This window comes from Populus trichocarpa, chromosome 1 (genome assembly GCF_000002775.5).
Source record: "Populus trichocarpa isolate Nisqually-1 chromosome 1, P.trichocarpa_v4.1, whole genome shotgun sequence".
Taxonomy (NCBI): domain Eukaryota; kingdom Viridiplantae; phylum Streptophyta; class Magnoliopsida; order Malpighiales; family Salicaceae; genus Populus; species Populus trichocarpa.
Window position 1 is genome coordinate 26,264,199 of NC_037285.2, and position 216,368 is coordinate 26,480,566.

At 34.2% G+C, this 216,368-nt stretch overlaps 24 protein-coding genes across 57 annotated transcripts; 14 read left to right on the forward strand and 10 right to left on the reverse strand.

Moving 5' to 3' along the window:
- The first annotated feature begins 33 nt into the window (after positions 1 to 33).
- Positions 34 to 1,730, forward strand: LOC7478566 (metal tolerance protein B). Its single transcript, XM_002299808.4, has 2 exons — positions 34 to 217; positions 572 to 1,730. Exon 2 carries the CDS (start codon positions 572 to 574, stop codon positions 1,691 to 1,693), a length of 1,122 nt encoding a protein of 373 aa, XP_002299844.3. The 5' UTR covers positions 34 to 217; the 3' UTR covers positions 1,694 to 1,730.
- Positions 1,731 to 11,714: 9,984 nt separating this feature from the next.
- On the forward strand, positions 11,715 to 14,019 carry LOC7485679 (UDP-glucose iridoid glucosyltransferase). Its single transcript, XM_002299807.4, has 2 exons — positions 11,715 to 12,421; positions 13,008 to 14,019. Exons 1-2 carry the CDS (start codon positions 11,941 to 11,943, stop codon positions 13,880 to 13,882), a joined length of 1,356 nt encoding a protein of 451 aa, XP_002299843.1. The 5' UTR covers positions 11,715 to 11,940; the 3' UTR covers positions 13,883 to 14,019.
- A 9,147-nt stretch (positions 14,020 to 23,166) lies between these two features.
- On the reverse strand, positions 23,167 to 23,876 carry LOC7478565 (copper transporter 1). Its single transcript, XM_002298298.4, has one exon. The coding sequence runs from the start codon at positions 23,818 to 23,820 to the stop codon at positions 23,341 to 23,343; it is 480 nt and encodes a 159-aa protein (XP_002298334.2). The 5' UTR covers positions 23,821 to 23,876; the 3' UTR covers positions 23,167 to 23,340.
- An 8,709-nt stretch (positions 23,877 to 32,585) lies between these two features.
- On the forward strand, positions 32,586 to 51,098 carry LOC18095052 (transcription factor IIIB 60 kDa subunit). 4 transcript variants are annotated; one of them, XM_024593507.2, is made up of 20 exons: positions 32,586 to 32,753; positions 32,846 to 32,944; positions 33,050 to 33,131; positions 33,255 to 33,327; positions 34,027 to 34,112; positions 34,196 to 34,272; positions 36,219 to 36,275; positions 36,379 to 36,491; positions 37,021 to 37,100; positions 37,222 to 37,308; positions 38,411 to 38,491; positions 41,484 to 41,642; positions 41,729 to 41,815; positions 43,470 to 43,542; positions 43,634 to 43,752; positions 44,859 to 44,939; positions 45,451 to 45,588; positions 48,087 to 48,176; positions 48,983 to 49,036; positions 50,345 to 51,098. In XM_024593507.2, exons 2-20 carry the CDS (start codon positions 32,883 to 32,885, stop codon positions 50,564 to 50,566), a joined length of 1,821 nt encoding a protein of 606 aa, XP_024449275.1. In that variant the 5' UTR covers positions 32,586 to 32,753; positions 32,846 to 32,882; the 3' UTR covers positions 50,567 to 51,098. The 4 variants fall into 4 exon arrangements, with proteins under 4 accessions (XP_024449275.1, XP_024449282.1, XP_024449287.1 ...); XM_024593514.2 differs by having other exon boundaries at positions 43,637 to 43,752; XM_024593519.2 differs by lacking the exon at positions 36,219 to 36,275.
- Positions 51,099 to 59,980: 8,882 nt separating this feature from the next.
- LOC7478563 (uncharacterized) lies at positions 59,981 to 66,836 on the forward strand. 2 transcript variants are annotated; one of them, XM_002299805.4, is made up of 3 exons: positions 59,981 to 60,302; positions 63,482 to 66,138; positions 66,231 to 66,836. In XM_002299805.4, exons 2-3 carry the CDS (start codon positions 63,634 to 63,636, stop codon positions 66,522 to 66,524), a joined length of 2,799 nt encoding a protein of 932 aa, XP_002299841.2. In that variant the 5' UTR covers positions 59,981 to 60,302; positions 63,482 to 63,633; the 3' UTR covers positions 66,525 to 66,836. The 2 variants fall into 2 exon arrangements, with proteins under 2 accessions (XP_002299841.2, XP_024438098.1); XM_024582330.2 differs by having other exon boundaries at positions 59,981 to 60,257.
- Positions 66,837 to 67,568: 732 nt separating this feature from the next.
- Positions 67,569 to 72,099, forward strand: LOC7478562 (phosphatidylinositol:ceramide inositolphosphotransferase 3). Its single transcript, XM_024609582.2, has 11 exons — positions 67,569 to 67,937; positions 68,029 to 68,118; positions 68,237 to 68,323; positions 68,405 to 68,473; positions 69,251 to 69,331; positions 70,363 to 70,434; positions 70,575 to 70,635; positions 70,751 to 70,853; positions 71,040 to 71,135; positions 71,217 to 71,263; positions 71,657 to 72,099. The coding sequence occupies exons 1-11, from the start codon at positions 67,905 to 67,907 to the stop codon at positions 71,782 to 71,784; spliced, it is 867 nt and encodes a 288-aa protein (XP_024465350.1). The 5' UTR covers positions 67,569 to 67,904; the 3' UTR covers positions 71,785 to 72,099.
- A 4,617-nt stretch (positions 72,100 to 76,716) lies between these two features.
- Positions 76,717 to 80,743, forward strand: LOC7485678 (serine/threonine-protein kinase BSK5). Of its 2 annotated transcripts, none has more exons than XM_024593851.2 (10): positions 76,717 to 77,288; positions 77,451 to 77,662; positions 77,766 to 77,901; positions 78,004 to 78,137; positions 78,240 to 78,345; positions 78,454 to 78,539; positions 78,802 to 78,990; positions 79,147 to 79,314; positions 79,849 to 79,962; positions 80,377 to 80,743. In XM_024593851.2, exons 1-10 carry the CDS (start codon positions 77,207 to 77,209, stop codon positions 80,617 to 80,619), a joined length of 1,470 nt encoding a protein of 489 aa, XP_024449619.1. In that variant the 5' UTR covers positions 76,717 to 77,206; the 3' UTR covers positions 80,620 to 80,743. The 2 variants fall into 2 exon arrangements, with proteins under 2 accessions (XP_024449619.1, XP_024449620.1); XM_024593852.2 differs by having other exon boundaries at positions 76,724 to 77,288; positions 79,150 to 79,314.
- A 680-nt stretch (positions 80,744 to 81,423) lies between these two features.
- LOC7478561 (mitochondrial import inner membrane translocase subunit TIM10) lies at positions 81,424 to 83,827 on the reverse strand. 2 transcript variants are annotated; one of them, XM_024593853.2, is made up of 6 exons: positions 83,686 to 83,827; positions 83,542 to 83,597; positions 83,264 to 83,316; positions 82,816 to 82,854; positions 82,612 to 82,681; positions 81,424 to 81,862 (listed from the first exon to the last, which is right to left on the reverse strand). In XM_024593853.2, the coding sequence occupies exons 2-6, from the start codon at positions 83,587 to 83,589 to the stop codon at positions 81,812 to 81,814; spliced, it is 261 nt and encodes an 86-aa protein (XP_024449621.1). In that variant the 5' UTR covers positions 83,590 to 83,597; positions 83,686 to 83,827; the 3' UTR covers positions 81,424 to 81,811. The 2 variants fall into 2 exon arrangements, with proteins under 2 accessions (XP_024449621.1, XP_024449622.1); XM_024593854.2 differs by having other exon boundaries at positions 82,816 to 82,891; positions 83,686 to 83,789.
- A 43-nt stretch (positions 83,828 to 83,870) lies between these two features.
- Positions 83,871 to 85,232, forward strand: LOC7485677 (uncharacterized). The gene is made up of 4 exons (XM_002299802.4): positions 83,871 to 84,029; positions 84,114 to 84,216; positions 84,299 to 84,375; positions 85,002 to 85,232. Exons 2-4 carry the CDS (start codon positions 84,116 to 84,118, stop codon positions 85,130 to 85,132), a joined length of 309 nt encoding a protein of 102 aa, XP_002299838.1. The 5' UTR covers positions 83,871 to 84,029; positions 84,114 to 84,115; the 3' UTR covers positions 85,133 to 85,232.
- A 232-nt stretch (positions 85,233 to 85,464) lies between these two features.
- Positions 85,465 to 88,592, reverse strand: LOC7485676 (uncharacterized). The gene is made up of 2 exons (XM_002298296.4): positions 87,891 to 88,592; positions 85,465 to 85,972 (listed from the first exon to the last, which is right to left on the reverse strand). Exons 1-2 carry the CDS (start codon positions 88,214 to 88,216, stop codon positions 85,750 to 85,752), a joined length of 549 nt encoding a protein of 182 aa, XP_002298332.1. The 5' UTR covers positions 88,217 to 88,592; the 3' UTR covers positions 85,465 to 85,749.
- A 4,202-nt stretch (positions 88,593 to 92,794) lies between these two features.
- Positions 92,795 to 95,143, reverse strand: LOC7468016 (uncharacterized). Its single transcript, XM_002298295.4, has 3 exons — positions 94,813 to 95,143; positions 94,532 to 94,574; positions 92,795 to 93,249 (listed from the first exon to the last, which is right to left on the reverse strand). Exons 1-3 carry the CDS (start codon positions 95,098 to 95,100, stop codon positions 93,095 to 93,097), a joined length of 486 nt encoding a protein of 161 aa, XP_002298331.1. The 5' UTR covers positions 95,101 to 95,143; the 3' UTR covers positions 92,795 to 93,094.
- A 3,029-nt stretch (positions 95,144 to 98,172) lies between these two features.
- Positions 98,173 to 100,244, reverse strand: LOC7468015 (tubulin beta-2 chain). Its single transcript, XM_002298294.3, has 3 exons — positions 99,687 to 100,244; positions 99,318 to 99,587; positions 98,173 to 99,059 (listed from the first exon to the last, which is right to left on the reverse strand). The coding sequence occupies exons 1-3, from the start codon at positions 100,078 to 100,080 to the stop codon at positions 98,374 to 98,376; spliced, it is 1,350 nt and encodes a 449-aa protein (XP_002298330.1). The 5' UTR covers positions 100,081 to 100,244; the 3' UTR covers positions 98,173 to 98,373.
- Positions 100,245 to 101,712: 1,468 nt separating this feature from the next.
- LOC7478560 (chromatin modification-related protein eaf-1) lies at positions 101,713 to 110,270 on the reverse strand. 12 transcript variants are annotated; one of them, XR_002982251.2, is made up of 8 exons: positions 110,089 to 110,270; positions 109,724 to 109,986; positions 109,414 to 109,629; positions 106,022 to 109,318; positions 105,630 to 105,811; positions 105,417 to 105,543; positions 105,262 to 105,309; positions 101,713 to 103,350 (listed from the first exon to the last, which is right to left on the reverse strand). XR_002982251.2 is itself a non-coding variant. In XM_024602673.2 (7 exons), exons 2-6 carry the CDS (start codon positions 109,928 to 109,930, stop codon positions 105,462 to 105,464), a joined length of 3,984 nt encoding a protein of 1,327 aa, XP_024458441.1. In that variant the 5' UTR covers positions 109,931 to 109,986; positions 110,089 to 110,270; the 3' UTR covers positions 101,763 to 105,309; positions 105,417 to 105,461. The 12 variants fall into 12 exon arrangements, 4 of the variants coding, with proteins under 4 accessions (XP_024458441.1, XP_024458436.1, XP_024458452.1 ...); XR_002982247.2 differs by having other exon boundaries at positions 105,399 to 105,543; XR_002982249.2 differs by having other exon boundaries at positions 101,713 to 104,759; positions 105,399 to 105,543.
- Positions 110,271 to 118,579: 8,309 nt separating this feature from the next.
- LOC7478558 (uncharacterized) lies at positions 118,580 to 133,945 on the forward strand. 5 transcript variants are annotated; one of them, XM_052450323.1, is made up of 4 exons: positions 118,580 to 119,417; positions 119,499 to 120,239; positions 120,545 to 120,684; positions 133,646 to 133,945. In XM_052450323.1, the coding sequence occupies exons 1-3, from the start codon at positions 118,788 to 118,790 to the stop codon at positions 120,650 to 120,652; spliced, it is 1,479 nt and encodes a 492-aa protein (XP_052306283.1). In that variant the 5' UTR covers positions 118,580 to 118,787; the 3' UTR covers positions 120,653 to 120,684; positions 133,646 to 133,945. The 5 variants fall into 5 exon arrangements, with proteins under 5 accessions (XP_052306283.1, XP_052306278.1, XP_002299837.2 ...); XM_002299800.4 differs by lacking the exons at positions 118,580 to 119,417; positions 119,499 to 120,239; positions 120,545 to 120,684 and adding exons at positions 129,307 to 130,154; positions 130,237 to 130,995; positions 131,412 to 131,551; XM_052450318.1 differs by lacking the exons at positions 120,545 to 120,684; positions 133,646 to 133,945 and adding an exon at positions 131,412 to 131,703.
- Positions 133,946 to 135,863: 1,918 nt separating this feature from the next.
- On the forward strand, positions 135,864 to 142,513 carry LOC7478556 (neutral ceramidase 2). Of its 2 annotated transcripts, XM_052450326.1 has the most exons (10): positions 135,864 to 136,094; positions 136,167 to 136,569; positions 136,668 to 136,876; positions 137,460 to 137,804; positions 138,592 to 138,856; positions 138,953 to 139,223; positions 139,329 to 139,454; positions 140,483 to 140,546; positions 141,235 to 141,404; positions 141,789 to 142,513. In XM_052450326.1, exons 2-10 carry the CDS (start codon positions 136,226 to 136,228, stop codon positions 142,335 to 142,337), a joined length of 2,343 nt encoding a protein of 780 aa, XP_052306286.1. In that variant the 5' UTR covers positions 135,864 to 136,094; positions 136,167 to 136,225; the 3' UTR covers positions 142,338 to 142,513. The 2 variants fall into 2 exon arrangements, with proteins under 2 accessions (XP_052306286.1, XP_052306285.1); XM_052450325.1 differs by having other exon boundaries at positions 135,864 to 136,569.
- A 9,473-nt stretch (positions 142,514 to 151,986) lies between these two features.
- Positions 151,987 to 154,877, forward strand: LOC7468014 (probable sugar phosphate/phosphate translocator At3g11320). The gene is made up of 4 exons (XM_002299796.4): positions 151,987 to 152,845; positions 153,350 to 153,453; positions 153,566 to 153,794; positions 154,542 to 154,877. The coding sequence occupies exons 1-4, from the start codon at positions 152,414 to 152,416 to the stop codon at positions 154,692 to 154,694; spliced, it is 918 nt and encodes a 305-aa protein (XP_002299832.1). The 5' UTR covers positions 151,987 to 152,413; the 3' UTR covers positions 154,695 to 154,877.
- Positions 154,878 to 154,938: 61 nt separating this feature from the next.
- Positions 154,939 to 156,834, reverse strand: LOC7478554 (proliferating cell nuclear antigen). The gene is made up of 4 exons (XM_002298292.4): positions 156,431 to 156,834; positions 155,689 to 155,841; positions 155,498 to 155,595; positions 154,939 to 155,399 (listed from the first exon to the last, which is right to left on the reverse strand). The coding sequence occupies exons 1-4, from the start codon at positions 156,747 to 156,749 to the stop codon at positions 155,163 to 155,165; spliced, it is 807 nt and encodes a 268-aa protein (XP_002298328.1). The 5' UTR covers positions 156,750 to 156,834; the 3' UTR covers positions 154,939 to 155,162.
- A 3,655-nt stretch (positions 156,835 to 160,489) lies between these two features.
- LOC7468013 (mitochondrial uncoupling protein 2) lies at positions 160,490 to 164,146 on the forward strand. Its single transcript, XM_002299795.4, has 9 exons — positions 160,490 to 160,691; positions 160,926 to 161,144; positions 161,232 to 161,310; positions 161,432 to 161,565; positions 161,639 to 161,737; positions 161,851 to 161,955; positions 162,781 to 162,855; positions 163,193 to 163,279; positions 163,602 to 164,146. The coding sequence occupies exons 1-9, from the start codon at positions 160,611 to 160,613 to the stop codon at positions 163,638 to 163,640; spliced, it is 918 nt and encodes a 305-aa protein (XP_002299831.1). The 5' UTR covers positions 160,490 to 160,610; the 3' UTR covers positions 163,641 to 164,146.
- A 3,940-nt stretch (positions 164,147 to 168,086) lies between these two features.
- On the forward strand, positions 168,087 to 170,805 carry LOC7468012 (serine/arginine-rich splicing factor SR45a). Of its 9 annotated transcripts, XR_008058463.1 has the most exons (7): positions 168,087 to 168,254; positions 168,639 to 168,736; positions 168,848 to 168,956; positions 169,084 to 169,233; positions 169,378 to 169,472; positions 169,686 to 169,761; positions 169,867 to 169,911. XR_008058463.1 is itself a non-coding variant. In XM_002299794.4 (6 exons), the coding sequence occupies exons 2-6, from the start codon at positions 168,639 to 168,641 to the stop codon at positions 170,466 to 170,468; spliced, it is 1,041 nt and encodes a 346-aa protein (XP_002299830.3). In that variant the 5' UTR covers positions 168,087 to 168,254; the 3' UTR covers positions 170,469 to 170,805. The 9 variants fall into 9 exon arrangements, 6 of the variants coding, with proteins under 6 accessions (XP_002299830.3, XP_024452999.2, XP_052306296.1 ...); XR_008058462.1 differs by having other exon boundaries at positions 169,084 to 169,472; positions 169,686 to 169,758; positions 169,867 to 169,943; XR_008058460.1 differs by having other exon boundaries at positions 169,084 to 169,472; positions 169,867 to 169,914.
- A 1,998-nt stretch (positions 170,806 to 172,803) lies between these two features.
- LOC7468011 (probable anion transporter 4, chloroplastic) lies at positions 172,804 to 176,871 on the reverse strand. 3 transcript variants are annotated; one of them, XR_002980877.2, is made up of 10 exons: positions 175,949 to 176,863; positions 175,436 to 175,662; positions 174,932 to 175,298; positions 174,696 to 174,740; positions 174,443 to 174,589; positions 174,154 to 174,291; positions 174,031 to 174,064; positions 173,729 to 173,908; positions 173,202 to 173,318; positions 172,804 to 173,122 (listed from the first exon to the last, which is right to left on the reverse strand). XR_002980877.2 is itself a non-coding variant. In XM_006369494.3 (9 exons), exons 1-9 carry the CDS (start codon positions 176,387 to 176,389, stop codon positions 173,311 to 173,313), a joined length of 1,587 nt encoding a protein of 528 aa, XP_006369556.3. In that variant the 5' UTR covers positions 176,390 to 176,863; the 3' UTR covers positions 172,804 to 173,310. The 3 variants fall into 3 exon arrangements, 1 of the variants encoding a protein (XP_006369556.3); XM_006369494.3 differs by having other exon boundaries at positions 172,804 to 173,318; XR_002980878.2 differs by lacking the exons at positions 172,804 to 173,122; positions 173,202 to 173,318 and having other exon boundaries at positions 173,793 to 173,908; positions 174,154 to 174,317; positions 175,949 to 176,871.
- An 8,481-nt stretch (positions 176,872 to 185,352) lies between these two features.
- On the forward strand, positions 185,353 to 187,354 carry LOC7468010 (protein OCTOPUS). Its single transcript, XM_024593995.2, has one exon. It carries the CDS (start codon positions 185,462 to 185,464, stop codon positions 187,181 to 187,183), a length of 1,722 nt encoding a protein of 573 aa, XP_024449763.1. The 5' UTR covers positions 185,353 to 185,461; the 3' UTR covers positions 187,184 to 187,354.
- Positions 187,355 to 189,606: 2,252 nt separating this feature from the next.
- LOC7468009 (uncharacterized) lies at positions 189,607 to 190,648 on the reverse strand. Its single transcript, XM_024611779.2, has 3 exons — positions 190,598 to 190,648; positions 190,410 to 190,494; positions 189,607 to 190,261 (listed from the first exon to the last, which is right to left on the reverse strand). Exons 1-3 carry the CDS (start codon positions 190,646 to 190,648, stop codon positions 189,807 to 189,809), a joined length of 591 nt encoding a protein of 196 aa, XP_024467547.1. The 3' UTR covers positions 189,607 to 189,806.
- A 460-nt stretch (positions 190,649 to 191,108) lies between these two features.
- LOC7478551 (protein NRT1/ PTR FAMILY 8.1) lies at positions 191,109 to 195,400 on the reverse strand. Of its 2 annotated transcripts, none has more exons than XM_024607930.2 (5): positions 195,151 to 195,400; positions 193,900 to 194,072; positions 193,600 to 193,817; positions 192,662 to 193,215; positions 191,109 to 192,155 (listed from the first exon to the last, which is right to left on the reverse strand). In XM_024607930.2, the coding sequence occupies exons 2-5, from the start codon at positions 194,003 to 194,005 to the stop codon at positions 191,321 to 191,323; spliced, it is 1,713 nt and encodes a 570-aa protein (XP_024463698.1). In that variant the 5' UTR covers positions 194,006 to 194,072; positions 195,151 to 195,400; the 3' UTR covers positions 191,109 to 191,320. The 2 variants fall into 2 exon arrangements, with proteins under 2 accessions (XP_024463698.1, XP_052306303.1); XM_052450343.1 differs by lacking the exon at positions 195,151 to 195,400 and adding an exon at positions 194,764 to 195,097.
- A 7,446-nt stretch (positions 195,401 to 202,846) lies between these two features.
- LOC7478550 (laccase-4) lies at positions 202,847 to 207,401 on the forward strand. The gene is made up of 6 exons (XM_002299792.4): positions 202,847 to 203,024; positions 205,011 to 205,162; positions 205,257 to 205,501; positions 205,678 to 205,806; positions 205,913 to 206,833; positions 206,918 to 207,401. Exons 1-6 carry the CDS (start codon positions 202,929 to 202,931, stop codon positions 207,046 to 207,048), a joined length of 1,674 nt encoding a protein of 557 aa, XP_002299828.4. The 5' UTR covers positions 202,847 to 202,928; the 3' UTR covers positions 207,049 to 207,401.
- The last annotated feature ends 8,967 nt before the right edge of the window (positions 207,402 to 216,368 follow it).

The following is a 216,368-nucleotide window of genomic DNA, read 5'->3' on the forward strand; positions in this document are numbered from 1 at the left end:
ATTATTACACCACCATTATTATTATTATTTTTAAATGCCTTTCCTGTTCAATAACGGGTCCCTGCCGGCCGATGTTTCTTCGAATGAAAACAGAGGAAACATGGAAAGGACTCGAATCTTTCTCTCCCTGTATCCTCCTTATACGAAATTTTTAGTCAATTTATGATCTTACCCTATTCCTCAATTCTTGAGATTCAAGCCTTAGAGCGGAGCCCAGGTATAACCACCGTTCCCTTCTATTTTTTTTCCTGGATGTCTTTTAGATTTTATGAAATGGGTTTATGGCATGGTTCCACAAAAAAACAATGCTCGATCAAACATTTTAATTTCGTTGGCTGGCCAGTTACCTTACTTCTATGCTTGAATTTCTTGGCTAGACAAATTTTGCTGGTTTCTCCATGGTGGTTTTTCCAAAATGTTAGGTTCCATTTTTTAGCTTGTTATTTGGAGAAATAAATCACTCCTATTGCTTACCTGTTTGCGGAGCCAGTTAGGCAATCGCATATTTTAGATAATTTTGTTAACATTTTCTTGTTTGTCTCATTGAATTGATAACATCTTCTCCAAGCAGATGGAACATGACGGAGTCTCCATTTTGAGATCAGAAGACCAAAACGATATTGAGATGGCTGCTATTGCATCCGAGGAAAAAGTCATCCTTCCCATTGAAGCACAGCTGACTTCTGTTTGTATCTTCCCCAAACAAGAAAATTTCACTTTGGAATCAGAAGAGAGATCAAAGTCAGCAACGAAACTTTCTGGACTCATAATCTTTTATTTAATAGTTATGGCAGTAGAAGTTGTTGGTGGAGTGAAAGCCAATAGTCTTGCCGTTATTACAGATGCTGCACATTTGTTGACTGATGTTGCTGGATTCTCTATTTCCCTTTTCGCTGTGTGGGTATCGGGTTGGAAGGCAACATCACACCAGTCTTTTGGATATAGTCGTCTTGAAGTTCTGGGTGCTCTTCTCTCTGTTCAGCTCATATGGCTGATTTCTGGTGTTTTAATTTATGAAGCTATTGATAGAATTCTTCACAAAAATGCAAGGGTGAACGGGGGACTAATGTTTGCAATTGCTTTGTTTGGATTTATCATTAATTTTATCATGGTCATGTGGCTGGGTCATGATCACTCTCACCACGCATGCCATGATCACAATCATGATCATACTCACAACCACGAGGGCGAGGACTATTGTGCAACAAATGAAGGGGAGGAGACTAAGCTGGTATCAGGTACTCCAGCAAAGACAAAGATATGGAACATAAATATCCAAGGGGCTTACGTCCATGTCATGGCTGATCTAATTCAGTCTGTCGGGGTGATGATTGCTGGAGCAATTATATGGGCCAAGCCAGATTGGTTGGTGGTTGATCTTATCTGCACTCTACTCTTCTCTACTTTTGTTCTGTTTACTACTTTACCAATGCTTAGAGATATCTTCTGTATACTAATGGAGAGGACACCACACGAGATCGATGTTGGCAGGCTGGAGAGTGCTCTGAAGTGTATTGAAGGAGTTCAAGATGTTCATAACCTGCATGTATGGTCCATAACAGCAGGGAAGTTAGTATTGTCTAGCCATGTAATGGCTGAGCCTGGAGCCAGCTCTCCTGAAATCCTTCGTATGATTGGGGAATATTGTGAGAAAATGCACAGAATTCACAATATAACAATACAAATTGAGTAGTAGCTTTCAGATCTCTACAACTCGATTTTCTCTTTTACATGTTTTCATCATTTTTATTTTTGATGCATTTTATGGCAAGAAAGCATATCAGGAAAAAGTAGTAGACGCTAGCAGAAAAAAACCAGAAGAATAGTTTGATATCGTAGCAGAGTCAACTCCCTTGCCGGCTTCTCTGTATATGATCATTTGACTTGACATGATATGATCTGAAATCTTATGCTAGCACAATCATAAGACCTTATTTAATTTCCTATTACCAGATGAAGAGGACGTGAAAGGGGCCAATTTAAAACATTTCTACGGACGGCAGTCCTAAAATTGCTTAATTCGCCCGTTGTACTGAGAAGAAAGGGCCGTGGCCTCGCATATGAACTCTAGAATTTGGCAAACCTTCTATGCAATATTCATATGACCTCATAAATGAGAGTGAAAAATATAGTTCATATTGAAAGGAAAGGATGCCATTAATGGCTTGGTGTCGCATATTGGTTATTCAAGGCACGTCATTGTTGACCACATGAAATGAATGGGAAGGCAATGCAGGCTGTGTATGCATCTGTGATTGGTGCATGCCTGCCCAGAATAGCTGATTTTGGTGCTTGAACAGTAGAGTAATCTTGGCTGTTGGCATTCCACTCTACGGAATTTTTACATATCATAACAGAGTAAAACCTGGCCCGGCATGCAGGGTCTATCCGGGATCCGGTTGATTCGGGGCTAGAACTGGATTGGATTTATAAAAAAATAGGGGTAATTAAAAACTCAGTTGACCCGACGAGTTGATCTAGTGACCCGATTAACCCGACAAGACCCGATCAAAACCGGGTTGAAACCTGTTGACTATTTTTTTATTTTTTACCAAAACAACGTCGTTTTGATTTATAAAAAAAAATAGGGTTGACACGGGTGATTCAGTCAAAACCCGTGACCCGGGCTTTAAGTCGGGTTGATCATCGGACCGGGTATAAAAACACTGTAACAGAGGTCCAAATAAAGGAACAAAATACTGTGTATATAACAAATCTTTTTAGAAAATTAGACCGAAGATACCACCTTAGTGAAAATAAAAAAGGACCGTTTATATGTTAAAGAATTTTGAACTAGTTTTTTAGGTATTGACTGATCCTTCGTCGAATCCATCCAGTGGATCTTTTGTTAAAAAGAAAATGTCCAATACATGAACCATTTCTCAACACACATACGTATGGTTTTATTGACTAAATCTCCCCAAAATATAACCAAATAGATACAAGTTTAAATTGTTAAAAAGAAAATGTTATGCTATGGATGATATCCAAATTTTTTTATAGTAAGAAAAAATATTTAGGTTGTAGAAAAATTGTTATTATGCTCGTCCCAATATGTTAATTTTAGAATTTTTTAATTCAACTTTTTATCTAATTCAGATTTAGAATTAAATTATATGAAAATTATCATGATATAATCTAATTGACTTGATCAGTTCAAAGGTAACTTGACTGACCGTTAAAAAAAATATTGAAGATAAAATTGAAAATACAAAATCGATAGAAAAAAACCTCTCAACTCGATATTATATTTGATTTTATTTTTTTTAAAAAAGAAATTGCTTACAAAAATTTGAATTAATGAGTAATTAATTAGTGATTTACCATGGATAATGGACTTAAATAACTTAGTGATAGGCCACGACGTTGTCAATGAGATTGTAGGCCAAATCCCAAATATATGGGATAAGATGAAGAAGCCGTTGCATGGAAAAAGAAGGAGCATGCAACGTGGAAACATGAAGAAGCAGTTGCATGTTACATTCTACATGGGAAAGGGTCGTGGTAGTTGAGCATTATATGGCAGAAGTGGAATGAGTCCTTTATAGCGGAGAGTTAACGTATTATTTTCTTATGTTAAGATGTATTTTGAATTTCAGTTGTTGCTATTAGTTTTTCTATTATTTCGGTATTTTGTTGTGGCTGGGCTTATATAATCAAGCCAATAACCTATCATGGAATAATAAGAAAGAAATATCTAAACAGTGGTAATTCTCACCAGAAGAGAATTATTTTTCATTTATAAATCTATCTTGGGACCTATCATTGGTATCAGAGCTTCGTTATGAGAACAAATAAAGAGCACATTGAACAACTAGAAGCTGGGCTTGGGGGAGTGTAGGATAGATTAGAAAGTATGGAGCAAGGCATGGTCGACAGGCTTCATCACTTAGAAGAAACTATCAACCGCCTCACTAATGTAATGCTCGTCAACAAGGAGCCTTCCAACCATAGCAACCAACAACATGAAGGTCATGAAGGGGGACGAATGGTGGTCTTTTCCAAAACAGCAAGGCTTGAATTTCCTCGATTCTCAGGCGATGATCCAACGGAGTGGTTCAATCGTGTGAACCAATTTTTCAAGTTCCAAAATACTCCTGAAGCTCAGAAAGTTTCTTTGGCTTCATACCACTTAGAAAGAGAGGCAAACCAGTGGTGGCAGTGGCTCCGTAAGACATTTCAGGATGAAGGACGAGTCATATCATGGGCAGATTTTGAGGACGAACTCTGGGCTCGCTTTGGACCTTTCGAATGTGAAGATTTTGATGAAGCCTTTTCAAGGATAAGACAGCTTGGATCTCTGCGTGATTACCAGAAGGAATTCGAATGATTGGGCAACTGAGTAAGAGGCTGGACACAAGAGCACTGGTGGGAACGTTTATGGGTGGTTTAAAAATGAACATCTCCGATGGTATACAAATGTTTAAGCTTAGGACTTTGAAAGAAGTCATCAGTTTAGCACGCATGAAAGATGATCAACTCGCAAGACAAAGAAGACGTGTAAGACATGCCAATCTGATGCGAGCTCCATTAACTCTTGCCCCTGCTAATCAAGCAGCACCACCAGCTCCTACTGTTCCTGTGCGATGACTTACTTGGGATGAAATGTAATGGAGGCGAGCTCAAAACTTATGTTTTAATTGCAATGATCGTTTCATTGCAAGACACAAATGCCAGGGGCCACGGGTATTCATGTTGGAGGGTTACGATGGCAGCAATAGTTTGTTAGCTGACAATGGCAATGAAGTACTGACAACTGAGGAGAACCAGGAAGAGATAGTTACACCAGAGATTACACTACATGCACTAATAGGGTGGACCATGCCCAAAACTATGAGGGTATTTGCAAAAATTGGTTCCCATCATGTCATTGTATTAATCGACAGTGGGTCAACTCATAATTTTATTAGTGAGCGAATGACTAATCTGTTGAGGCTACCGGTAGTGCTAACAAACACCTTTTCAATTCGGGTTGCCAATGGAGAGAGCCTTGGATGCAAAGGGCGGTTTGAGGAGGTACAAATAGACCTACATGACACTCATTTTTCCTTAACTTTTTATTCTTTACCTCGCACAGGATTGGATGTCGTTATGGGAATTCAATGGCTTGAGCTATTGGGTTCTATGGTTTGTGACTGGAAACGGTTAACTATGGAATTTATATGGGAAGGCCAAACCAAAAGGTTGGCGGGTGTCGATGGGCAAGATATTCAAGCAACATCTTTCAAGGAAATCTCTAAGGAAATTCGTCCTAGTAATGTGCTGTTTGCTTTATGCCATCAAGTCACTAATATGGAATCATCACAAACTATTCATCCAAGCATGCAAGCAATGTTGCAAAATTTCTCTAATATGTTTGCAGAGCCTTCAAGTTTACCGCCAACGAGGGAGATTGATCATGGTATCCCACTTAAGGAAGGTACTGAACCAGTGAATGTTAGACCTTATAGATACGCACATTATTAGAAGAACGAAATTGAAAAGCAGGTCCCAGAGATGCTGAGAGTCGGTCTTATTCGCCACAACACCAGTCCTTTTTCTTCACCTGTCCTGCTAGTAAAGAAGAAAGATGGGAACTGGTGCTTTTGCACAGATTATCGTCCACTCAACGCGGTAACCATTAAGGATCATTTTCCAATTCCCACAGTTGATGATATATTGGATGAGCTTTACGGTGCTTCTTATTTTACCAAGCTAGACTTGCGAGCCGAATACCATCAGGTGCGAGTAAATCCACATGATATCGATAAAACTGCTTTTCGCACACATAATGGCCATTTTGAATACTTGGTAATGCCATTTGGTCTGTGTAATACTCCTTCTACCTTTCAAGCTATTATGAACTCTATTTTCCGTCATCATATGTGAAAATTCATATTAGTTTTCTTTGATGATATTTTGGTCTATAGCCTCGATTGGGACACACATTTAGTGCATGTTAAACAAACCTTTAAGATATTAAAGGAGCACCAGTTCTACGTCAAAGCTAGTAAGTGTGTATTCGATAAACAGGAGTTGGAGTACCTGGGGCACATTGTAACTAGCCAATGCGTGAAAGTGGATGATAGTAAAATTGCAGCCATGGTCGCTTGGCCTTCACCCACTAACATATAAGAACTATATGATTTCTTAGGATTGACGGGCTATTACAGAAAGTTCGTCCAAAGTTATGGCATTATAGCTCGCCCACTCACCAACCTTCTTAAAAAAGGGAAATTCAGATGGCATGAGGAAGCTAAAGCTGCCTTTCTAGCTCTCAAACAGGTCATGACTACCACTCCAACATTAGCCATGGCAAACTTCAACGAATTCTTCACTATAGAAACTGATGCATCTGGGGAAGGTATTGGTGCAGTCCTATCTCAACAAGGCAAACTAATTGCCTACATGAGTCGCGCCCTTGAAGTGACTAAATAATCTTGGTTGACATATGCTAGAGAAATGTTGGCAATCGTGGAAGCCACAAGAATATGGAGGCCTTACCTTTTGGTCATAAATTCTTTATTCAGATGGATCAACGCAGCCTCAAATATTTCCTGGACCAACATGTAGTAACTCCAGAGCAACAAAAATGGGTCACTAAGCTCATGGGATATGACTACGAGATTATTTATAGACCGGGTAGAGAAAACTCTGCAGTAGATGCTCTCTCCCATAAGTAAGGAAGTCCATGTTTCACAGTATTTTCACTTCGCAAGTTACCTTATAGGAAGAAATCAGAAAAGCTGTAGCAGCGGACCAGACATTCAATCAATGGGTCGTGTGGCCAATGAAAAACCTAGCGGATCATATACATGGCGTTAAGGATTACTGCTATATAAAGGAAGGATCATTGTTCCAGATGTTTCCTCTTTAAGAACTACTTTGTTACATGAAGTGCATAACATCAAGGTGGGGGGTCATTCAGGTATCCTTCGTACATTCAAAAAATTACGTTTACAGTTTTATTGGCCCAGGATGCATAAATCAGTGCGAGATTATATCAGAGGGCGTGAGATATGTCAGAAGGTGAAAGTCGAAACATTGTCTCCAGCTAGGCTTCTTCAACCTCTGCCAATCCTGTGTCAAGTCTGGGATGACATTACTCTAGATTTTATTGAAAGATTACCGCTGTCTCAAGGGAAGGACACCATCATGGTGGTGGTCGATCAGTTGAGTAAGTCTGCCCACTTCCTTCCTCTGAGTCATCCTTTTACTATAAAAACTGTGGCAGAAAAATTCATGGAAGGCATCATTAAGTTGCACGACATGCCCAAGTCCATTGTTAGTGATTGTGACCCCATCTTTATCAGCTATTTCTGGCAAGAATTCTTCAAGATGTCGGGCACCAAACTACAACTTAGTTCTGTATATCATCCTCAAATAGAAGGCCAAACTGAAGTCGTCAACCGCTGTGTTGAGCAATACCTTCGGTGTTTTGTTCATCAATGGCCAAGAAAGTGGTGTTGTTACTTACCATGGGCTGAGTATTAGTATAACACCACATTTCACATTTCCACATGGATGACTCCTTTTCAAGCATTGTATGGTCGTCTTCCGCCTTCCATTCCCATTTACACTACAGGTTTCTCTCCAGTACATGAAGTTGATCGACAACTACTGAGTCACGATGATCTGCTACAACAATTGAAGACCAACTTAGCTAGCTCAATGAATAAAATGAAGCAGTTGGTAGACTAAAAACGGAGGGACATCTCTTTTAATATTGGCGATTGGGTTCTTTTAAAGCTGCATTCCTATCGTCAGCAAACAATTTTCAAAAGAGTCTTCCAGAAATTAGCTAGCCGATTTTATGGACCATACAAGATCATCGAGAAGATTGGTTCTATGGCCTACAAATTGCAGTTACCAGAAGGAGTGCGCATTTATCCAGTGTTTCGTATGTCATTACTTAAAAAATTCTATGACAACATGACACTTGAGGAAAAGACAACAGTCGCATTACCACCCTTCACTGATAAAAGGAGTCATTTTCTTATAGCCTCAAGCTATATTAGACTACCGCTAGATTAAACAGGGCACCCAACTTATCAAAGAGAGTCTAGTGTAATGGAAACACCTTCCAGTCGAGGAAGCAACGTGGGAACCAACTCAGCAGATACGGACGTTGTTTCCAGCTATAGACCTTGTGGACAAGGCTCCACTTGTTGGGGGAGGTATTGATAGGCCACGACGTTATCAACGAGATTGTAGGCCAAATCCCAAATATTTGGGATAAGATGAAGAAGCCGTTGCATGGAAAAAAAAAGGAGCATGCAACGTGGAAACGTGAAGAAGCAGTTGCATGTTACATGCAACGTGGGAAAAGGGACGTGGCAGTTGAGCATTATATGGCAGAAGTGGAATGAGTCCTTTACAGAGGAGAGTTAGTGTATTATTTTCTTATGTTAAGATGTATTTTGAATTTCAGTTGTTGCTATTAGTTTTCCCATTATTTCGGTATTTTGTTGTAGCTGGGCTTATATAATCAAGCCAAGAACCTATCATGGAATAATAAGAAAGAAATATCTAAACAGTGGTACATTCTCACCAGAAAAGAATTGTTTTTCATTTATAAATCTATCTTGGGACCTATCACTTAGATTTCTCCCTGGAAAAGTGGGGGGGGGGGGGTGTTACATCATGCTTCTTTGTTTTTGGTTGGTATGCCTTGCTTATTTTCACAAGGCTTTCCTTTTAGTCTTGATTTGATAACTTACAGTTCTCTACTATTACAGTGTTTTAGTTCAAGTTTGGATTTTTATATTATAATAACTATTATGAATTATTATTTGTTTATATTGGTATTAAAGAATATTTTGAAGGTTAATGAAATGCTGCAAAATTTTATATATTTGTTTTATGAAATGTAAGTTTTGAGGCTTATTTTAAGTGGAGTATCTTTGTGGTATCGCTCTTGCATTGACGATCATGAGCCTGGAATTCAGGTCGTGATAGTTAGGCTATGATATCAACTGATGCAGGCATAAGCACAAATTGATGCAAATGAAAGCGCAAATAATAGGACAATAGCAGGAGAAAACATATTAATGACTGAAATAGATACAAGAACCTTAATTCATAAATTTATTGTTGAAGATGAAACTCTATTATGGTATACCTCTTAAAGAGGCTTACAAGTTCTTAAATAAACCAAAAAATCAGTTTAAACAAATTAGAAAACCTGAAAATAAAAAAATAATAGAAATCCTAAACAAATTAAGAAAAATAAAATTATGAATCTTGATTTCCTAAACTAAATAAGAAAAACTAAAATCACAATAAAAGAAAATGTTTTTTAAATTAAATAAAAATAATAATAATATTGACATGAAATCCTCGTGTATCATATGATTACTATTGTATTTATGCAAGGTTAATCACATCGCATTGCAAGAGGAGGAGTTCCTTGTGCAAGGATTGGAGTCAAAGGCAGCACCATGGTTGCTTTCTGTTGCGGCAAGCACCACAGACCGTTGTATAATTGACAAAGTTGTGCCTGGGAATGGAAAGACATTGGTTGTAAGTATCATTGCCTCGTATATATCATGAATACCATAAATAAATAGAGGGAAAAATCTTTAAAAATTTAATTTATTTTTTTATGTTTTCTTCTGAAAAAAACTACTGCAACTTTTTATATAGAAAATAAAAAAATATAATAATACTAAATAAAAAAAATAAATTAGAGAAAAATATCATAGAAAAACAATAGAAAAGCATCATAATAAGAAATAGAAAAATAAAATAGAAAGAAATAGAATTAACTAAGAAAAATATCTATTTTTTCAAAAAATGCTCATGTATCAATCTTTCTAGGTTGGAAGGAATTCGTCCTCGAGTTCAACTTCAATTAAAAATTGTTCTCCATCAAGAACATCATTTTGTGCTTGAACCACACCATCATCCCTAATATCTTTGTACCGAACACCTCATCATGGATTCTTAATACAACACCTTTGTGCGGACAACTCATCCCCTCCTATACAAGCACGTTCTAATTTGCAATCTCTTTTAGCCATGGTTGTTCTGCAACACACAGCAAAGTAAAATAACATTAAGGATCGTTGAATTTTAATACCAATTAACGTAGGCGAAGTGAAGGATAAGAAATTTATTACAAGTTAAAATTCTTAAAGACCAAGAATACCATAAATGTGGGAATAATCTCAAAATACTTAATTTTATTCCTCTATGTCCTCCTTTATTAAAATGCTATTACAACCACTTATATATAAAAATAAAACTAGATAACCCTAATAATATTGAATATGAAAAAATAAATTAGAAAAAAAATATCCCCTTCAAATAAAAAAAATAAAAAAAGCATTATAATAAAGAATAGGAGAACAAAATAAAAAATAATAAAATTTACTAGGAAGAATATCTATTTTTCTAAAAAAGCTCATGCATCAACTTCACTGCTAATTAATTCCAAAAAAGGCATACAACTAAGGCAGTGTTTTTTTGTGGTGGCATCGTGCCTTTGAATGTTTTTTTAAAAAATTTACTTCAAATTATTTTTTTGTATTTTTAGATCGTTCTAATGTATTAATGTCAAAAATAAATTTACTAGGAAGAATATCTATTTTTCTAAAAAAGCTCATGCATCAACTTCACTGCTAATTAATTCCAAAAAAGGCATACAACTAAGGCAGTGTTTTTTTTGTGGTGGCATCGTGCCTTTGAATGTTTTTTTAAAAAATTTACTTCAAATTATTTTTTTGTATTTTTAGATCGTTCTAATGTATTAATGTCAAAAATAAATTTTAAAAAATAAAAAAAATATTATTTTAATACCTTTTCAGATAAAAAATATTTTAAAAAGTAATTCATCATCCAACGCTAAAGAAAGCTTTACGGTGGCTTTTAGCTTTGTAACCATAGTTATCATACCCGACTCGGGGGTTGACCCGGCCAAGGAGTCGGGTCTTAGGTTACACAGTTTGATCCGGGTCAACTCAGGTCAACTCGAATCAACCTGGAAAATTAAAAAAAATATTTGAAGTTTTAATATTTTATATGAAAGAATTAAGAAACAATCCATATGAATATAAGCTATACATGTTATAAATAATGAAGTTTAAAAGACTATTTCAAAAGGTTTTTTATCTCACATTGAAAAGATACTATATTAGTATGTTTCCTTTTAAGTTGAAGTATTTAAACCAAAATTTTTTTTTATCCCACATTGAAAAAACATAATTTTCTTTTCTTGTGAACATAGAGTATATATACTAAAGGGCTTCAAATTCCACATTGAAAAAATAATTTTTTCTTGTGAACATAAAGTATATATATTAAAGTGCTTCAAATCCCACATTGAAAAAATAAAACATTTTTCTAGTATTTATATAATAAACTTTGAAAATGGTTAATAACTAACTAAAAAATATATAAAAAAGAGGAGTCTCTGGCTAGGAGAAAAAACACATTTGAAAAAAAAAGAGTCTCAACCGGGTTTTGCCAGGTCGTTCAGGTCATGGGTCAACCTTGCAGGTCAATCAGATTTTGCTAGATTTTTGTTTATCCTGGTTGTCTACCTTATCCAGATCGGTCTAGCCATCAAATCAATCCACTTGGCCCGTCGAGGTTTGTAACTATAGACAACCATAATTAAATATAGACGAGCTGTTCTATGATATATTAAATTATAAACTTACTATTGTGTCCACAAATAACTTTTAAGAATCAACAATAAATTAAGACTATGTGTCTGCCGATATCAAATATTTAGCGTATGCGAGTGGTTGAGAACCATTCTAAAGATTTTATGATCCTAAGAAGAATTAAATATGCCAGTATCAAATATTTAACGTATGCGAGTAGTTGAGATCCAGTCTAATGATTTTATAATCCGAAGAAGAATGAAAGAAACATGCAGATCTCTGACAAACTGCCTCAGATCTCCTTCTTCATTTTGATGAATAAGCTGCATCGAAATTGTTAAGAGGGAGATTGATGGAGGAGCAACCACCGAGACATGGCCGTGTGGTCCTGGTGCCGTGTCCATTCCAAGGCCACTTAAATCCCATGCTTCAGCTTGGCGCCATACTTCACTCCCAGGGCTTCTCCATCACCGTTGTTCACACCAAATTCAACTCACCTAACCCATCCTGCCACCATGAATTCACCTTTCAACCTATACCAGATGGCTTATCCCCCGATGAAATTAGCTCTGGGAATTTAGTAGCTATTTTATTAGCACTTAATTGCAATTGCAAAACACCCTTTCAAGAATGCATGACTAGGATGACTCAGCAGCAGAAGCCAGATGATAAGGTTACCTGCGTCATATACGATGAGGTCATGTACTTCGCTGAAGCTGCTGCCAATCATCTGAAGCTTTCAAGTATTATATTGTGCACCTCCAGCGTTGCCACTGCTCAGTCTCGTGTTGCCATTCGCCAACTCAAGGAAGAAGGTTGCATCCCTTGGCAAGGTATATGTCTAATATATATTGCTTATATAGAGAATCTATATAGCCCATTAATTTGTTGTTTACTGAGCAGAAAATAAACCATCAGCAGAGTCATTTCAACTTTCAATGGTCATAGAACAGCTGCTTTTGTTAAATTTGCCTTGTCCCAAACTGTCCTTTTTCAAACACTAATACAAAATGATTGATAGATCTATCAATATTTCATTCAAATCCATACTCTTACCAATGACATCCAGAATTTTTTAGATTTGTTGCATGCCCGGTTACAACAGTACTTTCATGAGCAGGTATTTTAAGTTTTAACAGCTCGAGCTCAATTAATTTGTATTTGAACTCTTCTTAGTTTTTTGTGTGTACTCCAGAAATAGGATTAATAGATAATCAATCTCTAATAGTGAACGTTTGATTTTATTTGGTTTGCGTTAGAGAACACAAACGTAAGAAACTTTCCAATAAATTATCATACAAGGTAAAGACTTCTCTCTATCATGTTGAGAACCAATATCTAGTTATTAATGATTTGTTCCTGATCTAGACTTTGTTATATATTCTTATTTATAGTATTCTAATAGAATTTGGAACACAGATTCTATGTCACAGGATCGAGTTCCTAACCTTCATTCTCTTAGGTTCAAGGATTTACCAGTTTCCATATTTGGAGTCCCTGATAATTTCTTGGACATGATATCCCAGATGTACAATGTAAGAACGTCTTCAGCTGTTATATGGAATACCATAGATTGCCTCGAACAATCGTCATTGGAACAGCAGCAACAACGATATTGCCCCATTCCAATCTTTCCAATAGGCCCTTTGCACAAATTTGCACCAGTCTCTTCTAGTAGTCTACTAAATGAGGATACTAGCTGCATTACTTGGCTTGAAAAGCAGCCTTGTAATTCAGTTCTTTACATAAGCTTGGGAAGCTTAGCTTCCATAGATGAGACAGAGGTAGCAGAAATGGCTTGGGGTCTCGCCAGCAGTTGGCAGCGCTTCTTGTGGGTCGTCAGGCCTGGCTCAATTCCGGGATCAGAATGGATTGAATCGTTGCCAGAGGATTTTAGAGAAATAGTTGGAGAAAGAGGTTGCATTGTGAAATGGGCACCCCAAAAGGAAGTGTTGGCGCACTCTGCAGTGGGAGGATTTTGGAGCCACTGCGGCTGGAATTCAACCCTGGAGAGTATATCCGAAGGAGTTCCAATGATATGCAAACCATGTTTTGGGGACCAAAGAGTGAATGCAAGATATGCTAGTTACGTATGGGGAATAGGCTTGCAACTGGAGAACAAGTTGGAGCGCAAGGAGATAGAAAGGGCAATAAGAAGGCTGATGGTGGATTCTGAAGGAGAGGAGATGAGGCACAAGGCTAAAAATTTAAAGGAAAAGGTTGAGATTTGTATAAAGGAAGGTGGTTCCTCCTACAATAACTTGAAAATGCTATTAGAGTTCATGTCATATTAGTTGCATAAATTGTTTGATATAAATCAGACACTAGCAGTCTTGATCTGTGCCCATGTGTGCTTCTTCTTTTGTTAAGCTTTTTGTTAACAAGTTAAAAGAAATCCAGCTTGGGATCTTTTCCAGATTTTTCCCGCAAATTTCTCCACTTCTCTCTGATTCTTGAAGGTGTTCTCAGCGAAAGAGCATTCAACACTTACACTACTGGTAGCTTGAATTCCCGAACTTGAAAACTTTGACGATTAACTGATCATTTGAGCCTACTAAACATGACAGCGCAACTCTCTGCGAATAGGACCAAATCACCTCCATAACGTAAAAGAAAATTACATAGGTACGGACAAGAAATACTAGTCGGACAATGCGTCAAAATTCCGGACACCTGTGTGACGAGATGCAAGAAAGAAGAGATGCAGCTGATGTCCTATTTTTTTAACCTACAAAGCTTAAATATATAAGGATTGGGCCTTTTTCTATATTAGCCCAGGTTTTAAGTTAGAATTCGGCCTACATGTACAAATCTCTTTAGGTCTACTAAAATATACTAGTGTTGTCTTTTCATATGTTAAGTTACAACCCGGTCTAGATATCCAAATCTCTTCGGGCTATTGTTAAAACTATTTTACCTTTCTTACATGTCAAGCATGGGACATAATCTGTATGTTTACAAAACTTAGCGTCATAATAATTTTTTTTTTAATATTTTTAGTGATGTTCTTGCTAATATTTTTACATCCAAAGTATTGATAAATGATTAATTTTTTGGTTCTAATAATTTAATTTATTATTTCTAACCAAGGTGGCTAATATTTAATACCTGTTAAAGGTCATCTTTAATGAATTTAGAGACTTTTTAATACTTAAATATGTATTTTTTTAAGAGAAAAAGTTATCATATTTTAGAGAAAGATTCTGAAAATAAATATACAGTAGAGAATGAAGATTCAGGGTAAAAAAAAACATATTTTTTATAGATATTTTTATTCCTTTTATAGCCCATGAGGCCTATCTCTTTTTCAAAGAGAAGGAGTTATAGTGTAAGCAAAATATTTCTGACTCATCAGGATAAAATATCTCTAACTCGTTACAAAGTAAAATATCTCTGACTCATGGTCTAATCATGAAGCCTAAGATTCTTCAGATTTAAGAAAAATCACGAGCTTAATGTTTGGCTAAGCCTATAAATAAAGGGTGTGGCAGCTTGTCAAACTCATATACGCGTGGACTCATCGTTTAGTTGAGCCAGAGAGTGTTGAGTTATTATCTTATCTTTGGTTACTCTTTAATAAAAAAGGATCCAAATAAAAATAAAAATATTGATCAATCAATAATAATCTTTTGAATTAAACTGAATAGATGTTATTCAATTTTATCTCAACAATTACAAATGTCAAAATTAATAAAAAAAAAACTCAAAAAAATAAATTAATATCACTGACATATTAAGTTCCAAGTGCCATCTTTTTTATATTATAAATATTCATATAATAGCATTAAAAAGTTCACTAGAAGAGTCATATCCATTATGACTTTTACTCAATTTATCACACAATAGAAATTCACACTTATAAACATTTAGAAGGGAGTGTTTCTTTTCAATATGGGATAAAAACCTTTTCCTTCTCTATTCACTCACAAACTATATCAACAATCCCCCATTAGTTTGCAATGAATGTCTTTTCACTTAATAGAATTATACTTATAAGAATGTATTTTGAAATTTAAACCTTCAATTAGTATTAGAATTTAAATCATTCTAAAGTTATTGGTGTCTGCAGATTAAACCAAAATTTTTATTATAGAATAAAAAACACTACACACACAATACTATCCAAACTTTTAAAGAGTTTTATAATTGTTTAGCACTTATTATGCCTATGTGCTAAAATCTTATTTTCACGAATATTTATAAAAGAAAATCTCAACTCTTGTAAAAAACAACACCAATTCTATATTTATATAGGTGAAATTATACATGTCTTTATTACATTAAATACGAACTTTAAATTCCATTAAGAGCCAATGTTCATCCTCCTTTACGTACTAGAACACACTGAAGACTATCAAAATAGGATCCAAAATTAATTATCAGTGTCTAACAAATACTAAATAGTAATTTATTATTACCAAATAAACTTAGAGATAAACTTCATATTAATCCAAAGTTAGGTTTTCATTACTGGTATCTTTAATAACAGGTTTCAACCTATTTTACTAGTTATTCTCCTTGTCATGTCTCTAGATAATCCTTTTATGAGAGGATCCGTTAAGTTATTCACATACTTAACATAGATAATGGTGATTACCTCATTTGCAATCAACTCTTGAACATATCAATGTCGAATACTTATATGTCTTGATTTATCATTGTAAATATTATTGTAAACTCAAGATATAGTTGCTTCATTATCGCAGTATAAGAAAATAATTGACGTAGATTGTAGCCACAACTTCATATATAACAATAGATTTCTTATTCATTCTGTTTTTTTACTTGCAGCAACCATAGCAATAAATTTTGATTCTATAGTAGAAAATGAGATGCAAGTTTATTTCTTACATGCCCAAAATATTGCACCTCCTCTAAATGAAAAACTTCATCATGATGTAGACTTATTATCACTTAAACTAGTTATCCAACTTACATCACAATATCCTTCCAACACTACTGGAAAACCAAAATAAAACAAGTCCAAATCAATTATTCTTTTGAGATAACCAGAGACTCTTGCAATAATTTTTCAATAATTCGCATTCGACTTGCTTGTATATTTTGATAACTTACATACAGAAAAAGTTATGTATGTTCTTATACAATGTATAACATACATAAAACTTTCAATGACATTGATGTATTCTAGTTGTACTATTATTTTATCACAATTATCATTTAACTTCACATTAGAATCAAATGGGGCATTAACCTCCTTTTATATTGAGATGCTTAAACTTATTAAGCATTTTCTCAATATATTATGATTGATTAAATGCATAGCCACTAATATGTTTCTTAACTTTGATACCTAAAATTGTATCTACTTCACCAAGATCTTTCATTTTAAAAATAAAATTGAAATACCTTTTGATTTCAATTATTCCAATCATATCAATGTTAAACATTAACATATATTCTACGTAGAGCCAAATGATCACACCAAAGTCCTTTGTAAATTGGGAATAAATACATTTATTGACACTATTATGATGAAAATCATTTAATATAATTGATTTATCAAACTTCTCATGCCATTGTTTCATAGCTTTCTTTAAACCATATAAAAACTTTACCGATTTACATATTTTTTTCTCATTTCTAGGAAGTATAAAACCCTTGGTTTGCTTCATATACATTTTCTCTTTTAAATCTTCATTTAAGAAAGTCGTTTTAACGTTAATTTGATGAACATACAATTTATAAATTGATGCTAAAACAAATAAAACTCTAATAGATATAATTCTTACCATTAGAGAATAAGTGTCGAAATAATCAATACCTTTTTTTTAGTAAAGCCATTGACAACTAATATTGCCTTGAAAGTTTGTATAGAACTATCAGTATTGTATTTTCTTTTAAACATCCATTTGCATTCTATTGGCTTAAAACCTGGAGGTAAATCTACTAGGACCCAAGTATTGTTAGACAATATTGAATCCATTTCATCATTTACATCTTCTTTCCAAAAAGCAACATCTCTAGAAGATATAGCTTTCTGGAATGTCTTTGGATCATCTTTCACATTTAAGATATAAGTGTTTGTTTCAATATTGTGTTTCTATCACTTTTCACTAAAAATAAAATTGAATCAATAAAAATAAAATTTGTTTGTAAATGTATTTCTTTTCTATCTCTTTGACTCTTTTTAGGTTCACTTGAACCTATTACTTTTGGTTTTTTTTTATGTTTTTCACTTAGAGTTGAGCTAGGAGTAATCACTATTATATCTGATTCTTATACATTTGAATCATTCATGAAATTATTTTCAATAAATTCAACATGTATAGATCCAACTATCATATTATTTTCTAAATTCAAAAGCCTATAAGCTTTTGAATTTTATGCATGACCAATAAAAGCACTCTTAAGACCTCTAGGTCCTAATTTTGTTCTTTGAGGATCATAAACTTCATAAAAGAACTATACACCCCTGCACTTTAAAATAATTTAGATTTGGTTTTCTACCATTCCATACTTCATATAGAGAAACATTTAATTTCTTAGATAGTAGTACTCTATTATGAATGTGATATGCAGTAAGAAAAGCTTCACTCCACAAATTATTTGGTAACTTAGCATTCAAAAGCATGACATTAACCATATCCACTAAGATCTTATTTTTCCTTTCAATAAATCTATTATATTGTTGTATATAGGGTGCTCATTTGATGAATTATTTTGTTTTCCTCATAAAATATAGAAAACTCTCTAGAGAGTATTTACCACCTCTATTTATTATAAGAGCTTTAATTCTATTTTCTTTTTTATTTTCTACCATTTTCTTGAATTCTTTAAATTTCTCAAATGTTTCATCTTTAGTTCTCAACAAGTAAACATAGGTAAAACAAGAATAATCATCAATGAAAGTTATGAAATATCTTTTTCACCTCTTGTTAACATACCATTTATTTCACATATATCATAATGCACTACCTCAAGTAATTGAGAATTTCTTTCAACTTTAGAAAAAGGCTTTTTAGTCATCTTAGCTTGAATACATACTTCACATTTATCATTATAATCATGCTGGTATAAAATATAATCATGCTTACACATATATTTTTAAATATCTATAATTTAGATGACCTAATCTAGCATGCCAAAAAGAAGAAGTAGATTCAACCATATAAGTAAAAACAACATTGATTTATTAAATATCAAATTTAAACATGCTATCATAAAAATAACCCTTTTTCAAAAACACTCTACTCTTAGTTACAATAATCTTATTAGACTCTAAAACAATTTTGAACCCTTTCTTGCTCAAAATATTAGTAGATACAAGATTTTTTCTAATTTTAAAAGCATGAAACACATTGACTAAAAACAATTTTTGTCCAGAAGTAAAGTACAATTCAATAGTTCATTTTCCCAAAACTTTGGCAGAATATGGTTGCTCATCAAGACCTCTTCGAGTTTCTTCAATTCTTCATAAGTCTTAAGCTATACTTTATTGTTAATGACATGAATTATTGCACCAGAATCCAGCTACCAATCTAAAATTTTCACAATATTAGTTGCTATATTTAATTCAATAATCATTCAAATTTAAAAGTTTGAAACCATGACAACTAACTTCTTGACTTCATCATTTTCAATCATATTCACTTTGTTAGCACCATCTCTTTTGTTGAAATTCTTGAATATACACTTGTCATAACCCATTTTAGGTTATTCCTAAATTCATTTTTTCCAACCTAAAAACAAAACCGACACGGTGTTGTTTTGAACGGCACTGTACTGCTTTTTCTTCCCCTGGATGCGCAGAGGCATGGAAAGAAGAGGTTTGCTCCCTTGTATTTTTTCCCGCTTCCTCTCTCTCCCAAGAACTAAAAAACTAACAAGACCCACTCCCCTTGAAGTGCCAAGATGAAAATACAGAGGAGAAAAGTCCTGCAGGCGCCTGCACAGAGGCCGCCCCGGCCACCGTACCCTATCCCCATGACTGGAAAGGACAAGGTAAGCCTCTCTACCTCTGCCTATAAATATTGAGAGGCAGAGAAGAAAAAAAAAAGGGGCATGAGAAGATTTTGAAAAATAAAAAGAAAAGGGAGGGAGCAATTACAGGAACAAAGAAGAGAGGGAAGATTGAAAAACAGAGATGAATTATTTTGAGATACAAAGACGAGAAAACAGAGCAAAAGTAAAATAGAAAAAAAGAGACTAGTGTTTCTGCACATAGAGGAAGAAGAATTGTTCCTCGCCGCGAACCATCGCCTGCTACCACAACACCGCCACCAGCAGCACTGCCATGAAACCACTGTAAAAAGGGAAGAACATTATTAACAGAGGGAACGAAAAAACAGAGTAAGAAAATAGCACAGCGAAGCGGATGAGAGAATAAGAAGGACCGACGCTTGAAACCATCATCGTCCACCGCGACAACAGCGCCACCGCCACCAGTATCGTGAGTCACTGTTTTCTAGTCGCCAGGTCAGTTTCCTTCTTCTTCTTCTCCAGTCGTCCTCCACTGTTCTGCAAGTTAACAGTGCGGAGTGAATTAATTCACTCTCCACTATTCACGTTGTATGTGAATAGTGAAGAACTGCTCCACTGTTCACTGCCCAGCCCAGCCCAAAATGGTTTTCCCGTGTGTTTTTCTACTGAATTTTGCTTAATATTGGTTTGTATTTTTATATCCTAAATGTACAAATCCGGTATTAAAATACCCGACTTTCTCTGAAATGTTGCAAAAAGAGAATTATATAAAAAAAATATCTTGCTTTATTGCATACGGCCAAGTCTCTAAAAAAAATCATATCGTATTTTCATACAACAAAAAATCAAAATATGTTTTAGCATGTATTTTGGCTTTAATAACCAGTTTATTAAAGCCATGAGAACTACGCCAATATTTCAAAAAAATCCAAAAAATATTTTGTTTTGTTTTAGTATCAGAAATTATGAATTTATACGTAAAATGTATTCCCGATATTAAAAGGGTAGTTCTTTTATAGATATTAGAACAATTAGGTTTTTACCTGATAAGATAATGATCTTTTTATTGAGGATGACTTTTTTTAAACCATAGATATACCAACAATTAGAAAACACGATGATACTTTAGCTTTTATCAGACAATCAAACAATGCAGCTTACCTTAGGTAGGGCGTAGTTGGGGTTCTAATACCTTTTCTTTACGCAACTTGTCCTCGTACCCGATCTCTGAGACCAGTTATGGTTCCTAGTGACTAAAATACTAGGTGACGACTCTCATTCATTTTTTTCACTGATAAAAGACAAGAATTCCTTATCTCCCCATGTTTGCCAGATAAATACCTGAGAGTGGACGATCATCGTGACGCCGCACATGTGCGACAACACTCTTTATGTAGTGCCTTTTATTTCCATAATATAAACAAATCTTATTCTTCTTGTTAGTATTTTGTTTCCTTTTGGATTTCTTTTTCCCTTTCTTTTTCACCTTTAGATTGTTTTGAGTTATTTTGAAACCAGTTTCAGTAATCAAATTTACTTTAGAATTTATCGCTTGTAGTTCACGCATACGAGATTAAACCTCAATTTGCAAGTTTGTTTGAAATTGTTCAAAGGTATAATTGTCTATCGAATGCAAAATCTTTTTTCTATATTCATTTTAAGATGGAGAAATTTGTTATAAAATAGCTCCCACTTAAAGTGAACTGGGAACTTTGATATCCAGATCACTAAGTCTTGATATCAAGATTTGAGTTTCATGGACTTGATCTATAATTGACTTGTTGTCAGTAATCTTCTAGTAAAAAAAATTAAAGAAAGAAAACGATCAGAACACGATCAGAACTTGGTTTTTCCTGCTTATAGTATGTCTCCAAGGCTGGCCAAAGTTACTTTGTCGACTTTAATTTGGAGAAGATGTCATAAAGTCGACTAGTCGAAGTATTCAGAATATGTCGTCAACAAAGCACTTCATCTTCCTCATGTTTCAGTCTTTTAATCTTAACAACAACAGATTCATCTTCTTGTGGTTCAGGTAGTGCAGACAGATTTGGATAAAAAAAATATAGTAAATCTTTATTGAAATAAAAAGGAACATCATCTTGTCTATTCACTTTGTGTAATTCATACCATCAAAATGATCTAATTGAATTTTGACATCCTTTGCAACCTTAACGCTTGAATTCAGATTTGTTTCCATCAACTCAACACCTTAAAGTTATTTTAAAAATATTTGAGTATAGAAACAAATAAAGAGTTGACTTAAAGGCATGAAAACATTATCCTTAACGTATTTATATATCCCACACAGAGATAAAACCTCCAGGATACAACTAAACCTTTGAAAGAATAAGAAAAATAGACAGAAAAGAAAATATGTTTTTTCTATGTCTTTTTTTTCTCTCTATATAGTAACATGTTTATATAGACTTTAAATATTATAATGAAATATTATGACTGTTGATGAAACTATATAACTGTTAAAGAAACAATTATATTTTAAATAAAATTAAATAACTGTTATTTAGTTTTATCCAAATAGCCATAAATGACAAAATTAATTATAAAAATTAAAATAAATAAACTAAAAAACAAGAATTAATCATACTAACATATTAAGTTTCAAGTGCTCTATTTATTATGACTTTCACATAATTTACTACACAACAGAATTCCACACTTATAAACACTTAGGAGGAAATATTTCTTTCCAACCTGGAATAAAAATATTTTTCTTTTTTATTCACTTATAAATTATACCAACACTACTCATCACCATATCTCAACTCAACTCTTAATCAATTTCTTTCAAAAACAAAGATCTATGCTATTCTTTCCTTTATCATAAAGAGAACAATAAAAATTCAATAAAAAACTTCGGGAATTTTAACTTGAAATTTTAATGGATATCAAGAATATTATAAGTTTTTTTTTAGAATTTAAAAATTATTGTATCTTTTTTTGCTATTAATATTATCAAAATTATGTTAGCTATTCACTTAAATTTTCTTTTCTATTTGATGAATGGATGATTTTAAGTTTGAAGTTTGTTACTTGAGATTTCTACTTGTATATTGAATGCTCTGCACTCAATCTATTATTAATATTCTTAAATCTGTTTTTTAAGATCACGCTCGGATATTAGAGTTAGACTGGAAAATTAACATAAAAATAATAAAAATATTACAAATATAGTAGTTAAAAAGTTGTGAGTATATATAAGGGTTCTTGTAACAAATAAAAAAATATAATAAAAAATAATTTAAGAAAAAATAGTTAAGATTTTCAATTCAATTTATTTCTAAATTATTTCAAATAGTATAATTTAATTTAATTTTTTAATCTTTTATTTTATTTCAAATAATTATATTATAATAAATAATTAATTAAATTCAAATCATATATAAAATTAAATTCAATTTGAAGGCATTTCTCGTAGACTTGCTTCTTCCTTAAAGAAATTCTCATCCTTGAATTTATGTCAATAGGAGAAAATCAATTAAAGTTATATTCACAGCCACTCAGTAAATCTATACCTGACCAAAAATAAACACAAATTTCTGCTTTCTTGCCTTGGCTTTTTCCGTAATTAATTGGCCTAAAAATTCATCAACTGGTAATAATAACAGCGACGTCATAAAAAATGGATATGTTTTTCCACAAATAATAATCGACACCCCAGATTCTTCTAACAGCAATTATTCTTAAAATTTTCAAAGAGAAAAGAGAAAAAGAAAAACACACCACCATTACCATAACTAGAGAGAACTGCAAAGCCAAATCTAAGAACCAGATACCTAATTACTATAATTCAACAACTCATTGGAGGAAGATCAGAGGTTTCTGTTGGAGGATGTGTTTCTTTAAAAACCCTACTGCCAAAAAAGAAGAACCCCAGAGTTTGTCCAGCCACGGCAACCAAGAACACGCCACCATTGAAAGACATGACAGCCAACATCACCATATAGGCTACACCAACCCGCAAAGCGTGCAACAGAGTCTGGACTAGACCAGCCGCCACAGGGCCGGAGCCAGGCTTGATCAATCGGCAATGGGATAGCCACTCAACAAGAATCGAAAGCACAAACACAAATAGCAAAGCCACAAAATACATGTATGGTCTCTTCTCAAAGCTTCCAGGCCAGCTCGAGAAGACAATTTCAGCACTCTTGCCCCAAAAGAATGTCATGTGCATCATCATCATCTTATGGTGGTGCATCATTCCTGTGTTGTTCATGGGGGGCGGTGCAGCCATGCCTCCCGTGCCTGGCATATCATGACCATGATCCATGCTCTAAAAAAAAAAAAAAAATGCTTCCTTCCTGTTCAGGGATGATGTGAGTTTACTTCCATTTACAATGAGAAGGTTGAGGTTATTTAATGAAAGAGTAGATTATTCTTTTCAGTTAGTCCCTGTATTTTTAACATAATTATCACTTAACCCTCCTTTTTAACATAAAACCTGTTTTAGCTCTTCATAAATCCGTTGACAATTTAAATTATTAGAGAAAAATCAACATGATAGAGGTTTAGAGAAGAAAAAAAACAAAATATTTTGAAAAAGTGAAGGAGGCTAAACTGTAGGTTGTAAAACACGAAGGATCAAGTGATAATAGTGCTCAACAAGAAGGACTAAAAATTAATATTCCATTTATGAAATCTAGGGTAGTCGTATTTTTAGTAGTAGTACGTACATACTGGGAGTAGTAATTAATTGTACTCCATCTTTTAAATACTAGCTAGTATATCGTATCTGTGATTGTGCGATTTGATGCTACAACGGTATAATCAGGAACGGGATTTCTTCCCTCAAATCTCTTCCTTCTAGTAGTGTTATTAGACCTTGCATGTTGATCTCGTCAAGTTAATTTGGACAACCCAATAAATTAACATCCGAACAAACCGATGGTAAAAATCTTATTTTTTTTATTTTTAAAATAAAATTATTTTAATTGATTCAAGTGATCTCATTAAACTTGTGATCTGAGTCATGCAACTAGTCAATTTAAAACATTGCTTTGTTGAACTTGGAAATGCTGCAAATTTACTATTAACTAAAAAAGCAAAGGGTTTTACTTTACCCCTTATCACAAAACACTATGAGAATTGAGTTTCATAATTTGTTTTAATTTACTTTTTATGAGGATATCTTGGTCTCATGATCAAAGTCATAAATTTTAATATATTTAACATTCGTTAAATTATGTCATTTTTTTATTTTCTTTCTAAGAGATTATTTCAGTCTCATTTTCAACACTAGATTTGCTTTTTATTAGGCTATCTTTGTCTCTTAATTAACTCGGGTCGTGAGTTTGGATGGTTAACCTAATTGATTCAGTTTTTTTTAATTGACTTTTTTTCTCAATTTCATCATTTAATTTTGTGTTTGATTGGAAATTAAACTTCATGATTTGTTTTAGTTTACTTTTTATCAGGTTATTCCAGTCTCATGACCCAAAAATGGTGTTTAACGAGTTAACATAGGTTGAATTGACTCATTTTTTGTGTTATTTTTTTAATTAAAATTTTTATAAATTTCATCGTTCAACATTGGACCCGACATGAGCAATTGAGAATTGAGCTTCATATTAAAGGTTAGAAGATTTTTCTGTATATGCCATGTGCTTTTCAATTTATTTACTTATATTAATTCTTTTCTTACGACAAGCCAATTGTGGGAACCTTTTTGGGTGAGCACAACACGTAGTTATAGGCTAACATGAGTGAAAGAGGGAGGCAAGACTTAGATTAGTTGGGACTAGACTACCGTATAGGGCTAACTTTTGGGGTGAAAATTTAACTTTGTAATAAATCGTATCAGAGCCAAGTTGGTTCCAAGTCATACAACCTAAAGTCATAGAAGCTATTCGAGAATGGTTGATGCATCTTGAGACTTTAATAGGGCAAGTGGAAAAGGGTAAAGAACGCTCTATCATTGATTGATTGAAAGAAGCTACAGAAAGCGATGAAAAGGTTAAAAGTTTGTACATCTCTCTTATGGCAGAATCAAGTGAACGGTTACAAGCTATTGAAGAACCATTTCCATTCTGAAATGGGCAATAACAAACACTTCTATTTAGGCAGGTACATCTAAACTTACAATCCCTGAACCAAAGTTTTTCAGTGGGGCAAGAAGTTCCAAAAAACTTGAAAATTTCTTGTGGGACATGGAGCAATACTTTAGTAGTGAAGATTGATATGGATGAACAAATGGATATCACCGTGATGTATCTCATAGGTGATGCTAAACTTTAATGGAGAAAGAGGACTTAAATGTTGGATGTCCCAAGGTTAAGACGTGGTATCGTTTAAAGCAAGAGCTAAAAAAGTAGTTTCTTTCAAACAACATATCCTAGATTGAACAAGAGGAATTAAAAAGGATAAAATGTTATAGGCTAGTTCATTAGTATGTTAAATCTTTCATTTTTTTAATTCTCGACATTAAGAATATGTTCAAGAAGGACATGTTATTCAACTTTATATCTGGACTCCAACCTTAAGCACAAGCAAAACTAAGATGATAGAGGGTAAAAGAGTTGTCCTCTGTTATCATTGTTGCAGATAGCTTGGTTGACTCTAAATCGAACACTAGAGAGATCTATGTGTTAGCCTCCTTCAAGTCTAAGAAAAAGGACAATGAGGAAAAGAAAAAGAAAACATTATATGAGGGTGCAACCAAGGCTATTGTAGATAAGAGCATGGCTAAGTTAATGGGTGCACAAGGTAAATGTATTAAATCAAGCTTTGCTTGCTTTATTTATAATGGTCCTCACTTTGCTAAGGAATGTCCAGAAAGGGAGAAACTAAATTATATTCGAGTTGGAGATAACGATAAGGATAAGAGGGTAGTTACACATATCAATCATATGTGTGTGTTAAACTGCCTAATAACTGAATCAATAGATACAACTATTGAAACCAGTCTTGTTGGTCAAGATTAGTGAAAATGAGTAGCCAATTAATGTCATGTTACAATTGGGTACAACCCATACTTTTATGGTTGATCAATTGGTGAAATATCTTAGTTTGAGATTTAACAGCATCCACACCTCTATGAAGGCAATGATTTCTAAGGCACAAAAGATTACAGGTATGTCCTATGATGTGTTGATTGTGTTGGATCGATAGAAAGGTAAACAAGATATGTTGGTTCTAAATTTATATAATTATGATATCATTCTTGGTCTTGATTTCTTGAGAAAAGCCAAGATAACTTTAATGTTGTATCTTAACAGAGTTATGATTTCAAGTGAGGGCTGCCTATTTTTTGTCTTGTATTATAATGTCACAATGATGAATGCCATTAAGGGTGGAAAAATCTTGATCTTCGTCATTGCTATTGTAAAGGCATTACAAAAAGGTGGGGAAGTGTTATTTATGGTTGCAGTAGATGAGAAAACAAACTGTTATGATGAGGTATCGAATGAAATTGCTAATGTGCTGTAGAAATTTAAGGATGTGATGTCATCTTAACTGTCAAAAGAACTCTCACCAAGAAGAGTTATTGATTATCGCATTAAGTTAGTGTCAGGAGTGAAGCCACCATCTTAACCCCCCGCTGAATATCACATATGAAATTGGTGGAATTAAGGAAGCAGTTGGGAGAGTTGGTTGACGATGAATATGTCTTTCCTTTCAAAGCGCTTTACATCTCCTCTTTCAGACCTCTTAAAGAATAATCAGAAATGAGAATGGTTAGTTGATTGCCAATGAGCCTTTAAAAAGCTAAAGACAACTATAACATAGGATCTAATCCTATGGCTGCTTGATTTTAAGAAGCCATTTGAAGTGCAAATTGATGTTTCAGGTAGGGCTATTATAAGAGTGTTGATACAGGAGAAACATTTGGTTTCTTTTAAGAGTTGGAAGTTGAATGATGTTAAAAAGAAAAAATCGACCCATGAGAAGAAAATGACAGTAATAGTGTTAAATTCAAAAGAATATAGAGTATATATGTTAGGACCAAGGTTCATTATCAATAAGGACAATGTTGTTGACGTCTTATTCAAGATGTAAAAGAATTTGTTGTAGCAGCAAACTCAGTGGTGAAAATTCTTGGTTGAGTAAGTCTTTGTATGGTAGCATAAACTAAGGAGGCATAATCAAGTTACAGATGCACTCAAAAGATTCGAGGTAATTGTTATTGTTTTTACTATTGTTCAAGTGGAGGTGGACATGTTAGATCGACTTCGCTAAACTGCCAGGAAAGATGCAGCATAAAAAACTAGATGATCTTGTAATAGAGGGGACAATTCAGAGATATTGGTTAAAAAAACGACCTACTATATACAAAAGAGGGTTAGGTTCTTATGCCAAAGAAGGAGTTGCAAAAGTTTTTTATGACAAAGACTCTTGATCTATAGTAGGGTGGACATCCAAGTAGAGAGACAATGTTTTTTTTTTGTTCCAGATTTATTATTAGCCAAAGATAGATGACATAGAACTTTATGTCAAGACTTGTTTAGTGTACTAGCAAGATAAGAACTTACAGCAATGAGAGGCAAGCTTGTTACAGCCGTTGTCGATTCTAGACAAGCCTTAAGTGTCAATTTCAATGGACTTCATTGTTGTGTTTCTGAAAGTTGATGTCATGGACACCGTGATAGTTGTTATTGATAAATTCATCAAGTATGTAATCTTTGTTATTGCCTCAATAGTGTGTATAACTAAATTTGTTGTTGGATTGTTAAACTGTAATGTGGTGAAGTATTTTGGGTTACCTTCAAACATTATGAGTGATTGCGATGTGTGATTCATGAGCAAGTTTTCAATAACATTGTTCAACATGATAGGAACGAAATTAAAGTTCTTTAGTGTCAATCATCCCTAAACTAATGGGTTAATAGAGAGAATCAATGTGTTGTTTGAAAGAGTACTTAGGGCATTATATGACAACCAAATAGTGAAATTGATTGGAGCTGATGGACAATGCATAATTTTGTTATAATCTACACAAATCTTCAACAACCAAAGCTAGTGTTGAGGACACGACCCCAAACTTCTGCTAAAGTTGCAGTGTCTAAAACAAATGGTAAAAGCCATATCCTATTTTTTAACAAAGGTTGATGTCCTATTTTTTAACCTGCAAGGCTAAAATATATAAGGCCCAAGCCTTTTTCTATATTAACCTGGGTTATTAAGTTACAATTCGGCCTACATATACAATTTATCTCTAGGTCTACTACTAAAATATACTATTGTTATCTTTTCTTATATTAAGATATTGTTTCTCTCCATGGTCCAATCATGTTTTTTTATAAATTTTGAAAGTTTTTATTTTTTTTATTTTAAATTAATATTTTTTATATTTTTATATCGTTTTAATATGTTAATGTTAAAAATAAATTTAAAAAAAACAAAAAAATATTATTTTGATATATTTAAAAAAAATACTTTAAAACACAATCGCTATCACAATATTAAACACTATCTAAATTACAACTTAGTCTAGATATCCAAATCTCTTCGGACCTTTCTTATACGTCAAGTATGAGATATAATATGTAATTCTATATGCTTTAAAAGCATAACATCATGCTATTTTTTAAAAAATCTTTTTGTGATGTTCTTGATAGTATTTTCACTTCAAAATTATTGATATATAATAATCTTTTTGGGACCTGCTAACACTATTTTACCCTTCCTAATAATGTTTTCTATTTTAATTATGCTTTATCTTTATGCCATATGTATATGTTTCAATCTTCAATTTCAATTATTCATAACATTTATCCAAGTTCCATACCTGTATCGAATTTTTGGATACTTCATCACCGAGTCCTCATATTTTAATTTTTAAACCCATAAAAAAGTTTTGGCGATGATTTTATATTTAAAGAAGTGAGAGAAATTTGATAATTAGATTAAATCTTGATTAATTTAATAATATAATAAAAAATAAGGCAAAAAAAAAAGAATTTTAAAAAAATATTGTCCTGGAAAAAGCTGTGAAAAAGAAAATAAAACAAAAAATGATGTCAACCCCTATTAAGTTTTCAAATCTGTAACTTAGGTCATTAGACCGGAAGCACTATATATAAACAAAATCATGAAGTCTAATTCATAGGAAACGAAACATCGAGGGATTAAATAAAAACAATTACACAAAAAACCAAAAATAAAAAATAGCAATTAAAAAAAAAGGGTTAAGATTAAAATAAAATAAATTAAAAGGAAACAAAAATTTTCAATTTGAGAGTTACATTGTAAAGAACAAAAACATCAACAAAAGGAAAAAAATAAAAAGAATGAGGACCAAAATGAAAAAAAAAACACTATAAACTTGGATTGAATGATGAAATTAAAAACAATAAAACTTTTATAAAAGGGTTAGGGAAAATATAAAAAATCTAAAGAATTTGGATCATGTTGAAAACATCAATACATGATAAAACAAAAACTGAACGTGTAGAATTTTTCAACATGTTTTTTAATATAAAAAATTTCTAAATGTAAATTGAAAAATTTATGTATGCATCTAATTAAATAAATCAAGAAATACTGTGTAAATAAATTTTAAAAAAAGGTTATTAATGATAAGTAAAAATATAATTGGAAAAAATAAGAGACAAATATAGATTAAGATATTTAATATCACAATATGGGTCATTTATTTAGTTATGTTTATTGAATTTATTTATTTATAATAGGAATCGACACACACAAAACTTATTGAATTAAATAAAAATAGATAGATCATATGCAAGGCTACATATATTATAAAAAATAAACATTTCTTATTTTTGAAAATAAATTAAATATATGTAAAATATAAAAAAAAAACATTACACATGAATCATACTATTTGTTTAAAAAATTAAACTCGTCCAATACAATTAAAAAATAATTGTTATTTAAAAAAAGCTAAATAAGCAAAAAAAAAATCACACAAAATTAAAATACAAACTTAAAAAATGTTTTTTAAAGGACATGTAAAAACAAATTTAAAGTAACAAAAAAAAAAAGAATGAGGCCAAGCCAAGTGTCTGGCCCATTCATAAAGGGCCCCCGCACGGGTTTTTTATTTTAATTTTTTTTAAGTTAAAATGTCGTCCTCCCCAATTCCACTTCAAAAAAATAGATGACGCATCGTCTAGAATCTTTAGAATGCAATTACCACAATGGCCGGGAAAACAAGGTTGCTGGATTTTTCTTTTAAAAATCTATTTTCAATCCATTTTTGCTCCAAACACATCCAAAAAACACTTTAGAAACTTTGGTAAACCAATTTGTAATCTCCAAAAACCCACCTCAAAACCCAAAATAAAAAAAAAATTCTTGAGCTCAAATTTGTTTTTTAGGTACTTCAAGGTTAAAAAAAACACCTAATTTAAACTCTCCTCATCACGTAAGGCCATTTGATACAAAAACTAATCGTTTTGGTGGCCGAAATCATCATAACAACAACTTTCTCTCTTTAGGTTAGAATCCAACAAGTTCCTTTTCACTCCTCTCACAAAAAAATAATGAAAATAAAGTTTGGTACCGAAATTATTTTTTCTAAAATTAAAAAAACCGATCACCTAATAGATAAAAAAATAGGAGGTTAAAATATACTTTTCAAATAAAATCTAAAGCACAGACTATATTACCCGCGCTTTTTTACTTTAGTCCTTTATTTTTCAATTCAATCATTCCTTAAAAAAACATGCAATTGGGCTAATTTGAACTCAAAAGGGCTTAATCGTGCAAAGAAATAATTTGAGGATCAAAATAATATTTTAAAAAAATGCATTATTACAATTCATAATGAATTGTGTGAAGGTGAACAATAAAAAAAAAATTGCAATGTTTTCTCTACCCGCTTTATATTTTGTTAATACTTTTCGTGTTGGACATACCTAAGTTCGAGTGACATAGATATAAGGAGTTCCGATTGGATGCAAACCATGCTTCGGGGATCAAAGGATGAATGCAAGATATGTTAGTGACGTATGGGGCAGGGGGGATAGGCTTTCAGTTTGAGATTGAACTGGAGAGAGGGTAGATAGAAAGAGCTGTAAACAGTGTATTTAGTACTGCGGGAATTATTATTTTTTAAAATATTTTTTATTTAAAAATATATCAAAATAATATTATTTATTTTTTAAAAAAATTATTTTTGATATTAGTATATTAAAAATAAAAAAATTAAATTTTTTTTTTTTACTTTTAGCAAAACACACTCAATGAAAAATGATGATGCATAAAGAAGAGGAGGAGGGCAGAGAAAAAGAGGACTTGAAGCTGAAAGTTGAATTTAGCGTGAACACATGTGGTTTTTTTTTTAGTAACGTGAGTGTTCGAGTCAGCTTACGTGCACCTCGACCAATCTCACAGGCCCTAAAGTTAACGACCATGTAAGCCTCCAGTAACCTTAAGGTTTGTGAAACTTGAACTAGTAACCTCTAGAAAACAAACTTATAACCTAATTAGATTAACTGCACCCCCTCAGAATTACACACAACTAATTTTTCTTGTGATGGGTTAGTGCAGCTTATAAGGTCTTCCTGAATACATGCATAAATTGCTCGGTGAAATTAGGACTTTCCTGCATTTTTAACAAGTTCAACTACTAAATTCCATTTTTATAATGCTCATCTCCATGAGTATAACATAAAGACACGAGGCTTTTCTATCTCTTAAACAATATGAAAAAAATATATAATTTCATAAGAATGATGAAAAGCTTGTAATATGCGTCGATCTCAAAGATTCGAGGAGACAAGTAATTATACATTTTCTCCTTTTAAATAAATTCATTTGGTATTTCTATGTATATGAGATTAAAAAATAAATATTTAAGGATGAGTTTTAGCCGAAAGTCAAAGTTTTGTTCCCTTAACCTAGTGGTGAAATTAAACAAATTTTACGCACACAGATATAATGTATTGATATAACTGACTAATTTGATAGTATAAGTCTCAATATGGTGCAAATTCAATACTTGAAGGACTAAAATCTCCATAAAACCGAAAAAATATCAAATAATTGTTTTTTGAGAAAAAGAGAAAAAAGTAAAAAGTAAAAAGTAAAAACACGATTTCCGCGAGATCCGTCCGTCTTCCCGACATACCGTTACCCGCACCTGCTCACTTCTATTCTATCCGGGTAAGTAGCTTCCTACGTGGTTCACTACTGTCAGTTGCGATAAACCCTAAACCGTAATTTCCCCTCCCTCTCGTCAGCCTTGCCACAATCTCTTCTGAATTTGCAGGGAAAACGAAGGAAATATAACGAAAAGGGGTCAGAAAAACCGATGCGTTTCTGAATTTGAGTTGATTTGCCAATCAAGTTTCTAATAATAGCTTGTTCTTCACCTGCTGTTGAATTTATAGGGTATTTCTTGCTGTATTTACCCGGTATCGGCACGCAATGGTGTTTTGCAGCTCTTGTCGAAAAAGCGTTCCTACAAGTTATGACGAAACTGGCATCGTGTAAGTGCTTTGTTTGTCTTCACCTTCAAATTTTTGCTGATTCTTTGATTTTTTGTTTATTCATTTAGAGTTTTGTGTTGTATATATATATTTGGTGTCGTGAAGGTCATGTTGCATCTGTGGGAAAGTTTTGCAGTTCACTAATTTTTCTACTGAAACCACATTTGTAAAAGACAAGACCGGGCAGGTCTGCTCTTTTCTCTTTTCTTTTTATGTATTATTTTCTTGTCTACTCATTGTTAATGATGTGGTTAATCAATGTTCCTGATGTTCTTCTCTTTATGTTCTTATGGTTTCTGTTTATCTGTAGAGCCATGCTGGAGGAACATTAATTTGGTCTGTTGAAAGAGAAAATGCTTCTCGAGAGAGGTTGTTTGAGAGAGGTATGCTTTGTTTGTTTTCCTGCTTAATTTTGTTGTAGATTTCTTTCCCTCACATGCGTTTCTAGTGGTTGTGCTTGTTTAATTTTTTCCAGGCAGATAGAAAACTTTGAAAGAAATTAGTTACTAGTCAGAAGATGAAAATTCTGTTGATGAATAACGAGGTTTTTCTATCAAATTTTGTAAGGTTCCTGATTTCTGATATGTGTTCTTTTCTGGGTTAATTAAACTGGTAATGAAGATATCTTAAAGTGATCTAGAGTTCTGTATTAAAGTGAGAAAAAGAGAAGAAATCACAAGCAAAGAAGCTATTTTCAAGTTTTTTAGATATGAACAATAATCCTTGTATTTACTGCAATAGCTGCCTCTGTAGAGTGAGAAGCCCCAGCAAGAAGTAATTCTACCTCTTAAAATAATTTAATCTTAACTGTCAAAAGGACCACAGTAAAATAACCAGTAAAAGAGATAAGACAGGATAAGCCTTGATTGGAAAAGAAAAACTCAACTAGTAGCCTGCCCTATTTGTTTTATCACCTAGCTTTCCTCCCTTACTACCTCACTGTTCATGACCAGAAAAACTGTTTGATGTCGAAGGATCTATGCATTTTCATTCCCTTTTGAACATCTACAGTGGAATTGCATGAATATCATGAACTCTTGTGTAATTTTTTTGGTATTGTTTAATTCCCTTTTATCTTGCAGCACGTGATGACATGCTAAACATAAAAAATGGCTTAGACATGGGTCCACATCTTGCCATAGTTGACCAAGCTATGGTGTATTATAGAGTATGTTTACTTGCCACCTAAGCCTCAATATCACATGCATGTTCTGATCAATTTATTGAATTCTCTTAATCTGTTATGTGAAGATAGCAGTAGAACGGAATTTCACTAAGGGCCGCAGGACAGATCAAGTACAGGCTGCTTGTCTTTACATTGCATGTCGGTAAGGAATACATATCTCTGATTCCTTTGTGCCTCCATTACCCCATCTTTTTTAGGAAACATGCTATGTATGTGTTCCTATTCATTTAAGAGTGAGCAAAGGTTTCTTAATCTTCTGAAAGCACCCTTGTTGATTCTCCTAATCACACTTATGAAAGGTAGTTTTTAACTCTTCACAAACATTTTAATTTGAAAAAGACCTGAACAAACAGTTTTCTATTTTCCATTATAGAATGCGGACCACTAAATACAGGATTGGAGAACTACTTTTTGTTTCATTTGTTTTGTTATTCCCATCAAGGTTGTCAAAAACACTTTTTTGACACGACATGAAAAATACAATATAAACTCGGATCGTAAACTCGAATCATAAAATTGTAAGTAATTTTCTTTAACTAATTATATATTGATAATTCTAGTCAATAAATTAAATTACATTAAAATCTGATAAAATGAGTCAACAATATTATAATCAATGAGTGATTTAAGTAAAATGAGAGAGATACATAGTATGAATTAAAAAATGAATGATATAGAGAAATAAAGTCTTAGAACAAAATTTCTCAATACAGGAGAATCACTGAAAGGTAGGAAGCACACATAAATCTAGTGACAATCTGGTTGTTCTCATTACAATAAGTCTTGATAGACCATTTTTGGGTTGCAAGCTAATTGAGTTTAAATTAGTAATTAACTACATAAATTCAATAATGAAATAAACTCCTAAACAATGTTTATTGCGTTAGAAAAAATTCAAATTAAAAACAATTATTTAAAATTAAATAAATAAATAAAATAGAATAATAAAAAAAGTCTTCATGTTAAAATTCCTTCATGTAGCCTGAATCTCCAATTTTTGTATATTCTTGACAGATTTGAGTCTTGATTTCAAATATGTCATTCTCTTTTGTGTTGGATGAATTATTGGGCCTACGATATATAGTTGGAAAGTTTCAAATGTCTAGTTTCTATCCCAACTTTAATCGAAGCAAAATTCCACTGGTAGCTCTAGATATGTCCCAAACAGTACACGAAGGTGTTGTTTGACATATTTGACAATATTAGTTTACTAATTTGACCCTCTGAAATATTATGTTCCCTAACCTTCATATGACTTAAAAATTTACCACAATATATTTTCATGTATCTAATATTTCCTTGTAAAATTTCAGCTTTATCCAATATACGGTTTGAAAGATATGCTCAATCTCGCAAACCTAGTCAACAGACATTTTAAGGCCAAATTTAGACCTTACTTGGTTCATATCACAAATTTAGTAAACTCGTAAAATCGGACCGAGTTTACCGATTTTGCACGAGTTAGTCTGATTTTACTGGTTTCGAGTTTTTAGTCCAATTTAGCATGTTAGATACATGTTGACTCGTAAAAAGATTTTATGAGCTAACTCATGATTTTAAGAACCTTGATTCCCATTACTGTTTTTGTAGTTAATGTTCCCTTTCGTCTCTTCTTTTTCTTAATATATTTTGCTCATTGCAATCTTTTGTTGAACGAGAAAGCTAAAGTCAACTAGGGCTTGACTAGATGGTGTTCACCAAGGAAAAATAGAAGATAGTGGGAAATGAGGGAGTTTTGATTGGCATCATCATTGTTGGTATTATCAGATGAAACTCATAGTTGTTGTTGGGGCTGCCTCATTCTTTTTTCATTTTCCTTTACCTTCTTTTGCGTTGTGTTTGTTTTTGAACAGAAAGACACTCCAAAAAAAATAAAAATTGAACTAACCTTCACTAATACTGTGAGACACTTTTCCAAATTTAACTTACTAATTATTGGGTAATTGACAACTATGTAGCATCTAGTGTAGGGAAGTTGTTTATTTTTACTCTTAAGTTTATTCATGAATATCTTCTATGTACAGTCATACTTGGATTTAGCAACTTTGGCATTTTCTGATACTACTCTTGGACTTTTTTTTTTTCCAGGGAAAACAGGAAACCGTATCTTCTTATTGATTTTTCTAATTACTTGCAGATAAATATGTGAGGAGGCTTGTAATTTTACAGCCAAATTTAAGCTGTTGTCATCACGATTATCCCTTGCTTACATGTGAATAACATAATGTTTTCTCGAAATTGTTTACAGTTATGTACTAGGTGCTGTATTTTTGCAGCTCTGCAAAGTTTTAAATCTTACTGAGCATGCCATTTGTCAGAAACTTCTCGATCCTTCCATTTTTATACACAAATATACTGCTAGTAAGTTTCTACAATCACTCGCATATTGATTAGTGATTGTATTTCAGTAATTAAATTTTGAGGTTATTAAATATGTTCTCTTGTCAATTAATGGAAACTTTTGGAGTACAAGGATTGGAGGTCTATCAAGCAATACAAATATCCTATCCCCTTCCATACTAAAACGTTCCATTTATTTAAGCAGCATATTATGTTTATTTTATGTGAGTGTACAATGATACCTCATCGAACTTTCTCTCCTCCCCTCCCACAAAAGAACTCCATCTCTATCTATTGTGTAAACTTTTACTTTTCTGGTTCTATCTTGTGTTGGCATTCCCACCACTCTTTGGTTTTGCTTTCCTGAATCCAAGAAGTAAGTGTGATCTGCTTCTTGAGTTGTATTCTTAGAAGCTTAGGGAGTATCATGATGCCCCTCTCTATTTAATTTTATTTGGAAGACTTTAAATCCTTCCTTTTGGAACCGAATGTATGTGATAGATATTGTTTTCAAGTAGGGGATTGTAATAACCATTGTTTGTTTTTTAAGGTTTATCAGGAGGAAAAAACAGGGAAATTTCTGATGATGCACTGACCATTATTGCAAGCATGAATCATCACTGGATGCAGGTGTGAAATTCTCTTCTGATACTATGGGAAAGATGAACTTAGTTTCAGTCATTTTATCGGATACTTTATGAGCTATCCAAAGTCTTATACTGTTTTCTGTCTGATTTTATATTACTCACAGACAGGGAGAAGACCCAGTGCGTTATGGGGTGCAGCATTATATATATCTGCAATTTCACATGGTCTCAACTGTTCCAAATCTGACATTGTAAGTCATGTGTGAAATATTTGTTGATGTGCAGTGATTAATTCGACGATGGACAAATATGAAATGCATTGAAAAGTCACCCCAATTGAGTCACATTCATTTGATTGATGCAAGCTCGTCTATAGGGCTACTTGAGTGCTGCACCTAACTAGTAATTGTTTAGTGGGGTATGTTTTTCCTCGAACGAGCAGAGTAGTTCCTGACCAAAGAGGTCAGAAGAAAAGAAAAGATCAGTAGAAGTTTTTAGTTGCAGAGGCAGGTGAATTCAAATAATGACTTGGAAGTTGTGATCTTGATTAGAGTGGACCCACTTGTGTCAGACTATGAGCATATGTCTAGGCTTAGAAATAATACTTTTCTGTCTTGAAGGCATCTACGAACCCTTTAGTTGTGCTGGTACCTCTCTGCAGCATAACCTAGTCACTATTCAATTTAGAGTTCTTGTGATATTGGTGGATTAAAGTCATCAGTACATTGCTGTTGAATCCATGTCATTGGAATCACTATGAAAGAAGTGAATTGTGGTGAAAGTCATAAGAATTGGAATAATTGTTTAATTACTTTACTGAATAATTTTTGAATTCATTCTTCATAGATTGAAGCGCCAAGTAGATATTTGGCTGTATGAGAATCAATATGCTCATATTTGAAACTGGTGAGAAAAATTGACCAAGGGGAGTGTTGAGACAAGGGTGTAAGGTGGGGAAAGGGCGTCTTTGAGAGGTGACTGTGAGGTGTGGGAAGAGCTTCTAGACAAATTATAGTTCAGATTGCTTTGTTTAATTATCCATGAAGCTTCAATTGAGCTTTTCTCAATTGATATTTATGTTGTTTACTGGTTACTTTATTATTTCTAGATTTGAATCTTATGTACCAGTTCTTGAACCTGTATATTACAAAGCAACATATTATACTTGATTTATGAGTCAGCTACATTAATTTTTGTTTCAAATATACTTTTGTCTTGTATTATATGAATTTTACCAGCCTATGAGCCTACCTTTTTTCTGTCAGAGAGCCTATTAGCCCTACTTGAGTTCTGCTAAGATTGGTATTTTGTCCATGTTGCGGTTACTTGATGTATGCTTTAAATCTTTTGCAGTTAAGGCTGGTGCATGTTTGTGGAAAAACACTGTCAAAGAGATTGATTGAATTCGAGAATACAGAGTCTGGAAGCTTAACGGTATGTTTCCGGAAGCATTTCATGACTTTTTTGGCTCCAGCTATTCAAAACATGAAAGTATAGTGCGTAGTGTCTTGAAATAACAAATCTATAAGTGATAATACTCTTAACTGTCTTGTGGGCCAAAAATTAAAAAGGGTTCTCTGTCATCATCGACTCCGAGAAGCTAGAGGGACACTTCAACCTCTCCTTTCTCTACCAGTATCTTGCCTGCATACGGGCAAATGCTGTAGTGTGTGGGTAATAATATTCAGTGTGTTGTTGGCCAGATACGATAAGATGTCTTTCATGATCAACATTGAGAAAATAACCTGAGGAAAAACATAAACCACCACATCTCCACTTGCCAGCCCCCTTCCTGCATAAGTATCAGTAGAACTTACACTACAGCTGGTGAGCATGGTAGTGATACTCTGAAATTCCATGACAGTTCACGTGGATTTCATAGTAAACAAAAATTTGTTAATTGGAATTAAGAAGTTGGATTTCTCTTTGGCAGACAAGCTGCCTCTTTTGAAAGGTGACATATTCTTTGTCCATTTGAGTGGGCCAATTTCCATTTTGCTCACTTTTGACTGGAAAGTTGTCTTTTTCTTTACCAAGTTGCATTCTTTCTATACCTCCACCAAGATTTATTTGAAGATCAACAAATTACACTTGACCCCATCTAGTTGGTAGGTTATTCTTATTTTGTCATCTGATCTCCAAAGAAGGCAGATTTTCTTCCGTGTTTTTCGGGTAGAAATAAAAATTTATCTAAGATTAAAATAATGTGCAAAGCAGATAAACCATCTCCTAGAAAGAGAAAACGGAATAACAGGAAACTATAACAAAAGAGTGCTCCAGTCTTTCTGGATGCCTGCTAAGGAGGTACCAGTAAAATCTCCAGTAGTGAAGCATCAGAGAGAAGCCACAAGCACTACCATATATTTATATAAACTGCTTTTCCTGAAACATTATGGCATTGTTCTCACAGTAGATGCATGATATAATAGAAGACATGTCACAACTTTACTGCCAAAGCCCACAAATCAGATCAGCAATAACTCCTTAAGTTTTTTTGGTCAGATCCATGGTTCTCTATATATTGAGAAAAGCCCAGTCCAAAGTTTTCATGCCTTTCACAATGCAAGAAATACTGCTCTGAGGTTTTACTGCTGCTAGCACATAAGAAACTTGTATCAGGGGGTAGCACACCTTCTAGATCCATGGTTCCCAAAACTTGTTTAGGGAAGCATACCTAAACAAGGTGCTTCTTCTTTTTTTTGGGTGTGTGTGTGTTGGGGAGGGTTGCCTTCCAGATAGGATTATTTAGGGGGAAATTTAGTTACTCTACTTGTATGTTCTGTTAGGCATGGTTAATGGATTAAACATCTTGAACTGAAATTCTATTTTGCAAACTGTAAGGGGGGGTGGCATTCCAGATAGGATTACTTAGAGGAAAATGAGTACTAGGTCTACTCTAGTTGTATATTCTGTCAAGCATGGTTAATGGAATAAAAGTCTGGAGCTGAAATTCTATTTTGTGAACTCTAAGGGAGGTTGGCAACTAAGGAAGAGGCATTACTCCACAGGGCCGAGATTAGTTTCCCTTTTGTTCTCTCCCTTGTGGAGAATTTTATCATTTCTAATGACTCGTGTTGGGATGATAAATTTGACTTGAAGGATTCTCTTTATAACTTACTGTTTAATTAGTAAGTGTTAATTCATAGGTAAATTGATGTAACTCAGAAAAAGAAGAAAGAAGAGAAAAAAGCAGTACCATTCGAGACAGTTGTGTGGGTGGGATTATTTTCCTTTTTTCTTTGTGGTATTATGCATCAGGTGCTTTACGGGAGGTTTCTTTAGCTGACATTTGGTGGGATTGGGCTGCTCTTTGATGATATTCCCTTTTGCTTTTATATTTTGTAAGACAATTTATTCTCCAACATGTTGTAATTTTTGTCAGTGAACATAATCTTCTCTTATCTAAAAATTCTGAAAACAAGAAGGAAAAAAAAGATGAATTGATGTAAAGGCTGTTGTAAGTAGAGCATAGATATGGTCATTTGGTGCTGCAAAAAGAAAACAGTGCATGAAAATCATTAGGGCTTTCTAGCTTAGTTGGCAAAACCACTCTTGACTCCAAGATAGAAGCCCTAGTGGGGGAAACTGGGATAAAAAAACTTGAAGAAAAAAAGTCACAAAACAAGAAGGTTATGAAGGATGCTACCCTGAGCCCTATCTTACTATTTAGAATCCACTGAACAAAACTACCCGAAAGCTAAACTAACTGTTGCCTAATACCACAAGTGAGGCTATAGTAAATGTTGTGCTTGATAATAAGCAAACTATATTAACATTAGCAAGAATTGGCAAGTCAACATGTACCTTGATCGCAATCATTAACTGGATGGAGATTTGAAGCATACAAAACAGAGTGCAATAGATAGTAAGGGTTTGAAGTTAAAAAAAATATATTTATCTTGTAGTGGATCAGCCATATCCATTTCTGCTGCTGCTCCTGGGGCTTGCCTTCTGTATTTTTTATTGCCTTTTCTTCTACTTGAATGACTCTCCCTTAGAATAACTATTTGAGCTAATGCTAGCTCATCAATTGTATTCTTTCTTAGTAGCATCAAATCTATTTATTAATTCAGTTCAAGCTCACCCATGAGGTTTGCTGACATATACTTGTTTCTCTCAAGGGTATCCTAACCATTCTACAATTATCTAAAAGATTTACGACAACTGTAGGTCTTAAAAAACATTTATTATAGTTGAAAATTACTGCCAAGATAAAGATTTGCAAATTATTTTTCTGATCTTGCTTCAGGCATAAGCTAAAAAATTATTTGTTCTTTATAATTTTAATAAAATAAAATAAGCCAACATCATTATTCATCATCTAAGCTGCTTGTGTTATTGATTGTTTTTAAATTTGTGTCTTATTTTCTCTACAAAATTATGCTGTGTGAAACTTTTGAAGTTCTGTATCTTCCTATACCATTAGATTGAGGAACTGAATGCGAAGGCAGAGGAGTTGAAAGAGAGTTCAATGCCACAGAAGTTTTTTGGGGAGCCATCTAGTTCAAAAGAGTTGCTTTGTCAACATAAGGGTACAAATAAACCTCCTTTTGGATTTGGACTTTGTAAAGATTGCTATGCAATAGTGAGTGATGCTCCCTTTAATGAAAATTACATGGTTTTTTTGACCCAGAAAAAGATGTTATAGTCCACTTTCCTATTCTAATGCAGGTTATAGGATTTGAGGGAGGATCAGATCCTCCAGCTTTCCAGAATGCTGAGAGGCAAAGAATGAAACTATCATCTGTTACGCATAATGTGAGTGACTCAAATTTAGTTATTACATCTTTCTTAAAGCTAGAGTACTCTTAAACTTATACTTACATTTTGTTTCTCCATTGGCTTTGTCGCTGTTGAAAAAATTGTGTTTTTATCAATTCTGATGAGTAAATTGTCTTCTGGTTTGTTGGTCAAGATGGAAAACACTAGCTAAAAATTTTGTTTGACGTAATAAAAATGTTAGTATTGAAAATGTCTTTTGTTTGGGCTGCAATTTTGTGGTTTTTCCGAGTCAATAGGCATCTGCTGCAACGTTGTTTGTATTTCGTACCAAGCTTCATGAGCTTCTACAAGTACTAGTTATATGCAATGTTGCTCAGATTTGCTTATAGGGTTTCGTGTGATTCTGAATTGAGCTGTCAGGCATGTTAAATTCCAAATTCTAGGATACAGGGACTCAACTCATAAATCTAAAATGTTGAATATGGGTAACAAGATATGCCATACAAGTATGGCCTAAAAACTAGTCTAACCAGTCAAATTAGTCTATGGTTATGCAAATTAATATTTACTAGGCTTATGTGAATCTACAAATTATTAGAAACAGGTATCGCTAATTATATTTGAAATTTCTCTCATTTTTTGTTGTCTTCAATTTCAAACCACCATTATTGTCAATCTTGTTGCTTGTGTGGTTTGGATGGGACATGTAGCATCTTGAGGGCACATTGAAGTGTCAGACACATTTTGCACTCCTTTGCCTGTGTCGTCACAGGTATTATAGGGTGAAATTTCAAGTCCAAGCAACAGAGGTTTTTATGTATTGTGAAACATGTGATTCAAACATCTGAAAGGTATTTCACATGTGTAATAGTTAGCATCTTGCAATAATGGATAGAGGAGCTACTTTATGTAGAAATGCAGATCTCTTATTAAGGATGGCAATTTATCCTGAACTTGATGAATACTGACTTGACATGAAAGGGTGATTTTTTTTTGGATAGTTACTTTACCCGATTGACAATGGATAGGGTACATATATTGTCAAACCCGACCCAAACCTAACCTGAGATATATATACATTTGTATCATAAACTGATGGATAGGGTATGGATATCTAATTTTCTTACCCGACGAGTAAAGGGTAGGATATGGATATAATAGAAACCCGACCCATGGACACTCTTTACCATTCCTGTCTCTTATACCCTTATACCCTGCTTTTGTGGGATCGTAATAGGGCAATGTCTTTCCTGTATTAAGCATATAAAATTATATGTAGAGGACAACAAACTTGAGACGGAACTTGCACTGTGAGGTGTCGGTTTTTCCTCAATAGTCAATTAAGTGTTTTTACTTATCTCTCTCTTTGTTTTTGTTAAATATCTTTCACCATTGCGCATGCCTGCACACACAGCCATGCATGGTGTTTCGTGTATTTTTCCATGGAATCAATGAACATATGATTTGCAAGGACATTAGAATCAGTTATGAATGTGTTCGTATGAAATTATTTTAACACCAAATGCTCTTTACTAGGAAACAGTACACATGATAACATTACAGAATCAAGCAATTGATTACATGTTTCTGATGTTTATGATATGAATTTCTGATGAACTTTAAACTTATCTTTGATTTTCAGCTTTTTAATTGTAAGTTGTTATTGTCTTTTATCCCCATTTTCCTTTAGCTTTCAAAAGAATCGAACAGCCAATGTGAGAGCAGAGATGAAGAAAGGCCAGTACAGGATCCCAAAAGTGTTGGTAAGTTTACTCTCTTTATCCTTGGTTTGGAACTGGCATGGTCTTCTGCCAAAATACTTGAAAATATTTATTTGAAACTAAAATGTTTCAGAAGCTTCCATGGGGAATTTAGCCAGTGATCCTGATAAACTGCAAGATGATGGTGTGGGTGATATGAGCTCTAAAGATTTTTACGAGTCAGATGGCTTTTCTGATATTGATGATGCTGAGGTGAGAACTAAGGAGTCTAACAATTTGTTTTTCTCTTAGGCATATCACTACTCCTATGTATCCCATCTTCTACTCTTCAGCATATGTGATAAACATGAAAATTAAGGTTCATGGATGGGATCTAAAAAAAAACTTCAAACGAGTAATGGTTTGATTTGCTTTTCTCATGGTTGCTTTCATGCTCTCTTGCCAAAAATATCATGGAGTAATAAATTTCAAGTAAAATAAATCATAAGCCCGCCAGTTACATTTACACAGCCAAATTTTCATAAATCTTGCTTTTATCATGTTCCATAAACATTTTTAAGCATGAGTTGCCACACTGAATTTCAGAAACCAAAACATTCCGTGTTCTGTGATTTTCAGGAGCTTTAAATCACCTTCATCATCCCAAACCTATCTCATTGCCTTCGCTTCTTGTTCTATGTTAATGTAATTAATCAGAACAGTAATTGGGCTCTGAATTTCATTTTCTTGTATTATTTGGACATTATTTGTCATTCTTGATTCAAATTGTTTAAACTTCATTCTGGTAGTCTTGTAATACCTTCTTCATTAAATGTCATATCTTTCCAGACAAACTGGAGTCGTAACATTTGAATTTCTCTTACATTTCATGTTCCTGAAATGGATTCTCGTAGACATTTCACATCTTCTATGATCATCCTTCTAAGTATATATGTATGTGCGCACGCTCGCATCCTTGTCCTTGCATGCATTCACTCATGTGCATGAGTACTATTAAAAGTGTCCTAATAGAAACCAAACTTCCCCTCTTTCCTTAGCTCAGAAAAATGGAGAAGGAAAAAAAGATTTCTTTGGCAATGCTGGATTTTGACAAATCTGGCACCAATCACTGTTTCACTTCTCTTTTTCCTGGATTTTTTTTGGGAGAAATAATAAGATTGTAATTCTCATGATTTTGTTCTTATACTAATTTGGTGTATTGAACATATGCTATTGAAATTGAAAAGGTAGCTATTTAGCCAATTCATTCTGCTTTGCCTTGTATTTTCATGAACGAGTTTGTATTTCTATTCATCTATATCCATTCAATCAGATGTTTCATTTTATTTTGTTGATTCCATTGTTTTGATATTTTATAGGTTGATAGCTACCTTCACAACGAGGAGGAAAAACGTTACAAGAAAATCATTTGGGAAGAAATGAACCGAGAGTATCTTCAGGTAATTTAATCTTCTGAGGTCAAATTTCCTTTATCTACATCACATGCCAGGGGCCATTTCTTGGTCAAATGGTAACACTTGGGCTAGCAAATTCAAGTCTTTATAGCAGTCACTTCTTGGTTGATCAGCGACCTCACAACTGGTTAATGAGTTTGTGCTGGTGTTACAACTATTACCACTATATTTTCTAACAAACTGTGATACGAACTTTAATCCAAAACATATACCCTAGGATTCATATTCTCATAACTTAAGAATGTGCTGCTATGGATAATTGTCTGTATGCAACCAATAATGTCATATCTTGGACCATTTAAAATCATTAGGTGGTTTTTCTTGAGCTTATTATATGGCCATTTTCCCATTTCTTTATCTGCTTAGCTGGTGCCTGGGAAATTGCCTGGTATATATTTGATTGGCTTTGCATGATAAAATGCTTTCCGTGCAGTTGTTGTTCTTGTTCTAGTTCTATGGATTCAGCCTGCAATTCAATGGTGATTGCCATTTACAGGAACAGGAGGCCAAAGAAGCAGCCACAGCGACTCATAAGGAAGCTTGGGAGGAGAATTTCAAGAATTGCCCAGAGGACTTGCAGGCAGCAAGGAAGCTTGATGCTGCTGTAAAAGCTGATTTAGCAAAATCTAAAAAGGTAAATTTCTGGTTTACTAGGAGAATTTTGAGGCACTTTGTATCATTGGATTATTTCAACTATTGTTTTGTAATATGTTCACTCTTTTGCTTATTGTATAATATTCCTTGGATTTTTTCTTGCAGAACAACAATATAAATACCCGACCATTTTATTTTGTTGCTGATGTTTTTTGTTCAACAGTTCTGTATTTAATTTGTAGAACTTAGACATAGGTGATTGTGAATCCTCAACTAGATTTGAGCCCTTGTTTCCATTCAACTTTCCAACTCATAGAATAAAAAAATTCCTGAAAGTTTCAAATAGCTTAGAAAGCATGCCCATGTTTTAATTTATTTATGGTTTGTCACTAAGTGACATAAAATGCTAGGGTTTATGCTCTTTGATTTTCTTCAATTAAGTGTGAAAAATAAGTGCATAAAATGTCTATATAACTATATGCTTTATTTTTCTCTTTCTTGAACACTTAACAAATTTTGTGAAGGTTTTTAATATATGTAGCTGATTGGCTCCAAGGGTGTAGTCTAAATTTTATTTTTTTTCTACACCATCTTGTGAGACTGTTTCAATAACCCAAGATATCCTCGAAACCATAAAATATTGTGAAAATATTTTTGTTTCATAATACTCACCACAAGTTCAAGTTTGTGACTTGAGCTGTTTCATCTATTGTTAAAATCTCTCTTTATGCTGTTTTACCTTTTATTTTCTTGTAATGAATGGGAGGAACTGTGGCCAACATCTTTTCAGCAAACCTCTGAGCTTCCTGTGTGCATACTTGGCACTTTTCAATATCCTTCCTCCTAACGAAATATATATCACCAAACAATAAAAAGACTCAATGGAAATGAAATTTTGATCTTGGCCTATATCAATAAGTTGACTTTGCTCAGTGAGTACCTCTCTGGAATTGATTTGGTAGACAGTATCAAACTATATTTCTTTTTGAATGCTGCTGATCATTATCTTTTCATACACTCTTGTATCAATCAAACTGTGGTTTCTGTTACTTCTACTTTTACTGGAATGTTTTAGAAGAATAAAACTTATGACATTAGAAACTAAGAGATAGTGAGCCACTTCCATTGTTAAGGTGATTTTATAGTTAGTATTCAATTATGTTCAGATCAATACAATTTTCATGGAAATGGTATTTGTGTTTTCATGCATCTTGGAGTTTAGCATCTATATTTTCGGATAGTATTGTCATTGGATTGTTTGATTTATAATATTATAATGTTCAAAACTTCATGAATGGATCAGTTAGAATTTCTAAAGTGTCGTTTTGTTTTTCCAGCATTTGCAATTATTTTCTATTATTTCTCCAAATCAATTATATCTTATTTCTCTGAATTCTACACTTTTCATGTTGTTAAATTCATCAATATTAATGCACCCGTGTTACCCACCTATTGTTCTGCATGCAATATTTTTGAATTATGAGGGGCAATTCAGATGTTTTTTCCCCATAATTATGTCCCATGTTTATGGATGTCATTATGTTCTTCAGTGTCAACGTCAAACTTGTATCCAAGTAATCCACTTTGTTTTGAATTACATGATTGCATCCATTTTTCACTCAATTCCATTCTGGCAATTTTGGTGAGGATATTCAGAGTCTCTGGTTATAAGTTGAGATATGCTGCGATAAAGGCCAACTGTAGGTCTGGTTAGGTGCTAGAACCTGCAGTAACTTTCTGAATGGAATGTCTTTGAGTCTGATTAGCCTACTGAACAATCATTCAGATTATGTTGACAGCAATTAAACTGATTTTCTTGGATCATTGCTAGAATATGAAATGAATAGAGAATATACGAGAACAACAGGACGATCAGTCAGATAAGGTTGGTGAAGAAAGTATTGGATCTTTAAGTAGTAACTGCTGATGCACTTAAATGAGATTCATAAATAGGTAACAGCGCAATATGAGAAAGGAAGAAAAAGACCTCCTAGATTAATATTGGTTTAGGAACAACAGCTAACTCACAAAATGTTTCATGTTCTAATCTTTTCAACTAATTACCGCTGTTCATTTGAAGTATTGCCTGTTACCCATTAGGAGATAGCAACCTGTGTGCTGAGTTCTAACACGTTTTATTGGTTGAGGTAAATTATTTGTATAATAATGCCCCTTTTTTTATCCAAATGCCCATAGCAATCAGGGATTGCCAAACAAATTTCTAAAGTAAATCTTCATTAAAAGCCAAAAATAGAGTGTGAATCGCTATTCAGTATTTCTGTCCAACTTTTTGTTCATCTTGCAGCCATTCATAATGTTACAATAAATTTTGTTCAGAAAATTGAATGTGAATTGTGATTATTGAATATTGACTTTGTATAAAATACAGAAATTGTTGCAATACTGAGCCTATTAGCATTGCTGTTATAAACTTCTTTTAAATTCTTTATTTTCAAGTCTAGAATTTAATGATGTTTAATGTTTATTTTTTTCTGTCTTAACTTTTTTGACTAATTTTCTGTGAATATTTATTTGCAGGAAATGCAACAAAAGCGAGCTGCAGAAGCTAGGAACTCAGTTCCTGCTAAATCTGCTGCAGAAGCTGTCCATCGAATGCTGACTAAGAAGGTAATTGACATGGATAATAAAGGAAGTCTCTGCAAGTTACTGTTATTTTGATTTGCAATAACAAAAGCTGCTAATTAATTTCACTGTTGGGGCAGCATTTAGCTGTGAAGTTTTAAGTTTTAACCATTGAAGATTAGTTGACTAACCATTTGAATGACAGAATTTGGAAATCAGACTCTAGGGTTGTTAACAGTGACATGTCACAGTTGGGTGTCTGTTTATCAATACTCTTAAGTGTATCCAACCAAAAAGCATCATCACATGGGATCTACAGCCTGAACATCCTAAATGGTCCCACTAAAGACCATTTCCTGGATAGATGACAACAATTCAAACAAATATCCAGGTGGAGTGGGATATTAGCAAAAACAACACCTGCCTTCTGCTACTCCATAACCAGAAGGGCTGTTATATAATTATATTTTCCTCTTGTAGCTCATGCTGAAGAAGAAACAAAAGGATATAACATAACTATTACCATAGCTTGCTGCTTTTGTTTGACTAATTATTTGGGATTTCTTTCACGTGGTTAGCTAAAGTCATTTCTTGCTCAGCTTGTAATTTTCTTACTTTTTAGGGGCAGGAACCAAAGAAATGGTAGAATTGAAATCCTCTCTGAAGGTTTCTTATTTACAATATTAGTGCGTATTATGTATGTGCACGACACATGTTTTCCATGTAAATGTCACAACTAATATATTTTTTCCATCTTGTATTTAAGTTTTCTTTGTAATCCCAAAGAAGAATTTATGGGCATATGCTTTATCTTTTGCTTACTGTGAATCTGATTATGATTTCTTTTGCAGAGAATCAGTTCGAAAATCAACTATGATGTATTGGAGAAACTATTTGAGGAACCTGTATGTCATCGTATTCTTCTTTATATGCACATTATTCATTTTCTGTGTAAAAATCCCTTTCGGAGATCCCATGTGTGTATCAAATTGGCAAATTGAACCTTGTGTAAATAATTTTGCGAATTGAACCCATCTTCGTCACATTTAGGCAATCCAATCTAACTACCTACAATGTTGACAGAAACACATTTGCTATGCTAAAACTTGCTAAATTGAAAAATATTAGCCACGTGGCACTCAATTCTGAAAATGATTAAAAAAATAAAAATTTGAAAGAATGTAAAGGAAATAACACAAAAGAATCACAAGCTCTTCTCTTTCTGATTTCCACAAATCTACATTTTTGAGGTTTTTACAAGAGAGTCTCGTGACTCTTCAATGAATCATAATTGGGACTAAGCATCTCAGTCAATTGTGTGCCAAATGGTTAATATTCTCCACCTTAGCTAGCTTTAACATAGCAAATGGATTTATGTTAATAATTGAGGGGAGTTGGGATCAAAGGCCTTAAAAGTGATGAATATAGGATTGAATTCACAAAATTATTTACCTAGTGTTTGATTTGCCAATATGATACAAACTCAGGGTCTCTAAATGGGGTTTTCCTATTTTCTTTCCTACTTTTAATAGATCAAGTTTAGTTTAGTTCCTGTGGCATATTTTTGAATGAGCATTTCCATTTTGTGATCTAAAATTATCACAAGGGAAAAGTTCAAATTTTCTTGCGATTTTGATGCATGTCTCGTTTCCATTTTCACTATTCAGTTGGTGCATATATATATCACATTTTCAAGAATCTTTCTTGCAACTATGTTCAGTTGCAATCGGGAATAGTGTTTACTAATGAATGTATGACCATCTCTAACCCTTAGAATATTAAGCATCAAATAGTAAATCTAGTACTGTAAAGATCAAATTTTAGTTAAAGTAAAACAATAAATGAATTAAAGATCTTCCCTTGATTTTTTCTGTAAAGAACCAACTTGAAGGACTGCTAGGTCTTTGTCATCCATGGTTTTGAAAGCACCCTTCTGTTACAATGGACTGTGCCTGAGTTTGAATGAGCTGTTTCACACATTTTGTTGTCTATCCTTGGATAAGCAAATGAACAGTGTATCTTCCACTCTCCTAGAGGAAGTGACAGTTTCATTGCCTGTGTCATTTCAGATGCTCTAGTTTCTTATGCACAGGGACTATATTCTGTTTACTATTTTTTTACTTTTGTAAGGATGAGCACCTAGCAACCCTAGAAGTATTGAAGGCTGCTTTGTTCCCTTTTAATATTCTGGATTGCGATGTGTTTTTTTACAGGAGGCTAAGGATGCCAAGAGACCGCGAACTGAATCACATCCTGACCCTGTTGAGAAGGTGCTGCATACAGATGGAAAAGATCACAAATTAGAGGATACTAATGAAAATGATGGTTTGGGGCCACTAGATGAAAATGTGGATGATGCTGTTGGAGAAGCATATGATGATTTTCTTTATGACGAAAATGGTTCTGATGATGACTATGGTAACAGTTTATGGTAAAAGTTTTGATGATTGCTAATCACTGAAGACGGTTGTTCTTTTAACACTCTTCTGAACCTTTGGAGCCTAAAGGGAGCAGAATGTTTGGAAAGGATCAGAATTGATTTGTTGATACATTCATCCCTCGGGCTGTAAGGCTATCTTCACAAGGTATCCACAATTCAGCACATTTCTCTTGGTATCCACAATTCAGCACATTTCTCTTTTGCAGCACTCCTCAGCAGTAGTGTTGTTTGTTTATACACTAGAGTGATTATCTTTGTTTTTTTTCTTTTCTTTTCGTAAAATTGGTTTGTCAATAGTTTCTATTGCTAGTGATTTCGATTATTGATTTATTAGAACACAAGCTTTCCAGACCTGTTTTATCCTTGAGAAAATTCTGGGATAAACAGCAGTCTGCGCTATAAATCTAAGTCTAGGGACACTAGATTGTATTCTGTACTCCTAGTTAACTCGGTAGGAAGATAAAAACTTCCAGTTCTGTATTTACTAAACTTAACTTAAACTACTTGGTTACTATTTTCTTTGTGCATGCTTGCGCCATTATGCATGTCCTCTGGAAATTGGATATGTGCATTGAAAGGATCCTCCTCCTGTTAAAATTGTTGATTAAATTAACATAAGACATCTATATATCTATTTACTTTTTCTTCCTTTCGAAGTTTCGCTTTGTTTTTGTGCGATTCATCATCCTTCCTGTTGTCTTTCGAAGAAAGTAAATCTTATTAATTACGTTCTCAATTTGTTTAATATTAAGCAATCAATTGGGGAGGTTGAAGGAGAAATGTGTTTTGGTTGTGGAAAGATTTGAATGTGATTTTGTGTTTTCTTTTTTGCTTCCTTCTTAATTTCAACTGATGCTTTATTCTTTTTTATTTTTCAATTTTAAGTGTTTTCGTCGGTGTTTTTCTCTTCTTTAATCTTAATGTTGGGGTAGTGTTGGCATCAAGTGAACTTGTCTAATCACGACTTTTGTTAAATTGGTCAACTAATGGAATGGTTGATCTAACGGAACGAAGGGTGGAAATAACCCAAGTTTTTCCTTAATGTTTTCCCCCCTCCTCCCTTGCTGTGTCTCCCTCTCTCTTTTCCTTCTCACAACACCACACTCGACCGACCCTTCTTTCTTCTCCAAACTTCGGCTAGCAAAGCAGTATCTCCTTCGCCTGCAACACTGCCCCCTTTTCTGCCTAATCATCTTCAGATTTCCTTTGATCTACGCCAGAAATTGAAGCGGTGGCAATGACTAGCAACCACGACCACCAGCGACGACATGTTTTGGATACAACAAATTGTTAAATAATTTTTTTGAATGTTTAATTTGGTTTAATGACTCTTTTTTCAATCCAAAGCATGTTTTGCGTTTTAAAAACCATCTCGTGTGCGGTTAAATTGACGTATAGACTGAATCTAGCAGAAGGATTTAATTTTTATATAAAAAAAAATAGTTCAAAATACTCGGAAAAAAAAAATGAAGGTTGGGAGTTGAATTCAGCAACTTTCTTAATCAACCGCAGAAGAGGTATGTATGTGTCAAACAGTGATAAACGTTCGTTATTTGAAGTGAAAAGTAACACCCATCAATTTGGAGCAGACATCTCTTAGTTGCAACACCAAAGCTTCTCGGAGATCGAGACACAGAGGCATGGAGAAGCAAGGCGCTCCCGGTTACTGTAGTGTTGTCAGCCCACACTGGATGTGTCAAATCTGCGAGACATCCTTTGCGGGCTCAAAATGGAGAATACTTTATGTGAACTGGGCTAAATCCGTCACAGCAAGCTCAAATGAATGTGTTCTCGAACGTGTTCATGTGTCGTCTGTGGATGCGGGCCTGCCAGTAAAGTGGCTAGCCATATATCTAGTTTCAAATTTCAATGCTCTCAAGTCTCACCTGTTGCTGCATATAATTGAACCAGAAGCGAACTTTAGCTCTTGTATAAGGATTGTCTTGCAGTAAAATGTTCTTTGGAGAAATAAATATATTAAAATAATTTTTTTAATTTTTAAAAACTATTTTTAACATCAACCTCTTCAGAATATCTAAAAACATAAAATAAAATTAATTTTAATAGTGTTTTTTAAAAAATTAATTTTATTTTATTTTAAATTAATTTTTTTAAAAGAATTATTTTGATATGTGAGGTTTAAAATAAATTTTAAAAATATAAAAAAATTATTTTAATATGTTTTTTTTTAAATACCCCTCCAATTTAAAAGATGCTTTTTAGTGTCCAGAGAAAGAAAGTTGGGGTGTTGATTAATAAAAGGAAAAAAAAAAAAAAAACAGAGGGAGGGAGGAAGGTGAATGGCAATGCATGGGCCGTACATATTATTTGTTTCTTTATTATCACTGCAGCGCTGTCGTAAGAACAGTTGCAAATAATATGGGCTGCCTCGGCATACGAGACATGTGGACCTGGTCGGTGATTTTTTTAATGGTGCCAAATATTTCGCGGATGGGCATCCACATGATCGGGTTATCTTGTGCATCGCAGACAATACCAAGGCACATACCTTTGAGCAAGCCAACGAATTCTCGACAGAGATGGCAACATATATATATATATATATATATATATGATTTTTCTATATTTGTTTTCTGTAAGATGTTTACAGAATTAAATGACTAATATATAATATTTTACAATCAGCTTTTAAACCTAATTTATTTATTGAAAAAAAAATTTAACTAATGAAATCTTGTAAAATATTTCATATATACAATAATTCATTTAAAATATCATCAAGTTATTTCAATCATCGATACAATAAGTCTCTTTGTTATTTGCATCATCGTCATCTTCATTATTGTCACCATCATCTTTATTGGTTACCTATAGTTATTATCATTGTTGTCTTTATCGATGACTTATCGTCGCTACTATTATTAGTCCTTTGCTCTAATATAGTTATTGCTTTCATTACCACCATCTCATTAAAAATCAAATTTTGATAAAAAAAAGTTGAAATTCAATGTCGAACATCCCTTAAGCTTGGTTTGTTTCATGGAAAGTGATTTTCTATAAACCACTTTCTAAACTTTATTTCGTTTATTTGTCATTAAAAAAGTTGGTCAATGAAAAATATTTTCTAGTCAATGAAAATATTTTCTAGTCAAAGAAAAATTTAGTTTAGTTTCTAGGAAAATATTTTTTTTATTTTGAACGGAAAACACTTTCTAGAAGTTGTGAGAAATTTCAAAATGTCATGTTATTTGTTGATTATATCAAATTTGGTCCTCAAACTTTTGATTGCTATATATTTTATTTTGAATCTTTTTTTTTCAATTTCATCCCTTGAAATTTGATTTTTATATCAATTTTGGTCTTCATTTTTATTATTATTATTTGCTTTTCTCTTATCATTTTCTTAATTGAAATTTTTTACCTATCATGTTTGGTCTTAATTTTTTTTATTGTTATTTATTTTATTTGAAATAATTTATAAAATTATAATTTTTTTAATTTCATCATCTTTTAATTTTTTTCTGTTAAATTTGATCTCTTTTATTTTGATTGTTACTTATTTATTTGAGATAATTTATGAAATTAGATTTTTTTTCAATTTTATTCTCATTCAACTTTTTTATTTGTTAGATTTGTTCCTCGTTATTTTAATAAACTTGAAAAAAAATATTAACAATTTATTTTTCAGCTTATTTTTCATGACATAGCCAAATACTAGAAAGTATTTTTCAATTTATTTTTCATGATACTACCAACTATCAGAAAATAATTCACTTTTTAATAATTTAATTTTTTAAAAAATCATTTTCCAAAAAAAAAAAAAAACTTTCCATCAAACAAACTCCCTTAATCTTTATCTCCCAATCAACTTTACTGATTACAACTTCAAGTTTCTTGTATTCTTTTCCTTCAATGACCCAAATCCGCACAGCTTCGGTGACTTTTGATTCCAATGGCATCATGGATGAAAAAGTTTATCATTTTGCTTTTGAACTTGGAGGGAAATTATCTCCCAATGGATGATTCTACTCGATTTCGGCGATGACATTAACAATGTTCTCCGGCGACATCATGTGGCTCCAAGACCAAATTCCTGCCTCAAAATAAAATCTTCAATTCCAATCATTCCTCCTCCATTTTGGGAAAAACAACAGTAAAAAGTAACCCAGACCCAAACACACACTCAACTTTAGACCAGAACAATAATAATAATAATAAATAATAAACCCTCTTGAAATCTTTCTAAAAGCTGCATTAAAACCAATGGGAAGTGATCTGTGAGAATCATCAGATCAAGTTCTTCGTTTACTGATGATATTCTTTCTACCTGAAGTATCCACCGCAACTTGCATGTCGAAATATACGCATAGCTCACATGATCCCTTCTTGTCTTTTCCCCTGGGGATGAACATGCCTGCTTGCTTACTGCGTATTTAATTTCTCATTTCTCGAGCAACCAATGAGCAGAGAGAGCGACGGAAAAGAAATGCTTGCCAGTTGCTGGTCATTAGCTTCGAATTGAATATTAAGGGCCAATCATGGCATAATCTGTGACGCAATCATCCTATAAACTCCAAAAGCCTCCTTGGTGCTTAGCATTTTGTGCGTTTTTACTGCTTCTAAGTTTGGATTCTTCGACGATCATTTATCACGGGCAACAACTGTGATATTTTCTAATATACCTTTGGACTTTTTTCCTTGATCTTATAAATTCCTTTGACATTTCTAATCACACTCTTAATCCTGATCAGATATATACAAAACCAAGTCATTTTGTTGATTGATCACGTAATCTTGCAGGCCATTTTAGTGCTTGCTTTAAATATACGGTGGAAATAACTTCATTGTTTTGTTATAGTCTGGATGATGTTTGAGATTAGCGTATCAAATCGATTCAAAACATAAAAAAAAATGTTTTTTAAATTACAAGCTAGAATTAAAAGTTATTTTATATCCCTTAATTCATGCAGAATGGGATGTCAATGAACCGCAGTCGAGCCATAATTCCTCGAATTCAGAAGGAATTAGTCATGATTTTTGGAAACATAGGATCATTATGATATACATTGGGATCTACCAGGCAATAATAATGTACGCTCCATTTTCGTCCTCTTTTATTAATTTCTCTTTTCTTTACCCCTTTTTTCTCATCTTTCCATGGTTTAAAGGCAACACTTTTGAACTTGATGCGAGCCACTTTCATTAAAGCAAATTATTTTTCAAAAAATCGGTTACTGATTCGGGAATAATTTGACACGCTTCAAGAATTGCCGTATAATATCTGGAACATGACTAGACCCACCCACCTTTCATTCAAGACAAAAGGATGGTATCCTATGAATATGCCTTAATATTCATGCATCTCTAAGTACGTTGTTGGATGTTTTGGAGTTTGATATAGGTGTTTTTTTATTTAAAAATATATTAAAATAATATATTTTTAGTTTTTTAAAATTTATTTTTAATATCAGCATATTAAAACTATTCAAAAAATTATATGAATACCTTGAAAATCAAATCTTTTTTTGAACCCTAACATGATGAAGTGATGATATGAATTAAATGAAATCCTTGGGAACACAAAGGTAAAACGTGTGGAGTAGAAATGTCCTTTAATTGTTTTTTAAAAAAAACATAATGTTTGATAGTATGGAATAAAAATGTTTTTTAATTAAAAATATATTAAAATAATATTTTTAATATTAATATATCAAAAATACTAAAAACACATAAAAAAAACATTTGAAGAGCACAAATAATCATGGACAATAAAAGGGTGTGTAGGAATATAGTAATGATTTATTTTCAAAATGTTTTTTTTGCTCGAAAATATATTAAAATAATATTTTTTACAAAATATTTTTTATATCATCAAAATGATTTAAAAATATTTAAAAAATTAATTTAAAATAAAAAATATTAATTTTTTAAAAAAATATTTTTAAATACAAAAACAAGCTAACTCTAGATAAAAAAGCAACACTCCGACACGTTGGGATGAGAAGATTTTTCAGCTTGCCACGTTATTGATGTGCCACTTCTCAGAAAATCATTTAATTAGGATGGATTAGTTATTATCGTGTATAGCCTTTTTCTTTTTTTCTTAATCTGGACCGAATTAATAAATTTAATTTTGATATATGAAATTTAATAAATAAATATATGTATAAATAGAAGGTCCAGGCTGTCAGTCTTGACACTGGTTATATAAGCATGCGTCATGAATCTAATCTATCTTTTTAAACATGGGAAAACACTCTTTTCATCCCCTTTAGAATATTTAGCTCCCTATCCTAATTACCAAAAAAGTTGACGAGAAATCATCTAGGTGGTGATTAAGTGGTAAAAACTTGAGATTAAGAGGTTTGTTTTTTCTGTAATCTCAGGTTCGAGCCCTGTGGTTGCTCATATGATGGCAACTGGAGGCTTATATTGTTGTTAACTTCAGGGCCCGTGGGATTAATCGGATGCGCTCAAGCTAGCCCGGACACCCACGTTAAACTAAAAAAAAAAAGTTGATGAGATCATGAAAGAAGGAATGCTAATTTTATTTTTTTACAGTAACTCAATAAATTCAAAAAGTATAAACAATTAAAAATATTGGTGTATTAAAGTTGTTTGGTAGTGTGGTTGCGGTTGTTTTTCAAAGTGTTTTTTACTTGGAAATGCACCAAAATAATTTTTTATTTTATTTTTTAAAAAATTTTTTTGTTATCAGTGCATAAAAATTATCTGAAAATACCAAAAAAAATATTAATTTGAAGTAAAGAAAAAAATAAAAAAAATTAATTTTTTTTAAAAGCGTTTTTGAAACGTAAAAATAAATAGGGTCTAAAATAAAAAAAATAAAAATTATATACTTAATTGATATAAAATAAGATTTAAAGTAACAATAACGATTTAATGACATGTCATCAAATGTCATCGAATGATTGGAAAAACTGATGGAAGGTGATTAAAAATATTTAAATGAATAATATTTTTGTGAGCATGACTACTATAATTTAACTACATCCTTTGATATTTTGTTAATTATATTTTACCTTGTTTAAGATTCTTGTTTCCTGTTCTTATCTTTTTCTACACAAGTTTTTTTTTTCTTTCCAATAAAGACTTTACATAATTACTAATTAATCAATCTTCAAATCACGTACTCGATAAAATATGTGCCAGAATAATAAAGTAGCGAAGTTACTGGTGAATTATTGAAAAATAGTACTTCTCATTTTCATTTTTGCTGGGGAAATTGTAAAATTTTTTTTTTTTGAGTCTTAAGCTGTTTAAGGTTTATATAAAAATTAAATGAAAAAAATATAATATTTTTAGCTTTTAATAAGTATTTTAATGTTAGATTCTTGCAAACCACAAGCTGTCAAGTATCTGATCTCTAATGATAATTCAGACAAATTATATCAGTGAAAAATCTTTTAAATTTTTTTGATTAAGAGAGATTGCTAAAAAAATTTTTTGGTGTGTTTTATGTGCTTTTATATTGTACTCTACTCACCTTGTGAAATAAAATACATAAATTTCTATTTATAGGAAAACTTAAAAACTTTATAAATGGCAAAATATCAATCTGTCTCTTAAATAATATCACATGTATTATTTTAGGCTAATTTTATAAATTTATTTAATTAAGTCCTTACTTTGTCGTTTATATGTCTAGAATTGTAATCCCTTGTATTAATTACATTATAATCTTCGATTTCTAAAATTTATCTACAAGTAAGTCACATTTAATTGGTCATCCTGTTTTAATTTTTTGATCAATTGTTTTTACATGTGTAACCCATAAGGTCTCATAATAAGTTGGTCTAAATATAAATCATAATCTTGAATAAAATACAATTAAGTAAATACAATTAATTTATTTATTATCAATTAAATAATTGATTGATTTATATTTGAAGATAAAGTACAATGTCTAACAACCTATCATGATCCCTAAAATATTATGAAAGTTAGAGGTGATTTGACTTAATCTTTTAATGATCAATTTTTCAATGTAATTATTATTCGTTCATCAACAATGTTTCAATTTATACATCATAGCATAAAATGTGTCTACTCTGTCAAATTACATTTGTTCTTAACACCATAGTCACTTAAATATTTCATTTTATCTTGCACAATGATATAGAATTAATATTATTTGAGAACATATAAAATATATTTTTTAATTCACCCAGGGTGATGAATTATCTATTGATTATTTAAGTGCCTTCATATAGTTCATGTTATACCTAATACCTGTCTACTTGTTATCCTTAACTAAAACAACATGTAGCAGGATAAAAAAAAAAATCACTCTCTATATAAGATAAATCAAAGATATCAACTATAAAGATCACTTATATAATTTTTACTCTAGTCTTTCCATAAACACATATGATCTCTCCATATGAAATTCTTACGTGGTTCATTTCAGTAAATATGTTATCCGATAAGTACTTGTACATTAATTTTATGAATCTCTCATATTTCAACTTATAAAAACAACTGCTTCATTTTATAAAAAAAAAGAAACAGGACATATATCAATTTCAACAACTCTAATTAATATGCAGTTTTAATAAAAGTATATATCAGGAACATTTAGGAAAAATACTTTGTTGCAATAAAAATATCATGATTATAACAACTTTATAATTTTATTTACAAAGTATTTTTTTATCCAATAACTTTATATTTACTTTAAATTTATTAATAAAATATTTAATAAATATTAAAGATAAATACACATTTATCAATAAATTAAATATATTTATAGAAACAAAGTCAATATTACATATAATCAATCGATTGACTACAAAGTATACACACTAATAATTTTTGTATTTAATTGTAAAATAATTTTTATATTTTAAATATAAGCAATTGATTTTTAATTTATTTGTAAATATGCACGGGTATGTTTTTTTTTTTAATTTTTTTTATTATAATATATAAGTCTACTATTTTTTCTTTATATTTAGAGAATTCTTTTGTATCATGGGAAGCTTCGTACCAAGATCTGAAAGCTTTCTTGATTTTCAATTAAAAAAAAAATAAATCTCTGCTAAAGAAATAAAAAATTAAACTACAAACTACAAATTTCCTCAATTTTTGTCGGAAAGCGGTACTCTAAACAAGTTTAATAATAAGTGCTAGTGTAATAATTAACCTTTTCTAATCAAGTAATCATCCATGTCCAGAGCCCAATCCAATCATCGGAATGCACATGGACCCACACTGGGACCCGCCACCTCACTCGCAAGATGCATCAAGCTTTAACATGTCATTTTTGAAGCATCAATAGAAAGAAGAAAAAACAAACAAATAAGGTATCAAGTGGGGACCACGAACATACCATCACCCGCCATCTTGACTGTGATCACCTGATCTCATCAACCCCTGCTTTCACCTTTTCTTGGCCGTCTGATGAAAATGATTTCCTCTCTCCCACCCTCACCCCCTTCTCTCTAACTACTCTTCACTTTGACTCTCAACAAACAAAACAAACAAGTTCCAGCCAGAAAACACAATATCTCTCTCTCAAGCTCTCTCTCTCTCTCTCTGCCTTTCTGTACTTTTCATCAGTTTTTAGCTTAGAAAAAAGATAAGGCATTAATACTTTGCAGTGTTTCCCTTTTTCCCTCTCTATGACTGCTCTGATCTCTCTGTTAGTATCCTGGATCAAGCCAGCACCGACACGTATTGCTCTGTGTTAAAAGAGGCTTAAGGTGCTGTTAATGATATCTTATTGTTCTGCATTTCCACTGAACTGGGTATGTGCTATTTTCTTCGCGCGAGTGATAAATCTCCTGAAAGTTTATAACTTCCTGTTTGGTTTCCTAGAAACTTTTGTATATAATCCATATGTCTACTTCAAAGTCTCAACATGTAGCTTGTTTTTTTAGTTCAAGCTTTGCATCTTCAAGTTGAACTGGGAGGGAGAGTGTGAGGGATTAGGCAAGTTTCTAGTGCTTTTGATTAAGTTTAATATAACTGTGCACTGTTTAATTCCTGTAAAGGTGAGTGAAAGAGAAAGAAAAGTGTTTCCTTTAAGCAAATCTGCCCCTACTTTTTGGTCAATCTGAGAAATAATGAGGTCCTAGTGTTTAGGATTTTTGAAAACGAGTGCGCTTTGCATCTTGGTTAGCTGGGGATCTTGTCCTTTTACTCTAGTTGAAGCTGCAGGCCAGCCGGCTAGCTAAGATGATGACAAGTCGATCATACCTTATCGTTAAACGGGTTTCACGGACCACCCAATTTTTGCATTCAACAGTTCTCTGCTTCAATTTTTTGTTGCTGTGTTTTAATTGTCTTTTGTCTTCTTGCATCGAATTTCATTTTATGCCGTGCAAGTTATGAAAGGTTTAGATCAACTAGCTCAATTTGTTTTTTAAAATATTATCTTGATTCAATTTTCATGTACGTTTTACCTGTACAAGTCATAATCTTGTGACAACTAGAGCAGCTAAAATGGATAATCTATGTTTTATATAGTAAAACTCTAGCATTTTCATTGAAAGGGGACATCTCATCAGCTTCTTTTGATATAAGTGTGTAATTTTCTGTCCCCTTCTCTACTACAAGTAAGATTTTTACTTCATGCAAGATTTCCAAAATAGACTCTATTCAAAATGCTATGGTTATGATTTATGGATTGCTTATGTGTCAGTATATTTAAGCTTTAACTAACAAAATTTTGATATTTACTAAAAAACTTAAACATACACCGAGTCTATCTTGCTACGATCTAGATAAAAATAGAAAAATTAAAATATTGATACCAAGTTGAAAACAAAGAAAATATTAGACAATTTTTTCAACTAAATACTTTGAGTCACAGTTTCTTGAATTGGTTTATTGTAAATTCTTCTTAAATCAATAGGAAGCTCATATCATAAGCTTGCGTGTTTGAGGTTGTTTTTTAAAGTGTTTTTCGTTTATAAATGCATCAAAATAATTTTTTTTTATTTTTTAAAAATTATTTTTAATACCAGCACATCAAAATATCTTAAAACACCAAAAAAATATTAATTTGAAGTAAAGAAAAAAATAATTTTTTTTTTAAAGTGCTTTTGAAACGCAAAAACAAACAGGTATAATTTGAACCATACCAAGGTTTTTAAAGTTTATGATGGTATAAGAGTTATGAATTTCTTGATTCCTTATTATTTTTAAGTTAAATCCTTTTTCTTAGTGAAATTATGAAATCAAACGATACAATGGTATTTATTTGAGTAATTAAAAATTTAAATTCTAAATGCATCAAGAAATTAAAATGTATTATGTAGCTTTTTAAAAAATCATTATCTTTTGATTTTAATTTCTAGATAGAAATTTTCTAAATTCAATTTCAATCAATAAAAAGAATTGATACCAAGTTGGAAAAAAAAATAAAAGGATATAAAAATTATACAAGATTTAGGTTAAACATTCGTATGGGTATAAGATCTATTAATATTTCTTTTCAAATACACATAAATATAAAAGCTACAATAACACACAATCAAGATTATGATAATATAATTAAATTACTAAACAATTAATTATATATGAATAATGAAATAACTAAAATTCTATCATCTCTGCAACATACGGCATGCTACTAATGCCCATAAATACTCATCTTCTTCCTCTTAGGTAGAAAAAAGGATGGAGCATTTCATGAGTCTTAGATGTGAACACCAACGAGGAGACCCGAGTAATTATATTTGTTGATTATTGAGGCCATTTAAATAAAAGGGGCACATGTAAGCAGGGTTTCCTTTTTTAAATTTCTTTCTTCCCTTTCCAATCAATCATTAAAGGATTTCAAAGACAAGTCTTACTTGCATTGAAATCAGAAAAAAATCTCTATGTTAGTCATCCTGATAAGATCATGCTGTGTTGTGGGGTTAATATCCTTTTCAGTTTATGGCACCAGTTAATTCGATTATAGTGTGTGAGGAAATATTGTTAAGTATAGGAGAGGAGAATTGACTGAGAAAAAAATCTTCTAATTACCCACTGCAACACTCTAATGGATATCTCCCTTTAGCAACTTGCATTCTGGGATTATGTCATCTGGCTTATGATATGCTGTTTATTCCAATCTGTCATGTGCTTGGTCAGAATTCAGTCCCTGTTATTCTTGGAACTTAAAAGCTAGTATTTTAACCCTTCATGTTAAGATGATATTAGAATTCTACGGGAAACATGGTAACTATTCATTTTTGTGCACAGTTAAGCATAGGTCTTTGAATCACTCTTGAATGTAAATGCAGTGATCAATCTGCTCAATCATGGGGGTGAAAAGAAGTTCATATAGGTTGCCTTATTCTTTTGCTCCCTTCATGGAGGTATTACCCTAGTGAATGTAAATTCCATTTTCCTACGGTATTGGTCTAGATATGATCTCTTTTGTGGATGAGAGATGTTGCAGGAATTCTTGTTGGTTAACATGTGATGCAGGACAGCCAGTGGTTTAGGAAGACATTTTAATGCTAATAGTTTTAGACAATTTGGTTAATTATTATTTTCTTATAAATTAAGTCTATGTTTTGAATTTCCAATTGGGATTTGGTTTTCTGCTCTCTATTTTCTTGGGTGCCTGTCTAGTTTGACTTTCAAGATAGCTGTTATTGTTGGTTGTTCACAATCTGAGACTACCGGTATTTTGTTTATTCATTATTCAGTTCTTCATCAACGAGCTTCATATATCTATTCCTTTAGTAGCACGACTTCTTTGATATACCAACTTATGGACAGAAACAAGTCTCCATGTTTGTGAAATACTTTGGTTAACCACAAATGAGAACTGGAGTTAATATAATTATGTACAATTTCATAGAATTGCAATGTGCTGTTTCTTATAGTAGCAAAAAAAAAAAAAAAAATTTTGTTTTTAATATGCTTTTCGAGCCATGAATAGAACTTTGGGTGTGTTCTATGCTCAATTTTTTGTTTTTATCTTCAGAGCGGCCAGTGTCTTTGAATTAAGTGAAAGCATGCAACTGTAGAAGCACACCAGAGCCTTCTTGTTGAGAGATAGAAAAGGTGAAGTGGAAATATGTGTGGCCTACTCTGCATTTGAGATAAGGCTTGGCATCCAAATAAACTATTTGGTCTATGGAAGACAACTTAAGGCTGGAAAAGAATTTCAGGAATGATCAATCATTAGGTACTGCTGAGAAGACTGTAATATCCCAAGCAAGGCAAAGTGTGAATGTGCAAGAGAAGCTGAAATTAGCAAAGCCTAATTCGTCACATACTGATATCCATCATGAAATTACAAAAAACGTAGATCATCTGTCTTCTAAGCCTTGGAGAAATATTCTGAAGCAACACAGGACAGCAATTGAGGAAGAGGAGCTTGTCAAGTACATGTCCAAATTGCCAAGCTATCTGGAACGGGGACAAACCCGCCAAGACAAAGTTTTAAATGTCGGGGTCCTTGACTGGGGCCGGCTAGAAAAGTGGCAGTGCAGCCAGAAACAGATGCCAGCCAGAAATAGCAGGCATTCACTTTCAAGCTGCGGCTCATCCTCCCCCTTCTCAACAGAAGGATCATCTGTCTATTCCAGCGGAGGTCAGAGTTGCTCTCCTGGTCGTCAAAGGACACATCGCCCTTCACTACAATTTCATCTGATGTCATCTCCCAACAAAGGCAGTTCTCCTGTCAAATCACTCAAAGAAAGCATTGGAAAGTTTCAGGATGTCAAAGGTTCCCAGACTAGCACTGTGATTGAGCAAGCAAAGTTTATCAGAGCTGATCAGCCGTTTCCCAAATACCATCCAGAAATCAATCTTGACCGGTGCAAGAGAATAGATTCAAACCCCAAGATCAATCCAGAAAATGGAACTTTGCCTAATGGGTTAGATTATGAAGGGCTGCAGTTCATGAAGACGAAGACAAAGACAACCATAAAGCCTCCAGAGGATGAATTTATGAAGAGAGCAGGTAAATTGCAAGAACAGAAGGCATGTGTTGCAGACCAAGATGTTGACCAAACAAATGAAAGATTAATTCTTCTTATTCCAAGAGATTCCCCCCAAGGTTCTCATTCCGGAGTGCCCCATAAGTCAACAATGATGTTTGGTGAAAAGGAAGAAGAAGCAAATCGAAAGAGCTTTTCTGATGTGCCCGTGGAGATTTTCTTTCCAGCAGTCCATTCTGATGTCCCACATTCATGCCCACTTCCATATGAAATTGGCAGACCCTTGGAGAAAAAATGGCACTCAGGTGAAATGAAGAATCTCAGTTTTTTGTCAGATTCTTCTCAATCAGTGCCTCAACAAGCCAAAATAGGAATGAGTACATCCCGTGATACAATTTCCAAAGTAAAGAAACCAACTGTAATGCTGAGTGATTCAAGTTCAAAAGAGCCTTGTGTGGCAGATCAGAAAATGAACAGATTAGCTTCTGAAAAAGTAAGAAGCACATCACCATTTCGCAGACTTAGCATTGGTATGAGCAAGATAAGCAAAAGTTTCAGCTCCAAAGAGGGTTCGTCTAAACCACAATTTAGCTCAACTTATAATTCTGCACAATCTGGTTCAGAGAGTGCTATGGCTTCCATGCGCCAGGGAAATCAAAGTAGTGATGCACAAAATGCTTCAAGCAGAGCACGGTCAAGCCCTTTGAGAAGGTTACTGGAGCCAATGCTGAAGCCAAGGGCAGCAAACTTCCATCACTCAGGAGAGAAATTGCAGAGAGGTTCTAAATCAACAGATACAGTCTGCAAATCATTAAATATTCAGTTAGATTGTATGCCTGGAACTGCACAGATTGAGGTAGTAAAATCCGATACCACCACTCCTGGCAAAATCAGTGTCAGTGATTCATTCAAGGACAAGAAGTACACATCGTCCCCATTTCAAGCCCTTCTCCGAGTTGCAGTTAAGAATGGCCAACCTATGTTCACGTTTGCAGTTGACAATGAACGTGACCTTCTTGCAGCCACAATTAAGAAATTGAGTGCATCGAGGGAGGATGACTACAGCTGCATTTACACATTCTTTGCCATTCATGAAGTCAAGAAAAGGAATGGGAGGTGGACAAATCAAGGTGGCAAGGGCAAAGGTCACGATTATATACCTAATGTTGTTGCCCAGTTGAAGGTTTCTGGTTCTCAGTTTTCCAATTTGACTAGACAAAACTACATGGCACAATCTTTCGCGAGGGAGTTTGTTTTGTTTGCTATGGAACCGCATCAGGCAGAGCAACAAACCTTAGATTTTCAGCCTAACGATGAACTTGCTGCCATTGTTGTCAAGATTCCTGAAGTAATCAATAGAAGTACAATCAGAGATGGCAATCAGACTAATAAGTGCAATAATTATTCAGAGGCAAGATGTAATTCTACCTCGGGTAATGTACAGAATCAGCCTGTCCTTGGCAGTCAAAGCCTTATCAATACTACAGTCATACTTCCAAGTGGCATTCACAGCCTACCAAATAAAGGAGGACCTTCATCGTTGCTCCAGCGTTGGAGATCAGGTGGATCATGTGACTGTGGAGGTTGGGATTTGGGTTGCAAACTAAGGATTCTTGTCAACCACAATCAACTTACTAAGAAATTGAGTACAACGAAAGCCTGTTCAGCAATCGACAAATTTGAGCTCGTCTCTCAGGTATGCTTACTATTGCTTGAACCTGCTAATCATTCCCCACACCTGTAATATTCAACTTACATCTCTTCCTCTTAATCCATATTTAACCACAGGGTGGAGAAGAAAACCAGCCTGTCTTCAGCATGGCCCCTTTCAAGGAGGGGATCTATTCAGTCGAGTTCAATACATCACTTTCAACTTTACAAGCGTTCTCTCTTTGTATAGCAGTTCTAGATGGTAAAAAACTATGCGAGATGTCAGAGTCTAGCAGCTTGTTTGAAGAAAAACCTTCTCTGGAAACAATACAGTCGCAAAATGATGGTTTAAGGGCTCCAAATGGAAGTGCAGGAGAGGTCCCTGCAAGATATGTCTCATATCCACCCCTTTCTCCGGTAGGAAGGGTCTAGTTTGAAGCCAATCTTCCCTGTAATTAGACACGTCCGGTATAGATAAATACATTTTCAGTCGGCTGGGTGAGCAATGGTTGAAACTGGATTGAAGTTTTTGCACAAGTGGTTAAAATTAAATGAAAAAAATAAGCATATATTAAGCAAGGCTTCTGAGATAGTAGCAGGAAAGTAGCCTAGAAACCTGAGAACATGCATGGTATTTTGGTTTAGTTTTGGCATGGTTCTTTCGACAAGAGAACCAGTATTAACTGTACTTAGAGCAATACGATCTTCATCATCAATGCAAGTGTGCATAATATTATCAGTGAATGCTATTTTTGCACTCAGTAGTTGTCATTTTTTTGTTAAAAAAATTCTGCTGTGACTATTATTTAGTAACCATTCATTTTAACTCAACTTTAATTAAAATTTAGACTGAGTCAACATCAGCTAAATAAAGAGTTGGGAAAATTATCAGCCATGAAACTGTAATTTTGTTAACCATTCACGACCAAAGTGCAAGATATGGATGGTAAAACACCATGGAAGTATCCTTTGGCCTCTGGTAAATGGTCCCAGTCCAGGATTCTGGATGTTGACATCAACATCGCTTTTCAACTTTCATGTCAGGAGACTGATAATGACTCTTTAGTCGTTTTTTCTTTCTTTATTCCAGTCGGAAATTGCAAATGGAAAGATTATTTTTACTTGAGTTCTTGACTACACGGTACACAGCTTAGAAGTTTTTTTTGTATTAAAATAATTTAAAAATAATTTAATTTTTTTTTTTTAAATCTCAATGTAAATGTAAAACGGGCCTTAATCTATTGGTTAGTCTTTTAAATAACCAATCACATTGTAGCACAGGAGATTAAGGATTGAATCTTACATGGAAGTGAAGCAGTGAAGAATCTTTCATATGTAAGAACAAGCATATAATAACCTGTTTAATTTTTAAGTAGGGTTAGGGGTCCATGACTATCCATGATCCCGTATTTAACTTGCATTGGAGATTCCAATATCCTGGACACCAATTCTTGACAGTTATTTTTTTAATAAGTTTTATTTTCTAATAAATTTTTTATTCGGTATTAATTATTTTTGCTGATTCTACCAAAATTTTCTCCAACTCAAAACTCTCTCCTCCCTCCAACAAAAAAAAATAAAATCGAGATTTAAAAACTTTTAAGAAGATTTGATTATGATTAAGATTAAGATTCCCAATTATCCTTAATCCCCAACCACAAATCTCAAATCCTGCTTCTCTCTTGAAATCACCAAAGAAAAAAAAAAAAAATTGGAAAGAGAAACCAATTCAAATTTTGCTTTCTATCTTTAATTTATGTTAATTATTATTGATTAATGTTAAATGTCAAACAATAACCTCGGATTCTCAAAATGCCCTTTTACATTGCTCGCCAGGCTCCTAAGGTTTCTCTTTTGACTCTCCACCCCTACTCTCTTTTTTACTATTTAATTATTTTTGTTTCGATTGATTGTTGTTTAATATTATCAAGTGCAGCTCTGGAGAAAGATTTGCACAGAAACGACAATAGAAATTTCGCTTGTTGCAGAGAATCGGAAGCTGCTTCTTGCTGGAATTGTTTTTCAGGTTCCCTCTTTTTTAATCACTGTTGATTATTACGTTAATCTCTTTGTTTTCTCCAATTTGATGTTAAATAGGTTCTTATGTGATGATGTTAATGGATATTTTTTTATTTATCTTACAGTACATACATGGATTAGCTGCTCATGGAATTCATTACTTACATAGGCCAGGACCGACACTTCAGGATGCTGGCTTTTTTCTTCTTCCGGTGAGAAATATCAGTTTTCGGAATACATTGTTGTTTGTGAAATGGAACAGCATTTTATGTTCCTTTTCTGTTTTGTTTCAGGAACTTGGCCAGGACAGAGCTTATGTCAGTGAAACCTCATTCACCTTCATCTTTGCTTCTTTTGTGTTGGTGAGGTTTTTCTTCATGTTATTACTTGTCGATTTTCTTTTTTACTTTACATATTCTGGGATTTTCTCTTGTAATCTAACAGATGGTTTTCAGACTTTTTTACCATTGTAATGGTTGCTGATGATGTTTTTCAATAATGTTGATGGACCTTTTTTTTTTTTTTTTTTATGTTTCCTTGCTTGTTACATTTGTTTAATGTTCTGCTTTGTCTTTTCACTTTACTGTGGTTTATGGAAGATTCATGAATGCAACTTTTGCCGCAGCTGATGGCATGTATATCAAATTTCATAGAATCCTTTGTAGAGTAGGCAAGGAAGATATATTTTGGATGGTGATGTTATTTTGTTTGCACAATATTGTGAAATTCCCCACTTAGTTTCCTCATGCACAAATGTATGCATCACTTCTTTTCAACGCTGGAAGAAGTATTCAACCAGATACATGCAGTTTCAGACAAATGTCTCAGACTTGAATGATAGTGATGATCACAACTCTCGAAGAAAACTATTTAGTGGAGGAATTACATAGACAGTTTTAAAAATAATACAGACTTTGATGACTCAAATTGGTATGTCATCTGACGTTAGCATGTTATTATTCTTTATCCGAAGTAGTTATTCTATAAAACCTTAGAGAAGTGGAATATTTTTCAAGCCTTTTCTCTTTGATTTAATCATTCCTCATGCTATGGAGTTTCAGTAGCTAATCATTTGTGGCCAGACTTCTATTCTTAATTATATTTGATCCTGGTTCTAACAGGAGTTAGTTTTGTTGCAGTGGACCATCCATCCCTTCGTTTTCCAGAACAAGAAAATCTATACAGTTCTGATATGGTGCAGGGTCCTTGCCTATTTAGTGGTAAGTGTTTTTTTTGGTTTTGTTGTTTATACGAAGTCCTTCTATTGCCAGAAATGAGGTCTGAACTTGAATTTGTTGGAAACAAGTATTTGTTATTCTCTATGCTTGAAGGGCAAGAAATAAAAAAAAAAACATTGAACGAATAATTGGAAAAAAAGCCATTATCCATTGATGTTCCCACCATAGTAGGTCCTAGGAGATATACTTATTAATAATCCTGCAGTCTGAAGTCAAAATTGGCTTTGTAAGATTTTTATTTCCAATGGGTTCTTACGAATCTATAACTTACCTTGTCTAGCAAAACTCAATCCAGACACAATCACCAGTGTTTAGGGGCGTTTATATTACGTAAGCAGCCACACACAGTATGGGAACAGGTGGGCAAGCCCATGTTACTGAACATTGGGCAAGGTCTATATTGGAAAACACTTAAACAAGCCCAAAACATCTCCGCAAACAACGGAAGAAAACAATTTATCTTCTGAAATTCTTCTTGGGATTGTTAAGTGACTGATAGCTCTTGTCAGGATCTATCAAAATGCTAATGACCTCTACTCTCAAAAAAATGGAAAACATATATCATTTACCTATCTTCCAGTTCAGCTTAGTTCTGCTCCAGATTTTGTTTTTCTCTACCACAATAACTGACTTCTAAGATGTCTCAATATATTCGACTTGTATTTTCTTGATCTTCCCCGTAGCGTTTCTTTCCTGCACGTAGCGACACTGAAACTGGTTATGGGCGCTGTTCATTTTGTAGCATAACTTGCTATGGATACTTCTCAGGATGCTCTTTCACTGTTCTGCATGTCCTGAAAGGAGAACCCAAAATGCTACACATTTTTCACCGACAGAAGAAGATGGCTTCTTTGCTGATGAAATTAGTTTTGTCATTTATTTCATTGTACATTATTCACCCACACTGGCTATATGATTATATAAGTGGATGGAGTGATGGACATAATATTATTTTCTGTTGTCGTCCTATATCAGTCTTACAACATTCAGTATTGTTTCTGTACTTTGATTAGGCTTGCCAGATTCTTCGTATATTCACATTCTATTCGACTCATCTTCCTGGTCCAAACTACCATTGCCATGAGGTAAATTTTTGAAACTCTATACTATTTGCAACCAGGTTCTTTAATTTCAGGACTTGTGGCACTATCCTTTTATGAAAGTTCAATTACAATTGTTGTAATTGTAGCATCTCTTTACAATCAGGTACAACTTTCTCTTTCAGGGCTCAAAACTTGCCAGGCTGCCCCATCCAAAGAGTGCAATTGAATTGCTTGTGATCAACTGTAAATTTTGAAATATCCAACTGTTTTTTGTTATTATTTTTATTGCACCAGATCATCAGTTTATTTTTTTACATGATAGCATCTTGTTGCTTATTTGACTCACAATAATTTGCAGTTTCCAGAGGGGTTAATTATGGCTGTGGTGATTTGATTTTTTCATCGCACATGATATTTACCATAGTTTTTGTGCGTACATTCCACAAATATGGCACGAATAGGTAAGTACCGTGCTCATCCTTGATGGGTTATTACTTTTGTTTCTCTTAAATACAAAGAGGCAGTGGGGCCAGGACAAAGTATTTGTATGAATTGGACATATGGTACTTTTCTTGGCTGTTTGGCATTCTGCTGTATAGAAAGACTGATTTTCACTTTTGTTGGAAATACTTGGCCCATACCTGCAGGTGCATTAAGCAGCTTGCTTGGTTACTTGCAGTGGTTCAGAGCTTTCTTATTGTGGCATCTCACAAACATTACACGGTTGACGTTGTTGTTGCATGGTGAAAGGACTCAACCTTCTACTGAATTTAATTCCCAAGGAACTTTTTCTGATAAATTTGGACTGTTTAATACTTCCGCAGGTATACTGTAAATTTGGTAACATTTTTTATTGACAAGAAACTGCCGGGTGAGTTTTTCATATTGCTTTCTTTCCCATGATAACTTACTTCTCACGTTACTATATTTCATGAAAGAGATTTCAAGGGAAGAATCTCTTTGGAGTGTGTTCCAATTTTATTAGATTTTTTATATGAAGGTGAGACTCAAACTAGAGAACTTACTTCTCTTGCTTATGCAAGAGCACCATTGAGCTACATGTTCATTGGCTTGAATCTCTTTGGCTCATTGGCTAGAATCTCTTTGGAGGTAATTGATACTTTGTCAGAGGAAAAGAGTTGACTGGTGCATTATTCATCATCCAAAGTGTTTCTTGGATGGAGTGTTTATATTTGAGTGGCGTGTTAGATTTTAATTTATTTAAAAAATGTGAAATGAGTGACACCAATTATCTTCATTCCAGATTTACCTGAGCGGCCCACTGGACTAACATCTCTGCCACTGCCACCTCAGAGTAGAGACTGGGATAGCAAAAACAAAGAAGAGCACCAGATACCACTAACTGGGGTAACTGTTGAGACTGCGGGTTGATTAACGTGAGTGATGCTAATCATTATGACAGTTTTGCCTTGCCAGTGACAATCTTTAGGCAATTTGATTTAAGTGCTTACCAAATGGAGAGCAGAAATGGATTTTACTCATGAGATTGAAGCTAGGAGCATAGATGGCGGTTAATTGTACATAAATGTCAGCACTAGCTGAAGATAGCTCTGCTGATGCTACCGCATTGAATATGTGCCTAAAATTTATGTTTGGAATAACTAGTCCTCAGCTTAGTTGCCAAGATGGTCAAACCTCAGTAGCTTTATTGTATGGAGAAATGGAATGAAATGTTTAGTTTTCTCATATCCTGCATACTTTCTCTGTATTATTATCGCATTCTTTTCTTTTGTTTGTGGAATTGTTACAAGTACAGCTGCCTGTTTACATCAGAGAGAGGGAGAAAGCTTTGTACCTGGTACAACTTGTCATGTTTAACCATGAATGCTCAATGACAATTTTTGGTCCACAAAAATCTTTCATGAAGCATGAAAGATAAGAGGGACCGCGTTCATGTTGATGGTTTCTCTTAGAGAGCAAATGGCCTTGAATTTTTTTGAATACAGTAACAAGTGGAGGCACCATGTGCTCTACCTTTTCAGATAATTGGGCTTGGCGTGAGCCAATGATGCAATATAATAATGTTCCTTGTCCGTGTCCCACGAGTGCAACCGCCCTCTAGATTAAACTTCTTTTTCTTTGCTCTGTTTTCATGGGAGGTTGAAATGTAACGTTGGAGGCGTAACTTGTTATGTGACATGCCTGGCATGGTTGGCCTGCCTGTCAAAGGCTCTTATTCTTAAGTACTAACATATGGCTTCAGCTCGATGGTCGACAAAATAATGCAACAGGACCTCCGTCGTGTATGTTTCGATAAGTAGTCTCGAGCAATTCATTAAAAACAATTAAGCTGACAAACAGTTCAGGAAGGATAAGGTCATGCTCTGTGCTAGTCAGAGTAAGTAAGGTGCCTGTTATAGCTTTCGTTGAACATGTGAGAGTGGTCCATGAAGTATTGGGATTTTAATGTTTTAAATTATTGTGGTACAAACAATCATGAGAGTAGCCGAGTAGGGGAGAGGGGAGGAAAAGAGAACTTGAAAAAACAGAGGAAGTGATCCTTGCCCTCATGCTACCCAAATCCTTGAACTTCCTTACTGGTCTATGTTTTAAAGTTCCCAAACAGATCCAATTGCAGAATCCTCAGTGTCTGTGCTAAAATCTTAGTTAAAGCAACATGTTAAAAGCGAAGGAATACTAAATTACGGGTTCTTGCACAGCCAGTGTTTCTTTATCCATGTGGGCTCACTCGCAAGTGTTTGTTGGGGTGGAGACCACAGTGCGTGTGTGTTCTTGCATTGACTGAACGCTGGCAAATAGGTCCATGTTGAGTCAATTGAGCTGGAAAATGAAGTTAGGCAAGAAGAATCTGGCCTTATTTTGATGATTTGATGGATGTCTCGCCAAAGACCTCCATTATTCCGTAGCTTAATTTATCACGCAATCTTTGGACCCTGTTCTTTCTAACCAATAAAGTCCGTCGTCGTGTTATAAAATACCAAGAGCATTTTCATTGTCAGGTTGGCACAGCAAGGAGTCTAACTGGGAACAGAATGCGAGCCTGGATGTGGCTGCTGCTACCTCAGATCTTCTATTATGATATCCTATCTGATGCTGTTTGCTTTGTAGTAGACATTTTGGTTTGGTTCCCTTGAAATTCAAGCATGGTGAGAAAAGTGTCTAGATTTTAGGAGCTTTGCTTGCAATATTGAAGCACAAGTAGGGAATTTTGCTTAGCAGTGGACACCATGATTTGGTCTTCTGCATCATCGAATTGTTTAAGCCAGAATAACAGGTTCTAAGCTCAGCTTGCTGGCAAAAATGGGCGCCAGTATTGAAAGCACGAGGTCATAGTTATCTCTAATTTGGTGTCTAAATAAATGGCTTATTTTGGTAATCTTCTTGACTTCTGCTGTGGTGATAGCTGTTGTTTTTACTGTTGCTGTTGCTTTTAATATTTATATAGTAAAAATTACGGTTAAAAGTGCTGTCCAATTAAAATTGAACGCGATCAATTGATCACATTACAAAAACATCAAATCAAATTGATGCTTCTTCTTCGAAGGACTGTTTAAAAATTTATTTTTAAAAGTTTTTTTTTAATTTAAAAATACATCAAAATAATATATATATATATATATATATATTTAAAATTTATTTTTAACATTAGCACATCAAATATAAAAATATAATTTAAAATTTAAAATATTTAAATTTAAAAAAAAAACATGGTTGAATGTAATAACATATAGAACATATAACAAAAAAAAAAAATATAATGAAACCAGTAATTTGTTTTTTAAAAAAACTTTATCACGCTTTTGATACAGTGGTGTGTGTAAAATAAAGTAAAATCAATTGTAACGGAAGAGTGAAATTTAATCTTGATTAGCATGAAAATGTAAAGTAATTTTTTTTAATGCAACATGAAAATGAAAATGTAAATGTGAAGAATGTATTTTTAATCGTTACGTGAAAAAGAAATTTAGGTAGTGTTTGATATTGTGGTAATAATTTTTTTTCAAAGTATTTTTCATTTGAAAATAGATTAAAATAAATTTTATTTTATTTTTTAAAATTTATTTTTGATATTAGTAAGTCAAAACGATTTAAAAACAAAAAAATATTAATTTAAAAATAAAAATCAAATATTTTTAAACACATGATGCATCACAAAAACAAATACAATCTTAATTGAATAGTATGTAAGCTAAATGGAACATACTTTTATCATCAAATTAAAAGAAATAATTAAGGAATAATAGCATTATCAATCAGCATTACTTCCATTTATTAATTTATTTATTTCTCCTCCTGTTTTACTCTCCTTGATTATTTCATTTACGGGAATGTGTCACTATACGTTACAAAAAGAACCAAGCATTACGCAAAAAAAAACTTGGGATTTTAGATAAGATGGGACGAGGGTTCTTCGCGATCTCCCTCGGCGGTCCACTGGCAGAACACTCCGACCCTCAGCAAGGGCATGTCCCACGCGTTTATACTTGACCATAAGTTTAAGGGGTGATTGGATAAGATAAGAGAGAAAAGTAGGCCGAGATTACCATCAATTATAGGGAACCCACAGGCCATTTATGAGGGTCCGAATCTTAAAAGATACACTACCTTCGGCACTCGCTGACCATGATGGTCGCCCACTGTGGCCTAAAGTGTAAACCCCTTTTTTCCCTGAAATTCATACCTGTAATCATCAAGGCTCCGCTTCATATTGAACACGTTATTAGGAAAGAAGAGGACAGCGTAAATATCTATCCAAGAAAAAATCCTCATCAAAATGATTACTCGAACAGCTGCACAGGATTACGAACCTGAGGTGGCCTACCACCGTCTGTGCTCGGAAGAGGAGGAAAGAAAACTCCAATTTCGATAAATTCTTACTTGCTCGGAAAGAAAAGAGAGAGTAAAATATGTTTTGAATTAAATGCACATGATAGTAATTTCCTTTTTTATATATTTATTTTCACGAATTAATAATAATAATACAAATTACACCCTCGAGTTTCTTTTTTTAAGTAACTTGAGGGTGTTTATATATATATTGAATGACACGGTAATTAATGCACCATTTAACCTTGCTTAAACCATAGTTAATAGCTCACACTTTACATAGGAAATAAATAAATATGCATCGCAACTGCCCAGTTGAATCTCCTTTCCTTTGACTTTGACCAGCACCCAGCATCACACGCCACGCCACGATATCACTACAGTGATCCAAATCATTCCGCGATTAATCTCCACTCTCTTCTGCCGATAAATTCATTCCTGAAAAACTCGCATCTTCAAAAATAACCGACGACGTTATTATTATATAATTTGTTTGGTGGTGGCCGGTGGGTAGTTTTTAAATCATTTTTTAAGTGTTTTCTATGTGTTAATATAAGAAGTTAAAAATATTATTTTAATATATTTTTAATAAAAATTCATCTATAAACAAATCATATACAACACATCAAGCACACGTATTATATTTGCCAAAGTTTTTTTAGTTTTAGAATATGATTTTTAAAAATAAAAAAAATCATGAGTTAATTGAAATTAATTTTTTTTAAGAAGAAAATTCATAATATTTCATTTATTTGGCATAAAACTTTATGAAAACTGGTTTTAATATTTAAACTCAATAAATCTCAAAATCAAATATATCTTGTTTTAAGAGTGATTATTTTCGATTCGGTTCGTTTTTTATAAAAAAAAAAGTAATCAAACCGAATTTTTTTTAAAAAAACCGAAACCGGTTCAAACCAACCGGTTTTGGTTCGGTTCGGTTTTTTTGACAAAAACCGGTTTGACTCGGTTTTTTTTTGTTTGGCTCAGTTTTTTCAGTTTGGGTTTGGTTCGGTTTGGTTTTTTCGGTTTCAGGCTTATAAAACCAAAACCGAACCGGTTGGTTTTTTTCAAAATTTTAATTGGTTTAATTGGTTTTTTTTTACGGTTCGGTTTTTTTATTTTTTTTTCTGATTTTCTCGATTTAATCGGTTTTTTAGTTTTTTGCTTGCTACTACCTTCTTGAGTTTTCATTTGACAAATTTAAAGACCCATGTATATGTTTCATACCTTTTAGGTTATTTTAATTTAGTGTTTCCAAATAAAAAGAATAAGCACATAAAAGACAAATTTATATCTGTTTAAAAAAGGTAAAGATAAATATATATGTTATTAAGATAATTCTGTAATAAAGTTTTTTATTCTTAAAATAAAAATCACAAAAAAACATATCCCTTTTATTTCCACTATCTCCGCAACTTTACAGTAACCAAACGCGGCATTCATTTCACAGCAAATTGCACCCATAAAGCTGATTTGCGCGCAGGTATCCAACTATCCTGCATTAAGTGTATTCACGCGCTCCAGTTGAGAGTGGCGTTGGATCTGATTGGCTACACCTGTGAAAGAACTGGAGAATCTAGGAATAAGAAAGGGAAATGGAAAGAAATAATGAAGTGAAAAGATGCAGAGAGTGAGAGTGAAACAGCATTGGATCCTGAAAAAGTTTGTTTTCTTTTTCTCTCACTTTCTTGCTTCCCAAACAACACCCTTTAATTCTCTCTCTTCCACTCCCCAAGAAAGTGCTGTGTGTGTGTGTGTGTATATATGCAAGAATTAAGAAAGGGAGGCATAGTACTATTGTACTAGACTGAACACTCCTCCTCAAGCTTTAGGCTTTCGTGGCTAGTCCATTGATAAAAAAAAAAGAGAAACACAGAATACTGAAAAAATATGAGTACTAAAAAGTAAAACTTCTCTGTTTTTACTTTTGTTCTTGTCTCGGGTTTTCAAGATTTATTTAGAGAAGAAACAGAAGAAGTGGTATAGATCATAGGAGGAGGCAATGGGAGCTAGGTGCTCCAAATTATCACTCTGTTGGTGGCCTTCCCATCTCAAATCAAATCTCAACTATTCCTCTGATCTTGGTAATCTAACTTACTTTTACTGCCACCAGCAGTACTATTTCATCTTCCTTCATTTTCTCACTGCATTCTCTCTCTCTTTTTTCCCTCAGTGATTAGGGTTTAATCTATTTCTCTTTCTTGTTTTTGGGCTTTAATAAATAATACATAAACTTGTGTGTTTAGAGAATGGGGAGTTATTGCCTGGTGGGTTTAGAGAGTACAGTTTGGAGCAGCTAAGAGCTGCCACGTCAGGGTTCAGTTCGGACAACATAGTATCAGAACACGGAGAGAAAGCTCCGAATGTAGTTTACAGAGGAAAGCTTCAAGAAGATGATCGCTGGATTGCTGTTAAACGCTTTAACAAGTCTGCTTGGCCTGATTCTCGCCAATTCCTTGTCTGTAATTTCAATTTTTTTTTCCATTTTTCTTTTAATGTTAATCTTGCTCTCAGTTCTAAGCTTTTTGTGACTTTGCTGTGGTCGGATTTTTATTATATAGGAGGAGGCTAGAGCAGTGGGGCAGTTAAGGAATGAAAGATTGGCCAATTTGATAGGGTGTTGCTGTGAAGGAGAGGAGAGGTTACTTGTTGCTGAGTTTATGCCTAATGAGACTCTCTCTAAGCATCTTTTTCATTGTAAGGCCAGCTTTACTCTTCATCCTTAATATTTTTTTTTGAAAATAGTTAAGCATTAGTTGGAATTAATGATAATGTGTAAAAAAATGAATTTGGGTTCAGGGGAGAATCAGCCGATGAAATGGGCTATGAGGTTGAGAGTGGCTCTTTATTTAGCTCAAGCTTTGGAGTACTGTAGTAGTAAAGGAAGGGCATTGTACCATGACTTTAATGCATATAGAATTTTGTTTGACCAGGTGCGTACTATATTTTCTCTCTCTTATAAAAAAACCAACTTACTTGATTTCATGATCTGTGATTTCATGATCTGCATCTTAAATTGAGTTAGCACTTGTCAGGATGGTAACCCGAGGCTCTCCTGCTTTGGCCTGATGAAGAACAGTAGAGATGGAAAGAGCTACAGTACAAATTTGGCATTCACCCCTCCCGAGTACTTGAGAACTGGTATTAAGTGAAGCTCGTGTGTTTGCTTGCTTGGATTTGTATACATTGGGTGCCAATATTGTCAATATACTATTGATTGAGCTTAATGTAGATGTTTATGTATGGCAGGAAGAGTGACACCGGAGAGCGTGGTTTATAGCTTTGGCACCCTATTACTTGATCTTCTCAGTGGAAAACATATCCCTCCAAGCCATGTAATATATATTCTTTTTGAACTAATAATTTTTTGAGGTTGAATTTCCGTATGGATTTCTCCTAGCATTTCTAAATGATATTTAGTTGCTCGAAAATTAATTTGTGTTTTCAATTTATCTTGAATTGAGGTCAGAATTTTCGTGGTAAACAATTAGCTTTTAATACTTGAAATTTGGATTGTATGGTGCCCGATCATTTCTGCAATTCAGATAAAATTTTGACCTAAATACTGCCTTTTCCCTTCACTTGCTTCTTTGGCAGGCACTTGACCTTATACGCGGAAAAAATTTTCTGATGCTGATGGACTCTTGTTTGGAGGGTCATTTTTCAAACGATGATGGAACTGAACTTGTGCGTTTAGCTTCACGTTGCTTACAGTTTGAAGCTCGTGAGAGGCCCAATGCAAAATCTCTTGTCACTGCTCTCACTCCTCTTCTAAAAGATACTCAGGTGTGTCATTTATTCCTATGCCAGGCAATGCACTCATGTATGAGCCATTTTGTTGGTATTTTTATAGTGTTGCTCTTTCTGTTAAAGTTTTCATCATGTAAATTAAAATGGTGCATTTGTTTAATATATTATATCATCTCAGTTACCGGTATTTAGCAGGTTCCATCCTATATTTTGATGGGTATTCCACATGGAACTGAATCCCCAAAGCAAACAATGTCATTGACACCTCTAGGGGAAGCTTGCTCAAGACTGGATCTTACTGCAATACATGAAATGCTGGAAAAGGTGGGATACAATGATGATGAGGGAATTGCAAATGAGGTTGGTATCTAGTGCATATTTTGTTTGGTTTTTGACAAAAAGCTTTGCCTGAGTTGAAAAATGCTGTTAATGTCTCTGGGTTGTCTGATGGTTTGATTTACATATTGATATCCATTGTTTCTTTTATTTCCATCATTTTTCAGTCAGCAGAAATTACCATTTCTCATCCAGTCATACGAGTTTGTTCCAATATTTCATCTCATTCCTTGTTCACAATTGACATTTCAAATATTGTAACTCAGAATTTGGAAGTGCTTTTTATTGATCATTTCAAACTGCTAGAAAACTATGAAAAGTATCAGACTCCTTTGGCATATAAAAGTCTACTTGGAAATACGAGGGATAACCCATCCAAAACAGATAATAATCATTTTCTCCCATGCTGAAAGTTTTATTTTACAACATGGTAATAAACAGAAAAGTACTTTGATTACCCTTTTCAATTATTAACATGTTAACAAAGTTGACCTTTTATTTTATTTTTGTACCTTTACTTTACGCTGAGTGTAATTGAATTTTTTTTTTGCCTTGTAGCTTTCCTTCCAAATGTGGACAGATCAGATACAGGAAACGCTGAATTGTAAGAAACGTGGTGATGCTGCTTTTCGAGCTAAAGATTTTAACGCTGCCATTGATTGTTATACTCAAGTAAGTCATATTAATTGACAACTGCAGAGACATTTCTGATATAGGCCGTGACATGGTAAAATGTATGGTTGCTGCACATCTTTACTGTTATGTGATATGGAAGAGATAGGTAAAGGGATAGGATATGCTCTTCTACATTTGGAATACTTTAATGAAATAATTGGTTGTCCTACAACTCTATAACAGAAGAAGCGAGGCCTGTCCTTTACAAGAAAGGAAACACTATTATAAAGATGCTGTTTTTATATTGAAGCAAACTTTGTTTCATAACTCTATCAGCATTTCAAATAGCTTCGCCTTGCCATGGATTAAAATATTCCCGTTAGTTTAGTTACTGATTTGATGGAAAGTCATAGAATGTACGTACAGTTTTACCTAATTGTAGGATATAACTTTCCTTTTCTGGTTGTGTAGTTTATCGATGGCGGGACCATGGTATCTCCAACTGTATTTGCTAGACGCTGTTTGTGCTACTTGATAAGTGACTTGCCACAACAAGCTCTTGGAGATGCTATGCAAGCTCAAGCAGTTTCTCCCGAGTGGCCCACTGCCTTCTATCTTCAAGCTGCTTCCCTCTTTAGCCTCGGGATGGACACTGATGCACAGGAAACTCTAAAAGATGGCTCATCTTTAGAAGCTAAAAATCATGGAAACTGAAAATGTATAGCCTTTCGTATTTATTTTTTTCCTTTTAAACTTGCGCACTCCATGTATTCATCTCTATTTGTTTCCTTTTGCGCTTGAATTACTGCAGCACCACACGGGTTAACTGTATTATTTATATGCTTGGTGCACGTGTCATTATCATTTTGATCAGAACTCCAAGACCTTGACTATATGGCAACATGTTGTTTGTATTTGGATTAATAATACATCCACCACAAGCGAAAGCAAAATTAGCTTGTGTTTGGTGATGCAATTCCAAGCACTTCTCAGTTGAAAAAACATCAAAATGACAAGCCTTTTATGACTCCTGGAACGTCTTTCTTAGGAAACCAGAGTCGCCAACGAATGCCAAATTTTGAGTGAAATGAATTGGAAAGCTGGAATTTAGACAGGTGCCCGTTTTATGGATCACTCGGACAGATCATCTGAACTCAGCTGATTAGTGATCTCCTGGGGCGACTTGACTCTGGCTGGATAGCCTAGTTTAACATCAAAGTTGCGCGGATAAAATGACTTCACGGTAGCACCAAACGGAAAAGGAATGTCTACATGTGCCTGAGAAACTTGGTTGCACTAATGGCAACCTGGTGGAAGAGAAGAAATGACCGCTCCTTCTTATGTTAGGAGTTAGGACTACGAACATTGAAAATGCTATGACATTAGTGCTACCAAAATCAATTATCAATAAAGCACCAGTAAGTTTTTTAGTTCCTCAGAGGGACAATTTGCCATCTGAACCGTACATGCAAATACTCAATTTTTCTACCAAAAACAGATATAGCCAATAACCTACAGTTTCACCAAATGCTGTAAGATGTAACATTAAACAGGAGTCGAGTAATGTTCAATTAATATTCATTACACAATTTTAATTCATGCACCAAAAACTGCCAATAATAACACAGCATTACGCGACAAATTTAACATGTAAATGACACAGATCTTGTACTACAGGAATAAGATGAACTCTCATCAGTAAGAACCCAAGGCCAAAAAATTAATCTTACTTGAAGTAAAAGCTAAACGACAGAGAAAGAACTGCAATTAATTCTTAAGCAAATGAAGATGACATCATAGATTAGAGATGAGAAAAATGACAACAAAGTGATTTTTAGTCCCCTTCCTCTGCGCATGTAACATGTATTCATGTAGAACAAATTTCAAATCCGAGCAGGTCCGAGTTTCACATTGGACGTTGACCAGCACTAAGCATCTGGCCAATGATACCATTCACCTGGAAAAAACATTTGAGCTTTGATTACATACCATCCAAGAGCTCGAAAATGATGTTATAGCAGAAGTATGAAATGGCCAAAAGCACACACATTTTCAAAGCAACCACATATGTTTGTTGAGGTACAGAGGGAAAGCAAATATCAGCATTTAATATGTAACCGTATAACAATTCTTCATGTTTATATATAATTACAATGAATGCTTAAATGTTCCAACAAATGTGGAACCATTTGATAGTATATAGAAGTAGAAGTCACGCATTATGAATATTAGCCATTTTATAATTGGGTGTCTATGGATATGCTTAGAACAATTTAAATGATGATAGTGACAGCCAAAACATTAGAGAAAGTTTAGTCTTTCTGATTAAAACTACAACTACTACTGAAATGCATCCAACAACTGCAACTATACAAAAGATTGAATGTCCACAGGTCGAGGTACATGCTAGCAAGATTTTGCAGGCAAGTCTTGAATAGAAATGACAGGAAAAGTAGCAAATGAAATATTGAGCTGATAAAAGCAAGAAACATGATATCATTACTTGTGATGTACACCTAAAAAAACTAATACTCGTACAAATGGATACATCTGACAAAATTGTTTCACACAACTGCATTTAAAAATATCAACATGCATGAATTGGTTAAAACAGATGTTTGTTTATTAACTAAAGTTCCAAGTATTGCTAAACAATAAAGAGTTGTAAAAGTCGAACAGCTAGTTGAAAAAAGGTAAACAACCTACCGCCCAGTATTTTGAAACACATCTGTCAACACAACTATTTTCACCCATGTTTAGCTCAGCATCCTTGTGCCTGAACATGAAGAAAAAACATCAAAGTTGAAGAACAGTCCAAAAAACAATAAAAATGAATGTAAAGTTCAGATACTTTCAGCACTTTCATAAGGATCCCTAACAACTAGAAGAAAAACAAAAAACAAGAAGTACCTTTTGTCAATGCACTTGTTGAAACATGTATTAAGAAGCCTGAATAAACAAAATAAAATGAGGCGCTCAGGAAATTCTGTATAGAAATAGGAACCGTCAAAAGAATAATTCTGGAAGCATATATCACCAAAATGCATGACCATAAGCATATATCAAGATAGCCAGGTGGTCTATCAAAACAATCCCATCCAAAAACATCAAAGTTAAAAAAACGCTTCGGTAAACAGCAAAATCCTAGCACTTCAATACTCATAGTAGCTTTTTACATAATCTGAGAATCAAATAAACCATAAAAGAGAACGAGAATAATGAAAATGAAACATGCATAAAAAGCAACCGGGAAAACATTGTAATTGTTTAATAAACAAAAGCCCCCAGTTACCCAAACATATCCAATGCTTAGGCTTTTCCCTCTTGCTAGTATAACACAAAAGGATCATCATATTACCTGTTAAACAACTCGACTCTGTATTCCATCTCGGTCGCAGCCATGCCATAGGCCTACACCACCATCATTAAAAACCAAAAACTCAAAGCACTGATAGAAATCCACAAAAATAACAGCAATAACATTTCAATCAAAATATATAAATAGAACAACAAAGCAAATACTAGTATTCAAAACCAAGCAATGAATCACCATAAATAATAATAAAAAAAGGGTATCTACTTCAGTGCCTAGAAGTCCCATAAGAGAAGAGAAAAATCTGAAATGAAAAGACCCACCTGTTCTTTGGAGACACCAGCTGGTAGACCAACGTTGTTGGCAGCCATTCTATTCCCTGTGCACACAGCACAAGAAAACAGCTATCAATCCATAATACCTTTATTTTCAAAAGTAATTTAGAACGAAATCGAATCCAAACTTACAGTGTAAGAAGAGTAGAAGGAGCCGCGAGATGGATGGGAATTAGGGTTTTAGGAGGAGAGAGACCACCGTGTGTGTATTCTTTTGCAAAAGAAAAGGTAGTGAGTTGATGATGATGTCACAGCCCAATAAGAAGAAGCCACGCAATCAAAACCCGAATGAAGCTGAGGGAGCAAACTGTAAATCCGAGACAAAAAGGGGACACGTGTACAAATAAAAACACTTAAGTAAGACTGAGCCTAGTTTCACAATTTAGGGTTTAGCTGTTTTGGGGTTTTGGATAGAGAAGAAGAAGAGTGGAGAAAGAAAGAAGCACAGAAATCAGAGCGTCCACAATAATAAACAGGTAAGAGACGAAAGAGATGCTCTCTATCCAACCTTAAAAATAAAATAAAATAAAATAAAATAAAAAGATCTTGTTTTTGGTTAGGAATGGAGCACGGTTCAGTGAGGGATCCAAGCAGCGCAACCTTCTGTTTTGTAGACGAAGATCATACTCTCGCAAACTCTGTCAGATTCGCCTTGAATCAAGAGTCTCTACTCCTCTTTGTCCCTTAATTTTTATTTTTATTTGTTTGTTTTAATGAAATAATTATGGTTGTGGTGGCTTTGCAGTCCAAGGGTATCATTCTGTGGATACAGCATTCCTCATCCTTCTGATGCTAAGGTTAATATTCGAGTACAGACTACAGGTAGGTCGTTAATCATCCCTCCTCTCCTCTCTAATGCTACTACCTATGCATACATTATTGTTAGAATCTCCCCTGATTTTCAAGACTAGATTGATTCTGTTATGATGAGGACATTTGATAATTCTATTTTTATGTATTTTGGATTTTGTTAAGCCTTAGTTTCCCAGTTTCAATTACTGTATGGATTTCAATTTGGTTCATTTACCTTCTCTGGGCATGTACTTGTAGATTAGAGTTGAAGCCAACTATTGATCCGTCTTATCCCAGTTATTGGTTATCAGGAACTCTTCTCAGTCCAACTCTAAGAATCTCACTAGCAGCTTGCTGCAAATGTTGGGGTTCCTCTTTGAGATGTGCTTCTTTTCGCTAAACTAAACTAGTTTGTCTTTGATCGAATACCCCACTCCTATTTCCTTCCTGGTAACAGTTTGTGATCAAGGTGCTATTAAGATTTTCAATGCAAATTAACCAATACCTAGCAGTCTTATTACATGAATCATGTATCTTCTCTGTCAATCATTCACAAGACCTTGACCTTTTAAATGATCATGCAACTACATCAATTTTCTTCCTGGTTTCCCATTTATGTTTTTTGAGTTTTGATTTCTTGCCTGTACCTTTTGCAGGTGATCCAGCTAGGGAGGTGTTGAAGGATGCATGTCAGAATTTGATGGTGATGTGCCAGCACGTCAGGAGCACTTTGGACAAGGCTGTTGATGATTATAGAAGCAATCCCACAGATATGGATACAAAATAATGGTTGAGATTGATGTAACCGACTGAGATCTTGATATGTAACCTACTTTTTATGAGTGTAGCTGAATATATTTGATCTAATTTAGTCAGTGATTCTTATATGATTTGTGTTGTATCATTTTGAATGGATATTTCTGCTATCGTAGTTAAGCAGAGACGGAGAGCTATTCATGAAGCAGGCAGGATGGGGCATTTTTTTATGTTTTTTCCTGTCTTCGCATACGAAGGTGTGATTTGTCCCCATTTGATATGTAGAAAATCACAGAATGGTCCAAGTGATTTATAGAACTGCTGCAAATTGGAATTTAGGTACTAGGTAGTGCATTGCTTGAGTTAGTGAACACCTGGGCGTGATAATAACCAAACAGAGATTCATCTCTGCTCCAGATACTACAATCATCCAAAATTGGAAACTATGGCTCTTAAACATAGAAAGGACAACAGGCAGGAGTTGCAAGTAAAGAAGCCAACAATTTATGTGTAAGTTACAGAGACGGGTAAGTTACAGATGTGGCACAGGCTAAGAGAAGGAATAGAGCATCAAAAACAGGCACTTGATGGAATGGGGGTCGCACCTCGTCCCTGATGCCAATAAAATGCCACGACTTGCTTCTCAGTTCACGAGAGGATTTTAAAGTGAAAGAGCCAAGAAATGACAAAGGCCACCACCATGCAGGCAAGCAAGAAATTCATAATGCGGCGACTATGCCAAAATGTTTGGGTCTCCACAAGGATCAGAGGACCTGCTGGTGCTGATAAGACTGCAGCACTAGCATTATGGGGTACATTTGTCTGCTCGCCTGCAACACCAAGTGCAGTGGCACCACATATCTCGCATGTCCTGTGAAAACAGGAACAAATACAATGGAGCACAACGGTATTAAGACAAATTAGAACTTTAATCAAAATTAAATGGCCATAAAACTAAACATGGAGTCTCGAACAAGGTAACGTGTTGAGTTTTTGGCTAAAACGGTATGTTGGCATAATGCAGCAAATGTATACAAAACTCACTGCAGAAAGCTTAAATTAGTGGCACGTATACACAACCCTTCTTACAGACAACGAAGGCAACATGTTGGAAAAACACACTTCTTTCAGTATATGAGAAACAACAAGACCTTTGACAGTGGGTAAAACCACCATAGCATGACAAAAATCCCCAAGAAATGGCTGTTATATACAGAGAAAAGGAGAGGCAATGAGAGCCAAATGAAGATCTGTGTTCTGTATAAGAATATGTAATGATTCACAAATGGAAGACAAAGGGAGAAGTTTGCATACATAACAAGCACTCCTGATGTTTGGAGAATCTCCCTAAACTGAATTTCATATTACTGCAATCAAAATTCTCCTGCCAGTTTCCAAAGCTTGGATCATTTGTACAAACATCAGGAATTAGAAAATGATCAGACAAAGGATGTTGGACCGAAGATTAATTAATCTTGTCGAGGTAAATTATTCATATTGTCATCAAGAAACTTGAAGCGAACCTAGCCCAAAGGAGTACAATAATTGAAGCTTCGTGCTTCAGTAAAGCAAGGACAACTGATCATGGGAAACAGACAATCAAATGTTATGTGCATAGATAGAGACAATAAACCAGAAGAAGACACTTACTTCTAGACATTCATAGAATCAGAATTTCTGCAGATGAATTTTTTTCATATTAGTAGAGAAGCACTTGTCTACTTCTCAAAGTCAATACTTGCACATAGAGAAATGTGTACGAGCGTGCATTGGTCCCCACACTTCACGCTTTATAATATGTAACCATTATAAACCTTTTATGCTGTGATTTATTAGGAAACTTAGCTTTGGTTCAAGTCAGGGTGACCACAAGAATCGCTACTTCCACATGATTTCTACTTGGCCTTCAATTTTACAGTTCTGTTCCCCCTTATTCGACTAGGTCACAAAGAAGCAAAAGAATAAAGACAGCTATAACCGCAGCATGACAGGAACAAGTGCTAATAGTAGCTGCAGAGTGGTTAGTTGGGTTCACGTCAAGCACAAGGAGGAAACTGAGAAACTTTGTCTAGGTACATTTGGAGATTTGAATGTGCTGATATGTGATTAATTACATAAATAACCAGAACAGGAATTGTTGAGTTTAACTGGTCATTGATCAAGAAGGATCTAACTCAAGCGTTACAAACTTATGCCTTGGTTACTTTTCACTAGAAACAGTAGAAGACAATACCTCTCTCATTTAATTAGTCCCAACCCTAAGCAACTTCAATTATTCTAAGGAAACCAATTATACAAAAAGATAAAAGAAGAGTAAAGAAAAGGTCTTTAACATATCCCTTGTTGTTCTTACTCCAAAACTGACTCTATGTTGCCTTGTTGTTCTTGCTCCTCAAGGGGAGGTTTCTATTAATGATTAATAAAAACTCAGAAGAAATACTACAGAAATGGGAAAGCTACATTTACAAGTTGACATGACGAATCAAATCAGAGCAATATAATCAAGAAGATCCCAAGATCCTATAGCAAACACTTCAAGTCACCTACATGCTGGATCGAACAAATTGGAACTGAAAATCCCTTAAATTCCGAAAACCAACAAAACTCTAACAAGAATTTTTGAACAAGCAGAACATATTATACCTTAGAAACACTTTCTCACAACCATAATGTAGAGTTCTTCAAAACCATCACATGGATATTCTGATTTTCTGACAAATAGACTGATTCAACAAAGGAAGATAAACTTTTTTAACAAAAAGAAAATGGAAAAGTTAGTCTTTACTCACGTGTTACCCTTGATTTTGAACCAAGTCTCTGCACATTTCTTGTGTGCAGCACCCAAATCACCCTTACAGGAACACCCCAACTCAATAGCTCCTCCACATTCTTGCTCGCTAGTCTCCAAACCCAAGTGACAAATTCTACAATCTCTCTGAGTCTTGTTGTCCGAATGCACCTCCATATCCAAAGCTCCACTCTCCAAATCCACCTCTGACAAGCAATCTGACTCCGAAGAGTTCCTATGAGCCCCAATCTCACCAGAGAGTGAGATGTCACTGCTGCTGGCACTGAAATGAACTCTATCAAAATGGGGAGTGTGTGTAGCTGGCATTTTGAGAGAACCCAGAAAGGAGAAATTTGATGAAAGTGCCAAAGGCTGGGGGTTAGCCTAAAGGGTCTCTTTAAAGCATTCGCTTCATCAATTCTCAAGAGAAGAGAGGTAGCAGTAAGAGAGAGAGGGAGAGAGAGGGCTAAGTTCAGAGTTTAGGACAGATGAAGGAGTGTTAAAGGGAAGCAAGAGATACAGGTGGTGTTTGTTTCTTTCTCAACTTTCTTTCCTTTTCTGAAAACTCTCTCTCAATATCTGTGTGTCAGTTTATGGCAGTGTTGGGGAAAAGGAAACGCAAGGAAACCTCTTTTGTTAAGGTGGTGCAGAGCAGAATTATTATGGAAACTGTGGGGAATAATGAATTGAAACTCTCAAGCTTTATCTTTTCCTCTCTTGGTATTAACCAAATTATCTTCCTTTTTATTTATTATGTTCTACAGAAGATTGGCTCACAATCAATCATGGTGTCCTTTTCTTTTCTTTTCTTTTTTTCTCAGGAAATTAAAAAAGATTTATTGTCCGTTTTGCAGCTCATCACTTGTCAATGCTGCTTGATAAACACTAGGAATGTTCCTCCTCCTAGCTACTGGCCAACAAACGGAGAAAGAACCAAAGTTATTAAACAAGGCATGTATTCCAGGTTGGACGTTCTTAAACAGCCATGAGTTATATGTTGTACGGTTTTACTCAATTTTTTAATTATTTTTTTTCAATGGTTTTAATCTTTTTTCAAAAAACTTAATATTTCATCGATTTTAAGACAACCACTTTAAGCTATATTTTAATTTATAAACCAATTCAAACTAAATTAATTTTAAATTAAATGTTTTTCTAAACTTAGATAAGCTTTATTTTAACCTTTTTAAGAAATCATATTGTTTTTAAACAAATTTTTTAAGTCATGAACATAATAATACACACATACACATATATATATATTAAAAAAAATGTGTAACTTGCTACTTTATGATTTCAGTTTCGATCCCTTGTGGTTGCTAATACGATAACTATTGAAAATTTATATAATTATTAATTTTAGAACATGTAAAATTAGTTAAAATAAATACAAATTCTAATCCGAATACTCAAATTAATAAAAAAAAATATATAATATAATAGTAGTACGTAGCCATTGTGAAATGTGAGCTCATTTACAACAAAGTCTGGCCCAATACAATTAATCGAAGACGCAAATGCAAAAGCAAGTCTAGGAGGAAAAGAGGGAAGGCCATGGAAAAAATCCAAAACCCCATTGCAGAACAATAGCTTCTCTTATTCAAGGAGAGCTGAAGGGACCCTGAGCCCCTCAAGACAAAAGAAGGTATCGTGTCATTTTTTGTCCCCTTGCTATGGAACGAGAAAGTGACCCTTGTGATACAAAGAGGGTACCACTCTCTGGCCCGCCTGACCTGACATTCAAGTTTTGGGATGCAAGGCAAAGTGGAAGCCTTCTTTTCACTGTGGCCCTGCGAGGAGGAGGAATTGGGCATCCAACACCTGTTGGAAATGGCAAAGTGGAAGCCGTAGACCAGTCAAAACAACTTTGTCTTCTCCTTGTCCAGAATATATATATATAGGAACCTCAGGTTTTGCTGCCTTTTTACAGTCGGTAATGGGCTAGAGATCACAAAATTATGCAATACATGGAGTGCAATTGTTTTCTACTGCTATTTTTTCTTCCTTTATCAATTGGGAATTTACAGCAACTATGTATGTGTGATTTATTGGAGTTTGTTTATAGAAACAGACAGCATGCATTGCTATGGAGCATGGACAAAGTGTTGATTCAGATAGATATTACAAGCTTTTTCTTATGCTCTAAAGCGAAAACAGAGTTGGTGATTGCTGAGGAGAAATATTTTACTGAAATAATTATGTTGGAGATCATTCCAAAACACAAAGATACCTACAGGCGTGCATAGAAAGGACTCCTAATTATAATTAGCACAGTGACTGTAGGACAGAACATAAATGGAAACAAGCTGTGTGTTCTTCTTCTTCTTTGACTAAAGATCATACGTGATCCCTAATTGATAAAATTAAAGTAAATTACTCCAGTGACGGGATCAAATGGCTGTCGGAGCCCAAGCGACATCAGCACCACCATATAGTTGCAGGACTGCATCACCATTACTTCTAGTCTGGCACATGGCACGGCGAGGATTGGCACACAGGTTTGGCAAATAAACTCCTGCATCTACGTAGATTATTTTAGCGTACGAAATGTTTGACACATGAAATGAAAGAATAGGTATTTGTAGTAGCAGATAGATAAAGAATGAGTGGACGATGAGATACAAACAGTCAAACAATGCCGGCAAGCTTAATAGCATGACTCTGAGCAAAGTTTAGTCAAAAACTGCGGCTGAAGAAGAGAATCCGATGAGATACAAACAGTGTTTCTATCGAGGCCACATGCATTCATCAGATTCAATCAACTCGTTCAGTGTTGTATCTACACAACAACCTCTGATGTCTTGCCATGGTACTTAATTCTATCTTTCGTCGAGTGATTCTCTAGCAAGCATCGCTTCCCAGAAGTTGCAATTGAGTATGAGCAAAGATCAATCGGCAAGTGCTCACATACAAGCTCACCAGCTGGATAAATTAATACATACCATGTCAAACAACAAAACAAGTCAATACATAATAGTGGTATAAAAGATCATAAAGTACTTGTTTGGCATCAGATTAAATCTGATTTTCCTTAAAATATAATTTTTTAAAAAATTAATTTTATAAGTGTTTTTGGATAATTTTAATATATATATTAATTTATCACTTCTGGACTGGACTTCTTTAATCATTGCACATAAAAAGTAGTTTCTTTTTGGGTGCATGCGCATACAAAGTTCTTTTCGACTTCAGACTTTGCTCCAGTATCCTCCTCGATCTGCAAGGGAGGAAAAAGATCGATCGACCACCAGGACCGCAAGATGTTCCATAAAAATTCGGCATGAGAAAACATCTGCAAGCATTCGTGATCTTCTTGGAAATCATGCTCGGTGGGAAGTCACTCGAAGCAATGAACAAGATCATGTCCCTTCTCATCAGCGATATAATGTACTATTTACTTCGAAGACTGTCGTGAACATGGTGGAGAATCCGATACAAGCTGGCTGAAAGATGGAACAAGGCATCAACCTGACCGCCGGACTTGACTGATTTGTTTGTAAACTACTACGAGATTACAATTGTTGAGAAAAAGTTGGTCCAGTACTTATTTCTTCGTCACTGAAGCATATTTTTTTCGATTCGGTTCTTCAAAATTGATTTTATTCAACCCTGATTTGATTGTTTGTTTCGATGAATTTGATGTGTGGTTTTTGCAAAATAAAAAAACATTCGAGAATTTGGTCTCGCTACTGCATTCCGAAGCCTAACAAGCCGGTAAGGGATGAAGATTCAAAATAGGCGGGAGGCTTGCAAATGAAGAAGTAATAAGTACTCGAATCGGGAAATGAGCTAGCCTAAGCATTATAATTGAAGGGGCTAAGATTGAATTTGAGGGGGGGAAAACAGCTCTACAATTGAGACAGCAAATGAAATGAAAGAAAAAAAAAAGAGAAGAAAAATTGTTTGTCGGAGCTACACCAGAGCTAAGACTACGACACGCATTGTCTTGGAAGAAAGTCCCAGTCAAAATAATTCTAAAAATACCTAAAAAAACCATTAATAAATATCGAAAGGAGCTCCACGCGCCTCTTCAATATGGTGTCTCTCTTTTAAGTCGATGCATCAGTTGCACATGTAAACTATTTTTTTAGTCACTTTCCTTTAAATTAATATTTGATTGTATAATTATTCTTCAATTGAATTTTAAATTGCATCTTACTCGAGTACATGCCCTTTTCTTTCATGTTAATCCCATATTTTCTCATAACTTCTCAATTTAGTATCAAATTTCCTTCCGACCTAAAACATCGAGGCCTAGCTAAGAAGAAAATAACGGAAAGGAACAGAAAGATATATGTGATCTCCCAGGTTAGCGCATTATAGTTGTATCTATGATTCAGATTATAAATTTAATGATTAACCTAGTTAGCTCAAGATTATTCAATATATTATTTATTTAATATTAAAAAAATAAAATCTTAATTGTTTAAAAATTAGATAATATTTTTACCAGTTATCCAAATTGTATTTAAACTCATCAAGTGAACTACAAACTAGATAATCAATGGAAATTTCAAGATTAACAAGTTTTAATAACACCATCTAAAAATTCCCCACTACCAGTCCATTTTTTTAATGCTCAAGGAAACGTTGCTTAGCATTATTTAAAGCGAAAACAAAACCTTCAACATCATCGGCTTATGGAGTTTTTATAAGGCAGATCAGGTTTCCACCGGTTCAACTGGGTATATTATCAGTCCACGCCTATTGTTTAAGAAAAATGCTCGTAAGGATGATATTGCCACCTCAAATCTGAAACCCCAGCGAAACAATGGGAAATGGAACTAGTTTAAAACCATGCTTCAAAGTGACCAAAGAGGCAGCGCGCTACTGGACGTCCGATACAATCTAGAGACACTCCATTATTTATTGTGGTGAAAAAAGAAAAAAGAAAAAAGATCCCACTTCAGGAAAATCTTAAAGAACAAAATTCCACAGTGCTCAATCTTTGCTTCTATTGTCTTCCACTTCCATTTCTGACTTTGTCTAATCTAACAACCGTTCTTTTTCGTAAAATGTCTAAAAAGGATGTTATCGAAAAACAGAAACATCAAATACAATAAAAAAAAAAGAGTTAAATCGACATCCAGAGACACAAACACCTCCCAGCTAAATGCAACTCTCACAACTCGAGGAATCAACCCAACAGAGACAGCAGAGAAGGTATTGTCAGTCCACCACTTCTCACTGAGAAAAAAAAAAGGATTAAGCTGCCTGGACTTCAGTTTTTGAAGCAGTTTCTGTTGATTTTGGTGAGCTTGCCTTGCCTTCAATTGATTTTGCCAAGCTGGGAATGTACTTCCAACAACGCTTGTGAACTCCACTTATCTTCTTGGGAGCAGCATCAGCAATTGGTAATCCTGTATTAAATAATGATAAGACCAACTATGTCTCCACGTAAAGAGAGATATTTATAGGACAAAATACTAAGTAACCAGCAGTTGTTACAAGTATCAACTAAAAGAGTTCAACACTAGAAGCATTGATAACCAGCAAGAAGGGAAGGGTGGGAAAAATACTTAAGCAAACTCTGTCATCTACAGTCATTCAACGTGCATATACTATCAGAAAAAGGAGATGGCTTGTGGTAGAGGAAAAAGGAATATCACTGAAAACCTTATCAGAAAATATAATTCTAAAAAAGTTTAAAAATTACCCAAGATACAATCTTCAACCTAGGCAAGCTCCACAAAAAGTTTGGACAAGATTTTTAATTCCTATTATAAACTAGCATAACCAAAATTTATATTTGGTCTTACAAAACAAAAGCAGGCCAGATGATTTCCTAATAGATCCAAGAATAAAATTCTGCGTACCTTTTGAGAGGGGGAGATAGAGGAAAGATTTTTCATCCAACCACCCAAATTCCTAGAACCTAAAAGGAGTTAAACCTGCTTCAACAATAACTGTTTTTCACGACTGTTTATCCAGCTTATTGAACTTAGAAATTTGAAAAATTATGATGAATAAATTAACTTTTGATCACGTGATAAACGATCCAGAAAGGGCTTTCTACTCCATATAAATTAAGGGAAGTAACATGTGCCTGTTGATTATGGTTTCCACTGCCAATCATAGGCAATTGACACAAGTCAGTAAAATTAGAGAGTGGTTGTGCTGCACGAGCAAACCCATGTGAACCAAATCCTTGTTCAAGATTTATTGCAAAGTATTGAAACAATGTGATAAGTTGAACTACTACTTTTAATGGAATTGGAACCTACAAATTGAATCAGAATCAACAAGAAAGCATTCCCTATTCCTGCCTATATTGATTGTTATGCAGTTTTTATTGTTGGGATACATCCCCACACTTACACCCCTCTCCATCAATCTATCATTGACCTGCAAGGACACTAAACTTGCATTCATTAGCAATTTTATTTTCACTTATTTATATGACAAATTAAACCTTGGACGCAGCTGTTACTTTAGCAAGAAAGCTAACAATGAAAAACAAAACATAACTTCCACACAGCTCCATCAAAAGGACAAACGCAGCACATCTTTTGGAACTCTTTTTTTTTTTTCCAATCAAAACAAAGCAGCAAGCATAGGAATATCACAGCTAAACACCCAAACTGATATCAATTAATGAACATTTAAGAAAAATATTCAGGAAATTGCATAACTAAGACTGACCATCTTTGTGAGCTATCCCCCATGCTTTTCCATGCCTACCATCCTGCAATGATCAGAGACACATTAAACCAAGAAGAACCTCAAACAAAATGAAGAAAATACTCCAAATTTAGCATAATCTAATTATCCCCAAAACCCATTTTTAAAAAAGAAAAAGAATCAAAACTTGACAGCAATGACCATAAAATCAGACCAGCCAAAAACCCTAAACCCTGCTAAATACTTTAGAATTGATTTGTCAACTCAAAATACGAGCGTGGGGGAAGGGAAGGATCCACTGCCTTGTAGAGATTGATTTTGGTGATCTCGTAAGATACATTGGCCCAATGAGATTTAGCCATGTGGTATCCGATTCCCCAATTAGGCAGAAACTGAGCCACCTCGAAGAGGTTCTTCTTCTTTCTTCGCTTCGGTTTTGAAGTCTCATTTTTAGGGTTTTCAGCAGCTGCTGAAGAAGAAGAAGAAGTACTGAAGGTTTTTAGCAAGTTGCAGAATGATAATCTGAATAAGCTTAGTGTTTGGTTTGGGGCTGACACTGCTGCTCTCTTTGCGACGAGACTGCCACCCATTTTTTCTTCTAAGGTTTTCTTTGGAAGGGAGTGTTTCCTCAATTCTTCTTTTATTTATTGCCCTTAAACGACAGTGTAGCGTGCGTGAGGTTGGATTTTGTTTTTCTTGGATGACCTCCAAGTTTTCATTTATTTGTTAATTGACCCGTATCAATTAAGCACTCACTCTTTCTAGTCCTCCAGGTTTAATTCCTTTTTTTTTTTTGGTCACCGTCGACTTGCTCCCTGCAAATATTATACAATATATTAAAAAGAACTTTGTTATTATGAATTGAAGCAATATAATAACAGAGTTACCCTTCCTACAAAGAGTTATAAAGATTGTAGAGGAGTGAGATTATCTTTTCTTATGATGCATTTAGCATTGAAGGGATGATCGGGAAAAAAAAATGATCAGTTCTGATGTTGGTGAGACTACAAACACCTAGTACTGGGGCTGCCACGTTCTAGATGCTAGGACCAGACCCCCGTTCCTGGTTGCAGACCCAGGCGCGTGGGTCTGCCCACCCTTGGAGCGCAGACCTCGACGCTTGGGGGTCTGCAGAACCGCATGTTGGGGGAGACCCACATGCCTGGGGTCTGCCTAGGTCTGCGTCTGGACCCCAAGCTAATGGGTCTGGCGCGCAGACCCAGGGCTGGAGGGTCAGCGTGAGGACCCAAGACTTTTGGATCTGAGATTATAACACAAGGCTAATGGGTCCACCGTCTAGACCCATGGCTCTTGAGTTCGGTGTCCGGAGCCAAGGCTAATAGCTCTGATACTGGGACTCAATTCTATTAAGTCCGGTGTCAGGACCCAAAGTTCTTAGGTCTGTCGTTTGGATTTATGGCTAATGGGTCCTGCGTGAGGTCTCAATTCTCTTGGATTTGACTGCACGACCCAAGATTCTGAGGTCTTAGGTTTATAAATATTATTATTTGTATTATAATTAAAATATTAATATTAAAAATATTATTATTTGTGTTAAAATTATTATTATTATTATTATTATTATTATTATTATTATTATTATTATTATTATTAAAAGTACTATTATATATTACTATTTTTATTATAATTATAGTTATTAATATTAAAAATATTATTATTTGTGTTATAAATATTGTTATTTTACTGTAATTGATATTATTAAAACATTATTTTAATACATTTGACAGAACTTTATTAATATTGAAAAACAACCATAAATTTTTTGATTTTTTTGTTATTATTATTATTATTATTTTCGTTATTAACTTCGATCTGGCATGTCATTCCAGACCCAAGTAACTTGGGGCTGGAAAAGGAGCTCCAACCATAGTTATCAAACCCCGCCCGGGGGTTGACCCTACTAAGGAATCGGGTCCCAGGTTTCATAGGTCAACTCAGATCAACTCGGATAAATTTTAAAAAATATATTTAAAGTTTTAGTATTTCATATGAAAAAATTAAAAAAAATCCATGTGAATATAAGCTATACATGTTGTAAATAAATGAAGTTTAAAAGAATATTTTAAAAAGTTTTTTATCCCATATTGAAAAAACTTCACTTTTTTTGTGTGAACATGGAATATATATACTAAAGGGCCTCAAATCCAACATTGAAAAGATATTATGTTATCCTTTTAAGTTGAAGTATTTAAACCAAAAAGGTTTTTATCCCACATTGAAAAAAAATAACTTTTTTTATTGTGAACATAGAGTATATATACGAAAGAGCTTCAAATCCCACATTGAAAAAACATAACTTTTTTCTTGTGAACATAGAGTATATATACAAAAAGATTTCAAATCTCGCATTGAAAAAATAACTCTTTTTTTGGAAAACATAGAATATATATACTAAAGGGTTTCAAATCCCACATTGAAAAAATAAAATATTTTTTTAATATTTATATAGTGAACTTTAAAAAATATTAATAACCAATTAAAAAAATAAGAAAAAAGAGGGGTATAGGAGAAAAACCACATTTGAAAAGAAAAAAAAAACACTGGGTCTCGCCTGGGTTTGCCTGGGTCATGGGTCGACCCGTCGGGTCGTTGCACTAGCCGGTCTTTCGAAAAACCTGGACCGGTCCAGCCACTGGGTCAACCTGCCGGTCTAGTTCGGGTTTAATAACTATGCTCCAGACCCAAGTTGCTTTGGCTGGCAAGGGTGTCAGATCCAAGTAACTTGGGTCTTGCAGCCGTGTCAGGATCCAATGCTAATAGATTCTCTTGGGTCTATCATCTAGACTTAGGTTTCTACATATAATTATTTTTATTATTGTTAAAATTATTAATATAAATATATAATAATTATTAAATTTTAAAAGAATATTATTAATATTAAAAACCAAAAATAGATTAATGTGAAGGGTAAAATTAAAAATTATTATTATTATTATTAAATTTTAAAAAACTATTATTACTATAGAAGAAAAACTATATTTTTTTAAAGTTTAAAAAATATAAAAATTTGAGCTGATAAATTAAATATTATTATTAACATTATAAATTTATTGTTAGATTTGGAATTGTAGCTGACTCAACATTCTTGTATCTTAAATTTTTTTTATATATATTTTTTTATGAAAATAAAAAATAAATCCAGAGTACAAACTATTTTTTTTTATCAACCTCTTTTATGTTTCAATTTTACCTCGATCGCCTCGAAAAAGGCTTTTTACATGTTTTCGAAGAACTTGATCATATTTGGAGTTCAGAAGGTGGGCAATAATTATTTCACTTAAGAAATCATATAAATAAACCTAAACTCTAAACATATTACGATGAAAAAACTTATCAGGACACTGAATAATCTATGTTAGGGATGCATCTGGGTTGAAAATTAAATTATTATTTTAGGATGATTTGATTTGTATGTCAAGATTTTGAAAAAATATTAAATTGATTGTTTTTAATTGGAACTTATCAAAAATTCATTATTTTTTGTGATAGACTGGACCATCACACCATCTCATAGCACTCAATTTCAAATTTCATGAAAACGATATAATGGTTTGGAAGCATTTTTTTTCCAACAATATAATGGTTTCCAGTTGTCCATTGAAAACGACAGTTCAGTTTTGCAAAAGATTGAAGAAATGATCTGAAGTTGAAAGGTGCATCTGCAGTTCGTAAATTGAACGAGAAAGTTTACCTAGTTCAGTACCCAATTTCACAACACATATAGTACCCAATTACAGCAAAAGATGACAACTATATATTTAATTGATCCCTAGCTGCAAATTCATTGATAGCAAAACGACGAAAAGAAACCAGCAACTGGAAGTTGAGGTTGAAAAGAAAATCTACTGATAATCTCCCTGGTATTCTCCTTCTTCCTCATCCTCATATTCTCCTTCCTCATCAGCGGTTGCATCTTGGTATTGCTGATACTCGGAAACCAGATCATTCATGTTACTCTCAGCCTCAGTAAACTCCATCTCATCCATTCCTTCTCCTGTGTACCAATGCAAGAAAGCCTTCCTCCTAAACATGGCAGTAAATTGCTCACTAACCCTCCTAAACATCTCTTGAATTGATGTTGAATTGCCAATAAAGGTGGATGCCATCGCAAGACCAGTAGGTGGGATATCGCACACAGTTGATTTCACATTGTTTGGAATCCACTCAACAAAGTAGGAAGAGTTCTTGTTCTGCACATTCAGCATCTGCTCATCTACTTCCTTGGTACTCATCTTGCCACGGAACATGGCTGATGCTGTTAGGTAGCGGCCATGACGAGGGTCAGCTGCACACATCATGTTCTTTGAATCCCACATTTGTTGAGTGAGCTCAGGAACAGTCAAAGCTCTGTACTGCTGCGAACCACGGGATGTGAGTGGAGCAAAACCCACCATGAAAAAGTGTAGACGAGGGAATGGTATCAAGTTCACTGCAAGTTTTCTCAGATCAGAGTTCAACTGTCCAGGGAACCTCAAGCAGCATGTAACCCCAGACATTGTTGCAGATATCAGATGATTCAAGTCACCAACTATCACCAAATAAAAAAAACAGGTTCAGTACTGATGTAAAATAGCATGAAGTAACTTTTCCAAGACATTTTCACCCGACACAAATTTCTCAGCCATCTGTGATGAACAACTAATTAACACTTGATAACACGAACACAACATTAAGTAATTCAATCATTTAACATGCTCAATAGCCACAATCCACAAAGAAATAGTATATTAAAACATTAATAAAACAAACCTGATACATAACTAAGGGCATAGAAGGTAGAACTTACAACTAGGAGTGGTGAGTTTGAGAGTCCTGAAACAGATATCATACAAGGCTTCATTATCGAGAACCATACACTCATCAGCATTCTCAACAAGTTGGTGTACAGACAGAGTAGCATTGTAAGGCTCCACAACTGTATCAGACACCTTTGGAGAAGGAAACACAGAGAATGTCAACATCATTCTATCCGGGTATTCTTCTCTAATCTTCGATATCAAAAGCGTTCCCATTCCAGACCCAGTTCCACCTCCAAGTGAATGACACACTTGGAACCCTACACATCAAAAAATAAAATAAAAGCAATTAAAATCTCATAAATTTTTTTTAAAAAAAACAATTGTTATTTAATTTGTTAAATATAAGATTACAGTACCTTGCAAGCAGTCACAATTTTCGGCTTCTTTTCGAACAACATCGAGGACAGAATCGATGAGTTCAGCGCCTTCGGTGTAATGACCTTTAGCCCAGTTGTTTCCAGCACCGGATTGGCCGAAAACGAAGTTGTCAGGTCTGAAGATCTGACCATATGGGCCAGATCTGAGGCTGTCCATGGTTCCAGGCTCCAAATCCATGAGGACAGCACGAGGGACAAACCTACCGCAACTAGCTTCATTGTAATAGACATTGATTCTTTCAAGTTGGAGAGGGGAGTCGCCGTGGTAACTGCCGGTGGAGTCTATGCCGTGTTCTGCACAAACAACTTCCCAGAACTTGGCTCCTATTTGGTTGCCGCATTGCCCACCTTGAATGTGAAGGATCTCACGCATTTTCGCTGTTGGTTTTTGAAGAAAATGAAAATCGGCAGCAAATAAGAAGGGAGGATCTTGAATTCAGAGAGAGGAAGAGAGGATAAGTGAAACGGCCAAATGAAAGATTTTATAGAGGAAAGGAAAAGGGGATTAGGGTTTTGGTTGCTTTTGAAAAATATATTTATTTGGAAATGGTAGGTGGAGCTGGCCCCTATTTCAAGGAATCCAACGGTTGAAAGGTGAGTTGTGATTTTGAAATTCAAAATTTCAAATTCGTGGGTTACAGCTGTACTTGAACAGCATAGACGTACGACCGTTTGGGAAAGAACACGGCCTTCCATGCTTTTCTGATAATTTGTGAGCTGATTAATCCCTGTATTTTGTAGTTTAGTAAAACTAATTAATTAGTCATTCTAGTAACAAGAACAATTAAATAATAATTTGATTTAAAGGAATTTTGCCCTCAAAAACATCTTTCCAAATTATATTTCCCATCATCTCCTCTTATTTTTAAGAACAAAATTAATTGGAAAATAAAATGAAACTGACACATGAATAAGGTTATAAACGGATTAATAAACATGATCGGAATTAAACTTAGCTCTATCTTTTCCTAACCAAAAAACGCAACAAAAAATGTGGTTTTAAAATGCTTTACATTAAAAATTATATTAAAATAATATTTTTTATTTTAAAATTATTTTTAATATCAATGCAACAAAATAATTAAATTTTTTCTTTAATTTTTTAAAAAACAGTTTTAAAATAAAAAAAACAAATAGGGCAAGATATTTAGACACAAAATAAATGATATAATTACAGTTAATATATTAATTTTACACCCTTTCTCAATAAATTGCTTGAATTTAAACCTTTCTTGTTTTAAGTACATTGAATTTTTAAATCTCCAATCGAATACTTAGCTCCATTTCTATTGACACGTGCCTTGATCTATGATTCCTTTACCAAAAGAAAATTACAATGCTAACACTAGCTTTCGAACTTTCTCTTAACATTTTTTTTCCTTTCAATTCAAAAACTATTTATGATGCCAATTGAGTACTTAAAAACAAATTACCATAACAAGATATCAAGCTTTTTAATCAACCGACTAAGCGGTTGAGGAAGAGTTTATTTGGTTAAAATAATAAAACTTTTAATTTATCAGGTTCAATAAATATAAAATAGATTTTAGCCTCGATGTAAATAGCTCACCATGACTAAAAGGATTTTTTTTTCAAAATTATTATTTTAATTTAAAATATGTTTTATTAAATATAATATTAATATTGAGCATGCTTTTACTAAAGAAAAAAAAGAAGAAACTCGCATTAGAAAATGAACAAATAAAGGAAGCACTTGATTGCGTAAATAAAATAAAAAAAATCAATGTACCAATATGGGTTAGATTATAATCCATGTAATAGACAGTGAGTTAAGATGAGATGACACGTCATTAAATAATAAATAGCATAGCAAATGACAGAGGAGATTAAAGTTTTTTTTTTTTTTTTTTTAAATTGATATACTCAAATAAAATGGCATTAAAATTCATGTACTCGATTTAGAGGAAGAAACTCTTTCATTTACTAACTTTATTTTATAGCAAAAGGTGAATCTTTCAGAGAGTAAGCTTTAACAAGCAAAAGATTAGACTAAATGGATCCATAATATAATACTTCTATCAGAACAAAGAAAAGTAAAAACCCACCAGAAAGAACAAATATTAATCAATCCCAAGTTTCCACATGATTTCACATGTTTCGGTTCACTTTCCACGCAAAACAACTGGAAAATTAACAACATTTTGCCATAAAAGGGTGTGTATATAAGAAAACCACAAGTACCACGACGAGAGGCTTCTTTTCCAGAGAAGAGGCCATCCCCTGTTCCTTGCATAGAGACAAGCACACTTGATGCGAGGTTAGCTCTATAAATTAAAATCAAAATTCCACGATAGATTATAGAGAAATGACTAAAAAGAAACGTAACATGCAATAAACGATAACCCCAAGCGCAACTTGGGATCCCCATTTCGAGCACTAACCTTCTTAAGATGCCCTTTAAAAGGGCACGACCTCAAGTCGTTCCTTTTTCTTTTTCACAACTTAGACAATTCAAACACTGGGTTGATACTTGATAGCTCAAAGATGTAATTCCTTGGCCATGGAGTTTCGGCAATACTTGTGATTTTAAATTTAAAAACAATGCCAACGCCTAGCAGCTAACTTTCAGAGGTGCATCCAGCAGTTCAAACTATAAAAGACCTAATGAGACAACACAAACCTTCACTACATTCAGGTGATTACAAGGGCCTACAGGGTACATGGTGTTCTATTCAATGTTCAAAGTCATGAATAAACCCTTTTCTTATCCCAGAAACTTTGTAGGAAACCTTTCATGAAAAGTCACCCTAAGTCTACAAGCATCCTCTCATACTATCCAACTTTCGCCTAATAACCACCACCCATAAATGCCACTATAATGTAGAGGACAGTGCTTTGTTTATGCACGTGCCCACTCTATGCAGAAATTGAAACATCTTAAAGCGCCAAAAGAAACCGAAACCGCTTTGATTGTCTTTGAAAGTGGTTGTCCCTAAATAAATTTCAACATTGTTCTCTACCCAAGTGTGCTTCAAGATATTTTACATGATTTTGCTTTGTAGAAAGAGAATACCATTACCAATTGTTCTAAGTTTTGTCTGGAGCTTTTTTTGAGGAATATCAGAAGGTACATTATAACTCACTCAATTTCTTTCCTTTAATCACAAGCTCAGGTGAAAGGCAACACATTGAAGTCACTAACTGATGAATAATGTACAACGGATTCATCTCCCCCCCTGCCACCCCAAGAAAGAGAAGAAGAAATGAGCAAATCTGATTTCCTTATAAAAACGCCAAAGACACCTGGTGGATGATATGGAAATCAGCCAATAAAGAATTCTAGGAACCTCTTAGTTTTTCTAAAATCAGCTAGCCAACTTGTACCTTGCAGATAAGTTTTCTAAGCCTCTTGGTTTCCTAAGATCAGGATGGCTATCCTTGCCAGTTTCAACAATCAAATGCTTTATCATTAAGAGGGTGAAAAATCTACATAAAAATTTCTAATTCGGTGATAAAGAAAATTCAAATCATCAATACTAACAAGCAAAAGTTTGCAACTTACATCTGTTTGATGAACAAAACCTCACCACATATATAAATGACGCTGAGTAAACCTTTCCGCTGAACTTTCAGTCTTTTTGTTGTATGCTTCGCCCAAAAAGACAGGTTGAATTGAAAATATCTATTATAAAAATTTCACCAGAAAATAAAAATCAACCTATCAGAGTCAATGAATTGAGGCCACATTATGCAATGCCTCGTGCTACCAAAATAAACAGCACTACTAGAATTTCATCAATAGAGCTACTAGGAAGCAGCATTTTCATTCAATAAAACACAAAATCTGTTAAGAAATTTAGTCACCAGCTGGAAGAAATGGAATCTCTGACAGCATGGTCGGTGGGATATATTATCCTTTATTTAAGGCACTAACAGTATCAAATATAAAAGATGTGGTTGAAACCACCCAAGAAATGGAGAAAAAGACAGCACTAGTAGCCATTGCTTCAACTTGCTACCTTCTAACCAAGAAACCATCACACCATTCACGTACCAAAAATATGAAGTTATCTCCACACAGCACAACCATCCCTTCCTTTTATATAAATCCATGTATCACAGCTCTTCTTAATTAAATACATATTAGCTTCCAAGAGGTCAGTGCACATATCTTCTCAGATAATACAAACTATCAAACAAAATTTGATTCAGGACTTGCCTATGAAACTCAAAACACTAATTCGATTTCCTAAATTTGCTAAGAATTTCAAAATCCACTTCAATTCCCTTGAATCTTTACTAATTTTATCCATGCAGAACACACTTGCATCTCAGAAAATTATGCTGCAATTGTTAGCAAAAATTGGCCATGAATTAACGACACCTATTCTTAATAATGCGTAATTTTCAAGCTTTATTCTTTCGATATTGAGAATCAAGTGGAAATACTTGCACCATTCCAACTTAAAGTATAAGTAAAACATAATCATTCAGTGGCCAACATAAAGATTGACCAACCATATCAATCATAAATTAAATGGCACAAAACAATTATCAAGTATTGTTATGTAGTTCTAATTTCAGTATGACATAAGAAACAATCTCCTTCGTTAAGAACCTAATGAAGTTCCAGGTTCATCCATATAGACATTAAAAGATGGAATATATAAATCAAACAGGGAAAAAGGTTAAATGAGCTGGTTGGCCAAGAAAAGAATATTCAACATTCTTGCAACAACAAGAGATGAGGACAAGTAAGGATGTCTACAGCACAGAACATGACATTAATTAGCATGAAGAGAGAAAGGCTAGAGTTTGATCAGCTACAAACATCCAAAATTATCTCCAAAGTAGTTAAGAAACTATTGCAGTCCTATAGAAGTAAGTTATCAAGTGCTAAATTGAAACTTCATCAGATATAAGCATCAAAAACTTTATTAAATCTTAAAATTTCAGGACTAAATGATTTGCTTGAACAAAAAAGAGATGTCAAATGTCTTGCTAGTGCCATTAACAATGAAGTTTGAGCTACAAACAACCTATTGTAATTTTGCTGCCACCTTTGGAGAAGTTCAGTAGAGTGGTCATTCCCTGTCAAAAGAGTTGAGGCTACAATATTTGAGTTCGATAGAATTGCATGGCACCATCAAAAACTAACTAAAACCCAGAACATTAGACAAGGAAGAAAACCTCATCTGGCAACAGTGCTAGTGCCTTTCCTCAAAAGCTGGGTTCTACAAGCAATCTATGGAAGTTTTGATTCCAAAAACACAAGTTGGATACAATACATGTTTCAGTACCACAAACCTAGTTAAATACCCAATTTAGCTGACCTTTAGAATTAGTTGGGTGGAGTTATGAATTGAGCAATAGCAACAAGATCAACTCAGATATTCAGGGATCGCAATGATTAGAGGTACAATTCAAAACATCCTAAGAAAATTCCATCTCAAACAACTGAAGGTAACCAACACATGCACAATGAACTAATAAGATCAGACTGGATTTCAAATAGATAACTAAAGATAATGTAACATATAACTAGCCCATTTCTAAAATGAAGATTTCATTAACAAAAACCAACAAACTTAACTGCCACTGAACTTCAGGTCTGAAAACTCTTCTTTAATGAGGCAGCAACCTGAAATGACAAGACTGGCATAAACCAATGGGAAAGCAGAAAATGGGCAATGGAAGGTTGAATCACCACTGTCGCCAAGTTTAAAATACCAAAAGAACAAAATCAACTGCAATGAGTCCAATGCAATTCAAATTTCCAGGCACCACCATGACTCAATGCTTATTCCCCCGTCCCTCAAAACTGGCATTCCTTAGCTTGCTTGTATCTTCAAGTGAGGAATGATCACTGGGAGCTCTACAAAATAGAGAAGAAAAACAGAAAGAGTAACGGAAGTTTCTGACAAATAAATCTGAGAAAATACACTGGTGGAACTAGCTTACGATTTGTGCTTCTTCACATTCTGCTTAATGGTTACAACCATGTCCATAGCCATCTTTTGGTGCTCCCTAGTCTGTGAATGCAAGTCCAAGCCTTCAAATGTTTCACAGTCAACTTTACAGATACGACACCATCCCATGCTTGATTTCCTCTTTCTAGAGTTTTCAGAATACTGCAAATCACCCTAAGAATACCAAAGTAAATAAACAGATAAATATAAATATCGACCATAAAAAACAATCAAAACTTTACGAAGCAAATTCAATTTGGATACGTGTGCTCTTACTCTGCCTACACGAATCTAAATATTGCAATTAGTTTTGAAAGAGAACCTTGCAAAATAAATTAACCTGATAATATTTTAACAATATAAAATTAGAAAACTAGTACTTACTGCATAGCTTCCACCAAAGCTGCTTCTAAATCCAGGCTCACCAAGTTGTTGATGATACAAGTTCCCAGGCCCAGCCAATTCTCCCATCCGTGCATGACCAGGGAAAGAACCAAAGCCACCTCGCTCTCCCAACCGCAAATGACTAGGCGGGTTACGAGGACCCAAACGTTCACCCCTTCGCAAATGGGCTGGCCAACCATCATGACCCATTAGATCACCACTCAAATGCTCACCCATGTGAAAATTACCAGGACCATTAAGCTCACCCCTGCGCAAATGGCTAGGAAAAAGTGGAAACCTACTATCATGAAGAGAACTAGTTATTGGATCACTAGACCGTTGCGGAGCTCTGCCATCAATATCATCTAGGCCTGGAAGGGCACCGAATCTCTGCATAGACATGCCAGGGTAATCCCTACCTGGACTTCTTGGAGCCAAATTATCCATATCACGGTGATCATATCCAGGCATTGGGGGCCCAAGTAAACCAGGACGAGTTCGAGCAAAATCTGTTCGGCCGGCTAGATTGTCATGAAAACCTAATGATCCTTCTGCTTCACTGCGATGCAATGTTCTATCATGATGGATGGGAGGAAAGAATCTTGGAGGAGCAGAGCCACCCAGAGGTTCCACGTTCAACCCTGAATCATAATTCAAACCATGGGATCCCTTGTCAAGATGTTTTGGTGCTCCATCCACACCAAAACCATGAGGACCCCTATCAAGAGGCCTAGATGAGGAAAAGTGACCGCCAGATTTTGGAACTGGTTTCGTGTCCAAACAGGAGGGTGCAGTGAAATGCTTCAGATCTTCTTCAAACTCTCCTTGATGAGCATTGCGACGTGCAGGGTCATGTGGAAAGGGATTCAAATGCTCATCTGGGAAAGACCTGAACCTATCTGAATTGGGGTCTTGGGCCCCATTCGTTCCCACTGCATTTGAAAGTATGCCTTGTCTACCACCTGGATAGCTGGGCCTCTGATTTCCAAACATCGAAGTTTCATGGACATATGAAGATGTTCGCTCACCTTGAGATGTGGGTGCATGAGTATAAGGCCCTTGAGGAGGACCATAATGACTTGGCATGTGTCCAGGAGGCAAACGCCCATGATGAGATGGAGGATGGCCAGGCAATTGCATGTGATGTGGAGGTCCATGAGGAGCTTGAAGCCACGAAGGCCCAACTGGCCTTTGTTGAAGAGCAGCAGGCCCCTGGTGAATTGGAAGAGGGTGCAGCTTTCCCTGGTCAACAACTGAAACTGGTTGGGATTGCATGTGCCCATTTGGAGGGAAGCCTCCAAAACCTTGAGAAGTCGGAGTTTTGTCCTTCTGCGATTTCTTACTTTGCTCTTCAAGGTGTGATGGGGCAGTTTCCAGCGAAAGTCCATCCTTACCATCCATGTATTCTGACAAAGAGAGCTCCACCTTTTTTTGGTCAGCATTAGAAATATCTTTCTGCTTATCAGTAACATCTCTATGATCTTCTTTCACCTGCTTAATTGAAGGCTCTCCATTTGCTGCTGCAGGCGCTCCTGGAATATCCTTGGCTTCACCTGTGGGTTTATTCTCGTCATCCACTTGCTTCAAGTCACTTTCAGATTTTATGGTTTTCATCTCACTTGCACTAGCTCCAAGACCAGCATCCAACTCATTTAATTCCTTTTTAATAGTGTTATGAGCAGATGATTCACCTTCAGCACCTTTCTCAATATCACCTTGTCTTTCTGAAATCGGTCTTGAAGCAACCCATGCCTGTTGTTCAGAAGAAAATTCAACTTGGTTGTTTGTCTTTAGAATATTTCCAGATTGCTGGTTTGCACCAATCTGAACCGGTCGGGCCTGCATGACAGCAGTAGATTGTGGATATGACTGCACTGATAGCACTCCATGAGGTGAAACTCCAGTCCCTACTGCAAGGCTTTGGGCTTGATGAGGATGTGCACCACGCGGCAATGGAACATTTTGTTGTGGATGTGGATAGGCATGAGAAGGTTGTTGGAATGACTGGACCGGTCCATGAGGATGTAACTGAGTCTGTGGATGCTGCTGCCCATACAGACCTTGATGATGCATTTGATTGTGAACTGCACCCCAGGGTTGTCCAGGAAAAGGCTGCTGGTGCTGTACATATTGCTGATTCATTGGTTGCACAATTGGCTGCATGACAGGGCGTTGTTGAACAGGAAGCCCAGGTTGATCTGCATGAGAATGAACCGGCTGCTGTTGTGCAGGAGGAATACTTGGGACTTGAACAGGTGAAGGCAGCAAACCTGGTTGTTGCGGGTTTTGAAATGCAGCATGAGATTGTGGTGGAGGCAATAAAGGTGGTTGTTGAATGAACTGACTCTGCATTTGAACAGGCTGTTGTGACTGAGATTGCGGTCCACCTCGAGGATGTTGGGGGGCTCCCAGCGGCATTTGTTGGTGAATCTGGGGCTGTAGATAAGAGTGATGGCCTGTCACTGCATGGAATGGATAATGTTGAGGCTGAGGCTGAGGCTGAGGCTGAGGCTGAGGATTAGGATTTACAGTCTGGTTGGGTTGAGGAGCCAGGGGCTGGAGAACAGGCAGCGGAGTTTGTGACTGAGCTTGTACATGAGATTGAGGAACAGGATTCTTTTGAGGGTGAAGCTGAGAATTAACCTGTGCTTGAATTTGGGGCTGTGGATGCAGCATCTGCGAGGGAGGCTGTTGATATTGAGGCACATGTTGTGGAAGAGGCTGAGCAGGGTGGGGCTGTGTATTGGACTGAGCCTGAGGAGGTGGATAACCCTGGGCTGGTGGATTTGCCGGCAGTTGGGTCAGAGATTGTTGCTGAACTGTATGGTGAGTTAGTTGCTGTGGATTCACTTGAGCAAGGTTCTGAGGTAGAGTATTAATGGGTACCTGAGGTTGGGGTTGGGGCTGGGGCAGGGGTTGGGGGGCCTGAGCATGCATGCTCACCTGTGGTTGCTGGTATTGTGAGACTGCTTGCTGTTGATACGGGTAGTATTGCTGATAATGCTGTTGGTATGGGTCATATCCAGGATACTGCTGGTAGTATTGTTGATATTGCGGCTGCTGTTGATACCACTGTTCTGCAGTGGGTACATCAGCCTGTACTGAAGTCTGGGCCTGGGTAGTTGTGCTGATTTGCTGGATGGTATCTTTTGCAGGTGTTGAGGTCGTAGAAGTTTGAGCCTGTGAAGTAGATGTTCCTGTTCGAATGGCAGCCTGACCTTGATTACCAGTAGTTGGCATACCTGTGCTCGTTGCATCCTGAGCACCCTCGGCAGGTTGTGGTTGAGGCTGCACACCCTGTAATTGAACAAGAAGAAAGTAAAAAACAATCTAACAAAAGTACAAACCAACTCCACAGTTTGAATCCTAAATAAAAAGTTTCTCGGACTCACTGGACAGTTTTGAGCATGTTCCTGCACTTGTCTATGCACAATTTGAGTTCCACACCTGTTGCAAACTACAGGAGAATTACCAAAGGCGCATCCTGAGCAATGAGATGTGCAATCGGATAGAGTACCCTGCCACGGGCACCCACTCCTATGATACAAACAATGGACTGTTATCTTGCCAATGGTTTCAGCAAGCGTTTTATTCGATTCAATAAGCGGCTGCAATGAGCAATAAAAAAACAAGTACATTAGCACGTACATAACATCACTGCCACAGCAATTAGACTCATCACCATGATAGGCAAAGAAAAACCTTGGAATCTGCTTCTGTCACTAAGTAGCCGTCATAGGGGCAAGCTCGGGTAGTGCTCACAACATACGTCAAACACGGTTTGCAGTACAAGTGAGTACATTGTGATTGTAATGCTTCGTTTGGGTACACAAGAAGACGACAGACCGGACAAAAATACTCTCCGGCAAGAGATTGAATATCAGGTATGCACTCGTTATCAAATCCCATAGTAAAGTATCAGTCTCTGCTTATTCAACTCCCAAGCAACATCAATCTATCCAACCCTAACAATACAATTTCTCATATCAAATAACGTTTTCTTAAAGCTAAACAATAAACAATCGCATCAGGAGAAAGGGGAATACAGTTCGTACGAACTCACATACCTGAATCTCGCAGGTTAGATAACCCTGGAAAAAGTAAAGCAGCAGATTATTTGATCGAGAAATTAGAAATGGAGAGCGTTAGTTAGGGTTCAAATTGAAGAATCCAAGAGCGTGTAAATTTAACGCGAGTATCGAAGCCATTGGTAAGTAGAAAAGGGTAAAAGAGAGCACAGATTCTTGAAGAATCCGATAGTTTTTTTTTTTTCGTTAATATTAATTTTTTTCTATTTTGTTATTACATTTTCATGATACGGATTTCAGGTTTGACAAATTAACCTAATTTGACAGATTAATCCGATTGATTTAATTTTTTTTTTCTTTTTTTTCATTAATTTTTTTCTTCCAATTTCTTCTTTTAATATCATAACTATAACTAAAAAAAATCAACCTTTCACTGTAGATTACACTGTGTAAATCCACAATAAAAAACGGATGCTTTTTAGTTATAGTTTTTTTTTGTTTTTTTTTAATTAATTTTTTTGTTTAATTTAGTTTGTTAATATTAAAAAAAAATTATTTAGTTATCACACTCTCATATATGGATCACAGGTTTGACAGGTTAGCCTCATTGATTCATTTTTTTTTCTTTCTTAAGTAATTTTTTTCTTTTAATTTTTTTTTATCAATTTGATTGAAAATTAAATTTTATAATTTATTTTGTTTACTTTTCATTAAATTATCATGATTTTATAAAAAAAATTTACTATACTCCTTATTGCAAAGTACTATTCATTATAATAATACTTTGCTTTGTTGGAATTTATGTTTTATCAAAAAAAAAAAAAACTTATTCATTAATAAATTCATCATATTGTAAATTATTTTTTTTCCACTTAATTAAAACACTATCCATTTGCCTTTCAAAATTGAGAGATTTAAACCTTTATTTGTTTCTTTTTAATAGATTCTTCAACTCTTATTGTGTAATTATATAGATTATCATTCTTTTATTTATAATATTCTTAGAATAGGTTAACAATCTCATTAATACCAGATAAAATATAAATAAATCATTATTCTAATAATACATGCAATGAAATTATAACTTGTTGTTTAGGAAAATAATTGATACTATCAACAATATAATATAAGATAGTATATTATTAACCATACTGAATAATGTTATATAATTTATCTATTTAATAGCATAATTTTTTAAATAATATAAGGGATCCTCGATACAAGCTGATTTGGGATTTTAAAACTTCTGTTTTTTTCATGACCTCTCACACTGTTAACAATAAATATGTTAAATTAAAATTCATGATTCAATTTGTTCGGGTAAAAACAAATACATGTTTAAAAATTTTAATTTGAAGTTTTTAGTTTAAAACTTTTTTAATAAAAAAATTTGAATTGTTTGGAAAAGCGGGTAACGGGCTCTAAATTGGGATAATTGCAGTACTATACACCAACTTCATATATTTTCTCAATGGAATATATGAATTTTAATTTTTTTCATTTGAGTGTGCTGATTTTTTTTTAAAAAAATAATGGAGTTATTCCATTCAAATCCTGTTAATTAATATGTTTTTGTTAATGTGTAGTTTGACATTTACTAAATAAAAATTGCAATATTGGCACCCCAACTCTTAATTTTTCAATTAAGTACATGAATTTTCATTTTTCATTTTTGTTCCGGTACACCAACATTTTCAATTGTGCTAGTCAAATAATATTATAAGAAAATCCTTTATTTTTTTATATATTCATTTATTCGATAAAAATAGCAAATATTTTAATTGTCTCAATAACTTATTTATTCATTTTAATTAATTATAAAGTAGGTTTTAGTCTTTATGTAGATGGTTTACAATGTTTTACATCTTAAAGTGATCTATTTTATTTTTTTCAAAATTATTTATTTAATATAAATATTATAATTTATTAAAAATAATATTATTTCAGAGGGTACTCTTAATTTTAAAAATCAACTAAAATAGCTCGTTGGAATAATAAAAAAACACTGGTGTATTAACATTAAAAAAATTAAATTTTAATTACTCGATTGATATGGATTGATTGTTGGTGCACCAGTAACAATTTAAGAGAAAATAAAACTAATCAAATAACAAGAAATTAATAAAAAGCAGACAAAAATACCTGATTGAAATATTTGAAAATGTATGTTGTACCCAATTGAAAAATATTAAAATTCACATACTTGATTGAGAAAATACATAAAATCGGTATACTAGAGAACAACTTAAACAAAGTAGGGTGGGGGAAATAACGTTGTCGTGTAACATTTTTAGCTTAAGAAATTCTATGACGTTGAAGTTATAAGAGAAGAGTAAGATACGAGAAAGAAATAAAAAAACATGAAAGTATTTTTATCATTATTTCGCGGATCATAGTGTTATACTCTCTTTTCACCACTCCACGCACAGCTCGCCATGTTGTTGCATCCATCTCTTTTATAGTTATTACAGTTAAAAAAAATTTCCATGTTTCCATGGCCTGACGACGTTGCTACGAGGTGAAAATAGCGAGGCTGAGGGTTAAGTGGTATGCTTTAGATCTTGAGGGAGAACGTGATTCAACTCGTTTATAAAAAAAAAAAAAAAAAAAAAAATTTATATTTTCAAATTATTTTAATATACTTATATTAAAAATAATTTTTTAAAAAATAAAAAAATATTATTTTAATATATTTTTAAACAAAAAAATATTTTGAACCGCAATTGCTACCACATTTTTAAACACACCCTTTAAAGATTGAAAATTATTTACAACTATAATTTGGTGCATTTATCACATAAGGGAAAAAACACAAAAATACTTGTATTTATAAGTAATTTAATTAGTTTTACTAGTTTATAACTAATAAACAGAAACTAAGTCTTGTGGCATTTTCACGTTGCTGAAATTATTATTTATTTTTTCATAAATTATTATAGATTGAAATCGTGATTTAAAAAAAAATTAATTTGATTCGTGAGCTCGAATTAGCATCTAATTGCATATTTTTTTAAGAGGGTATTATATTAAAAGATAAAGCACCAAAATAAAAAAAAGACAGAAAAAATAGGTGGCAGCTTTGAATTTTATACAAAAAGTTTATTTTAGCCTCCTGTTTTTTTCGTTTAGCAAGTGGTCGGTCCCTTTAGTTTTCAGGAATTTAATTTTAGTACCAAAGTTAATTTCCTTTATTTTCACTTTTTTTTTTGTAAGATGAGAGAGAAGGGGTTGTTTGATTCATGCGAAAAGAGAGAAAGTGATTGTTGATGACAATTATAGCCATCAAAATGGTTGAAGTTTGTGTCAATTAGTTCCATTTTCATTTCATGAGGCGAGTTTTACCTAGATTTTTTTTCCTTCTCTTTACCTGATGAAGTAGATATGATCGTATCAATGTTTTTGGATTTAAGGTGATTTTGGTTATTTGAACTATTTTTTGGGTTTTTAAAGATTATGGATAGGTTTATCAAAGTGTTTATGATGTTTTTTTTATGTGTTTTTGGTAAAAAATAAGTTAATAATGAATTTTTAAATAAAAAAACTAACACCTTATTTTTCTAGCATTCTCTAGTCGACAAATTCTACACAAAGTATATGACATGTCGTCTTCTATCTTATTTCAAAAAAATAAAATAAAAAATAAAACTAGGTCCAAGAGTGTGGGCTTGCCTAAACTAGTTTTTTATTTTCCAATGTGTTTTGACTTTTTTTTTTGAAGATTTTCTATTTTACATCTAATATAAAACAATTGATAAAAGAAATTATTGAACTCAATTGACTTCATAATGGATTCTAGCTATTATTTGATTTTTTTTTGTTTAATACTATTTTCCCTCAATTTAAAACAAAATATATTTTCATTCTTTATTATCGACGATTTATTTTTTTATTTAGCTCAAAACTAAAAAAAATTATAATTTCATTATTTGTTATCAATGATCTATTTTTGCTATCCTAGCAAAACGTGTCTAACACGATTCTTTTCCTATTAAAAAAATGCTTTATATAAAAAGATTTTCATGTGCTTTATCATTGTATAATTAAATAAAAAATAATATTTGGTGTAAAAAATATATCGAATTTGATAACATGCATTACTTGCATCACGAGTTTGCTTGATTAATTAAAATTCACTTGGTTTTTTTTTGAGTTAAATGTTATTTTTATCATTTTCGTATTTCAACATGAATATTGAAGTTTTTTCTTTGTTTTTTTTAAGATTATCTTCATAACTCTTGCATGTTGATCCATATTAATCCAATATTTTTCATCTTAATATTAAATAAAAATATCTTTCCATATATAATTAAAATCATTTTTTTTTATGAAATACATTATTAATGTCTAGATTATTTTTTATTGCGTTTAGATTTTTTTTCCCAACCCACGGTGTATCGCTGAGACAATAAACTAGTGCCAAATATTTCGTGTTGAAAAAAAAGAGACATAATTTCTGTCGTTGTTGGGGCTCTGGCCTCCTACAAAAACTGTAGCTTGTAGCTTTCTTTTCTCATCTCATTCGTTTATTTTTACGAGAAATACTTGTAGAAAATGAAATTTGGAAATTAGTGGAAGTTTATCAGTATCAAATGAGAATAAAACATGCCACATGTGGAGAAGATGAAGCGATAATTAATTAATTACCCAAGAACTATACGAGTTTGATTGTCGAGTACATTTCAAGAAACATGAAAACAACCGTGTGTTGAGAGTTCCACTGGTCAATCACCATGGCTAGATAACAGAGCAAAAGGGAGAGGGGGCGAATAGCTAACAGGGAGAGAATGGGCTTCAGTCTCTAACTCTCTAACAAAGTTACAAGATTCGACTCATCGTATTACTGATTATCAAATTAAAAAATAAAACAAAATCATTCGTCAACACAGAACATTCTTATAATCCCCGACAATGAATCATAAGGAACTCTCGCTCTGCACTGCATCGCTATAGCCTTTTTAATCTGCAAAATAAAATCCTGACGTGTCTGGTTTGAATCATCTCAAACCCAACTATAAATCTAAAAAGGGGTTTTAGCTTTATATCACTTGTTAATATCCAGTGGATTTGTGTTTTTGTTGCAGGCTTCGCGTCTCTTGGCAGCTTCTTTGATTTCTGAATCTGCTTTAACCGACACCGTCATCCGTAAAGAGCCAAAAGATACCTTCATCTGCAAAGTTCCAAACCAAGAATACTGAGAACATCTTCTTTTGCGTAATTGAACATAAAAGATGTTCCGGTCATCTTGAACGTCTTCCAATCAATGTGATAATCCACCTTTCGTAGCTTTGTATTGACCCATGACATGCCTTGTATAGATGGTTCCGGTAGTATTATTGACTGTCTAGTATTAGGCATTTGTTCAATTCGGAATTATAATCCTGCCTTTGCTTCAGAATTCCTGAATGAATACAGTTGAAGAATGGCTCTCTGTTGTTTTCTCTACTCGACTCATTCTTGGGTCAGAAGTTGCAGGAAAATGCAACTCAAAAGGGTCTCCCATTTCAAACTAGGTCTGAAATATACAACAATACATTTTTGAGGGAATGATATTTTCCATCATCGAATTTTGCGCAGAGTATGAACTAAGCCTCTTCAGGGCCTAAATCAAGGTATCCATTCCGAATCTCAGAACAAAACAAAAGAATATTTTGACTTCATATTGGATGCTAGCTGGGGTGGCTGAATTCTCGTAACTATAAGTTATACAATCAAATAGTTTCACGCTTTGGAACACACAGCGAACAAACCAGTTTGAGGAAGGATTGAAGCAGGTGCTAGATTGATACACAGTAGTGGTGTATCAGCTTCTGTAATTTGTCAAGTTACAAACACTATTAAGTTGCTCTGGTCTATTTTTGTGCTTGTTGTAATGAAATTGAAGTGCACGGTGAAATGGTTTCTCTGCACCACCACCTGTAATCATCAGGGTCACCTGTAATCAGCCATTCAAGCAACTACATGATGCAAGATGGTCGCTCCACCTTTTGATGCCCTGTTTATTAATTTCTTGCGTTGCAGGCTCATATCTCTGAATCGGCGGCGAGTCACTAAGCAATGCTTTCACTCATATAAACATAATGCAAAAACTTCAGATCTTATAAGTTATCTTTTTTTTAAAGCCGAGTTTACCTCAGTTCTTTTATGTTTTTTTATTGATTTAATTTTTGTTTTCTTCTAGTTTTTTTTATAAAAAAATCAATTCTTTTATCTTAATCTCATTTTGCAAGTCGCGGATTAGTCAAAATAACCCGGATTAACTCGGGCTTTTTTTCCCAACGTATCTTTTCTCGAAATTGATAATTTTATTTTTCATTCTTATCTTTTGGTATTTGATTATTGTGCCCTTTATAATTTTTTGTATTTTTTTTATGTGGAGTTATCACAAGTCACAGGTTAATTAATTTAACTCAGGTAAAATTGAGTTTTGTTTTAATGTTTTTTTTTATTGATTTAGCTTACGTCTGTATTTTTGGGGTTTTTTTTAAATAGTTTTTTTATTATCATAATCTCATATTGTGGATTGTGAGATAATCAAGTTAATCTGATTTTTTTTATATTTTTTTAATTTTATTATTTAATATTAAATTATTAAATCTTGAGTTTTGAGATTCTTTTCGTTTTTTTTTTTATCTTCAGCTATATCTAGTCAGAAGTTAGTCAAGGTGTTGGAAAAAGAATAAAAAAAAGGCCATGAGGCGAGCGGGCTTGGAAGATTGATCATGTCAGTGCCATGAGAAAAGAAAAAAAAGGCGCATGGGCTTGCGAGTACAAGCTTGTGCTCTCTTGAATATATATATATATATATATATATATATATATATATATATATATATATATATTTTTTTTTTGGAGCGGACAAAGGTCATCTTCCAATTTCTTAAAAAAAGAAAGAAAGATGCAGAGCTTCAATTCAGGTCATCGTAGAGGTGGTTATCTTTTTCGTGACCAAAAAAACATGATTTTCCATCCATATCTAAGAATGCTTTAAAAACACCCTTTAGACCTTGAGTAATTAATTCTTAATTTAAAAATCCTTAAAAAAGTGATTTAAAAACACAAAATTAAATGAATATAAAAAAACTCGCTCAATCCTGATTTATTTCTTAAATGACATGAAAGGTTAAAAACACTACCTATATTTTTTAAAACATGAAGAAAATGACACATTCGATCATAACGTAAAATCTTAGAAAATAGGGATTGGAAAAATTTATTTCTTAGAGTCTTAATTATGTTTAATGAAGACAATTGAATTTGATTTCCCTAAATTAAGCAGATCTAATACCTATATTTTTTAAAAAATATTTTAAGAAATTCTTTCAAAGTTAACCAAAACAAATTATATAAGCTAATCTAAAATTAGATGAACTTAAAATGATCAAGTTGAGAAAAAAATTAAATGGCAAAAAAAAAAAAATACAAAAAAAAGAGCAAATTCAAAATGTTTCCTCTTACATGTTACAATGAAAGGTTTGATGTCTTTTATTTTTTTAATTCAATGATAATCTATAATCTAAGTATTGTGTTAATAGTTATTTTTTAAATATTTTTTATTTAAAAATATATTAAAATAATATTTTTTTATTTTTTTAGTTTATTATTAGATGTGTCTATTTTAGAGTCTGTTTGGTATTGTGATAAAAATTGTTTTTTAAATTATTTTTATTTAAAAATATAGTAAAATAATAATTTTTTAGAAGAATACATTAATTTTAAAAAAATAAAGCAAATTCAATGGCTATCTGGTGGTGGCAGGCCTGTGCATTTGATTCTTCAAGGAGAGAGTGCTAGGGTTTTATGGATGGCAGTGGCTTGGGCTGGTGTGTTGGTGATGGAAAAGGGTTTTCTGCCATATTTTCTGCCTTTTTTTTTTTTTTTTCCCTGCAGGAAAAGAAGAGTGAGCTGTAGCAGTTATTAAATTTTCTAGAATTTTCTAGAATTCCTTAGCTGTTAAGGAGATATTTGCTGGTGTGAACAAGTCACAAGTCAGTGCCAATGTGGAAAGAAAAGCATGTCAAAAGTCATTTATCTGTACTTTCGTGCTTTGTTTGAGATTTTTATTTTTAACTGCGTTTTAAAAATTGTATTTATTTTAAAAATATATTAAATTTATTTTTTAATGTTTTTAATAATTTTCATATGCTAGTATAAAAAATCTAAAAAAATTTAAAATTATTTTAATATATTTTTTTAAAAGCACCTTCATATAAAAAAATAAAATGTGTCAAAACACTCTTATCATAAAAAATAAAAAGAATGTATTACTTAGTAATGAAGAGTAATCATTAAAGCAAGATGCATTACTTAGTAATGAAGAGTATGATTTATTCTGTTCAGAATTAAGGTTGATATTTTTATTTTTAAAAAAATTATTTATTTTTATTTTAAATTAATTTTTTTAAATAATTGTAATATTATAATATCAAAAATAAATTTCAAAAAAAATATTATTTTAATATATCAGTGAAAAAGTGTAGGCTTCCAAACCGACCAAGCAACCTCTATATACAATCTTATTGTGTGAGTGTGAGATACCATTAACTATATGGTGCGATTTTCATGTATCACCACTAAATAAAAGACTAGTGTGTTTTATTTACTCACCATTGTATCCCAGAATCCATACCCAGCAATTGGTACCAGAGCTGTTGCCCAAAATTTGTACCAACAGTCACCACCTCCTGACTGCAGATTGAGTTGTCTGGTTGGCTTGCTTGAACACCATTTCATCTCAATCCATGGCAACCATTAGCTTGAAGGCATCTGTGGACAAGAAGAGCAACAGAGTTGTATTTGTTGAATCTGACGAGTTCTTTGTTGACATCCTTTTCAGTTTCTTGACAATGCCCATGGGAACAATCATCCATCTCATCAGTAATCTTTCACCGACAAATGGGTTTGTTTGCATGAACAACTTATATAAAAGTGTTGAAAATATAGATGCTATGTATTTCCGGACTGAAGCATGCAAGCAAATGTTGCTACATCCTCATAATGCCGCTGCAGCTTATTGTAAGAGCCTAAAACTGAAAATTGATGACATTGATACTTCAAGTTTCTTTTGTTGCGAGAGTTCCGATTGTACTCATTCTGGCTACAAGTTGTGGAGTCATTACAAAAATCTTTATTGTGGTTGTGGACGTCCCATGAGCCGTAATTTGAATCTATCATGCCGGGCTCCATCCAATAGTGGATCTGACGCAAGAAATCGAGGGGTGTTTGTTGAAGGACTAACCCGATTTGTTGTAAGTGATTATTTTCAAGTGACGCCAGCATCAATTTCAGCAAGCATTGCTCTTCTTACAAAGCTTGGAGTCATGGATACAGATAACATCGAGGAGAGGATTTTTGACATTGGAGTAACAGAGGTATGATCTAATAATGAGCTGTCGCAGTATTGTCTAGCCTTGTGCTATGTACAGGTGCCCATTTTAATGTCTTTGTTTTAGGTTTTGGAATTGCTGGAGTGCTCATTGGTATCAAGGACACCTCTGACCGAAGTTTTGCTTGCTCGTAAGGAAGTTCCCGAGTTAAGAAATGAAGATTCCCTTCAAAGAATCTCTCTTATGCATGAAATACTAGAGCATCAATCAGAAAGAAATGCTGAGATGTCTGTTAGGCTTGTGGTTTGCAAATCCAAGAAAGTGGTATGTTACGCAGAAGCGTCAAAAGATTTTGTTGATTTACTTTTTAGTTTTCTCACCATTCCACTTGGGTATTTGATGAATGAAAAGCATGGTGGAAAATCAAAAGGATGCATCCACCACTTATATGACAGTGTCATTGATCTCGATGCTAGGACATACCTGAAGTCAAATGACATTAAAGAGATTCTTCTAAATCCTGAGATTGCACCTGGTTCTGGCTATAAGAACCAGCCACTAGGTGTTAAGGAAGCTGTTGATAACCAGCAGTACTACTATGAATGGCATTTTCCCGCATCAATAAGAACTGAAAGCATCTGTCCTCACGGTTCTACACTCCAACTTTTAACTATAATGGATCCCAAATCACCCTACAAAGAGGGCACAGAAGGTGATGGATTTTTGCTAGATCCTGCAATGTTCACAGTAAGTGACGATCTTGTTGTTACACCAATATCGCCTGTCTCAGAACTATCTTTACTGGAAAAATTGAAGATACCTTTTAATGACATCTATGTCTGCGAGGTTCAAGTTGGCAGAGAAGAGGTAAGTCAAACTAACTAATTTCTGCACTCTCTTGTTAGCCATGATATTTAATTAATTATAAAGCTCTTAAGAAAAATCAGGCCTGTCAACTTCATGCTTATGTCTTGGTTAATTTTGTCTTCAGAACTGTAAGTTTATTTATTTTTATTCTATTTATTCAACCAAACAGATTTATAGGATAAAAGTAACTATTTTACCTGCTCTTCTAAGATCCTTTTTTGTTAATGGCATTTGTTAAAATTCGCATCATAACAGTCTTCAAACAGGAATATGTGTTTGATGGGCATTTTCTTTCTCTGCTGCAGGCTTCCCGTCTCTTAGCAGCTTCTTTTGTATCTGAATCTGCTCTTACTGATACCTTCATACGTAAGATGCCAAAGGATGCCTTAATTTCCGATGTTCTGAAAGAATAATCTTGACGACATCTGTGTGCTTAATTGATCAAGTATATTTTCTGGTCATCTTGAACCTGGTTTTTTATTAATGTGATAGATAGTCTGTCATGTTTACGAGTATTATTGATTCTCAAGTCTTTCATGTAAGTCGAATTAAGGTGCTGCTTTTGCTTCATAATACCTAAACTATAGTTGTTTTCTCTTTTGACTCGTTACTTGGGCGTATAATTGCCTGGAAACACAATTTAGAAAGGGCTTCCAGTTTCAGACAAGATTAATTTGACTCCAAATTGGTAGGCAGAGAGTTTCTTGAACCACACCGAATAAAACTCTCACTTGGTGGCAAAGCATACACTAGAAAGCATGCCTTCCCGAGGAAACACAGTTTTTTTAAAAGTTCTAAATATCTATTCAGCGTTCCTGCTATCTCCTTCTGCAAATCTATGATGAAGTCGCAAACAGTATTTTAAGTTGGTCTGGACTATTTTGTAAGCTTTTCGTAACGAATCATTAATTATTTGAATGGTAGCATCTTGAAATTTAATCATCAGGCTCCCTCGAATCAATCAGCTGTCCCATTGGGGTGACTTGCACCACCTCCTCGACTATAGATTCAAAATAACAAATGCCTTCAACCATAAAAACCGGAAACATAACTATGCCTGTGGAAATCCACAACATCGATGCCTTGGTACTTCAGTGTATGTAAAACATAATTTGGTGATATATGGAAACAGAAACTTTCAGATCAGATAATCTGAATCTCTTACTTGGAAATTGTTTAAAATTCCAATTAAATCGCAAGTCAATGTTATCTACTCCAGATTGTCATTTTCTATTTTTAATAAATTCCTAGTTCATTTACTGAGCACAATTAGGTTTTTGATACGAAGGAATTTCCAAGCTGGGAAATAATCTGTGTTTTTCTACTGTTTTTCAAAAACTTCGCAGCCAATACTGTCTAGTTATTGTCCTGAAACTTCTCTGTAGTGCTACAGCCAGAACACAAGATATATTATCTCTTCCAAATCACAGCTCTTTCTAGTTATTGTTGTCAACAATACGAAGCTATAACCCAAGCCTCAGGGGCTAAAAACTTTACATTGCTGCCATACCATTCATTTACTTGTACCACTACCTGAGACAGAGAATGCAGAATGCATGGGATATCGAGTTGTTTGTGCTATAAGTACATGGTTTTATGACAATCCGAATATAACTACAACATGGATTTCTCTGTTTCAGTGATTGATCTCCCCAGAATATCATTGTGTTGCATGCTTCACATATTTGGTAGCTTCCTTTATCGATCTGCGGATAACCCTTAGCCAATATTCCTTCATCAGCAAAAACTAGAGAATATTGTTTCATTGGTGTTGGTTTTGGTTTTTTGTTTCTTTTGTGTGTGTGCGAAATTTGGAAGCTATGAGGTACGTGATTAAGAATAGTATATTTAAGATGTTGAATGAATAGCAATGGTAGATGAGTCTAGTAAACATATCATTATACAATATATTTCTATTGGCTCAATTTACACATTCTCATTGCATATACATGCACCCAAGGGCTAGTGGAAAATCCAGGGAAATGAATCTGCCTTTTCAGGTCTCGAGTAAATAATGTCTCTGGTCCTAGTCTATAAAGAAGGATGTTCACCATGGTCTTTCTCCAAGGCTGTTTCTGCTCTCAGGTTTTGAATTTTGGTACGATGCATGACAATTAAAGTAAGAAGCAATTAGATAATGGATTTCTGTCTTTAAATTCCTGTTCCATTCTTGAGGATTGTAAATATTGGGGAAATGGAAAGTACTATTAAACATTAATTCGCAATTATGACTGATATTATGATTCCCAATTCATAGCATGACCCTAGCTGGTAGAACAATCTATAGGTGTTTTTGTTGCAGGCTTCACGTCTCTTGGCAGCTTTTTTTATTTCTGAAATTTGCGCAGAGTATGAACTAAGCCTCTTCAGGGCCCAAATCAAGGTATCCATTCCGAATCTCAGGCCAAAACAAAAGAATATTTTGACTTTATATTGGATGCTAGCTGGGGTGGCTGAATTTTCATAACTAAAAGTTATACAATCAAATAGTTGCACATTTTGAAACACACAAGGAACAAACCAGTTTGAGGAAGGATCGAAGCAGGTGCTAGATTGATACATTGTAGTAGTGTATGAGCTTCTGGAATTTGTCAAGTTACAAACACTATTAAGTTGGTGTAGTCTATTTTTGTGCTTCTTGTAATGAAATTGAACTGCACGGTGAAATGGTTTCTCTGCAGCATCACCTGTAATCATCATGTTCACCTGTAATCATCTATGCCATTCAAGCAACTACAGGATGCAACATGGTCGCTCCGCCTTTTGATGTCCTGTATATTAATTTCTTGCGTTGACGGCTTCGGGTGTGTTTGGTATTGCGATTGATGTTGTGGTTATGGTTTTAAAAAAATTATTTTATAAAATGTATTTTTAGTTGAGGTTAATTTGGAAAAATATATGTTTGGTTAAAACTGTGGTTGAAATTGAGGTTGAACAAAAAGTAGTTTAATGTGTTTGGTTAAAAAAATACTTTTCAAATTGAGGTTATTTAAATATTGTAGATTTAACAACTATTATTACATTATGAAATAAATAATATTGATATCAAATTTTTTTTATTATTCTATTAAACTCAAAATTTTTTTATTATTCCATTAAACTATATACAATGTCGCCACATACGAAATCTATCCAACAATGACTATATTTTTCATGGTTTCTTAAGCACGCAACAACAAAAACTGAATTTTTTGTTACGTCATCAAGCAATATCCTTCTAATGTTTTGAATAAAACACAATTAAAATAAAAATAAAAACTGAATTTTTTTTAACTGGGTCGGACCCGGCAAGAACATAATTGGAATTGCGATCAAATTCCACAAATGCTACATCATCATGCGATATCTTTCTAATTTATGTAGTGTTATTAAATAATATTAAACACTAGTTTTTCAAATAAAACTCAATTTTTTTAAAAAAAATTACAATTTCATTACGTATAAAATTCATTTGACAAGAACTACAGTTTTCATGATTTTTTGAGCGTGCAATAAAATTAGATAAAATATTATCAGGAATAAAATTGAGATTACAGTACGAGTAAATTTAATTAACCTTAAACTACTTTTTTTAAAAAACAAACAAAAAATATTGTTCACGTTCACGTGAATAGTGCAAGTGAAATCAATTAATTGCACTGGTTTTTCAGGAAAAAAAAACCCTAAACTTTTTATGTGAACAGTGCGAGTGAATTAATTCACTCACACTGGTTTTTTGAAATTTTTTATAAAAAAACTGTTCACTTAGTGAACAGTGCTATAGTGGAGCATGGCTCCACTATTCACTGAACAGTGGAGCCATGCTCCACTGTTGATGTTTTTCCCAGACAAGAAGCAGCAAAATGCTGCTTCTTCGAAACCTGCGGTGCCATGTGGATCCTACCCACTGAAAGCACTTTTATTTTAGTTACCAAACATTTAATAACGTGGCTGCGGGTGAACCTCACCCGCAACCACTTTACCAAACGAGCACTTCATATCTCTGAATTGGCGGTGAGTCGCTAAGCAATGCTTCACTCATACAAACCTGAAACAAGAACTTTAGATCTTATAAGTTAATTTTTTTTTTTACTCGATTTGACTTGAGTTCTTTTAATTTTTTTTATTGATTAAATTTTGGTTTTTTTTTTAGATTTTTTTATAAAAATATTAATTTTTTTATTCCAGTCTCATATTACATGTTACGGGTTAATCGAGATAGCCCGAATTGACTTGAACTTTTTTCCCCAAGGTATCCTTTCTTGAAATTGATATTTTTTTTTTCATTTTTATCTTTTGGGATTTGGTTATTTGGGCCTTTGTGATTTTTTTTTACTTTCTTTTATGTGGGGTTATCACAAGTTGCGGGTTAGTTAAGTTAACCCCGGTAAACTTGAGTTGTTTTTTAATTATTTTTTTTTATTGATTTAGCTTTGGTCATTTTTTTTCTAGGCTTTTTTTTAAAAAAATAGTTTTTTTATCATGATCTCATATCGTGGATCGCGGGGTAGTCGAGTTAACTTGGTTTTTTTTTATGTTTATAAGTTAACTTCTTTTTTTAACTCGAGTTCTTGTTTTTTATGATTTAACTTTGGTTTTTTTTTCTATGTTTTTTTTTAAATCAATTGTTTTATTTCGGTCTCATATTACGTGTCACGGGTTAGTCGAGATAACCCGGATTGACTTGAGCTTTTTTCCCCACATATCCTTTCTCGAAGTTGATATTTTTGTTTTCATTTTTATCTTTTGGGATTTGGTTATTAGGCTCTTTGTGATTTTATTTTATTTTTCTTTTTTTATGTGGGATTATCATAAGTTGCAAATTAGTCAAGTTAACTCGGGTAAACTTTAGTTTTTTTGTTTTGTTTTTTTATTGATTTATCTTAGGTCGTTTTTTTCTAGGCCTTTTTTTAAAAAATAGTTTTTTTCATATTGTGGATCGCGTGGTAGTCAAGTTAACTTGGTTTTTTATGTTTATATTTTTTAATTTTTTTTAATTTCATCCTTTAACATTAGATTATTGGGTCTTGAGTTTTATGATTCTTTTCGCTTTTCTTTTGTTGGGTTATCCCGAATCACAAGTTAGTCAAGTTAATCAGGTTGACTCGGCTTTTTTTTCAATTTTTTTTATTGATTTAACTTCAAACTTTTTAAAAGTATTTTTTTTTATCTCGGACTTACATAGAGGGTGATAAATTTGTTAAGTTAACTAGGGTTGACTCGGGTTATTATCCATTGCCTAGACATCTTTTTTTTATATTGGAAAAAAATTAACTCGGCCTGTAGGGTAGCGCGGGCCACCCATCTAGTATAAAACTAAAGGAAAAAAGGGTTTCGCTCTATTTCTCCTCGCATAAGACTATTCACTTGAATAGTGTTTTTTTTACTTCCATAGTTATTCCTTTTGATCAATATTTTTTTTTCATTTTCAATTTCATCCTTTAATGTTAGGTTTATTGTGGATTATGCTTCATATTTTTTTTTAATTTACTTTCTATGAGATTATCCTAAATTTATGACTCAGGCTGCAAGTTTGATAAATTAACTCGTTTGACTCAATTTGTTTTTCCCATTTTCCTATGATTTTTTTTATCTCAAATTTGTCTTTCAAAATTAAGTTGATTGGGAATTAGGATTTGTTATTTATTTTGGTCCATTTTCTATGAGGTTATCCTCATTTTATGACTTGGGTCACGGGTTTGGCAGGTTAACTATGGTTGACCTGAGTAATTTTTTTGTGCTTTTTTTTTAATCGATTTTTTTTTCAATTTCATCTTTTAATATTGAGTTGATTTAAAATTGGATTCCATAATTTATTTTGATTTGCTTTCTATTATATTATCCCGGTTTCATGACGTGGGTCACGGGTTTGTCAGGTTAACCAAGTTGATCCAGATTATTTTTTTAATTTTTTAATTGATTTTTTTAAGTTTCATCCTTTAACATTGAATTTATTGAAAATTAAACTTCTTAATTTGCAGTGTTTTGAAACCCGGCCCGGCCCGGCGGGTCGACCCGGGGCTGGAACCAGGCCGGGTTGATGAAAAAATAGCATAAGCCATGACCCGGTGTGACCCAGCGGGTTGACCGGCGACCCGGCAAAACCCGGTCAAAAACCTGGTTGCAACCCGTTGACTTTTTTTTTTTTTTACTAAAACGACGCCGTTTTGAATTTTTTTTAAAATAGGAATTGACCCAGCCGACCCGGCCAAAACCCGGTGACCTGGTCAAAACCCGGAACCCGGGCCTTGGACCGGGCCGGGTTCAAAAACTTTGCTAATTTGTTTTGATTTACTGTTCATGGTGTTATCATGATCTCATGACTTAGTATACGGGTTGATAGGTGAACCCGAGATGACCCGAATCGATTTAATATATTGTTCTCTCGATGTTTATTAAAAAATATCACCTTAAATATTTATTTTAAATTAAACTATATTTTTATCGGTTTTCTGAATTGTATTTAGACTCGTCAAGACGATCAAGTCACATCAGATCAATTCCCAAACAATTTAATTTTTTTTTGCTACTAGAAAAATATTCACAGCACCAAGATATTTTTTTGACATTAAAAAAAAATATTCTGACCGGAAGAGTAAAACAGGTCAATTATCTAGTAATATTTAAAATACATCCTTAATTAATCTAATCTAAAAAAAATATATATTTTTAATATACCAAATATATTTTAAATAATTTTATTTTCAACAAGTTAGATACAAGGTGTTGGAAAAAAATATTTTTTTTAAAGGCTAAGGGAGCAAGCGAGCATGGAAGATTAAGCATGTCAATGCCATGAAAAAAAAAAAAAAGACGCATGGGCTTTGCCAATACAAGCTTGTGTGTTTGATTTTTTTTATTTTTTTAGAGTTGACAAGGTCAAATTCATGTTATTTTTAAAGGATACAATCATGTTGTATAAAGGTCAAATTCAGGTTATGCAAGGTGATTTAAAAAAAAAAACATCCTTTTAAATATTACTAGATAATTGACCAAAATACGAAGAAAATGAAGCACTGGACTAAAGTGTAAGAACTTAAAAAATAGGGATCAAGATGAAAAATTTTAATTCTTAGAGTCTTAATTATGTTTAATGAAAAAAATTGAATTTGATTTTGCTAGATATCAATTTAAAACACAAAATTTTTTAAAATATTTCAAAAAACCCTCACAGAATTAACTGAGACAAATCATATAGCTCAATCTAAAATTAGCTAAACATGAAAGATCAAGTTGAGAAAAAAAACAAATTAAGTGGGAAAATAAAACAGAGCAAATACTATGCGAATTCATATTCCGTCTCACAGGTTACACACAATGAAAGGTTGATGTGTTTTATTTTTTTAATTTAATGAAAATTTATAATATAATATAATTTATAATTATAATGCATGTGACATAATTTAAATCAGCACAATGATTTGATCCTGGAAAAGAAATTTATGCGAAACGGAGCATAATTGAGCTAACAGAGCCCATGATTAAATTTGGTCACGGCTCATGTGAAAGTTTATATGCAATGACATGTTTGGCAATGGATAATAGGCTGGAATACAGAGAGCGATCCACATTTTACTTTCCTCCTTGCCTTTGGACAACAAGTTCTCTAATCTGTTGTATTTATTTTAAAGTAATTTAAGTTGTGTTATCAATTGATTTTTTAAATATTTTTTATTTAAAAATATATTAAAATAATATTTTTTATTTTTTATATCTCATATTAAAACGATTTGAAAAAACAAAATTTTTTTTACTTAAAAACAATTTTAAAACGCAAAAATATTTTTTTTTAAAAGTTTGTTATCGGTTGTGTTTATTTTATAGTATGATTGGTATTGTGATAACAATTATTTTTTAAATTATTTTTTGTTTTAAAATATATTAAAATAATATTTATTTATTTATTTTTAATATTAATGCATCCATCTAGAAAAAAAAATAAAGCAAAGAAAATAAATTTAAATTTTTTAAAAAGCAATTGTAGTTATTCATTAATGAGTGTAATTCTAGATAAATTTTGTTGGGTGTCACTTACTATTGGCTGCTGATCTTCTTGCAAAGAACTACCCTTCATCTAAACGATAGCATACTTTCTGCAGGTCCATGCAGAGCAGTGATACAACCTTGCTCGAAACGCATGAATGATCCCAGTAAGAACACTGTACTGCCACCTGATAATTGGTTAATATCATCTTAATTATTATTGTAAGCAGCAATATTGGCAAGCATTTTCTAACGCTAGCTTCGAGGATTCAACTTCCTTGTGAAGTTTGAATAGGGTAATGATCAATAGCATTATGAACCCTAATAATTCAACTTTAAGACAACCCCACTTGAAAGTGAAAGGTTATGTGGCTCTTTTTGACCGAATTCCACTCATTTAAATTAGAGAATATAACCGAAGCTTACAACATATATAGCAGAACCCATCTCGATCCCTGCATCCAGAACCAAACATTTTACGAGTTTTTGCATTGGTTCTTGATTACTGAATAATCTATTTGTTCAACGTCCGCTAATTCAATGGCTATCTGGTGGATAAGCTGGTGGTGGCAAGCCTGTGCATTTTTTCTTCAAGGAGAGAGTGCTAGGGTTTTATGGATGGCAGTGGCTTGGGCTGGTGTGTTGGTGATGGAAAAGGGTTTTCTGCCTTTTTTTTTTTTTTTCTGGAGGAAAAGAAGAGTACTGAGCTGTAACTTTTTATCCACCAAGTTTTGTCGTCCATAAATTTTTGTCTCCTTGCTTTCGGGAAAGAGAAGCTTTGTGTCACCTTTTACTGTTCTGTTATTTGAATTTTGAAAACATTTGAAAAAAGAAAGAGGTGTGGACTGTGTGAATCCACAACGCAAATGTATCTGAACGAACGAACAGTGAACTCATGGACTCAGAACGATTTTTTTATTACAAAAAAGAAAGCTGTAAGGAAAAAGATTTTTTTTTTTTACTCCACTACATCTTGAATATCTCATATATAAACTATATTATATATAAATATAATAAATAATAATATGATATTAAAGAATATCATATTAATTTATGATTAGGTATGAGTGGTGTGAGAAATATTACTAAAATAAGAGTGTTTATTGTGTGAGTGTGAAATACCATTAACTATGGTGTGATTTTCATGTATCACCACTAAATAAAAGACTACTGTCTTTTATTTATTCACCATTGTATCCCAGAATCCATACCCACCAATTGGTACCAGAGCTGTTGCCCAAAATTTGTACCAACAGTCACCACCTCCTGACTCCAGATTGAGGTGTCTGGTTGGCTCGCTTGAACACCATTTCATCTCAATCCATGGCAACCATTAGCTTGAAGGCATCTGTGGACAAGAAGAGCAACAGAGTTGTATTTGTTGAATCTGACGAGTTCTTTGTTGACATCCTTTTCAGCTTTTTGACAATGCCCATGGGAACAATCATCCATCTCATCAGTAATCTTTCACCGACAAATGGGGTTGTTTGCATGAACAACTTATATAAAAGTGTTGAAAATATAGATGTTAGGTATTTCCGGACTGAAGCATGCAAGGACATGTTACTACATCCTCGTAATGCCGCTGCAGCTTATTGTAAGAGCCTAAAACTGAAAATTGATGGCAGTGGTACTTCAAGTGTCTTTTGTTGCGAGAATTCCGAGTGTACTCATTCTGGCTACAAGTTGTGGAGTAATTACAAAAATCTTTATTGTGGTTGTGGACGTCCCATGAGCAGTATTTTGAATCTACCATGCCGGGCTCCATCCAATAGTGGATCTAACAAAAGAAATCAAGGAGTGTTTGTTAAAGAACTGGCCCGATTTGTTGTTAGTGACTGTTTTCAAGTGATGCCAGCATCAGCTTCAGCAAGCATTTCTCTTCTTACAAAGCTTGGAGTCGTGGATACAAGTAACATCGAGGAGAGGATTTTTGACATTGGATTTACAGAGGTATGATCTAATAAATGAGCTGTTGCAGTATTGTCTAGCCTTGTGCTATGTACAGGTACCCATTTTAATGTCTTTTTTTTAGGTCTTGCAACTGCTGGAGTGCTCATTGGTATCAAGGACACCTCTGACCGAAGTTTTGCTTGCTCGTAAGGAAGTTCCCGAGTTAAGAAATGAAGATTCCCTTCAAAGAATCTCTCTTTTGCGTGAAAAACTAGAGCATCAATCAGAAAGAAATGGTGAGACGTCTGTTAGGCTTGTGGTTTGCAAATCCAAGAAAGTGGTATGTTACGCAGAAGCGTCAAAAGATTTTCTTGATTTACTTTTTAGTTTTCTCACCATTCCACTTGGGTATTTGATGAATGAAACGCATGGTGGACAGTCAAAAGGATCCATCCACCACCTATATGACAGTGTCATTGATCTCGATGCTAGGAAATACCTGAAGTCAAATGACATTAAAGAGATTCTTCTAAATCCTAAGATTGCACCTGGTTCTGGCTATAAGAACCAGCCACTAGGTGTTAAGGAAGCTGTTGATAACCAGCAGTACTACTATGAACGGGGTTCTACTTCCCAATTTTTTATTCAGGGTAAAATAAGAACTGAAAGCAAATGTCCTGGCGGTTCTACACTCCCACTTTTAACTATGATGGATCCCAAATCACCTTACAAAGAGGGCACAGAAGGTGGTGGATTTTTGCTAGATCCTGCAATGTTCACGGTAAGTGACGATCTTGTTGTTACACCAATATCGCCTGTCTCAGAACTATCTTTACTGGAAAAATTGAAGATACCTTTCAATGACATCTATGACTGCGAGGTTCAAGTTGGCAGAGAAGAGGTAAGTCAAACTAACTAATTTCTGCACTCTCTTATTAGCCATGATATTTAATATTTAATTATAAAGCTCTTAAGAAAAATCATGCCTGTCAACTTCAAGCTTATGTCTTTGTAATTTTGTCTTCAGAACTGTAAGTTTATTAATTTTTTTTATTCTATTTATTCAACCAAACAGATTTATAGGATAGAAGTGGCATAAAAACTATTTTACCTGTTCTTCTAAGATCCTTTTATGTTAATGGCATTTGTAAGTTATCCAAGAAAAAAAATATTCAAATGGTGCTATCTAGTTTTCTAGATGGAAACCATTCCATTCTATCAACTCTTACTCCTTTATACGCCTGTTAAAATTCGCATCATAACAGTCCCTTCAAACAGGAATATTGGTTTGATGGGCATTTTCTTTTTCTGCTGCAGGCTTCCCGTCTCTTAGCAGCTTCTTTTGTATCTGAATCTGCTCTTACTGATACCTTCATACGTAAGATGCCAAAAGATGCCTTAATTTCCGATGTTCTGAAAGAATAATCTTGACGACATCTGTGTGCTTAATTGATCAAGTATGTTTTCTGGTCATCTTGAACCTGGTTTTTTTTATTAATGTGATAGATAGTCTGTCATGTTTACGAGTATTATTGATTCTCAAGTCTTTCATGTAAGTCGAATTAAGGTGCTGCTTTTGCTTCATAATACCTAAACTATAGTTGTTTTCTCTTTTGACTCGTTACTTGGGCGTATAATTGCCTGGAAACACAATTTAGAAAGGGCTTGCAGTTTCAGACAAGATAAATTTGACTCCAAATTGGTAGGCAGAGAGTAACTTGAACCACACCGAATAAAACTCTCACTTGGTGGCAAAGCATACACTAGAAATTATCCCTTCCCGAGGAAACTCAATTTTTCTTAAAATTCTAAATATCTATTCAGCGTTACTGCTATCTCCTTCTGCAATCTATGATGAAGTCACAAACAGTATTTAAGTTAGTCTGGACTATTTTGTAAGCTTTTCATAACGAATGTGATGGGGACACCGAACCGGAAACATTGTTTACACACGCGTATGATCATAGACGATGGAGAATAGCCCAAACCATTGAGAAATTGGGCTTTAACTTATGTTTTTGAGTTTAATTTATATGAACCTTTAGTTAAGGTTTATTAATTTGGTTTTACTTGTTGGGTTTGATTTAATTATTGTTGAGTATTTTATTTAGTGGGCCATAAGCCCAAATGCTTGTTCTAGTTAAAGTTTTAGTAATTATATCTCACTTTTCTAAATGTTAAACAGTTTTGATGATTAATGAAAATATTGCAGACTTTGCATATCTCCAATCCACTTTTTTCTTTTTCTTTGCTTTCTCTTCTCAGCTTCTTCTTTAAAAGCTTCTTTTTTTCCCCGGTTTTAATTCTTTTGTTTGCTGTCCTGCGTCAAATTTAGTATAAGAGCTTGATTTTTAATTGTTCTTACAATTAAACGATCCACAATTTTATGCTAAACCCTAGATCTGGTTTGATCTTAAAACAAAATTGAAAATTGTTCACTATTCAGCTTTCACTGTTCATCATCAAAAACTCCGCGATCTGGAAAACGCCGGTCACAGCTTGCCTTCAACACTGATCACAGCCAACAACCACCAAAACCCACGACAGCTCTTTATAGCACCCACGACGAAAGTTTTTCCTACAGCAGGCCACTCTAAATGCTAAACAATTTTGATGATTAATGAAAATATTACAGACTTTGCATATCTCCAATCCCTTTTTTTTATTATTTTTGCTTTTTCTTCTCAGCTTTTCTTGAAAAACTTTTTTTTTTCCCGGTTTTAATTTTTTTGTTTGGTGTCCCACGCCAGAATCATTAATTAATTGAATAATCATCAGGCTCCCTCGTAATTAACAATCAGCTGTCCCTTGGGGTGACTTGCACCACCTCCTCGACTATAGATTGGAAATGGGAGTTGTTTTAACATTCAATTCCCTGCAAATTTCGTGTTACGAACGTCTCGTGCATGACAGCTTCTTTTATCTCTGAATTGGAGGTCAGTCAATAACAAATACCTTCAACCATAAAAACCGGAAACATAACTATGCCTGTGGAAATCCACAACATCGATGCCTTGGTACTTCAGTGTATGTAAAACATATTTGGTGATAAATGGAAACAGAAACTTTCAGATCAGATAACCTGAATCTCTTACTTGGAAATTGTTTAAAATTCCAATTAAATTGCAAGGCAATGTTATCTCCTCCAAATTGTCATTTCCTATTCTTAATAAATTTTTTACTGAGCACAATCAGGTTTCTGATACGAAGGAATTTCAAAACTAGGAAATAATCTGTGTTTTTCTACTGTTTTTTAAAAACTTCGCAGCCAATATTGTGTTGTTATTGTCCTGAAACTTCTCTGTAGTGCTACAGCCAGAACACAAGATATATTATCTCTTCCCTTTCTAGTTATTGTTGTCAACAATACGAAGCTATAACCCAAGCCTCAGGGGCTAGAAACTTTACATTGCTGCCATACCATTCATTTACTTGTACCACTACCTGAGACAGAGAATGCAGAATGCATGGGATATCGAGTTGTCTGCGTTATAAGTACATGGTCTTATGACAACCCGAATATAACTACGATATGGATTTCTCTGTTTCAGTGATTGATCTCCCCAGAATATCATTGTGTTGCACGCTTCACATCTTTGGTAGCTTCCTTTATCGATATGCGAATAACCCTTAGCCAATATTCCTTCATCAGCAAAAACTTGAGAATATTGCCAGACTGCTATAGTGTCCACACCATCATCATGGCTCATGACTGGTTCGCTAGCCTGCATTCCACCACCATCACTTGTTTATCTATATGGCAAAGTAAGATGAATCTGTGTTTTTCTTTAACTTGTCAAGACTGATAAGGATGTACATGTTTCTGTGATAAGTATATTTCTTTTTTCTTTTTCCTGTCTATTTCTGCGGGCTTTCCGTCTTATGGTAGCTTCTTTTGTATCGGAATCTGCTCTGACCGATGTCTTCATCCCTAACAGCCAAAAGATGCCAAATCTGGCCATTGCCAATGATCCAGATGAGCATTTTTTAAGTCATTGCAGTGTTAAATTTATCCTTCGTAGTTTGGTCTTGAACCACAATTTTGCTTGTAAGGATGTTTGCACAAGTATTCTACTGCAAGAGGTTAATATAATATGGACTCAATCTAGATATGTTCCAAGCCTCGAACAATATTAACATATTGATTTCTTAACAGCTTTTGGAACTGCCTTGAGCTTTCATGGCAGACAATTAAGTTGATCCCTTGTTTTTTTAACAATAATTTGGTATTCCAGGGTAAGTTTTTGTACGACAAGGGTGAGTTCACAGGTCTCTTCTAGATGATTCTCATGATGAATTATCGAAGCACGGGAAAGATAGAGCCTCAACATAGCAATAATTTAACTTCAGATCTTAAAAATCAATTCGAAAGCAGCAGGAAATAATAGACAGACAGGTATCTATCGTGCATTTGAGGTAGGAACAAAATGGCCTGTCAGCACAAAAAGAAAAAGGCCTGCCTGTCAATGCAACATTGCCTTTACGATTTGGAAGGAGTTAGCTGCCTGCCTGCCACGCTATGTCGGAAAGGATCTATCTTGTCTCTTTGCAGCCTCTATATCAGTGGACGATTTCTTCCTTAGAAAGTAAATTAAAACAATCTATACCACGTTTTCCAGGGTAATTATTTGATATTAAATTTTTAAAGTATTTTTTATTTAAAAATATATTAAAATAATATTTTTTTATATTTTAAAATTTATTTTTAATATCAGTACATTAAAATAATCTAAAAAAATAATATTAAAAAAATTAAAAAAATTAATTCTTTTTAAAAAACTTTTAAAACACACAACAGGCTATAAAACATAATTTTGCCATATCTTTGTTGTAATTTTTTTTTTTTAGTTTAATGTAGGTGTTCGAGCCAGTTTACGCGCACCTTGACTAATCCCATATATCCTGAAATTAATGATCATGTAAGCCTCCAGTGATCATCATATGAGTAATTACAAGGCTTGAACCTGAAACCATAAATGAAACAAATTTTTTAATTTTAAGCTTTTACAATTAGACTATCTCTTAAATAGTTATTTTGTCGAAATTTTAATGTGTTGCAACCTGTCCCACCTAAATTTTTGTGTTATTTCCCCTTGCTAGTACATTTTTGTAATGACACTAACCTCATTTCAAAAATTTCTAACATGTCGCAGTGTGAAAGTTTTGAGTTACTTTTTTTTTTAATTGTCTAAAAGCAATGTGAAAATATACACCCATTTTTATTTAATGGATGCTCAAAGTATTTGTGAAAAAATTGTGACTTCGGTCATGTATATAATTTTATTTTTAAAATATTTTTTATTTAAAATAGTAGTTTTTTATTTTTTAAAATTTATTTTTAACATTAACTTATAAAAAAATCTAAAAACTCTAAAAAAAATTAATTTTTTTTTTAAATACTGTTTTTACTGAAAAACAAATATGCACCTGCTATTAATTGTTTCTATTATGATATTTGATAATATATGTCATTAAAAGCTTTTACATCATGCTCCATTTAAAATATATATATATATATATATATATATATATATATAATTTTTCAAAACTTTTTTAATAACTAGAAAAAAGCTTGGAAAAAAGCAGAAAAAAAAAAGAAGTGACTAATTCTTTGATTAGAAAAATAAAAAATAAAACGATAACCCATTATCGCCCATATATCCAAAGGATGGAAATGGGAGGATCCAAGACCCAAATCCACATGACGACATATATTATATTCATATAATTTCAAAACAGAAAGCAGCACGGAATTTTCATGAATCCATCAAGCACTTTTGATTTTGGAAAACTCTTCAGCATAAACAAGAAAACAATAATAGGAACTGACGACAAGCCATCGCTGTCCGGCTTGTGTCTTCCCTTCCCGTAACCAAACCGAAACGCACGTTCTTTGCTTTGACCCCATTAATAAGAATAGCAGGTAGGCTCGCTCTCTCTTCAAAACATTCACATGTCATGCCCCTCTTCTCCTTCTAACAACCTCGCTTCACAAATCCTGGTACACTTCCTGTCTTCTCCAAATCTTGCTGTCTTTTGTTAGTCTATAATTGATCACGTATCTTTCTTGCGGGGATAATGACAAGAATGAATTGATCATTGGCTCTTCCGTTCCTCTTGTTAGTGTCAAGATGGAGTTGTTTTCCGCGTTTAATCTTTATCTTCAAAGACCATTTTGGCTCTTGATTTCTTTGGTGTTCTTGCTGCTGTTGCTGCTAAATAGTAGAGTAGTGTTATCTGATCCCAACTACTTAATTGGGCTTGGAAGCTATGACATCACTGGACCAGCTGCTGATGTTAACATGATGGGTTATGCTAACACAGACCAGATTGCTTCTGGGGTTCACTTCAGGTTGCGTGCTCGTGCTTTTATTGTGGCCGAGCCTAAAGGGAACCGTGTTGTGTTTGTTAATCTTGATGCTTGTATGGCCTCTCAACTTGTCACTATTAAAGTTATTGAGAGGTTGAAGGCAAGGTAGTTCTCATTTCTGCATTTTGATTACGATCATTTGAGCTATGTTTTGATGTTAGTAAAGTGTAAAAGTTAAAAGAGTCTTTTTGCCTGTATTGCAGGTATGGGGACCTTTATACTGAGAATAATGTTGCTATCAGTGGCATTCACTCTCATGCTGGTCCTGGGGGCTATCTTCAGTATGTTGTGTACATTGTGACATCTCTTGGATTTGTGCGTCAATCATTCGATGCACTTGTTGATGGCATTGAGAAATGCATAATTCAAGCTCATGAAAATCTCCATCCTGGAACGATTTTGGTGAATAAGGGTAAGGGAACATATATGATTTTTGCGGGTTATGAATTTGCTAATGGGTAAAGGGAAACTGTCATTTAAAATGCTGAGAAAGTGCTTGCTTGGCTTTTGACTTTTGCTAATGGGTGATTCGTGTTATGACCTTGGTTTTACATTAATGTATCATATCAGTAGTTTTACAAGTTACCATCTTGGTCTTAGAAACTTAGTGTTGCAGATTCTTATTTCTATTTCATTGGTTATCTTTCATAGAGGCAGTTTTTGGGAAAAGCCTAACAAATCTTAGTCTTTCAATTTTGTGGCATTCTTGGAAAATGATAACCATCTACATCTAAAGAGCTTCATATTTCCTTCATCAGGTTTCATTTTAGCCTGTGCTGTACTTTTAATCGATAATTGGATTAGAACCTGGAATCCATATACTTCTTGTTGTTGCCTTTATAGATGTACCATGTGCTGTTTCGCACCCATGCCTCTATGATCTCTTTGCAAATGTTGTTATTTTTCACTTTTTTTTTTTTTTTTGGTAAGGGCCATGGTGTGGTTGTCATATTGCTTAATATAAACTTAGAGAGGTTTCGTCTTCATACTTACAGGAGAGATCTTAGATGCTGGAGCAAATCGCAGCCCTAGTGCATATCTTAATAATCCTGCAGAAGAGCGCAGCAGATACAAGTACGATGTTGACACAGAAATGACCCTTCTGAAGTTTGTAGATACTGAGTGGGGCCCAGTGGGTAGCTTCAATTGGTTTGCAACCCATGGAACTTCTATGAGCCGTACAAACTCTTTGATAAGTGGGGATAACAAGGGGGCAGCAGCGCGATTTATGGAAGACTGGTTTCAGCAGAATGGTATTGGAAACTCATATTCTGATGAAAGTGTAGTTGATGGAATCCCTCGAAGAATCTCAAATATTATCCCAGACTTGCATGACAATCGTAAGTTGCTTTCCCCCCTTTTTGTTTTCAGTCAAGGTAGAGTAATTTGTAAAAAGATAGTTACCAACCTATTTGGTTTAAGGTTTCAGACAAGCACTTTATATTAGCTGCTAGAGTTTTTAGTCTTCCCATAAACAAGTGCACAATTCTCTTCCATGTGAGTTTAACTCAACATGTTATGCAGAAGCCTCTGTCTTGTCATTTGACACTAAAAAAGTGCATGAGGCGTATGGATTTTAGAATTGTATAATTCAATGTAATCACATTATCTTTAAGGATAAAAATTTCTGGATTAAAATATACAATGAAACAAATATAATTAATGGAAAACCATTATACCATAGCAGTTTATTCATATTTCAGTTCTCACTGCCCTTTTTATTTCCGGAAAAAATTAATAAGATGATACTGGGTTTCCATTCAGTTAACTAACCTCATCACCAGCTCTGTGCTTGTCAGATGCCTGAATTTCTACCTTATAATGAGGTTAAGTTGCTATTGAAAAAAAAAATCAGTGCTTTATACAAAAGAAAAATCAAAATAAGTGATAACACTGGACCACTTGAAGTATTTCAATTACTTACAACCATAGAGTATGCATCTTGGATCTGATATCTTGTGACCAGATCCAGCCTGCTGTCAAGTTGCACAGTTGCGACAGGGAATTTGAAGGATATGAGAACTACAGCATAGCAACAAATGTTCTGCATGTTGTTTACTAGATTAGAATAATATGGAAAGGGATAAATAGCTTCGTCCATTAACTTTTGATATCTGTCTATTGCAGACCATGAGCTCCTAGAGCTCGCAGCATCCTTCCAGTCTTCTTCTGGTCAACCAGCAACCAAGATTCTTAGCATTGCAAAGCGTGTCAGGAGTGCTCTCAGGCAAGCTGACAAACCTGGATTTGTTTCTGCATTTTGTCAATCAAACTGTGGTGATGTTAGCCCCAATGTGCTTGGAACTTTCTGTATAGACACTGGACTGCCTTGTGACTTCAATCACAGTACCTGCGGTGGGAAGAACGAGTTGTGCTATGGCCGAGGACCAGGGTACTGAATCTTGTGCCATCCAATGTTTTTGATAGTAAAATACTTGCCTTTGACCCTGTTAGAATGCTAATTTGTTTTTTGAACCTAACCTGGCAGTTATCCTGATGAATTTGAAAGTACCCGTATTATTGGAGAGAGGCAATTCAGAAAAGCTGTGGATCTTTTCAACACAGCATCTGAGAAATTAAATGGAAAGATTGATCATCGCCACTCTTTTGTAGACTTTTCCCAGCTGGAAGTGACACTTCCTAAACAGGGAGGAGGTTCTGACGTAGTAAAAACATGTCCTGCTGCAATGGGTTTTGCATTTGCTGCAGGAACAACAGATGGACCTGGAGCTTTTGATTTCAAGCAAGGAGATAACGAGGTAACCTGTGATTGTAATTTTTATGCCTTATATCATTGTATTCAGTCATGATATTCAGTGGCTGCCTATTTCTCTTGATTGTTGTTTGCTGTCATGTTATATCAGGGAAATGCCTTCTGGAGACTTGTGCGCAACTTCTTAAAAACACCAGGAAAGGAACAAGTTGATTGTCAGCATCCAAAGCCTATCTTGCTTGATACTGGTGAAATGAAGAAACCATATGATTGGGCAGTGAGTTGCTTTCTTTTTTGTACATCTTACACTAGTAGAATGGGGTTATTTTCAAAAGTTTCTAACCAAGTTGATGCTGTATTTGCTCCAAAATTTCATCATAAAAAACTTAAGATAAGTAACTTAATAGCTGGATCAGGTAAACTGTTGATTCAGTTCTAGTTCTAATTTGTTTCTTTTATTTTTTTATGAAATTGAATTTCTGCCTGTTGATTTATGTTCAGTGTTGTAGATTGAGTGTTCAAATTCTCTCTCTCACATCAAAGAAATTAAAACTGGGATTGGGTATAGTTAACTGTATGGCCTCGTCAATTAGCAATAATGGGTAGAATTTCTTGATTCTGGACATTATAGCAGCAACCTCTGTGCTTGTTCACATGTGTGCACAGATTGACTGGTTGGTGTTGTGCTAACTACGAGAATGGCATGGTGTTATCAAAATAACTTGATTATCTTTTCCTAAGGGTTTTTTCAGTTTCTTGTCTTTTATTTTGGAATTGAATATGGAATCAATGTACAAATGATTTGGAACTGAAACAAGTGTTTTGCTTCATCAATTTGCACATAATGCAATCCAAGTTTGTTTTCCAGCTATGCTGAATATTTTTGGTTGATGCCATTGTAATAAACACAAAGAATTCCTTAATGCATGTCCATGAAGTCTCAATCACACCTTAAAATAATGTGATGGCATCACACATTGGATGTACCCAAATAACATTCCTTTGAAGGATTCCTTCCATCTTATATGCAGCATTCCTTATTTTTTTTTCAAAGATAGTTTGTTTTTCATGATTCGAAGTTTTTAAAGATTGTTGAGGTCTTCTGGCATGCATGTCTGCCTATTTTGTCTGTACCTATTTTTCTACTGATAGGAATGCTAATGTTTGCCCGTTCGTGTAAAGAGAAAAAAATATCTTTTTTTCTTGTGTCTGACATTCCTATTAGTGACACTATTTTCATGCAGATGATTTTGGAACCACTGTTACTTTACTACTGACCAAACTGATTGTTCATGGATCATGCAGCCTTCAATACTTCCAATCCAAATTCTCCGTATCGGGCAGTTAGTCATCCTCAGTGTACCTGGAGGTACCTTTCATTGCTTCTTTCTTTTTCCTTTCATGTAAGGTTAATGCTTCCATTTGCAGATTCATGTTTTACAATCAAACTAAGCTCTGAAATTGAATGGATGAAGAAACTGCTAATATTATAGCCATGAATTATAGAAAATGCTAAGAACAGGTTTTTTGTATTTCTCCAAATGGTGGTGATGAGCACACTGCTAAGGTGGTTGCTCAGGCTGGGATGGATGATGTCTAGTCATCCCCAGTAATGTCCAACCTTTTGTTGTCAAAAAGTCTGGTCGGGCTCAAATGAACTTGTGTAAATGGACAGGTTGCATGGCGGGTTGAAATTACACTATGCAAAAGAAATACCCGTGGAATATATAAAACTACATTTTGCTTCAGGCTAGTCCAATTTCATGTTGAGACGGGGCCAGCCCTGCCAAGTGCCAAACAGGCAAAGTTCATAGCGCAGCCCGTGCCAAATCTTTAGTTCCCTAACTCTTCTTTGCATTCTGATTAGTGTAGGAACATTATTCTGGCATTAAACATGCTAGGAGTCATTCTTTCTTTGTTTTGATTTGGTGGGCTATTTAACTGGTTGATGATGATTTTTTGTTGAATTTACTTTCCATGCATTGTTTCTATGATTATATGCTTCGACCAAATGATTTTATGAGTTCATGGCTTTTCTGCATGATTGTTTCAAACAGAATTTACAACAATGGCTGGGAGGCGTCTTAAAGATGCTGTCAAGACAGTGCTCATGAGTTCTGGGAATAGTGAGTTTAATAGTAATATTCACGTTGTTATAGCAGGATTGACTAATACCTATTCACAGTATGTGACCACTTTCGAAGAGTATGAAGTGCAGAGATATGAGGTAAGTGAATAATTAATGACAGATGCATGAATCGTTTTCTTTCTTAGGAAAAAAATCACTGTGAAATTTAATAGCTGAGATATGTAGTTTTGACAATCAGAAAGCTATACATTAGGCAGCTTTACATGCATGGGAAGTTGGTTCATTAGCAAAACTAGGTTGCCATCTGATTCTAAATTGGAAGTTGTCTTGAGGTTTTCAAGCATCATCCTTATGACTGGTATTGGATGATCTCTATACCATTATTCCATGCCATGTCAGAATGAATTATTAAGGGAAAACGTGCAAGATTAAATTGACAGTCATGGGCTTTCGTTAAGGAATTATGTGGCGTTATTTTTTACCTCTATAATCGCTTGTTCATGAAATTGATGTTGTTTCCAGGGTGCCTCCACACTCTTTGGTCCACACACTCTCAGTGCCTATATCCAGGAGTTCAAGAAGCTTGCAACTGCTCTCGCCATTGGCCAATCTGTTGAGCCTGGTCCACAACCCCCAGATCTTCTGGATAAACAAATAAGCTTACTTACACCAGTTGTAATGGACGCAACCCCTCCTGGTGTAAATTTTGGTGATTGCAGCTCTGATGTCCCCCAGAACTCCACATTCAAAAGAGGTGATACGGTCACAGTTGTTTTCTGGTCAGCTTGCCCCAGGAATGACCTAATGACAGAAGGTACATTTTCCCTTGTGGAGATCCTCCAAGGAAAGGATAGTTGGTTCCCAGCTTATGATGATGATGATTTCTGCCTTCGCTTCAAGTGGTCGAGACCTTCAAAATTAAGTACTCGTAGTCAAGCAACTATAGAATGGAGGATCCCGCAATCTGCCAGCCCCGGTGTCTATAGAATAAGACATTTTGGAGCTGCAAAGGGCCTTCTAGGTTCTATCAGCCATTTCACCGGTTCATCTAGTGCTTTCGTCGTAACATGATAAAACATGCTGTTCTTGTACATGTACACGCTACTCCTGTCCTTGTACTATTCCTTTTCTTACACAAAAATATATTTGCACGACAGATGGCTGGCATGGGGCAACACTTGCTAATAAACTCTTGAATCCCTGTAGCTATCTTTAACATGTTTAATTAATCCAGCTAGTTTTTGTAATGCCTGGAGGAAACCATGGTTGACCATTAATCCTGTGTAAAAAGATGGTCGTTCATCAGCGAAAAGCGTACAAGAAATTGAAAGATCTTTGAGACTAACCGACACGTCGTTTCTAAATTGCCATCAAACGATAACCCCTTTTGAATCTCGGGGAAAACCCTAAATTAGCTAGGCTTGAATAGTTACACCAATTCATCACAAGGAAGAATCAAGCAGTTAGACTTTGAAAAGGTTCCACCAATTCTCAGATTTCTCCTAATTTTCAAGAGCAGGGAAGCTCCGATTTCTCTTTCTCTCTCTCTCGTTGCATAAATTTCAGACTCTTTCTCTCTCTCTCCGTATAAGAGTTGAGGAAGAAGAAGAATCGAAATGTCGGTGCAGGAATACCTAGACAAGTATGTGCGCTCTCGTAAAAGTTGACTTGTTTGCAGCTTCCGTGCTTCTGTTCCTAGCGGTGATGTTTCTGGCATGTGGGCAACACCAATCTTTATTTTCTTTTCAATTTCTAGAGCCTAGCAGCCCCTTCATTTTAAAAAAAAATGAAATCTTGTGTGGTGAGTGATTTCGATTAATGACCACTCAGTCCTAGTTATGAAGCTGTTGAACTGCGAGATGGGGATAAAGGAAGGTATCTTGGAAACAGTGTGAGTAGAGCTGTTAAGAACATTAATGAGAAGATTTCTGAAGCGTTGATTGATATGGACCCCGCACTTCAGTCTCAAATTGATCAGGCCATGATAGACTTGGATAAAACAGAAAACAAGGTTATGCTTTCTTTTCTTCCCTGTCTTTGATCAGTGTAATCACATGTTTGCTTTGCATCAGTTCTTTCCACCAACATAAAACTTTAATGACCAATTGTTAACCTTTGACACATTGTCACACAGGATGATAGTTCTGAATCTAGTTGATTCTGGATGGAATCTACTGTGTTGCATGCAAATATGTCTGGTTTCTTGCAAATGGAAGAGAAATGTTGTGGCTTTTGTCTATTTATCCCAATAGACAACCATGCAAGAAAGTTATTAAGAAAGTTATTTGTGTATTAATAATATGTGGACTTAACCCCATGCTTTTCACATCCAACCGGCGTGGAGAAAGGTTCTCCCAGTACTTTTGAAGTTAGATGGTTTCGAAATATCAACTTTCAAATCCTTATTACTGTAGGCTTGTTTAATATTTCCTCAAACTTGATTAAACATCCATACGTTGTGCCCCTTTTGACATCTTTGTGGGGACATCTGATGGCCTTTGTACTGAGCATAGATTGTCAGTTCAAGATTCAACCTTAGGTTTCATGCGAGAAGATCTGCAATCTGGAAATGATTGTTGTTCAAGTTTTTAAAATGCTGGCATCTTGTAAGGCATCCTTTTTCTTACTCTGAGTCATCCGCAGGGTGAACTTGGAGCAAATGCTATGTGAGCAGTTGCAATTGCTGCATGCAAAGCTGGAGCCGCAGAAAAGGAGGCATGGATGATGCCTTTTATTTTAGATAATTAATTAATTAATATAGTACTTGGATCGGCACTTTGTGCACTTCTTTGAAAATCTTGCCGTTGAAATACCAGCTTCCACTTTACAAAGACATTTATGATCTTTCTGGCAAAACCAACCTGACTCTTCCTGTCCCTGCTTTCACTGTCATAAGTGGTGGAAAACATGCTGGGAACAATCTAGCCGTTCAGGTATGGTCTTTTTAAGTTTAATATTTAATCCATTATTCCTTGCATCATAAGGCTTGCTGCATCTTGAAATCCTAATTTCCATGGTTCCACTGCATCACAAGGACTTATTGTGAGACGAGGAGTAAATATGAGGAATCAGTATTTTTGATGTGCTGTTTTGAAAAATCATCACTTGATAATTGATTGGAAGTGCATTGCAGTTTTTGAACATGTTACTTCTTTATTATTTAGCAGATTTTAAATGAAAAATCTTTCATTCTAAAAAAAAAGTGATTCTTTTTTAAATAGTGAGTGCTTTCATGCAATATGAGTTGATTAGGCAGAGACATCAGAAAAAAAAACAGGGATGTAGTCACTCTGTGCTTTGCTTATCTTTATCCTGTTATTGGGAAGGACTTTGTAGGATGTAAACGATCAGGGTAAGAATAGGTAGTGCATATAGTTGCGGAATTAGTAGGTTAAGTAAAGTAATTAACTTGGACTTTGTCAGGTATGCTTGTTACGTTTTGCTGTAATCCTTGAATTTTTGGGTTTATCTTTTGCTTTTATATATATGAGAAGCCATAAAAGGGTTTGTTTTCAGGTTGTAGGTGATGACTTGTTGATGTCAAATCTAAAACGTATTGAGAGAACATTACATGAGTCCAGTTGCAATGCACTTCTTCTCAAGGTATGCAGCTAGCACTAGATGAAATTTTTATGATTGAACTTTGAAGGATCTTATTCTTCTCCTTCTCCATCTTCTTCGGGATGAATGGGAAGAAAGGAGTAATTCCTGATCATTAATGAAAGCTTCATTCACTAATGGGGTAATAAATTTTCCTAATGTCAATGTATGGAGAGTTGTTAAATTCTGACTTCTCCCTTTATTTCATAATGAATTGTGGAATATATACAGCATCTACATATCTATATTAGGACAGCTATTAACTACACATAAATAGGTATTATTGCTAGGTTCTGATTTATAGGAAAGGATATCTGACTTTCTATTTTTACTCCCAACAAATCAGCTTCAAATCTGCCTTAATTACTTCAGAATCTTCAACACTCCCCCTCAAGCTGGATGGAAGAGATCTTTCATTCCCAGCTTGTCCAAGGTGTTTTTGAACACAGGATTTTGAACACCTTTAGTAAGTATATCAGCAAGTTGTTCCCCGGTAGGCACATAAGGAGTGCATATCAATCCACTCTCTAACTTTTCTTTGATGAAATGTCTGTCTACCTCCACATGTTTAGTTCTATCATGTTGTACTGGATTGTGTGCTATTGCAATGGCAGACTTATTGTCACAGTACAACTTCATTGGTTCATCCCACTTGATTCTTAAATCTTCTAGGATAATCTTCATCCATAGCAACTCACAAATTCCAAGGGCCATTGATCTGAATTCTGCTTCTGTACTTGATCTTGACACAACACTTTGTTTTTTGCTTCTCCATGTCACAAGATTTCCTCCCAGTAGAGTACAATATCCTGATGTTGATCTTCTATCTATTAATGCACCAGCATAGTCTGCATCTGTATAGCATTCAAGGTTCAAATTCCCATGATTTTTATACAAAATTCCTTTTCCAGGAGTAGACTTCAAGTATCTGAGAAGTTTGTACACTGCCTGGAGATGTGAATCTTTCGGGTTGTGCATAAATTGACTCACCACACTCACGGCATAAGCAATGTCTGGACGAGTGTGAGCTAAGTAGATCAACTTACCAACTAACCTTTGGTATTAACCCTTGTCAGTTGTAGCCCCTTCCTCATCATTCTCAAGTCTGTGCTTTAGATCAATAGGTGTTTCACATGGTCTGCAGTCAACCATTCCTGTTTCCTTTAGAAGGTCAAGAATATACTTCTGTTGAGAGATAAAAATCCCCTTTTCTGAATGTGCCACTTCTATGCCAAGAAAGTATTTCAACTTCCCCAATTCCTTGATTTCAAATTCTGCTGAAAGTCTCTTTCTCAACTTATCTCTTTCCACAAAGTCATCACCTGTTATTATAATGTCATCAACATAAACAATCAGAATAGTAACTCCCCCTGAAATGGAGTGTTTGATGAACAAAGTATGATCTCCTTGGCTTTGCCGATATCCCATAAAAACCATGGCTTTGGTGAACCTTTCAAACCAGGCTCTAGGAGATTGTTTTAAGCCATAGAGTGCCTTCTTTAGTCTGCAGACCTGGTTGGGAAGAAGGGAGTGACTGAATCCTGGTGGTGGATCCATATAAACTTCTTCTTCCAACTCTCCATGTAAGAAGGCATTCTTAACATCATATTGCTGCATACACCATCCAAGATTAGCAGATAAAGAAAACAGAATTCGAATGGTGTTCATCTTAGCAACTGGAGCAAATGTCTCTTGATAGTCTATCCCAAATGTTTGTGTAAATCCTTTTGCAACTAGCCTGCTTTATACCTTTCTAGGCTGCCATCAGCTTTATATTTCAGGGCATAAACCCACTTACACCCTACTGTTTTCTTCTCTTTTGGTAACTCAACTATTTCCCATGTTTGATTCCTCTCTAGTGCATTCATCTCTTCTCTCATGGCAGTTTTCCAATTCTCATTTCCTAGAGCCTCATATAAGTTTTTTGGGATAGGTATGGTGTTTATTTTTTAGAGAAAGGCTTTGTGTGATGGTGAGAACTTTTGAAATGACATAAAATTAGCTATAGGATATAAGGGATTCTTAGTGCATTCTCTTCTTCCTTTTCTAATAGCAATTGGCTGATCAAGGTCAGGAATAGGTAGAGATGAATGAGAAAGTTCATTACCTTGCTCTGGTTCGGATTCTTGGGCTTGCAAGAGAGTCAAATCAGGTTGTATCCTTCTTCTATATACCTGAAGAGGTCTGTCAGCAGTAGTTTCTCCCTGCAGAGTAATATTTGGAGACTCACAGGATGGTGAAATGGGAGATGATTGCTGCCTAGATGGGATTTGGAATGAAAAAATGTCAAAGTCATTGTTAGTCTTATCTTCTGTGTTGTTTTCCTCCCCCTGAAGAGAAGATTTGTTGAAGAAAGACTGATTTTCATTAAAACTTACATCCTTTGACACAAGAAATCTCTTTGAAGATGGATGATAACATTTGTAACCTTTTTGTGTGATAGAATATCCTATGAAAACACACTTAAGAGCTCTAGCATCAAGTTTGTCTCGTTGATGTTTATGAATGTGAACATAGGTGACACACCCAAAGATCCTTGGGGGAATTTTAGAATAAAAATTATTTTTTGGAAAGAATTCTGACAAATAGTTTAAAGGACTTTTGAAACCAATAACTCTTGAAGGTATTCGATTTATCAAATACGTAGAGGTTAAAATTGCTTCTCCCCAATAATTTTTTGGAACTTGATGCTGGAAAAGTAGAGCTCGAGTAGTCTCAAGGAGATGTCTATTTTTTCTTTCTGCCAACCCATTTTGTTGGGGAGTATTAACACAAGATGATTGATGAATAATCCCTTCTTTTTCAAAGTATGATGATAAAATCTGATTAAAGTAGTCCCTAGCATATTCAGTTCTAAAACCCTTAATGCTAACCCCAAATTGATTCCTTATCATATTTGTAAAGTTTGGAAGGATATGACTCACATCAGATTTTCTTTTAAGAAGGTAAACCCAAGTCATTCGGGTGCAATCATCAATAAATGTTACAAAACCTTTTGCTCCTGAAATATTAGGAATGTTATATGGACCCCATATATCCGAGTGAATTATAGTAAATGGAGACACAAATCTTGAATCACTTATAGGAAAAGGCACTCTATGGTGCTTTGCAAATTCACAGATTTCACAATGAAATTGTTCAACATCAAGATTTTTAAATAAAGATGGAAACATGTTCCTAAGAGTCTTAAATGATAGATGTCCTAAACGACGATGATGATTCCAAACATCAGTTTTATTAGAATTAACTGAAATGAATGATAGAGAAGGGGAGTTACTACTGCTGCCTTGCACTCCAAGCATGTACAGCCCATCTTTGACTCTAGCTTGCCCAATCGTCCTCCCCGTAGCTAGGTCCTGAAATATGCAGTGATCAAGGAAGAAAGTTACACTACAATTTATGTCTTTAATTAGTTTTCGGATAGACAACAGATTTGCAGTAAGATTAGGAACATGTAATACTCTTTGAATAGTAAATACAGGATTAAGAGGGATTGTTCCCTGGCCTGCAACTGTGGTTAGAGATCCATCAGCCACTGTGATTTTCTTACTGCTAGGACAAGGTTGATATGATGTGAAGGCACCTGCAGAATAAGTCATATGGTCTGTTGCACCTGAGTCAATGACCCAGATGCTGGAATGGTTCTTGTTTGAGGCACTAAAGACATGAGAAATTGGAATTTTACCATTTTGAGCAAGAGAGCATGATCCAGATGGTTTCTCCATTGTGTTGAGTAAGGTTCTTAAGCGTTCAATCTCCTCTTTGTTGAATTCTCTCACCTCTAGGGTGCTGGACTCATGTGCTGCCTCTCCTGAATTTGTTAAGTGTGCATGTCCTCTTGAATGGTTCCATTTTTGTCCTCCATTACGCCCCATCCTTGGTGGTTTTCTATGGAGTTTCCAGCAGATCTCCTTTGTATGGCCTGTTTTCTTGCAATAGTTACAAAACTGATCATCCTTAAAGAATTTTCTTCCTTCAGTCTTCACCACTTCTGCACCATTCATGGCATCATTTTGGTTTCTACTAGCATCACTTAAGTGTCTGCTATTAGTTATCATCATAGCAGAACCTTCAGTATTTGGGACCTCAAGCATCACAGTTCTCCTTCCTTCTTCAGCCCTTATTACTGAAAATACCTTATTGAGTGAGGGCATGGATTCCTTTCCAAGTATTTGGACTCGCATTTGATCAAATTCTATGTTGAGTCCTGCAAGAAATTCAAAGATCCTTTCTCTTTCTACATAATTCTTTAAAATCACAGCATCCTCACTACACTGCATCTTAAAATCCTGATAATAGTCCAATTCCAACCAGAAACTTTTCATAATATTGTAATATTCAATAACCATCATATTACCTTGTTTGGTCTTTGAAAGCTTCATCTTAATCTCATAGATTAATGCAGCATCCTTCACTTTAGAGTAGATCTGTCTCACTGCATCCCATATGTCTTTTGCTGTAACCAGAAACATATAAGGCCCACAAACTTCTGGCATAATAGAGTTCCACAGCCATGACATAATCATGGAGTCTTCTTCATCCCAAAGTGTAAACTTTGGGTCTTCTGGACTAGGAGGATTGTCCATCAAATGATTAATCTTTCCCTTTCCTTTGAGAAATGTTTTTACTATCTGTGACCACTTTAGATAGTTTCTTCCATTCAGTCTATAGGATGACTGTAAACTCTGGAATTCCCCTGATATTTGGGTTTCTTTTGTAGTGTTTTCAGACATTTTTTTTTCTTCAGATCTGGACAGGTTTGCTAGAGCAAGTGACTAGAATTGTCAGGACAGATGGGAATGGGAGAGGAGGAATCCCAGATTTAGACTCTGATATAGAGAGAGATAGGCTAAAAAAAATATAGGTTCGGTTTAGGCTCTGATACCATATGGAGAGTTGTTAAATTCTGACTTCTCCTTTTATTTCATAATGAATTGTGGAATATATACAGCATCTACATATCTATATTAGGACAGCTATTAACTACACATAAATAGGTATTATTGCTAGGTTCTGATTTATAGGAAAGGATATCTGATTTTCTGTTTTTACTCCCAACAAATCAGCTTCAAATCTGCCTTAATTACTTCAGAATCTTCAACACAATGTCTTGTTTTCTCTCCTTTCTAGTGAACCACGCTATTGTTTTCTTATTATTCTTAAATTTCTGATCCGCAATACCCTTTTATTTATTGTTCTTCTTCTGATCCGCCATGCCCTTTTATTAAATCTAGTCTCCTAGACGGACATCACAGGTTATTTTTTCTGTTAATGATATCCATGAGCTCCCCTTCATTACAATCATTACGTGATAAAAACTGGAGAAACCTTTTTATTAATCATTAAAGGCTTAACAAACTGAATGGATAGCAAGGTAGATATGAACCTAATAGACCTAACTTTCTTGCTGTTGCTTCGGATTGAGGAAGAACTGGGTGACCAAGTAGTTTATGCAGGTGAAGATTTGAGGCCAACCTGATCAGTCCTGCAAAGTTTTCCATCCCCCCGCCATCTATAATCTACTTCTCATTGTTGGTGGCTTAAAAAGTGAAACTCCCTTCGTATTGAGCATCTAGCATTCTAGAGCAATGTTGCAAGTCTTTCTTCTGGCTTTGTGTGAGTGTTCCCCCACCCTATTTCTGGAGAGCATGGAGATGATTTGAGAAACATACTTGAAACAGCACAGATTTTGGTTTCAGGTAATTGTAAACACAAAATTCGTTACCGATCCATAGTGCAAATTGCCTTTTTATCCTTTTTAACTCCTTAAACTCCAGTTTGTGCTTCACGGATGATACAAGATCCTTTTATCGACTTGTTCCAGTTCATTTACTGCCAGTGGCTTGTATGCATATCCATTACCTGCTGTTAAATCAAAGATTTTGATCCAGTACCAGTAGAAGCTGATAAAATCTCAAGGTTGGCACTCGAAGGTGGAAAAGAGAAAAATGATGTGTTAACTGCTTTATGTTGTTTTGAGTACGATATGGTCTGTATCATTTGAAAGAAATTATTACGTCATTGTTGGATAGAAACATCCACTGTTGCATTTAACTTGTGAACTGCAACGACACTTAACCTTTGTTTTTGTTTTTGTTTTTGTTTTTTGTCTTCTTAGTTTTAATTGTCAATTCATTGCAATATGTATAAACTTGCTTGCCAGATTTAAAATGTGTTGATATCAAAAAAATAAATTTAAAAAAATAAAAAAAATATTATTTAAATATATTTTTAAGCAAATACATGGTAATACCGGAGAATAGTGTGCGTTTCGTTAAATTCTTGCTTTGATGGGCCAATTAACACCATACCGATTGCTTACCAAATTCTTGTTAAGACGTTTTATTTTATGATCGAGATGCCTCAATGACACCTCAAGGACCTTAAACCTCAAGCTCTATTGCTTAAAAAATATAAAAGTTCTGGCTTTTTGTGCTGCAGATCTTAGAAAAACAGACTTTTCTTTTGAAGAACTGTAAAATATGTTTATTTGTTCATGATGAAAATGAATTTTATTTTATTTTTTGAAAATAAGAAAATACATCAGTTATAACTATTTTTCATTAAAAAAAATAAAACTACAATTTATAATAATCATTTTAATATTTTATATTATTAATAATCTAATTATGGAATATTAATTTTATTCCATTTAAACTAAAATAATTACCATGAAAAATAGTTGTATTGCTAACTAAAAAAGAAAATTTTTTATATTAAATTTATAATGAAAATCAAATTTAGGACACTGACTAAATATAAACATATAAAAAAAATAATTAATAGTTTATATTACTAGAAAATGATCTGTCCATGTTTTTTTAATTGAAAAACCGTGAGAATTCTATAAAGAACAACTGTGAAAAAAAATTGAAAATGTATTTTTCAAACTTAGTATAAATTTAAAAAACTGATATATATATATATATATATATATATATATATATATATATATATATATAAAGGGGCAATTTCCGTGGATATGACTGTTCAACTAGCAGCCTCAACCTAAAGCAGATACTGAAAAGGAAAAACTCTCTCTCAACTCTGAAGTCTCAGCCCTGGCCCTAAGGGATTAGGCCTAAATGGATAGAAATGCACAAAACGACAATATAACTACCCGTTACCAAAACCAAAATATATAAGTAAATAAACACATTTCTCACCTTTTCAGCCACAAAACAATACCCAAACTAACAGAAACAGAAACCTTTCTCCCAGTTTTTGCCTCCTTAAGAACTTCGAAGCCTCCCTTTACAAACAATCTTCAACCCCTGAAATTAAGAATAGTCATGAAAACCTGGTAATAAATCTTCTCTCTTGATTTACAAAGTCATTCCCTCTTTCTCTTCAACCAAACAGACCCTTTGTTTCTCTATAACATTACCACTCCTCTAGCTAGATCTGCATTTTTTTTCCTTCTCTGTTTTCTCTATGTTTAGCTTGTTCGAACCCTAAAAAAACCCATGTGAAACAAAAACCGATAACCCAACTCGTTTTTTGAGAGCTTTTTTCAAGGAAATACCCCCCCCCCAAAAAAAAAAAAAATGAGCCGTCTATTCAACGTTTGCCTAATTGCATCATGGTACTCCTCTAATATAGGAGTTTTGCTGTTGAACAAATATTTGCTTAGCAGCTATGGATTCAAGTATCCCATATTTCTCACTTTGTGTCACATGATGGCTTGTTCATTGCTTAGTTACATTGCAATTTCATGGCTCAAGATTGTGCCTTTGCAGACCATAAGGTCAAGATGGCAGTTTCTGAAGATCTCTGCTCTTGGGGTCATATTTTGCTCCTCTGTTGTGACTGGCAATGTATCTCTTAGATATCTTCCAGTGTCGTTTAATCAGGCTGTTGGGGCTACCACCCCATTTTTCACTGCAGTTTTTGCATATTTGCTGACGTTTAGAAGGGAAGGTTGGCTAACTTATGTTACTCTCATTCCTGTTGTCGCTGGTTGTGTCATTGCTAGTGGGGTGAGAACTTATTTTTCTTTCTTTATATTTTTGTTGCCTTGGTGTATGATGTCGCCGAATGGCGCCAAAGGATCCATTTATTAGTTTGGGATTGAGTCTTGGTTTTTTTGTTGTAGTTTATTGTATAATTCTCTTTGGGTATATATATATATATATTTTTTTTTTTGGTGTTACTGTCATTGAGATCATTATTGGTTATTGAAAATTGTTAATTTGTTGGATTTTTACAATGGAGAGAACTAGCTGCTGGCTTTCATGCAGCAACAAGTTAACTTTAATCTTTCACAGGGGATCTATGCCGGGTTTGAATTCAAAAGTTACTATTTATGATACCTGTTGCTGTTTGAGGTGTTCTTCTTTAGCCATAATGCTACTGAAACAAGTTCTTAAGGAAACCTCTTTAATTGGTTTAGATAATTCATTGAAAATTCTCTGTTTCCTTTACTGATGGAAAAATCATTAACAGATTCGATCTTATTTGTTTTTCTCATTACTTGACTGAAGGGGGAGCCGAGTTTTCATCTTTTTGGGTTTTTAATGTGTATTGGCGCTACAGCAGCACGGGCGCTCAAGTCTGTGGTTCAAGGGATTTTGCTGTCTTCTGAAGGGTAATGAATTTCTCTTCATTTTGCATCTCAAGATTTGAAACTGTTCTATTTATTCTTGTTCTAATATCAGTGATTGAATGGGCATGATCTGATAATTTCACTGTTTTACCAGGGAAAAACTTCATTCTATGAACCTCTTAATGTACATGGCCCCAGTAGCAGTTTTAGTCCTTGTTCCTGCAGCTTTTTTTATGGAGAGAGATGTCGTTGGAATCACAATTTCCCTTGCGAGGGATGATACGAAATTCATATTCTATCTGCTCTTCAATTCTTCTCTCGCATATTTTGTGAATTTGACCAACTTCTTGGTCACTAAGCATACCAGTGCTTTGACGCTTCAGGTATCTTCTCCAATCATATGCACTGGAATTACTTAAGCTTCATTGTCAGAAGCAGCATATCGCGAGCAAACATTCATAACCAAATTTATTTATCTTTTTCCTGCTAATTATTTTGTTCGTCTACACTGCATATAAACATAAGCCAGCATTGCATATCATATCATAGGAGTTGCCTACATGCATGATGAGTAGTTTTGCGGCATTCCAAGGTTTTCAGACTCTGCTACCTAGACAGTTATGTTAAAGACTAAATTAGTTCTGTTTCAGTCACCATTGGCGAGATAGTAGATTTTTGAAGATTGGTTTTTAAATATATAGTGTTTGTTCTTATAATATTGTCATGATTTTGGTTAAAGTGGATGGTAATTTTATTTTCAAACTGAAAAAAAAAATCAAATTAAACTTGATATAGCATTATAGAAATTTTCTAAATTCATTTATCAATTAAATCCATCTCAAAAAGGTTTTAATAATCATATTTGAATTCAAAATGGAAAAAAAAATAATCCATTTTAAGAAATAAAACATTAGCGTTTGAATATTTCAATCTGATACAATTGTGTGATGCTCTGTTTTTTCAGAACATTTTACTTGAAGCTTTGTTGCTTAATTTCTCATCGACAATTCCATGATGGAAATGAATATCAATAATGACATTAGCAATGGCCATTATGCTGCAAGAAGATTTTATTTTAATTATTCAGGGTAATCTCTACATTCAGATTAAGAAATGTGTGCTGCTTGTAGGTCCTGGGAAATGCAAAGGGGGCTGTTGCAGTGGTTATTTCAATCTTGATCTTCCAGAATCCTGTATCAGTGACTGGGATATTTGGATACAGCATCACTGTTACTGGTGTTTTCCTTTACAGTGAAGCCAAGAAAAGGAGCCGGAGCAATTGAGACATCGACGACGAGCGGTGCCTCCAAAGATTGATTCTCTTATATTTTATGTTAAATTATTTATCAGCACGAAGCAGCAACGTGTTTGAAGCAAGTTTGTGCGGCAGATGCTGTGACTCCAGTGTTTTTATTGAAATCAAGAAGAGAAATTCTTGCCAAGCCTTAGCTGGGCTTCCAACCTCATGTCATGGCATCAAGGTATCTTAAAAATAGAAGAAACATAACAGTCTTTCTAAGTCACAGATACGAACAAACCAGTGAGAATCCTACGTTGGAAAATGTAAATGACTGTTTATCACACAACCATCTAAAAATCTCAGTAATCGCGCTGAAAGAAACTTTAGAGACATCTAATTACTAGGAAGGGACTGGCTCCCTGCATGAAAGCCATTGGTGAAAATGATAAACATCCTGAAAACGATTTCCAGACCTACAAGGTGATTTCAGTGAACAAGGAAATAAATAACATTAAACTTGAGGTTTAGTCTCATTCTCATCCTCGTCCTCTTCTATCTTTGGAGCCAAGTAGTATCTGACGTAACCCATTTCAGCGATTTTGTACTCAACCACAACAGGTAGCTCTGAAGACAAGCTGATTTTAACTGTGTTTGACAATGGGGTTGCCTTCGTGAAGGAGTTCATGTACCTCAGTGCAAATGTCAATGACACTGGCTCGTTCATCTCAATGACAGTGGCATCTTCCGGCTGTAACAATCATAACCCCGCATATAAGCAATTCTGTCAATGGTATTGTTGCGATGCATACAAAACAAAACTGGATGATATTTGCACTGATAACATACCTTATCAACTGTGGTGTTTTGCCTGAGGACAATATTTGCAGTTCCAATATCACCTCTTGTAGAAAACTTAACACCCTCCTTTGTCACGGAGATCACAACTACATTCACATATCAAAATCATTACATTTTCATAGTGCACACAATAAAGCAAAGCAGCCCATGGACGTGACGAGAGGACTTTTTGACAGTACCTGTATCACCAATGCTAGAAAGATCTTTACAAATCCTTGAAAACTCGGCTGAAGGCATCGTAACAATAGCATGGTATTCCGCCTCCGGGATTCCTAGGTGCTCACTATCGATGTCCATCAGTTTCATCTCAAAATCAGCAATTTTGTCTTGTGCTATTGTTCATTGCAAAAAGAGAATACAAAAACAAAAAGATCAGTCAAAATTAACAGCAATTACTTATAATGGTTTATACCATGTCCAAGCACAATAAAGATTAGTCACTCCCATTTGGTTTGAGAATTTTATTTTTATTTTTCAAGACGACCTTTTTCATTTTGAAATAAAGCTGTAAAAGCTTAAGCAGCTATAGCCCAAGCACCCGATTGTACCTCATAGAAAATCAATTGCTCAAAACACAATTACATTCTTCAAGAATTTCAGAAATCTAAACCAAAATTAATTTAATTTTATATTTGAGATGCAGTTTTCTTTTATTTCCAAGGCGAAGCTACCAAGCAAAAGCACAACCATACATCAATCGATTAGGAACTCAATTTATACATCAAATTACTGAAGAGATTCAAAATTAATTTTCCATTCGCACACCATCATTTTTCCAGCAACCAAAACAGATCTTAACGCTTGCATATAATATCAAAAACCTTAGCCCATCCAAAGTAAGCCTAACAGGGCAATTAAGCCCTGATTACCACAAAAAGAAAAGGAAAACAAGTCCGATCCGGAAAAAAGAAGATAACTTACTGGGACTTTCAAACATGAAAGTTACTGTATCGCTACCATCATCGCCTTTAATGGTGATGATGTCATCGTTTCCAGCACACTTCAGCATCTTAGACATGTTACCAAGATTCATGCCCATTGACATGTTACGGTCACAGCGGTAGTGTTCGAAACCCTCCGATCTGAGGAGTAGAGCCACCAGGGCAACGTGGCTGGAATCCATGGCCTGGAGAGAGAACCCAGAGGACGAGCAGTCAAAGTTTGCATCGTTGACCAGGTCCTTGATTGCCTCTAAAACTTTCTTCAGAAGAGACCCTTGTACCAGCCTTAGCTCCAACATTTTTTCTTTCTTTTCCTTTTTTAGGGTTAGGATTTCTTCTGTGACAGGGAAGGAGAGAGGGGGTGAGGGGTAGTGTTGGAGTGGGGTTTGGTATTTAAATTGGTAAGACTGTGATTGGCGGGGTTTTTGGATTTGGGGCGGTCTGATTCCCGCCACGGAATTTGGCAAATAAAAGCGGGGAAGATTTTTTGATGTTGGGAAATATATGTAGGTGAGAAAGCCCAAGCCCAATATCAGGCCCAATATAATTTTCGAGGACAGCTTTTAAGCCCATGAAAGAGGTCGGTCGGAATAGAATGTACGCGAGAGTGCGAGTCAATGAATGCTGCTTGCAATGTGGACCTTACTTTATAGTTTTATTTAGGACATGTTTCTATTATTTATTTAATTGACTTTACATTAATTCTTTTTACTTTAATTGATGGCAAGAGTTAAATAATACTTTTAAAGTATATGTCAAGTTTTGCTCTATACTACGACTTTTAGCGAGGTGAATGCTTTGTAAAGTAATCACTGCTATACCATGCAATATAATGAAATCAAATGTGTGATGTAATTATATATAATGATTGTGATATAACGAAAAAATATTATTTTAATATAGTTATAAAAAATATTTAAAAATTTTAAAAATTATATTATATGATAATTTTATTAATTATATATAATGAATTCTTAATTAGATTCCTCTGTTAGTTTTTTTAGTTGATAATATTGGAAATTATTCATATGATTTCTCTTCCCTTGATTACGAATATAATAAACAATACATCCAACCAGACATGTAGTGAGGATTTGCACATCCACCATTGACATACAAACTCCTAATTAAACTTGTCGGTGATAAAAACTGGCGTGATTTTAGAAATCGTGAATAAGAAAACTGATGAACTTTTTTTTTTCTTGTTGTAGCAGAGACTAATGTAGTTGGCCATGGAACACATGAGCTCTGACCTGCCCATGGGTCTGGAGCGAGATGGAGACCAGGGAATTGAATAAATTATGATTTATTTTTTAAGGGTTAGTCAGGTGGTAGGAGTGCATGCTTTATTTATTCATTTATTGAATTGAAGCAACCTTCCAAAAATAAATATTTTTTTTTTCTAGAATCACTAGATAATGATGTTCTATGAAATTAAAATAGTTTGATAGCAATGTTTGTCTCTTGTATAATTAATTAGTTAATTTTGAAAATTTATCCTATTCTCTTTAATTATGAAGGCTGATGGTTGGTACTTGTACATGTATAGAGGTTTACTTTTTATTGATATTTTTAGAGAAAATATAATAATATTACAAGAATATATTATGAAAATAAATATGTAATAAAGAATTGAGAGTCCAAACATTTTGTCTAAATAATTCATAATATATTTATAGATCGTGAGTCTTTTATAGAAATAATGGGTTAAAGTGTAATATTGCCTTGATAATATCAAAGAAGAAAAATATCCATAACATATGCATTAATATTGATGAAAAATATTAATGACACATGTATTAATGAGATCAAATATTTCTAATATAGTGGATGAAAATATCATTAATTTTTTTTAAAATCACGAAATGACAGTGTCCTAAAAAATCAAAGTAGTCTTGGAGGAATGTTTATATATTGGATAGTTAGTTAATCTTTTGGTTCTAAAAATCTGCTTTATTCTCCCCAATCAAGATAATCGATAACTGGTGTCTGATACTTGCAAAAATATTCACTTTAATGAGTTTGGAGACTCTCCGATGGTTAGATTAATAACTTTACTATAAAAAATACAATAATATCATAGGGTTATACTATGAAAATAAATATGTAGTATAAAATGAAGATTACAAACTTTTTGTTCAAATGAATCATAGTTTATTTATAGTTTACAAGTATTTTTATGGAGATAATGGGTTAAAATGTAATACTGTCCCGATAATATCAAATAGAAAAAATATCTTGAACACATGTATTAATAAAAAACAATATGCATGATATATTTATTAACAAAGAAAAATATAATTGACATAAATATATACATTGAAAATATGATGGACTCTTAAAATAATTTTTATATATTATTTCTTATATAATATTAATATGGATGGAAAAATATAGTGGTCATTTAAGGATTTTTATACAGCTAATATGTGCCGGGAAAATGTGATCTAAAATGTGCATGTGCTTAAAACAGATTAATCATTTCCTTGATTAGACTCAGGGAAGGTTGGATCCTGGATCCTTTCATTAATTGAGTCTAAATAAGGTTTTTTAAGGGATTTATTAGGCCTTTTAAATTTGGGCTCATCACTAAATCACGGGAGAAATATCCATTAAAATTATAAAAAAACTATAACTTAATTTTAGTTGAGGTGAATACTAATTTGAAAATATCATTTATTATTGAATAAAAAAATACCATTCAAGAATTTTTTAGTTACGATGATAATATAAAGAATATGTTTGTTTTTAAATTTTAAAAATATTAAATTTTTTTTTTCATCATATTATTTGTTTTTGTGTTTTCAGATTATTTTAATATAGTAATGTTAGAAATAAATTTTTAAAAATAAAAGCATTATTTAAATACATTTGTAAAATGAATTTTTTTTTGAAAAAACAACACTACTGGCTTAAACTATACTAGGTTATATTTAAAAATAAAATAAACTAACGACGGTTCTAAATAACAATTAATATCCAAGGAGGAAAAATGTAGATATTCCATGAAACAAGCCTCGAGGTCAAGGATTAATTTAAAGATTCCAGAACTCTTAGAGCGTGTTTGACAGTGTGGTTGCGGGTGCTTTTTAAATAATTTTTCATGTCAAAATGCATGCCAATGATATTTTTTTTATTTTTTTAAAATTATTTTTGACATCAACATATTAAAACGATCCAAAACGTATAAATCATATTAAATTTTAATAAAATTTTTTTTTAAATTTTTGGAAACGCGGATTGAACCGCGTTTCCAAACGCTTCCATAGAAGGCAACGAAACCTTGTCAGTTTTTCAGGGGTGCCATATTGCCATGACCTCCTCTGGCCATAGCGTGGTCCACTTGTTGAAACTTTTTTGCGTAATGCCCCCCGAACAGCAAGCGGAATTTAACTCCTCCTTTTTTTTTTTTTTTCACTTTAATTTTTTCATGTTTTTCTTTTTTTTTTCATTTCAAATTTATCGAAACTAAAGAACTGAAATTGGAAAATTTATGGGTTGATATTTGGGATTGCAGTCAGACTGTGTTTTTAAATAATTTTAATTTGTTTATATTTTTAAATAATTTTTTTTATATTTTTTGATATTATATCAAAAATAATTTTTAAAAATAAAAAATATTATTTCAATATATTTTTAAATAAAAAATATTTTAAAAAACAATATCTATTATATTTTCAAACATGCATTTAAACATGGAAGTGGAACAATGATAAATTTAATTTTTTTCTTTTTAAAAAATCAACCTCTAATCTTGCCTTTCTTTTTATTTTTCTACAATGAAGATGCTCCCTATAAGTTCATAAAAAATAAAAACAATTGTTTCCTCGTAATAATAATAATATTAAAAGATGCAAGCCTACCGGCACGATGGAAAAAACGTACAGACATGAGCAGCTACGGCAATTTATTGACATGCTAATAAAATAAAAATAAAATAAAAAATAAATAGGGGATCTGAATACCAAAACAAACCCACCTGCACCAGCACAGACAAAATCGATGATTATTATTATTATTAATAATAACACTTCACGTGATAACCACTCGTCACTCAACAAAAAAAAAAAAAAACCCAATTTCTTCCTTTCCTTTTTCTCCCTTGCTCAACCTCCACAACTATAATTAGCATTCTTTCCAGTTTCCATCATTAATCCTCCATGGCTGATCTCAAGCCCAGTTCTGATATTTCCTTCGTCGAAATCTTCCTGTGCAGTGCTTTCGCTGCTTGTTTTGCTGAGGTATTCCCTTCTTCCCACTGTATATTTCCTTTGAATTTTTGTTTTTGTTTTAAGACTCTGCTGCCTCTTGTTTAGTGTTTGTTTTGTTTGCGCTGACTTGAGAAATGTATGTCAAGTTTGAGCTGATTGGAAATTATAAATGTGACCCAATTTCAAGGTAATCTGTTTCGGATTTTAATTGGTAGAGTTGTATCTATTTATCTATCCATGGCATTGTTGATTTGGGTTTTGCAGTTCTGCACCATCCCTTTGGACACTGCTAAAGTTAGGCTCCAGCTACAACGGAAAACATTTGCCTCGGAAGGAGTAAGTTTGCCTAAATATAGGGGTTTGTTGGGTACTGTGGCTACTATTGCCAGAGAAGAGGGTTTAGCAGCACTATGGAAAGGCATTACTGCAGGATTACATCGCCAGTTTATTTACGGTGGCTTAAGGATAGGATTATATGAACCGGTATGTCTTGGATGCTCTCCTTCCATACATGGGATTTAACTGTTAGCAGAGTATTAATGATGGAGATGTTGAATGCTGGTTGAACAGGTTAAATCTTTTTTGGTTGGCAGTGATTTTGTTGGGGACATTCCTTTGTACCAGAAAATACTTGCAGCTTTGTTAACTGGTTGGTGCATTTGGTTACTGTCTGAATGCTCTAAATTATGTTGTAATTGTCTTTAGTGTTATCCATGGTTTTTTTTTCTCTCCTGTCAAAATCTCATTGGAAAAACTTTCAAATTGAATAGGTGCTATGGCAATTGTAATTGCTAATCCAACTGATCTTGTTAAAGTTCGGCTTCAAGCTGAAGGGAAACTGCCAGCTGGGGTGCCTGGGCGATATGCTGGAGCTTTGGATGCTTATTTTACCATAGTGAGACAGGTATGTTGCTTACTGTTCTTTTGCTTTTATATTGTTATGGTTTTAATTTTCTCTTCGTTTTCTATATATTTAGGAAGGACTGGGGGCCTTGTGGACTGGACTTGGGCCAAATATAGCAAGGAATGCTATTATAAATGCTGCTGAACTTGCCAGTTATGATGAAGTGAAACAGGTAGAATCATGGTCTTCAGACTCTTAAGTTGCACTTATTTTATATTTTCACTTTTATTTTTATGATGAATATAATTTCTCAATAATGTTCTAAATCTCTACATATAAATGCAGACAATATTGCAAATTCCGGGGTTCACGGACAGCGCCTTTACTCATGTTCTAGCTGGTCTCGGTGCAGGTTTTTTTGCAGTGTGTATTGGTTCTCCCATCGATGTAGTAAGTGTCCTCTACCCACTCCACTCCACTCCCTTGCAATTCTGGCAAACAAGTGAACATTGGGCATCTATCAATTTGGCATTGTCTTCACTGCACATAGCCATAACTTCCAGTTTTCTCTAGAAGATCCTTTTTCGTTAGATGCACACAGTATAACAAGTGCATTGGATATGCATTGTTGGCAAAGTCATGGAGAACGTGAAAATAAAAAGCACCGAAGAAGAACGAATTCCTATAATTATCTCTACTACCATCACTACTACCATCAGGCATACACTGCTTTTCTAGAATCTCAATGAACCTTTATAATTCAGATTACAAATTATTTCTAAAGCTAACTCCAGAACTGCATGAAGCTGCTGCACAAGTTGTTGAAAGAACAGAACATGGTAGAAACACTGAAATTTGTGTAGAGATTTAATTAAGTGATGAAACAAGCAATATCTGACATATTAATTCAGTTTGTTTTAAAGATTACCTACCCGATGACCAAAGTAATTTCTGGTGCTTTCTTCAAAGTTCCATCTGTCTGATTACCATAACAAAAGAATTGAAATCACTGAGCATAACAGCTTTCTAAATGATAATGACACCGGTGATGATATTATAAATCATGTTGATAGAACCATGCATATTAAATTCTCAAGATTTACCATAAACGTTCAAGCATAATCCATGAATTACACTGAGGGCAATGACAAGGTTACTGCTAGAAAGTAATTGTGTCGTGTTTACATTTTCTGCAATTTTGTATTCTTTTTTTGACGAATGATGCTGGAGCTAGCCAATGAACACTGTATTGTATGATCCACATGCTGTTTTCAGGTAAAATCTAGAATGATGGGAGATTCGTCCTACAAAAATACTGTTGACTGTTTTATCAAGACACTGAAGAATGAGGTCTGTCAATTTCCCTTCATGTTTCCATTGAGGTTTCATCCCAGATGATATGACATACCATGATTGGCCTCGACTGTTTTATAGCAGTGGAAATTGAAGCTTGATATGGCAACATTCTAACTTTCTGCGTGTTCCTACTATTTCAAAAAGGAAAAAAACATGTGCTTTTCAACTTTGCATACATCTTACTCTGAAAGCCTGTTCAAAATCCTGTCAATGATTGTAATTGTTTTGCTGCATCTAAGCTTGAACGTGAATACAGTGCTAATTAAGAATCTTGTGGATTCTCTTACCTTGACTCAATTTGTATTAACTTGTGGGAGCAAATTCACTGCAGGGAATTTTGGCGTTTTACAAAGGTTTCCTCCCAAATTTTGGGCGGCTGGGATCTTGGAATGTTGTAATGTTTTTGACCCTTGAGCAAGTAAGATTTGTGAATCATGTCCTGTTTTGGTATTTTCTAATTTAAAAAGTAAATTCCAGGCACTGGCTTCATTCCCACTTATGGTATGAAAGTTAAAGTTGCCTTGCATATTCCAGTAACTCAAGGATCTAACAATTTGACAATTCAAGTGACTGCACCAATTGATGTTCTTGGCTTAAATTCACTTTGGGCTTTGTTTCCCACACCTTTTCTTTTACGATTTGTGGTATTCACTTGTTTGCTTTGACTTGACCTCCTTCTAGCTAGTTGAAGTAAGCCGTCTTAGCTGAAATGCTCATCCTTATTTAATGTGTTATTACAGGTCAAGAAAATAGTCACAGGGCAAGCATACTATGACTAATGACGAGATTTGAAAGTGGAAAGAAACTAATCTTGCTTTGATAATGCCTCTTCGACAATTGGACATTCCTTTTCTGGATAAATAAGGTTCTATCTGCTGGTATTCTTTGCTACTTGATTACATAGAGATAGAGTTGTCTGCATAATTATTTTGTAGACGTTCACAAAATTTATTTGAAGCCATCATTCCGAGGGAGTAGAATTGCCTTCTCCCTTTTCAATCTAAGCGTGAAGCTGTGTCATCACATGATAATGAACTGCCCATACAATCTGAAAGCCACACGATATCCTCAATTCTGTTTCGAATGTAAAGTGTGCCCATTCATGATTTATCCAACAATTATCTTAGTAAAACTGAGCACTTGGTTAGGTTTGTTAATGATGGAAGATTCCATTTTTTCCGTTTTATTTCTTGATTCTCTCAATAGGAGTTTCTTGATGTACCGATTGTATGCGTTGTTGTAACGTGCATAATTTCAATAGCAAGTGTTTACTGTTTGGCACCAATGAGCTATTGCACGTGTAGATACTTCTACTCCCCTTCAGATATTGTTGCCCATCTCTCATCTGAATAGGAGAATAATACAGTGTCAATTTTCATTTCAAAGATTATCAGATTAATTTCACACTCTGCTTAGTAAGTAGAAAATCTTGCCTACCTTTACCACCGGCATGACTTGAATTGTTTTTACTTTATTGGGGTCGACTTTAATACCTTGGCTAGTTACTACAAATCTGAGCAGCTTTCTGGATTCTGAATATTGCTCCGAAGTTGAAGGCACACTTTGTAAATTGACTAAATGCTTTATTTACAATTTCTGACGAGTCCCATATGATATTACTCCCGAGCACATGATTTTGGAAAATATTAAAATAGAGAAACTAAAATCAGACCGATTAATATTTTTAGTCCGAAGCTGGGACCTCCACAAGATTCCAAAATGAACGTTTTCACAATACATACAACATCACACATCACTGAACTGTTACTCCTAATGACATTAAAAACTAGTAATCTCTTCGAATCTTTAGCAATTCTTCTTTGAATGCTGAGGGGCTGCAAGCTACTTGGGCATTAAGTAGCATCCTAGACTTGCATATATCAGGCAGCTGAAACTCGGGCTCTGGGCACTAGGTAAACACTAGCCTTGATAACTGATCCGTTTCCAAGCTTGAATCCGGGACTAACAGGGAATCCCACGATCGGAATCCGCCCACCAGAAAATTTCACAACACTTTCCATATATTGGGGATGAAACTCAGCTCCCCTACTAACCTCAAATTGACTCGGTGGAGGGTCGAGTGAGAAGGCCAGCAAGTGAAGCAACCAAATGGCCTTGGCCAGCCCAAGAACTCTCCATAAAATTGACTCCTTGGGTGGCTTCCAGCGATGACTTGCTGGTGCTGCTCCAAGTTTCCAAATAAGGACGACTCCATTTTCGGATGAACAATTGCCAGGTATTTCTTAGAGCAGAATTTGCCAAAATGACAAGTAGGCAAGATTCCAAGAAGTTCAATGGGTCCATGGCCTTCATATCACGGTACTGAGTAAAGCAATCACGACAGAACTGTAAAGTAGTCACGACAGAACTGATCCAAGTTGAGAAGCGAGGAGACGCTTCCATTCATGTAGGGAACGTTTGGGAACGCGGCTGCGGTTGCATTCCCAAAAAATTAAAATTTTTTTTTTACTAAAATTTAATATAATTTGTACGTTTTGGATCGTTTTGATGTGCTGATGTCAAAAATAATTTTTAAAAAATGAAAAAACATTATTGGCATGCATTTTGGCACGAAAAGTTATTTGAAAAGTACCCGCAACCACACTGCCAAACACGCTCGTAGAAGGTTTCATGGTCAAAGCCTTGGAAGAGCTTGTGAGAAATGTAAGACTCTATAGCATATGAAGTCTTACATAATCTGCTAGAATAAATAATATTATTGATCTCTTCATGTACTTATACAAGCAGGGTTTCAGACTTTCCTATCTATTAGGAATCAATTACTACATTGTAAGTTATCTCCCTATAAATTAGGCATTACAATAGAAAAGTAAATACATACAGATTATCTATTTCTAATGTAGAGATTATGAAATTCCTAACACCCCCTTCAAGTAGGAGAGTTAATATCTTGCACTCCCAACTTGTGAATCATAAGAAGAAACATTCTTTCCCCAAGGGCTTGGTCAGGATGTCGGCCAATTGATGTTCAGAATTTACATGCCTTGTAGTCACGAAACCATCTTGGACCTTGTCTCTAATATAATGGCAATCCATCTCAATATGCCTAGTTCGCTCATGAAAAACTGAGCTAGCTGCAATGTGTAGGGCAGCCTTGTTGCCACAATACAATAGATCTGGTTCGTGGTATGAAAGTCCTAAATCCCTCAATAGATATTGAAGCCATGCCAATTCACAACATGCTCTTGTCATTGCACGATACTTAGCCTCTGTCGAAGACAATGAAACTGTTTTCTGTCATTTTGATTTTCAAGATATCAATGAAGGTCCAAGAAAGACACAATAACCCGTAGTAGATCTCCTAGTGAGTGAGTAACCTGCCCAATCTGAATCACACTAGGCTCTCAATTTGAAATCAGTATTCGGAGAGAAAAACAAGCATTTACCAGGTGCACCTTTTAGATATTGGACAACCCGAAGAGCTGTTTCCATATGAAGTTTTCGAGGTTGATGCATAAATATACTCAAGACATGTACATCATATGTTATATTTGGCCTTGAGACAATTAGATAGATTAATCTTCCAACTAATCTTCTAAAACGACCCGAATCTTTGAGTAAGTCACTCTTATCTGATAATTTCAAACCTTGTTCCATAGAAGTATCAATAGGGGTTGCACCCAACAGCCCCGCATCCTCAATGATGTCTAATGCATATTTACGTTGGGAAATAAAGATTCCATTTTTAGAAGCTGAAACCTCAATCCCAAAAAAGTATTTCACAGTACCAAGATCTTTGAGGTGGAAAAGATTATGCAGAAAGTTTTTAGTTGTAGCGATGCTAATGAGATCATTTCCAGTAACTAAAATGTCATCAACGTATATTAAAAGGGTTGTGAAAGACTTGCCTTGCTGTTTAGTGAACAGGGAATGGTCAGCTTGAGATTGTATATAGCTAGTGGAACGGATGGCTTCTGAGAACTTGATAAACCACTTGCGAGATGCTTGTTTCAGCTCGTACAAGGACTTATGGAGGCGACACACTAGGTCTTCCCCCCCTCTTGCAGAAGCCTCGGCGACGAAGAAATATAAATTTCCTCAGATAAATCACCATGGAGAAAGGCATTGTTGATGTCCAGATGATGGAGGGACCGACCCTAAGTTGCAGCCAAGGAAAGCAAGCAGCGAACATAGACAATTTGGCAGTTGGAGAAAAAGTGTCCTGATAGTTGACGTCTTTGAGTTGAGTGAAGCCCTTGGCAACCAATCAGGCTTTGTACCTTTCAATGGAACCATTGGAGTGGTGTGTAATCTTGTACACCCAGCAGCAACCAATCAATGTTTTGCTTGCTGGAAGTTGAGTGAGAAACCAAGTGCCATTGTGTTGGAGGGCTTTTAATTCTAAACGCATAGTGACCTGCCATTTTGGATGAGCAGTGGCTTCTAAGTAAGAATTAGGTTCCATGACCTTACTGAGTTGAGCAAACAAAGGAATGATGAGAAAGAATTGTGCATTTAACAAAAGATAGAATCGGTGGGATTGAGTGAAATTCTGGTCGACTCGAAAAATGATTTTACGGTTTTATAATTTTCATTAAAAAAACTTAACACTAGTTATTTAATACATTTATATTTTTTAAAAGATTTATTAGTTATTATTAAATTGATTTGGAATAAATAATTTTTTTATAATTTCAAATATATGAGAAAAAGACTAAAATAATATTATAAAAAATAAATTAAACTAGTGTTAAAGGGTGATTTTGTAATTTCCAAATGTTTTTTTTTATTATCAATTCAATTGATAATAAATTTGGTATTTTAGTAGGTATAAAAAATTTATAAAAAAAATATGATGAAACGATCAAAATATTATTAAAAACTAAAATTTTAAAACTTGTGTAAAATTGCTTCTTTTTTTATCATTTTAAAATGTTTTCAATTTATTATTATCAGATTAGCTCGAGACCTTTTAATTTAAGGATTTGTAATTTATTTGTTTTAATATAAGTAATTTATAGTTCTTAAGATAAGTTCAAAAAAAATGACCATAGATTTAATCTATAATTCCTTCATTATTTTAACCAGACACCCATCACTGACCACTCGATATCCAACACGTATCATCCGATTTCAATTATTGTTGTGGTCTCAGTTTCACGCTACTAATATCCATCGATAGCATGCCACGTCAAGATTCAAGAATTTAGGCTGAGCCACGGACGCTAAAGAGAGATTAAACGGGATTGAACTGCGCTGACATGTCCGCCTATCCAGAAACTTCTGTTTGTTTCGCTCTTTTATATATAACGTAGAGCTTCTCGCTTTTTCACGCTTCTTCGAGAGAGATAAAAAAAATCCCGTTTAGGCTCTGCATCTCTTTTCAAAGAAACAGGGTTATAACAATTTTCAATCACTTAATTACTTGCAGTGTAAGTTGTTGAATTTTCTTCTATCATTTCTATCTGCTCCGTTTCGTTATTGTTTTATAATCTTGTGATATTTTTTTTTTCAATTTTTTTGAATTCGGATTAAGGATCGTGGATTGTGATTAGGGTTAGTTGTTTGGATTTTCGTGAATCGTGCTTTGATTGTGATAATTGAGTTCTTGATTGTAATACTTGTGGATAAATTTCGATTGCACACTATTAAATTAGAAGAGCATCATAAAAAAAAATTAATTTATGTTTTATTAGTTAATTGGATTATTAGATTTCTTTGAGTTCTGTTTAAAATATTTGATTTTTTCAGTAATTAGTTATTGGTATTGTATTTTCTGCAACTGCTTATATATTTTTGCGTCGATGTTGGTACAGATGTCGTACTCCAGAAGGTCGAGGTATTCTCTTTCGCCTTCCCCATACAGGCGAGACAGCAGGTCCATATCAAGGTCAAGGTCCGGAAGTAGGTCAAGGTAATGTCTTGCTTCGTATATGCATATTAAGCTGCATGCTTTATGGAAATCTCTCTGTATACTGGTTTCTTTGGTCTTTTTTCTGTCTAATTATTTTGATTTGGATTGTAGGAGCTCATCAAGGGACGTGGAGAATCCTGGTAACAATTTGTATGTGACAGGGTTGTCACCACGTATAACCAAGAAGGAACTTGAGAAGCATTTTGCTGCGGAAGGAACGGTAGGGGTACCATGCTATTGTCTTTCCTACTAATTACGGAATGTTATAGTTTCTCTCCTTGATAGAAGCCTTTTAGTTTCTTATACTGGTTTCTGAATTAACTAATCATGGCCTGTGTTTTTTCTAGGTGATTGATGTTCATCTTGTCGTAGATCCGTTGACAAGAGAGTCTCGAGGATTTGGGTTTGTTACTATGTCTGCTGTTGAGGAGGCCGATCGTTGTATCAAGTATTTGGACCGCTCTGTTCTTGGGGGTCGTGTCATTACAGTGGAGAAGGTAGAATCTTCATTTGTTGTATTCTTGATAAGTGATCCTGGCCTTTTGCATTCTGGTTACTTCGCTTTTTCAATTTGTACACAGATTATGGTTGCCTTTTAGCTCTTATGAAATTGAAAGTTTGTTGCTTCTTTCCACTTGAAGCTTCTGTTGCAGCAGGTCAGCTGTGTGTAGCAGCTCTTCATCAAACTCCAATAAACAAACAATTCAAACACATCAACAAGTCTCAGACTGTTAGGGTTGTATGCCCTGAATTTCTCTCTTTTTAGCTGTTAAACCACGTGCAATTTTAATTTCTTACTTGTATGAGACTGACTGATTTTTTCTTTCCTCAACATCTCTTTATGATATTATTCTACAAATAAAAATAAAGGTTTCTATACCTTAATGTGTCCATTTTTTTTTGCAAAAGATTTGATTTTCAATGAACTCATTTCTTCAATTTGTTGCAGGCTAAGCGGAGGAGAGGACGAACTCCTACTCCTGGGAGGTATTTGGGGCTGAGAACAATACGTGGTGGTGGTGGTGGTGGTGGTATGATGACTTGCATATTGTAAATTAGTTTGGTGATGGCTTGTTCATCAGTCCATGTATGTTTTTTCTTCCTCATACTTGTTATTTTGTTTGCTGTAGTGCATCGCTGGACGCCTAGTCCTTCGCCTCGACGATCTCCTAGTTACTCTCCTTATCGGAGGAGCTGGAGTCGGTCTCCTCGTTATTCATCTGAACGTAGCAGGAGCAGGTCCTGCTCCCCTCGCAACCGCCGTCGACGGTCCTACTCCCGATCTCGATCCCCATACCGTAGGTCCCCTGTCAGCAGGCGTGACAGGTCCAACTCACCTTATTACTTGAGGCGTCGCTCACCAGATGACAGATACTATAGAAGACACCGATATCGCTCTGTATCTCGCAGCCCTGCTACACGTAGGGCTCAGAGAAGTTCAAGGAGGAGCTATTCGAGAAGCGTTTCCCCAAGACCAAGAAGGAGCTCAAGGAGGAGCTGTTCGCGCAGTGTTTCCCCGGCACCAAGGAGGAGCTATTCACGCAGCATGTCCCCCGCACCGAGGAGGAGGTCAAGGAGAAGTTATTCTAGAAGTGTTTCACCAAGACCAAGGAAGTACTCAAGGAGGAGTGGACATTCTCGAGACAGCTACTCTAGGAGCCACAGTGCAAGTCCAACTTCCAGATCTGTTTCAAGATCTGTCACCCCAAGCTCGGGTTCTCCATCTCATTGAAAGCAAATTGAGGTCCGTGTAAATCGTTAGGAAAAAAAATGAAGCTGTTGTAGATAAAAAAGAAGAAGAAAGTGAGGCTCCAGTAGGTATGTGGAATTTGTTGTTTGAGAGCCATGTTTGCAGGTGTTGTGATAATTTCATGTGTATGGGAGCCTGTCTTCTATCGAGTGACAGCTTAAAACTATCAGCGTATTAGTAACAAGAGAGACACTCGTCGTTTACCTTTTTTCAATGCATGATTGACATGTTCCAAGTGTTTCATTGAATGTGTGTAATTGTTGTTACTGATGTGTTTAAATATTCAATATTCGACGTCTGCTCTCGGACGTGTTGGTAACTCTTGCCTGCTCCTCGGAGATTTTTATTGCATCATGTAAACTTGTGCAACGTTTCCCTTTTGTTGTTGTGTTTGGTGCGATGCAGTTAGGTGTAAGGCTGCTAGCTAACATGATTGGTGCACATGGCTCTCCTGGCAAGGTTCCTTCTTAACTCTGATTATCGTAGCAAACCATTTCTAAACACAGTACCCTCTGAAATTTATTTTGTGGATTGTGAGCTATTTTAACAAACACTAGACCTCCTAAATTCTGACCACCTGTTAATGGACAGAACTCTTTGATAACCAGAACACTGGACCTTCTAAAATTTGACCAGCCGTTCCTTTCCCCTTGCATGAGAAATATTATTATCTTACTCGGATAACTGATAATACCATTTCTTGTGATGTTCTTGATTATTAGTTCTATCCCCCCCTCACATTGCTCTTGAATACTTGTAATGCTCCTTCTTGATTACTGTGAGATCCAATCTACTTCACTGCTGCTTGGGTGCTCAAAATTCATTTAGAGTTGGCTCTAATGTCTTGCCATTTGAGTAGCAAGAAACAACTGGAACTGATTCGATAATGCTTCAATCTGGATGCTGATCTGATCATTTCTCTTGCTTTGTTCCACCCGCTTGCTGTGTTGACCAGCCATTGATTCTTGAATTTCATGGTGAAGGCCTTGCAGCCTTTCCTCCAACTTTCTGCAATGTTCTTCAACAGCTCTTACCTTGTTGATTTCTAGCATTTTGAGTCAAGATTGAATTCAAGCCTAGAATCGACTTTGTTACCGATCGTTAAGCTAATGGCTTAACAGGGAAAGAAGAAAGAAATAGAGAAGAAGAGAATGCATTGTTGTATTATTACTTGCCTTCCACGAAATCATCTTTACATCATTCATACAAGTTAACCTTTGCAACTAACTCTCCTGCCTTCTACCTAATTCTGAACTAACTACTAACAACTTTTAATCAGCATGAATCACGTGGGATTCGCTCTACAACCCTTTAGCAGCTGCTGCAGCCAATGCTCGAGACTGTCATTCTTCCTTCTTTATTAACACGTGCATTCCTTGCTTATATAGCATGTATAAAATGTAGCAGAATGTAACACAATACGTCAAGGCATAAGAACATTACACTTGAGATTTTAACAAGTGATCAAAAAAGAAAAGGAAAATAGAAAGCAAAAGGCCCACATGGGAATCAGACCGTATAATTTACCCGATAGTTTTAATTTAATTTCTTCAATGTCATTGTTATTTTAATTAATTCATGTAATATCTCTTTAATATTAATCTAATTTATAAAATTTAAAAAACCTAACCGTTTTTTTTTTATATAAATTAGAGGAGGAAAGATGCTTTACCTAATAATTCTAATTCAGTTTATTTAATATTTGTTTAATATATGATTTTATAAAACCACACTTTTTTTTCCAATTTGAGGGAAAAGGATAGCATTTTAAGATATGCATTTAATGCAAATTCCTTAATATATTTATAACTCCTAATTCTGAAAAAGCCCATACCTTTTCCTATAATTTTAATTTAATTTCTTTAATATACAAATTTGGGATTCTTGTTCTTTAATGTTTTGCTTATTTTTAAAATCTCCACATGTAATTTTCTTACGTCCAATGCACGCATATTTGGCACGTGACACCAAATGTAACAGGATTCGACGAAAGGGCAAAACCTCAACGAAACCTGCAATCCAACAGCAGAATCCAAACAAATAAGTTGTTAATCAAATGAACAGGGGGAAATATGTGCCATCAACCCCGTCTTCAAGCGATGCTCAGTTCTTCCCCTTCCATGAAAATTCGATGATGGAAAGCTTCTTAATTTCTAAGTGGATTAGCATATTAGCCATTAAGGACACGCCTGGACATTTACTAGCATAGCATGAGAGATGTTTGACGTCATTTTTTCTCTCTTAGGAATACCAGCAATCTGATGGTTACTTTTCAGAGATTTGAGACATCATTCCACTTGTTATTAACACTCTTAGCAGTTCAAATTGTCAACACTCTTTATCACCTCGCTTGGTTATGGTTGTTGCATTTGAGTACACCAGAAATGAAACAACGAAAACATAATGTAATAAAATAGTACCAGAACGTAAAAGCTTTCAGAGTGAAGAGGAAGAGAATTTCTTTGGAGAATAGCAAACTGGATGGGAAGAACTGTTATGCAGATGAACCTAGGAGCATACCTCAGAAGATCTCACATTTTGTTGGTTGAAAACAACATCGCACCAGCAACAGAAGCCTGGATACTTGACGCCGGGGGATTTACACAAGTAGCCACTGTACATTCTTTGATTTTATACTGGTAAGAAAAAGAAAAAGAAAAATCAGACTAACAGCCTATCTCTTTGGATGGGAGATGACAATTCCCACTGCACAACCTTCGCTAGCATTCCTGAACATCTCCAGTTCCTCAGTTGCAATTGCTAGACTCTTCACATTACGATCCATCATAAACTAATAGTGAATGGAGAATGGTTTCAAACTCATTCAGGGACCTGGAGGGCAAAAAAAATACTTCCATCAGGAAACTAAAAGAGGTAATTAAACGGCATAAATATGACAAAAGAACAAAATCATGTGAACAGACAGCCCTATAGTTCGGAGTTAAAACTTGGAGAAACTTAAAAAATATAAAAAGCCAATCATTTATTTGCATGTTGTCATGTATGCACATGGAATGTAAAAATTGCCTTTTTTAGTAATGTAGCACTTGACTATTGTCTTGTTGAAAATGTTGTATGATGTTACTGCAACCTGTGAGTGTTTGCAAGAGAGTACCAAAACACTCTAGTACAATAGTTGAGAAGCAAGTATAAACAAAGACTACAAGCTCAGTGAAAATCATGAGAGCAATAGATTAATCCAGCTAAGAAGAAGAAGAAGGGAGAAAATGAATGACACTGACCAGTTTCATCGAAATTTACTCTCTCTCCAGTGGAGAAGATGTTGTAGAAAAGAGCAGCGAGAAAATATAAGAGTGATGTGAGCAACAGAAATCCACGGAAAGAACCCACTAGTTCAACAAAGAAACCAGCTCCAACTGTTCCCACAATGGCTGCTAATGTTCCAGCAGTATTTGATATTCCTACAAGCAAACGGAAAGCAGTTGCAACATATCACACTAGATTAAAATTTTAAAGTTATCTAGTACTATCTTGAACAAATAAATCAGAACAAACTCATTATATATAACAGATTTAGTGGTACCATGTAAAACACCAGAATAACGTGGAGCGATCTCCTGGAAATAGAAAGAATGAATAAAAAATTAGACAAAACCTCAGAGATTAATGACAAGCATTTTAACCATTGCAACTCCGGTACACCAACCTGAAGATTCACGAGAAAACCTGAATGACTAAAAGACTTTAGTCCAACAGCTATAGTTAGCCAAGCAGATGCAAGAAATGGATTTCTAGCGGTTGTCAAACCAATAAGAGCAATCCCAGGACCAAAAAAGCCAATTGACTGCAGGGAAGATGATTTGATGCTTGCTATAAAATTGTAGGAGGAAAATCAAGATTACATGCATGCATGCAGACAATCAAAACAAAAGGAGATAGAAATGAGATGTAGTTGCAGTCATATTAAAAGAAAAAAGAAAAAGAAAGGGAGAGACCTGCATGATTTTTCGAGTCAAAGTGACACTGATACCACTGCGTATCAACATGTCTGACCACGTACCACCAAAGTATCCCATAAATCCCATCACACTCCATGGAACGGCACTAAACCATGCTGCTTGTTTGAGGTCAACATGATATATCTGTTCACGTCATCCACTTTTAGCCCTTGTTTAGCATATCTTCCAGTAAATATGTGCATGCAATGCATATAGAGAACCACAATGATAGAAATGAAGTTGGCCTTACAGTGTTAAAATAAATGGGCATCCAGGAGAGAATAACAAAAAATCCCTGCAGAATTATTTTAAAACATTTCAAAATATTAGCACCAGAAGGTGATAGTGCTCATCCTCAGTACAGTTGAATCTAGATATTAGATGCAAAACACTTCCACATATTCCAACCATTCCAAGCAACATATTTAGCATAGGAGAAGAAAATTAATGACAAATTCTAGATTAAAAAAATGATGTGTGAAGTACCCAGCTATGCATTGCATTGGCAATAATTAGGGACCAAGTTGGCATCTTCGAAAGCAAGCGCCTGAAAGGAGGGATTATTCTGTTTGTCTTAGGCTTATTCTCCATGGGAAATGATTTCCACCCCTTGTTTAATATGTACTCCAATTCATATTTTGATATCTGGGAACTGCGGTCAGGAGTACTTGATATTGCAGATAACCAAACCAAAACCCACAGGAATCCAGATAGTCCAAAAATCACAAACGGCCCAAATATTCCACCTTTTGACATTAGGATTGGAGATAGCATGAGTCCTATTGCATTTCCAAATTGAAATCCAGCCATTGCAATCCCAACAGCCCTGGCTCGTTCTGTCTGTGGGAACCATCTAAAAGAAAAGGTTTATACAGTTTCTTCAACATTTTAGCTTCACCACCTTTCTAACTACAAACTAGAATCATATACTATATCATAAAACCATGCTGACCAACATCAAACAGGAGAATTAAATGAGATCATCGATACCTTGCTATCATGTTGTTCATACAAGGAAGAGCCACACCTTCAGCAATGCCAAGCATCGCTCGTGTAGCAAGTAGAGCCCATAACGAAGTATCTGCAGCCCATGGAGTAAGAAATGTAGCTAATGACCACAAAGCAACACCCCATCCCATCACCACCTTACCACCATAATAATCCACCAGCGTCCCTCCCGCTATAGGTGAAATTAGGTATCCCCACAGGAAAGATGACTGCCACAAACATCATCCATCACTGAACAAGTAGAGAAAAATACGACTAGAAATAAAGATTTCCAGCTAGTTCTTTAGATAATTGCTTGGATAATTTGTCAACGTTAATCCAATTTGGCAGGGCTAATCCTATAGTTATATTTTTTAAAAAAAAAATTAAGCATACTTGTATTTTTCGTTAAAGAAACAATTAACTAAAATTATTCTACGTTTCTAAGTAGCTGGGATGGCAAATTCAAGTTTGAGAAGATACATAAATAAATAAAACACAAAAAAAAATTATAACCTGAACAACACCAGAGAAGGATCGGCTCCAACCATGAGCAAGAGACAAAGGTACAATCGCCACCGACATGACCACACGATCAGCATTACATAGAGCCAGTGCCAGAGCAAGCATCGACACCACTTTAATCCTCTCTGATGTTATAAACTCTCTAAAACTCGGCGCCTTCGGCTCGCAATCTTCGTTTAACGAACCGAACTGTGCGTCGTTCGACGAAACCCTAACTCGCAAGGACGGGACTGTACGAAATTCGACTGAGCCATTGAATCGTGGTTGAGTTGGGATCGAACTCGGTGAAAATGAAACGGTTCTAGAGCAGTTTTGGATTGAGGAGTTAACGAAACGAGAGGGTTGGAGCTTGAAACGCGCGGATTTATGATTTTGAAGTGGAATTAGAGAGTGGGTGCGAATTGGCTGTCTGAGAGGGAGCGAAGAGTTCATTTTTTTTGAGCGACCGCTGCTGACAAACGCGACACGAGCCGGCCAGATAGTATCTGTACCGTTGAGAGTTGTGAAATGACTGGAACTGCCCTCCTTTTGCACTTCAAATCAAGCCTCTCTTTTTTCCCCTTCCTGAAAGCATATTATCTTATCTGCTTGACGGTACCGGTACTTATCACGATAAATTTTACAGTGATTACGCTATAGTTATCGAGTGTTTACATATACAAAAATATGAGAGAAAAAATTAAAATAAAGTATTTTTTAATAGAAAAGAAAATTATTAAATATCTTGAGCACCATACAATCACATTTTGCTATCATGTTTGCCAGACGAGGAATGTCGACCTTCAGCAATTAACTCCGCAGTTGCTTTGTTTTTCACAAGAACAATTGTCGCAGCATAGCCTCCTCTTCGTGCTAAAACCCTCGCAGTAATCTCTAATTCATCCTGCAACCTTTCAATCAGGAGATCAAAGCAAACGTCCACCATATGAACACGAAGCACCATAACGTTAACTAATACTCTAAAAGGCGTGGGGAAAGTAATGCTGGTTTTTTTTTTCTTTTTTCTTTTCCTGTTTGTTCATTTTGTTCTGTTTTGTATTTTTTTTTTTTTGGCTTTACATGTTTTTTTTTCTCAAGATTTTCTTTTTTCCGTGTTTTTTTTTAAATTATCTTTGTCGATTGTTTTTTAATATTGAACTGATTGAAAATTTAGTTCTGTAGATTTTTAAAAAAAAACATTATGGATTACTACAATGTTTCCCTACATGGCTTTTTTTCTTTTTTTTATCAATTTTTTTCTTCTTTTTTTCCAAAATAATCTTTGTCGATTTTGCTTCGTTATTTTTTCTTTAAAACACTGTGGATTGTTACAATGTTTTCCCATATAGTTTTTGTTTGCTACAGTGTTTCCCCACATGTTTTTTTCCAAAATTATCTTTATCGAATTTTTTTTTAATATTGAGCTGGTTGAGAATTCAGCTTTAACTTTCCCCACATGTTTTTTTTTCATTTTTTCCATTTGTTTTGCTCTTTTTTTTTCCCAAAATTGTCTTTTTTTGTGTTTTTTTTTCATAATTGTTTTTGTTGATTTTATTTTTTTAATATGGAGCTGGCTAAAAATTTAGCTTTGTAGTTTTTTTTCTTTAAAATATTGTGGATTGCTACAGTGTTTCCCCATATGGTTTTTTTTTTATTTTTTTATGATTGTTTTTGTTTTTTTTCCAGAATTGTCTTTGTCGATTTTATTTTTTTCATATTAAGCTGGTTGAGAATTTAGCTTCATAGTTTTTTTCTTTAAAACACTGTGGATTGCTACAGTGTTCCCCCACATGATTTTTTTTAAAATTATCTTTATCGATTTTATTATTTTTAATATCGAGCTGGTTGAAAATTACAACTGTGTATTTCTTCATGAAACACTATAGATTGCTACAATGTTTCCCTGCATGGTTTTTTTTTCCTTTCGTTTTTTTATGATTTTTTCCAAAATTTTCTTTATTCATTTTATTTTTTAAATATTAACTGGTTAAGAATTTAGCTTTGTAGTTTTTTCCATGAAAACATTGTGAATTGCAACAGTTTTTCTACATATAATTTTTTAACATTTTTTTCCACAAATCCACAACAACGCACAAACATGCCATAAGCCTGTGACATCGCGCGGGTATGATATCTAGTACAAACCTAAAATCCGTTGTTATCATTAGATATTCACAAAGAAAGACTATCCCATTTACTCAAGATGAATATGATCACCAGGTGGCCCGTGCTATGTTCGGCCCAGCCTAAATTCTTTTCATAAAAAAAAATGTCAAGACAATATACTTGTTTGAAAAAAAAATCAATACCCAGGTCATTGATTTAAAAAAATCATATAATTTTGATAACATGAGATAAATAAATACAACAACAATAAAATAAATTGATAAAAAAAAAGGATTAGAGCTCAACCTGGTTAGCGTGTCAAATATGTGACCTAGTCATGATGCTAGAGCAACCCCGTTAAAAACAAACTGAATAAAATAATGAATCTCAATTATTAAATAATCCAATTTTGAAAGGTATAATTGAAAAAAAATATATATCTAAGTTAATCCAGGTTAAACCATTAATCTCGTGACTATGAGCATAAGATTGAGATAACCTTGTAGACAAGAAAGGAGAAAAAGCGCAAAGAACAATTTCCAACAAATCAAACTTTGAAGGATGAGATTGAAAAAAAATAAAATTTAAATAAAAAAACCTAAAAAAAGAATGAAGTCAACCTATATTAATATCTGAAACTCACAACCCTCGTCATGAGCTTGAGACTAACGTCGAGGAAGGCAAACCTTAAAAAACAATGAAGCAAAATTCTTAATCAATAAATATTGATGGATGAATTAGGAGAAAAACAATAAAAAAAGATATAAAACAAAACATATAGTAATTAAAAAGAATGAAGACAAAATACGATATAAAAATAAATCAAAATCAAACCCTAAATGATAAAATTGAAAGCACGATTCAATTAGGAAAATGATAAAAATAAAATAAATAGCAATTAAAAGAACGAGGAATAAATTTGGTACAAAAATAAAATGAAATCAAATGATAAGGGACTAAATTGAAGAAAAAAATTTGAAAAAGAAAAAAAATCAAATAGAAATTAAAAGAATAAGGAATGAATTTTTTTTTGAAAAGACACATAAATAGAAATTAAAGAATGAGAACTAAAATTGATACAAAAATCAAATAAAACCAAGTGATGAGGGACTAAATTAAAGAAAAGAATTAATAAAAAATAAAAATAAATAAAACATAAATAAAAAAGAATGAAAATTAATTTAGATATAAAAAAAAATTTAAAAGACTCCCTTGTATTTTACCCAAAGAAAAAAGAGAAAACAAGGGGGAGGATAAGAAAAAAACCCACTAGGACAATACCATATGTCCATCATCAACACGCGTCCATCCACCGTGAAGATCTTGGCGAGCCGCTCCTTACACCACTGTAGATGGCAGTGTTTGTCCACCAGAGGAGCTCGCAAGAGCCGCTTGAAGGACGTGGGCTCCTCTTACTCGATGACGTGTGTATAATACACGCATCAACAATTTTTTTCTTTTTTTTTTAGCTTATCAAAATATTACACTGTTGCTTACCCAATATTATATTAACAAAAAAAACCCAACGCAAAAAGACCAAAAAAACCCTCAAAGCAAGTTATATATTTTTTGCTTGCAAGAGCGATTTGGTAATTGCACTGTGCTTCTGAAAATGAAAACCTGAAAACACTTATTATCGAAAGTTAAGAAAATTTAACCTTCTAAGGATAATCTAGACAATACACTAGGTAAATAAAAAGTAAAAATAATATTTTACCCTATCCAAGCTTGCAATGACAAATCCAATCTCATTAAAAAAATTATCTTGCCCTTGAAAACAAATATATAAGTTTCATTATGGAGAGTAAAATAATCATTTTATAGTGTAAATCCATGATGAAATGTGAGACCCTAGACAATGTTTCACGCTAAGCTCTTTTCGTATTTTTTAATCGGAACATGTAAACATGCATGTAAATGCTCATAGCATAGTGCTAATTTAAAATAAAAAAAGTGTATCAAGTAATCATCTAGGTGGTAGCCTAGTGATAAGAGCTTGAAACCAAGAGGTTTGCTCCATCTGTGGTCTCAGGTTCGAGCCCTGTGATTGCTCATATGATGGTCACTGGAGGCTTACATGGTCGTTAACTTCAGGACCCGTGGGATTAGTCGAGGTGCGCACAAGCTGGCCCGAACACCCACGTTAAACTAAAAAATAAAAATAAAAGTGTTAAGGACAACATTAGACTTTTACTTCATATACAGCGCCCAAATATCCTTCATCAACAAGGTTTGCAATTCAATCTGACTGTGAAAGCAAATATATATCCCAGAATTTATAAGGCATCTAACAATCCGTTCAAGCAGACACGGGGGTTTTGACATTTTCTCACGGTGAGACGAGGAGGGACCTCGAAAGTGCAAGAGATGAACCGGGTTCAATCCGGTCGACTTGGATTCCTCCAACAGAAAAATCTTCACAGAAACTGCGTTCAATCGATTGTCAGTGAGGATGAATCTTGATTCTGGACACGCTATCTTATTCTTCTTCGCTCAGTGTCAAAAACTCCTTCGCCTTCGCCTTCTGGTCTAAATCTTCTCCACTCTCGCTGTAGCGACGCTGCTCCCTGGCCGGTCGTCATTTCCTATCCCGGGGACCTTTTTTAACTGCAGGCGTGTTCGGGCGCGGCGTCGTTCTCTCGATTAAACACGAAGTTGATCGTATTAAAAAGCATTAATTTAGTCCCTGTAATCTAACCAAGCGGATGGAGTCGTCCTCGTTCTGTAAGGAATGTACATTTAATCCCTATTTTAATAAAATCAATTTATAATTAATCCTTTGAATTTCATCAACTTCATGTTCTTTTCCAATTTTTTTTTTTATTTTCTGAAAATCTGAAAAGGTAAAATATAAGTAAATATAATAGGAAAATCCGATGAGAAGAAAAGCAATTCTTGGATAAAAACTATTAAATTGAGGTTGAGCTGCACTTGAAACTATATCAAACAAGGATTAATTAATTATTTTTGATAAATTATAGGGACTAAGCTATAATTAAATGTCCACAATAAAAAAAAACTAGTTAATTGTATATATATATAGAGAGAGAGAGAGAGAGAGTTTAGAATCATCGTCGTGCTGGAAATGATTAAACAATCCCCTCAGTAATGTTAAAAAATGCCTTCTATCTTAATCAGGAATTCTCAACTTCTTTTTATTCTTTTCTGTATTTTATTTTTAAGAAGAGGAATTAAAATAAATTGGAAATAATAAAAATTAAAAAATATATGGATTAAATATATAACTTATGAGATAATGAAGTTTGGGTAGGTTAGTTTTTTCAAACAATTGGGGAGGGACTCAGTTATTATCTAATTACCAAAAACTAAAAAAATATAATTGTTAAATCCAATTTTACTTGACGAATTGATTATTGATGTGAAAAACCCATAATCCAGACTAAGTTATAATTAATGTAGGCCAGGTTTTTTTTAACTCCGTAAAAAGACCGGCTAGTTATAACTTAATAAATGTAGTTTATCAAAGGTAATTAATGAATCCTTGTAGTAATATAAATAATTAAACTATTCCTTCACTAATCTTAACCGTCCACAATTTAATATTTTTTTGTCTAATAAATGCCCTTCCATGTTTTATTTTTCAACAGAGAAAATAAAATAAATTCAAAATAACTAAATTTTAAAATATATAATTTACAGCACAATGAGACTTAGTTAATTAGTTTTTTTTTTCATGCTACTAGGAAGGATGAAGTTATTCTTTACTAATCAAAATCTAAAATACATAGTTGTCAAACTTAGTTCGGCTTAATAAATTGATCTAGGAAATTAATGCCATCCAAGATGGGTTCTAAATTGGTCGGGAAATATATTAACTAAGACTATGTTTGTTTTTTGGAATTTACTTTTCAGGAAATCACTTTACAAACTTTCATGTGTTTGTTTATCATTAGAAAAGTTGGTCAACGGAAAATATTTTCCAGTTAAAGGAAAATTTGGCTTGGTTTCCAGGATAGTGTTTTCCTGAAAAATTTGGGCGGAAAACACTTTCCGGAAGATGTGAAAAATTTAGAAATGTCATATTATTTGCTGATTATATCAAATTTGGTCCTCAAACTTTTGATTGCTATATATATATATATATTTTTGTTTTGAATATTTATTTTTCAATTTCATCTCTTAAAATTTAATTTTTATATTAACTTTGGTCCTTATTTTTATAATTGTTATTTGCTTTTCCCTTATCATTTTTTTATTGAAATTTTTTATGTATCAAATTTGATCCTCATTCTTTTGATTGTTACTTATTTTATTTGAAATAATTTATGAAATGTTTATTATTATTATTTTAATTTCTTTATCTTTTATTTTTTTTAGATTTGATCTCTATTATTTTGATTATTATTTATTTTATTTGAGATAATTTATGAAATTATATTTTTTTTCAATTTCATTCTCATTCAACTTTTTAATTTGTAAAATTTGTTCCTCATTATTTTAATAAACTTGAGAAAAATAAAATATTAATAAGTTATTTTTCAGCTCATTTTCCAAGATATAACCAAACACTGGAAAGTGTTTTCCAACTTATTTTCCATTACACTACCAAACATCATAAAATAATTTATTTTTCCGAAATTCACTTTAAAAAAAAAAACTATTTTCCAGCAAACAAACGGGACTTAATGAATTTTTAATGACTTGATTAGCTGATAAGAATAATTGATTTAAATTAATTAACTACCTAATAACCCCATATATCTTAACCTTTGATGAAAGTCTCTGGTGATTGTTATGATAAAAAAGTTATTTTGCCACAATAAATGTAAACCTATTGTTTTTATATTTTAAAAATATTTTTAAATGTTTTTAAAGAATTTTAAAACAAACATTTTATAAATACACATTAAAAAAATTAGTGGTGCAGTGCAGGGTGCAAACTTGTCAGATTGTTGTAAGATCTGAAGTTAAGTTTTAATAAATAAAGGCAAAGTTAAAGAATCCGAGGTTTAACACTTCTCCCAAGACTTGGCCTCGTGGTTTAAGGCATGGTTTTGGTGTACGGGAACCACGAGTGGGTAAACTTCCATGCCAGTTGTAGCATCCATAGTGGAGTTGACCACTGTCTGTTGTGGGTATATTTTGTGGTGTTTGAGAGTTTGGTTGTGATTGTTTTTTATATTAAAATAATATTTTTTTATTTTTAAAAATTATTTTTGAAAACATAACAATTAATGTATAATTATTTAGGTGATTCAGATCCATTCATGTATAATTATATTAAAATAAAATAAATGGGTGATTCAGACATGTATAATTATTTTTAAAATTTTAGTTTTATAGAATTTAAAATAATTTGTTTTTATTTTATTTTATATACAAGAATTTATATCATAACAATTAAATATATATTTTTTAAAATCTATTTTTAAAAAAAATCATACCCACAAAAATTATCTGCTTGTCCCTGTCATATTTTTACTTACGCACCAAGCGATGCTCAATAACTTTAACTGCTTTACAAGCATAAAAACAGCAAAGCCTTCAATGACTTTATCTTTCTGTCAGTCATGAAATCCTCTCTGCCTGGTTCCATCATGATTCAAGGTTCCAAGCATCATGTTCTGTTGTTCTTTCTTTTCCTTTTTTTCCCTTCTTGTTTTTATTTGTTTCGAAAAAAATGTTCATCGAATGCTTGTGATGCGAGATTTTTTACCCCACCATCGAAGAGTTTTGCAGTTAATTCTTCAAAATCGTGACAATTAACAGTTGGGGACCTCTGGAAGTTGTAATTTGCAAGTAAATTAGGTTTAAATCTTACGTGTGAGAGGTAAAATCTTCAAGAGTTACTTTAGTTATAACTAGACTGCTGTCCTAAATTTTTCTTAACATCAAAATTATCTGGATGATGATAAATTCAACCCAGTTTAACTTCATCAATACATGATCTGGAATATGAATTTAAGATAATTTACATAAAAAAATTAAAAATTATAAAACCCAAGTTCAAATAACCTAATATCAAGGAATTAAAGTAAAAAAAATTATTTAAAAACAAAAACACAAAAAAAAAACAATATAAGTTAACCCAAGTTAATTTTACTCATCCACCAAACATAATATGAGATCAAGATTAAAAAAATAAATTAAAAAAAGATTTAGAAAAAAATATCAAAGTTAAATTAATAAAAAAACGATGAAAAAATCCCAAGTCAACATATGTTAACTTGATTAGCTCGTACCCAGGATAACACCAAGGAAAGAAAAATGAAAAAAAAACACAAAACTCAAGTACCAACAATTTAATGCCAATAAATAAAATTTTAAAAAATCAATTTTATAAAAAAAGAGTTGAAAAAAAAAAGACTCAACTCATGTTAACTCAACTAACCTGCAACCCAGTATATAAGATAGAGATAACCCCACATAAAAATAGCGAAACAAATCATGAAATTTAAGGTCCAATATCTCACTATCAAATGATAAAATTGAAAAAACAATCAGTTTTTAAAAAGGATTTAAAAAAATATCAAACTTAAACCGGGCTAATTTTCAAAACTAGTGGCATGAGTTATAAGATCGAGATTACCATGTAAAATACAAACATGAAAAAAAAATAAAGCAAAATTCTCAAATATAAAAAATCAAAAATCAAAATAATGAATATCTATAATAAATAAATAAATTAAAAATTAAATTAAAAAGAAGTTATTACTTTTGATATGGTAATATATATTTTTATTACCGAAATATATAAAATTAAATTCGGTGCTTTATTTTTCTCTCTTTAAATCATGGCCATTGCCCAACATCGATTGCAAATGTATTTATGCCAACCTTACTAAGAGTAAGAGTAAGAGTAAGAGTAAGAGTAAGAGTAAGGCAGTTTAGAAATTATGATTGTGATATAAAGTATTTTTTATTTAAAAATATATTAAATTAATTTTTTTATTTTTTAAAAATTATTTTTAAGATTAATATATTAAAACAATTTAAAAATATAAAAAAATAATTTTTAATAAAAAATAATTTTTTTAAAAATTTAAGGAAATGCAATTTTAACCACAACGTAACTGTATAAATATATTTTTTTTATCTTCGTGATTGTTTGTTTTTAAGTTATAATCTGTGTTTTAAAATATTTTTATTTAGAAAATATTAATTTAATAATTTTAAATATTTTAAAATGATTTGTATCTGCTGATATAAAAAAAATATATTTTTAATTAAAAAATATTTTAAAAACATGAGAAAAGGACAGAAATAGAAAGGTAAAAAGGAGGAAGTTTCCATTAATTGAAAATCCCAAATTTAGGAAGGGGTTTATCCAGGGGTTTTCTCTTATATTTCCACTTTATCAGCCACTCACTACTCGCTCCCCCACGCTCTTGCTTATTCCATCCTTTCTCTCTCTTTCTCTCACAACATGAGCTTAGCTTCCAATCCACACCACCAGCCATGACTCAGCCACTGCAGCCTCAGCTCCAAAAGCACCGCCACTCATCCTGCAACCGCCACCCTTCAAAACCCATCACCGGATTCTGCGCTTCCTGTCTCCGAGAACGCCTCGCTGGCATCGACCCTGACACCCACCAAGAAACCCCCGTGACTCATCTCGCCGCCGAGCTTCGTCGCAGCAAATCATACTCCAGCACGACAAAAAACAACCCCAACAATCACAATGCCTCCTCCACCTCTACCTCCTCAACCACTGCAACCACCTCTGAGCCCCGCCGCAAGTCATGCGACGTTGGACCGATTCGCAACACTCTATCTGAGCTCTTCCACGTCGATGATAAAAGAATAAATTCCTCGGCTCAAAAGCCAAAGTGTCTGGATTCAGGGCTTGAATTAAAAGAAGAGGAAGGTTTCGGAGAGATTAGGGTTCTTGCGCTGGATGCGAATGATAGTGAAAGGAATGTGGAGGATTTTGAAGAGGATGGAGAGCTAAAGACAATGAAGGAGTTTATAGATCTTGAATGGGAGAGAAAGAAAAATGGAGGGAGAGATCTGAAGTACATTGCAGGGAGTTTTTGGGAGGTAGCTTCAGTGTTTAGTAAGAAATTAGGGAAATGGCAGCGAAAACAAAAGAAGAAGGAGAAGAAAGATAGGGAAAATCTTGGTGGCTTGGTGAGAAATGAGATGTCGAGTGTTAGGAAATTGAGAGAGACACAATCCGAGATTGGAGAGTATGGACTTGGAAGGAGATCTTGTGATACCGACCCTAGATTATCAGTGGATGCGGCACGGTTGTCTGTTGATGATTCGCGCTATTCGTTTGATGAGCCCAGGGCTTCTTGGGATGGGTATTTGATTGGTAAAACCTATCCGAGGCTAACTCCATTGGTTTCGGTTTTGGAGGATGTCAAGTTGCCTAGTGGTGTGGTTGAGAATGTAAAAGAGAACATGGATTTGAAGAATGAAGGCGAGAGCAGTCCTGGAGGAACGATGCAAACTAGGAATTATTATTCAGATAGGAGGAGGAAGAGTTTTGATCGTTCGAGCTCTAATCGGAGAGTGGGGCTAGGGGATGAAGAGTTTAAATCGATGTTGAATGCCAAGGTATCTCCTGAAACAGTTGGGTTATTCCACGGGGCAAAGTTGTTGGTCACAGAGAAAGAATTGAGGGATTCAAATTGGTATTCGCTTAAAGATTATGGCGGGCAGAATGTGGATGCTGTTTCCAAAGATGCTACTTCAATTACTGGTGGTGGGGTTAGTAAAAAAGGTTTCAAGAAGCCGCAGAGGTGGTATGGTGTGTGGAATATTTGGGGTTTGATGCAGAGGAGTAGTCAGAGCAAATGTGGAGATGAGGAGAGTAGTTTTAGTGGAAATGTGGTCGAGGGGCCAATGCCGGAGTCTTGGCAGAATTTGAGTGGCGTGGCTGATGGAGAAGCAAACGGGATTGTGACCCCGAAGCTTATACGGAGCTATACCGTGAGTGCAAGGGATTCCTGCCAGATGGCCTGCAGTTCAAGTGGTGCTGAGAGCAAAGAGAATGACATGAAGAGAAGGGAAGATCATTTGCTGAAGCGGAACCGGAGTGCCAGGTATTCTCCAAACAACCTTGATAATGGCCTGCTACGGTTCTACCTGGCACCATTGAGGAGTTATGGAAGAAGCAAATCTGGAAAGAGTGGACTAAAGAACTCAAACTCCATGTCAAGGAATGTTTTGTAAAGATGCACTTCAATTGCTCTTCAAAGAAATGTGCTGTTGTAAAGACATGAGTTAATGTGTTTCTCCCTGTTCAATAGATAAAAGCACATCATATTCGTTACCTGTTTTCTGCTGAAAATGTTTTTCTAATAACGCAGCAATGATAATCAGAAAAATCCTTGTTTCCGTTTATTTCATGTTCAAGAAATGATGCACTTGTTTCTTTTTATTACATGTTCGTGTGGAATTGAAGTGTTCATGGAACTATTCACCAATCACTCCCTCAATATGACAGTAGGCTTTGAGCCTTGGGAATGCCGTCGCCTGTGATGTAGTTTTGGGGAATGTATCTGCATCTAGAAAGATTTGGGGACACTCTTGGATGGAATGAAGCATTGTTGCAGAGAGGGATGCTAGCAAATTAACACATTTGGCACAAGGCGTGGACTAAATTGATCGACCACCACCTTCACTAGTGGTATAATAATCAGAGGAAAGAATCCACCTTTACATCTTTCGGATTATTAGACCATGTAGTTCCTAATTGTTAGTTGAGATTTGATAAATTCAGAGAGATAACCAGGGGTTGTCTGCATTAATGATTCTTTGGCCTTCCTCCTGCCGGATCAGACCTCGGCAATGAAATCCCTGTCAAAGCTCTACTTACACATAGCTAGGGCAAGTGTGCATTTTTAACGTTTTTCTCTATTTAAGGGCAATACGTTTATTGCAGTGATGCACCTACAGAGGGTTTCTGGTGCCTAGATGCCTACCTCCTGACCTTGTGTTCTTCACGTGTATAGCTGCCCTGCAATCTGCCTGAAATAGATCTAGCTTTTTTGCCTCTTGGCGTAGGAGAAGATGCTCGGGCATTTAATAGGTCCAAAATTACCTTGTTTCCCAGCAAATGCGGCCAAAATATATACAGCTTTATTATGGGTGTGATTCAGATAAAGGAGGTGTGGTTGAGTTTTTTTAATGGAAATAAAAAAAAACAATAAAAAAAATATAATTTTTGCTTTTAATGAGTTGTAATTTATGCTTTTAAAGGGGTTATATTTTTTAAAAAACCCAACCATATTTCACTACTCCCCTATTCCAAACAGTGCTCATTACATCTTTATTCCAAACATATATTATATCCTAGTGCGCGTATTTTTTTTTTAAAAAACAAATAAGACTTGAGGTTTAATACTAATAGTTATTTTATCTTGGTGAGGGTGTTTTTATTATTTTTGAAGCATTCTAAATTTTATTTTCTTGTATTTGTTTATTTTTTTTGAAATAAATTAATTTCAGAAAATAACTAATAGTAGAGCATGCTGTCAGTAGTTTCCTATTCAAGACGACCTTGTCATGTAATATTTCAGATATTCTAGAACTCTTTTTGCACGCTTTTCCGACATTTATCTGGTCTGCTGGACCGGTAATTGAAGTGTTTCAACGTCCTCCTTGAAAACTGTATGAGATGACTTGTGCTGCTGCTTCTTACGTGCAGTTACTTCAACCCTAACAGGTGCAGTTTACTGTAAGATCAGATGTGCTGATTTGGTTAAATCCTCCCCTCTACCTACCTTATATCACAGCGGCTGAACAGCAAACTTTTGCTGTTCGGCGCCTTGTTACAGGCTTCCAATAATTGCTGCTGATGAATTATTATGTTCGCTGGACAGACTTGATTGGTGGGATCCCGTTGGAGTTCCCCATAGGATTCCCCATTTTCTGCCAAGCAATGCTTGGGCTTGTATCAAATGCCTGCCTCTCACCAGTACCTACTGTTTCCCGTCTCGCTATATCTATCCAAATAATTCGATGCATTCACTTCCATCATTAGCTTAGTAGTGATTAGGCAATTTCTTGCACAAGTTGTCCCCCATCTCAATCTTTTAAAAGGTTAAAGATTGCCCCAAACCATAATTGATAAACAGTGAAAGTTAATATTTGAATTTTGGAACATCCTTGAATAGATATGCTAAGGTTTCGACTTGATCTCGCACAATGAGCATAATCTTTCAAAGGTGACTCGGAGATGAGTAACTTTTACAACGTTGGCACAAGGAAATATTTATATTACAGTTCAATCAAAGACTTGTTTAATTGCAGAGTGACAGACAGTGAAAGTGGAAATTAACCGCTATCAGCAAGGCATAGAGTTTCAGATTGTGGGAAGTTGACGTGATAAACTCCTCAGCACTTCCTGTCGATCTTTTCTCAGACAATTGTGCTGCAAAATCCCAATCCCCTCAAATCTTACCGAAATCATATTTTGATTTTGATTCTGGATTTCAAATCTCGCTAATCCATGAAGAGGATAGATATAGAGTTACACATACTCATCGAGCCATGCATGTAGAAGATGGAACTAAATGATGGATCAATTAAGCCCTATCGGAGACTTTGCTTAAGAATAAGTAAGAGGTAAATTTATAATTTGACAGACTAGCAGAAATAAACACCACCTTTAATCATTATCCATTTTCAATGCATGTTGTATAATGAATTGTATTACACATACCAGCATGCAGCTACCTTTCAAACCTTAATCATCATAACAGCAAGCATGCTATAACACAGATTGTCATGTTCTCCATTCACAATCATCAAACACATTAAGCATTGAAATGACAAAAATCAAACACCTCATTCACTCAACACCACACCCTTTCTCTTGAAGCTCCTGAATAACCTCATTCCTCATCCTAAACCACAGTTTCTGTGCTTCTTGATCAAACTTTTTATCCTGCAACTGTTTCTGATAATTATAAGAATCTTTATCATTCTCCACAGTCCCTTTCGGCCCAATTGTCGTGCCAATCATTCCTCCCCTTGCAACAAACTCTTCCATTGCTTCTGCATCGCCTGGATATGGGAATTCTCGCCTCTCATACAAATGGGCAAGCTCTCTTTCCTCCTTTGGTCTCGGTTTCAGTGTCCACCAACCGAGTGGTGATGTTTCGTTGTAAACCCACACAACGCCGATGATAGCGTACGTGCAGAGGAGCGACTTGCCTACTTGCTTCCAGAAGTAGCGATCTTCTTTTCCTAATCCTACTTTCCTCAGGTACTTGTCGAAACCCACTGATTTCAGATTCTCAATGCCTGAAATTGAAAAAAAATTAAAGGAACGGAAACATGTTTAACCGTTTCGTCGAACAGTTGGAAGGCAATCCGGTTTAAAACAAGAACAGGGAAACCACCAATTCCCCCCCTGCTTTTATAGCAAGATTTCTTTGTCTGTCAGTTTTACCTGTTTTGGCTTCTTGCAGACGTTTGCGGACCCTTTTTCCAGCGATGAATGGCTGAGAGCAGTTTCTGCTGTTGTTAGCATAGAGCTAGATGATCACATGAGCTGGGTTTGAACCATTTCAATGCTGAAGAGGATTGGTTGAGGTGAAAAGGAAAAAACGGAAAGCCCAAAATATGGTCCCCTGTGACTTCTGCTTGATCAAACAGAAGCTCCGGTGCAAGCCCACGAGAATAACACATTGAAATGTTAAAGGGCTACTGACCTAAACGCCCATAACCCAAATTTGGATATGAACTTGGGAAGTAGAGTACCTAAACATCTTCCGTGCCTTTTAAATTCAGTGTTGAAATCGTGGATTTAATTTTATGATTAGCTAATTAATTTATGTGCAACTTCATCTTTTTACCCGTGTTTGTGGCAAATAGCCATCTTAATTCTTACCCCCGTGTTTGTGAATTAGCCCACATCGATAATCTGCCATTAAACAAATTGTTAGATACTTAATTCCACCTTTCAAAAGTATACATAATTGGTTTTTTTAGAACATCTCCCACTCTGTTCATTGAAGCTGTTCACTTCTGGCTCATCACCATTTTGGCTCCAAGAAAAGTAGGATAATTTGTTGAGGAGTGCGCATTGACTAGTCCGAAGTTATATGCGCGCTCACACACACACACACACACACAAAGAAAGTACACATTGGCTTAACCATAACTTGCATGTATTTCACTTCTTTCTTGACAATATTTCATTTACTAGTACAGTTATTTGAGAAAACAAGCAAAGAAACTGTTGTCTTGCCATAGCTAGACTCGATGTGCAATTGGCTAGAGAGAGAACATTCTTAAGCAGTGGATGGAACTTGATGTACAATTGCTTTACAATCATAATTAATGGAGGTTAAGTAGTGATCAACGAAGAGTTCCCACTGGCTTTTTATACGTGTACCAATTTGAGATCAAGAGAAAGACACATAGATTCAGCACACTGAGTACTCCCAGTAGCCAGAAGAAGTAATCAATGTGACCATAATTTAAGTTCTCCGGTATCCATCCAGGCTTTCCATTCTTAGTGCTGATGCTTGTAACAATGGTTACAAGAAGAGAGCTTAAGTAACTACCAAGTGCGACGGTGGTGAGTGATAGGGCAGAACACATGCTCCTCATTGCATCAGGTGCTTGCTCGTAGAAGAATTCCAACTGTCCGATGAATGTGAAAACTTCTGCACACCCTATCAGGAAATACTGTGGAGCTTGCCAAAATATAGACAAGGGCACGGTTTTAAGTTCGTAGGAGTTGTGCCTTCTCACCATTTCAAGTCTTTTAAGTTCCAAGATTGCTGCAGATACCATGGAAAATATTGATATGAAGAGACCAATGCCCATCCGCTGCAGTTGAGTTAAGCCATTTTTGTGTCCGGTGTATTTTCTTGCAACTGGGACAATAATTCGGTCATAGACCGGGACCCAAAAAATGACACTAAGAGTGTCAAAGATTGATAGAGATGCAGATGGTATCTGGAAATTGGAGTTTCCAACATATTTATCCATCTGTTCACCTTGCAGCACAAATAGGTTCCCCATCTGGCTGTACACTGCAGTAAAGATGATACCTGTGGCCCATATGGGAAGCAACCGAATGATAGACTTTAGCTCCTCAACTTGGGTTACAGTGCAAAGTCTCCATGGGTCTACTGGCCCCTTTATGTCGTCCTTTTCTGTTTCCACTGCTGCCTTGTCAAGGAAACTGAAGAGAAGATTATAAAGAAAACGAAGTTATGAAACTAAATAGAAGTTCGATTCTAGAAGCCGGAATAAAGTAGTCTTGCCTGTATGTTGGTAGTGGCATTGTAAATTATTGGAGTTGAATGCTTTTTTTAGATGGGAATTCCGAAATTTAATCACACTGGCATCGAACCATTTTATGTTTTCATACGTGGTATGGGTATGGTTTATTAATTTGCTGCACATTAAAGCAGTTTACTAGCATAATTTAGCCCTTAAGATCTGGAAATAGCCTCATTTCTGTATGTTTTCCTTAGGGACGGAGAAAACATGGAACTTGATCATAGCTTCAGAGGAGTTGTTGTTGAATGGATCCCGTCAAATCACTTCTGTGATGCAGCAACGTTAATCTCAAAATGAGACATCAAAATTCTTTTAATTAATTGCTGTATCCTGAACTGCATGCAAGTTAGTCTAGAACACAAATTCATCTATGTTATTATACGTGTAATCAGCAAAGACACTAACCTAAATTCTTCAGTATGGTCAAGCTTGCGGCTTCCTTTGATGTTGGATTCGGCATCCGCAGTCTCATACAACAAAGCCTTGTCAGCTGGAACTTCAACTTTCTTTTTTCTGAAGGATGCCAACAGCACCTGACAGATGCGAGTAAGAGGGCTGCCTCCAGGCTTTTGATACCTGAACAACCGAGTACCTGAAAAGAAGCTCGCAACCGCAATTGCCATGGCTATTGCTGGAATGCCAAAACCCCAACCCCAACTCACATTATCTTGTACCCAAACCAGCACAGAACCGGCAATAAGAGCACCAACATTAATTGAGAGGTAGAACCAGTTGAAGAAAGAACTCTTGTGTTTTTTCTCAACCTCATCAGCGTCATCAAACTGATCTGCTCCATAGGATGAGACACAAGGCTTAATACCACCAGTGCCTAGTGCTATTAGGTAAAGTGATACAAAAGCTAATGCACTTTGAGCATCTGTTGGATTACAATCATCTTCTGCATAACATTTTGGCCTTAGGCCAGGGACAGTAGCTGAGATTGTCAAAAGTGTCATCCCCTGTGAAATTAAAAGCTTGTGATAAGACAACCTTGTCCCAGAATATTTGATACATTCTAAGAACTACATATATAGTTGAAGATAACCACAAAGAATGGATTAAGTTGGACAAAAAAAGGTGGTCCCTGAGGTACAAATTGAAGATAAATCATCTTCTTTCTTGTCAATATTTTTCTGCAGACCATTTTTCTTAAAGAAAGAAAATTCTAGTAATTAATATGATTCTAAGACAGTACTGACGCACATCGAAATCAAATGCAACGGGAAACTCTTTTGAGTTTCAGCATCTTCATAATTAAAGATGTCAAGAAAGAACATTGATCACCAAGTTGGAAATCAAATCATGTACAGTGGAAATCATTAATAATTCTAAGTAAAACTTACCATAACATATATGATGGAGAAACAAGCAATCGTCCAATATCTACCAAGATAAGCATCAGCAAAGAATGCTCCAATCAATGGAGTGAGATAGCACGTTCCACCCCAATTCAAGTTATTTCTAGTAGCTGTAGCGCTTTGTTGATTCAGTCTGTGCTTGAAATAAAGAATCAGATTGGAGCTCATCCCATAGTAAGCCAATCGTTCACAAAATTCATTTCCTGTTGATAAAGGCTAAAACAGATAAGCATGTGTCTTATAATCAGATTGCCCTGTTTGTAATAGAAAATCTAGAGAATGTACCTATAATATAAGGGCAGGCTCTCCAGGTTCCCGTCTCCTTTTTGTTAGCTGGATTCCCACGATAATCCACTGTTCCATCTTTTGTATAAACATCCTCCTCTGCCATGGTGCTTTAGGAATTTGCGTGCTTTGCTTGTTCTTTGGAATTTACTTGAGATAGTACAGTCTTAAAACTGCACTAAGTAAAGAAACATAGATGTATTAAATTTCCTGTCAAATATGAAAATGAAATAGATGTCCGATTTTGCTGCAGAGGTTTGCTTCAGTGAAAGCCACTCTAGTTTTGGGCCAAAAGCATTGTTTGATCAACAAGAAATACAATAAAGAATGGTTCAACTAATTAACCTTAGATATCATGAACCAATCAATATGACTTGACACCTTCAATTACAACCTTGACATGAGAAATTTGAAAATCATCCTTCCCACTATTGTTAACATAAGAAACAAAGGTTTTTACAGGGAGAATACAGATGTGGGATTTTGCAAAACTCGTGGTAAAAAGGAAAGAGAAAAAAGCATTCAAACCTCATCCATGCTTGAAAAAACCATGCAATGTTCCCAGGAAAGCAGCCAATCAAGCTAATCCATAATGGAAAAGAAAACTTATTCCCTTAAATTAAGACTATGTATAATGCATTAAATTGTATTAATGAATAGACAGTCGCTCAAGAGGCTGACAACCACATAAACTGGTCTCAACTGAAGTATACTCTTTGACTGCTTGATCAATTGATCATGTGGAAATACGAACATAAGAGACCAAACAATTATGATGACGAGGTTGCTTCCATCCTTTCACTTTTAATTCGTTGTAGTGATCAAATGGTCTTTAGAACAAGATGGGTAAATTCAGAAAACAACCTTGGTGTGTGCTTGAAGGGCAGCAGAAAAACCAGCCACACCAGCTTTATGTTTGTGTGTGCACACAGTGAGTAATGGTGCTAGGAGGTCGGTTGCATGTTCAATTATAAGAGGAAGGTGTTGTCTAGGAATTAGTGGCATTCTTTCCAAGGGTAAGAGATCATGGTAAGATTGCAGTGAGGTAATGAAGCAAGCTAGTTCCAAAGAAAGGTTAAAGGGGAGTGGCTAAATCTCTAACATGTAAAAGAAGAGTGACTAAATTGAGTCAGGAACTTAATTAGTTTAGTTCAGGTCTCCAAAAAGTTTAAGGTTGCAAAAACCTCTATATGCAAAAACATTTCACACATGAAGAAATAGGAAGTGCCTAAAAAGATACTGTCTTCTTACCTTACTGATCAATCTTGCTCTTTGCTGCCATTGCACCCAGTAAAGTAAAGGTGCAAAGCAAACGCTACACAATTTCTCAGTGCAAATCCAGCCCCTCGATCAAACTAAATACGCATTTCCCTTTAAGGAACCTGCCGTACGCATATGTACTTCCTTGACGGAGATAGTAGAGGCCGTCAGCTTGGATGGCGATGGATTCAAGGGTCTCCACCAGTCCACTCCTAGCTGTTGCTGTACATGCGTGCGAGTTCCCTGCTTCTACATATTCTGTAATTAATTAAAAATTAAAATCAGTATTCATAGTCCATGAAATAGATTAAAATGTATTATACCTGCTTAGATAACTACAATATTACTTAATTTATCACCACTCCACCGTAACGTTGAGTATGTATGAACGAGCGATTTTGTACGAGGAAGAAGGGAATCCAATTGTTTTATTTTGCACTAGCACAGCGATATTTTGAATATTAATTAACATGCTTCTTTTTCGTGTACTAAAGATTTCGAGTGTTTTTGTTCGGGAGTTGTGCCGCGGCACCTTATGGAAAGCATATATTTCATGTTAATTAAAAACACCATACGAATTAATCTTGAAAAGGAGTTAATTAAATATGATAAGATACACTAAATTAGTTCAATAATTTGCTGATTTATTAAGATTTGATTTTATTCGAGTTTTATGATGGATTGAGTTAAGAATTAACCTGATTAAATCTGATCAATTCAACAAATCAATTCATTCATGATCTAATTAAAATTTAAAAGAGATTCAATATAAGTTTTTTCTTTAATTTTTAAAATAATATTGTTTTAAGTTTATTTTTTTTAATTTTTAAAATAATATTGTTTTAAATTCACATAAGGACTTTAACCGAAGGGCTTATTGTGTTTTATAACATTGCTCATAATAACAAGCAAATTGGACATGACACGAGTAAGATGAGTTCAAATATTAGAATTTTTAAGTAGTACTAGGAGATTACACAACGAAATATGTGTATTTGTAAGATAGTTCATGTAAAATGAATGACAGAAGTTGATTTTATCGAGAAGTTCTTCCTAGATTTATTTTTAATAATTATTTTTTCAAGATTCATTAGTGAAATTCATTTATAATACTCAATTGACGTAAGGGATTTCTCAAGGAGCAAATTCAGTATAAAAAATGAACATTATTACAATGAGAACAAAGGACTGCAGAATCCCATTGTGGGTACTAGGACTCAACTTGCAGTGTGGTTTGGAGTGACATGAACAGCCTAGTGTGGACCGGAGAAGGCGTCCATTATTTAAAAAAGAAGGCAAAATTAAGACGTGAACAAAGACTTTGCCAGCTCCTGGATGTTGCAGTCTTCCCCTGAAACACAGAACCAGAAAAACCAAGGAAAGAGAGAGATTATTCATTTGTTATTACATATTCTTCATAACAGGTAATAACCCTCTCCTCTTTGTTCTTGGAGTCTTTGTCATTCTCCACAAGTCTCTCTCGAGACAGCATGGAATCTCTGGTTGCATCGATTAGCCTGGTCCCAAGCAACTGGTCTCTTTCTACACAGCTGGCAGAGCCCGATCTTAACTTATTTCCAAACAGATGTGTTGACAGTGTTGACACTACGTTTTAAAAATACAATTAAAAAACTTATTATTTGGTTTTTTATTTTAAATTAATATATTTTTAATATTTTTAGATTATTTTAATATGTTGATTTTAAAAATAATTTTTTAAAAATAAAAAATATTATTAAAATAAAAAACACTGTAAAAACTAAGCTAATTTTATTTTATTATATTTTCTTGCCTTTCTTGTCGTGTTGGCCTAGAAATGTACCCTATTGTCTTGCAAAGCAATCTTATTATGGGCTTTTTTTTTATTTGTTTTTTATATTTATTTTGACCCGTTATTAATAATTTATAAAGTTCTCGCAGCCAATGCTTGAAGGGCTCATTGGATACTCCTATATAGCGTAGAGATTGATATCTTGAGTGTTATTAATCCTTGTCGATATATATCATTAAATTTTGAGAGCAAATATTTATATAATTTAATCTAAATAATTAAAAACACTAAAAAATATTAATTTAAAATAAAAAAAAAATTTAAATTTTTTTAAAAACACTTTTAAAATATAAAAACAAACAAGATCAGTGTGAGATATGCTAAACCCAAAAAATTACTTTTTTTTTTAAACTAAAATTTATAAGTAATTCATTTTTTATATATACAAGGATATGCATAAACTAAAATTTATAAGTAATTCATTTTTTATATATACAAGGATATGAGAAAACATTCTATATAGATAGATAGGCAGGTAGGTTATTAAAAGAGGCGAGTTAAAAAAAAAAAAACAAAGAAAGAAAGAAAGGCATCAACATTAAACAGCTGGTTTGGTGCACCGCAAGATTTCCTTAGCGATAGAAGAGCTCATAATGTGCTACGAGGCCCATGGGTTTTTTAAAGAAGTGTGCGTTTTCTTCTGGCCCAGACTCAACTTTCAATATCCCCACAGGTGTTTCTTGGGCTTACGAGCTAAAAGCCCAAAAAGCAAACGTGGCTATATATTAAACAGCCGGGGGAAAGTGACTCCTGAAGGCACACCGCATATATGGACTCAAGGTGCGAAAGTTTGCAACTTGATGGGCGATTCTTTGCTTGCTTCGTACCTAGGTTAATTTTATTTTTTACAAGTCTTGCATGCAAAGCTGCAGCGAGTGTGAGATAATTTTTATTTTTAAATATATTTAAAAATATTAAAATGATGTTTTTTAATATTGTTTTATTGGTTTTGGCGTGTTGATGTTTTTTCATGCATTTTCAATCAAAAAAATAATTTTAAAAATAATTTTATACCATATTACCATACACACGTAAAAATAGGTTTACTCAAGATATGCATGGACATTTCTTTCTAGAAAATAACCTTGTACTACCTGAGACCATATAGGTCTAAGCTTTTTTGGGGGGTATAAAAGAGGAAATCACAAGAAAAAAAACTGCCTGCGAATAAAAGCAACTCCCATGCGAATCAGGAGATGAACCCAATATTCTCGCCGAGTAATCAGCACGGTGATTTCCTTCCCGAAGAGAATGCATGAATTTAAACCGACCATTCCCTAACGTAAACATTTTGATGTTCCGAACAAGAGAGACTTGAGGACGACACGAAGAGAGGATCACTCCCGACCATACAAGTCTAATTTCAAGGTCTCAACTTCAAGTCCTTGTTTCCCTTGACTCATGTCAACCTAATTACTAAATACCTTGTGATTTTAAAAAGTTTTTTTTTTTTTTAAATTTTTATATCATTTATTATCTAATATAAAAAAATTATAAAAATAAAAAAATATTATTTTAATATATTTACCATAGAATCATGGCTTAAGTCACTTGGATGGAATAATATGATGAAGTTATGAATTACTAATAAAATTCTTTTTTCCCCATGGATCACGATTGCTCGTGGCATCTTGCAAATATTCCAAAACAGGAGCGATTAGACTTAGAAAGCTCCATTTCCATGTTAATTGGTTAAGAGTTGATGGGTGTGAACCTCTCTAACCTTCCTTGAACAACATAAATCCCTATTTATTGCAAATAATTACCAGAGAGATTACTTACAGCAGCTTAATTAGTTTGTTATCCAAGATGTGATTAATTACTTAATTATTCTCATAAATGGGATGCGAAAGAAAGGTTAGATGAGCTGTTACCCTCCCCAAAAATCTATAGCTTTCAGAGAACAAATCTTCCCACTACAACCATCAATGAAAAGCATCCCTCAACCATAAAATATGAGGAGTCTTTCATGTATCCATCATCCACCCACCACTTCCATACACTTTCCGTGCCGACACTTCTCCGAGGATTTTAGCTCAACACACATGCAAAACGATTCGGCAGATTTTTTACATGGGTACGGTGACCCACAAAATTACAATAACATTACTTGCTTAAAAAAAAACCTAAACCTCGAGCACAAGTTACTTAGGCGAAGACTCATGTTCTATTCATTGTAATGGTGTATTTACTTATTTGTCATTGAAAGAAAAGTAATGAACTAAGCTTTGAGGTGAGGTGAGACTGTCTTTTCATCACGATGGCAAAATTACTTTTAACATATCATATAGGACTATATTTGTTATTTTTTTAATGCAAGGTAAAATTACCACTTTAGTATTGGAATAAATAATTCTAATGCTTTTGACTCGGGTGCTTTTGTTAATACTTTTAGAATAGTGCAAATACTTTGGTGCTCTTGAAGATAAGAACAATGCAACTCTCTCACAAGGAGTTTTTTTATGGTCATTTTATATTGGTTTTGTTGTAGATTCAGAGGTTGTTTGGGGTAATATTATAATTTTTGTAATAGTTATATATTTAATATTATTAAAAAAAATACACATAACATATGGACGACCCCGACGCTGTTAAAGCGACGTACGTGAGGTCGTTTGGCCACCAAACAACTCCTTCGGGAGTGGTGTTTGAAAGAAACCAAAACCCTCTACATGGTGGTGCAACATGTGTATCATAATAGTTGTTGGTTTGACACCGATGACCATTTCTTTTTCTTCTTTGTTCTTCTTGAATTTTGCGTCAGCTCCTGTAAAATTTCAGAATAGCCCCTTCAATTGTTTTTTCTTCACATTTGGTCCTTATACTTTTGATTACTATTTTTTTAATTTTATAATAAGTTATAAAATTATAAATGATTCTTAATTTCACCCCCTACTATTTTTGAATTTATAAATATTCTTTCAAATTACAAATATTTTTTATTTCACCCTCTATCATTTTTAATATGTTGAATTATTTTTAAATATATAAATAATCTATTGAATTACAAATATTTTTTTTATTTCACCCCCTATCATTTTTAATCTGTTGAATTATTTTTAAATATATAAATAATCTATTGAATTACAAATATTTTTTAATTTCATCCCCTATGATTTTTTTAATCTTTCAAATTTGATTTTTATTCTTTTAATTGCTACTTATTTTGTTTGGCATCATTTTTAAAATTGCATTTTTTTTTCAAAACTCATTCTCCTTGAGTTTTTTTCTATCAAATTTGATCCACATTCTTTTTGTTGCTCTTTTTTGGGCTTTTCATGTTTTTTTCATTGATATTTTTTTATTGATTTCATCATTCAAAATTAAATTGGTTGAGAATTAAGTTTATTAATTTAACCAAGTGCAAGATTTCATGGGTTGTGGATTTTAGTAGCTAGACTAGGTTTAGGAGGTTCACCTGTTTTTTTTTAAGGTGATTTTTTTGTCATCTATTTTTTTGCTTTGTTATTTTTTGTGGTCTGCCAACAATTATTTTCTATTGCATTCCCTACCATTTTTTTTTATCAATGAATAATCTATAAAATTACAAATGTTTTCTAATATCACCCCATTATGATTTCATCTTTTTATATTTTTAATAATATTTTACATCAATTTCATCTTTCATAATTAAATTAGTTGATGATTGAGCTTCTTAGTTAAATCCAGGTTTAAGATCTCACGGGTTACGATTTTTAGAGGCTAGACTAGGTTTATAAGGTTTTCCTAGGTTTTTTTTATGATGTTTTCGTATTTTTTATCCTTTTTTTTTGTTTTGTTATTTTTTGTGTTTTGTCTTCTATCGAGTTGCCCGCTTACAACATTTTTCAAAATCACCCCCAGTCATTTTTAAATTTATAAATTATCTATCAAATTATTGATATTTTTTAATTTCACCTCTATGATATTTAATGTTTTAAATTTGATTCTCATTCTATTAATTACTATTTATTTGGTCTGGGCCAGATCATTTTAATTTATTTTTTCAAATTTCATCATCCTTGCACTTTTTTATGTTAAATTTTATCCATATTCTTTTTGTTGCTTCTTTTTCTTTTTTCTGCAAGTTTTTTAATTAATATTTTTTACAATTTTATCCTTTAAAACTAAATTCATTGAGAGTTAAGTTTCTTTATTGAGCTCAGGTTCAAGTTTTCACAAGCTACATGTTTTAGAGATTAGACCAAGTTTAGGAGGCTCGCTCGGGTTTGCTTGATTTTTTTTCTCTTTTTTAATCTGATGTTTTCTTATTTCTTATATTTTTTAGGGTTTTGTTTTGTGATTTTATTCTATTGGGTTAGCCCTTTATATTTGTTTTTTCAATTTCACCCCCTACTATTTTATAATATATAAATAATCAATCAAATTATAAATGGTTTTTGATTTCACCTCTATGATTTTTTAATCTTTCAAATTTGATGCTCATTCTTTTAATTACTATTTTTTTAGATCATTAATTTTTTTTTTCAAATTTCATCGCTCTTAGGTTTTTTTCTCTCAAATTTTATGCTCATTCTTTTTGTTGTTTTTGTTTTTGCAAGTTTTTTATTAATATTTTCTCAACGATTTTATTCTTCAAAATTAAATTGGTTGAGTTAAGCTTCTTTATTGAATCAGAGTCCATGATTTAATGAGTTGCAAATTTTAAAGATTAGACCAGATTTAAGAGGTTCGCCTGATCAATTTGCTTGAATTATTTTTTAAAACTATTTTTTTTTTGAGTTTTGGTTTTTTTTTTACCTATTAGGTTAGCATTGGATATCCAAATGGTCCTCAAATGTGGCACCATTAATTAATTATATACTACCGTTTTTTTTCCTTTGTTTTTTACTTCATCTGAGGCACGGTAATTTCTTTATAATTGCACAGTAGGATAGTCCTTCCAGTTCCTAAATTTCTGCCCACTCATAAATTCCAAATTGGGATCGTCAATTTGAGAATCTTAAATCTTATTCTTTGTAAAAAAAAATTATATTCATGGTTTTTTGTTTTAAATTATCCTGTATCCAGTGATTAAATTATGGGGAATGGAGTTTTTGTTTTGACAAATTCTATGACGACGTCGGTGTCTTGCATTCATTTTTTTCGAAAACAGTTTCCGAGTTTTCTAAAATTGTTAAGAACACAGTTCTCTTCTCTGTTGTTTTCAAAATAGATGTGACATTTCTTGAAACATCTCGAATAAAAATGATTATATACTATGGCTGAATTTCATAAATAATCGGTTAAACTATGTATAGTTGGAATCTACAGCCTCATGAATTCTATCAAATTTTGCAATGAGGATAGAAAGAAATGACATAGAATAGAATCCCGTTCGTGGAGCCTTTCTGCTATACTTATTCGCCAATCAGATGCTTAAATTTAGTTCTAATCATGATTAGAGATGCTATAATTAATAAACTATAGCGACACTAAGTGAAAAGTTAAGAGCTTAATTAATAACTTGAAGTGAGTTATGTTGTTTCGGTTGTTGTTCATGTCATTCCTTTGACTTCAATGAGGTAGAAAATCAACGAACTTTTTTGTTATGTTAGATGGATCGGGTGTACTTTACCTACGGTTGGACCAAACCCAGTAGCAGATCGACGACCTGGTCAATGAAACATAGCATCAAGGGAAGCTACTAGCTTCGCTTCAAAATGTGTCTTAGTTGATGAATATATAACTGCTTTGTGTGATCCACAAGAAAAAAACATTGAAATTTATTCCAGGTTGTGATAAAATTTGTTTTTCTGCTTGTTTCTACCGAGGGTTTGCCCCTCGAGTACTCTTGCATCTACCTAATTGTCTAAAACGACCTGACAGCAAAGGAGTAATAATATTTTAATGCCTTTATAAGTACATGGCACCCCTTAGTGCTCCAACACAAACAAGTAACAAACATTAATTTCTCTCTGTCTTCGTTCGTGTAGAGAGGGAGAGAGAGCTAGTGGATATGGTCGACATGGCACTATGGCTTCGTGTTCTAGTTCTGGTGGCTTGTCTGTTTCCGGCATCTGTGGAGTCCATGGTCCGGCACTACAAGTTCAATGTAAGTTGTAATGGTCTAACCTAGCAATGTGTTTCAGTGCTTTAATTCCCCTTAAACTAGCTAATCATCTAATCAATGTAATCATTTGATCACTAAAAGCCCACGTCGTATGTGCATGATCCTGCTTCTCTTGGCTATAAATGGCTAAAACAACATCTTGGCTTCACACGAGCTTGGAGTTATAGTGTTTTCTTCAGTAATTCCCATGCATATGCCTTCTTCTGAAGGTTACAAATCCTATATTATAAGGACACGTCCAAATACCCCATATGAAAATATATTCATGAAAACGCAATATCTCTGGCTCTTTTAGCAAATATCCAATTTCAGTCTTCTCAAATTCTAATGAAGCTAGCTATAGCTACTACTCGTAAATAAGATGATTAATTAATTTCCATTTGTTCTTGTTTTGAGTGTTTCTGGCTGACCGGGAAGCTCTGCATGAGCTTCACCTTCAAGTTATGATAGGTACAATATATAGTAATTTAAAATAATACGATTACTTGGTGAAGTGACTATATATTGATGATCTAAATCAGAAGATTAAGATCAATGAGCACGTAATTTCACCAGTGCAAGCAATTTTGAGCTGTCTATGGCGGAAGATTAGCTGGTTTCTCAATGTTAGTTACTATACTTATGGTTGATACATCTTAATCACATTATATTCATCTTAATCATGTTATATTTAGCTAGCATTCTCAAGTTTTCTTTCCTTGGTTAATCATGTTATATTTAGCTAGCATTCTCAAGTTTTCTTTCCTTGGTTATAATATTAATATTGCAGCTGGCGAATGATCTGCGAAAACACCTTAAGGACTTCAAGTTTGAAAACTAGAAAACGATGTACACATATCAATCGTGATCACTATTTCTCTCTCCTGTTTTTTTTCTTTATTAAAAATGACAATTTATTTTTTTTTGGATGAAAATCTAAGTTATTTGTTATCAAATGTGCATTTCGATATCTATAATTAATTTACATGCATTAATTTTCCATGCATCCGCTAGGATATATAAACTCAATGACTATGACTTATATGCCGCTTTAAATTAATTTTTGTATAATTTACATTAAATATATTTAATATTTGTATCAAATTGCAATGCATGCATCCTTTAACTTGAGCAAGTTATATATATATATAAAATTTTTTAGAGATATAACTTAACTAGTTGGGTTATAAGTTTACTCCATAAAAATTATCAGTTTGATTATCACGAACCTTAGAGTTATTAAAGAATTATCTAGTTGTTAACTTTAAAGTTTTGAAAAATTAATCGATATACACGTTAACTCGGATACTTTTAATTAAATTTTTTTTTATCAAAAAAATATGTTAGGAATCGACCAAGAATGGTTGTCCTTTCTTATTGCAGAAGCGATCGAACAGAAAAGTAGAATTGTTGTTGAGGGAGAGCTGCCTAAATTAAGTTAACTTGTTGTGTAACTAGACGGACAAATTTAAATCTTAGAAGAAGTCTAGACACATCAATCGAACGAGGTTTTTATATATATATATATATATATATATATATATATATATATATATAGAAATGACGTAACATTTGATATGACCATTGAATCATTAAAATTTGACCAACATATTCAACTAACCTGTTTCTATGTAAATTAGCTAATTATAACGAGTTTATGGTCAAATTAAACAAGAAGATATTAAGCAATTTTCTTTATTTTCTAGTTATTTTCAAACATCTTTCTTTATTTTTCTTTTTTTCATTTCAGCTTAGATCAAATTAGCACCTATTAAAAAAATTTATAAATTGTTTTTAGAACACTTTTTTGAATTATTGAATTTTTATAAAAAGAGAAAGTTTTCTCTATAATTTTGAACTCCAACTAAGGGTTTCAAAAACTCTAATTTTTTATTTCACGGATGCGTCATATAACTGTAGTACTACAGTGGAGCTTTAAAATTGTTGGCGTATCTTGGTTTATCTCACGGTTGTTTAATTTTCATGCAGGTGGTGATGAAAAATACCACGAGACTGTGTTCAGAAAAGCCCATTGTCACTGTCAATGGAAGGTTCCCTGGGCCCACTTTAGTTGCCAGGGAAGATGACACAGTGCTGGTGAAGGTGGTCAACCACGTCAAATACAATGTCAGTATCCATTGGTGAGTGTGCTGTTGATTACAGACTTTACTACCTTTCATGCCATTATCCATTTTTTGGCTTGATGAGTATTGCTGTCTTCACCATTGCGATCAGGCATGGAATCAGACAGCTGCGGACAGGTTGGGCCGATGGCCCAGCATACATAACGCAGTGTCCTCTTCAGCCAGGACAGAGCTTCGTGTACAATTTCACCATTTCTGGTCAAAGGGGCACCCTACTCTGGCATGCACATATCCTCTGGCTCAGGGCCACTGTCCATGGTGCTATTGTCATCTTGCCCAAGCGAGGTGTTCCTTACCCATTTCCTACACCACACAGGGAAGAAGTCATTGTATTAGGTGAGCCTAGTTCACCTTAAGGCCTTTAAAAGTCTCGTGTATGCCTTCAAGAAATTAATAATTTTGAACATTCCTTGTAAAGCAAAGTAAAACATACATTAAGTAAGTATTAGCTGACAATTGTTCGGATACAATAATCATTAGTCAATAAGCAAGCCCGATTTTTCCAATTGTAGGTGAATGGTGGAAATCAGATGTTGAAGCTGTGATCAACGAGGCAATGAATTCTGGGAGGGCACCTAATGTCTCAGATGCTCACACGATCAATGGTCATCCAGGGCCTGTCTCAGGCTGCTCTTCACAGGGTAAATTAAACACTAGCTAGCACAGCGAAACAAGTCACTCATATTCGAAACAAGCTAGCTAATTTGTTGAATTTGTTAACTTTCTAAATCATTCTATCCATTGCAGGAGGATATAATTTACCAGTACGGCCCGGAAAGACTTACATGCTTCGGATTATCAACGCTGCACTAAATGAAGAGCTCTTCTTTAAGATTGCTGGCCATCAACTCACTGTTGTAGAGGTTGATGCCACATACGTTAAACCCTTCAAAATCGACACCATTGTCATAGCCCCAGGCCAAACCACTAACGTTCTTGTGACAGCAAACCGTGGTTCTGGCAAGTACTTGGTTGCTGCCTCACCCTTCATGGACGCACCCATTGCGGTTGATAACGTGACGGCCACAGCCACGTTACATTACTCTGGCACCCTTGCTAGTACCACCACTACCCTCACCGTCCCTCCAGCGCAAAATGCCACCCCAGTAGCTACAAACTTTACAGATGCTCTACGTAGCTTGAATTCGATAAAATATCCTGCTCGAGTCCCATTAAAAATCGATCACTCTCTCTTTTTTACCATTGGCCTCGGTGTCAATCCTTGTGCTACTTGTGTCAATGGGAACCGAGTTGTGGCAGATATCAATAACGTTACATTTGTTATGCCAACAATTGCTCTCCTTCAAGCTCATTTCTTCAACATCAAAGGTGTTTTCACAGATGACTTCCCAGGCAACCCGCCCACACCATTCAACTATACAGGCACACAACCAAAAAACTTTCAAACAGTGAATGGAACAAAACTTTATAGACTTGCTTATAACTCTACTGTCCAACTAGTGCTACAAGATACAGGAATGCTTACTCCTGAAAACCACCCTGTCCATTTGCATGGCTTCAATTTCTTCGAAGTTGGGAGGGGAATAGGTAATTTCAATCCAAAGAGGGACCCAAAGAAATTCAATCTTGCTGACCCAGTGGAGAGGAACACAATTGGAGTCCCAGCTGGTGGATGGACTGCTATAAGGTTCATAGCAGATAATCCAGGTAATTAAACATTCCTGTTTTTAATTTATTGGTGTTCCCTCTTTGCTTCCCTTCTTAAACATGTTCTTTCTTGAATTAATGTAGGGGTTTGGTTCATGCATTGCCATTTGGAAGTCCATACAACATGGGGACTTAAGATGGCATTTGTTGTAGACAATGGCAAAGGCCCTAATGAATCTGTTTTACCTCCTCCTCCGGATCTACCAAAGTGCTAGAGAAAGTGACGCAATGGCTTTCTTCTGTAAAGATAGGAGAGGAAAATTGCAGATCAGATTGAGCAGATGAAGAAAGGAAGGGATCAAGGGGAGAGACTATTGGGCGGTTTAGAACTAATATATAAGAACGAGTTCTTTCGAGCAAGGTTAAAATGATTTGTTGATTATCAATTTTAAATATATTCACACTGAAATTTTCCTCTTTTTTTTTATTTTTTATTTTTATGGAGGTTTGTTTTTCACTGCGATTTTCTTCTGAAATTTCGTATATTCAGCGATGTAATTATGGAACATGCTGTAATTAATTATTCAAAGGGTATGAAGGATATTGAAAACTCTTTATATTTTTTAAATGGATTTTTTCATGGCAGCCACAAACTTCCAATATATATTTCATACTTGCCATTTAAGTTATCTCATCAGAACTGAAAGCATGAAACACAATTATGTGTGTTTTATTTTATTTATATACTTGAGAAATTACGAATCACTTAGTTTATAAAATAGCTACAATAATTATGTATTGGACCAAATCTCGAAAGAACATATCATGGGCTCGAAGATCCATTTCAGGCCAGAGACCACTCAGGTGTCTGTTCTCATTTCGTGAATCATAAGCAACGAGACCGACGAGAGTTGGAGCATTATACTCCTAATTATGTTTGGATTCGAGGCCTTAAGACCATGATTCCAGTGTTGTAAATTCAATTTTATTATGTAACTTATTTCCAATTGTACTACAGCTTCAAACATATCCCTTGCTAGCAGTCAAAGATATTCAGTTATTCATTAATATCATAGTTAACAAACTCGGCTCCGATATATTGATCCTGTTAAGAGGCCGAGACCCTATTAAGGGACTTTTAGGTTACATAGATTGACCTGAAAAAATTAAATTTTTTTTAAGATTTTAATATTTCATATAAAAAAATATAGAAAACAATCCATATGAATATAGACTATATATGTTGTAAATAATAAAGTTTAAAAGAATATTTTTAAAAGTTTTTTATCCCATATTGAAAGGATACCATGTTATTATTTTAAGTTGAAATATTTAAACCAAATATATATATATACAAGAGCTTCAAATTTCACATTGAAAAAAAAAATATTCTTCTAGTATTTATATAGTGAACTTTGAAATGACCTAGTAACCAACTGAAAAATATAAAAAAATAAAGGTCTCTAGCTAGGAGAAAAAACATATTTGAAAAAAAAATGGGTCTCTACAGGGTTTTGTCAGGTCACCCGGGTTCCGGGTTGACCTAGCCGGTCAACCAGTTTTCTTCATGTCAACTATAGGCTTAAGTTTTCAATAAAATAGACCAGGCCAAGGCCCCGAGTCACTCGGGTCTCTGGTTAACCTACAGAACCAAGTCGGATATGATAATTATGATTAAAACAATTAGAAATACGAGGACACCACATCTTGATTTCATAACTTAAAAAAGTACATTATATTTATTTAAAATAGATTAGATTATGCAGGAGTAATTATAGAAATAAGAAATTATTTGCATGCATAATTATAAAACTTGTTCTATAGTTAACCTAGAGTAAGACTCGAGTTTCTGATAATAAAGGTCAACCCAGGTTGATTTATTTTTTTTTATTAAAAAAAAGGAACTGCACCAAAACGATGAAGTCTTGAGAAATAGAATTTCAAAAAAGTCAATTGATTTTACTATAGGTTGCAAGTCAACTCAAGTTTTTGATAGGAAATGGCTAGTCAATTCCTTATCCTATTTTTTTCAACTTAGACCAGTCTAAACCCCGGATTAACTAAGTCAAAGAGACTGACCGGCCAAGGTGTTCCAAGTTTTATAACTAGGCTTATATATGTTAGCAAACTCTGCTAATAGTTTTTAATTTATAACACAAAGAGAGAGAGTAGCGATGACAATTTAATTTGAACTCGATGCATACTAACCCAACCTGAATAAATGATTATTGTTTGGAAAATTACCTTACACGATGGGTAATGTATATGGCATGAATATTGTCAAAATTGTCCCAAAAATTGTTTGAACCTAACCCTAAAAATATATTTATATTATATAGATATATTTATAGAACATTTAATTTTTTTAATACAATATCACACACACACACAATCCTAAAGGGAAAAGGGATTATATTGTAGCTATAGAAACAAAACATTATTTATTCTAATAATATAATAATAAAATTGCTCTTGAGCCATAAAATTTTTGAACCAGGCTTTGGGAATAAGGTGGTCGTTTTATTATGACATAATTGTTCTTTATAAATTATATAGGGTTAGATTAATCATTTCATTTTTTATTCTACAGTAAAAATACTAATTTAACTATAGAACAAAAAATTAGATTATCTTCCACTTAGTCTTTTCAGTTTTTTTAAAATAATATAAATACTTGATTACCCTTTACGTCAAAGTCAAATAAACTCTCTTGAGGGGTTTTTTGGTCTTTTAACCATGATTATTTTTTTGTAATAACAAGTTAGCTTAAGGGCATTATTGTACTTTAGTAAATGTTATATATTAAGAAAAAACTCGCTCACATATGTCATACACGCATCGGAAAGTGGGCGACACGTGGGGGGTCAACTGCCCACCAAACATTGTCTTCATCGGCTGCGTTGGAATCCTCCTGGCGCCCTCTCCGTGATAAGGTAACGCGTGTTCCAAAATTTTCTATTTTCTCCCTTCTTCTCTCGCTCTTCTCCTAGATTTTCATGTCAGACCCTTTAATTTATTATTTCTTTAGATTTGGTTCTTGTTCTTTTTATTATAATTTTTTTTATCTTAAATAATTTCTAAAATTAGGATGGGTTGTCAATTTCATCCCCCTTAACTTATTTTCATCTTTCAAATTCGATCCCTATTGATTGCTATTTGTTTTGTTTGAGATTATTTTTTAAATTGATTTTGTTTGACAATTTCACTCTCATTATATTGATTACTATTATTTTTTGCTTTGGTGAGGTTTTTTAAATTGGTTGAAAATAAAACTTCTTGATTAAACCCAGATTTAGGGTTTCATGGGTTGCGAATTTTAAAAATTTAACCAAGTTTAGAAGATTCGCCGGAGTTTGTTTGGTTTTTTATTTTCCTTTGTTTAAGCTATTTTTTCCCGTTTCATCATTCAACATTCATTCAATTGGAGATTGAGTATTATTTTTTTCAACTTGTGTTTTGTCAAAGTTTTTGTTGGTTTTGAAAATTAGATGATTATCTCAGTTGTTTTTTCAATTATTATTCTTTGTTGGATTTTTTTGATTAATTCTTTAAATTGATATTTTTTTTTCATGATTTTATCATTTAATATTTGAAATGATTTTTTTAAAACATTTTATTAGATTAGAAATCTTCTTCTATCTAATCCCCATTTATTTTCTTTATCTTTCAAATTTAGTTTCTATTTTGTTTTATTTGAGATAATTTTTTAAATTTACTTTTATTTATTTTTCTTTAGGATTTTCTCTGATTTTGAAAATTCATGATTTTAAAAATTACTTTCTGAATGTCTTCTTTAAGCAAGATTTGCAATAAAGCACCACCTGCTAAAGTCATCTTTTGCAAGGGGGGGTCTCAAAGTAGGGGGGGTCGCAAAATAGGGGTCTCCTGAATCTCTCCATGCAAGAAAAAAAAAGAAAAAGCTTGCACAAGTACTGCAGCTGGTTGTGAGGTGTTTAGTAATTGCCTTTGCTAACCAGACCACACATATTTACCAAACCAATCATTTTTAGCTTCTCTTTGTCAATTCAGCAATTGAGTCCAGCATTCTTGTAGTCTAGGCATTTTAGAACTCTTTATATCATTTCTCTTGCTATGCTACGGTGATAAATAAAATAATTAAATTTTAAAAATAATTAGATATTGTTAATGTTTTTTTAGCATAATATGAAATAAAATTATATAGGGATTGACCATATATGATCTGGTCAACTTAATAGATTCAAAGACAACCCAAACGACCGATAAAAATACAATTTGACTTTAATAAAATCAGAACGATATCTTTTTTTTTAAATATTGAAACGATAACATATTAGATCGACTTGGATCAACTCAGGTTAACCTTTCAAATCCGTTACCTAGATCATGAGACCATGGTAACCCTATAAAAATCAAATAAAAAAATATAAAAAAATTATTAAATCCAATTCCCAATCAACCCAGTATTGAATGATGAAGTTTAAAATAAAATTCAACTAAAAAAATAAGTCGAGTCAACTCGGTTTAACCTGTCAAACATGGGTTATAAGATTAAGATAACCTTATAGAAAGCAAATCGAAACAAATTATGAAACTCAATTCTCAATCAACTCAATGTTGAATGATGAAATTAAAAAAAAAAGAACATAAAGAACAACCCGAGTCAACCGACCAAACCTGTGGCCCAAGTTATGAGACCAGGGTAACCTAACAGAATGCAAACCAAAACAAATTATGAAGTTTAATTCTCAATTAACCCAATATTTAATGATAAAATTAAAAAAAAATCAACTAAAAAAAGGACAAAAAAACCCGAATCAACCACTTAACCCGCAACCTGGGTTATAAAACCATGATAACCATTGTTGTTACTCATTTTTGGGCCCCACGTGCTGGAGATGGTGTGTACCTCTCTTGAACCAAATGTAGGAGTTTAGTTCATGATTGTTGAGGAAATGACAAAAGCAGAAAAGAAAAAAGTGTTTTTCGAACCCTGTTTCAGCTGTTTTCTGCTCTCTTTATCCTCTCCTCTTTTGCTGCCAAAATCATCAGGTTTCTTGGACTGATTAGGAGTCTTCATAATGCTAAATTCGTTCCTTCTTTATCTGGTTTTTAAGGTTGGATAAATCTCTCAGAATTTACACTAAAAAAACTGATTCTGCTGCTGTCTTAATTTTTTGTTCAAACTTAGGCTTTGATTCTAACTTGACTTCGTGCAATATCCGGCTATTCCAACTATACACTGTCATTAATGACATGTTAAAGAGTTGATTCGCACCTTTATTGGATCCTACGACCTGCTTTTCTTAGGCCAGACTCTTAATCGTATGAGGATGCTTGGCATTGTTAGTTCCTGAATCAGATCAGGAGACCCTTTTTGACCAACCAGATTGCAACCAGATTCTGTTCTTCAAAACGATTTTATTTGACTTTAAATCCTTCATGAAAGTTGTAGACCTGTATGCGTAGATAAATTTGGGTTTTCGAATCTCCTGATTTCGATATTAGAAGCCCAAGATATTCCCATTTGAATGTGAAAGCAGAAAATCCTGCCGCGAGAAGGATTACAACCCGAGGTTTTGCAATTATGTTCTTCAAAACGATTTTATCTCACTTTAAATCCTTCATGGAAGTTTTAGTCCTATACGTGCTAATGAATTTGGGCTTTTGAATTGCTTGATTTCGATATCATAAGCTCAAGATATTCTTATTTGAACATTTAGTGGAAAAGCAGAGAATCCTGCCGCAAGAAGGATTCCAGCCCGAGCTTTTCAGGTCTTGATTCGAGGGACTCTATTTAATGTTTTAAGAATTTATCGAATTAATTAAAGACAAATTTCAAACTTTGGAAAGTGAATCGGTTTCATTGGAGGAATTAAAAAAAACAGGGACTGGATCAGAAAACATCACAATAATATCTGTTATTTGGCAGTGTAAAACAACACCATATGATTTAATTAACATGGTACTATTCATTGTCATTTTGAGAACAACCCCCTCCCCGTCTGCAACTCTTTCTTTTCTCTACACAACCATTCCCGCTGGTTTTTCTTTTCAATTTCTCCCATGTTAATTGGTATGTGCAAGACAACTCCCTCCTTTTGTCAAGCCATAATTGCAGCAAAGGAAACCATTTTGCACCTCCTCTGTGACAGCTGCAAAATGACATGAAGAGAGGAACATCACCATCATCTAATGGCTGCGATTTTATCCCAAACATAAATGGCTGGGATGATGTGTTAATGCTAGAAAGAAATCACTGGAATCAGCAGAAAATCAATGAGAATATTTTAGTTTCCTCATTTGCATTATTTGATTGTAAATCAACCAAGATTTACACCCTAAAATTAGTGCATTGAATCTTTCCTAAATAGAGCTATATTAGGCTATATATAAGCCTCCTCTACTGACCTAAAGGGGAGATGAGAAAAAAAGATAGAGAGGCAGACAATAGGATAGAAAAGAGCAGGGAAACGTAAAGAAGAGACAAAGGGAGTAGAAAGAAAACGCAGAAACAGGGGTTCATTTTTTCGACTGTGAAAGTCTTCACAGGAACGAAGATACAGGGAGAAAAGAGGGAGAAGGGAAACAAAAAACAGAGAGAGAGAGGAGAGAGAAAACGCAAATAACAAGGGAGTTTTTTCTTTGATCCGGGGAACTACTGTCTAAACCTTCACTGAACGGGGGGATAGAGAAAAAACAAAGACAAAGGAGCAGGGAGACGAAAAGTAAAAAACAAAGGAGACAAGAAAGTAGAGAACCAAGAACCAACGAAGGAAAAAGCAAGAAAACTAAAGAGAACAGAAAAACCCAGCAACACGCAGAGAAGAAAAACAGAAGCGTTGTCCAGAGCATGCCATTACCATCTTCAACTTTGTTGCTGCCTCCAGGTATGTTCTTTCCAACTTTACATGTATTTTTTGTTGCATTGTTACTGTTCAAGTGTATTATAATTCACTTGAACAATAACCAGGTAAGGCACGCGTGAGGAAACTCACGCATGCCTTTGTGCCCAGCCGGGTCACTGGTTTGGGCCAGTGATCCGGCTAGGCCTGCTGGGTTCAGCCCAGCCACATGGGCCAAGCTGGACCCAGCCCCTTAAAAAAAAAGTAATATCGTTGTTTTTCTCGTGTATTTATTTTGTGGTTTTTGTATTTTTATATTGTAAAAATACAAATCTCGTATTTAGAATACCTGATTTTCGACGCAATGTGACAAATATATATATATATATATGTTTTCATGCATACGGCCAATACCCTAACATATTTTGAATTTCTTTTTTTGTAAAAAAAAAACAAATATTCGAAGTTTAAAAAAAATATGTTTTAGCATGGATTTCTTAAACACAAAAAAATTATTTTCTTGCATTCTGGATTTTACAACATGTTTGTAAAACTTCAAAGGATGTTGTCCAATATTCCAAAAAAATAAAAAAAATCTTATTTTGGGGGGAATTCATCTATTATTCACCGTTAATGTTTGGATAAAGAAATCCCAAAGGGATGAATATCCAAAATATTATTGGGAATAACTTGTTATTATTCGCTATTAATGTTTGGATAAAGAAACCCCAAGTGGTTAATATCCAAAATATTTTTCTATGAATAATAAGACATCACACATCCTTGAAAGAAGCCTCAATTATAAGTGAGGACATTTTAATTTTTTTTGACTCCACGATTTTCGAGCCGTTAGAGTATGAAACATTAAGGCAAAAGGAGGTTTTTTAAGCACTCTGAATTTCCTTAGATTTGTAAATTTTTATCCCTCTTTCTTGCGATTTACGAGTTGCAAACACTTGAAATACTAAGGGAAAAATAAGCTTTTAAAGCACATTAAATCTCCTTAGATTTCTATCTTAGCTATCTTTTAATTCATAGGTTATAAATTTATTTCAAATCAAACACATATTTTAAAAAATCTGCATCGGTTCTTCTTGGCACTCTGTAGACATATCTAAAGGTATGATCTATATTGGCTAAGGGTTCTTTCTTTTAGACTTTGAACCCAAGCCCATTCATCATAGCAAATCTATCATAGAAAAACTGATTAGAGAACACCAACACCATAGCAAGGCAAACCAAACACCAAGCAGCTTACCTTAGGTAGAGCGTACTAGGGGTGCTAATACCTTCCCTTTATACAATCATTCCCTTGCCTTAGAATCTCTGAAAGACCAGTTAGGTTTCCTAGTAACCATAATACTAGGTGGCGACTCTCTTTTTTCACAAAACAAAAAAACCCGAAATCAATGCCCCGCTCCCGGGGAGGGTCGCCGCGACGCCGTCCTCCACGCGAGGGTGCGACAACTACATAGAAATAAAATAAAAAAAATCATAAATTTCAATTCTCAATCAATCCAATTTTGAAGGATTAAATTGAAAAAAAATATTACCCTAATCAACCTAGGTTAATCTGCTAAAACTGTATTGGAAGACTGTGATAACTCTATAGAAAATAATTTGAAAAAATATATTTTGATTCCCAGTCAACCCAATGTTGAAGGATGAAATTGAAAAAAAATAAAAAATGGATAAAAAAAATAACCAGAGTCAACATGGCTAACCCGCAAAACTTGCGACCATGGTTATGAGACCAATATAACTTCATAGAAATTAAATCAAAATAAATTATGAAGTTCTATACACAATAAACTCAATCTTTAATGATAAAATTGAAAAAAACTTGAAAAAAAAGGCTAAAACATTTGAGGATCAAAATGAAAAAAGACTTAGTTTTTAACTGTTGATTGCTACACTGAAAAACGAAGCTTGTTTAGTATAGTTTATGTTAATAATAGTAATAATAATAATAATAAATTTATTTATGTAGATTAATTTGAAGGAAACTTACTAGTGAAATAATAATAAATTTATTTATGAGAATTTATTTTTTTGTCCCTAGATCAATTACTTCAATGTGACTTCGATTACTAGAACCAAAATGATATTTCACAGTATGAATGTCTTTGTAGATTTTGTTAAATTAATTCTGAGAGTCAAACATGGAAAAAGAGAAAGAAAAAACTATTTTCTTTCAAAATAATTTTTTTTTTATATGGGTTATGTCCTGTTTATAAAAATAGATAAAAACAATTAATTTTTTTAGTAATCTTTTAAAAATTTAAACAAAACCCATTTTTAACGAACAAATGAGGCCTACTCAAATAACCAACAATTTACTTAATGAATTGATGTATCCACATCCCCCGTTGTACATCATCATCACTGGTATAAAGACATCGATTCAATTCCAACAAAACTTCTTTCTTTAGTAGAAACTTGTGCAAACGCATTACGAAATAGTTGTTGTGGTGCACACGCCTCAGATCTCACTCACTTTGGCTCAAACTTTTTGACATTTATGAAAGAACACACAAAATGAATCATTCCTTTAATGGAAACAATTTGGTTAGGTACCAAACCTATTCGATTATTGGGACATTGCCATAAATGTTTTCGACCGTCTGCAGCCACCGTCGACCCCTACGGCCCTACCCTTTCTGTCTAGGGTCAGTGCCCGAAGCCCGAAGGGAGCTGGGAAGGATACGTGTATGAAGGAATATGGTACTTGCGTAATTAAAAAAAGAAAAAAAAAAACCCTTCATGATGCG

What these genes read in the sequence shown, in the direction of transcription:
- LOC7478566 (XM_002299808.4), top strand. Translation starts at nt 572, where the DNA reads ATGGAACATGACGGAGTCTCCATTTTGAGATCAGAAGACCAAAACGAT.
- LOC7468014 (XM_002299796.4), top strand. Translation starts at nt 152,414, where the DNA reads ATGAGCCGTCTATTCAACGTTTGCCTAATTGCATCATGGTACTCCTCT. An exon ending in GTTGTGTCATTGCTAGTGGG is followed by an intron (nt 152,846 to 153,349) that starts GTGAGAACTTAT and finishes ACTTGACTGAAG; the next exon opens with GGGGAGCCGAGTTTTCATCT. An exon ending in CCAGTGCTTTGACGCTTCAG is followed by an intron (nt 153,795 to 154,541) that starts GTATCTTCTCCA and finishes TGCTGCTTGTAG; the next exon opens with GTCCTGGGAAATGCAAAGGG.
- LOC7478561 (XM_024593853.2), bottom strand. Translation starts at nt 83,589, where the DNA reads ATGGCTGCCAACAACGTTGGTCTACCAGCTGGTGTCTCCAAAGAACAG. An exon ending in CTGGTGTCTCCAAAGAACAG is followed by an intron (nt 83,317 to 83,541) that starts GTGGGTCTTTTC and finishes ATGGTGGTGTAG; the next exon opens with GCCTATGGCATGGCTGCGAC. An exon ending in AACAAGTGCATTGACAAAAG is followed by an intron (nt 82,682 to 82,815) that starts GTACTTCTTGTT and finishes CTTCATGTTCAG; the next exon opens with GCACAAGGATGCTGAGCTAA.
- LOC7485678 (XM_024593851.2), top strand. Translation starts at nt 77,207, where the DNA reads ATGGGAGCTAGGTGCTCCAAATTATCACTCTGTTGGTGGCCTTCCCAT. An exon ending in CAACTATTCCTCTGATCTTG is followed by an intron (nt 77,289 to 77,450) that starts GTAATCTAACTT and finishes TTGTGTGTTTAG; the next exon opens with AGAATGGGGAGTTATTGCCT. An exon ending in CCATTGATTGTTATACTCAA is followed by an intron (nt 79,963 to 80,376) that starts GTAAGTCATATT and finishes CTGGTTGTGTAG; the next exon opens with TTTATCGATGGCGGGACCAT.
- LOC7468016 (XM_002298295.4), bottom strand. Translation starts at nt 95,100, where the DNA reads ATGGGTGGCAGTCTCGTCGCAAAGAGAGCAGCAGTGTCAGCCCCAAAC. An exon ending in CCAAAATCAATCTCTACAAG is followed by an intron (nt 94,575 to 94,812) that starts GCAGTGGATCCT and finishes TGATCATTGCAG; the next exon opens with GATGGTAGGCATGGAAAAGC. An exon ending in GGGGATAGCTCACAAAGATG is followed by an intron (nt 93,250 to 94,531) that starts GTCAGTCTTAGT and finishes TATTTAATACAG; the next exon opens with GATTACCAATTGCTGATGCT.
- LOC7485677 (XM_002299802.4), top strand. Translation starts at nt 84,116, where the DNA reads ATGGAGCACGGTTCAGTGAGGGATCCAAGCAGCGCAACCTTCTGTTTT. An exon ending in AGATTCGCCTTGAATCAAGA is followed by an intron (nt 84,217 to 84,298) that starts GTCTCTACTCCT and finishes GTGGCTTTGCAG; the next exon opens with TCCAAGGGTATCATTCTGTG. An exon ending in TATTCGAGTACAGACTACAG is followed by an intron (nt 84,376 to 85,001) that starts GTAGGTCGTTAA and finishes TACCTTTTGCAG; the next exon opens with GTGATCCAGCTAGGGAGGTG.
- LOC7478563 (XM_002299805.4), top strand. Translation starts at nt 63,634, where the DNA reads ATGGAAGACAACTTAAGGCTGGAAAAGAATTTCAGGAATGATCAATCA. An exon ending in AATTTGAGCTCGTCTCTCAG is followed by an intron (nt 66,139 to 66,230) that starts GTATGCTTACTA and finishes ATTTAACCACAG; the next exon opens with GGTGGAGAAGAAAACCAGCC.
- LOC7485679 (XM_002299807.4), top strand. Translation starts at nt 11,941, where the DNA reads ATGGAGGAGCAACCACCGAGACATGGCCGTGTGGTCCTGGTGCCGTGT. An exon ending in AGGTTGCATCCCTTGGCAAG is followed by an intron (nt 12,422 to 13,007) that starts GTATATGTCTAA and finishes TTTGGAACACAG; the next exon opens with ATTCTATGTCACAGGATCGA.
- LOC7468009 (XM_024611779.2), bottom strand. Translation starts at nt 190,648, where the DNA reads ATGTGTTATTCTCGTGGGCTTGCACCGGAGCTTCTGTTTGATCAAGCA. An exon ending in TTCTGTTTGATCAAGCAGAA is followed by an intron (nt 190,495 to 190,597) that starts GTCACAGGGGAC and finishes GTGATCATCTAG; the next exon opens with CTCTATGCTAACAACAGCAG. An exon ending in TCTGCAAGAAGCCAAAACAG is followed by an intron (nt 190,262 to 190,409) that starts GTAAAACTGACA and finishes TTTCAATTTCAG; the next exon opens with GCATTGAGAATCTGAAATCA.
- LOC7468015 (XM_002298294.3), bottom strand. Translation starts at nt 100,080, where the DNA reads ATGCGTGAGATCCTTCACATTCAAGGTGGGCAATGCGGCAACCAAATA. An exon ending in AAATTGTGACTGCTTGCAAG is followed by an intron (nt 99,588 to 99,686) that starts GTACTGTAATCT and finishes TTTGATGTGTAG; the next exon opens with GGTTCCAAGTGTGTCATTCA. An exon ending in CAAACTCACCACTCCTAGTT is followed by an intron (nt 99,060 to 99,317) that starts GTAAGTTCTACC and finishes ATTTGGTGATAG; the next exon opens with TTGGTGACTTGAATCATCTG.
- LOC7478551 (XM_024607930.2), bottom strand. Translation starts at nt 194,005, where the DNA reads ATGGCAGAGGAGGATGTTTATACAAAAGATGGAACAGTGGATTATCGT. An exon ending in AGCCTGCCCTTATATTATAG is followed by an intron (nt 193,818 to 193,899) that starts GTACATTCTCTA and finishes CTTTATCAACAG; the next exon opens with GAAATGAATTTTGTGAACGA. An exon ending in GACCATACTGAAGAATTTAG is followed by an intron (nt 192,156 to 192,661) that starts GTTAGTGTCTTT and finishes TCTTCTCTTCAG; the next exon opens with TTTCCTTGACAAGGCAGCAG.
- LOC7485676 (XM_002298296.4), bottom strand. Translation starts at nt 88,216, where the DNA reads ATGCCAGCTACACACACTCCCCATTTTGATAGAGTTCATTTCAGTGCC. An exon ending in TTCAAAATCAAGGGTAACAC is followed by an intron (nt 85,973 to 87,890) that starts GTGAGTAAAGAC and finishes CTGTTTTCACAG; the next exon opens with GACATGCGAGATATGTGGTG.
- LOC7478550 (XM_002299792.4), top strand. Translation starts at nt 202,929, where the DNA reads ATGGTCGACATGGCACTATGGCTTCGTGTTCTAGTTCTGGTGGCTTGT. An exon ending in TACAATGTCAGTATCCATTG is followed by an intron (nt 205,163 to 205,256) that starts GTGAGTGTGCTG and finishes CATTGCGATCAG; the next exon opens with GCATGGAATCAGACAGCTGC. An exon ending in GGAAGAAGTCATTGTATTAG is followed by an intron (nt 205,502 to 205,677) that starts GTGAGCCTAGTT and finishes TTCCAATTGTAG; the next exon opens with GTGAATGGTGGAAATCAGAT.
- LOC18095052 (XM_024593507.2), top strand. Translation starts at nt 32,883, where the DNA reads ATGGTGTTTTGCAGCTCTTGTCGAAAAAGCGTTCCTACAAGTTATGAC. An exon ending in AATTACTTGCAGATAAATAT is followed by an intron (nt 36,276 to 36,378) that starts GTGAGGAGGCTT and finishes AATTGTTTACAG; the next exon opens with TTATGTACTAGGTGCTGTAT. An exon ending in ATTTAGCAAAATCTAAAAAG is followed by an intron (nt 45,589 to 48,086) that starts GTAAATTTCTGG and finishes ATTTATTTGCAG; the next exon opens with GAAATGCAACAAAAGCGAGC.
- LOC7478562 (XM_024609582.2), top strand. Translation starts at nt 67,905, where the DNA reads ATGCCCTTTTACATTGCTCGCCAGGCTCCTAAG. An exon ending in CAAACTACCATTGCCATGAG is followed by an intron (nt 70,435 to 70,574) that starts GTAAATTTTTGA and finishes TTTCTCTTTCAG; the next exon opens with GGCTCAAAACTTGCCAGGCT. An exon ending in GTTGACGTTGTTGTTGCATG is followed by an intron (nt 71,136 to 71,216) that starts GTGAAAGGACTC and finishes ATACTTCCGCAG; the next exon opens with GTATACTGTAAATTTGGTAA.
- LOC7478560 (XM_024602668.2), bottom strand. Translation starts at nt 109,930, where the DNA reads ATGGGATTTGATAACGAGTGCATACCTGATATTCAATCTCTTGCCGGA. An exon ending in TGACAGAAGCAGATTCCAAG is followed by an intron (nt 109,630 to 109,723) that starts GTTTTTCTTTGC and finishes TGCTCATTGCAG; the next exon opens with CCGCTTATTGAATCGAATAA. An exon ending in AATGTGAAGAAGCACAAATC is followed by an intron (nt 105,544 to 105,629) that starts GTAAGCTAGTTC and finishes TCTATTTTGTAG; the next exon opens with AGCTCCCAGTGATCATTCCT.
- LOC7478556 (XM_052450325.1), top strand. Translation starts at nt 136,226, where the DNA reads ATGGAGTTGTTTTCCGCGTTTAATCTTTATCTTCAAAGACCATTTTGG. An exon ending in CCCAGACTTGCATGACAATC is followed by an intron (nt 137,805 to 138,591) that starts GTAAGTTGCTTT and finishes TGTCTATTGCAG; the next exon opens with ACCATGAGCTCCTAGAGCTC. An exon ending in TGCTATGGCCGAGGACCAGG is followed by an intron (nt 138,857 to 138,952) that starts GTACTGAATCTT and finishes CTAACCTGGCAG; the next exon opens with TTATCCTGATGAATTTGAAA.
- LOC7478558 (XM_002299800.4), top strand. Translation starts at nt 129,525, where the DNA reads ATGGCAACCATTAGCTTGAAGGCATCTGTGGACAAGAAGAGCAACAGA. An exon ending in TTGACATTGGATTTACAGAG is followed by an intron (nt 130,155 to 130,236) that starts GTATGATCTAAT and finishes TCTTTTTTTTAG; the next exon opens with GTCTTGCAACTGCTGGAGTG. An exon ending in TTCAAGTTGGCAGAGAAGAG is followed by an intron (nt 130,996 to 131,411) that starts GTAAGTCAAACT and finishes TTTCTGCTGCAG; the next exon opens with GCTTCCCGTCTCTTAGCAGC.
- LOC7468012 (XM_002299794.4), top strand. Translation starts at nt 168,639, where the DNA reads ATGTCGTACTCCAGAAGGTCGAGGTATTCTCTTTCGCCTTCCCCATAC. An exon ending in ATTTTGCTGCGGAAGGAACG is followed by an intron (nt 168,957 to 169,083) that starts GTAGGGGTACCA and finishes TGTTTTTTCTAG; the next exon opens with GTGATTGATGTTCATCTTGT. An exon ending in TGGTGGTGGTGGTGGTGGTG is followed by an intron (nt 169,768 to 169,866) that starts GTATGATGACTT and finishes TGTTTGCTGTAG; the next exon opens with TGCATCGCTGGACGCCTAGT.
- LOC7478565 (XM_002298298.4), bottom strand. Translation starts at nt 23,820, where the DNA reads ATGGATCATGGTCATGATATGCCAGGCACGGGAGGCATGGCTGCACCG.
- LOC7468011 (XM_006369494.3), bottom strand. Translation starts at nt 176,389, where the DNA reads ATGAACTCTTCGCTCCCTCTCAGACAGCCAATTCGCACCCACTCTCTA. An exon ending in CCTTCTCTGGTGTTGTTCAG is followed by an intron (nt 175,663 to 175,948) that starts GTTATAATTTTT and finishes TGTTTGTGGCAG; the next exon opens with TCATCTTTCCTGTGGGGATA. An exon ending in TGACTCGAAAAATCATGCAG is followed by an intron (nt 174,292 to 174,442) that starts GTCTCTCCCTTT and finishes TCTTCCCTGCAG; the next exon opens with TCAATTGGCTTTTTTGGTCC.
- LOC7468010 (XM_024593995.2), top strand. Translation starts at nt 185,462, where the DNA reads ATGACTCAGCCACTGCAGCCTCAGCTCCAAAAGCACCGCCACTCATCC.
- LOC7478554 (XM_002298292.4), bottom strand. Translation starts at nt 156,749, where the DNA reads ATGTTGGAGCTAAGGCTGGTACAAGGGTCTCTTCTGAAGAAAGTTTTA. An exon ending in TTCTAGCATTGGTGATACAG is followed by an intron (nt 155,596 to 155,688) that starts GTACTGTCAAAA and finishes ATGTGAATGTAG; the next exon opens with TTGTGATCTCCGTGACAAAG. An exon ending in AAAACACCACAGTTGATAAG is followed by an intron (nt 155,400 to 155,497) that starts GTATGTTATCAG and finishes TGATTGTTACAG; the next exon opens with CCGGAAGATGCCACTGTCAT.
- LOC7468013 (XM_002299795.4), top strand. Translation starts at nt 160,611, where the DNA reads ATGGCTGATCTCAAGCCCAGTTCTGATATTTCCTTCGTCGAAATCTTC. An exon ending in ATTTTACCATAGTGAGACAG is followed by an intron (nt 161,566 to 161,638) that starts GTATGTTGCTTA and finishes CTATATATTTAG; the next exon opens with GAAGGACTGGGGGCCTTGTG. An exon ending in GTTATGATGAAGTGAAACAG is followed by an intron (nt 161,738 to 161,850) that starts GTAGAATCATGG and finishes ATATAAATGCAG; the next exon opens with ACAATATTGCAAATTCCGGG.